Source organism: Rhinolophus sinicus, linkage group LG02 (genome assembly GCF_036562045.2).
Source record: "Rhinolophus sinicus isolate RSC01 linkage group LG02, ASM3656204v1, whole genome shotgun sequence".
Lineage (NCBI taxonomy): Eukaryota > Metazoa > Chordata > Mammalia > Chiroptera > Rhinolophidae > Rhinolophus > Rhinolophus sinicus.
This window is the reverse complement of record NC_133752.1, coordinates 195,296,968-195,553,198: the sequence shown is the minus strand read 5'-3', so window position 1 is coordinate 195,553,198 and position 256,231 is coordinate 195,296,968. Positions and strand designations below refer to the sequence as shown.

The 256,231-nt window shown below is 49.3% G+C and overlaps 3 protein-coding genes and 1 pseudogene across 12 annotated transcripts in view; all 4 read left to right on the top strand.

Moving 5' to 3' along the window:
• The first annotated feature begins 15,628 nt into the window (after positions 1-15,628).
• On the top strand, positions 15,629-127,145 carry PACSIN2 (protein kinase C and casein kinase substrate in neurons 2). Of its 10 annotated transcripts, none has more exons than XM_019715031.2 (11): positions 15,629-15,767; positions 92,325-92,462; positions 109,598-109,754; positions 111,567-111,802; positions 113,274-113,429; positions 114,701-114,876; positions 116,807-116,927; positions 119,912-120,033; positions 122,051-122,173; positions 122,558-122,754; positions 125,536-127,145. In XM_019715031.2, exons 2-11 carry the CDS (start codon positions 92,403-92,405, stop codon positions 125,646-125,648), a joined length of 1,461 nt encoding a protein of 486 aa, XP_019570590.2. In that variant the 5' UTR covers positions 15,629-15,767; positions 92,325-92,402; the 3' UTR covers positions 125,649-127,145. The 10 variants fall into 10 exon arrangements, with proteins under 10 accessions (XP_019570590.2, XP_019570593.2, XP_074182591.1 ...); XM_074326494.1 differs by lacking the exon at positions 15,629-15,767 and adding an exon at positions 30,392-30,413; XM_074326492.1 differs by lacking the exon at positions 15,629-15,767 and adding an exon at positions 57,470-57,897.
• A 13,344-nt stretch (positions 127,146-140,489) lies between these two features.
• On the top strand, positions 140,490-188,174 carry ARFGAP3 (ARF GTPase activating protein 3). Its single transcript, XM_074326489.1, has 16 exons — positions 140,490-140,664; positions 145,536-145,654; positions 151,405-151,477; positions 155,012-155,143; positions 156,174-156,257; positions 158,814-158,901; positions 162,649-162,705; positions 164,020-164,066; positions 164,632-164,774; positions 168,779-168,907; positions 169,351-169,473; positions 174,435-174,566; positions 179,638-179,761; positions 181,053-181,143; positions 185,650-185,771; positions 187,106-188,174. The coding sequence occupies exons 1-16, from the start codon at positions 140,596-140,598 to the stop codon at positions 187,121-187,123; spliced, it is 1,551 nt and encodes a 516-aa protein (XP_074182590.1). The 5' UTR covers positions 140,490-140,595; the 3' UTR covers positions 187,124-188,174.
• On the top strand, positions 152,788-154,800 carry LOC109436450 (U6 snRNA-associated Sm-like protein LSm3; annotated as a pseudogene).
• Positions 188,175-236,138: 47,964 nt separating the features above from the next.
• Positions 236,139-256,231, top strand: part of A4GALT (alpha 1,4-galactosyltransferase (P1PK blood group)) — a 22,858-nt gene continuing 2,765 nt past the window's right edge. Inside the window, exons 1-2 of the mRNA XM_019715428.2 lie at positions 236,139-236,223; positions 255,375-255,516. The gene's annotated coding sequence lies outside the window, so the exon portion shown is untranslated. The remainder of the gene's footprint in view (positions 236,224-255,374; positions 255,517-256,231) is intronic.

The window sequence follows — 256,231 nt, the reverse complement described above, 5'->3', positions numbered from 1 at the left end:
ATCCCAGAGGAACCGCCTTACCGGTCTTATGCCTCCAGCCTTGGAATGTTCAAACGGGGCAAAATAACCTTTGGATGGGGCCGAAAGCAACGCAGTGCCCCAAAGAACTGTTCGCAAAGGTGACAAGAAAGCAGGTGTTTTGAGTACCGGGCTGATGACTCCTGGACTGAAAATGAAAAATGTTTAGAATTAGTGTCACTATGTTAGTTTATTGCATCTATAGAAATGCCTTCCTTCGAAGGATGTCATTGTTCCCCTTCCCTTTTTTTTTTTTTTTAAGATTTTATTGGGGAAGGGGAACAGGACTTTATTGGGGAACAGTGTGTACTTCAGGACTTTTTTCCAAGTCGTTGTCCTTTCAATCTTAGTTGTGGAGGGCGCAGCTCAGCTCCAGGTCCAGTTGCCATTGCTAGTTGCAGGGGGTGCAGCCCACCATCCCTTGCGGGAGTCAAACCAGCAACCTTGTGGTTGAGAGGACGCGCTCCAACCAACTGAGCCATCTGGGAGGCAGCTCAGCTCAAGGTGCCGTGTTCAATCTTAGTTGCAGGGGGCGGAGCCCACCATCCCTTGTGGGACTCGAGGAGTTGAACCGGCAGCCTTGTGGTTGAGAGCCCACTGGCCCATGTTCACCTTCCCTTTCTTATACATGTAATACCTCTTTACCTTGGCCCCCTAATCGGATCACTATTTGGGTTTCTGCCCGAATCAGTGTTTCCCAAATAGCTATTCTGTTTTGATCTCCAATAAAGGTGTGTTGCCTCTCACTTTGGCCTTTTAGGTTATCAACAGTAATGGTGGTGACGTGATGTCCGCAGCTGGTACAAGTCCACATGCACTGGTGCTTTTGGGTCTCTAGTGTCTGGTTCAGAGCCATTCTCTCCCTCACTATTTCATTCCAGTCGGAACCGGCCTTGATTTTTGTCTCCTGAATGGTTCTCTGTCACCCCTCCCCCTCATTCCACCATCCCCCACATCGCACTGCACGAGCCCTTCCCTCCTCCCTGCTCCTCGAGCTGCCTTTCTGAAAAGCACATGTGACTGTGACAAGGTCAGGTGCTGCTGCTAGAAGGCCTCCTGGGGAGCGAAAGGGAGGGTCTGTCTCTTGCTGGGGTCTCTCCTGCGTGGCTGAGGACTGGGCAGGCCTGGCCATCTCAGCTCTTCCTGGGGGCCCAATTCCCATTCTGGCTGGAACAGTGCCCTGGACTGGCCTGAGCTCCCAGTGTGCCTGCCACCCACCTCTCCACAGAGCAGGGTCTGTGACCGCCCCTTCACCTGTCCACAGACAGCCAGCCGTCAGGTGGTAAGGGGTGAGGAAAAGACATCTTCAAAGGTGTCTGCAGAGGCACAAGGGGCTGTTCCAGCTGGAGAGACCATGACTGGGGCCTTCTGTCCTCTGACATTGTCCCCCAGGAGGAGAAGGCAGCCCTGACAGCCAGGAGCAGGCCTGGCCCTGACAGCTGGGTGTTCTCCGGTGGACCGTGAACATGGACAAAGCATGGGCATCGTCCAGGCCACAAAAATGACCACAGCTCCCCGGTCCTGGCTACTGGGGTGCCTGCGCCTCACCAATCGCAGCCGTAGCCGCAGCCGCAGCCCGCCCAGGCTCCCCTCCCTGAAGGTTTATGAAGACACCTGATCACAGAAGAGCGCCCTTCCTGAGAGCATCCAATCCAGAGTGAAACCCACCTCCTGCGGCCCGCCCATGCCTCCCAGCACCCCATAATAAGTCCTCTCTAACACCCTCTTATGAGCGTTCAGGGCTCCTAGGCAATGAGCCACCCCCCTCCCTGTTCACCCACAGGGATGCTCCTGGCGGTCTTTGCGGGGAGAACATGAGGATGTGAGAATCTAATGATTTAACACGGAAAGTTTCACTAGTTTTGACATGGCTGAGTTTTAAGATCGACTTTTCCCCCCAAGGTCGGCAGAGGCCCTGTTAAATCTTGGATAACAGGAAACACATTTTTCTCCTCAGTCGGGGCTGCAAGGGGTGAGTGGGGAACCTGTAACAGAAGGGGGAGGCTGGCCCTGGGCGGCGCGCGTCCCAGCGCAGGGACACGCCACGTTGCTCCCCCACCCCTTACGGTGAGGTCCGGGGAGAACCCAGCTTCGGTGCTGCTGGGACAAAGGCGTAGTTATTTAACTTTTACAGATTACATTTCCCATAAAGCCTTAAGGGCCTACTAAATTAAAAAAAAAAAAAAAAATCCCAGCACCTAATTTGCGAGCCCCTGGATGCTGCCCCGGCCTTCATGGGTGGGGGGATGAGGGCCCCCCAAGGTCACACTGCTGTTGAAGGGCAGAAGTTGCATTGGGACCTAGTGCACGTGACTTCCCACGGGGCTCTTCCCAGGGCAGGGTGTGGCCTCCGCTAGGACAGGCAGGAATCACCAGGTCACTATGGCAACAGGACCTTATCCAGGGATTGAAATGGGAGATTCTGAAATCGACAGATATTGGCTGTCACTAAGCCATAGATAAGGTTTGGGAGATTGGAAGAACACAAGGGTGACCATGGGGGGTAATGGGACAAGGACAGCATCAGGCATCGGAACACCTGGCCCTCTCCCTGCCCTGCTGCTTGCTTGTTGTGTGAATGCAAACAAGTTACTTAGCCTCTCTGAGCTTTGTGTCCTCATGTGCCAGGTGATTGTAACCTGTGCTCTGCCTACCTCACATGGCCATTGTGAAGAAGGGCAGATAATGGTTGCAAAAGTGCCAAATCAGTATTAATCATTTTTGCTAAAACTTCTGTTTTAAGACCTGGTGCCTTCCCTCAAAGAGATGGTTAACTGTTTCTTATGAGGACAAGGCATATGCAGCAATGAGAGACAGCGTGGGCTCGATGCGATGGACAATACCGGGTCCAACAGTCGTGGGCCGGCCAGCTGGGTGATCTGGGGCGGCTTCTTCGAGTTGTGCCTCAAAGAATGAGTGGAAACTGCATAGAAGGCAGGGGAATTGGGGGGGGGGGCGTAATTTCAGAAAGATGGTTCAGGGCCTGATTGGAAGGAGCTTGGATACCAGGTTAAAGAATTTGGATGAATTCCATAGGCACTAGGGAGCCATCGAATGTTTTTGAGGAGTAGAGTGACAAGATTGTGTTCTTAGAGATGTGACTGGGGGGTGAGCTCAGAGGAGGATCAAGGTGGGGGGGGCTGGAGGGAAGCACAGCACTGACAGCTGAGGATGTGAACTCAGGCAGGGGCTCTGAGGCTGCAGGATGGGGGTGGGGGCTGGCTTACTCGGCACCTGGGAGAGGGAGAGCTTCAGGGCCAGGAGCAATTCTCAGTTTCCCAGCAGGGAAGCTTTGTAAAAGGGGTTTGAGCCTTGAAAGTAAAATTAAATAATTAAACTTGGCAAAGTTGCCTTAACTAAAGTACTTTCCAGGAGCTGTTCAGTGAGGTCCTATTACTACATGGTTATGAAATTATACTGCTTTGATGGAATGACCAAATCGTGAGAAAGTCCCTGGTTTGCTTCAGTTTCTGAATCGCATGCTAGTTAAAATGAAATCAGAACTGGCAGGATAAGATTTAAAATAAGCCTCTAGAAAAGTTGACTTATAGGCAAACTGTTCTTCATCCACGTGTGTCCCCCGGCAGAAACCTCTCCCCGGCAGGCAGAATTCCCTGCTTTTCTGTTAAATCATGTACTGCTGAAGGAGCATCAGAAGTGGGTGCTGGTGGGCCGGCCGGGTGGCTCAGGCGGTTAGAGCTCCATGCTCCTAACTCCGAAGGCTGCTGGTTTGATTCCCACATGGGCCAGTGGGCTCTCAACCACAAGGTTGCCAGTTCAACTCCTTGAGTCCCACAAGGGATGGTGGGCTCTGCCCCCTGCAACTAAGATTGAACACAGCACCTTGAGCTGAGCTGTCGCTGAGCTCCCTGATGGCTCAGTTGGTTGGAGTGTGTCCTCTCAACCACAAGTTTGCTGGTTCGACTCCCGCAAGGGATGGTGGGCTGTGCCCTCTGCAACTAGGAAAAAAACGGCACTAGATCTGGAGCTGAGCTGTGCCCTCCACAACTAAGACTGAAAGGACAACAACTTGAAGCTGAACGTGATTGAAAGGACAACTTGACTTGGAAAAAAGGCCTGGAAGTACACTCTGTTCCCCAATAAAGTCCTGTTCCCCTTCCCTGATTAAAAAAAAAAAAAAAAGTTAAAAAAAAGAAAAAGAAGTGGGTGCTGGTGCACAGCGGGGAATGAGACAGGCAGTCTGCTTCCCACAGTTTGGTCTAGAGGGAAGCGAAAGGAACCATCTAGAGGGGAGGGAGAAGCTCCAGCTCCTTGCCTCTCCAGCCTCATCTCCCAGCACACTGTCCCGCTGCCCTTGCTTATTTTGCTGGAGCTACAGCCTTGCCTCAGGGCCTTTGCACTGGCGGCTGACCTAGAATTTTCATCTGCTGCTTCCAGGGAAGGGGAAGAGCCATTTCAGAGAATGGGGAGGAAAGAGAGCAGCGAGTATGATGGATCCTGAGGGCCGGCTACGGACAGGCCAGGCCAAGCTCCATGGTCCTAGAGAGAATTTTCTGTTCATTCCCAAAGGAGGGTGAGAAATGCTGTGACCTGGAGGGCGGGCCCCTGAAGTGGCCCCTCTGGTGGGAGCTGAGCGGGCCGGGTGGAGATGAACTGGGACAGGCAGCAAGAGAGGCTGGCACTCAGGGTTGTGTCCGGATTGATGCTGAGAAGATCAGGGAAGCAACATGATTTGCTCGGGGTACAGTTCAAGTGTATAATGATTTTTTTTAAAAAGCAAATGTACTGAGTTGTGCAACCATCAACAATCTAATTTTAGAACATTTCCATCACCCCAACCATTACACCCCAGCCCTACTCTCAGACCATGGCTACCAGTAATCTACTTTCTGGTTCTAATTTTTTGGACATTTCATATAATCGGAATCCTACAATATGTGGGGCTTTTTTTTTTTTTTTTTTTGCATCTAGCTTCTTTCACTGAGCATGTTTTTGAGGTCTCGCATGTTGCAGCATGTATCAGCATCTCATTCCTTTTTATTCCACAATAGTATCTATCCTATGAACAGATACACCACGTTTCACTTACCCGTTACCACGTTGATGGCATCTGAGTTGTTTTCACTCATTAGCCATTGTGAGTAATGCTGCTATGAGCTTTGTGTACAAGTCTGTGTGTGGACAAAAGTTTCATTTGTCTCTTGGGTAGGTATCCAGGCGTGGAATTGCTGGGTCATGGGTAAATATATGTTTGACTTTTTAAGACACTGCCAAACTATTTTCCAAAGCAACTGCAGCATTTTACATTCCCACCAGCAGTAGGTATTTCTCCACATCGTTGCCCAAACTTGTTATCTGTCTTTTTAATTATAGGAATCCTTGTGGAGGTGAAGTGGCATCTCACTGTGGCTTTGATTGGATTTCCCTAATGACTAATGACGTTGAGCATCTTTTCACGTGCTTATTGGTCATTTCTATGTCTTCTTGGAGAAACTGTTTTAAAGGGGTGAATTTTCCACTGCTTGTAGGAGATTGTGACTTTTCTCTAATTCTATGGTGGAAGGTTTCATTGACTTTCCACGGAACCTTTGCTGATAACTCATTTGTGTACACTGGTCTCTCTTTTTTCTTAAATTTGAGCATGTAAGTCAGATCATATCTGAGGTCAAATGCCCTCCGGAGGAGCCGGCCCTGGGACTTAGAATAAGCTCCAGTCTCATCTCTTACCACGCTGTCCCCCTGCCCTTGCTTATTTTACTGGAGCCACAGTGACCTTTGAGTGTGCCGTGCTCCTCCCTGCCTGCCTCAGGGCCTTGCACTGCCGGCCCGTTACCTGGAATTCTCTTTTCCTTCATCTTTGTGGGGCTGGGTCTCTTATGACCTTCTTCTGTTTTCTTCAAAGCTTGCTCACTATCTGAAATGATCTTAGTCAGGTGTTCACTTGCTTTTTTTACACACTCCTCCACAAAGCCATTACGTCCACGAGGGCTGCCCTGGGGTCTGCCTGGCACTGGTTCTGCACGTAGCAGGCGCTAGATGACGACAGTTGAATGACTGACTGAAGGAATCTAAGGTGGCTACTTATGTGTGACCGTCCTCGCCCTTCACCTGTGTGGTTCCTGCTGCCCACCCAGGTCTTTGCCATCCATCCCCAGGCTGAGATAAGGAAGAACCTAAGGTCAGGTGGCATTCTGTCCTCATCCAGGGGCCCTGGATGGTCATTTGGTGAAGCATCACTGGACAGTGTGAGAGCCGCAGACACGGGGCACCTTGACAGATGCTGTGTGAGGAATGGTGGAAAATCTGAAAAAATTTAGTCTCAAGAAGAGAAGATTTAGGGGTGACCAAAGTATTTGAAAGCTGTTAGGTGAACAGGAATAATAGGTAATGGGGGGGTTCAGAGGACAGAACCAAGAGCGGTGAGCAGAAGAAATGGGGAGGCACTTGTTGGTTTGGTTTGAGAAAGACCTTTCTGTTAGCGTTCGCTAGGTGTAGAGTGGTTCATCTTATGAGGTAGTGAGACTCCTGTCACAGGGAAAGTGTAAATCCTAGGGGTGTGGTGGAAAGGATATAGGATATGTCATGAAGAAGAAGGATGGAACAGGTGGCTTATCAGACCTTTTCACCTATGAGCGTCTAAGAATCGAAGGAAGTTATTACAACTTTCAGCGATGACCTAGAATTTTTATCTGGTCCTTCTGGAGAAGGGGAGGAACGTGAGCAGTGGGCATGTGAGTTGAGGCAGCCTGAGGGCTGGCCATAGGGACAGGCTGGGCCAAGCTGCATGGTCCTGAGACAGAATTTTCTGTTCACTTGCTGGTTCCTTGAGTATCCCTCCCCAGAGGGCAGGGACTTGTCTCATTCGCTGCCTTGTCCCCAGCACCCAGCCTCTAGTAGGTGCTCAATAAACCTCTGACCTCAAAGCTCTGGAATCTGAGTCCCTGGGGATCACGCTGACTGGCTGTGTGATATCCAGTTGGCTCCTTCACCTCTCTGCGTGTCTCCTGAGTGTGTCTCCTGGGTGTGCATGGTGACGTGAGGGTGACAGCCATCTCTAGGTGTGTGGAGAGGAGCAGGGGCTGAGCTTGCAGACCTTGGTCCCCACCAGGGCTGGTTGCTTTCCTGCAGTTCTTAGCAGCCATGATCACACACGTGTGTATATATATATATATATATGTTTGTTGTTGGGTCCCACTGCCTCTATTCCCATTGTGCCAGCTTGCAGAGGAGGGCAGACCAGCTGGTGGGGCCAGAACATGGGCAAGTTCCAAGGGAGGGTGAGCTCGGGGCTGCCAGAGCCCTGGGCTGTTTGAAGGCTGAGTCACAGCCATAAAAACTGGGGGAGGGGATAACATGGTGACATGACACTCACTTCCCATGGGGAGGGTGCTGTGTCTCATGCCTCAAGGCAAATAAACCCAAACAGAAAGGCTTTGAGAAAGAAAGGAAACAGGACAAGTGGAAAATTTCAACGAGCAGCAGCCCGGGAATCCCTGCTGCTGGAAGCATCTGGAACACCAGCTCCCCACCCTACCCTGGCCCACCTGTCCCTTGGCCTGGAGCAGTTTTCCCACTTACAGGTGCAGTTGAACCCTCTTCCTAGCTGTCCACGCTCCCATCCCCACCTCAGTCCTGCTTGAAGACCACAGCTCGTGCTGTCTGGCAACCTGGCGTGCCCTTCCCCTCCTACTTCCGCCCGCTGAAATCCTGTCCAGTCCCAAGGTCCACCCGATTAAAACACCATGTCCTTAAGGCTTAAACCGTCTTCTGGCACAGCCCCTGCCACTCTGCCCTGCCTGTCCTTGACATTTCAGGCCTCGGTGGCAGCACCCGGCAGGTCAGTTGGTTGGTGCCCTCTCACCTCTCATTGAAGCGTCCTCCCTTCTCCCAGCGTGAATATGGTCTAATGGCCACGAACGTTTTCATCTAGCCCCACACATATTTACCCACGTTTCTCATAGGTGCTCTTTCTGTTCTCACAGTTCTGACACAAGAGGCAGCAAATACAAAACGGCTGTTCATTGAGAAAGGTACTTATTGCTCCTTGGTATTTACCCAGGCGAGGTGAGAACCTCCGTCCACACAAAAACCTGTGCACGGGTGTTCGTGGCAATTCTTCAGAATTGCCCAAACTTGGAACCCACCAAGAGGTTCTTTGATGGCTGACCGGATAAACTGGCACATCCAGGCAGAGAAATAGTATCAGAGATAAAAAGAAATGAGCTATCAAGCCACAGAAAGACGTGGAGGAACCTCTAATGCACGTGACTAAATGAAAGAAGCCAATCTGAAAAGGCTGCAGACTCTGTGACATCCTGGAAGAGGTGAAACTATGGAGACAGTGAAAGATCAGTGGTTACCCAGGGTCGGGCGTGGGGAGAAGGATGAACAGGCCGAGCTCAGAGCGTTTTCAGGGCTGCGAAACCACTCTGTGTGACACTTGTAATAGTGCACTTGTGACATTACACATTGGTCAGATGGGGCCTAATGCAAACAGGACTTCAGGTGATTGTAACGTGCAGATATCAGCTCATCGCAGGTAACTAAGGAGGCCCCTCACCAACATGGGCGTAAATAATGGGAAAGTGGGGGGAGGGAGGAACGTGGGGAGGACTCTGTACTTTCTTTTCTTTCAATAATTTTCAGTTTTCAATTATAGTTAGCATACAATATCTCTGTACTTTCTGATCAATTTTTCTGTAAACCTAAAACTGCTCTAAAAAATAAAAATTCTGCCACTCCTTTCTCTACAGCACTGACAATGTCCCTCCTTTGGAGACTGTGTCTCCCCTCTGTCATCCCTTTCTTTCTTCCCCAGGGGCAGGAGCGACAGGAAGAGCTCAAGAGGCTGAATTTCCTATCAGGCAGGTGCTGAGACGAGCAGGCTGAGGAGCTTACACGTCAAGGAATTGGTCAGCAAAGATTAATAGTTCTCAAGCTGCGGGTGGGGTGGCTGTGGGGACGCTGGGAGGCCTGGGTCAGGTCTAACACGGGATGGGGGGATGGGGACTTTCATGCTCACAAAGACCTGGGCGGACATAACATTATCCCTCACCCCCTTGAGCAAGATTTGTCACTTCTCTGAGCCTCACTTTTCTCATCTGTCAATTGGGAGGATAATTCCTATTTCATCGTTGGAAGAACTAGAGATACTGGCCAGTGAGTGACATGACCTCCGCTCTCCCTGTGCCCTCTCCACAGGGAGACTTGGAGTGGTGTGGAGTAGTGTCAAGGTCATGGCTGTGGAGCCAGACTAGAACTGTATGACCTTGGACAAGTCACTTTACCTCTCTGAGCCTTCGTTTCCCCAAGTGCAAAGTCAGGCTATTGTGAGGAAGCAGGAGTTGCTATAAATGAGTATAAACCTCCATCACAGGGCCAGTCACCATGAAAGGGAGTCATTTAGGTGGCAGCCATGATGATTACTGGGGGCTGGGAGAAGCCAGGGCTAGTTCAACCCCTTGGGCCCTGCCCATGAGCCCAGCACATGAGCTGTCCCAGTCGTTGCTCAGTGAAGGCTGTGACCGACTGCATGGATGAGCGAGTGGCGGCTGGCTCCCAGGCTGGTCCCAGGTCTGGGCACACAACAAGACTGCTGTGACCTGTAATTAACCCAGGTCAGGCTTGGCGGGCAGGCAGGCTGTGGGCTCTCCGGGTGCCCACATGATACTCCCCTCAGCCTCAATGAGTGCACGTGCTGCAATCTGAAACCGGAGCCACAGGCTGGAACCAGTTACACAGAGAATAGAGTTGTCACAACAGGAAGGGCGGGTTCAGAGCCTGCAGGAGGGACAGCAGGAGGGGGCCTCAGCCCAGCTCTCCAGCACCCCAGGCCACCCAGGAGCCGCCAGGACCCAGATGCAGAGAGGATGGCTACCAAGAGCTTGGCTGGGTGTTGGATTCAGCCCTAGCTGGCCGCCCCTGACCTTGGGCTTAAACTGTAAGGAGGGCTGTTTGCTCACGGCCTTTAGGAATCTGCCGGCCTCCACCTCAGGCCTGCAACCCTCCACTCCCGCTGCTCCCATTACCTGCCCCTCACACATGACCTTCCAAGTTTGCTTATCTTCAAGGATCTGCTCAAATCTGCATTTCTCAGCCACACTCCAGGACCCTCCAGTGCACTGCTGGGCCCCTCTCGTGCCCTGCTCACAGCCCGCCCCCACTAGCCCGACACTCAGAATGAGTCGCTCGCAGGTGGGGAAGGTGTAGTTTTCATTCACGCCTACCTTGGTACCCGACATCAAGCATCTGCTGTGTTACAGCGAGAGAGGGGGCTGGTGTAGGGAAAGCATGCTGGAGAAGAAGCCAGGAGGCTCAAGTTTGAGAGGGTCTCTGTCCCTGGTGGCTGGGAAACCTGGGGCAACAACCTGACTGCCCTGGGCCTCTGCTTCTTCCCCTTGGGAGGAGGGCAGGACTCACCTGCTCATCCTTTGGGGGCTTCTGGCTTTGATGCTTTGTGGTCCCAAATGCTCCCACAGCCTCCTTCTCCCAGTCTCCCACCCCTGCCGCACGCCCTGCCCAATACTGCACTTCAGTGCCAAACTGTCGCCCCTGTGGCTGTTATGCTGACCACGCATTCTGGTCCCCTGTTCATCATTCATGCACCTGAAGAAGAAAAGGAGTATTCCGCCATCACACGCACTTCTGAGCATCTGCCGTGGGGTGTTCACAGCTCTAGTTCAGATAATTCAAAACCATCTGTAACCCACCCTGGCAGCCTCTGGCGTGGATCTGTCATCTGCTGGCCAGACAGAGAGAGAAGAGAAAGTGGGTGGCTGTGGGCCGTCCACCAGGCAGAGGAGTTGCTTGAACTTGGCGTGGAGCTGGTCTTCCCCACCCCCTGCCCCCGGTGGGGCTGTTTGGATTGGAGAGTGGGTTCTGATGGGTCTCAGACTTGGTTGGAGTCTCCCGCAGAGGGAAGAGGGGACAGGGAGGCGAGGCGGAGCAGGAATGGAGCCTGGGAGCAGCAGAGGCTTGTGGGAGTGGGAAGGCAGGCAGCAGGGTGGAGCGACCTATGAGATGGAGAGATGGTGCCCACATTCCTCCGTGGCTGATAACGCCCGCGAGCTGGACGCTAACCTGAGCCGGAAGTCCACCTCCCCTGAAACTCGTCCTCCGGAGCAGTGTCTCTTGGCTCTGCCCTTCTTGGATCAGGGAGTGCAAGAGAGGGTGAGGGTGAGGGTGAGGAAGTGGGGCCAGCATGTGACCTGGGACCTGCCAGGCATGTCCCCTGCTCACTCTCCCCTTTACAGACCAGGAGGTGGCTCTCATGAACATGTACAGGAGGGCGTGGGCCAACACCAGCACTGGTGAGCACCTACTGTGCGCCGGGCACTGTGCCAAGTGCTTTCATCCATGACTGCATTTAATTCCTCAACGGCCCCCCATCAAGTAGGGGTGAGCCATTGTTCCCCTGTCCCAGCAAGGACACTGAGGCCAAGAAGTGAGGTGACATGCTCAAAGCTGTAACCCTAAAACTGCTCAAGAGATAAAGTCTATTATAACAAAACCAAAAACAAAGCAAAAAAAGTCCTGAGGCTTTGACTGAGTCCTAGGTTTTCCTAATTGCTGGAAATAAAAACCCTTTTTAGCAGAAGATAAAACGGGGCCTGTGTCACTCAGGCTTCTCCTCCTCGTTTCTTCTGACACCAGGAAGTGACCGGGACCCATTTAGATATTTAACCAGAGAAATATCTGTGGAAGCCTGACTTCCACCTCTGCTGCTTCTAGTACTGCCGTGATGGTGACATTGAGCTACATGTAACCCTGGGCCCTGGGTGAGGAGAGGACCCAGGACCATCCCACCCTGAAGCCCCCTCCCCCGCCACAGGCAAAGCATGGATGCCCCAGAGGCCGGCCCTTGTCTGGTCTTTCACAGACAGTGACCCAAGTCAGGCACAGACATACACGGACAAAGATCCCTCCTGGCCAGCAGGACCTTTGGTGACAGCTGGTCTGGGATCCAAGAGCAGCCTTTGGTGGCTCCCCACTGTCTTCAATCGTGGTTTCAAATCCTCTTTGGTTTTAACTGTGGGACACTTTCTGTGACATCTTACATGTCAGCAATAGCAGTGTTTTATTGGTGTACATTTATTTTATAATGTAAGTATTGGTGTACAACTTCTTTTGTAAATTCATGTTTATTAACATTTACTTGTTATAAAGTGAACCAATAAGAACAATGAATGCATATTTTGATGAATGCATATTTTGAGACTGTTGCAGTTTTTTTAAACAAAATTAGCTTCGGTATCTAATTTTATTTTATTTTTTTATACAAATTTTAATATGTCTAGAGCTGATATTCTTTTTTTAAAATAATTTTATTGGGGAATATTGGGGAACAGTGTGTTTCTCCAGAGCCCATCAGCTCCAAGTTGTTGTCCTTCAATCTGGTTGTGGAGGGCGCAGCTCAGCTCCAAGTCCAGTTGCCATTTTCAATCTTTTGTTGCAGGGGGCACAGCCCACCATCCCATACGGGGATTGAAATGGCAACCTTGTTAAGAGCTTGCACTCTAACCAACTGAGCAATGTGGCCGCTCCTCTGGAAGCTCAGTGGCAGCTCGTTGTCTTCAATCTAGATGTGGAGGGCGGAGCAGCTCACTGGCCCATGTGGGAATCGAACAGGCAACCCTGTTATTCAGAGTTTGTGCTCTAAACCAAGTGAGACATCCGGCCGCCCCTATCTAATTTTATTTTGTATCAAGGAAATCTGGATTCATAGAAATAGTTGCATATGCTAACATTGTAAAACAAAACCTTGTTTTACAACCATAGGATGACCTTTAATTTATCTGATCCAGGAGCCGACAAAGGGTAAGATGAGACTTTGCCTTCAAAATGGAATCACTGTTGGCGCCAGGACTTCATCCTCCTGGATTTCAGGGACTCAAGGAAGGAGCTCCTGAGGGAGTTTCTATCTTTACCACAGGGTGGAAAATACTTTACAATGTATCACATAAAGTCTGGGCATGGTTAGTCTTCAAAGTTTTCAACTTTAATGTATCGGTTTTGTTGTTGACACTTGTTCCACTTTGGTACCAATGGTAACTCTGTAACCCTGAACCCCCCCAAATGAGCTTTTCAGCTTAAAAAAGTTAGAAATATCCTTCAGGAATAGTGCTTTCAAAATATATGAGGCATAAGAACCCATTGAGGAACTTGTGGAAAATGGGGTGATCCCAATGCAGGGTGTCCTGAAGATGCCCATTTTGGGAGACGCCATCCAGATGACGTGACCATCTGGCTGACTTTGGGCGGGAGCAGACTCTGGGCCCACATGTCTTACCCAGTGGCATTGTGTGGGATGTGGCACGGTGTGGCACCTGTGAGCGGGGCCATGTGCTTACTGGTACAATTTTACGTGAGCAGACGTGCGCAGGCCAGAATGGAACAAACAGAACAAAGCAAGAAAGGCTGGGGTAATTGCCTCATAATCAATGACACATTTATAAGGAATTCAGATCTTTATGCAACTTGGCAGGGGCGAGTTCATTCCGAGGTATATCCAGAAATGTGTTCCTCTGGCCTCAACAGTTAACACTTTGTTGTCTCCAATATTAACGGTGCACAGAACATGTTCTTGGGTCTTTTTTTTTTAATCACAGATTTAAAAAAAGCAGTTTTACTTAAAAGCACTTAAAAATGCGTACGAGGGTCCTTGGACACACTCAACAACCACAGACTGTCTCAACTATATCCTAACAGCATCTCAGGTGTGATCTCAAGAACCCTCCAACTTGCCCCAAGCACTAGATTCTGTGATTATCCCCATTTCACAGTTGAGAGCACTGAGACCTGGAGTGGCCGAGCAACTTGCCAGCATCGCAGCTCAGCTGCCTTCCCCACCCTATTTCCCCCCACTTCTCGTGTTTGCAATGCTCCAGCCAAGCGGAACCTTCCCCTCTCCTTGGAGAGCAGAATTTCTTGCCTCTGGGCCTTTGCTCCCATAATTTCCATCTACCTTGGCTCAGTTAGCTATCACTACCTTCAATATTGCTGCCCTCTTCCTGAGAGTTTCTCCTCCTCTGGGATCACTGCTGTCCCTTGGTGGGAGGTGAATTCTCTGTCTCTTCTAGACTCTGTGTCCTTGCAGAGTCTTCCCAGGAGCATGAGCAGGACCGAGCAGGACCCTGACCCCCTTCCCCACCAACCCTGCACATTGGAATTAATTATCCAGTGAATGTCTGTAACAGACTGATTTTTTTTCCTTGAAAGAAGCATGTATATCACTGTATAAGAATATTTTACTAGCATTACAACTATATCTGGATTTTTTTTTTTTTTTTGAGAATGTTTTGTTCTCTGTGAAAGTGTGTTTTAACCTGGGTTGTTGGTTGATCCTGGCTGCTTAATGGGAACTGGCTACTAAAGGACTAACCTGGTGGCCTTGGTTCCAGAGCCAGTAATGGGCACATTTTTGTGGGAGAGAGGGAGCAAGGTGGCAGGTGACAAATCATGACCACATTAACTGCTCAGGTACCGAGCACTTGCCTGCACGCCCAGAGTTGCTCTCCATAGTTTTACCTGCTTCTCCCCATTTACTCTTCCCCACAACCCTGTGAGGAGGGCTCTATGATCATCCCTGTGTCACAGAACTGGCACAGGTGCAGAGAACTGCAGTGATTTGCCCAAGGCCCCTTAGTAGGGAAGGAGGAAGCAGGACTTCAGGCCCAATATGACTGAAGGAGGAGGCTGGATACAATATTGTGAAATGTTTGTGGGGATCAGAATTGGTTTACAGCCGGCAAAGGGGAGCTCTCTTTAAAAAAATACTCTGATAAGTTGTTGGGACGGAAGGAGACCCAAAGAGTTCAGCAACACTGTCAAATTGCTGGGTGCAAGAAAATGAGAGGGATTTTGGTTTTGTCCTGAGAAGGGAAGAGAAAAGAAGGGACCCTTCTCTGGGTCACTTGTCAAGGTAATGACCTCTTGGGCCAGGAGGCCAAAAGGGCTCAGGAGGTGTCTCGTGTTTCTGGGCAGTGCCAGGCTCGAAGCCACCGTGTGGCATCCAGTCTGCAGGAAACCCTGCTAGTCTTGTAGTTCTTGGTGTGAAGCGGGGTTTGTGTGAGATGTGGGCGAATGGAGAAGTGACGATGCTGAGGACCAGTGAGCGTGTGGGGAAGAGCAGGAGGCTGGAGGCAGAGGTGAAAGATTCTGTTCAGAAACCTTGGGAAGGACTCTGGTTCTTACAGGGCGTGGAGTAGCAGTGTGCGCTGAGCTCCCAGATCTTAGGGGGCTGGAAAACCCCAACTGAGGACTGACAAACTTTCAGAGACTTCCCTGAACTCTCAGTCAGGTGCGGTGATGCCTTGCCGCGTCACCCACTCCTGGGTTCCCGCGAAGTCACAAAAATCTGGCTCCAGGAGCGAGCCCCGTAGACCCCGACCTGGGAGCCACTCGGGAATAGCGACCCCAACCGCCTTCTCGGCCAATTAAGTAGTCACTCCCCCTTGGATTGACAGGGAAATCCGCCAATGACGCCCAAGGGAGGTCCCTTTTGTGCGCTAGGGGGCGTGCCACCGCCACTTTCCCACGGCCCAATCGGGTGCCGAAGGAGTTGTGGGGCGGGGCTCGGCGCCCCACAGCCAATGGGACGAGCACAGCGGGTGCGGCGGGGGCGGTGCGCTAGGCGCTGGCGGCAGAAGCGGCCACGGCGGGGCAGGGCTGGGCCGGGTAGCGCTGCCGAAGCGAGTGCAGGAGCGGGGCGGGAGCCGGAGCCGGAGCCGGAGACGCCGTCGCGGCCGGAGCGGAGTGCGCGGCGGGTCGGGAGGCGAGCGGCGGCCGAGGTGAGGGACGCGCAGCGGCGGTTGGGGCGGTGCGGGTGGCCGCGGGCGCGCTGGTCAGCGGCCGGGCCCGCGCCCTGTCAGGCCGCCGCTCCCGGAGCGGAGCGCAGCCTCTGGGGCCGCGCTGCTGGCGCGCGAACTTCCTGTCGCCGTGGGAGGGGGTGTGTTGAGGGCCCCAGCGCGCGCCGAGGGGTCCATCGGGGAAGACGTCGGGGGCGTTCGGAGGGCGGTGGGTGGGCTCGGGCAGGGGTGGGAGCCGCCGGGCGCCGTGGGGAGCGCGCTGGGGAGAAGTGCGGGCGCCGCCCGCGGGGTCAAAGGGCTGCAGCAGAGGGGGAGCGGGCGACTTTAGGACCGACTTCGGAGCGGCAGCCACGGGAGAAGGAGGCTGCGGGGGACGCGCCGGTACGCGAGGGCGGCCGGGGGAGACGCGCGGGACGAGAGGTGTGGCCGCGAAGCGCCAGTTAGAGGGCAGGGCTTGGTCCACGGGTGGCCTGCAGGGAGGGGCGGAGGGCGCAGGCAGCGCACCAACGCGGATGCGCTTATCTGGGGCTCTTTGATGACCGTCCTCCATTTCCTTCCTTTGCACCGTCTCTGCCCCTGTCCTGGCCCTACAGGGGGGCGGGGGCACAGCCTTTCCTTGCGAGCAGGTCCTAGGCCCGCGGGCAGGCGGGACAGGCTGCAGCTGCTTGCCCGTGTGCCCCTCGGAGTTTTGCCAGACTGTCACTGGTTCACAGAAACGTGAGCGCCCTGTCTCCTCCTCGGGTTTCCGAGCCTGCCGGGCCATCCGGACAGGTTCAGGGTTGGAGAGGTAGAGATTTCTGCCACCGATTTTCTTTTCAGACGGAGTTGGTCGGGGGAACAAGCTGTGCTGTCGCCTTGGGACCCACACAGCTGCAGCCTTTGAGTATTTCTTCTCTGCTTGGGTGATAGAGGGAAGGCGTGTGTGCCGTTCCTGGGCCGTCTCTCCTTGTCCCCAACTGTCCTGTGTTTTTGTGGTGGAGGAGGGGAGGCAGCTCAGTGTCCAAGGGCTACCCATGGCACTGTTTACCAAACACTCCCTGGCTGTCCTGGTGAAAATCAAGAGACTAGCTCAAAGAATTTAGACGTGAGCTGCAGACAGTGAACTCACGCCCTCCTTCCCTCCTTTGCAGTTACCCCAATATGCTGAAGTTGCGTTTTAACCCTCCTAGGATTGCCCGGTTGGAGGCCAGGGCAAGGAAACCGACCAGGTGGGCGCTGTTGAATGCCAGCCGGCTCTCATTCTTGCCCCAAACGTTCTTATTTCACTTGATTCATAAGCCTGCCTGCAGCCTCCTCAGAGAGGCATTGAATGGGAGCCAGTGCAACTTAGGTTTCTCGTGATTCACACGGGAAACTCTCATCTGTGTGCATTTAAACTTAATTCTGGAGTTTGGCAATCTCCTTGGTGAGGTTATGCTAGTTGAGATATGAGGCCACTACATCAAAAACTTTTCTGTGGTGTGTTTTTCTTTTAACAATTCTCTTGAAGCTTTAAAGAAACTGGCCATTAGGCTGATGATATTTATTACTTGGGAAAGTAACATAACACAGGAGTAGATGAGTGATTAGATCTGCACTCTTTATTCACTTTTTGGAGAAGAATAAAAACATTTGAATGGAAACGGCATTCTTAGCTCATGCTGTTTGAGAACTGGAACTTTATTACTTTGTCTTACATGTATAAGGGATCATAATATTGAAACCTAAAAGTATGCGTATGTAAGAAGCAATATCAGGAGTTTGAACACAGTCTGCTTCTGGGAAATAAGGTTGGCTTTCCCCAGTCCTGGATGCCCAGGCCGGCTCGCTGATGACCAGGCCATTTTTTGGGGGGTGGGAGTTGAGGGGCGTTTGTCCTTAATCTTTTTGTTTCTTCTCTGTTCACTTCAAAGTTCGTGCACACTGAGTTAAGAACAAGATGTGCAGGCTTCCTGCTTCTGATGGGGTCATCTGTTGGTGCAGGATGTTATGGAATAGCAAAAAGATTGCATAGATTCCTTAATAATAGCCACGGCACCTTGCCTTGTGTTTAGAGATCCTGCTAGCATTTACCAAATGTTCTCTGGCCACTCTTGCCTGAACCGCCCAGCTGACTTGGGCCTGTCTTATCTGCCATCAGATTGTAATGGTGGCCTTGTGGAGGCCACCCTGTCGATTATGGGGTAATGACCACCTTCACATGAGTGATAGTGCTGGCTCAGTTTCTTTCCAATTAGGTTGTTTGGAACTGCGGCTGCATACCTGAAGGCAGCAATGTCTTAGTTACGACATCAGTTTGCATTCCACAGGTGGCTTAACTGCCTTTTCTTCTGGCCCTGGCAGTGATTCTTCACATACCTGGAAGCATAGTCAGTGCCTGAAACCTGACTCCCGATTGGTCCCAGTGGTGGTCCCGGGGATGGCTGTGTGGGAGTCCCTCCGGTACTGGGTATCAGTGCGGTACTGGGTATCAGTGCGAAGGAATTCCTTAGTATTCAGAGGATTATGCTCTGTCTGCCGACTGGACAGAAGAATTCCGAAAGTATTCTGTGCAGGGCAACATTCTTGGCATCTGTGAGTTCCAAAGGTAGCTAACTAGCTGAGGGGCAACTGCCATCGAAGAGCACAAGTTTTGGTACTTTGATTAAAAACCCACATAAAACAACAAAAATCCCCCTTCTTTAATTATGTGTTGCCTTGCATTTATTCTCATGATTGCACATCAATCTGTTTGCTTAATAAAACAGAGCCCCACATAGTCTTTTTTTGCTTCCTAGAATAAAATATTTATTTAAAAAATTTGAAATATATTTGACATGTAACATTGTGTAAATTTGATCTTTTAAGACTTTCAATATTAAAAAACCATTTGAGTGTTTCTTGGCTCCAGGTATGAACTAGCCAGAATGAGACCATAGAAATGAATAAAATGCAGCCTCAACTCTCAAAGACCTCAGCAGGAAGCCTTAAGAAGGAAGAGGAAGGATAGAAACTTTGCTATAATATTAGAAACCACGTGTGCGGCGGCTTGTGTAACACACTGTGGCTGTATGAGCTTTACGTGACTTTCTCGTCCCTAGAAATGTGGGGCGGTAGAGTGAGGGGACATGGATGGCCTTCCCCTGACTGACCCTGAGGCCTAGGACAATCATTATCTTAGGTGTCAGTTTTCATGTTTGTACAATGAGGGGCTCAGCGGTGCTTAACCTTCTGAGAATCTGGTAAGTAGAACTCCAGCCCAGAAAGCACAGGTGTGGACGGCTTCAGAGGCGCAGACCCACATCAGCAACTCCTGGATCCGCTCACCTCTGATGTTCTGTGAGCCTATTTCCCCGGCCATCTTTGAGCTACTAATAATGAGCTGTATTTACAGAGGACACATTCCAAAGCATCTCATCTCTCATTTTTTTTGTGTCCTTAAGACTTTTCTGAATGGTGTGGGTAGTGAGAGCTGTTCTTTTTTGTGAGGAAGAAAGGGGTACCGGGCCTGGCTACCACCTTGGTAGGGTCACACAGCCCAAGGACTGCCCTGGGAGCAGAGCCGGGGCTTCTGGTTGCCAGCTTGGGTTTTTCCCACTAGGTTTTGTTTCCTAGGTGGTTGTCATTAGGAGTTATGTTTGGCAGTGCAAATATCCCAGAATGTGTCACTTGCAGAGGAAACTATTTGTTCATCTGCTGAAAGGACTGTTTTTTGTCTGAATTTGGATCACTAAACACCTTTCTGCCAGACCTTCAAAAGGTTACTGATTTCGTTTTTATTTTTTTTCTTGCCGTTTTTTCCATAGGGACACATTTGTAGGACTTGGAGGTTTTGAGCAGACTTGTTTAATATTTATCGATAGGAGAGTACATTGAAATGATTACTTCTCAGTTGCTTAGCACTTGAGAAACTTGTGAAATAAACGTTAAGTGAAAATTCCAAATATTTGACTTGCCTCATCCAAATATGTCCTCACAGACAAGACGTTTCCTGCAGCCTGGAGGCCCCTCCCTGGGCCCAGAGCTGTTGGGTGGGTGTGAGAGCTGGGTGTGGAGTGTGCCAGTGACCATGGCTGGCCAACAGTGGCTTCCTGTGGCTTTCTGCCAGATTCTGAATATTTTAAGGACTGATTTTTTCCCAGTGTAGTGACAGCGCAGTCTCAGCTACATAAAGAGCTCATGTATGCAAATGCACACTAAGCTGAAAGCCTCACAGATGTTGGTTTATTGTTGATGAAAAGAATCATCCATCATAAAGGTGTTTCAGATCCCCAGATACAGAAATCATAGGAGGGTTCGCAGTAGGTATCACTCAAGTGCGTGCGTGCCCGTCTGTGTCCTCCTGTCATGTCACGTCTGACACCTGGAAGGAGATGGGCTGACATCATTCCCTGTCCAGGCCTGGAAAAGGGTATTTGTGCATTTCCTGACGCGTTTCTTTAGGATACCCGAGGAGGAGCAGACACGCACAGCATCACTGACACTGCGTATAAAGCCCGATGTCATGTGTCAGCTCCCCTAAGCGAGCTCCCTGGAGAGAAGAATTGGTGGAGGTATAAGGCAGTCAGTGAATTCGACATCAAGTGGTAGAAAATCAGCAAAAGTAGTAGCCTGGTCAGGAAATGAGGCGATCGGAGGGCGAGGCCCAGGGCGAAGTGTAAGCTCGGGCTGCTGCCACCGCGCAGGGAAGCACACGGTGATGCTTTGTAGCAGGGAAGCACAGGACCGGCTGTAAAGCCTCCTCCGTTAGCTCTGTGAGTGTTGATGAGCACTTACTCGGGCCGGGAAGGTTGCATCTGGAGGTCAGCCCTTCTCGTCCGCTGACCTCCAGTCTGTGCTTTAAATATTGGTCGAGGGCAGAGTTGTCAGCAGGGAGCTGAGGAATGCCTTTCTTTAGTGAGGCTGCTTTGTGAAGTATCTGCTGTTTATTTTAATTTCACTCTCAGGCTGAGAGGGTTTGGAGGGAGTGTCTGTGGGTAGGGGGAAGTGGATGAGGTGGGTTGACGGGGGCCATCCTGGCCACTGCGTGTGCAGTGCCCTGGCTGCTGGCTCCACACGCAGCTCTGTGATTTTGAGATGAAGGTGACTTGCCAACTCTAGAGGCAGCTCAGTCAGGAGGCGGGCCTAGACGCAAGCACATTTCCTGGTGACGGTAGCAAATCGGAGTGTGGACAAAGTAGAAGCGCCTGAGGGGGGCGGGTCTGGCTGCCCTCAGGACTCAGCAGAGAGTTGACCTTGAGGGAGGTGATTTTGCAATGGTTTGGCCAGACCCGCAGGCACTCTCCAGGTGGCCATGGCTGGCAGGAGAGGCCAGGCGGAGGCGCAGAGCTGTAAAGAACCGTGGGGTGCAGTGGCGAGGTGTGAGAGGAGCCACCGAGGGTGGAGGGGTGGAAGGCGGGTGGGCAGCTTCAGTGGTGTCACCTGCCTGGCACGCCGAGCTCGGGTGTGGGCCCCCCGGAGGCTGGAGTTCAATGGGAGGTGTTTCTGGGCAGCAGACAGCAGGCTGAAGCTCTGCAGAAGCGGTATCAGTGGGCAGTCAGGGATGCCGACGGGGGAGGGCGATTCAGGCGGCTCACTTTAACGCAGCTCACTAGTCTCCAGAGGCGTGAGCATTGCCGTCCATGTTCCTAGGAGGCAGTGGCCGAACACCAACAGACAGGGCTTCCGCAGGCGGCTTGCCATCAGTCTTGACTCAGTTTCTTTGCCTGCAGTTAGGTTTTTGGTTGCTCATGCAGCGGCTGCCTGGGTGCTGCTTCTCTTTCCACGTGGTTTATGTGCACAGATCATGCATTCAGTAGGTCACTTTCACTGCCATTCCTGCAGAAAAGCTGATGCTGCCGTGAGGGTAGGAAAGAGGTACCCGGGTCAGTCAGCAGCCCTGGGCTCGGGCTCTGCTCCACCATTAGGGACCTGCGGGGCCGGCCTTGGCCACATGCGCCCCCATCTCCAAAACCGGATGCTGACAGCACCTTTCTCATACGACTGAGGGAGGGCAGTGTGACGTGATGGACCTGAGACCCCACCACCCACCTGTCCCTCGCCCCTGGTCCGGCTCAGTAATTGGGGATTGCTCCAAGTGCAATGTCTCCGTCAGTGAATTTGCTAATGAAGCGAAATATACTGCCTTTAAAGTGCCCAGTGGATGTTATGTTATCCAATTCTACTGAAAATCCTTCTAAAATGTGTTATTATTTTCTCCAGCCGAGTATAGTTTGACCTCTCTTGGTGACGTGGGGTCACAGGATACTGTCAGGGGTGTTGACATGGGTGAGGCCGCTGGCCCAGTGTAGAATGCCCCCGTCCTGGCACCTACAGCCCGAGTCCTCTGCTCACCCCCTGTACGCTCCTGTCCTCTTTGCTGGGGTGCAAGCCCCAGGGTGCTCATGTCCTCTCTGAGTTTTGAGGGAGCCCTGCCACACAGAGGCCTTGCTCCCTCTGGTTGGTGAGTCTGCGACTGAGCTTTATGTCCCAGGTTATAGAAAGCCTCCCCTGTGCTGATAAGGTGTGACTTAGTGACTCTCAGCTTTGGAAGGGCACCTTGTGATGGTGACGATAACTCATAAGTAGGTGACGGAAAATACAGAGATTTGCAAGAGCAAATTCTAAGGCTGTATGGACACTGACCACATGCGGACACTATTGTTAACATAATATCCAGCAGAGTGTGAAGGTTGGAGAATTACGGAACATTTCTTGTTTTCCGAACTGTACCATGGCCCTTCTACTTTTGGAATGGATGTTGAAGTCGTAACTTGACTTTATAATGAAAATAAACACATAGGAAAGCAGCGTGGTGGCAGGCATTTGCAGTTTACCAAGAACTTCCTGTAGCCCTCATTTTGTTTCCAGAGCAGCCTTGTCGGTTTGCTCCCCTCGCCACTGTTCAGAGGAGAAGAAGAAGGGCATGGAAGGGTAGGTGGTTTTGCGTGAGGTTAGTGGGCCGGGACCCCACGCAGGCCTCAGTCCACGTCTGGACTACGGGGGCCTAGCGGGGGCCTCTGCGGTCTTCCACGCACAGAATCAACTGTGGTGGTGTTTTGAAGTTTCCTATTCCATTGAATGACATTGTATTATTATAAAGTGATGCCCGAGCCGTAGTTTGTGAACATTTTCATGTCTTAAACTACGTTTGTGTTCCATTGTACCGAATTACACTGTCGCCAACTGAGCATGCCAGGGCTGTGAGTTGTGGTCTTCAGAGGAGCCACAGAGCAGGCCTGCTCCCCGCCTGGACCTCCAAGCCCGCGATTAGTGGGTTTCGTAGCTGACTGGTTGCTGGAGGACAGAACGGGCCTGTCTGGGTGCCCTGCGTCGTGGACGTGACGCTGTTTTCATTAAGGAAGCAGTTGTGACCTCTGCCCCAGCAAAGGGTCATCAGATAAGGAGTCTGGGCAGGTGCCAGGGACGGGGTCGGGTGGGGGGGGCGGTTTCTGGGACAGGTCTCCGGGTTCGGGGGTTTCTGAGAGAGCATGCAAGAAGCTTTACATTCCTGTTCGTTTAATTCTCACACAAGACAGCGTTCACCCCCCTTTCATAGGAGTAAACCGGGGTTCTGAGAGGCGGCATGACCTTCACTGGGCTGCCGTCAGAGCCGGCCCTCAGCCTGACGCTCATTTCACTTATCTTGCTCCTCGAATAAGTGAATTCTGAGTCACTTGCCTGCAAATACAAAAATAATCTCTAAAAGTTAATCTTCTCTGCCTCTCAGAAACCAGGCAAGTTATGTGGTCTTTTCTTTTTTTTAAGTGGGGAAGGGGAACAGGACTTTATTGGGGAACAGTGTGTACTTCCAGGACTTTTTTTCCAAGTCAAGTTGTTGTCCTTTCAGTCTTAGTTGTGGAGGGCGCAGCTCGACTCCAGGTCCAGTTCCCATTGCTAGTTGCAGGGGGCACAGCCCACCATCCCTTGCGGGAGTCGAACCGGCAGCCTTCGGAGTTAGGAGCATGGAGCTCTAACCGCCTGAGCCACAGAGCCGGCCCCTGTGGTCTTTTGTTTTGTTTAAGGAAGGCTGTATGCCTGCAACTGACTTGGGTAAGAAATCTGAAAGTTTGTAATAATTTATACAGCAGGGAGATGGAGGAGGAAAGGGAGAGGCTTCTGAACAGCTGCTGCACGTGAGGCAGGGCGGTCGCAGCCCGTCCCCGTTTACCTGCCCCCCTGTGCTGCCCCCACAGCTGCCCGGGCATTCAGGGCTCCTGGCTGAGGGAGACTGTTGCCTCACCCTCCACCAGCTGCATTTGAAAGATGTCGTATGCTAATAAAAAGCAGTTTGTTGAGGGAGAAGAAATTATATTCTGTAGAGCATTGGTTTTGCACACATTTTGTAAAATTGTGAGAGGGTCACATTTTCTTGACACTGTCTATCAAATGAAGATTGTGCAAGTAAATTAGAGGTGATGTTTGTTTTTATGCTTGTGATAATTGTCACTTTTGTGTCAAAAGGCTTTTTTTTGCTTTCTTTTAGGTCTTTTACATATTGAAGGTACAACATACAAAATAGAGTTTTCTGAGTAGAGAACTCTTTTTGTCGTTTACCTCCCATTCACACGGGGATTTAGTATGTATTCAGAAGCAATAGCTGCCACCTTTGTTCCAAGCTTCAGAAGGAGTAAGAGGTGCGTTAGCTCTGTCCTCGTCTGAGGTGATGAGTCTGACACGAGGCACTGCAGGCCGTGAGAGCCAAGGTCACGCAGGTTGTAGCCAGGGGACAGGCTTTGAAGCCCCCCTGACCACACGTGCCCGGCTCCATTTCACTGAGTGACGTTATTCCCACTGTGTTATTCAGATTTACTTAAATATTCTGTCATATTTCATATTTTTACCATTGTCTCTAAAAAGATGTAATGGTTGCATAATCCTGTAATGAGGTTAAAACAGTCCCCTAATGCTGGACATTTTAGGTTATTTCCACTTTTTTTGCTATTGTAGATGTATTTGCAGTTTATAATTTCATTTTTCAGCTGTGTCACTAGTTCCTGGGGATGAAGTCCCAGAAATAGAAGATGAAAGGAGTGCACGTCTTAGAGGGTTTTGAAAACCTGCTCTGTCCTTGCGGGTTTATTTTTCTGATATTTATGGGTGAAAATGTTGAGGGATTCTGTCTCTAAGATGCCTTGGCCTTTGGAGCTTCCAAGTATCTGTGAGATAAGAAACTTTTGTGAGAGTTTCTTAAATGAGTCACTTTTCCTTCCAGAGTTTCTGGATATCATTTTACTTGAATTAGATGCTTTACTTTTATAAGCAAGAAACAGCCTTTGCAGAAGTCCTTCCTACTTTCCTTATTCCTCACCTGAGCTTGAATTCTCCACTCCCAGGGTGGTCAGGGTTTGTGGCTGCGTGCCTTCCTCGCTCATGCCTTCCTCGCTCAATCACGTGTACTCTGAACACAGTATCTCTTAGAACGCGTTCTTGTTTTCTGTACTTGCAATCTGAATAGTGGGAAAGACTATGCAAAGTTGTTTCCCGGGTCATTCATATGTCAGGACGACTGGGGGCTCTTGGGATGCCCCTGCTTTTGCCTGAGTCCCCTGTAGGTAGAGGCTGCTCTCATGGAAGGTCCTACCTTTCCCCAAAAATAAGACCAGGTCTTATATTAAGGTTTGCTCCAAAAGACGCATTAGGGCTTATGTTCAGGGGATGTCATCCTGAAAAATCACGCTAGGGCTTATTTTCCAGTGAGGTCTTATTTTCGGGGAAACACGGTACTCTGTTCATTGCTAGACAGACATCTCAGAGAACATACTGGGAGGTTTATAGTGGCGCTCACTCGCCTTGGTTTTGTTTGTTTGTCTTACTGTTCTGAAGTCACGGTGCCCTTCCCTGTGTTCTTTCATGGCTTGGTTTCCGTTTTCACCTTCCACCGCCCCTGAGGCATTCACCCTCAGACCGAGTGGAGTCCTTTTCCTGGTGGCTGATTTTCCAGGGTCTGCAAAGGAAAACGTGCTTAGCGGGGTCAAGGGGGAGCCCCCAGGCAGAGAGCAGTGGCTGACCTCAGCTCTCTCTCACCCTTGGGTTCCTGCCCTTGAATTCCAGCCATTTCTTCTTTATGGCCCCCCTTCGCCCCCCACTGGGGCTGCTTCCCCTGTAGTTCTCTGGCCTCACCATAGACAAAAACTCTTTTCTTGGTTCCTCTTATCCTAGCTAAGAAAGGCTGACGTTCACGACAAAGCAGAAGGCATTACTACATAGTAAGGTGGAAATAATCACAACACAGAAGTATAACAAGAGTGTTGTTTCCCAGGTGCAATGGGGTTTGGTGCCAGCACTGCAGGGCCAGGCTAACTGCGGGCGCTGCCCAGCTTCCTGCTCCTCTTCACTCGGGTTTACTCTGCCAGTAAATCCAAGTTTTACAGTAATGCTTTGCTCTGTGCTTGGCATTCTGTGTTTTTATCACAAGCATGGAAACTGTACTTTGCCCTGGTTTCCTCAGATGCCGAAACATGTCTAGGTTGGCTGTTGCCTAGGCAACTGGCTGAGCTGTTGGTTGTGTGTGTGGTGAAGGCTCTGGCAGGGGCTGGACAGAGGCCCCAAGTCATCCTGCGGCTTCTCAGCCAAGCTGGATGGTAACTACCAAGCCGCAGAGGCACAGGCTCTCGGCTTCCACTTGGACAGAACGGCTGGGACTGGATCTCCGGAGAGCGACGCTGTGTCGCCTTGGATGGAACCCACTGACGTAGCTTGTGAATTCCAGACTGCTCTCATTGTGTTATCTTTAGAGCTGCTTTTATTTCCTTGTAGGTTTCTTTCTTTCCTTTCTGCTCTTGCAGGTGTGGGTCTGGAGTTGCCCTGTGCTGCCGGCGTGTGCAGGACTCAGGACGGACGAGCGTTGCAGGCTGATCGTCTGGGCTTGAATCCCTGCACTGCAGTTTATTGGGGGCCAGTTTCCGTGTCTTTCTGCACCCCACTTTCCTCACCTCTAAAATGGGGATACGGGTTGTGGTGAGGACTGGTTGAGGGATGATGTGCGCCACCTGTGGGACAGGGTGACCCCTCAGAGCCCACTGAGGACAGCCGTCGGTGTGGCTCCGAGCCTCCCGCCGTCCTGCCACGTGCCGCTTCGCTGCCTGCTTCACAGCTGAGGAAACAGGCTCCCAGGGGCTTAGTGACTCCTCAGACCCCATCTGCCTTCCATGCATTGGTGGTCCCCATGGGGACCCTGGTTCTCCAGGGTGCTCGGGGGTGATTGTAAAGGGACTCTGCTCAGTCAGGGCTCTGTCCACCAGGCATAGTCTGTGGACGGCATTTTCCCTGGCCCTGTACACACACACACACACACCATTTATATGTTACGTGTGTAAATGACGCAGTACTCATGATGAAGAAAATACCATGCATTTTAAAACGTGTGTGTATAGTTAGCCTTTTGTCATCTTGATTTCCTCAGTCATTGAATGTTGAAAGTACTATCGTCTGGGGAACTGGGGACCTTGTTGATCTTAAAAAGGGTCTTTTATGTGGGGAGAGATCAGTAGATGTTTATTGCTGACCGTTTCCTGCCCCATGTATGTCTTTCTGTCTGTCCAGCATCACAGATCAGGGCATGTTGAGGAGATGGAGTCCACAGTGTGGCTGGGCTGCGTTGTGAACTGGGAGCAGGGTTGGGAGCTCAGAATCCATGGCAGCTTCAAACAGGCGGAGTGTCGTGGGCACCGAGAAGGTCCTCACGTCCCTGGGGCCTCGAGGCATTCTGCTGGGTCCTCGGTTCTCTGGAAGCATCGATTCTGGCTCACCCTCACCTGTCTCTCCTACGGGCCCTTCATGGTACAGTGACAAGTCCTGCTCCCCCCCTAACCTGGGGCTCTAGTTGGAAAGGACATTCCCGAATCCAAACAGCAGACTTAAAGGCTGGGCCTGCCCATGGCTCAGCCGGTGAGAACCTTTCATCTTCTAGGAGAGCTCTTCTCTTTGTTCGATTTTGCTCTACTCACTGCCCTTCTCACCTGACCTTGGTCACTGGTGTCCTGAGACACGTGGGTGGAACCCAGCAATGTTTTTTGACCTGTGTTTGGGTCTCAGATCTCCTTCAGAATTTCATGGAAATAGATTCTCCCCCGCCAAAATGGATGCAAACGATTTTGCATGCAACTCTGGTGGGTTCATACATCCCCATTCACTTTGTCAACAAATATTTGAATGGTGTGTGTCAGGCACAGTTCTAGGCAGTGAGTTATAGGAGGGAAGCAATAGACCAAGATCTCACGTTCTCAACAGCGTGTGGTTCACGACCCCAGGAAGCCAGCGTCAGTGGGCGGAGCTTGCAGGCCTTGTCCACCTGCGCGGGCGAGGCTCCCTGCCCTCCTCTCCGTTCCCTTCCAGCTTTCTCCTTCTTGAACAGGCTTTGACTTCACCGTCATTGTCATAATGATTTTTAAGTATTTAATATTTACTGAGGCCTCTTGTATCCAGGAGCCATCCTGTTCCATGCACAATGACACTTATGACAGCTTTGTTTTGCGGGTGGCAGGCTGGGCGTGAGAGGTGCGGTGACAGGCCTCGTAGCTGGGCAGTGGGTGTGTGCCGTGGGTCAGTGTGCCGCTTAGTGTTGTGGAATTGAGCAAGCCAGGCCTCAGGACATCATCAGAAACGCCAACAACAAATTAAATGTGGTGACCATGTGGTCCTGGCCCATCTCCATCCTCTGACTGGTTCTCCAGCCGTCGGAAATTGAAGCTTCACATGCCAGTCACATCGAATTGCCTTGTCAAGGAGGGAAACATGAATGGAACGTGCTTTCAGGGTGGTAGACATTATGGACACTCGAAGTTACCAAATACATGTATTTACTGTCAGCAGAATTGCATAATCCCATCCTCAGTCCCAAACAGTTGCCTCGCGAATGACATTTGAAATGTACATCATTTAGGACTTGGCTGATGAGCTTTATATGCACAGCCCCCCCCCCCCACCAGACAGTTGTTTTCTTGCTTTAAGTTTTCAGGTACTGCCCAATGGACAGAGTAACATTCTGAAAAGATGCTTTAAAAAAATCTTTGTATCCTCTGTAGAGGGTGGAATGAACCAGCATTTGTGATCTTGACTCAGCCCCTAACATAACAGAATCATTATTCTGACTGGAAGTTTGCAAGCTGGCACCCTGCTGGCATCGACAGCTGCTAGTTCCTTAAATATTTACATTTAATAAGTTTATAGCTCTGCTGCTTTCTCTGCTTCCTTCTACGGCTTGCCACGACTTCATATGAAACACAAAACTGCGCCTTTGGGGTTATTTGGAAATATGACTAAATGACAGGGTTCGGCTTTTCCACGCCAACTCCATGTGGAGGAACGGGTGCTGTGTGCTGGGCTCAGTGTCCATGAAATGTGCGCTGCCTGGTCTTGGCAGCGGAACGTTCTCCTTAATTATGTGACCAAGGGACCGTGGTTGGAAGCCAAGGCCTGAGAGAGTCAGGGAGGCTTTCCGAATGGAGTTTCCAGTCTGAAGGGCGAGGCAGTGTTGGGGGTGTCCAGCTTTGAACCCAGTAAGGTGGAGATTGGGTGGCTGACCCACCAGAGAGCGCCTGTAGGACTTCTGAGTGCGGTGGGGAGGGGAGAGGCAGCTGTGTGGCTTCTTTTCTTGGCTGCAGGGCTGTGGCACTGCGGGTGGCTGTGCCCCATGGGACTCCTGCCCTGGGCCCTCTGCCAACATGACCCTTCCTCCGGGTGAGGAGTCTGAGAGGCCAAGGTTGTGCCTACTTGAAACCTGTGCCCCCCATGGACCCTGCATGGGGACAGAGACCCCAGAATTCCCGTCCCAGTAACCCCCAGTCAACTCCCAAGACCTGCCTGAGCCTCTTCCCTGGCTGCTTCCCACTCCGGTGGACTGTCACCGTGTGCACACGCTTCTGACTGAGATGTGGCCTCACAGTGGCTGTGTGTGGGGCGTGTGTGTGGATGGAGCTGGGGTGTCCCTGTGAGTGCACGTGCAGGGCACTGCTCAGGATTCCTTGTATATTTGGTGTCTCGAAATAACAGCCCGCGCTTACTTATTGAGTGTGCTTGTCGTCCGTTGTGTCCGTCCCCCCCCCCCCCTCCCCGCTGCTCCTGGCACCCTGCAGAGTTTGGAGGTGTCCCTCTGGGTCTGACAGCTGGGGCTTGGGGAGGTGGGTTCCAGAGCAGACCTGGCCCCTGCTCAGCTGTTCTCACCACTAAAGCAGCCACGCGGGGAGGGGGAGGGAGGACCACGTGACGAGCACGGTGTCTTTTTACCCAGTCTCCTGGTAGGGCTTGGCTGCTGAGGTTTTTGGGATTTTGTTAGCATCTGGCACAATATCACAAGGACTCCAGTCTGTATCGTGGTCTTTTTCAGAGCTCATGTTTTATTTTCGCTTTAGCCTGGAAGATTCCCAGCGAACAGTTTTAACGTTGATATACGAAACTTTTCCTGCAGCAAAGCACAGATACTCTGGCTCCGAGGTAAACAGCTCTTCAGGTCCCTTCTTTAGCGGCAGGCAGTGCTCCAGGTACATTGTCCTTGTGACTTGTCCTTCAGGAGGGGAGGGACGTGGTGTCTCGGCGTCCCACAGTACACATGACAGTCCGGCGCTGCTGGAGCTGGGTGCTGCCTCTGCAGGAGTAACTGCAGGTTGGAAATGGAGACAGCAGGGGAAGTGTCCCCAGCCCAGAGCGTCATCGAAGCTGCTCTGAAATGGTGTCCTCACCAATGTGAGAAAAGTAAGGACAGCGTAATTTTTATGTTAAGGTTAGAAACCGCCTTTTCTTGGGAAGGGCTCGCTTTTAGTATAAAATTGTGACCTCTGTATCTTTTAGTTTTAAAATGTCCTTTCTTGTAGTGTTGGCGATAAGAGTTGGTAGTTTTTAAAGAGTAGTCTTACTTGACAGAATAAAAACCTTGCGGCCTTATATAGTTTTCCTCCAAACTTTCAAACAGTTTTGCTGAGTATAATTAACAGTCAATAAGTTGCACATATTTAAAATGTACAATTTGATAAGTTTTATTGTCGTACGAATATGCCCGTTAAACCATCACCACAGTCAAGATAATGAACATACACATTCCTCACACCCAGAGTTCCCGGGGCTACTTTCTATCCTTTCTGCCTGCCCGTCCTCCCTCCCAGGCAACTGCTGGTCTGCTTTCTGTCACTGGAGGTTAGTTTGAGTTTTCTAGAATTTTACATAAATGGAATCATCCAGTGTATACTCTTCTTAGTCTGGCTTTTTCACTCAGCAGTATTATTTCAAGATTCCTCCATGCTGCACTATATATCAGTATTTCATTCTTTTTACTCCAGTGTGTGGATATGCCACACACACACACACACACACACACACACACACACACACATGCAGTTTGTTTATCCTTCACCTACTGATGGACATTTAGGCTGTTTGTCATTTGGGGCTGTTGCAAAGAAAGCTGTTGTAACATTTGTGTACCAGTCTTTGCAGAGACATGTGCTTTCCATTTCTCTTGAGTAAACACTGGAGTGGAGTGACGGGATGACATACAGGGCAGAGTTTGTTTTCAGTGCTGAACGTCCTGCCTTCCCACCAACAAGCAGCCTGGGAGAATTCTAGTTCCTCTGCAGCCTCACCAACACTTGGTATGGTCAGTGTTTTGAACTTTTGCTGTTCTGGTAGGTCTGTAGTAGTGGTTTCATCTGTATTTCCCTCATGACTAATGATATGGAACATCCTTTCACGTGCTTATTTGCTGTCTGTATATCTTCCTTGGTGAACTAGCTATTCAGATCATTTTCCTGTTTAAAAACTCGGGTTATTTTATTACAGATGCTCCTTGACTTATGATGGGTTTATGTCCCAATAAACCCGTCATAAGTTGAAAACATCTTAAGTCGAAATGCATTTCATGCACCTGACCTACTGAACATTGTAGCTTAACCCACCTGGCCTGCCTTAAACGGCTCAGACACTTCATTAGCCTGCGGCTGGGCAAACCCTCCAACACAGTGAAGACGCTGTAGAGTATCAGTTGTTTACCCTCATGGTCGCACAGGAGAGTGGGGGCTGTGGCCACTGCCCAGCATCAGGAGAGAGGGTATCACTAGCCAGGGAAAAAGATCAAAATTCAAAAGTCGAGGTTTGGTTTCTACTGTATGTGAGTCGCCTTCACACTATGGTAAAGGTGAAAAGCTGTTAAGTCGAACCATCGTAAGGTGAGGACCATCTGTACTTAGTGTTGAGATTTCTTTACATATTCTGGATGTAAGGCCTTTATCAAATACATGATTTGCAAATATTTTCTCTCAGTCTGTAGCTTGTCTTTTCATTCTCTTCACACTGCTCTCTGAAGAGCAGAAGTTTAAAAAATTTGATGGTCTGTTTGTTCTTCTATGGTTTGTGCTTTTTTGGTTGGTTGCCATAGCTAAAATCTTTGCTTAATCCAAAGTCACAAATGTTTTCTCACAGAAGTTTTATAGTTTTAGGCTCTATATCTAGGTCTACGATCCATTTTATTTTTTGTGTATGGTGTAAGGTTTGGATTGAAGTATATATTTTTTGTCTGTGGATACCCAATGGTTTCAGCATTATTTGTTGAAAAGTCCCCCAAATTTTGGGGGAAATTTTTTAGTTAGTGAAATCCAAAGGTCTGGGAATGATGGTTCTAAGCGCACAGAGCTCCTGCGTCATGACTGTTTTCTGTTCTCATCAGCTTTTATACAGCCTGGCGCTTTCCTTACTTCACGTGTGTCTTAAGCCTCTTGGGAGCAGAGGTGCTGCCACTGAGCAGCGTGTGAGGAAGGGGCTGGCAGATGCCGGCTGAGATTCCATGTGGTCGGTCCCTCTACTCTGGGCCTTTCAGGACTTTCTGGTGGGTGGGTTCTGGGCAGTGTCTCATTTCTAGAGGTTCCTGTGGAAGCCTGCCAGGTACAGAGGTGAGGGGACAGTAAGCCTTCTGTGCCTGGCTGGGTGGGGTGCGGGCCTGGCTGGGGATGTACCGCAGCGGAGGAAGGTGGGAGGCGCCCTTGCCATCTGGGTGGGCGGGCAGCCGTGTGCCCTGCCCTCTGACAGAGGAAACATGGCTCTACTCTGGGCTCCGGGTCCCCCTCTGGCCAGCTTTGTCCCCGTGTGCGGGGTATGGGTGCTCACTCTTTTTGCCCTTCAGTCACAGAGGGGTTGGAGCAGCTCTGCCTTTGTACCACCGCACAGCCGCTTCACAGAGGCGGTAATGTGTTTGCCTGTGTTGGACGTGTGGGCAGTTGACCTTGACCCATATGCGGCTGGTACGGCGGGTACTAGCACTGCTCATACCGTCACCGGCACCTAACAGCAAGGGAGCGTTTCCTTTGCTCTAAGCCCTTCAGATGTTACCCATTCAGTCCTCACAACAACCCTGTGGGGTGGCTGCCGCCCATTTTACAGATGAGGAAATGGAGGCTCTGAGAAGGCAGATGTAAGGTCTTTGGGCCATGCTTTCCATTTCTGAATGTTGGAGGAGAGACTTGGTTTAACATTTTTCATTAACTCTTATGAACCAAAATAGGAGCAGGTGAGGTGGCTGCCGCCTTTTCCTTAGTAGTAGAGGGGGGGTTGGTGACCTCCAATGTGACCAGATTGAAATTGTCTACTGGCTCCCTTTGGCCATCGCAATAAAATCCAAACTTGTGGTCTGGCCCCCTCTTACCTGTTTAACCTCACCTGTTACTACACTTGCATTTTCCCTCCCCAAATGTGCTTTCCCAGGCTGTAAATGCCCTTCTCCCATCTTTGCTAAACTTCTACTCGTCCTTCAAAACCCAACTCTAGTTTCGCCCCGGTGCCCCACTCCCCCCACAGCATCCTTCCCCTGGGCCTGCAGAGTGCAAGGTCCACACCTGCCCGCGCGGTCATGTAAGGTGTGACTGGCTGACAACCTGCTCTTCCTCTCCCACTGGGCTGGGAGGAGGGAGGTGGAGGGCAGGGCCTGCCTTTATATTGGAATGTACAGTTCTTAGCTCTCTGCTGGCATCCGATAGACAGGCAGACATTTGTGGGATGAACCCATGTGGCAGGGATGATGGGGGAACCCACAGGGAAGACGGGGGGCCCTCAGGGAAGATGGGGGTCCTCAGGGATGACGGGGGGCCCTCAGTTCTCAGGTTGTCCGTTTGTGTTCGCCCATGACTCCAGGCACCAGGGCTTCATGAGGAAAGGAATGGTGGTGTATTTAAAAAGCATCAGTCAGTGGTTCCTTTACATCCTGCGTGAGACGCACATTGACCTTTTTGTCCTCTGAGAATGAGGTTTTTGTTGTGTTAAAAAACCTACTATTTCTTTGAGTGTCTTTTAGATCACAGATTTAAGTTTCTACAGTTCCCCCCCCCCCAAAGTGTGTGATGCCGTTGTAATTTTTATGGTAAGCTAATAAATAATTTGAGTTTTTGGAAATGTTTGAAATGTTGGGGCCAGCATAGATTAGAATGAATCAAGTGTAGTTTGGTGTCTCTTATGGAAAGAGAAGGAAGTGTGGGGAGATGTTAACAGCGCTGTTTAGTACAGAGAGCTATTTAGGAACATTTTGCTGCGTTTCACGGTGGGCCATGTGCTGTAACAAGGTTTTACTCCTGAGCTGCTGTAGCTCAAGGAACATTTAGACTTTTGCCCGATGGACCCTGAGGCCGGACTCTTCTGGGCTGTTGGGACATGGACCTTTGCATTAGATTTTCAGTTCATTGCACAGTTTTTCCCTTTAAATTACTAGGAGTCAGGATTATTCGATCTCACCTGCCTACCTTTACAGAGAAGCAGGGAGGGGAACTACGCAGAAGGTTGAGTTGCGTCTTTATGAAAATGAGTTGGAGTTTTATGTGCTTGTGGTCCTGCCTTGGCACACGCCTCACTTCTTACCGTGATGCCAGTGGGGGGGTGTAGTGGCTGTTCCCGAACTCCAGAGTGGGTGGCCAGTGAGGTCCCTGAGGGGAAGAGCCGGCTCTGTTTAGGGGTGTCCTGGGGCGGCGTGACATGGAGTTGTCTGTGGAGAGCTACTCAGCCCATCGGGTAACAGTCGTGACCAATGTCCCAGCACCTACTGTGTGGCAGGCTCTTAACATACATGACATCCAGCTCAGCGTAGTGTGGCAAGCTAACACTGTCCCCACCTATTTATGTGTAAAGGAAACAGGCTCAGACAAGTAAAGATACTTGTTCAGGGTCACACAGCCAGTACGTGCAGAGCTGGGACTTGAAACGGGCTGTCTCTGGCTTGGTCTTTCAGCTGTACCGTGGGGCTGGTGGGTCCACCCCACCCTTGAGCTCCTTGGCGCAGCGCCATCTCTCAGTGTCCAGTGTCTGTGCCAGGCTGAGCGCTTGGCCTCCGCTCACACACAGCTCTGCCCTGGGGTGTCAGTGGCGATGGCTGTCCTGTGTTCCTCACATGCTGTGAGGTGTACAGCTCCGGCCTGGTCTGTGGGGGTAGAGGGGTAGACACACCCCAGGCGCGGGGAATGTCTCATTGACTGAGTCCCGAGGCAGTGGGGGACTCCACCGCTGTCAGCTGGTGTGAGGGCAGAGTGCTGTGGGTGCAGCCGGGGTCGGTAGTCAGGGAAGGCTTCGTGGAAGAAGAGCAGATGGTGTATCTCCGTGTGCGTATCCTTTACATCCAGTAAAATTCACTCAAGAAGTGTGGTTCTCAGGGAGTGGGCGTCAACAAAGGTTTTGAAGCAGAAGAATAAGGTGAGATCAGAACTGGGTTTCTGGAAGGTTTTCTGGAACGGATAGAAAAGGATAGAGCTTCGTTGGTAGAGAGGCAAGTGTTTGATGCAATAGCAGCTGCCCCTTCTTAGGGCTCTTGCATATGCGGTTCCCACTGCCTGCACTTTGCTGCGAGGCCGAGAGGCTGCTTCTCTCGCTCAGGTCACAGCACCAGCGCTGCCTCCCCGCGGGCCTCCCCTGGGGCGCAGTGTGATGGTGCTTCTGCCCCCCCCCCCCACCCGCCCCGTCTGTGCTGTAGTCTGGAGTCATAGTCTGAAGGCGCCGTGCCCCACACGGAGCTTGGTGTGTGTTCCCTCCGTCCCTCAGTTAGACTGTCACCGTCTCGGGAGCAGAGGCCCGCCCGTCTCCTGCCCTCTCGGAACAGTGCCGGGCTCTGCAAGGCCCCGATGAACCTGTGAAAGAACAGTTGGGGTTTCAGATCCGAGATGCCAGGGGCATCCGAGCTGGGCTGTGGGTAGCACAGCTGGAAAGGGGAGAGGGGAGCCAGGGTCATTCTTTTTTCTTTCATTTGACCAGAAGAATGCTGCCTTGGTTTACACTTGTGATGTTTCAGCTGGGTGGCTGCTGCTCTTTCCTGAGTAGCTGGGATGTTTGCCGGACGTGCCGACCACTCTGCGGCTGCATGCGGCTTACAGCGCAGCGTCCTTTTGCTTAGTTTGGATTGCTTTTGCTTTTCTGCTGGGCCAGTTCTCGTTTGCTGGCTGTCATTGCCCTCTTTTAAGTCTCCCAGTGTAGCTCCCGGTCTTCCTCTTCATGTTTCTCCCTTGTCTAATGCTTGCTTTTTCTGTATTAATTCTGGAAAAAGACAAATCAACTTCGGTTGCTTGACCAAGCCTGCAGAGCAAGGGAATTGTTGATTTTGAAATGGAAGCGTGAGCTTTCTGACCCTGGACATTTGCGGGGGGCCAGACCCCGAGGCCCAGTCAAGATGACCTTGCTGTGTCCTCTGTGTGGGTGGTGTGGGCCTTGAAGACAGGCAGCCAGTGGCGCTATATGGACCCATGATAGACGTCAGTCAGGGGAGGGTATGGTGGGGGTGGAGACGGGGGGAATTGGCTGTGGAATGAGGCGAGAATGTGGGTTTGCTCAGTGACTTCTCGGTGGAGGCACTTGTCACATTTCCAGGTCTTTTCCACATTTGACCCCTTCCTCCAGAATAGGATGCAGAGACAGGCACAGGTTAAAACCAGCTGAAGCTGGATGATAAACTCTGTGTGTGTGTGTGTGTGTGGCGGGGGGGGTGGGGTGGGCAGTGGGAGCAAACAGAAGGGCTGTTCATTGTGCTGTTCTCTTTCCCAGGTGGGCCCTTCTGAGGGGTTGGCTGAGGGCTGGTGGATAGTGTGGCTGGTTGGGGGTGCTGGGTAGTAAAGGGTGACCCTGCTGAGCCCTAGAACTGGGTCTGGACGTAGAAGGGAGGTGAAGCCGGGGAGGCGGGGACCATCTCGGGGCCTCCAAGTGCTTCCTTCTGTGGCCCAGAGCGGGGCGTGTGGAGCGATCAGGAGTGACTGGGGGTGAGCACCCCGTCCTTAGATGTGCGCAGCTGAGAGGAGGCCTCTCTTTGGTCACAGCACCCCACACACTTCTTGGTCTCAGTTTTTTTATAGGAAACAGCCACTCTCTGACCTTTGGTCACCAAACAGAACAAATCAACCAACATATATTCGCCTCTAGGGTTTAATTTAGAATAAGGAAAACAAAGTATCAGCCCTGCTTTGTTTTCCAGCCACCTGCCCTCCTTGCTTTTGTTGGACCCGCAGTTGCCTCTTTGGAAGTAATCAGTCACCACCGCTTGGCTTTCCAGTGTCTTCGTTATTAAGTCGGTGGCATTGTTGTGCCAAGGGGATGGGGAGGCACCCAGCTCTGCCCCTGGTTCAGTTAGTCTTATAACCGCCACACAGGCCAAAGCTGTGCCACCTTCTGGCACAGGTGAAGGTAGAAACATTTAGTTTCCATTCCCTCTAGTTTGCTTTGCTCCTTATTCCCAGATGCTCTGCAGCGAGAGTGAAAGGAATCGTTTTTCCACCTGGAGCCATCTTTGCGTCAGGTGTAACTAAGCAGCTGTCCTGAGTCAGGCACAGGTGGTCACAGTCACCATGCTTGTGTCCCTGGCAGGTGGGTTTTCCCTTCATCCCCAGATTCAGTTTGGAGAGATGGGCCGGGGAGGTGGGAGCAGAGTTTTATTAGGTTAACGTATCAACTTCAGAGAACCTTGAGGGAAGCCTGGGGCTTTTTCTTTTAAGTTGGAAATGGAGAATTCTGAATTAGGTACTTTTCTTAATTTGTCCTGATCTTTAAGCAAATTTTATAGCTGCTCTATTTTCACTGACGGCAGGGAAGAAATCTGAGTGCCCGGCTAAGGTCTGTGCCCCACGGCCTGTGCGTAGCTCATGCAGCTGAGTTTTACACCAGTTTATTTCCCATGAGGCAACACTGTCCCCAGTACTAGACATGACAGCTGACCAGTGGTCACTCACCATTTGTCTCATGGGACAGTGACTGGCCAGCAGTCAGTTATCTAAAGAAGTTGGGTAAAGCAAGAATCATAAAAAATAATACATAGTTTAGGCATTTGATTTTTAACTTAAAAAACAACAGCAGTGTGTCTCATGGACCAATCTTTTGTTGACCTTTTATTTTACTTTGAATCTGTTGATCAGAATTGTCACTTGTTGCGTCACGTAAGCCACACCTACCATTTTTGTTCCATATTTGGGTTTTACTTGAAGCGTATTGAGAATTTAGAGGCGTGAAGCGACCTGAATTGCTAAATCCTAGATTTTTACAGAATTTTACCCAATCCTTTACACTTGTCTGACCCACACCTATGCCTACCCCTGTAATTGATTTAGGACTTTTACAAAGTTTTAAAAATTTTAGCAACTTGTAGTTTTCATAGAAACGACTGTGTACTTATGTGTGTTTCGTAGACTTATGAGTATATAGTTTGTGTGTGAGCGTATATACACATATATACATATATGTACATTTATACTTAAATGTATATATTTGTAAATACATTTGTATACTTATATGTGTAATTGGCATAAATAGATTTGGGGACAACTGTCGTTGAGCCCACTGGGCAACGCGTAGCTGTTCGCCACATGTGGTTGCTGTGCCAAGGACGTCCTTTAGTAAATTCGGCAGTGATTCTGCTGTCAGGAAGCTTCCAGCCTAGTGGGGGCAATGTCTGCGTGCCACTAACCATGACACAAGTTAAAAAGTGGCGGATGCCTTCAGAGAGCGCATGCGCTCCCAGCAGGAAAGGATCGGAACATTCATGGAAGAGCAGGAATTTGACGTGGGCCTTCGGTTTCTTTCTGTGCTTAGTTGCATGTTTTTGTGTCAGAGGTGTAACCAGAGGTAACTGTCCTTGGGCCTCAGGCGGTGCCCAGCACATCTGACCCGTTTCTGAGGTTTCCCAGTGTCGGTCTTTTGTAGAGGCACAGTCCTGACCAAGCTTCCGTATACCTGTTGTGTGCCCGGCTGCGGGGAGTGTCAAGAGGAAACAGCGTCCCCGTCACGGGTGTGTGGTCCCAAACCAGCCTGGACCTAAGAGCACGTCCTTGGAAGACGCTGGGGTGGCCTCACAAACTCAGAGGGACCCCAAATGAGCCGGGAGGGAGGACCGTTTCGAAGGGCGGGGGCATTCCCCAAAGCCCGGTTGTTGGGAACGCTGTTCCCCGGAGGAGGAATGTGTGCTGGGCAGAAGCCCCTGCAGAAAAGCTTTGCAGCATGAAAGGGGTGCTACGTTAACCCAGGGCCAGGTCGCATCCAGGAGGGAAATACAATTTTGTGTGTCTCCAGTGAGCCCACCTAAACTTCTAGAGGCTAAAAAGCACAGCACTTTATTTATAGGAACTCAAGAAATACTGTGATTCATAGGAATTCAAGAAATGTTGCCTGACTGCCTCCCGAAACCACCACGGAGGAGGCCTTCCCGAGTTCCGCCCTGTGTGGGTGGGTGAGCTCAGGTAGGAGGGAGTCACCTGGGAGCAAAGAGGCCCGGTTGCAGTCAGTCCGCTGGAGAAAAAGGACTCTGCCACCCCCTTGATCTGCAGTATTCTTTATTAGATTTCTCCAAGTTCTCAAAGTTCCCACTTATGGCATTTGTTACTATATGCTCAGGCCAAGTGAAACAAAAAGATGTATGCACAGCTAAGTGGGAATGAACGTCCGGCCCCTCACTCTGAGCTGGTGCAGCCGAGCCTTCCACAACTTTCTGCAGGCTCGCAGACCTCGGTGCTGCTCCTAATAAAAGGAATAAGATAGTGCAGGCCTCACTCAGCAGCTTGCTCTTTCACTTCCCTTTGCCTTCCACACTCCTGATCTGCAGCCCTGCCCTGCGAACAAAGACCTGCCAGCAGCGCCCTGTAGGCGAGGTGCTCACTGTCGAATGGACTGTCCTCCAGGTAGCTCGCCAGCTGCGCAGGTTTGGTAGTTACCCCAAATCGAAGTGCATCAGCCTTTTTGTAGGACGTACTTCGACCCGTGGCATATGAGGCCCAGTCAAGATGACCCCTTTTCTGGGCATTTCTCCCAGCCGCAGGTGTTGTTTTTTGCTGGGTGAAACAGTATCCTTCTTATTTTAATTTGTATTTTCCTGAGGACTAGTGAGGTTGAGCATCAGTTCACATGTTTATTGGCCGCTTGTATTTCTTCTTGAATTCTACACGCATATCCTTTGTCCATTTCTTTTACTAGGTTGTTTTTCTTTTCAGTTTTAGGCTATATATCCTTTGTTGTATGTATTGGAAACATGTCCCCCAGCTTTTGTTTCTACAGTTTGTTTTTATTTTATTTAGGCGTCTTTCCCCATTAAATTTAAACATTTTTGGTAGTCAAATGTGTGTATCTCTGTTTTATAGAGTTTAGTTTCTGTTCCATCGTGGTCTAGAGGAAACTATGGAACAATTTCCTCTGTATGTGTGTGTATGGAGATATATATTGACATATATATTTGCAACATTGCTAAATATATTTCTAAATAAATAATAATTTGAATACAGTAGTGTATTAAAAGATTAATTCTCCATGACCAAGTGAGGGTTATTCCAGAAGTGCAAGGATAGCGCAACGGGAGGAAGTGTGGCGGCCGGAGGAAGTCCTGGCGTGGCGTGTCCCGGTCCTGACACGTGTCCCGTTCCTGGCGTGTCCCGGTCCTGGCGTGTCCTGGTCCTGGCGTGGTGTGTCCCGGTTCTGGCGTGTCCCGGTCCTGGCATGGCGTGTCCTGACACATGTCCCGGTCCTGGCGTGGCATGTCCTGACACGTGTCCCGGTCCTGGCGTGGCGTGTCCCGGTCCTGGTGTGGCGTGTCCCGGTCCTGGCATGGCGTGTCCTGACACATGTCCCGGTCCTGGCGTGGCGTGTCCTGACACATGTCCCAGTCCTGGCGTGGCGTGTCCTGACACATGTCCCAGTCCTGGCGTGGCGTGTCCCGGTCCTCCCAGCTCCTCGCTCTCTGCCTTTGGCCCAATTATTCAGTCTCCCTGAGCTTTACTCTCCATCTGTAAAATGAGCAGGACAAGAATAGTGCCACCGCATAGGGTTGACGTAAGGACTAAATGGGATAATGCATGCAAAGCACTTAGAGCCGGGCTTGCTTGGCGCACGGTAAGTGCTCAGTTAATGTCATGCTTCACAATTCACTACATAAAACTAAAGGGAAAACCTTTGTTGACATATAGTAACAGATGTTTGAAAGGCATATAATAAAATTCTGCCGCTAATCCTAATAAAACTCTAAGTCAAATGGTTATAGAAGGAATCCACATAAATACAGAAATATTTACCAGAACCCTGCAACAAGCACATTACGTGGTCATTTCATTATGCCCCGGGCATGACGGGGAGGCCTGTGTGGAACACTGTTCCCCCACGTCTGTGAACCCCCAGCTGATCCTGTGGACAGGCTCGTGTGGAGAGAGAGGGGCCAGAGAAGCGGCTGTGGCAGCATCTGTCCAGCCTGAGCCGGCGCCTGGGTTTCTCTTTGCTGCCCGGAGCATGTCACCACCTGTCCCTGAGGCCTGCATTTCCCATTGGCCTTTGACCACGTGGGGTGGCTCCTGGTTCACCCTGCAGGAACCAGGAATGAATTCCTGGGGTTGGGTGGGGAGGAGGATTGTTAAAGTCACACGCCAGAGGAGCAGTTGCAGGGCAGTAGGAAGAACACTGGGAGTGACCTGTGACATTGAGAGTGACAGGCGGGTCACCAGCAGGTGCCCGTGGCTCTGTGCTCTGAGGACTTGCCCAGTCATCACTTCTAACCCCCCTTCTCTCCCGCATGAAAAACACACGCACCAATGTCCTCAAAATGAGCTCGGGCGGGAAGCTGAACTGAACGCTCCGAATCCAGGAGGCTGCAGGCCAGGTTGACCTTCCCGACTGGCCCAGAAAGCTCTGTGTTTGAGAGGTGTGGGGGGGCACTCGGCGCTGGCCTGCGTTAGGCCTGGAATGTGGTGCACACGTGTTTCTTCCTTGTGTCTTATGGCACTTTTCTTCTCTACCTCGAGTTTAGAAATATTATTAGGTAACTGAAAATTCATGTAAACAATGTGATGGATATGTAAATTTTGAAGCATAATTCTAAAAACCTGGCAGCCAGCCTCCCCCCGGGCAGCTCCTAGTGGGCTGTCCTGCAGGCCTAAGGTGTTCCAGGGCGTCTTACAGTCCCTCAGTTCCTGCTTTTCTTTTTTTTAAAAAGCATCCTTACACACGTATATACGTATCTATAACTAATATATTCAGTTTTGTTTCTGAACTTTAATGAAAACGGGATCGAGTAATCTGTGGTTGTGTTTTCCTTCATTTTTACTGCTGAATAATATTCCGCCGTGAGCACTGCGTTCGCCAGGCTCTCCTAGGATGTGTGCACAGAAGGCAGTGAAGTTGAAGGCGCTCACGTGCTGATGGAGCTTAGCCAGCCCACGTCTGGGGTCCGGGCCAGCAGGCCGGAGCCCCGGGAGAGCCGATCGTGCAGGTCCAGTCCTGTCCCAGGCTGGCGGCCCAGGGACCCAGGCGGACTGGTGGTGACAGTGGAGAATTCCCGTTACTGGGGAAGAGTTGGGTTTTTTTGTTCTCAGACCTTCACCTGAGTGGAGCCTCCCCGCCCCCCTTTATGGAGGGCAGTTACTTAACCAGTTAAAATGTTAATCTTGTCCGAAAACAGCCTTGCAGAAACACCCGGAATAATGTTGGACCCAATATCTGGGCACTTTGGGGCTCAGTCAAGTTGGCGCGTAAAATTAACCGTCATGCGCCGAGACCACAGCTTATCCTCCTCCTGTCGCAGATCCTGGCTCGCTTCCGTTTGTTGACCGTTGGGGGTGCCGTGGCGCTGAACCCTCCTTCGGCGGGTCTGCTGTGCACTCGTTTCTCTCAGGTTTACACCGAGCAGCAGACTTGCTCCTGGGGTCGCGTGCGCGCGGCCCGCAGAAATGCCACGCCCAAGTGACGCTGCCATGTACTCTCCCCACGGTCACGGATGCAAGTTCCAGTGCCCACGTCCTCTCCACCCTAGGTTGTCACTTCTTTACTGGATCCATCCAGTATATGTCAGGCGTTATCTCCTTCTGGCCTCAGTGTGCCTTCCTGTCACGGAGGAGGGCGAGCGTCCTTTCACAGGGCTGTCAGCAGTTCATGCTGCTCTTTGGTGACAATCCTGGTCAGGCCTTTGCTCAGTTTTCTCGTGGGTGGTCTGTGTTTTTCTTATTGATTTGTGTCGGTTCTTTACACATTCTGTATACTAATCAATTTAGTGGTGATATGAGGCACAGATAATGTCTCTACGTTTGTGCATCTCTTTTCACTTTCCTTATGTTGGCTTTTGTTAAACATTTTTCATTTCAATGTAGTTGACTATATTAATCTTAGATATTTTTAATGACTTTTAAGGGAAATCTTTTCCTGCCTACATATTTTTCTATATTTTCTTTTAAAATGCTTTTCATATTAAACCTTAGTCTACCTGGAGTTGATTGTTGCGTTTGGTGTGAACTAGGAATCCAGTTGTTCGTCTTCCAAGTAGATGACTGATGAGTCCCTTCCGTGCCTTGGGACACTTACCTCTGGCATATAGGAAGTTTAGAAATATGGGTGGGTCTGTTTCTTTCTTTCTCAATTAAATTTTATTTTTTTATTGCAGTAAAATATTCATAACATAAAAATTACTATGTTAGCCAGTTAAAGTCACACAGTTCTGTGGCGTTAAATACATTAACGTGTTGTGCCACCACCAGTGTCTGTCTCTAGAACACTCATCTTCCCATCCTGAGTCTCTGCACCCACTAAACAGCAGCTCCCCGTTCCGTGTTCCCTCCAGCCCTGTGGGTCTGTTTCTGTCTGCACCCGGTCAGCGTACCACCCTCTCTTCCTCCATTCTGCCTTTTAATAAAAGTATTTTAGTTTTATCTTCCTTATGAGTAAGTCACGAGAATGGGACTCTGTCTTAATGGCTCTCTGTCTCCCTAAAAGCACTTACGGAGCACATGGTGGGGGCTTCGTAAGGCTAAGCGCTGAGCACTGACGTTGACTTCTGTCAGGTTCTGACCTAGGAGACATGATACGAGAGTCAGAATGGCCACCACTCCACCTGTCTAACAGGCACGGCACATATGGTGCCGTGTGGCTCAGGTGGCTTGCTGGTCAAGTGGACTTGCTGATTCTCCCCCACACACCTAGGCCCTGGCACAGCCTCCTGGGGGGTCAGCTGGGTCTGCAGAGCAGATGTGCTCGTTCCAGATGGCTGCCTTGCGTTGGTTTGGTGTGGAGAAAGAAGGACAAGAAGTAGGAGGTGCTGGTCTTTTTATAGTTGAAGAAACTGAGGCTCAGAGGAAATCAGCCTGGGATTGCACAGCAGGTGGGCTGTGAGTCGAGGCGACACGGCTCTTCCTGAGTCTTGGCACTCACCCCTGAGCCCTGTGTCCCCCGAGGTGGGGCTGCCATTTCTCTCCTGGGGCTTTTCCCCCTTTTTTCCTTTCAGCATATGCTGTGCCCCTAGGTGCTAAGTCCTGGCACAGGTGCTTTCCAAGGAAACAAGGGCAGTGAAGCATCCATGATGGGGAAGGGACTGGGGGGGCGGCAGGCACAGGCCTGACATTGGATGGAGGACAACAGCCTGCTTCCATGGCAGCTCGGAGAGGGCAGCAGCCCACCCCCTGGGTGTCCGGGGAGGGGCCATGCCTGGCACGGGGGTGGGGCATAGACAGGTACGCAGCCTGACACTTGCTCGTGAACTTTGTGACTGTCAGAGGTGTGAAGTCCAAGGTTTATTTGGAGAGCTGCTAGTTTAATAAAACATACAAATGCGTGGAAAAAGCATAGGTAGCCGTTTTCTCAATGTCAAGTTAAAGCGGGAAGCCTCAGTGACGCTGCTGGGCAAGGGCGCTTGGACGGGTTCCTGGTCCCTGATTCGGGTGCTGGGGAGCTGTGACCCGCATCGTGCAAGACTCTGCAGTTACCGGCGGAGTAGGAAGGGTGACGCTGCGCGCGAGGGATGGCCTCGCGAGAAACGTGGCCGCTCCTTCCTCTTCCAACTGCTGTTCTGGAGAAATAGCACAGCCTGTTTTAGAATGTCTTCTGTCTTTTTTAAAGGATTATTTAAAAAACTCTATTATTGCTGGTTCTCGCTGTCGTTCGGTAATTTCGTTGCAGGCGGGCGTCTGGGCAGGAACGTTTCACAGAAAGCCTTCCTTCCGCGGCTCGCGTTCCAGTGTGTGCGCGTTCGCGCCCGTGTGCAGGCAGCGTCCGGCCGCCCGTGGGAGCGCTCACGACGCACTGGCCTCAGGACAGGTCTTCTTAAACCTGGTTCAGAATGAATTAAATCCCCACATGCCGTTCATAATTTGAAAATCCAGGTGTGTGCTTTTATTTCTAGAATTGTGTCCTGTGTAAACTGTGTGTGTGTGTGTGTCGGGGGTACTGTTGTAAAGAAGCGCCTACAGAGCCATCTACAAGCATGGGTGACTTCGTCACTGTGAGGCAGTTCCCAGAGTGGGGTCCAGGCGGGAGAGACCCAAGGGAGAGCTGCGCCTGCTTCTTCCAGCCCCTCCTTGTACAGAGCTACAACTTCAGGTTTCCTAGTGCACGGTTCCGATTGCAGTTCATCTTTTCTCCAGGTACATAAAAACCTAGTCTTTAAAAATTGAATTATCACATGGTCTTGTGTCATACCGCCTCCTTTTATTGTGTCCAGCCTAGCGGGAACCTGCCGCCTGACGAGGTGCCGTAAGGGAGGGCTGGAGGGGAGAGGACCGGACAGGGTGGGGGCAGCAAGGGAGGGAGGGCCCCAGGGAGACCGGCGGCCTCCGACCAGACTGGGGGGTGGAGTGCACAGAGCAGGCAGGGGCAGGGGCAGCCTCGGGCTTTGGAAGCCGCTTCTCGCTGTCAGCACAGCTCACACCGCAGTCACACAGACGCTCAGTGTCCAGCTCAGTGTCCAGCGGGGCACCGCCGTCCGTCACCTCATGTGGCCTTGAGCTTCCGGAGGCCCCTGCCTTCATTTCAAGGTGCTTGCTTCCTTGAGATTTCTTAAAACAAATCTTTTTATTTCTTTCGGCTTCGTCTTTCCAGGCTGAGTTTTAAAACGCAGACCACGTTGTCGCTGACTCCTTGTGAAGGACATAATGGACATGCAGGAGCCAGTTGCAACTTTTAGGTTATTTCTGTGGTGAACTTTGTATTTTGAAAACATTTTCGATATACAGGAAAGTTGCAAAGATAATAGAGTTCCCATATACCATTCACCCACTGTTCCCCTAATGTTAACACCGTACGTAACCGCAGCGCATTTGTCAAAGTTAAGCAATTAACATTAGTACCTCATTATTCACTAAACTACAGACTTTACTCAGATTTCACCAGTTTTTCCACCGAGCTTCTCTGTTCCAGGCTCCAGTCCAGGATATCACATTGCGTTTGGTTGTCCTGTCTCCTTGGTCTCCTCGGTCTGTGACAGTTTCTGTCTTTCCTTATTTTTCATGACCTTGACAGTTTTGAAGAGTGCTTAGTTGGATAATTTGTGGAGTGGCCCTCGATTTGGGTTTGCCTGGTGTTTTTTCACGTTGTTTGACTGGTCTTATGAGTTTGGGAGTAGAATACTGCAGAGGGGAAGTGGCCCCCTCATCATGTCGTAGCAGGGAGGACAGTGACATCAGCATGACTTGTCCCTGCTGAGTTGACCTTGCAGCCTTCCTGTTTTTATTCCTTGGTTTTATAATATTTCAGTGGCTCTGCTTCCCCACGAGGCCGCAGGTCTCTTCAGTCCAGGGCCCCTGCCCTGCCTGCCTCTTGCCAGCGTGAGGACTCATGCCGTGGGTGCCAGGCTCACGGTGGCCCCACCAGGTCAGGTGATGACACATTTGGGTCACATGGTTCTGGGAGCATTGAACCATTTTCACAGTCTCAGGTGAAATGAGCTTGGCCATTTGTTAACGGGAAATCTGGGGTCATTATTCTAATTTCTCTTTTTTTTTTATGTGTGACATTTTCCATAAAAAAAGAAGGGGAAAATATTTCTAATCTACGGCCACAATGAAGCCCAGATGGTTTTGGTAATGCCGGTGTCATCGTGTTGGTTGTGCAGTTGTGCAGGCTGGTGCTCAGCTCAGGTGTGTTTGGTTCTTCCCCAGCGCTGCCGTGGGGAAAAGACTCGCATCTAAACGAATGTTAAATGGCGTTGCTCATAACTGTGTAATGATAATCCTTAAAATCTTTGAGGAAGAAAGCTCATTGGTGTGCCATCAGAAAAGAATTCCAATTAAAATGAGGTTGCAAATTAGTTGCAATACATTTATGGAACAAGAGGAAAATCTTTACCACTTACTGTTATGCTAATTTGTTGGAAAGACCATCTAAATCTAACGAATGAATGTGACATGGCCTATTTCTTTTTTTTTTAATTGAAGTTTATTGGGGTGACAATTGTTAGTAAAGTTACATAGGTTTCAGGAGGACAATTCTGTAACACATCATCTATATCTCACATTGTGTGTTCATCACCCAGAGTCAGTTCTCTGTCCATCACCATATATTTGATCCCTTTTACATGGCCTATTTCTTATATGTATTTTGACGTTACAGACTGGGAGTCTGGTCTTTCAACAAATGTGGCAGAGGAATCCTGATGCCATGTAAAGATCCTAGTCCAGCCTCCGGAACCCAAGACAGTTTCTCACAGGCAGGGATTAGAGTGGATTGTGACCGAGTGTCTTGGGGGAACAAGCGTAGAGGGACCCAGGGCTGGGGACACTGCTCTGTCTTTGTGTTTCCCCCATTAACCTGCAGACACATGACACAGCCTTGTGGGTTGTAAAGGTGTGGCTGTCATGAAACACAGTGAGTACACTGAGTGATATCGCCCTTTAAGAACTCGTCAGCAGTAGCTCTATCGGTTTATGTATTTGCCGCCGCCCTTCTTACCTGTCACAGACCTTTGAGCAGCTTGGCGTGTGCATGTTAGTGCATGGGTTTGGTGGTCACAGCCCTGTGGGTTTTCATGGGCTGTCAGGGGCACTGGGATCTCTGTCCCGTCTTTGGGATGGGGCTGTCAGGCTGCTGACTCCCCTGCGTCTGGCTGATCTCTGGGGGGCTGGGTGTGAGAGCTGAGCCGTCTCCTGCCTGCCTGTGCGTGGACGTGGCTGGGGCGGGGCCCCTGCATTTGGTTCAGCTCATCCAGCAAACTAAGACTTGTTCGCTCCCCAGAATGTCTCCCTCAGACCTGCCTCTGCGTGGAATGAACTCCAGTGACGTCCAGCTTTTAAAGGACCTGCCCCCTGAGGATGAGGCTGCGGGTCTGAGGCTGGGCCGGCGCCTGCTGCCTTGGGATGCAGCCGAGAGGCTTGACTCTTCTACGACTTGTTTCTGAACAGAAATGGTTCATCAATCTCCGACTTCAGGGCATGAGTCGTGTGGAGCACCCAGGGATCCCACCCCTTTCTTGTTCCCACTTGAAATAGTGCATAATTGGTGAAGCCAGCTGCGGAGGCGACACGCCTCCCTCTGCAATGAGCTAGCGGAAAGGCAGGCGTTGGTTGATAGCAACTTGTTCTAGGGTTTTTCCACAGTGAGGGATTTTACAAAAGCAAGTGGGGTGTGCCTGTGACCTCCCTGTATCCGCTGGTTTACAGAGGGCGTGTGAGGGTCGTAGTTCCAACCCCACTTTGTACAAGATGGGGGCTCTCGGCAGCGCTTCCACACTTTGTCTTGGTGTGGTCTGCCCAGGTTTCAAAACTCATACAGAAACTCAGTTCATTCTTTCATTATAAAATTAATCTGTGTACTTTTAAAAAACAAACATTCAAAAGAAAAGCACTGCTGACACCTTGCTGTGCACTTTTCCAGATTGTCGTATCGACACCCACACAAACGTGACGTTTAAAAACAAATGGAATCATTCTGTTTAAACTGGTTTGTAACCTGCCCAGCTTTAGCTTGGTTTCACACATGGGAGATACGTCCCTCATCTATACTACTTAAGCCAGGTCACCTGTCACAGATGCAAAGCGACACTGCCAGGCAGAGCTGCGTGTGCTGTCCCCCTGTGAGTCCCGCCAGGCTGCTCGCAGCACGTTCCTGGCAGCACCCTGACCTTCCCAGCGGGAGCCCAACAGTTGTTTGGCCCAGGAACTCTGGTGCTCAGCCCAGGGGGCCTCTCGCAAAGCCCCTCACTCTGGCCTCCTCCGCTAGGCCTTCTGAACCAGCCCCGCCCTTCATGCTTTGTCCTTTTGGTCATTGTGCCTTCTGATAGTCTCTTCCATTTGGATTGTTGTGGCAGAGATTCATTGATTTTCTGACATTTATCCATTGCCTGCTCTCTCGGTTTCCTGGGGCTTAATGTCATGCCGCTGCTGCCTAAGTATGTGTCCTCCTATGTTTCAGCGACACCCTTACTGAGGCCCCTTGGACTTTTCTGTGGCTTGAGCTGTGATCAGTTGGGAGCTTCCAGTTCTGTCATCAGATGGCCACAGTGGCTACCATTGAATAACGCACCGCATGGACGTGACCTTGCTTTATCCTCACAGCTCCTGTGGTCATTACTGAGGCTGTGTTCACGGCACAGGGAGAGGAACGGGATGCTTAGAAATTTGTCAAGGTCGTGCGTCTGCTCCTGCTGTCCCTCTCTCTTGCTCGGCCCCACTCAGCTCCGCTTTTCCCACACAGATGTCTACAGACGGTCCTACAGGGGGCCAGGCTCTGACGGTTACCTGGGTGGTTACCTGGGTGGTTACCTGGGTGGCTACCTGGGCCGTCCTGACACAGCAGGAGCTCGTCTCATGCTCAGGTGCACCTGGGAACTGTGCATTAAAATGTTGTTTAAGTATAATAGATATTCATTTTAAATGGTGAAAGTAGAAGAAAAACATAAAATTTGTAAATTGACATCTACATTTAAGTCTGTAGTTGGTATTCTATTTATAATCATCTCCATATTTCAGACCCAGAATGGAGGCTTTTAGAGGTTAGAGACCATGCCTTCTACACTGACTTTACGTAACGCCCAGCAGTGTCTACAGGATTTGGATTCATTCATTATTAAACACCTAATGTGTGCTCAGTACCTGCCACAGTGAAGTACAGTATTGGAAATCTGAATAAGCGTCCAGAGGTTTCTCGTTTCTGGACACAGGAGTTCTTGATTCTTCTCCGTCTCCCCATCTGTGCTTTTCCCGGGCGCTGGTCCAAGATGGAGGAGCAAGGAGAAGGTAATGGTGGCGTCTGGAATGCTTGGGATCTCAGTGTCATTTATTTCCATATTTATACCTCTCCTGGTTTCACAAAGGATTTGAGTTGGTTGTTTGGGACTACGAAAAAAACAAAAGAAAAGGTGGCAGAGGAGAATTGTTCCTTTGCCGTCCCCAAAGCAAGAACAATGAAATGGATGTTTACTTCTGACGAGGACCTCATCTCTCCTAGAGCCCGCCCGTGGCCTTGTGGCCTGTGTGTGGGGCCAGGACGGGCTCTGCCGTCGGAGGGAACCACGTGCAGCAGCACCGGCATTGCCACCGCTGTGTGGCCATGGGCAGGCCATGTCCCCCTGAAAAATGCTGGTAACACTCCCACCTTGCAGGGTTATTACTGCGTGTAAAGGTCCTGGCAAGTATGTCTAAAATGTCATAAAATAGTATCTAATTCTATCTGTTTGCAGGACTTCTACACACAAGTTCATGATGACACTTTTACTGCCACAGCCAAAATAGCAACAATAGTTACTCTTTTACAAAGCCAAATATATTTAGTTTGAGGCTTTTCACTTATTCTGAGGTTGTATGACTTGTTTTTTTCATGTTTAAATGTCTTTATTATTATTAAAATGCCTTTGAAATGAAATAATGGGAGGTGGGAGGTTTTTCTTTTTTTTTTTTTAATGTCCTTAGTGAGCAGGATAAAGTTGGTGGCCTTGTGTTGGGTGCTTTTCCTGCTCTTAATAAAAGACATTCGTCTGTACAAGTTGGGAGCTTCCGTCTGGTATGGTTCCCTGCTGGCCCTTGGGGGAGGAGGAAGCCACAGCTAGAGAGGGGAGGCCACAGCCACAAGTGACGAGTGACACAAGCCCACTTCACCTCACTCAGCACTGTGCCCGGCTTTCCTGGCGCGTTCCCCACTCCTCTTCCCAGCCACCTCCCCTGCTCCCCGTTAGTTATCCCTGCTTAGGTCTGTTACATGGCACTTGTCACACTGTGTGGCCCTCTGGCTGCTTGTCTGTCTCTCCTACTAGACTCTAAGCTGTTTAAGGACAAGTGTGGTGAATTATTTAGCCTGTAACTTCCGGATTCTAGCATAGAGAGGGTACATACAAATCAATGAGGGGAAACCACACCAACAAACCTCCCATCAGACATTAACATAGCATATCTCCAACTTTATTCCTGAAAATGCCCACCAGCTCACCACAAACCTTGCTCCACTCCTTTTGGGATGCAGACCTTCCTTCCAGGGTCGTTTTCCACCTTCAGCATGTTGTCTGAAGAAGGCTCAGGCTGTGCTCAGGACTCGGGGACTGTGTGACATGGTCGCCACCAGGATATGTGTTAGAAATTTCAGGTGTTGCTTCTCATGATAGCTTTTTGTAAAATGCATTAAGGAAAAAAAAGTTAACATTTGTTTTTTTCTATCACATTGGTCCTTTGAAGTTTTTCTCAGTTGGGCTTTCTGCTTTAGTCAGGCTTTTTTTTTTTTTTTTTTTTAAAGCTTTGGGCCATTGCCAGAGAAGCAAAGAAGCTTATGTAAAGAGTTTTAACTTTTTTTTTTTTTTTTTTTACTTTGCCAAAGATAGAACTGGTACTTAGCTCAGCTTATCCTGGCACCTTCTTCTCTGATAGAGAATGTTAGACATTGGGCTCGGTTTATTCATTTTTATGTATATATGTGGGAAGAGTAGAGGTAGGATGGCTCTATTTATGTCTTTCTTGGTTCGTGAAAAATACGAAAGGCTAGCAAGTAGGATTTGAACATAGCTACTACCCTTTCCCTCACCCGAAAAAAAAAAGATTGACTTTACCATATCAGAATGTTTTTACAGTTCCTACTTAGGAATATGGGAGGTTTCCAGAATTTAAGATTTACTTATCATTTGAAGACAAAGAAAAGCTAATACCTGTAATTATTGTACTAGATTTTACATGTTTATTGACTGCTGAACAGCTGTTGAAACCTGCACTGAAAACTGCCATTTCTAAGTCTCTGACTGGCGTTATCACACTTTTTTACTTGGTGGAGAGAACTGAGTTCATCTTGTTAGAAAGTGGACCTTCTAGTTCTTCAGAACCATTTATATGTTAGAGGATCGATTCTTCTAAGAATTGAGGCCCAGTAAAATGCACTTCGTGCTACCATTGCGCAGAAGTGATGGTCCAGTCTTTGATTAGAGGCTCCGCGCAGGGCGTTCTCGGGAGCCACTGGATGCTGGGGGTGGGAGACGTCCTGTACTTCACGTTCTTTGTCTCTCTTTCCCTCTCCTCACCCATCTCCTTTCCTTCCCCCCTTTTCTCTTTATTGAGATGGTAATTGACATACAGCGGATGAAAAGGGGCTCAGGCCGCAGTGCCACATCCCAATCAGAAAACGCCTCCATCACCCCAGGAGGGGACGTCCCCTGTGCCCCTGTGTAGTCAGTCCCCCACCTCACCCCCAGCCCCCATCCCAGGCACACATGGCTCTGTCACTGTAGGTTAGGTTGCCTGGTGTGGAATTGCAGAGAGGGTCGCGCAGTGTGTGCTCTTTGTCACCATGATGTATCTGTGATCTGCCCAGTGGCATCTGTCAGCTCCTTCCTTGTAAGTGCTGAGCAGTTTCCACTGCGTGTTTCTGATGTCCTGTGTGGAGAAGTGTGAGAGGAACCAGGCTCTGCAAGGTCTGTTTGTAGTGCCCCCGACCCCAGCATTGGAGGCGGGCTGAGAGAGCAGATGAACGCAGCTTGGGGGGGTCACCTTGACATCAAAGCCTGAATCCTGCTGGTCCTTGAGTAGTTTGGCTTCTCCGAACAACCCATTCTGGGTACCCCATGTCATTTTCGCCTTCGCCCCTGGTGATGGGGAGGTGGGCATTCCCGATGGCATAAGGCCTTGCCACCTGAGGGGTTCTGCTTGGGTTTTTGCATGACCTCCGCCCTCCCTGCCAACGGTAGGCTATCTGCTCTGCATTTCGGGCTTGTTAGTTAATAACAGGGACATTGAAGCGTGGAGCCCCCCTGGTGTGGGGCCGCCAGGTCCTCCCACCTCTCACCTCAGCACCTGCCCCTGAGTGTCTGGCTTTTCCCTGCCCTGGCCGGCTCAGCTGTTCGCTTTCTCCAGGCAGGAAGGACTGAAGCCCAGAGCTGCAGTTGGCACTGTTTTAACAACCCGATTACTGAGTGCCCATGACCTCTTTAAGAACAACCTTGCAAGCGGCAGTGTTCGCTCAGGGCTGAGGGAAGGGATGGGAGGAGAGAGGAGTGAGAGCTAAAGAGTATGGGGTTTCTTTCCGCGATGGTGAAAATGTCCGAAAATTGACAGGGGTGATGGTTACACAAATCTGTGAATACACCAAAAACCATTGACTTATCCGTATTAAAGGGCTGAATTGTATGTGAATTATATCTCATTAAAGCTGTTTTTTAAAAAGTGGTATTAGAGCCTTTTCATGAAGATGGCGCCAGAAGTGAAGGAGGAAGCCCCTGCCCTTCCCAAAGCCAAAGCCAGAGCGAAGGATCTGAAAGCAAAGAAAGCAGAGCTGAAAGGCGTCCACGGCCACACGCAGAGAAGACTGCACGTCACCCACCTTCCGAAGGCCCAAGGCACTGTGGCTCTGAAGGCAGCCCGGGTATCCCGGGAAGGCGTCCCAGGAGAAACAAGCTTGACCACCACGCTGTCACCAAGGTCCCCCAGCTGGTCAGTCAGCCACGGGGGCTGACCGAGTCAGCCACGGAGAAGACAGAGGACACCCACACACTGTTCGCTGTGGGTGTCAAGGCCAACAAGCACCAGACCAGACCAGACGGGCTGGGAAGAGGCTCCATGACATTGACGTGGCCAAGGTCAGCCCCTGAGCAGGCCTGAGGGAGGAGCAGGCATATGTTCCCCTGGCTCCTGACTGTGACGCTTTGTATGTTGCCAACAAAACTGGGATCATCTGAGCTGAGCCCAGCTGGCGAATTCTGAATATAAACACTTTCAGTGTAAACAAACAAACAAACAAACACCAGTGGTATTAGAGCCAGGACAGACCAATAGAGGAACAGGAAAGAAATCAGATTGTAGAAATGTTATCCTTTCCCCACTTGACACGACCCGTTGCCAGATACTCTGACTCTCCCTGACAGGTCTAGTTGCATGGGCACCATGAGAGTGTGGGACAAAGAGGACGGGCTTTGAAGGCATCAGGGGACCTGAGTTAGAATCCTATGCTGCCATGGTGCTGGGTGACCTCGGGCAGGTGGCTTAACTTCTCTGTGGTGGTTTCCCTTTTATAAAACGGGGCCAGTAGTACTCATCTTACGGAGTTTTGAAAAGGAGATCCGTAAAGGCAGCCATTTCACCAGGTGACCATCGTATAACGAAGGCGTCAGACAGGAGAGGCAGCCTGGTCACATGCCGTCCCGATGTCTGGGTTATGCCGGGTTAGTGGCTGTGCACGCGGACATGCGCAGGACTGAGTCACCGCCGCACTGGCGTCTTTAGCCAGCTTGCTGGACTCTGGTCTGAATTTTGTTCTGCTGTAATTCACATGGTTTCAGGAGGTCAGTGGAAAGCTCTTGAAGAACCCACTCGTGTCCCCTCCCTCGGGAAGCCTTCCCTGCCCCTGCTTCCCACCGGGGGCCATCGCTCCCTTGGCAGCGTTCCCTCAGCCCTGGCGTCTAGCCTTTACCGCTCAGGCCGTTTTTACTTATTGACACCTCTGCCCTTCCCATGCCCTGTGAGCAATGCCGGGCAGGGGCCCCGAGGCCCTAAGCGCTGTGCCTGGCACTAATGTTCGGTGAATGGATGCCCAACGGTTCCAAGTCAGGACAGAAACCAGATTGGAACTGGAAATACCAGCTTAGGCACCGCATGCGGCAGGTTAGCAGATGGCATTCCCTGGAGCAGTGTTTCCGTGCCAGCGTCCCAGCACCGCCGCACTTGTCCTCTGCCAACGGTGAGGCCTGGCTGACGGTACGCGGAGGGAGAGGAGCCCCCGCCGCTCTGGAAAGCTGCTCTCATTGCTGCGTAGCCCCGCTGCTCTCTGCGTTCTTAGTGCCAATAAGTATTTCAGTAGGACCCACTTGTGACCCTTCAGGGAAGCCACGCTGGAGAGACGTGTGGTGCAGTGGTTAACAGCGGGCCTCTGGGGCTGGCTGCCGGGTTCAAATCCTGGTTGCTCCACGTGGAGCTGTGCGATGCTGGGCAGTATCATAACCTCTGAACCTCAGCTACCTCACCTGGAAAACGGAGGAGGTGACAGTACTTAGCCTCACGGGGTTATTTCCATGATTAATCGTAAATAAAGTAAGCACATATAAATGTTTATTGAGCAACCTGTGTTTGTTGGATTAAAAAATAGTAAAGAGATCGTGGATGGACCTAGAAGGTATTATGGTAAGTGAAATAAGTGTAAGTCAGACAGAAAGACAAATGCCTGATCTCACTGACATGTGGAATCTAAAGAACAAACACCGAACAAAGACTCATAGATACAGAGAACAAACTGATGGTTGCCAGACAGGAGGGGAGTTGGGGGACTGGGTGAAAAGGTGAAGGGATGGAGAAATACAAATTGGTGGTTACAAAATAGTCACGGGATGTAAAGTACAGCTTATGGAATATGGTCAGTAACGTTGCAACAACTGCGTACAGTGCCACGTGGGCACTAGACTAATCAGGGGCGTCACTGCATAAATGATATGACTGTCTAATCACTAGCTGCACACCTGAAACTGATATAAAATAGTATTGAATGTAGAAAAAGAATTTCTTTCTAAAAAAATAAATAAAGGCAACGAGGGTCCTAGACAAACAAAATGAATACATCTACCTGGCTGTGACTGCCCCCTCCGTGACCAAGAGCCCTAAGTGGGGCTCGGGGCGCAAAGACAAGTGTTCTGTCACGCTGGCTGATGAAACGAGAGGGGGACCATCAGAACTCAGGTGTTGATTCTTTCTTAGTGGAAGAAAGTACCTCCAGAAAAGGGCTTTTGTGATGTTTTTGGGCTGCTTAAATTTAAAGTACTTTGAAAGATGAGTGCCGGACCGTCAGTCTTAGAAAGCCTGCCTGCGTGTTGTGGGCCTTGAGTGGTCTCTAGAAACGTCATTTGACCTGCAGCTCAGCCTCTTCCAGCCTCAGTGTCTGTCACCGGACACAGTGACCGTTAGGGCCGAGTGTGGCGGGTCTGGTACTCCTTCTTACGTCCGCCACTCTGTACGGGAGTGATTGCTTTAACCAAGCGGGCTGCAGAATACAGGGAAATCTGTTTTGGGTTGACTTCTCTGGTGTTTTCTTGGTAGGGGAGAGAAAGGAAGATGGTATAATAGTTTTCCAAGTAGTGTGAATTATTATCATATTCTTGTATGTCAAGTAATCAAGCCTTATGTTGATATGGCCTTTGCTTTATTGGTGTTTTTCCATTAAGGAATTTCTAAACACTAGATTTTAGAAAAATATTTTTTGACTTATTCCGTTTTGTGTAATAAGGTCAGACTAGATGGCTGTTTTTAACAACGATTTGAATGAATATGGGTAGCAAGACATTGGTGAACAATGTATTATATATACACTTAGCACAGCTTCCCCTCCCCCCCGGCAGTATATACTTTTGTCAATGACATGTTTGCCTCAGCCACTGACTTCCCCGTAGGCCCATGTTGCAAGCCCTGTTCTGGCCACCACCACCCCAGCTTGCCGTAGGACTTGGGGGGGGCGGGTCATGTATCTTCTGGGAGGGCACTTTGGGGAAATTGAGCCCTTGAAATATTTGTTTCTTGTCAGTTTTTGCAGATCAGTTTCCTGTAGCGTTTACATTTTTTTGCTGTTGTTGCATACGTTTCTGTACCACGTACTGAGTTATAATACACACCCGTAAAAGAGCACCTATAATAAGTGCCAGTGCATGTTTGCAAACGCAGCGCAGCCCTGCACCGCCTGGCAGGGCCCCGGGACCCTTCCTGCCCCGTCCCGGCTTCGGGCCGCATAGATGAATTACGCCTCCTCTGGACGTTATCGAAGGGAAGTACGCAGCGTGTATTGTGAGGAGATAATAGGATCGCTTCCTCCTCGCCTAAAATCACATTATTCTTTTCTTCCTTCACTTTCAATTTTTTTGTATAACCCCGGGAGGTAAGGTGTTTGGTGTTTGGTTTTCACTCTGGGCGTATTTGAGTGGTGCGGTTCTGAGGCGGTGGCGGTGCTGCAGAGCCCGGGTGCCCTGCCTGCCTGTCTCGGCAGCGAGCCTGCTCCCCTGCACCTCCCACTAACAGACTGCTTGGCCGTGGTGTGTGGAGGCAGAGAAGCAGTTTCACACGTAGATGTAGGGACTGCGTTAGATCATCTCATGCAAGTAAGTCCCTGTCACGTTAACTCCTGTCACGCCTGGCTCCTTAGATACAGAGCATGTCTTTTTTCTCCCACAAACAAGAAGAGATTCTAAGACGCTGACATATGGTGGAAGTTAGTGTATATACTATAGGATGATTTTGGGGGTGATAGACTTTTATTCTCAGACCTTGTCTCTCTGATTTTCCACGGAGTACTGAGATTTCCGTTTGGCCACTTTCTGAAAAGAAAGCTCTGTGATGGCCCCAGAAGGCCCTGCCTGGGCAGCGTTCTGAGAACCTGGTGCCTGGAGGATGAACGCAGCAGTGAAGGAGACTGGCCTTATCTCGGCTGCAAGGAGTCGGCAGCCAACAGGAAATGATGAAATCTGCAGGGAGAATTCTGCTGGGAGCCGGAGGTCAGACATACCAGCCGGGCTGGGGCTGGGAGGAGGCAGGTACGGAAGCGGACCTGCAAAGTTAGCGAAGCCGGCGTTTGACAGAAAAACGTGAGTGTTCGATTTAGGCTGTACATTTCCTTTAAGGCAGACCTTTTTGAAAGTAGAATTTTCATTGATTTTGTTTTTTTCCTGAGTGATTGCTTTAACGTCAGTCTCACCTTTTCAGCACACCTAGTTTTAGAGCTTCATGAAGGAAATGTTTAGGCAGTTCATTATTAACCAGTGTGGAGTGTTTTATCCAAACGCTTTGAGAAAATGCCAGAGTAAGTGTTCGATTTTCTTGGTGTATAGATTTTGGCCTAAATGAATCAAGGATTGTGCTTTATGATTTTTACTCTGGTTTCAGAACATATGTGTGTGCTTCACTTCAAAATAGATGGAATAAATTAGAAACTTCGGCATGTTGTAGACTAGCTTACATATTTCTAGCTGTCTGTTTTTCTTACTGGCTAGTAGCTAAATGAGTTACTCGAGTTAACTGTTACTAGAGGGCTGGTTTTTTTCCCTACTTTCAGGCATTATGGTTATAACATGCTGCCTGCCACTTCCTATCTTAGCAGCCAAATCTAATCTACAAACACATAAATGGGACTCGTGAGAGAAAACGAACAGATTATCTTTTCCAGTTGACTGTCGCTGCTGTTCCCCGACCGGCTCCTCCAGACCTCAAGCCGAATTAGCTGGGCCTGCTCCAAGCCCCGTCCCTCTTCCTCAGCCAGATCTTATTTCTCTTCTCAGCGGGACCCTGTGCCCTCGTCCCCATCCAACTGCTGTCACTAGACACTTTGTTTTCATTTGTATTAGATAGCAAAATGTAAAAGTTTTATTGTTTCAATAACTGAGCAGCCTTATCTGCGTATTTGTTTCTTACCTTGGAAGTCATATTCTGGAATTGAAAAATTGTGGCCCCTTTCCCCTCCGTTTTATTGCTGCAGTACCGTCACTCGAACTAGAAGGTTTTTTCCTTTTTGTTTTAATCCTGATACTTGAGTGACCCATCACTAAGCGAACATATTTATTGTATTACCTATTGCTGTGAATATTAGAAGGGCAGTGTCATCTTTCTGTTCTCCGGACGTCTGAGCCACAGAGAGAAGCATATTTTCTTGTTAGGTTGTTACCTAAGTGTGATTTGTGTATTTCTAACACTTTAGGGTTATGTATTTTCTGTTGTCCAGAAATCCCCCAAATATATAATATTTCTCTCAGACCTTAGTCAGGTCCATCAGTTTTGCCCTTGCTCTTGTAATTCTAAGTATCTCCTTAAATCCTTATTTCCTCATAATGCACCATCTTACTGAATTCTAGATGAACTTTAAATGCTGCATTTATGAACACAATAAAGAGGTATTATAACTTCAAACGAAAGCATGTCTTCCAGGGTTGAGATTTATGCCAGTGGTAAGAATAAGTCTCCCTTCCCCCACTTTCTTTTTATGCCCTCTTACTTTTTAACTGTTTTTCCCAGCTACATAATTATAATTCTATTATTCATTTGGTGGCATAATTAAAAAGGTGGGGACATGATATTTAGAGTTGTGATGGTTCTTGGGGTCCATATAGTCACACCCCTTCGTTGTTTTTTTTAAACAAAAGAATTAAGACCAAGAGGTGAAATGCCGCGTTGACTTGTCCAAGGTCACACCGCTTCCTGGTAGCCGAGAGAGTCTAGAATCCAGGTCTCCTGACTGCTGGGTCACTGGCCTTTCCTTTATCTGCTTTCTCCACATAGTATTTCAAGATTAATTGGATTTAAGAATGGCTTTTTTTCTTCTGATGAGTCCATTTTCATTTGTTTCATGTTCAAATACTGAGCTTTGAGTTAATAATTTTCTTAAGTGGTATAAGTGTACATTGAATTACCTGAAAGCACTAACATTTCCCCCTCAGAGAGATTTTTCTTAAAATTAAGAATTTCTCTATTTTACAGGGTTTTTCTCGCTTCTCCCCTAAACTTGGTCTTACTCAGTTGTTACTGTTCTCAGTGAACCTCATTGTATGATTATCTGCCAGATGAGAAATCCAAACTTAATAAAATCACAACTAATGAAATGGACAGAAGTACTCAATTCTTTGAAAGAGGATTCTTCAGGATGTGAAAGGAACTCCAAGTATAGACTTTGGAAAAGATAGGCTATGAAGCAATACATTATGATGCAGATAACGGGGGATGATTTAAATTTATAAAAAAGGAATTTACCCGCAACTTTCCAGAATCAATTAAAATAGTCTCTCCTAGAAATGGGATTTGAAGCTTTCTGGCATTCAGGTATGGGAATTAGCTGCCTGCTGAGAAGAGTGGGCGAGTGTTCTTAGACCTGGTGTGACCCCCACTATCTGTCCTTGAAATGTCACCTTCAAATGCCGTGGTGGAGGTTCATGGAGCAGCACTTGCTCGTAGTTTCTGACTTATTTAGAGTATATATATGCCTTGAATTTCTGAAACAAATGTACTGTAGGAAAACAGGCTTTTTCATCAACATTTGAATTGTACTTGAACTTGGGGTCAGTAACTTTATACGTGTTTGAATTTCTAAAACCTGAGAATGAAGTAGGAGAAGGTGAGCAGTGTTTCTACGTGACGGGTCAGAGCTGTGCCTTCTCTCCTGGTGTGTGGTGGCCACCGCTGTCACCAGCCTTGGAGAAGCTGCTGCTTTCAGCTGGAGAGCCACAGGACCACACCTGGGCTAACGAGTGTGAGGACCCTTGTCAGGGAGTGGGGAGGGGAAGGCTCACTGCTCCCAGCATCTAGTTACCTTGTCCCCCAGTTCTGTCCTTACTGTTATATTTTCAGTACATGTTAACTATGGACTGTTTTTACTGAATTCCTTTCTTAATGTGTAATTGGCCTTTTTATGTATATGGTGGGGGGGCTAAAAAAATCAATACGTTTCCTCCCATCTTATGAGTTCTTCTAGCTGGGCTAATAACCAGATTAACAGAGACAGATTAACAGCAGAAAATCAGACGTTTTAATACGTGCCAATGAGGAATTCACATAAACATGAGAATTCCAAAGACAATGAAGCAACACTGGGCATATATGACATTTTTTGGACAAGGGAGAAATGAGGGGGGACAGGGTATAGATTTCAGAAGTGAGAATGGATGGTTTACAGGTAGTTGAGGAAGAGGGGAACATACATGGCGGGAACACACCTGGCAGGTAAATCTTGCAGGGCCGCCCAGAAACGTGGGACACGGGGGCATCTAGCTAACGGGCCCCGCCTGAAGCCCTGCTACTTATCACACTTAATTCAAATCACACAGGTGACATCCTAAGACCTTCCTGAAGCAGGTTTCTCTGTCTGAATCTCTTGGGCAGGAAAGGGGGGAGGGCCAAAGTTTCTTTCTGAGTCTGTTTCTTAATAAACAGCTTAAAATCAGTATCCCAAAAAGGCAACTTGAGGGTGGCAAAACTTTTGTTCCCTTTCATATATTATTAATATATATAATTGTACCAGTTAGTAGTATTTGATATTCCCACTTGCCCCTGGCTTCTGCCCGCATTATGATAACTGCTGGTATGCCTGTGAAATTTAGAGATGTGAGCGGGATCTGGTGCTGGCTTTGCCGCAGCCTGAGGGGTGGGGTGAGAGGGCAGCCCCCGGGGCTGGTGGCCCAGAGGGCTCCAAGGGTTGGTGACCTGTGGGCCTCCTCACTTCCATCTCTGCTCAGGGCTTTTCTCCAGACCAGCCTCTAGTGGTGGCCTTAGAACCTCCTTTGGCTTTGAAGAAACGCCTCCCAGTATCCCAGGTAGGTCCTAGGCCCTAGAGCCAGGTGAAGAGGGGTGTGTGCACGAGGATGGAGAGATGGTAACAGTGGAAAACCTGGGCCATTAATTTGACTGAGTGAGTGAATGATGAATGAATGAGCTGTAGTGGCCCGTTTCCTGTGCAGGTCGCTCTAGAAGGCACTGCAGCCTGTGTCTCCGGGAGGGTCTAAGTCCGTTTGCGTCACATGGTTCTGCCTTGATACCAAGTGACAGACTAGGTGTCTATATTTAACGTTTCCTCCAGCCCTGAGAATGTGGCCTAAATTTTTTTCTCATTACACTCAGTCGTATGTGAATCATAAGACATGAATTTTGATGTGGCTTCACAAAGCGTATTGCTCTATTTTTGGGTAACTTAGAGTCTAACAGGAAGTATTCTCAATTTGAAATTGTGTCAATGGCCATTGCAATAGTACGGGGCTTAAATTGTCTTCCTGTTAATATGAAGCCTGCGTTTCATATTCAGTCTTGTTTCCCATCAGGGTTTGTTCTGCAGCAGCGACCTTGAGGGAGATCAGGGGAGAATGATTTTGCTGGAAAATGCTTACTTGACAAGATGTTGATGTAATTGACAGGCTAAACGTTGACCTTCTCAGTTTAGAATTCTCTCTTTGATTCTCAAGTTCCTAATGTGTATTGGTGCTGCAAGTTTAGCAAAATTATAATAAAGCACAGGATAATTTGGGGACAGTGAAGTGATCTCTTTATGGTTCTTTCCCAGTATGAACTGACACATAAAGAAAAAAGAGCGCAGGGCGCAGTGAACTGAAGACCAAATGATAATGACTTTGGTAATTGACCACCTCCGAGGTGTTCAGCTCAGGTGCACTGGTCAGACCTGACCTGACGTTTACTGTGCAGAGAGAAGGTTACACAGCGAGACCGTGAGGCCATGCAGACAGCACGGGTCCACTCTGGGGGGAGAAAGCTCTGCGTAGTTAATGTTGAACTCGGAAGCATTGCACTCATTCTTAGGTGCATCGAGTGCACTGCGACGGCTGAAGAGTTTGAATTTGGGATGGCAGAAATCATAACGATGAGAAATCCCGGAGCGAGGCTTCTGTAAACTGTCATCGTCCCAGCACCTGACTGCTCTCACTGATGGGCGCGCAGGCACGTGAGTGAGCCCCGTACTCCTTTCCAAGCCTCCATTAGGTCGCTGCCTGCAGGGGACAGCCCTCCTGGATGCTGGCTGGCTCGATCCAGTGTTTATTTGTGCATACATGCATTCATTCTTTCAATTCAATTTCTAAACTGAGTGAGTGCCACGTGGCATAGATGTACAATGATACCTCAGGCACAAAGAGCGGTGATGTTTCTCCTTCTCGGAGAGATTTTTCTTAGCGTTCTCTCTTGTCCACTCCGTCTGCGTCAGGCGCTGCCCTGGGCCCTGGGGTCCATGGTGGTTGGGATGGAGTTCTTGCCCCTGCGGAGCTCACAGTCCAGAAGGGCAGAGAGACTTCTACGCGCCGTGGCCGTGAGTCTCGTTCCAGAGCTATCTGGACCTTATTCTGCTGTGAAGAATGGGGGAAGCTGCGGAAAACGTCACGGTTTGAGGGTGCGTTTTCGTGATGGGTGTGTGTTAGACAAGAGAGGTGGAGGGATCAGCACGTACAAAGGCAAGGAGGTCAGAGCGAATGTGCGGTGCCTCTCGCTTATCAGGCCCAAACCAGTTACTGCCCATCCTACACCAGCTCTTCTGAATTCTCTGTTTCTCTTCGTGGATTACTACCTACCTTGCTCTCAAAGTTAGGAGTTTTTAGTCTCTGTGTCCTCTCCCCACTCCTCCATTGCTTGGTGTGATCGGTCACTGTGTCTGTTCTTCCTCAAGTATTATTCCATTTCTCTTTCTCCAGTCTCTGACTTCTAGAGCTGCACTGTCCAATACGGTAGCCACTAACCACATGTGGCTACTTACATGAAAATAAACTAAAAGTAAATAAAATTTTAAAAAGCAATTCCTCAGTAGCACTAGCTGCATTTCAAGTGTTTAGTAGCTGCTGGCTGGTGTATGGGGTGGCCCAGGTTTACAGGCTCCATGGTCTGTTCTCCACTCTCCGTCCCAGGGCGCTTTCCTTCTCGGGCTTTTAATCAGATCCCTCATCCCCTCTGGATAAGCCCAAATTCCTCGTGTGGTGTTCAAGGTCCCCAGCCTGGTGGCACCTATTTTGCGTCCTCGGATTCAGCTACTCCCCCACCCCTCCCCCCCTTTTTTCACCACCTTGATTCTTCATACCGTTTTGCCTTAGTAAATGCTGTTCTTGCTTTCTCCAGAGCTGCATCCCCTCTGAGCGGTCCCCTGCTCGCCTCAGATCTCACTGCAGGCGCCTCCCTGGCTTTCTTCGGGTTCGTCTCCCCTTCTCCTTATACGTATAGCCAGTGTGCTTGTAATCCCACGGTCATCCTTGCTCTGAGCACAGAGGGCGCTTATTAGGCGGTGTCCTCATCGTTTGCCTCAGTCTGTGGCAGGCATAGTGGTTAAGCTTTGGGGACAGATGGACTTAATTTCAAAACTAACCATTTACCTGCCAGGTGGCTTTGGGCAAGATGTTTAACCTCTCTGAGCCTCAGTTTCCTCATCTGTCAAAGGAGGAGTACAATGGCATTTTCCTCGTGTTAAATGAAACCAAATGCATGCAGCCCCCAGCGCTGTAGATAGCTCTTACATCGTAGCTGAGAGCTGCCATTCTCAAAGATGGCATTCCAGAATCCATCAACCTTGCTAAAACCATATCATCTACAAATAATGTTTTCTTTCCTCTTTTCTAATTCTTATACCTTTTACTGTTTTTCTTATTACATTGGCTAGTACTTCCAGCACAATTTAAATAGAAATGGTTACGAATAGATGCAGGATTTTCTTGTTTCCTGTACCTTCCTTTTGCTATAATTTTTTCTGGTGAGGTTTTCTGTTTCTTTGCCTTCTTTTGTTTTGAGTTCTGTCCCCACCCCCTCCAATGCATTTTTTTTCTCTCTTAGTTTAGAAATTAAATTCTGTCTAGTCCTTTAGTGGCTAACCTAGATATTTTAACACACTTAACAAAATCTAAAGTAATGTTTTTACTTTTCTTTTGACTAATGGAAGTATTAAAACATTTTAACTCCACACCCTCTTCCAACTTGTCTAGTATTTCTTTTCTGAATTTTTTAATTCACAAATTAGATACCGTGTTTCATACAATCAGTGCTATTTAGATTTGTCCATATATTTACCAGTGTATTCACTTACGATTCTTTCTTGTGCTTTGAGCTTTCTGTCTGAGATCATTTATTTTTGCCTGAAGTATAGTCTTTAGAATTTCCTTTTCTGTGAGGGTTTTTTTGTGTGGTGCATATTTTATCTGTCTGAAAATGTCTAGTTCTTCATTCTTAAAAACTAGTTTTGCTGGGTATAGCATTCTCAGTTGGCAGTTATTGTTGCTCAGCATGTAGAATACAGTGCTATGCCAGTGTCTGCTGGCTTTCACTGTCACTCTTAGTCCAATTGGCATTCTTTGTGATCTTTCCTCTCTGGCTGTTTTTATAGTCTGTGCTGTAACTTTGAGTTTTCAGTTTTTAATTTGTGGTGCTGTGACTGGCTCTCTCTTACTCTTTAAACTCTTGTTTGAATTCACTAGACTTCTTTGATCTGTGATTTAGTGTCTTTTAGCATTCTGAAAAATTATCTTTAGATATTGCTTCTTTCCCATTCTTAATGTTATCTCCTTCTGGATCTTCATTAGATGTAAGTCAGACATTATTTCCTCCAAATCTGTTAATTTTTCTTTTATAGTTTCTGTCTTTGTCTCTCTGTTACTTCAACCGATTTATCTACTTATATTCTAGGGTTTCTTTAAATTTGCCTTTATTTCTTGCCAGCTTAGTGATGCAGTTATTTTATTTAGCTTTTAAAATTTTGCAGCAGGAGATTCATTAAGATACCTGGTTAGCCTTGCTGCTGAAAACAGAAGTCTGTTCTATCACACTGTGTGTTTGTGCCAGAGTCTCCCACGTTCCATGACTCATTGATTCTAGACACGTTTATTGCACGCCTGTTACACATCAGTGCTAAGAGGACAGGGTGAACAAGACAAAATCCTTGTTCTTCAGGAGCTTGTGTTCCTGTGAGTGGAAAGAGACAGTTCATAGAATTTGGCATGTGGGGCTGAGTCTAATCAAGAAAATGCAGCGGTGTTAGGGGCTGAAGTGTCAGGAATGGGGCTGGATTCGGGAGGCTTTCTCAAGCAGGTGATCTGGAAGCAGAGGTATGACGATGTGAGGCAGCAAAGCCTGCAGATGAAGGCTGCTGCTGGCAGAAGGGCAGCCAGTGCAAAGCTGGGCCTGAGCCTGCGGTGTCTGGAGACCCACAGGAAGCTCGCCGTAGCTGGAGGCATCAGGAGTGGGGATCAGAAGGAGCTGAGACTGCAGCTGGAAGCTGGGGCCAGATGGCACGGGGTCTTGTAAGTCAGGGAAGGGAGTGTAGATAAGTGTGACAGGTAGCTGTTGGCAGCTGTTGAGTTTGGTGGCTTGAGTTTGGGTAGCTGAGGCAGAAGTGGTGCGAAGGGACCACATTCCAGTTCTGTTTCAAGGTGCAGCTGATGGGATGTGGGTGTGAGGGAAGGAGCGAGTCAGGGATGGCACGGGGCAGTGTCCTGAGCAGCAGTGCAGGTGAGGGAGCTGTTTACTAAAGGAGAAAGCCTGGGGTGGCAGCCCCTCTGGGGGGTGGGTGACAAAGGGTGGGTTTTGGGCAGCGTGTCCGTCTGAGAGGCTCTCAAACACTCAGGATGCTGAGCCAGTGGCTGGGCAGTGCGGGAGTCGGAGTTCTGGGGACAGGTCTGTGCTAGAGGAGTAAAGCTGGGAGGCGTCAGCACGTGGCTGGTGTTCAGAGTCATGGGAAGAAGGGGTCACCTAGAAAACTGGTGTGCGTATCATGGAGCCCTGGGCCCTGCTGGAGTGCACACGGCCATGAAGGCAATGCCTGCTTTGCAGGACGGACTTGAGGGTATGTTGGCGCTGGGACCAAGTGGAAGGAAGTGAAGGGCAGACCTGTTACCTGTGACTAGAAGACAAGGGACCTGGATTCCTTTATCTGAAAAGCTTGAATTTCATGCTTATGGAACTTACAGAAGGTGCCCACGTGGTACCTTAGTTTTGTTTGGATTTTCAAAAGTAACCCAACTAAATATTCTTAGGGTAGAAAAATTAAGAAATACAGATATTGCAAAAAGAAAAACCCAAAGTCACATATTCCACTATCCAGAGGAGGGGACTAAATGTTGATATTCAAGTATTTGCTCAGATGTCTCCTCCTGAGGAAACCCTTCTCTGACCACCATCCTGTCCCCCTCAGAGCCTGCCTCCCACCTGGCTTCATGTTTTTCCCCAGCCCTCACCCCCCCAGCCGCTCCGTTCCTTACTGGTCTAGGACTGGTAAGGAACTGGCCTGGCGTTAAGTCCTCTGGACCCTGGATTGTCAGCAGGGCCTCTCCCACTCTCGTTCACCCCGTGCCCCAAGCCTCGCCCATGCCTGGCACGTCTTAAGCCTTCTTTACATTTTGTTGAATGAAGAGATTCACACGGTTTGGTACATGCCTTCCAGACTTGTTTCTGCGCAATCACCCGCTCATAAACATAGATTCTTGACTAAGCTAGTGTTCGGTGTTTTAGGCCTAAGAATGCTGCACTGAAGCGATCTGTGCACCCCAGGGCTTTGGGCTGCACAGATCTGTGCACCCCGGGGCTTTGGGCTGTTCTGTCGTCTGTCCAGCTTCTCAGAGCCATGTGAACCTTGACAGAGCTTGCCCAGCTCACTGTCCCTGGGCTGCAGGCAGCCAGCCCCTCCCTTCCTCTTCCAGACAGCTGTTCCCCTCCCCCCTGTCAGCCTAACCAGGTGTGACCTTGACTTACCTTTCCTGCTGCTGTACTGTGTGCTCCTGCACTGCAGGACCCAGTCTTCTGATGGATTTATTTTACTCCCTCCCCCAACTCTTAGCAGGGTTTCTGGCCCTCGGAAAGTAAATGTTTTTAGAATATTGGGGTAAATATACATAAAATTGTTTTGAGTTAATATTTTACTGAGTTTTACAGAATAAATTACATATTTTAGTGAAAATATTTTAAAATTTTGGACAGAGGCTATTTCTTGAGCCAGCCAAATTGACAAATGTTTTATTAAGAATAGTGTCTGTCTGTCTGTCTGTCTCTCTCTCTCGTCCTCTCGCTCTCTCTCTCACTGTGTGTGTGTGTGTGTGTGTGTGTGTGTATGTATGTATGTGTGTGTGTGTGTTGGGTATTATCATTGAAATCAAGATAGTAACCAAGTCATTTTCTTTGGCCTTCTCAGATAATACTTCTATATGGTAGCTGGGCATTTTATCATAAATGGAAATGTCATTCATTTTTCTCCTTTGGAATCTGGTAACTGGAAATGTTTATTAGGCAGGTAGCATCATTAAAAAGATATGTAGGAGGCTTAACATTGCAGGTGTTTACTTTGTGTTCCTGGAGTTTTCAGTGGCACAGCTGAGGAATAGGTGTGAAAGTTCTGTTTGCCGAGGTGGCAGGCGCCCTGTGTGGGGAGGTCATGACCAACAAGACTGGACTTGGGCTGGGGACAAGCAGGCAGAGACGAATGTTTGCTGAGTGCCCAGTGTTTTCAGACATTCGCATATAATGTGTCATTTAAATTTCTCGTAACTTTCCCATGAAGTAGGGCAACTGTGTTTATCCCCATTTTATAGATAAGAAGAATGAGGCTTAGAAGTTAAAACTTCACAGCTCGTTCAAACCCTGTTCTCTCCCCACTCTCCCTGTTTAAGGGAAACGTTTGCTATTAATATAATGCTTGGTTTTAGCCCATTGGTTTCAGATTGTTGCTTGATAAGTGGGTTCCCTGTTCATTTTTTTCAAATTTTGGACAGTCCTTCATGTTACATGAACTTTTTAATGAATAAAATCACTGTCAAATTAGGACAGGACTCAGTCGTCAGTTTGTCCTACCAGGTCCAAAATGGCCCTGTGTCCTTCTCTAGAACAGAAGACTTGGGCTTCAGCCTGTACATTCAAATGAAGTGGAATTGTTTCTTGAGAAAGTGGCACCATAGTTGAGTGCATAGATTCCTCAGAATACTGAAAAACCAAGTCCCTTTGTGGTTTGCGTGACTTTTTAACTTCAAAAGCACACATTCACAGCGCTGCTTGAGAAGTCTTTGAGCAGTTTGTCTCCTGAGAGCTGTGATGCGTGTGAGGTGTGGTTGGTGGTTTCCTTGCCTGCTGGTGGTGGGCGGCGTAGCCGGAAGTGCTCCTTTTTATCGCTGGTAGGTAGACAGCAGCACTCTCATGAGTGACTCAGGCTGGCAACCAGACTGTGTGCCCACAGGCACCCTGCCCTTTGTGAATCATCTCTCTCCTCTCCTGAAAAGCCACAGCCGCTGCCCAGGGCTTGCCTCCAGGACCTGCGGACCCTGTGCTGTGCTGGTTTATTGCTCCTCCACTGGGGGTGCCTTTCCCTGCTTCTCCGCTGATGAATTCTCACGGAAGTGTCAGCCCTGCGCACCCTTTCTGGACCTCCTGCCTGTTGTCCTAGCGCTTTGCGTAGAATTCTGTCCGAGTACTTGGCATTCCCTGTGTTGGAGGTAGTCATGTGTCTCTCCCCCCCCCCCCCCGCCCCGCCAAAGGTCGCTGCCTCAGTGATCGATCGTGTCAGGCTTACTTGACCGAGGCTGGCCTGGAATCACCATCACCCTGGAAGCTCCCGACTGCTGAAGGCCCCATACTACAGGCCGTGCCAGGTCCCGACAGGTGCCATCTGAGTCCCAGAGCCCCTAACGCAGATTGGGTTCCATGTTACAGACAAGCAGTGTCAATCTCAGGCCTTGTAGGTTTATGGCCTGAGGTGACTGGGCCGTGGAGCGGTCACACCCATGTGTCTTGTGAAGAATCGTAGATGCAGATTCCAGAGACCTCCTAGATTTATCCGGGAGCCATGCTCTTTGGCATTGTTCTCTCTGCTGCCTCCAGTTTTCAGGGGGTGCTTTTCGCCCCTTCAGCCGGGGCCGCAACCCCTCTGGAGGGTTCAGCAGGGCAGTGGCTTCGGTCAGACGTTGAGGGAGGGGACAGCCTCGGAAAGTGCCCCGCTCTGCTCAGGAAGAGGCAGCGGGGAACTGCCCACAGAGGCCCTTTGTAAAGTGACAGGAAGTCCTGCTTCGAGAAGGGGCTGCCGCAAAGTAGAGGGCTTGAAAGACGCTGAAGTGGTTGACCTGAGGCCACGCTGACTCATGAGTGTTGTTAATAACGCTTTGTGGAATCTGGGAACCTGCCTTTGCACTTCAGAGGCAGCGCCTGAGAACGCGCCTCAGTGCTCAGGTCTCTCCTCTCCCTCTCACCCCATCACGGCTGCCCCGTTGAATACCCCCATTTTATTTGGCCTGAACAAAGGGCAACCTTCTGACCCATTCTATATTTTTTCCTTCTGCTCTTGCCAGAAAAGTCTTTCTGTCTCATCGGGGTCTACGTGACTTCTTTGTTAGGCTTTAGGGTATGTCTCTTGAGTCAGGAAAACTTGTAGGTCAAGGAAGAAGTATCCCACTGGGCGAGGCTTCTGACTGAGAGAAGGACTCTTGCAAGTGTGTGACACAGCTTAGCCCACGGTGGTGGCGGGGTTCCTTAAAGAACAGCCTGGGGAGCGGAGCGGAAACTAAGGTGCTGAGTTGACGGCCCCATTCCCTGCAACGTCACCACGCGTGGCTCTTGGACCTGTAGCCACCTGTCACAGGTCCTGTGAGGTGCTGTGGGTAGCATGTAAAGACACCCTGAAGTGAACGGGGGCGCTCTGGTGGTGATGAGCTGATGCGTCGTCATGGGCTCCCCAGCCCTGACCACCAGCTGGACATGAGAGGGGCACTGACAGAGAGAGCGAGAGCTAACGAGCGCGGGAGACAGACGCTTGTGTGCGGGGATTCTGCCGCGTCTGCCTCGGCAGCGTCAGTGTTGTGCTGTCGCTGGGACTCCTTGCTGGGTTGACATGGCGGCACGTCAGTGAACTCTTGTCCTTAGAGCCGGAAGTGTGTCTTTGTTGAATGTGACTGCCTGGCAGTCAGTGTAGGATGCCTACCTTTGTGGGCAGGAGAGGCCACATCTGTTGAATGTGTTTAGTTGGGACTAACAGGTACTTGCTTGAGACTTTGCTGACCGCAGGTCATAATCCTTTTTCATATTTAAAATGCTAGAACATCAGAACTGCAAAGACCTTTTTCATCCGCCCACTGCCTCCCCCGCATTGTGGAGAAGGGGAAATTGAGTGTCAGGAGGGTGAGAGTGGGGACGGACCCGAGAATGGCTCCCGCCCCCTCCCAGTCATGTGATGAAACGTGGGGCGACGTACTCAGAGGTGGCCTCGTGCAGTGAGCGTGAGGGGCCTGCAGTGAGGTGCCTTGTTGCCGTCCCCAGTCAGAAGCCAGGACGGACCTGAGATGTGCGCTCAGCTCTGCGCGGGGAGCTCGTTCGGCGCGTCCTTCCCCAAGGCTGTGTCCTTCCTCAAGGCTGGGTCACCTCCTCTCTCCGGTCCCCCTGGGACCGAGCCGGACTTTGGGCTCTCGTAAGTTTGGAGGCCCCACTCTGGATTCTGTTAGCTGTATTGCATTGTGCTCACACTCAGTTTAAACATTTTTTTTATAGTAAAACTAAGTGAAAGGATTTTTGCCTTTGAAACTATTTGGCCACAGGAAATTATTCTTCCTCGTCTTGCTCACCTATGTGTGTTCAGAGGCGAAAGCATGTGTGAAAGCACAGGGGCGAGAGGGGCGTGTACGTGTGCAGAGCTCACTGCAGGCTAATTGTGGCCAGAGTGGTAGAGTGTGACCGGGAACGTGTTGTGAGAGGTGACGCTGGGGGCGCAGTGGGTAGAACAGGGAGGCCCTGCTGGCCACCGGGAGAAACCGTGGCGGGATTGCAAGTCGAAGCACAACCTGATCTGAAAGACACACTGAGCCCTGTGGTGCCTCATGGAGAACGAAAGGAAGGGGGACCAGACTGGTGTCTGGGGACCAGTTAGGCCAGTAGTGATCTGGGCAAGACAGTGGTGGCCTTAACAGAGACAGCCGCTGTCGTGAGGGTGGGCGAAGTAGGGGGCTCAGGAGAATGTGAAGAGCTGGTGTCAGATTGTGGAAACTGATTCACTGTGGCGCTTGGGTGTGGGAAGAAGGGGAGTTTCCGGCTTGAGCAGCTGGGTGAACAGTGGGAGCCTTTTCTGATGTAGAAAACCCGAGGGTGGGAGTGGGCTGAGGGCAGGTAGGAAATGGTTTGCAGGGACCAGGGGTGGCTGTGCAGGCGTCCAGGAGGCAGTCAGCTGTGTGCGCCTGGAGCTCCTAGGAGAGGGCTGGGCCTGAGATGCCGCTCGGGGGTGTGAGACTGAAGGGGGTGTGATGTGTGGGAACAGAAGGACTTGCTTAGGTAGAGTGCGCAGCGGGAGAGTAGGGCCTGGGACAGGACCCCGAGGAGCCCCAACACCCAAGGCCTGGGCAGAGGAGGAGGAGGAAAAGCAGGAGAGGCAGTGTTGTGACGCCGGGGGGGCTGTAGGGGGGCAGCGGGAAGGCCTCAGGCCGCCATGCGGTTTCACACTGAGTGAGTGAGGGCTGCAGAGGGTCAAAGACCCAGAGGAAGGGAATGGTGGGTGCAGTGAGGTCCTGTTGTGTGAGAGGAAGTGGGATAAGGGGTCACAGCCTTAGACAGGAGCGTGTGTGGAGAGGCCAGCCTGTGGGTGCAGGTGCTTTCGAGTGACGGCAAGAAGTGGAGGGGCTTCTGACTGCCCACTTCTCCGTGTTCTGTGAGGTGGGACCTGTCACCTGCTGAGAGAGAGAGGAAGCGAGGCGGCCACGGAGAAGGTGTGCAGGACGTCCCTGCGGGGAGCCCGATGGCGGTGAGGATGGGGTGAGTTTCCTCCAGCACCCAGCTGGCCTTTGTGGGGGACGCCGTGTGCCTGGAGAGGCCGTGTTTTCACCAGGCAGGTGTGAAGGGAGAGTTAGACTCAAGGCGGGGGTGCCCTGAGGGGAAGAGGGATGGAGACAGGGGTGCCAACCAGCCCAGGACAAAGGAAAGAGGGTCTGTGGTGGGGTTTAAGGCAGCAGGGCCGAGAGATGAGGAGGGTTTGTCTGATGAAGGACAAGTCAGTCTTACTGCTCTTTGAAATTCTGGTGAACGTTCTTCATGAATGTGACTGTTAGTCCAAAGGAAGACATGGGTTTTTATAGCTATGGAAGGAGGTTCTATGTGTACACCTCCGAGTCAATTGGACATAAACAGTGGGGAGGTCTGAGAAATTGTCCGGCGTCTGAATGGGAAACCTTTAGTGTTTCCACCAGTCTTCCAGCGCGTTGGCATGACCGCGTTGGCATGACCGCGTTGGCATGACCGCGTTGGCATGACCGCGTTGGCATGACCGCGTAGGGGCCTGATCCCGCTGCTTCCTCTGCCTGACACCAGCAGGTGGCCTGCCAGCCTCTCCTTGAACTTCAGGGATCCCACTTGCTAGAACTCCCTCCTCATGTTGGAGAGCTCAGATTGCAGTGAGTTTTCTTTGTGTCAAGTCAGGACCCAGCCCCTTGAAACACGATGCAGCTTTGTTATGTGAAGGAAGAGTGCTAGTTCCCTTTCCTTAATTCAAACATACGCGTCTGAAGATTACACTGAAGTCATTTTACAGAAATGAGCCTAAGGATCACTGAACTCCGTCACCACAGTCTCCTCCATCCCTCGTCACCGCCCCCCACTTGGTCATTTGTTCATTCAGACATTCAGTCACTTAGCAAATATTTGAGCGTCTGCCTGGTACTAAGCTGTGGGCCGCAAAGGTGAAAACACACAGTCCCTGCTTTTCAAGTTCCTGTGTAATGAATGTCTGCGCGCTGCTTTGCTCTGCTTTTTTTCTGGCTTATACCCAATTTTGAATATAAAACAAGTCACCTACTTGTCCTTTATAGTGGCTGTGTGGTGACCCCTCCGTCAATTCACCGTTATTTCTCCATTTTTGAGCATTTGACTTGTCTCCAGTCTCTGCTGTTATAAATATGACTCAGATGAACATTTCGTTCAAGCTCTTTTTCTTTGGGGAATTATTTGCTTGAGGCGTATTCCCCAGAGTGGGACAGCAGGGTCAGAGGTTGGTAACTGTTATCTGCCTTGTTCTGTGTTTCCAGATTTTTCCATGAAGCCTACTGACAATGTAAGAGTACATTCCTACTTTCCAGTAGCCCCACCCAAACTGGCATTGTCATTTTAATTTTTCTTATTTTTACAAGTTATTTCCTTTTTAAAAGGAGTTATGCTTCCCCCCGCCCCCGCCCCCACAGTAGTTTGTTGTTAGACTTGGCTGGCTTATGCTGCAGTAACAAGCGAACCCCAAATCTCAGGCTAAAACATAAAAGTGTTTTTCTTGCTCACTGGGTATGTTGCTCGTGGGGTGCGGTCATTCTGGGGCCAGGCTGATGGAGGAGACTTTGCTGTCCTGTAGCCACAGGGTGATGCTCCCAGTGGGTGACAGGCGGAAAGGAGAGGCCGGGGACCTTCTCACAGTTACGTGGACTGGCTTAGCCGGTGGAACTTTGGGGAGCACTCCTGCCTGTGCCCCCATCTTCTCTCCTGTCAGCTCATCTACGACAACTCCTTTGTGCAGTGGAATTGGATCCTCAGGCTTCCTGTCGGTCCTTAATATAGTTTAGGTAATAAGATTTTTGTCATTTGTGCCGAATCCATTTTTCTTTCTTTGCTTTCCGTGTGATATTTTATCATGCAAAGGTTTAAATAATTAACATAAGATTTGGGTGCATCCATCTTTTTCTCTGCTATCTTTTGTTTCGTTAATACCACAATTTATCTTCCTCTCAAAGCCAGAGAACAAGCTATTTTCTTTGAGTTGCTTAAAATAGATTTTTATTTGACTCCGTATGACACTGCAAACTCATCCAAGTATATAATTTAATGTCACGTGGTTTTAATCTAAGTTAACTTTGGCCCTTGGTGATACCTGTTCCGTAACATTAAAACCCCAAGCTCAGCAGTGAACACCCCTTCATGATACAAACACTCAGCAAACAGGAACTTCCTGGACCCGATAATGGGCATGAATGAGAACTCCCAGGGCTGGGCGGTGACGGACTGAAAGGGCAGGGATGCCGCTGTCACTGCTTCTATTCACATTTCACTGGAGGTTCTAGGCAGCACAGTAAGGCAAGAAAAAGAAAGAAAAGGCATACAGATCGGAAAGGAAGAAGTAAAGCTATCTCTGTTCGCAGATGATGTTATCTTGTGTATGAAAAATCCTAAGGAATCTGCTAAAAAAACTACTAGAACTAATACACAGGTTCGGCAAGGTTGCAGGACACAAGATCAGTATGTAAACATGAGGGTCATTCTGCCCATAGCTGGAAGTTGTCTTTGCCCAGGCTGCAGCCTCGCGTGGGTATTCCCTGGGGCAGCCGCGTCCGTGTGCCCTTCAGGGGCCAGTGCAACCCCACGAGGGCGGGCGGCTGGACCTGTACAGTTCTTATCAGGTTTCCAGGGGCCACAGGAAATGAACAAATCACAGGGGCGAGTATCATTCAAGGGTGTCAGTCGGCTTCACACAGGTGGGTGTCAGGAGCTGGACTCAGCTCAGAAGCGCTTCTGTTGGGACGTGATGCTGGCGAACGACAGCAGCCTCGTCTCAGTGGGGTGTCACGACCAAACCAAATGTGTCTCCCAGTTGGAGCAAGAGGAGCCGTGGATGATAGAGGTAGAGTTCTTAGTCCAGAGCCTTCCAGCATTATTCATAGTGGCCAAGACATGGAAATAACCTGAGTGTCCTTCGATGGATGGTTGGATAAAGAAGATGTGAAAAGGTCTGGGGAGGCCGGAACATCCCAGACCAACAGTGCGGGCAACTTACATTAATCAAAAACAAAACACTGATTAAGGAGAGAAATGTAGAAAAGCATTTAATGTGGGTATGCTTCCTGTCGGTTCAAAAAAAGTACATTATAAATGTGACTCTTACGAGAAAGGTTTGGAATGCGTTTCAGAAATTGAGGATTAATAATGGAAACTGTAAGAAAGATGACGGGTGAGCGATGTACGTGGGAAGTCACTTTTCAATACGAAGCTTGAAGAAAAAATAAATGGTATTTCTGTTAGTTAGCAATGAATAATCCCAAAATAAAATTAAAACAATTCCATTTATAATAGCATGAAAAAGAATAAAATATTTAGGAATAAACTTAACAAAAGAAGTACTAGGCTTGTACGCGGAAAACTATAAAACATGGTTGAAAGAAAATAAAGGTGTCTCGATGAATGGAAAGATATTCCACAGCCATGGATTGGAAGACTGAACATCGCTAAGACGGCGGTCCTCCCCAAACTGATGGACAGAATTGTTGTAACTGCTATCAACATCCTGCTGCCTTCTTTCTGTAGAAATCAATAAGCTGATTCTAAAACTCTTATGGAAATGCAAGGCACTCAGAATAGTCAAAAGAATTTTGAAAACGCAGAACAAAATTGGAGCACTCACACCTCCCAATTTCAAAAACGTCTACAGGTCTGCAAGCATTCAGGACCGTGTGCTATTGGCATAGATCCGTGGGCTCCAGGCAGGGGAGCAGGACTCACCCCTCACATTACGGTCGATTGATTTTGGACAAGAGTGCCAGGCTGATTCAATGGCAGAAAGAATAGTCTTTTAGACAATTGGTGCTGGGACCACTGCACAGCTACCTACCTGTAAAAGAATGGATTGGACCTCTGCTTCACACCACATGTACGTAAAACTTAGCTCTCAGTGAGCCAGAGACCTAAATATAAGAGCTAGCTCTATAAAGCTCTTAGAGGAAAACAGGCATAAATCTTCACCACCTTGGATTAGGCAATGGTTTCTTAGCTATGACACTAAAACAAAAGAACAACAACCAAAAATAGGTAACTTGGACTTTATAAAAATTAAAACTTTTGTACTTCAAAGATGCTGTCGAGATAGTGAAAGACAGCTGACAGAATGGGCTGCTGGAGGCGGCACAGGGGGCGGGGCTGCCAGCTGGAAGGGAGGGAAGCAGGAAGGCCAGGGGCGGCCAGGTGCCCCGGCTCCAGGCCATGCTACTGAGTCTCTGTCCCCAGCGGGGCTCACCTGGTGGCTCCAGCGCTTCCTACCTAACTTGCCTGCCGTGGTGACTGGGCTTCTCTCCTCCCCTCCCACATCTGTAAGAGAAGGAGTGGACATTCGAGTGTGGAAAGCTCCCGAAGCTCTGCAGGCCCTCGCTCTGTGTGACAACTTTGCTGTGGTCACCAGTAGCCCGTATTACTCAGTCTAAACACACGGTGAGGCCCTGCTGTGCGCAGCTGCCCAGACGACCGTGCTATGGGCTGGCCCTTGAGCTGCTCACAGTCCACCAGCTTGGTCTGCAATGTGTTTCTTTCCTTTCATTGCATAGAATACAAAAACCTATTTTTGGAGTAAAATGCCGTCCTAATTACCGAGTAGTTAAGAAGGAATTTGACTTTTTACACCAACAGTCTTTCTTTCCATTTTGTTTTGATTTTTATTCTTTAATGGCTGACTGTGTCCTGATAGTAAGCGTAACATTTGTTAGGCTGGTCAAAGCGTCATCCTACTTGGGCCTCACCGCCACCCCTTCCCTGCAGCAGGGGGTGGGCCAGGGGAAAACTCCACCCTCAGAAATCCCGTCCCTGCCTGGGGCTCCGTGGGCCGTCCCCATTCAGCAGCCCGGTGGGAGGCCTGGTGGACAGCCTGGTGGACGCAAACCCACTGGGATGCAAGTTCCAGCAGTCGGGCTCCCCCTGCCCCCGGTGGTCCCCCACGCGTGGCCCGCGGTCAGCGTTCAAGGTGAGTTAGTGAGAAGTGAATGTCTAGAGGGACTCACCGCAGGCCGCGATCCGGTGTGACCCACGACGCCCAGAACGTCTTAGCGGCAAGGAAACCTGGCTGGGGGCAAGCGCGGCCGGTCTCCAGAATCCAGGTCCCCTGTGCGTTCCAGTCCCACCCCAGGCTTGGAAGCAGAAGTGGTCGTATTTCTCATAAAAATCCTGCCCTGTGGGCGGTGTCCCATCCCCACCCTGGGCTTGGCCCCCCGGAGGGACCGCCAGCAGGGGAGTAGCTGGAGTTTGGCCACTTGTTTCTGGCTCAGCTGGGCCTGCTCTGTCATTTTTCCTTCAAATCTTGGAGTTCTTCCTATACATTTTCTCGCACTGTTATTTGTATTCTCACATGAATATCAGATGGGAAATGTGTCGTTTTTGTCCTTTTTTAAAGTGACTTTTTCTATTTTTAAACCTGTGGAGCATCAACTCAATATTTAGCTTCGGGAGCCCTTCAGCTGGAGCCCCGCGTTCCCAGGGTGCTTGCCAAGCAGAGGTCTAAAAAAGTATCACTGTACAAATCGGTCCCGGGCACGGACCTGCCCGCTGACATGTTTCCATTACGTAAGGAAAGTGTGTTTGGAGACGTGGCTACATGCCATTTGCTCTAGCTCCTCCTCTAAACGTGTGGGTGAACTACCAGCGGCTGGGCTGGGCTGACCAGGTGACTCGGGGGTCATCCTTCCTTTTGTTGTGGACTCTCTGTAACCTGAGACCATTATTGCCCAGAACAGGAAAGGCCATCTGCAGATGACCAAGGGGGGCCCGGCCATGACTTGTTTTCTTTGAGCTATTAGGGCATAAAAGACATGGGGGGCAAAACGTATTCATTTTAAGGGTTACTACATCTGTCCAAATCTAGTATGTTTTTAATGCTAATTTCTCCCATAGAAAATCTGTCACTTTCTCCAACCTTCAGGATCCAGCTCAGAGAGTCCCTTTCTCCCTGTCCTTTGCCTTGTGCTCCTGTCTCATTTCCTGAGCACCGCTTTGGGGCTACCCATAGATTCAATTCCAGGTGAGCATGGCACATGGCGGGTGTCATCTGTGCTAAAGGACACGGGGTAATCGCCAGGGGGCCTGTTCGGGGCTGTGTCTGTGCCCCCTCTGCTCGGTGTGTTCCCCGACACATAGGACTCATGGAGCGAGCCCTTCGGAGAGAAAGGACTTCCCTGACTGCTTGTGAAGGCTGCTGTGTGAGAGAGTGGCCAGCTCAGGTCTGAGTTCATCTCCCGTGAGATCTTTGGAAAGGAGAGGCCAGGCCTGCCAACACCGCCTGGCATGTTCCAGCCGTGCAGGCTTCATCGAGCGCTTTCTCCATCTGGGGCTCTTTCATCTTCAGGCCAATTTTAAGAATGAAATAAACTGACACACCTTTCTGGGGGATCTCCAGAACCATCTTCCTTTTCTTTTTTTTTAAAGATTTTATTGGGGAAGGAGAACAGGACTTTACTGGGGAACAGTGTGTACTTCCAGGACTTTTTTCCAAGTCAAGTTGTTGTCCTTTCAATCTTAGTTGTGGAGGGTGCCGTTCGGCTTCAAGTTGTTGTCCTTTCAGTCTTAGCTGTGGAGGGCGCAGCTCAGCTCCAGGTCCAGTTGCCGTTGCTAGTTGCAGCGGGCGCAGCCCACCATCCCTTGCGGGAGTCGAACCGGCAACCTTGTGGTTGAGAGTCGGCGTGCCAACCAACTGAGCCATCCGGGAGCTCAGTGGCAGCTCATTGACTTCATTCTAGTTGCTGAGGGCGCAGCTCGCTGGCCCATGTGGGAATCGAACTGGTAGCCCCAGAGCTCGTGCTCTAACCAACTAAGCCACCCGTCTGCCCCACCATCTACCTTTTTATTCTTAGGCCTTAGGAATTCACTGCTGAGTATTCACTAATTATATACAATTATGAATTAGAAACAAATTCAATTAGTTTCTAATTTAGAAATGAAACCCCTACTGCAGGTAGAAAGTGAGTGGTTTCAGAAACCTTTCCCAAACTTACCTGAAGTGACTGCCTGGCTGGTTTCTAACGCGTGTTACATTCTCCCTTGAAATGGCATTGGTTCTTAGGGTTGTCAGCGCGAATCCAGATTAGCAAGATGATTTGGTCTTACTCTGCGCAGGTGTGTGTGGGGGCGTGGTCTACAGCACACCTTCCCGCACGTGGGTGGTTGGAAGGTGCTCCTGGTCGGTCACCTGTGTTATCCTTCCCCGAGCATTTCCTCGGGTTGACCTTTGTCTGCAGACAATGCTTTCCCGTGCTCGGCCTCACTGTGTGTTGTGTTTGGGTGATTCTTCTGGGCTCTTGGTAACAAACCAAACTGAAATCTCAGTGACTATGGGACTTGAATAATTTATGTTGCAAAAGATTAATAATTTATGTTCCAAAACTAGCCCTCACAAAGTAAATTTTAAGAGGTCGCCTAAGTACAATTACTTTCTTGAAACTCTTCAACTGGCAGCAGAGCTTTTTAGCAAACAATGTTTCGGATGCTCTGACTCCAGACGGAATTGTAGGTGAGTATGTAGAGTGTCCAGAACAGGTCCCTGGGCCGTTTGCACAGGAGAAGAATTATTTTCTTGGGAAAAGGAGAGAAGAGATACGGTGAGTAGGGCAGGGGAAGGGGAAGGGGAACAGGGAGGACGCACGTCCCGGACTAAGGAGGGCACCCGGCACTCGGAGGTCACCTGAGAAATCCAGCCCTGGCTCCAATTCTTCCTTCAGCAACTGTCACTGAGCAGCTGCAGGTCCTGTGATCGGCGCGAGGGTCCCTCCGGCCCTCACAGCCTCTTTGGGGAAATAGGGACGCTGCCAAGTGATGGCCCGATAGAGGAGCTCTCAGGGGACAGTGGTGGGCAGCGGGCCTGGCATGGTGGGGGGTTCTGCAGAGGAGGTGACACGTCCCTGGGCCTTGCGGGATGGTAGGAGTTGGCGAGGAAGGGCTCTCAGGCCGCAGTGCACCACACATATGGTGTTCAGGGCCTGGCAGGAGGCCGAGGCCAGCTGGGCAGGGAGGACCGGCCAGAGTGAGGCCCCAGGCCTGAGACCTATGGCTTTATTCCACGTATGGGCCCAGAAGGGTCTTCTCCGTGCAGCTGCCACATGAAAAGGTGTGTAAGTATAGAGGACATGCAGGGGCCAGCGGAGGCAGGTGGGACGTACACCCACGTGCAGAAAGGGAAAAGGTGGCCACACACACAGAAAATGCCTTAAAAGTTTGTACATTAGTGATAGAAGTTGTGCTGTGGTTCTTGACCACATTTACCAGCATTTAGCAGCTCAGTGGGCCTCACTGATGCTTTTTGAATTCAGTTTGGCTCTTATGAAGCGTCTCAAAACAGTTGTCGCATGAATGTTCATACTCCCATCAAACTCGAAAACATATAAGGTCTTATTCATATCAAGTTGCTGGTAAAATTAGAGAAATTTTCAGAGCTTCCTTTGCTTCTTTTTACTTTCTTTGTCTCACGTTTCTCCGATGGGGAAAAAGCCTGGAAGACTGTCAAAGAACTGGCTGTTCTCATAAGTATTTGAGGAGAACAGTGTGAGTCATTGTAGCTTTTTGCTGGTATTTTAGTATCCGGTTTATTTTTAAACAATTTTGTGCAACGGGAGTTTCTTCCGTGGTTTCTGTTACCATGGCTCCATAATATTTCCTCAAATCTGCTTATTCATACTTTCATACACCCCAGCATCAAATTTACAATTCCTTAGAAAATCAAAGTACCTTATTCATGATATCCAAGAATGTTTCTCCAGCTGCAATAGCATTTTTCTCCAAAATTCATTTTCTCCAAAATGGAAAAATTAGTTGTTTTTCCCACGATAGACGTTGGGAAGAGAGCGAGTTTGGTTCTGTGAAGGACACAGGCAGTGAGTAGGGGGTGGGGGCTATTAGGGTCTCCCCTCAGCAGCCGAGCAGGGAACCAGTGTCATCTGTACGGAGCCATTTCCCCTGTAGATCCCATGGTCTAAGGGTCCAGGCTGGGCAGGCTTTGGAAGTGCTGGCATTAGACGATTTGGGCCAGACACCCACAGACTCTGGGTTCTTGGTTCTCCAGTGTGACCATGTGTTTGTTCGCTCGCTCTTATTTACTTATTCATTTATTTTTGAACTTGATGGAGTCTTCCACTTGGGAAAGTCTCTTGTTTCAAGAATCTACAGCCAAAAGAAAAACAGTGCTAGTCTTGGCGGTCACTGGTGAAGTTTGCCTTGTATTCTCTTCCTGGCATTCCAGATTTTTTGAGGAGATACTTTTCTGCATTTCATTACTTTGGGAAATGTGTATTTCTTAAAGGATTGCTCAGGATTTAAAGAAAGTCCCAAAGCCAAAGGGAATCGTAGATATAGTTTGTTTCCAATCTCTTCAAGTCTTTGACCTCTTCCATTTCTCAGGGATAAGCAGGATTTTGTCTGACACATAAATGTAGTGTCAGACTAGGTTCTGGGCTTGTGCTTGAGGCCACTTACTACAGGGACTTGTCTTGGCCAATTGTTTTCAAATTCAACTGTAAATATAAGTGCTAACGCAGTGATAGAGCAGTGGTTAATACTGGAGAAGTGGAAGTGTGGTGTAACTGACCGGACCTTTTGTCTCCTAACAGTTGCTTCCTCTGATTCAGAGAGGACCCATTGTTGATCAACAAAAGAAAGTAAAACGTGGTTCTGGGCTCTCGGGAGGCTGCCCAGGAGGCTCCAGGTGGGAAGGTCCTCCGACCGAGTGACTGTACAAGCTGACTGTGGTAGGAGAATTGACTTTCTAAGAATCACTGAGGAATTAGTTTTGCCTTCAGCTCAAGAAACATTTGTGGTTTAATCCTCTGAGTAGTCTTTTTTCTTTCCTGTATAATCTAAGAGATGTCAGTGTACATGGCTTCGTGAGTGACATTGCTAACAATGAACGGTACATTATTGTAAAGATCTTATTTAGTATCATTTTATAAAGTCATTGCTTTACTATTTCATTTGTAAAGATCCCAGCATGTGTCTCTGTCAATTTCAACAAAAGTTAGGGAATACCTATTGTGTGTGAGATACGCAGGTGGAGTTTACCTTCTAGAAGGAGAAGCAAACTGTACATGGGTAAAATAAATTCAGGTAATGAATTACGTTTTGAAGAAATATTCAAAGAGAATAGAAAGTAGCAGAGGTGGTGGAGGTGGAGCTGGCTGAGAGGGTGGGCAGGGAGGTTCCTCCAAGGGCCTGTGGGCAGAGGGCCAGGCGGTGTCGGGAGCTGGCCCTGCACTTGTCTCAGGGAACAGCATTCCAGGGAGAGGGAACAGCATGTGCAAAGGCTCAGAGGCAGGAACAAGCTTAGTGTGTTTGAGAAACCGTGGGCGGAGCATCGTGGCTGGAGCAGAACGGGCCAGCCGGGGAGGGAGATTGGAAGGGAGCAGGCAGGTACCGGATCACGATGGGACTTGCACCAAAGGCGAGGAGTTAGGGTTTAGCTCTGAGTGCAGTGGGTTTGGAACAGGGAAGGGACACCATTTAAATATTTAAAATGTTGCCCTACAGAGACTAGAAGTTGGATGTGAGGGTGGATTTTCTGTTTTACTTAACTTTGGGATTTGGGGGGCGAGGATTAAACTTTTGTTTTCATTTAGCTTTGAAATTTTAGAGTTATTCATTCCACCCGCATCCCTTGTGATTTGGGATTCTGTGGTTTTTTGGGCTCTTTGGAAGAGAGGTATTGTGTATGTAAGTACACTGGTTATTAATAACTACGATAACAAAAAGATCTCTGCACAGTCCTGGCAATTAAAAAAATGTAACTATTAGTAGAGTGTAAAACAGTTCCCAGCCGAGCCAGCAGCTGAAGATTATAAGTTATGAGAAACTTGTCAAGTTTAAACCACATGGGGGTTTCTGTATAGAAACGTGGTGCCAGTTCCCCCTTTCTTCCTCGCTGTTCCTGTTTTGGGGTGGGCACCCAGGCGTGCTGTGTCGTCCTCTGAATCCTGGGGGGTCCCATGGACACCCACCGGCCTCTCTGGCCCCATTCTCCCCCCCCCTCAAGGATCCTTCTGTCTGGGATGCCTGCTCCTTCCTTCCGTGCCTGCCCCGTTCCCATTGGTTCCTCAGGAGTCAGCTTGGTGTCCCCGGGCTGGGAAGCTGCCCACGCCGGACGTCCCACTCCCCGCTTCCTCAGTACCCTGGTGGACAAACGAACCCTGAGAGAGCCTTGAGGGACCGATGGTGGTGGTCAGAGATACCTCTTCTTCTGCCCACACTTTGGAGGCAGGATTAAGCCATCTGCAGGTGCACTGCTCCCACCTGGTACTTCACAACGCACTGAACCCCCGTGTTGTCTCCATGCCTGACCTCCCAGCAACCACGGACCGGGGTCTTCGCTGAGAAGCCCTGGGGCCCAGGGTCAGAGTACCTGTCGCAGTTCACGAGGCCGTGATTTCTCCCCGTCATGCCTCTTGCTGCTCACTGTGGAACATGCACGTGTGAACTGCTGTCGACACTCCTTTACACCTTGGGATTTCTATCACAGGTGACATCCTGTGTCACCAACACTGTACGTCTCTTCTGTGATGTGGACGTGCTCGGGAAGCACGGGCTTTCCCTTGACTGGGGCTTGTTTCACATGAGCCTCTGAGAACAAGTTCAAGCCTGGACTTTGGGGTCCTGGTGAGGAGGTCCTCACAGGGCGGCTGGAAGGCTCAGATCCGACGGGGGAGGAAAGCGCTTAGCAGCTGTGAAGGTCACTGCCAATGCACGCTTATAATTACTCGGCTTTCGTCCATCCACTCAAGTTCTCCCCTAATCTCTTGCCAGTAGGAGCCTCTTTTAAAACATTTTAAGCTCAGAGAAATCTAAGTCTGTTTAATCCCATACTCTTCTTTTCAAGTAAAGGTAGCAGCATGCTGAAAACATGCCCCAGGGCCCACAGTTTCATGGCAAATTTGGCACCAGTCTTCTAAATGTTGGCTCTGAGAGCCCTTTGTAACAGTTAAAAGACTTCTGACTCATCAAAAATTAACGTTTGTTCAGTGTAGCTTTACTGGTTTTTGTTTGGGGTGTGTGGATGTCTGTGTGCATTTTTCTTTAAAAATTGGCATTCCTGGCATTCCCAGTGATTCCCTAAACCAGACTCACTGCCCCCGTCCTTGCCTTGGGGGGATTCATCGTGTTTAGACATTCACACCATCCCCCTGAGTGAGAAGGACGTGGGTCCACCAGGGTGTCGTGTGCGGGTAGCCCGTGTCCACGCAGGGTCGCATGGACTGAGTCTGAACTTGGAAAACTTACACGTTAGAGGAGTTTCACATGTAAACTTTTATAACTGTTTATTCACTTGAAGTTGCTTAAAAACAAGCAAGCGAGCAAACAAAAGCAACAACCTGATTTCTGAGCCTGCCATTTCTAAGCGGTGGTGAGGCTGCCTGCTCTCCACCGCTGCCAAAGTCTCCTTTTTCACGGGACCTCATTCTTTTCTTTTCCCTTTTCTGTCCATTTCTTGTTTTGTAATATTGCAGGTGCTATTTCACCCCCTGAAATAAACAGGACCCCTAGAGGCAGCCGCATTTTTCTGCCTAGGGGTGTTTAGGGGTCCTTTTTGCTCCCGTGCCTCTCAGGGCTATTCCAATCCTTTCTCATCAGTGTGGAATCTGTCACTTAATGTGGATTGAGGGTGTCAGATCAAAATTGTGCTTCTTAAGCTGCATCTGCAAGGTTCACGACCTGTCTTTAGAATGCATGAACCCTCAAGCCTCTGACTAAGTAACGGGACAGAAGTGGGAAGCTGTGCGTGCTGTGACGGACCCCCAACCGTGGCTGCAGCTGGGAAAGACCCCCACCCCGAAGTCTGACCGACAGGGCCTGGCTGTAATGGATGTTATACGGCCATTAGGAGCGACAGGCAGATGGCCGAACAGTGGGGGAAAGGTGTGCTGTGCGATGGCAAAAGCAGACCACAGGGTGGCTTCTGTGCCGTGATTGCAGTGAAGACAGACTGGCAATGACAGGAGGAGAAAGGGCCGAGTAATGGCAATGAGGTTGGTGGCACAGAGCCCTCCCTGGTCTGACAGCTGTGTGCGACCCGATGGAATAGACAGTTGGACCTGAAACTGTCCGGGCCTTCGCTGTGTGGGGCGGGCGGGACGGGTGAAGCTGAGGAAGCTGGATGTCACCCCTGACTAGGACGCGCCTGCTTCAAACCCATGCTGTGCCAAGTGTCGCCACGTTTGATGCTGTGGACTTGCGTCCCCGGGTGGGTCTGTGTAGAGAAGTGTGGTTTGCTTTAACCTTCCCCAGCGTGATTTCCTTCTGTGGGAGGAAGAGGGGTGCGCTGTAGTGCTGACTGAAAGTAAGACGTGTTTTTCTCCCAATCTTTTTTCTTTCTTTCTTTCTTTTTTCCCTTACTAGAGTCCTGGTTTATTGTAGAAAGATACACGCGTAACTCAAAATAGCCAGACCGACGAGCTGCGCAGGGCAGGGGATGGGGAAGGGCTTCCATGCCCTCGTTAGGCACCCGCCCTCTCCCAAACACCAAGCTGCTGCTCACCAACTTGGAAGCTCCCCTTTTTTTCTTTTCTTCCAGACTATGTGTGTGATGTGCAAGAGTCAGAGCCAAATTCGTTTTCAGTGAAATGGCCCTGTGTCCTGACAGTCCCTGAACCCCCTTCTCTCACCCGCTTTTCAGTTTGCAGCCGGGTTCTGTGCCGTGAAGTGTTTGGGAATCCTCTGGTGGTTTCGGGAGTGGTCTCCACGGCAACCCCACGCTCTGTCTGCCGAGATGCTGACTATTTTTTAAATCTCTGGAGGCACCTTTGAGTATGTTCAGCCTCCACTGCCCACCCACCGCGGTGGGTGCTTCTGGGGGACCCTCCGCACCCGCCGGCCTGTGTGCCTCCCTGGGAGGGGCAGCCTTTACATCAAGCATCCCGCAGGGCATCTGCTCTTTTATGTTGTTGAAGTAAATGCTTTACACGATGTTCCCAGAGATAAGTCCCTTTATTTGCTGATCTCTATCGCTTCCTTTTAGGAATGTTCACTTTTCCAGATGAAATCACTGGAAACCAAGTCGGCCGTGCCAGTTACTTGAGCTATTAAAAAGTGTTCCTGCTTTGCTAAGGGCTCAAAGCAGTGTGTTACCTCAGGCCTTGCTCCCTGAGCACCCCATGCGGGAGGCCGCTTGAGGGCCAGAGACAAGCAGGAGACTGACAGGAGCCCGAGGGAGGCTGGAGGCACAGGCCCCGGGGCTGAGTGGCAGGGGGGCTTCCTGTGCGACTGGTGGTAGAAGCTGGGGACTGCGCCACGCGTCCCCCACTATGGTTGCTAAGCCCATTTGGGGTTTAGTCTAACGTGTGCAATAGTGCTGATGAGAATTCTAACCACTAGAGTTAAGACATCTTCACAGAAATGCTCCAGTTACTTTCCACCTGTGCATCTTTAGTCTGTATAAATCAAAATTACCCAGACTTTCCTCATCCTGAATTCATCCCGCAAGTCCTTAGTGTGGCTGCTCCATGTCAGACACTGGATGTGGGGACAGTGGCAGCGAACACAACAGAGAAAATTCTCTGCCCTCCCGAGCTTACACACTAGTGGCGGAGGCAGCCGGCCAGCGAACATCATCAAGTCGATGATGTAGCTTGTGGGAGGCGGTAAGTGCTTGGGAGAGAAAGGAAAAGCGGGGGTGGGGGGTGTCTGGGAAAGTGGAGAGGGCTGGGGGGCGGGAGATGGGGGGCAGGAGAAGACCTGCCCGGGGGGCCCTGGCTGATGCCCCCTGCTGCGGGCTCCTTCGAGGAAGACCATTCCACAGAGCCAGAGAGAAAGTGTGGCTGTGCCTGGCAGCGCCAGACCGCAGAGGGTCAGTGTGGGGGGGTGGGGGGTGGCGGCGGCAGCAGGAACGAGGGTGGAGGGGGAGGTGACCCGTGGGAGGTGACTCCCTGGCGCTTCTCTGCTTCAGACAGGTGACAGGCCGACTGGAGTTGTAGAGGCCACTGTGTTGACGATAGACTGAAGCGACCAGGAAGCCGGGGCAGCTGCTAGGACAGGACTGCCGTCATGTGGGGACGGGACGGTGGGGCAGGTAGAGCTGCCGGGGTTGGTGGTCAGTCCTGAGGTGCATGGCACACGTGGCCTCCCTGAAGCTGTGGCCACGCGGTGCAGAGGGACCCTCCCCGCACACAGCCCAGGCCATTCATGAAACAAAGCACGGCCTTTTTATTAACTAATTTCTGTAGTCTAAAAATAGTACATGCCAGTTGTCAAAATTTTCCAATAGTGGAGAAGGTTACAAGGTGAAATACAAAGGTCCCCTCCCCCAGAGCAAGCCCAAGACCCCCCCTGGACTTTGTGTGCCTTGGCTGGCTTCTGTGGGTTCCCAATTGTTTCCCAATAGCAGTGGGAGCAGACTGTGTCTCCCGTGCTACAAGCCGCTGTTTACACCCGATATGTGGGAGCAGCTTTTCCTGTCTGTACACACGGTGCTCCCCACGCCGCTCTCTGGCTGCCCGTGGCAGAGGTGGGCCGGTAGTTTTTAATTCTCGCTGGACAGGGAGGTGGTTTCAGTGTTTGTGTTTCGTTGCTGCCGTGAAGACCTACATTTAGCTCTTGGCTGAGTTTATCTGCAGGATAAAGTTTTAGAAGAAATAGTTGGGTCAAAGGTGAGGTGTTTTCTTTTGTTAAATCTGTCACACACAGAGAGGCATGTAACAACGCGTAGGACCGGCATGACAGTATATATGCACGTGCTTGCTTTTCAATAACACGTCTTCTAAGGACGTGAGGCTTGAAGGTTTCCACCAGTAGCGCAGATGCGAGAATCTGAGCAGCCAGCCACACAGCTTACAGGGAGGCCAGGTCCTTCCTCCTGGGAACCCTCAGTGCCACCTCTGGGACCTCCCTCTGCTGGACCGGCCCCTCCCCCGTCCTTCACACACCCACCTGCCACCCACCTGGGGTCCACGCACCCCTCCCTCCCATTCTCCCATCACTGTGTGTCTGTCTGCCCTATTAGGATGTCAGTCCCAGGCAGGCAGGGACCGTGTCTGTCTTGTTCACTGCTCCATTCCTGGGACTTAGAAGAGTGCCTGGCACATAGTAGGTACTCAGACGTGTTTGTAGAGCGAATGGGTAAATGTGTCCGTACTTAAGGAATGATCCTCCCCTCACTCCGGGCCAAACAGTGATTTGCAGAAATTACAGTCACTTCCCAGTTAATGAAGAAACTTCCCACCCTGGATAGTGAAGAAGAAACAAACCTCAGGTCCCTTGCGCTCAACTCTGAGGCCTCAGGCCAGCGTTGGGGGGGGCGGGGGGGGGCAAGGGGAGGAGGGCATGGCGAGGACACCTTCCTTCTGTGGTTACAGAGGACGAGAGGGCTTTCTCCGGGGACTAACTCTCAGGGGACCCGAGCAGCCCAGTGCCTTCGCTCAGAATGCCTTGCTTTATAGTAAGAGCCTTTCGGCCCAATGACCTGCTCTGTTTCTTCTTATTTGGAACAAATTAAGGGCATTAAGGGGAGCTAGATGTACTTATGTAATTTGCACCTTTTGTTTACCTGGTACCTGTTATCAGAGGGGAGGAAGGAGGTTATGCCTGCTCCCAGCCAGGGCCAAGGGCGCCGTCACACCCTCCACTAACCTCTGAGACTCAGCGCACCGTTTTGGGAGTGGCTCTGATGCACCGGTGTTTACATTCCTCAGCGGCAGAGGTCACAGGGATCCAGAGACCTGGAGCCTGGGCCCCTCCCTCAGTCGTTCCTGGATTCCTGGATTCCTGACGAGTGCCTCTTAGCATGTGTACTTGACAAACATGGATCCCGGGCCTCCTGTGTGCCAGGACATGCGTGGAGGACCACGCATGCCGTTTTCAGGAGGGTGGGAGGAAGAGGTGATGCGTACGATTGCCTTCTTCAAGCCTCAAGCGTGCTGCTTACGTAGCTTCCCCGGGCAGAAGCACGCTATCCCTGCCCCTCGAGGACTGGAGTTTTAAGGTCTCCGAGGGGAGCCCGCGCGTGCAGAAGTGTCCGACGGGAAGGTTCACTTACGTGCGGCATTTGTGCAGCGTTAATGGGACTCCCTCAGCATTATGCGCGAGTATTGGGGTTCAGATTCATTAGGAGGGAACAACCAGTCGACCACTTGGTGGCAGACACTCAGTAACTTACCAAAGAAGGGCCAGGCTCAGTCCCTGCCCTTGAAAAGCGCAGCCCTGACATACGTGCCTGTCACCTTGTCTTTTCCCAAAGTTCCTTCACATCTGTTGTCACCGGAGCCTTGTCAGACCTTGGAGGTGAGGAGCACTGGTGACCTCCAAGCCTCACAGAGGAGGGGGGCTCTTGGAGGGGACAGATGGCGGAGTCCACAGCAGCGGGGTCGACTCGTCTCCCACTCACTGCCACGCTGTCTCCCCAGGACCTTCTCTCCCCCCCCCCACCGTGGAGAAGCCCAGCTCAGTGGCTCAGTGTTAAGTATGCCTTTGTGTTTTGGCATTGACAGCTCCATCTCAGGAGCACCTGGTACCACTTGGCAGGGGAGACCAGCTTGTCCCACAGTGTATCCACCGGCCCGGGGGCGGCTGGGGTTGGCTCAGGCCCTGGCAAAGGGAAGGAAGCAGAAGCAGGGAATTCGCCCAGGGGTCTCCTGAAGGAACAGACCTGCAGGTTCTCGTGCTGCCCTCAGAAGCCTGTTCCCTGACGTTAGCTCACTGGGTGCTAAAACCAGATTCATTTGTACAGCTAGGGATGTTTGTGTGAAAAAAAAATCCTGAGTAATATTCCCTGACAGGCCCAGGGCCTTTGGGGGGTGTTTGGACATCAGCATTAATAAGATAGCCCTGAGAATCAGGCCCCTTCTGTGAGAGAGCACCCCACTCGTCACGCAGGGCACCAGATCTGGAAATGACTCGGGGCTGGACATGCCATGTCCTGCTGGAGTTGGGCAGCATGGAGTCGGACAGTCTGGGTTGAGTCCTGGCCTAGCCCTGACGAGCCATGGGGCGCATTGCACTTGCTTGCCTCCCTGTGAATTGGGGACAATAATATGAGGTGTGATGAAAAAATATGGTGAATGTTTAAATAAAATAATTTATTACAGTAAAAGACACATTGTCATTAATCCCCCTCAAAATACTCCCCGTTGCTTCAAACACACTTAGCCCATTGTTTTTGCCACTTTCTGAAGCAGTTCCGGAAGTTCCTCTTTCGTGAGTGTCTTTGCTTCATCCTCCATCATGACAGCGCTCCAAGTCACACATGGCTTCTGTCAAATAAAAACATTACAGTGTGTCCTCATCCACCTTATTCACCGGATCTGGCACCAGGCGACTTCTGGCTCTTCCCCAAAGTCAAAATGCTTCAGGACATCGAGGCAGCCATGACAGCGCAACTAACGACACTCACAAAAGAGGACTTGAGAACTGCTACAGAAAGTGGCAAAACAATGGGATAGTGTGTTCGAAGCGAGGGGGAGTGTTCTGAGGAAGAGTTAATGGCAATATGTCTTCTGTAATAATTTTTTAATTTAAATATGTATTCACCGTATTTTTTAATCACACCTCGTACGTCTTTTACAGGGTTTTTGAAGAACAAAAGTAAGATATTTAAAGCTCACCAGACCACCTGTTGGTGACAAGAGGTGCCTGGTACATGGGAGCTGCTTCGATGGTGGTTTAGCCCCACGCTGGGCTTCCGGTGGAGCAGCACACCCACATATGGTGTTAGCAGGCTTCCTTATTAGACACAAACATGGCTGACTTCAGCCAAGACAACCTTCTCTGGGGAGTGTCATTCAATCATTAGATAGTGGCTGAACACCTGTGTGGTGCCAGCAGGCAGCTCTTCTGGTTCCTTCCTTGGTGGCCTTGGTTTCCCTGTGGGACTGAGCGTGGCTCCTGGGGTGTGGCCTGGTCGGTACCTGGCTCCCACTCAGCTGGTTCGCACACAAGTGAGTGTCCACACACACTGCACCTGAGTGCCAGGCTTTGGCTGGACACCAGAGGCCTTTCAGGAAGCACATTGTCTCTTACTCCGCCCCCCTCTTACCTCAGAGTTACCTGTCTGCTCTAGGACCCCTAGTCACACGTGTCCACCTCACCCCACCCCCACTGTGAGGAGGGCATGAGTGACGTCTGAAACAAGCTGTGAGGGAAGAGCACGCATTGCGTTGTGTTGGGTGATGGAGCATGCATAACCCTTCTTCCTGTCCTTTCTCTGCCAAACTGCCTTTGAGTTCTCCATGGAACACGCAGGTTATTTTTGTTTTTCCAGGATACAAATACATCTAACAAAATAAAAAAAGAAAGTTAAGTGTGTCTTGAAGAACAAGAGGCCTTCCCCTGCTAGATACCAAAAATTCCTATGGGATTGTGGTAATTGAGACAATGGGGTATTGTCACAGGGACACACAGGATGGAATAGAGAGCCTAGAGCAGGAGCCACACGTCTGTGGACAAGGGGGGCACGCGACAGGCTAGGACAGCGCGAGCCCAGAGAAGCGGCGACTCGGCCTGATTTCGCGTGTTCACCTCACACGTGTGCTGTCCCTTCCCCTAAGGTTTGGAGGAAGAGGATTTAGTAAGGGAATCGATCTGCTGAGCTAAGAACACAAACTGCTTATCAGAAAGCTCTTTGAGCGCTTCAGCAAGGTGTTGAGGTGTACTTGTTCTATGTGAAATACGCACACGCGTGCATGACACGTACACACACACGTCAGTGCCCAGAGCTTAGCGTTTATAGGCCTTCTCCCACCCAAAGGAACCATTTTACACTGTTCTGTCCGAAGGCAGTGATGGAAATGGAAGTTGTAAACTGGAGATGGCCTGCTCTTTCACTTTGGCAACTTAAAAACCACAATGACGTGTTTTTGTTTTGTAGGTTTGTCTCCGGATTTTGAGCATCTGAAGCTGACCTCTGAGTTGAAGCGGCCCCTGCTGCTCCCTCACCCTCGGCAACATGTCTGTCACTTACGATGATTCCGTTGGAGTTGAAGTGTCCAGCGATAGCTTCTGGGAGGTAATGCCCGTGCTTTCTTCTCCACGACGCAGAGACCAGGCCAATGCCTGACAGGACCTGTTCTGGGGCAGGAATGGGGAACATGAGAGGAACATACCCCCAAACCAGCCGGGCATCTGTGGTCAGATGTGGATGGCAGCAGATCTGTGTGGCTGACCTATCAGTGAAGGTGGTGAACTTACCTTGCTAGAAAAGTCTGGTACCACAGAGGTTATAGGTGTTTTAAAGGCCTTCGTAGCATGTCCATTCTCTGATCGTCCTTTTCACGTTTAGCTGAGATGTGACTTTGAGGACATGCACCACTCACTGAGCTTAGCCTGAGAAGCAGCTTTGCTTTGTGGTATTGTATAGAAAAAAGGAGCCGGCGGTGATGTGACATCCTGCTGGACAGAGCAGGCAAGTGGCCAGAGGGCTGGACAAACTGTCCTGGAGCTTGTGGGAGCATCTTCCTGCCTGTCTATGCCCAGGAGGAACTCCCTTCCTGGTTAGATGATTGTGTGGGGTTTGCTAGTCACTCTTCCTGAGCCCCACTTGCTTTCTCTTCCTGCTGATTAAAGGAACGTCCACTTTTGATCATATTTTGTTCTTGTGGCAAAACTCCTGTAACTTTCCCAGCAGCTGTGGGCTTAGTGGAACGAGCATTGGCTTTGCATTTGGACAGATCTGGGTTCTGATCCCTTACTGGCTGTGTGACCTTGGGCAAGTTGCTTGACCGATCTGAGCTTAAGGTTCTTCATCCGTAAAGAGGGGGCGATTTTGGCCTTTGAGGGAGGCTGCCAGGGTGAAATGAGAATGTAGACGCTGGCACCCACGTGGGTGCTTTCCTGACACAGAGGCTCGAGTGGTACAGGAGATGGAAGGAGGATGCCACGGGCTCTGCTGGGGACGAGCATGAAGTCGTTTTATAAACTTAGATTGAGTCGGTGTGCAATTTTGTCTGACATCAAATACGAGCTGAGACTATAATCTAGTAGATAAGTGAATACAGGTGCCTAATTTTAGGGAAGATGGACAGGAGCTCAGAATTCTATCATCACTCTTCTTTCCTGTGTATTGGGGGAAAGGTCATTACTGACTTTTAGCTGAATATGTCATTGTATTAAAAGTATGTGTTTATTCAGTACCTGCTGTGTGCTGGGCCCTGTGAGGCGCCAGCACGGACTGTGACAGTCAGAGGCCTCCCCCACCAGGGGCGGCTTCTGTAGGAGCAGGACTGAAAGGCTCGGAGGGTACAGGGACCTGCCGTCCCTGTCTCTCGGCTGTAGCAGCCTTCCCAGTGGGTACCCCGGCCAGAGCTCAAATGTCAGTGGCCAGAGACGCACAGTGTCCCAGGAACATTTCATAGAAGGCAGCAAGAGTGCCAGGCGGGAACGGCGTCACGGGTGTGTGCCAGCGCTGGGCACCTGCAGATGCCTGGCATTTCAGCTGCGTTCTCATGGCGTCAGGGCCAGAAAGGCGGGCGCTGAAACTAGGTGGGGCTGTGTTTACAGGATACAGTTTGGAGGGGCATCTGGGACAGTGCTGGAATTCAGGGTATGCCCCGCGCCCATCCACAGGCTGGGTTCACGGCAGTCAGGCGGTGGCCTTGCCAGCATTGCAGAGCCACCCGGGAGCCCTGCGGCTGTGCCTCTAGAAACGCAGGCGGTGGCCTTGCCAGCATTGCAGAGCCACCCGGGAGCCCTACGGCTGTGCGTCTAGAAATGCAGGTCCTCGTTATTCTCAGCCCTGAACCAAACTATAGATGGTCCTTCAGAGTCAGGGGGAAACTTGGCTGTTTCATAATGGTGGTGGCATTGCCACCTGGTTTCCATCTGTGCCTGCCTTGAGCTAGGTGGCAGTGCAGAGAGGATGGCACACACAGAAGGCCTTACAAGTGATAGACCTGGGCGGGTATCGGACACGTGCTTTGGAACCAAAGGACCCAAGCTTGTCACTACGTGTATGTGGCTTTCGGCAAGTTACTAATTTGTCTTTGCCTCAATTTCTCAGTCTGTAAACTGGGGATGATGATGGTACGCACATCCGGATATGTGTGAGAGTTCAGGGAATGAGGACACGTAAGTGATGTGGGCGCCGGGACAGGCTCTGGCTGGGAGCCCGCTCCCTCTGCTGTGGAGATGGGGGTCCCCACAGGACATATAGCCTATTCCTGCAGGCTGCGTTTGGCGGAATCATTGTAACTACCCCACGGATGGCAGAAACTGCTCTGGAAAAATGAAGTAATTATGGAGCTATCACAGGGGCCTTCAGCTGCTTGGTAAAAAAGTATAGGTGAAAGTTGCCAATTTATGTTGTCAGCATATATTAAAGCAGGTAGCTCTGACAGGTCATTGATTTAAGCTCTTAGGCTCCCCGCTAAATCCTCAGCAGACAAGAGCATCTGCTTTTGCCTGAAGAACGCGAAGGCAAAAGGTCCATTTTCTAGGCAGGCCCTGCTCGTCTTGTGTTGCTGTTCCTGAAATCGCTCTTCAGCTTGTAGGAAGCAGCAGTGCCATCTTGTCCCTGCTCTGTGACATTAATTGAATGGAGGGGTGATGCTCAGGCCCAGTGGTCCCTGCTCGGCGTGACTTAGGTGCTCGCTGCCGGCTGCACCCCCCCACCTGCACCCCCCCGACCTGCACCCCCCACCTGCACCCCCGACTTGCACCCCCACCTGCACCCCCCGACCTGCACCCCCGACCTGCACACCCACACCAACCTGCACACCACCCTGACCTGCACACCACCCCGACCTGCACCCCCACCTGCACCTGACCTGCACCCCCAGCGACCTGCACCCCCCCGACCTGCACCCCCCCCAAGCTGCCTGCAATTCCCTCCTTCCCACAGAAGGCGACTTCTCAGTGGTGTGACACTCAAAGGGGCACGTAAATCTAAAGAAAACCACGTGGTCTCAAGGTGGAAAAGTCTTTTGTGCTTAATTGTACAACTTTCCACCCAAAGGTACTAACTGGAGTGGGCCATCCCAGAGCCATCTGTGTGCTGGCTGTGTGCCAGCACTGGAGGGACACAGCCCTGCTGTCTAGGAGCCTTTGACTCTGACATTTGGAGGCCAGCTCCTCGAGGGAGGAGACAGACTCTAGGCAGATCATTGTCAGGTGCTGTAGGATTTGCTGGGATGCAGAGGGGAGCTTGGCCGGGGGAGGGGGCAGAAAAGGAGGCGTGGGAAATGGGCAGGGTTGGCACTTAGGAAACATTCAGACGTCTGCCAGACGAACGAGTGAACAGTCCTGGTCTGTGGGAGGAGAGAGACCCACAGGGACAGAATATCAAATAGGAGTATTAGTGGATGTTTGGAGGGGATACTTCCTGTGTTACCTGACACTGTAGTAAGAGATTTAGAAAAAGAGAGGAGGGGGTCTGATTCTCACAGTGCAGGTCCTTAGAGCATAGCTGAGGGGGGGAAGGCCAGTGGCCTCGGGGGTATGAGGGCAGTGGAGCCAAGGCGGCAGCAGAGAAGGCATGGGGGTAGGTGGGCTGGGCTGGGAGCAGGGAGCAGGGAGAGGAGATGGCATTCCAGGCTGCGGCAAAAGCTGGAGGCCGTGCAGAGAGGCCTGAGGACCTGGACCTCTTTGGAGCCAAGGGCCTGTTTTGGAGGTGAGAGGTCTTGCAGGATTGGGCGGGATGGTGACTCCCAAGTGGTGGCTCCTTCAGCAAGTGGGAGCCAGCACATCCTGCCCGCAGGCTCCCCAATGGGGCGTGGGAGGCTCAGTTGTTTCTGATGCCTCTTCTGCTCCCTCTGGGAGCCTGCGGCCCTCCCGCTGCGTCCTCTGCTTCCAGGCCCTGCTTCTCGGTCTTCCCTTGGTCTTGGGGCTGGTATACAGTGAGAGCCTAGTTGCAGGCAGTGGGGCTTTTCACATGTCGTCAGTGCTTCCTAGGGCAGCCTGACCTCCTTGCCCTTTGTGGGCTCTGGCACGTGGTGATGGGTTTGTCCCCAGTGAGCCAGAGGGCTACTTGCCCGGGTCTCTGAACTCTTGGGGTCCAGACTGGGAGGGCAAACCGCTAATTTCAGGAACTGGGCCTTGAATCTGCCTCAGACCCGAGCAGGAATTGTGCCCAGCTGTCAGCAATGTTTGCAGTTAGAGCTCAGATCCCGCTGGTTGCAGTCGGTGGGGCTGACCTGTGCTGTGCCCTCTGCAGGCAAAAGCCTTAGCAGAGAAGAGCGTTTAGGGGATGAGGAGGACATTAGTACCTCGCTGTAAAATGTCCCTGGAATGTTAGCCCCCAAGAGCTGGACATGACTCAGTCTGTACCATCTCCTTCCCAGAAGGCTCTCCCCCTGCTTGCGGGTCCCTCAGACTGAGCCGTGTGGAGAAGGCACATCTCCGCGTGCTTCGCTCTTTTGTCGGGAGAGCTGTCCGTGTGGAATGGTGTCCACTTTCCCATCCTCCTGCACCAGTTGTGTAGCTAACCTATTTAAAAGATGCTATGGCTCCATGTCCATGGGTTCCACGGAGCCTGACTTGGCGTCTGCCATGGTCCAGGCCCTGGCTGAGTCCTGGGGCACCGAGATGAGTGCACAGTTGGGACCCCAGAGCCGTGGCCAGCAGTCACAGGCTTGGGCAAATGCTGTGAGCAGAAGCATGAGGTGTGTGAAAATAAACACCAGCTCGCTGCTCAGCAGCCGTCATCCATCGCACTGTTCTCCGGCCACCCCCACACGCGCTGGCGTGTCCATGGGTGTCAGCCTGTGGGGCAGTGTGCCCAAAGCCCATGTCTACGGCTCCTGCGGGTCAGCGTTATTGCCAACCCACTGCTCCCACGTAGCTCCTAGCAGGCTGGTGGCATGCTTCAATTTCACGAAGGGTTCTAAATAGGACCATTAACTCCTTTCAAGCAAACTAGTGTCTGCTGAGCCATGATCTGGGATCCTGCTCTCACTGGCCTCCCCATGTCATGTTGTCTGTTCTCTATCCCGCAGCTGGGGCAGCCCATCCAGAAAAGCAAACCTGTATGACTCCCGCCCTGGTGGGAAGCTTCAGTTTTCTGCATCACCTTCACAGTAAAACCACACTCTTTAGCGTGACCAGGACACGGGCACGTGTCGGGAGCTGCCTGACTGCCTGGCCCTTCCTGAGGAGCTCTGCCCTGCGCTGCAGCCAGGCTCAGCCCCCCTGCCCCCCAGGCTCCCGTCCACAAAGAGCTGCCTCCCTGCCTGTGAGCATGGGGGCCGAGGGTGGTGTTCTTTCCTCCCTGTTTCTTTCCCAGGGAGCTCCTCCTCCAGGCAGCCTTCCCTGACCCCTCCTGGCAGGCCTGGTGTGCCCATCCAGCGTGGTGCTCTGGGCTGTGAACTCTCTGAGGGCAAGGACAGGATTCTCAGCTGGGTGCCTGGGAGTTAGCACGGTGCCTGCACACTGAAAGATTGTTGATTGAATGTATGAGTGAATCAGAGAAAGGATGAGGTTTAATGCCAGGTAATAAGACATGCTCTGCTCAGAAGAAGCTTCGGATATTTGGAATTAAAATATGCACACAAGTAACCATAATACTGAGCAGAAATCACTCAGCAAACATTTATATACAGCACGCCTACTCTGTACCAGGCCTACTCTGGGCCTTGGGGATACGGCGTGAAAAAAACAGGCAAAGTGACTTTCAGATGGTCCAGATCAAATGCTGTGAGGGTGCAGACGACGGCTGTCCCTCCACAGTGGGCTGCGTCCCAGAGCTGTCACAGGCCACCCTAGGCGAGCAGAGACTGTTGTGCCCCATGCTGGGGTGTGTCCATAAGCCGTGTGCTTACAGTCGGGGCACTTTTCTGCAGGAACAGGAGCCCACAACACAAAGGTTAGAAATAAGCAGCGATGACGGCTAGCATTTATTACACACTCACTCTGTGTCAGGCTTACATGAGTGCTCTCAGTTCTCACAACTGCCTTCTGAGATTGTGGTCTCCACTTACAGGTGGGGAAACTGAGGCCCGCTTAGGTTCATAGACAGTAGGTGGTGGAACAGGATTCGGACCCAGGCACCTGCTCTCTGGAACTGCTCCCCTGCCTCTGCTCTCAGCTTCCTGGGAGCTCCTCGGAGAAGAGAAGCACTCCTGTCCAGTGCCTGCCACACACTTCACGCCTCTGCCGCTGCGGGCAGAAGCCGGTCCTGTCTGGCCTCAGACCCTGGCGCCGCTGTTGGCCTGTATGTGACTGAGGACCCGAGAAGCGAGATGACCTGCTCGGTTAGCTAGGCGGTGGCACGGCCTTGCCACGTCCTGCTTCCCAGGATGGTTGTGGGGTCACCCGGTGGCCTCGTGTCACCTCTTCAGCTGCTCTGTTTCTAAGCTACACACAAGCATGGCACACGAGGAGACAGGCGAAGGTGGATGCATCAGCCGGCCGTGCGTCCTGTCGGGGCAGCTTATTCCTCCCCAAGAGCCATTGTTCCAGGTGCCGGAAGAAGAGCTGTTTTTCCCTGCAGAGAACTGAACACTCAAGGTTTTTCTGCTGTCACGCTGATCCTCTAAGGAAAATTTTAACTTTCTCATTTGATTTCAGTCATGTCAAAGTAACTTGTTTATTCTGTGTAAGAGAAAACGTTTTTTCTTTGGCTCAGTAACAAATAGAACTTTAGAACTGAAGGGGTCTTGAGTGCTCAGTCCAACTGCGGCGGCTCAGTTCCGTTAAGACATTTGCGTCTAAATGTTTGAGGGGGGACCGTGGAGGCTGGCATTGAGGGATGCTGGCCGGAGATGGGGGAGGGGCTCATTATGGTTGTGTGTGTGTGTGTGTGTGTGTGTGTGTGTGTGTGTGTGTGTGGGGGTGGTAAGAGTCATGAAGGGGAAACCAGGGATTCTGATGCAGGGGACGGAGGGAAGGGTGGGACAGAGGGCGGTGACCTGGTCACGAGGCAGCCGTATATTCCTGCCATTTCCTGGGCACTTGGCTGAAGGACTAGTGTGTGCGTGCACTCGTGCCTGAGAGACTGTGAACTCCAGGATGGGTGAGGTCTTAGAGGCCAAGGGTCACAGGTGGGGCATGTGCTGTGCCCACGAACAAGTCACGCGACATCTGAGCAGCACGTGCCAAGGCCGCAGAGTGCGGTGACCTGGCTGACCAGCCTCAAGGAGTTCAGTTCTAAAATAACTGTTTAAACACATCTTTCCCCTCCACGTTATTACCTGTTCTGCCTCTGGAATTAGATCTGAGAATGGGAATTTCTGGGGTTTCGTTTCATCCGTTTTTGTTTGTCCCTTTGAACACGTAAGTTAAAGATTGATAATGCAGTTGATCTTTACGGTTGTTGAAGTTTGGGATTTGGGCTTTAAAACGATCAAACAGCGAAGGGTGACTTGCAGGATAATGAGCCTCATGTTCACCCTCCTACCTGAGGAGCACAGACTCCGGGAATGCAGGGTGGGGAGGGCGGGTCAGTGTTAGAGGCAAAAGCTGGAAAAGCAGGAGCTGAGACGAGAGTGCGGAGGCTCCATGGCAGTGAAAGGCTAGTGCCGGTCAGAGTCCAGCCACAGCCCGCAGCGCAGGCGCAGGGGAGCTGGAAACTGAGGCTTAAAAAGCAGCAGCCACAGCGGGCTGGCAAGTGATTTCGCTGTCCGCTCTCTTGGGGTCCCACCTGGTGAATAGCGTTACCCCACTTGGAGGTGGGGGGCCCGGTGAGGTTAGGGCCGTCCAGGCGATGGTTCAGGCAGCGCCAGGGCGAAGGGCCCCAGACCCTCTGGCAGTGCAGGGCGGGTGGGGCCCAGAGGGTGGGTGAGCTGGAAGGCAGCTTGGCAAACGAGGAGAAGTGGAAAGGAGGACTGGCAGAGCACAGTGTGAAAGCAGGCACAGATTGAGGGTTCCCCAGGACGCCCCTTACCCTCGGGGTTTTCCGGCACACGTCACTGAGTTCACAACCTCAAGAGCGATTGCGACCCCCTGTTTGGAAAGGAAGGTTCAGAGTGGGGGTTGGGATAGGTTGTAAGACAGGTACCTGAGATCGGAGACACTGCGCTTCACCATAGGGACGCTCTGCCAGTGTGTGGCGTCTCCCCTGCCCTCCACAGGGAACGTGGATGGGGACCTGGTGACACAGCCAGGCCCAGTCCTGGAGCCCTCGCAGCCTGCCCGGGACACGGGTAGACTAAGGGGTAAACTAACTCAAAGCCTGGATGTGACTGAAAGCCTTGTTAGCCTAAGTGAAGGAACCGCCAGGCTCTCCTGATGGTCTGTGCTTAAATGACTCTTGCCAGGTTGGCAGAAGTGGTGGTGCCCGTTTGGCATCCGCGAGTCACTATCTGATGGTGCACTGGGAGTGGATTCTTTGTAACTTTTGTGGGGAGAGCTCCAGCGACTCATGGGATTAAGAACTTGATAAATAAGGGCAGCCGGATGGCTCAGTTGGTTAGATCAACAACAAGGTTGCCGGTTCAATTCCCACAAGGGATCGTGGGCTGTGCCCCCTGCAACTAAAGACTGAAAACGGCGAGTGGACTTGGAGCTGAGCTGTGCCCTCCACAACTAGATTGGAGCACAACAACTTCACTTGGAGCTGATGGGCCCTGAAAAACACACTGTCCCCCAACATTCCCCAATTAAAAAAAAAAAGAACTTGATAAATAAAGGATCGTGAGTTCCATCAGCTCCCACGCCTCCAGCTGAGTGCTCAGCAATTTCTCAGTCCCCTGCTGACCACGTGGGCCAGGAATCCCTGCTCCTGGCACCATTCGGCCGTTGAGAAGATGGGACCTGTGTGTGCCTGGCATGAAGGATGAAGAAGGGCACAGTCCTCGCCCTCAAAACCATGACGTTACCACATTGTGCCGTGTGACAGCAGACGTCCAGGCAGCAGTGCCAAGGAAGGCTGCGCTGTGGGGGAGGCTTCCCGGAGGGGGTGACGTCGTGCAGAGCCCCCCCACATGGGCCTCCACATCCGGCTCCCGCCTTCAGAAAGCAGCCTCGCCACACAGTTCTCTTCAGGTCTTACCTCAAACGTCACTTCCTCCTGGCAGCCCGTTCACCACCATCTGTGATTGTGTCACTTATCTGACCACAAGGCCCGTGGAAGTGGGGACCATGACAGTTTGTTCACCAGTTTCTCCGTACTCCTTCGCGTGGTCCTTGGCACGCAGTAGGTGTCTTACATATTTGTGGGTGGCAAGAGGGTGTTGCCTGACCCTCAAAAATTGAGTGTTACATGTCCTTTAGGGGGTAGCGAGTCAGCTGGCAGCATGGACAGACTCTGTTCCATTAGAAATCCTGGAACTGTGAAGGGCCCTTTAAGGTCATGTAATCCTATCCCCCCTCTTCATTTTCTCTCCGAATGGACAAGATGAAGAAATGGCCAGGTCTTTTGAGTGATGGCTGTGCCGGGCTAAGAGCGCACCTGACTGGGGAGACCCAGCCTGCACGGCAGCCCCACCGTCTCCCGGTGTGTTTGGTCCTCAGAGTGTCAGCCCTGTTTCTACCTTACAGCTGAAGGAATAGAAACACAGGGAGCGAGACTGGTATAAGGTCAGTCATTTCGGGGCAGGCCCACACCTTTGCAGCTCCCCTCGTGAAAGCAGGCGAAGTGGGGAGGCCTCGTCAGGGAGGGCTGGGGCTGATGGGCCCAAGCAAGATGGCAAGGGCTCATGTGGCCACTCTCGGTGCCGTCACAGGACGGGCATCAGGAAGCCCGAGAGGGCCACCCTTCATCCTGTCTTGCCAGCTGATTGAGAATGTTCTAGAGCCTCTCGAGTGCATCATCAGCTTTGGATGAAACGTGTGACTGGCTCCATGGACTTGCAGGCATTAGGGAGCCCCACCAGGGGCTTCTCCCTCTGACCCGTCTGCTTGACACAGCTGACTCACCCTTGAACTAGCCTCCAGGGTATAGAGGGGGCAGTTGCGGTACTTGGGCCTTCAGGGTCGCAGGTTAAAGGGCATGAGCACACCAGTGGTAAAATCAAGGTCATCTTGGGCGAGCAGGCTTAGTAGTGTTCAAGTTTGGGGTTCCTGACGCGAGCCTCGCTGGCACACAGCGGGATCAGGGGCGGGACCTGTCCTTCCCTTACAGTCTTGAACTCTGTCTGTGGCCTTCCCTGCACCTGCGGGGCTGGTTGGAAGCACACACACCACCTGATCCCAACCCATTAAGTCTTGGCTCTACACCCTCTCTGTTCTCGGCCCGAGGAAGGTTCTGGAAGGTGGTCTCAGCCTCCTTCTGGCTGAATGATCATGGGTGACTTCACCTCTTCAAACCTCAGTTTCCTTTTCTGTACAATGGGAACACAAATAATACCCACTGCCTAGGACTGTGACAGGACTCGACGATGGGCACATACAGAGCAGTCAGCACACGGCCTGGCAAAGTGCAGACATGCTCCGTTATGATGCTCTGCTGATGAAGACTGAGGCGCCCGCTGCCAGGAGACCTCCGGTCCGTCTGGGGCAGGGAGGCTAATGCGCGGTGGTTACCCGTGTGGGACAAGCTGCGACTGCAGGGCGTGGGGGCAGTGTGGGGCAGGGCCGTGGGGCAGGGCCCTGTGGCCCCCACAGGGCCCAGCCAGCAGGAACCGCTGTGGGGAATTGGTCCCGCTTGTCTGCAAGTGCGGGCAGTGCAGGCGCCTGCCCTTGGTGGCGCGGCAGGGACAGCAGGTGTCACAGACACCTCCGTGGGGAAGACGAGCTGAGCCTGAGGGAGCCGACATTGGGGCAGGTAGGCTGGGACTCTGTCAACACCCACATCCTCCGTTTCTCTCCCTGCCTTGGACACCTAGTCCCCTCCCCCTTTCCAAGGTACGGCTTGCGTTAGCGTGCTCTGGTAAGCTGGGTAGCCTTGCTTTATCTCATACCAGGGACCCATGCTCCCTGTCGCTCCGTGTCTTTTTCTCCACGTGGCTCTGTTTGAGGTCTGTTCAGGTTGCAGTGTCTCGACCGAGTCCTACACTTCCTTTCCTATGCTGCACTGGTAGGCCCGCCAAATTCACCCACCCATCCCCCAGGGAGAAGACTCCGAGTGCCCTGGGACCCACGCGGACGTTTATGCGGAGATCAGACTCAGGGGCAAGCTTGCGGGGTCCTCCTGCGGCAGGTGTATGTGTAATGACTTAGTTACCAGCCGGTTGGCAGCCTGCCCCAGTCGCTGGCCACCAGCGTCTACAGTAAGGGGTCCTGGAGCCCCATCTCCACCCCTCTATCCAGGGTTTGCCCGTCTGTAGGGGTGAAGAGCTCCCGTGCTGCTCTCGCGGGCGGCCTCCGCGTCTCAGGTGGGTGAGCGCTGCCTGCCTGAGCCGCTCTCACTTCTGCTTCGCTCTGAAGCTGTTCATCCCCTCTGCCCGGCTTCAGCGGGACTTTCTTTTTCATGTTAATGCATCTGACATCCTCGGGTATTCCAGGGGTTACTCCCTTGTCAACTCAGATTTAGCAGATTAGGAGACAATGTTTGCAATCTGTTAACTTTGTCCGTGGTGTTGGTTTCTAAACAGAAATCCGGAGTTTTTTGATGTGACAAAATTATTTTTTTATACATCATACATGTGCGTATGTATCCTAATGTTATAGCTTTTACCGTTGAAATTTTGTTTAAAGAATTCTTCCCTGCCCTAAGTCACAGAAATATTCACCTACATTTTCTTCTAGTCACTTTGTGGTTTTATCTTTCACATTTTTATCAAGTGATTGGCAGACCCAGTGGAAGGCAGTGTAGAAAGAGCGGTGGGACGCCGAGTCGCAAGGTGTTTGGGGGCGATATCGTCCTTTGCGCACGCAGGTCCTGGCCTGCACAGGCCTGGGAAGTGAGGCTGTGGGGGCGTGGCCAGAGGGCCTGGCTGGGGGCAGGGCGGCCGGGGCACAGGCCTGAGAACCCTCGGTGTGACGGCTGCCATGCCTTCTCTCTGTGGTGCATCCAGTCTGCAGTGCCACAGCCAGAGCCTCACGGGTTCCTGGGGGAGTCCAGAGCCCACTGGGACTGCTTGAGATGTTGAGACGTGGGCAGGAAGAGGTCCTGTTCCCTGGCTGGGTGCCTCGGAGCTGAGGCGGCAAGGATGGGAGAGCGTGAGCTTTGGGGGGGGTCCTGCCCAGTTCCAGGCTCACGTGGGCCACTGGGTTCATCTTGGGACTTTCGGTGTAATCAGGTAATTTGTCTGTGAGATGGGTCTGATGGTCACCAGCCAAAGAGGGTAAAAAGAACACAATGGAAGGCGTATGTAAGGAGACCAATATGTGGCACCCTGTGGGTCCCCCTGACCTGATGGCCCAGCCGTCACATGGGGTGGGGGGGCTGGGAGGTTTGTGGAGCTGCAGGTCTGCATTCACTTTCCCTCTCCCACCTGGGGTCCGTCCCAGGGGTCTCACACTGTCTGCTCCCAAGTCCTCTAGCTGTGCTGTTGCCTGGGGCCACTGTGTTCCCAGCAACAGCTGGCCAAGATAAGTGGGGTGTAAAGGCCGAGCTGCAGACATGCCCCATGTCCTTGTAGAAGGTGCTCCAGCCTGTTTACGCGGAGGGTGAGTGAGGAGCTGGTGTGACCTGTTTGAACTGTCCTTCCAGCACCCCTGTAATTACAGAGCCCCGCTTCTGCACAGGCACCGCTGCAAGTCCAGCCCCAGATTTGGCTCAGCTGACAGAACCAAGGCTCTTGTGATGCGGGATTCTCCCGTGCCCGGGGCAGAGGAAAGCCAGGGACTGATTACAGCCAGACTTAGAGAAAGGGAGGCGTGTGCAGCCGGGGGCGGGGGGCGGGCAACCAGGGGCTTGGGCCTGAGTGAAGGCTGTTGTGGGTGCAAAGGAGCTCGAGGGATTTGAATTCCCAGGGGCACATCAGGATACGTCTGGCTCCTGGTGTGCCCTAGGCAGAGCGTGGCCTTCAGGGGGAGAGAGGTGAGAGCACGGCTTCTAGAGGACTCTGGAAAGGAGGTTATTCTGCTTTTTCCTGAACCCGACAGGTCCAGCCTGCACCGGGGAGCTGGGATCCCTGTACCTCTGTCCCGCCTCCATCTGCCGCCTGGAGGACAGTGGGTCCTTTTCCCTGTTTTCTGGCTCTCCGTGCAACTGCTGAGGCCCCAGTCCCAGGCCATGCTCATACCACCCCTCCAGGAGCTTCACCCTCCTGACGCCCACCAGTTCCTGGGCACAGCACCCTTCAGGATGAAGGCCTGACCCTTGAGGTTTCTCACTGTCTGACCCCACCTCCCGTCCACCACTGCACCCACCCCCTGGCTACTCCAGTCATTCTGCTTCTGTGTTCCATGCTCCACTCCTAGCAGCATCTCAGATCTCACAGTGCCCCCAGGGCCCCATGTGGTCACACCTTCATTTCTGCCAACACTGTTCTGTCTGCTGGACTCTTTCCCCTCACCCCCCCTTAATGTGGCCCGCTTCCTACTTGTCCTTGAAAACTGAGCTTGGGTGTTGCCTGCAGTATAGCTCCCCTCAGGCAGCCCCTGAAGGGAGGGGGGGGCATCGTGGCCCTGCCCCAGGTATATGTGTGTTGAGCTTCTGTCTTTAGCACCTTGGTGTCTGAGGGGCTGAGCCTGAATTCAGAGGAAGTTAGGACATAGATGGCTTCAGACCTGGTTTTAAAATTGGGCATTTTGTGAATGAATCAAGTGATAATGGAGTTTGGGAGGAAGCTTATTTTTAACTCCTACATTAAATTACCTGCCACTTGGCCATCTCAGAACAAGCTAGTGTTTTGAAAAGCAAGAGAGAAGCTTTTTAATTATAAAACTGATAAAGCAGAAATAGCCATATACGCATATGTTCTACCTTTCATATATGATTAATTTGTTACATATCTGAAAATTAAGTTTCTTACATTTTAAAAACCTGTCATCATACCTCAATTAAAAAAATGTATAAAAAATAGAACACACTCTACTAAAGAAGACAGATGGCAAATGGGAACAAGAAAAGATAGATGCTTAGTATCATTAGACATTAAGAAAATGCAGATTAATTGGGATGGCCAGTTAGCTGTTAGCTCAGTTGGTCAGAGTGCGGTGCTCTTAACAACAAGGTCGCTGGTTCGATCCCCACATGGGCCACTGTGAGCTGCGCCCTCCACAACTAGATTGAAGCAACTACTTGACTTGGAGCTGATGGGTCCTGGAAAAACGCACTTAAAATAAATAAAAGTTAAAAAAAGGAAATGCAGAATAAAATCACAATGAGCTATTGCTACACACTGAACAGAATGGGTTAAAAAAAATTTTAAATCCTGTCAATACAAAGTGCTATAGTGAGAATGCAGAATCATTGGACCCTCATACATTGCTGATAGAGGTACCAAAAGCCACAGAGATACTTTGGAAGACAGTCAGGCAAGTTCTTCCAAGGTTGGATGCCCACCTCCCGTACAGCAATTCCGCTCCTCGGTGTTCACCCATGAAAATGAAGGCATGTGTCCATACTAACCCTGTAGGTGAATGTTTATAGCGTCTCTATTTATAATTGGCCCAAACGGAAAACAGCCCAAATGTCCTTCAACAGGATGAAAGGATAACAGATGGTCTATTCCTGTGATAGAATACGACTTAGCAACAGAAAGGAATGAGCTACTGATTTGGCAGCAACACAGACCAGTCTCAGGCGTATGGTCCGTGACAGAGCCGGTCAGCAACGCCAGGCTGTATACTGTGTGGTTCCATTTATCCTGGACGTCTTGGAAAAGGGGCAGAAATCAGATTAGTGGCTGCCAGGGGCTGTGTCGGGGGGAGACTGACTGCGAGAAGGGTACATGGGCCCTTGGTGGCGAGCTGAAAGTACTCCAGACCTCGGCGTGGTGACGGCTGTATGTGGTATGTGTTCGTCTGAACCCACGGAAGTGTATACCTGTCAAGGGTGAATTTGATTGTATGTAGATTTCTCTCAACTTAGAAAAGCAGCTGGCAGTGGCCCTGCGTTTAGGAGCTCCAGCGCCTTGCCCAGGGGAGCCAGAAGGCCCCATCGCTGTGCCAGTGGGGTGGTTTATGGAGGTGGAAACAGTGGTACCCGCGTGTCCCTGTGCTTGGACTAAAGTGAGGGGCTGTCACAGCCCATAGGGAGCCTTGTCCCTGAGCTGAGGACAGTAGGCAGAGGTTGCTGGAGCTTCTCTGCCCGTTGTCATGGCTCTCACTCCTCCCCTGGCCCAGCAGTGGGCACAGGCCGACACTTAAACCTGAGACACGTGCTTCTAGAAACAGCCTTCCTGTACTCAGATTTCAAGAGTTGTCATTTAAACATGTGCTGATGGGTGGTACCAACATGTACCTTGATGAGAAACACCTTTCTCTTTTCCCTAACCCTTTTACAAGGGGAAACTCAGAGGGGTGGGCAGGTTTATGGAGAGCCGCATATTGTGGTGGTGGTCGCACTGTGAACGTTGCTGGTAACCGTGAGGTGCAAACCAGCGCTGCGTGGTGGTTGCGTGGGGACTGCCAGCTCCGCGTGGGCCTGTGATGATCTCAGCGCTTCTTGCCCCCAGCTCAGCGGTAGAGTCGTGTTTTGGTGGTTACTTTTTCCATCCTGCTATCAATTTCCAAATGACAGCAAGGCCTTATTTTAAGGGAAGTGAGCAGGGGACGTCACTTCCAGTTGTTGTGAAATGCATGCTTTTGCCTTCCGACAGAGGGGCTGCTTGCGGAGGGCGAAAGCTCAGCTTCACTGCCTACCTGCTTCTGGTGCTGAGGAGCGGCCAGGCCCCGCCTGCGCTGGGGGACCTGTGCAGGGGATGGTGACATGTTCCTGCCCTCCAGCCGGCCTGCTGCAGGTCTCACAGGCCTCTGGACGAGGCTGCACAGGCTACCTGACTTCCAGGGCTCTTGCCGTCCCATGGGGCTGGGCTCAGCGGCCTGGCTAGAGCTCTGGGCTCTGGGACAGCTCGTCCTGAAGGCGCCGCAGCCCATCCCCCACTGCCCATCGCCATGCAGGGCCCATGTCCTGTGCCTTTGCGGGGTCTTCCCGCCATTCCCCAGGCCCTCTTCCTCACCGGGTTACCTCGGCTCAGGAGAGGAGACACAGGTGGATTAAGTGTTCCTAAGTCAGAGTCGAACAGGCTGTGCCGCTGGTCTCTGCAGCCTGCATACACCTTTCTGTTTGGTGGGGGACTGGCCCTTCCTGTTCTCCCGGAGCTTCCAGATTCACTCGAGACAGAGATGGAATATGAGAGTTATCAGCCAGGCGAGCAAATTTTCAGAAATGGTAAAGCTGACAAAAGGTTGACTAGGATTTTTGAAGTCAGGGAGGAAGGGTTCAAAATACAGTAGGTCGTTTTTCTGTCACGTTTCCTCCGGGAAATACGTATTTCTGATACCCAGTATGAGCTACATGGTGTCCTTTCAAATCGGCGGCTCAAAGAATGAAACATGTTGAACACTTGACTTTCACTCCAAATTGGCTGCTAATATTTTCTCATCTATTCTTTTGTTATTTATAATTTAGATGAGCTAGTCTCTCCTTTCGTATGTGCGAAAAAGTACTTAAAACTCAGCTTAGTTCTTGGCAAAGCAGATAAGAGCCTGCGACGGGCAAACTAGCTTCTCTGAGCCTTGGTTTCCTCGTCTTTAAAATGGGGGCAGGGATTCCTCTTCCTCATTGTTATGGTGGTGGCGGCATTTGGAGGGTAAAACACCTACTGTGGTGTCTGGCACATAGTAAGTGCTCAGTAGTGGGAAGTAGTGTTTATTGCTGTAATTGGGAAGCAAGAATAACCCAGCATGTGATGACATTGAAGCAGAAGGAGCCTGAAAACCTGTTTATACCCGTGAGGATCAAAGGCCTTTAGCCAAGAGTAAGATCATTTTAATCTGAGTTACTGGAAAATTATTATTTTAAATGTCTCTCGTTAGACATTACCTGCTCTGGGAAGCTGTCCCCGGCCCCTCAGTCTGTGAGATGCCCTTCTGGGCGCCCGCAGCCCCTCGCTTCCCTCCATCACAGCCCTTCCTGAGCTGGTGTGTCTCCCTCCCTGGCTAACATGTCAGAGTGTGGACACTGGCCGTGTGGATGTTGAGAAGCTCCGAGTTGCTGTTTCATGGGTTCCTGCTAATAATAAAAACGGGGAGCTGGTCACCTCACGATGCAGGGTGCTTTTCAAATGGGAGAGGGGCTGAGCATCAGGAGCCTGGCTGGCACGTGGCTGCTCGCACAGCAGCGAGGGTCAGGCCACTCCACTCCGGGGGGGGGGGGGGGTGTGGCCAGTGGGCCGCTGCCCTGCGCCCCACGCCTCACAGCGTGCTTCCTTCTCCTAGGTCGGGAACTACAAGCGGACCGTGAAGCGGATTGACGATGGCCACCGCCTGTGCAGCGACCTCATGAACTGCCTGCACGAGCGGGCGCGCATCGAGAAGGCATATGCCCAGCAGCTCACCGAGTGGGCCCGGCGCTGGAGGCAGCTTGTGGAGAAGGGTAGGGAGGCCCCAGGCGCTCTGGACAGATCGGTGACCTCCCTGTGTCAGTTTGGCAGGAGAGTGTCGCGCAGTGGGCTGTGATTCTTTTGGGGGAGCAGCAGGGTGCTGTCACCCGGAAGCCCAGGCTGCTGGGACGTCCTGCCGTCTCCTTTAGGCACAGGACGGGGCAGCGAACAGCCCTGTCACCACAGGACACGCTCTGCTTGCCGATTTCACGCAGAACGGCTCCCTAAGGGCCCAAACCGGAGTCAGCGCCGATCAGATCCGAGGCCTGACGCTCGGCACCGTGCGTCTGACACAGCTGTTGATCTGAACTTGGCCACGTAGCAAGTCAGATGGGACGAGGCTGACACTGGCCGGCCTTCTGACTTTGAATTTTAATGGAAATGACAGGTTTTGCCCCCTTCCCTCCCTACCCCACTCAGAAGGTTCTGGAGCTTGGTGACAATGCCGCTGTGGATATGCGTTGTGTGCACAACACACGTCCCAGCAGTAGAGGGGGAGCTCAGTTGATTAGGGGACTTCCTGGGACAGAAGCGAGGCAGTAGGAGTTTCTCAGGGGCAGGTTCTTCTACCATGAACCAGTGTCCTCGGAAGAGCCAACCAGGGGGGCTGCTAGGCCGTCGGGTGAGGGATCCTGGAGGACCACGGTCCCCTGGCGCTGAAACGGGTTGTCACAGTGGGGCTTAGCACGGTGATCAGTGCACGGCAGGTGCCAGGGAGGCAGGCGCAGCTCCCTCAGTAAATGGTAGCTGTTGCCATTTTGTTTCCACCTGTCAGGATTCAGCCGTCAGTGCAGTCCCTTCTGTTCACAAAGCACTTGCCCCCTCACCTTGCACATCCCGCCACGGAGGTGCAGACCTGGGCAGGACAGGGAGCTGCTGGTTTCACAGACACGAGGGGCGAGGGCTTCAGAGGGCCTCACCTCCTGTGGTTGTCCTCCGCCCGCCAGGGCCTGTGTCCTGACCCAGCGCAAACACTAACCATCTCCTGTGCGCTGTGAAGACAGCACCTGGGGCTTCCACCTTCACCCCCAGCCTCTGTCCCTCCCTCACCTCATGTGCCATCCCACACCCTCTACCAAATGACAGGCCAGATTGTGAGTTTCCTTCCTGAGAACAGTGAGTCAGGTGACTCAGGCACCCCCACACCACTGTCTAGAGATTTCCATCTGGGCCCGAGCCGGTTCCTGCCTCCAACTCTCTTTCCTCCCCCAAGACAGGGCTTCCATTCTGCTGAAGGGACAGTCCTCCATTCGACAGGCAGTTCTCGAGTTCCCGCTCTGAGCGGGCTCTTCCTGGGACTGAATAACAGAGGTCCCAGCCCTCATCCCTCCAGAGAACGTGTGGTCCAGTAAACGGGGAGCCACGGTGCCGGGGAGTCCCCCAGAGGGAAGCGATAGGGCACTTAGCAGCCTGGGAGAGAGGTCAGCGCATTTCAGAAGGTCTTTCCTTCTGCAGCCAGCCTTACACCCATAAAACTTCCAAGATTCAGAAATTTGAGTTTTTAAAGAGCCTGGTGACTTTTAAAAACAGGAAATTTGTGTAATCCCACAATTTCCCTTACAAAAGAGTGGCAGCTTCAGTTCCTTATTCTTTTCAGCATCCCTGGAACTGAAAAAGGAACAGCCACTGAGAGAAAAATATCTGAAACAACCAAAAGGAAACCTCCCAGCCAGACAGCCTGGCTGCTGGCCTCAAATCCCCCTGACAGCTGAGAGGGGCTGACAGGAAACCTCCCGCGCAGGGCCCCCCCCCCCCCCCCCCCCCGCCCCCGCGGTGCCCGGTGACCACCGCTTCCCTCCCGGCAGGGCCTCAGTACGGGACGGTGGAGAAAGCCTGGATCGCCTTCATGTCGGAGGCCGAGAGGGTGAGCGAGCTGCACCTGGAGGTGAAGGCCTCGCTCATGAACGAGGACTTCGAGAAGATCAAGAACTGGCAGAAGGAGGCCTTCCACAAGCAGATGATGGGAGGCTTTAAGGAGACCAAAGAAGCCGAGGACGGCTTTCGGAAGGCGCAGAAGCCCTGGGCCAAGAAGCTGAAAGAGGTGAGCGGTGCGCCCCCTACAGGTTGCTCCGCGCCAGCCCGCGCCCCGCGCCGCGCGCTCCTCGCGGGTGACTGTCCGGAAAGTCCTCCCCACCAGCAGCGTCTCCCCCACTCCAGGAATTCCTGCCGGCTGTTCGCATCAGAAACAGAAAAAGGGCCACCCCTCGGCCAGAAGCCTTAGTGGCTAACATTTACCCAAGTTCAAGACTGCAATTTAGTGCTTATCAACCCATTGTAGTCAGGAAACAGGATCAGAGCCACATACGGGCGAGAGAGCCCAAAACCCGAGCTCTGACCCACTCATCGTGCCTCCCCCAATCCTGCCAGTCGTCTGCTAGAGAGATGTAAAAGCTCCTTTGGGCTAGTGGGAAGATTCGTTACACCTTTTCTTCCTCTTGTTTGGGGTTTTCTCTCATATTTGCAAATGATAGATACTGAGATTCGTTTATTTGAAAGTAGCAACCAAAGCCATTGAGTCCTGCCCAGCCTTGGCTCGCTGGAGGCTGTCAGACATGCACGCTGTTCCCCCCTCCCCCCGACCTCAGCACTTGCGGAGCCCACACCCCACTTCTCAAGTAGAGGTGCCACTTCCTTCCATCCCCTGCCCTCCGGCTTTTCTCAGGAGCTGTGCTGCCTTCCTCCTTCTCAGAATCGCCCGCCAGACCCGGACACGCCTGTGTCTTCAGGTTATAACAGGCTTTCCCGCTTTGCTCCTGTCTTGTCCCCTTTCTCCTCCTTGTGTCTGGCCGCATTTGTAGTGACACTGTCCCCATGAGGCCATGGCTACCATCTCATCTCTCCTCTCCAGAATAAAATCTGTGACTTTGCCTCACATAAGGAAGCTTCCATGAAACAAGCACACACACCTCCCTGTCTAGATGTATGTGTTTAGGTACAGTTATGTATACAAAATAGCCGTTAAAACACAGAATGTGTGGCCTATAACCCTCCCTCCCGATGTTACCCCCTCTCGGGTTGGCTTTCTCCTTTGAAGCATTCTTCATGTTTTCTGTTCCCACTGTCTAGTATGCTGCTCCCCCAGATAGCCACACCTTCACGTTTGTGCGCCCTGTCATCCAGGGTGGCTTCCTCCAACTGTTGTAAATGCAGTGGTACCAGACCAGCCCCACCATGGCGTCCCTCGCTTCTCTTCCTTCCTTTATTCGCCTCCTTGGCACTTACCGCCCTCTAATTTACTCTGTACTTTCTTCCTTGTAGATGTGTACCCAGCTAGACCGTAAGCCCCTGTGAAGGCCCAGGTTCTTTGTGCCTAGACCAGTGCCTGGCACACAGCAGGCGTTCCGTCAGCGTCTGTTAAATGAACCCCTTTGTTATAACCAGTTGTAATTGTACTGGACATACAGCTTTGTACTGCTCTCTCCTCTCTTGAAAGCACTTCCGGCAGTCGGAGTAGCCTCTAGCGAGGATTTTGAACTTTCAGAAACACGATGTTCGGCTCATTCTCCCTGTAGGTAGAAGCAGCAAAGAAAGCCTACCACGCAGCCTGCAAAGAAGAGAAGTTGGCGATATCGCGAGAAAGCAATAGCAAAGTGGACCCATCCCTCAACCCTGAACAGCTTAAGAAATTGCAAGACAAAGTAGAAAAATGCAAGCAAGATGTCCTTAAGGTAAATCACGCACGTGTCGTTAGGTGTTGAGTGCATCTGCCTCTCCGGCTCACGTGTCTGGCACCCGGGAGCCTTTGGCGCCGCTTAGCTGCATGGGCGGGTAGAGGGCACATCAGTAAAACACACTCCTGCCCTCAAGAAGGTTGCGCCATGAGCCTCTCACCTCACTAGAGCCCACTGTGCCCACCTCAGGATGGGCTGAGCTGAGCTGAGCGCTGGGTGAACGGGCCGATGGCTCTAGTGCTCAGGGAACGAGGAGCTGGAGCGGCTGGGGTTGCTGCAGGCCAAGAGCGGGAGGGGACAGCTTGTGTGGGACTCGGAGGTGTCAGTGTCAGCGGTGGGAGCCAATGTGTGAGCTGGTATGGAGGGTTCCGAGGACCAAATCGCCAGTGGCCTTGAAAGTCAGGTGAAGAAAGGAGCTTGAGACACTGCTGGCAGGGGGCCCCTGAAAGAAGGGAGGGCACAGGTGTGGAGGACCAGAACGGTTAGAAGGATTGCTGTGGCTGTGGTGGAGCCAGGCCCCATGCAGGGGTGGAGGTGGGAGAGGGCGCTGGAAAGCCCGGGGCACTGGGACTGCGGGGACCTTGAGGGCCTGGAGCCGGGAGGGTTTGGGGCAGCCTCAGCAGTGAGAGCCCCAAGGAGGTGTGGGCAGAGGCTGTGGGGGCTCGGGAGAGTGGGGACAGAGCCTTTCAGTCAAGGAGAGGCAGTGAACAGGCATGTAGAATCAGGGGTGCTCTTCTGTTTCTTCTACTGCAAAGGGGGGGGGTTATCCACCGCAGTGGATTAGTGAGGAGATCACACGGGGTGATTGTCAAGGGCTCTGCAGATACAGGCGGGGTTCTGTCTGGAAGGTCTGAGTCATGAGATTTAAACACCAGACAGCATCGTGTCATTTAATAGTTGCCAGGAAGTGAAGGCCGATGTGGACGAGGGTCTGGGCCTGTGCCCTGGGCCCCCTGCTTTACTGTGTTCTCAGGGTGGGGGGCAGAGGCTGCCACTGTCAAGGGGTGCAAAGGAAATAGGTCTGGGTGCTCCTCAGAGGCTGGGTCACAGCTCCTCACTGTGCTTATTTATAAAGTCACCCAAAGTGGCTGGCTTACTAGTGTCACCTGATAAGTAAGTCTAGATGCTGATGAATTCAGAAGTGGCGGAAAAGGACAGAGCGGGGAGGACCCAGGTAGTGTAGAGCCTGGCTCGCTTTCTCTTGGCCAGAGGGTGTTGGGCCGAATGGCAGTGACCCTTCAGCGTGCAGCGTCTGGCTTGTCTTGTAGACCAAGGAGAAGTATGAGAAGTCCTTGAAGGAGCTGGACCAGGGCACCCCCCAGTACATGGAGAACATGGAGCAGGTGTTTGAGCAGTGCCAGCAGTTCGAGGAGAAACGCCTGCGCTTCTTCCGAGAAGTGCTGCTCGAGGTTCAGAAGCACCTAGACCTGTCCAATGTGGCCAAGTAAGTGTCCCTTTAGCTAAAAGCACATTGCCAGGAAGTCAGGGGAACGTCGCTTTCGAGTAAAGCGCAGTTGCTGCTGTGCAGACTTGGGATGGCAGTTTGTCAGAAGGTCTGCTCACAGTAAAATTCTCCTGCCCGGGGGGCCCGTCTGCTGAGCCCGTCTGCCACTGCCCAGATCAGCTGGTCACTGCCCTGAGCTGGACGGCCTCTTGCCACGCGATAAGGGGGCCGTGCTCTGCCAGCTCTAGGTACAGTACTGGGCAGGAAGGGGGCGCCGTGGCTCGGACCAGCCACAGTTGGTGTATTTGAAATCAATCAGGGCTGACTTTGAGGCCCCTTATGAGGCCTTTCCATCCAGAGCAGCTGGCGGCCAGCTCTGTCCTTGACTTCTCAGAGGTTCTGAGCCGGGCAGCACAGACCTCGGAGACTCAGCACTGAATCATGACTTGGGAGCCCGGATATTTCTCCCACACTTTCCTGTCTTTGGTCCCGAGACACCTTTGTCAGGGCAGAGTTCTGGGCTAACCCTAGACGTAGACTTCTGTCATCTATAGAGCAGCGTTGTTTAGAATCAACTCGCCAGTCAAGGCTTGTTCAAGGAAACTACATTCCGTCTGTCTCCTGTATAAAAAATCTGAAAGCAACAATTATTGCAGAGCTACGCTGCCACCATTTAGTCTTCATGACAGTCTGTGAAGTAGGTGGCATCATTCCCTGTCTGAGGAGGAAGCAGCGGCTGAGGGAGGATGAGTGACTTGCCTGAGGCTACACCTGGGCTGGGCCAGGGCTGTTGAGCTCCTGTGTGGAGCAGAGGCCACGTCAGTGCTCGTCCCAGTTGCCATCCCTGCCCTCACTCCATCCGCCAAGTCACCCTGGCAAGCAGGTGGTACAGTACTGTCTGGGGGCCACGAGAACAAAATACCACACACTGGGTGCTCACATGAATAGAAATGTCTCCTCTCGCAGTTCTGAGGCCGGGTCTGAAGTCAAGGTGTGGGCGGGGCCGCACTCCTTCCGGCAGCTCCGGGAGGGTCATCCTGCCTCTTCCAGCCCCTGCTGTTTGCTGTCACTCCTTGGCCATCTGGCTGTAGACGCATCACTTTAGTCACGTGGTCGTCTTCTCTCTCTGTGTCTTCACATCATCTTCCCTCTGTGTGTGTGTGTCCAAATCGCCTCGCCTCTTTTTTATAGAAAGATGTCCGTAGATTAGGGCCCACCCTAATGGTCTCATTAACTTGATGACCACTATGTGGCAGGTAACACCCTATGTCCAAATTAGGTCACATTCCGCAGTTCTGGGGTTCAGGACTTACATGTCTTTTGGAGAACACAGTTCAACCCGTAACAGGTGGCCTTATGACCACTCAATGGAGGAGGAAACTGAGGCCCAGAGAGGGTAAATGACTTGCCAGCCATGCAGATTAGCAGTGAACATAGCAGGCCCCGCAGTGGTCGGACATGGTCAGCTTCCCAGGAAGGCGAGCTGGAGTGAGCTGTCGGGCAGGAGGCCTGCCCGGCCCAGGGGGCAGGTGGGCCCTGCTGCAGCCTCGCCCGCTGCTTTCGCCCGGCTGAGGGGCAACTTCCCAGCTTGGCGGAAACGATGAGGAGGAAGGTGCCTGACACTCGATTCTAGACCTGATTAAATGGGACCGCCTGGATTGGAGCGCGTGTCGCCCAGGTGCTGGCACCTTTGCATTATCTGACACAGAGCAGAGCCAAGTTGTCACCACCTGGTGACTTAAAGCGGATTTGTCAGAAGCCACCGCTGTGGGCTCCCACACCTTGGTGGTGGTTTGTCCCTGTCTGTGGCCCAATGACCCCCTAGCTGAGCCAGGGTGGGGCGTCCTGATCTGCAGTGAAGTCAGCTGCTGCTACGATGGACAGTGGCCATCCCTGCCTTCCAAAAGTCATGCTTCTCTCTCTGATTTAGCTACAAAACCATTTACCGCGACCTGGAGCAGAACATCCGAGCTGCAGACGCGGTGGAGGACCTGAGGTGGTTCAGAGCCAACCACGGGCCGGGCATGTCCATGAACTGGCCGCAGTTTGAGGTAAGAGGAGGCTGTGCCGTGACCCTGGCAGCCTGGCAGGGCCGGGCCCACAGGGCCGAGTCATACGCTGCCTTCTCGGTCCACTTCTGTGTTGGCCTTTGCCCGTCTATGAGGCAGCCATTACCGGCCATGCTAGAAGGAAGCTGATGCTTGGTGCCGGGGCTTCGGGCGTCCCTGAGGCCTCCCGAATCTCTAGGGAAGGTGCGGTTATGTTCCTTCTCCATAAGGTTTTGGTGGGCACTTGTTGGGCATGGGCATTCCCTCATGGTGAGTCCCAGGAGCTGCAGGACACGCCAGACCCGGTTCCCTGCCCCGCCCCCTGGGGGATGGCAGGAGGGAGCAGGCATAGTGCCCACTAGGCCGGGCGGGCCAAGGGCGCTGCCTCGTGGTTTCCTGTCTAGGACCAAAGGGGGTGTTACCTCAGTGTGTAGCGGGGACTTGTCCTTATTTCCGACAGTACATTCACCCAGTTTTGGTTCAGGATTAACTTTGCCCATTTTCATGGGTCCGAGCCTTCCAGTATCGTTACATGCAAAATGCCTGGGGAGCTCAGACTCTTCCAGCGCTAGGATTGGGTCACCAGGCCCCCTTCCCTCACCTCCCACACAGGTGGTAGCAGAGCAGGCAGTGGCCACAAGTCCTGCCACCTTGTTCTCTCCCCTCCTGTGCTGGGAGGGTTCGCGGGGCTGCGGCAGCTGCCTCTCCTGGCAGGGTGCTGGAGGTGACTCTCTCTGCCTTGGCCTCGCGTCGAGTGGCTTCCCCTGCTCAGTAGCAGCCAGAGCGCAGGCTGCAGTCAGGTTCCGCCTCACTACTTACCAGCTGTGGGATGCTGAGTGAGTCATTTGCCCCTTTTGTGACTCAGTCTTCCCCTGTGTAAGATGGGATGACAGCAGCAGCTGTCTCCTCAGGTGGCTGGGGGCTCAGTGACCTCCATGCTAGGTGCTGGCCCTGGGCCCACCACACAGAAGCCCACTTGGCCCCATCTTAGCCTGTAGTTGTCAGTCGTGACATGTGTGCCTCTGTTTTCTGGAGTTTCCTAAGAAAACTGCTCCAGATGACAGTGTGGGTCCATGTAGCTGAGCAACGCCTGGCCCCCACCCCCACACCATTTCTAGGACATCTGCTCCCCACAGGAGGCCAAGAGCAGGCCGTGCCCCTTCCACAGAGGCACTGGGATAAAGCACAGGCCCGGGGGCCTCCTTCCCGAGTGGAAGTGGACGTAGAGGAGAAAACACACAGCATCCCCTTCCCCACGCCCCAGCCCCCCGTGATGGCACACTGGGAAGAAGCCAATTGATGACACGTCTTGTGCACACAGCTGGGATCTCACCCCACAGGGAGTGTTTATACTGCTCTGGGAGTGGCTGGGGAATCACCTGTGAAATTCCCCCACCTCCACCCCCATCCCTTCGCGTTGTCTGTCAGTGGTCAACACCCAGAGAACAGAATGGTCTGGAAAGAAGATTTGACAGACTGTCTCACTGGTGTGGGTGTCTGGGCCAGAGCCTGCAGGTAGCCCTTCTCTCTGTGGGTCCCGTGGGCTGGGAACCAGTGCCCTCCTGGGGCACACACAGTTCTTACGGGATCATGCTTGCCTTTCGCTAATGAAATTATTTGTTTTTATTTTCCATGCCACAAGGATGAAGTAAGTCTCAACTTTATGGCTAACATGTTGAATTCTAAACTTCCTACAGTGTGTGTGCAGCCCATGTGGGTCTGTGTGGTGTCCATAGCCTGGTTCTGGCAATGTGTCCTGGTAAAGAACCATGGTGGTGGTTCAGCCTGCTGCTTTTATTGTTGTTTTTCTAGATATTTGGTTTTCTTTTTTCCTTTGATTCAAGTATCACTTTTTTTTTTTTAATGGGGGAATATTGGGGAACAGTGTGTTTCTCCAGGGTCTATCAGCTTCAAGTCGCTGTCCTTCAATCTAGTTGTAGAGGGCGCAGCTCAGCTCCAAGTCCAGTCGCCATTTTCAATCTCAGCTGCAGGGGGCGCAGCCCACCATCCCATGCGGGGATTGAACCGGCAACCTTGTTGAGAGCTCGCGCTCTAACCCACTGAGCATCCGGCTGCCCTCAGCCTGCTGTTTTTGTCGTCCAAGTTGACAGCTGACTCTTCCTTTCAAGGTCAGCTAGGGGAGACCATATTGGCCCTTGTCAGCCATCTAGTCAGGACAGATTTCTATTCAAAAGGTCACTGTGGGGACGCTGAAGTTCTTAGTCATCTTATTTGAATTAAGAAGGTAATTAAACAAATAGATGACCTGGTCTGGAGTCAGGAGCCCAGGTCTGCCACCAACTCTGTGTGGACAAGTCACTTTTTCTCTCTGGGTCTTGGTTTCTTCCACTGAGAAATTGACAGGTTAGATTTGATGTTTCTAAGATGGCGTCTAACCTTGAGGTTCTGTAACTTAATACACGTGAGCAAAGCTAGGGTCTCAGTCACACCAAGTCTTATTAACTTAGAGCTGTTTGATAATGGGCGTAGTCTTCATTAAACATGCCCACACACATGCTTTTCTGGAAAATCATGCTATAAAGCACCCCCCCTCCCCAATGTTTTCCAGGGCAGTCGGTAAACAGCTGCTCACATAGCAAACCTTTGGGGAGAAAACACTTCGCTTTGTGTTGTTAGCTCCCCCTGCACATGTTCAGATCACAAAGGAAATGTTCTAGGGCAGCAGAGAGCGCCAGGGGTGGGCGCCGCCCTTTGGAGACTTGAGTGGTCGGTTACCTTATCTGCCCTTTGCTGAGGCGGTAGCCACCCAGCCCGATTTTGTTTGTACCCCAGGGTTCCATGCCCCTGTTGCTGGCTTGCTCAGGCCCCTGCAGCCAGCTCTCTTGCCTCCCTGGGAACCAGACAGTTTAGGGCATAGACGGGAAGGGTCTTCAGCTCGGGGCCAAGCCCCCGGCCAGTGGTCTAGACAGACGTGGCCTCAGGCACATGAACTTCCTGCCTTCTCTCCCTCGGTGGCTGTTGTGCAGGAGTGGTCCGCAGACATGAATCGAACTCTCAGCCGGAGAGAGAAGAAGAAGGCCACTGACGGTGTCACCCTGACTGGCATCAACCAGACGGGCGACCAGACTCTGCAGAGCAAGCCCAGCAGGTGGGTCCAGGGCAGCCTGCCTCCCTGGGAAAGATCCCCTGGGCCCTCTCCACATGCTGGGACGCCCCTAGTTTGGACACCTGGGCCTGTCCAGATGCTCCCTGGGCACCTGAGCTCTGCTGGGCCAGGCCCGAGGGCCTGTCTGGGGAGGACCATCTGTCCATCAAGTGCTGAAGCTGCGGAAAGATCCAGAAAGGAAGCCTTTGCCACAGACACACTTCGGGCCCCAAGTGAGGGGAGGAGCTGCTGTCAGGTGCTGGTCATTATGTGTCCCCAGTGGCACACGCCGGCAGGTGGAGGTGACTGTCAGTGGCTTCCTTCAGGCGGGGTCAGGTATCCTGGCCAGGTTTGGACTTACTTCCCGGTGCTTTATGCAGGTGCCCTGGGGGGCGGGGGCGGGGCATTGTCAAGTGTCCTCTTTTTCAAATCACCTCTCTGTTGAGAGCCTTGGTTATTTCTAAGCTCATCGTTTGCAGAAACTGAGTTTGGACAGAAGTGGTGCACTGAGGTGATTAGGACCTGCTGGCAGGTGTGTGCTGCCCAGGGCCTGCCCCCGGCCTCAGGTGTCCCTGCTGCCCTCTGCAGAGCTGCGGCTTCAGCCTGCTCCTCCCGAGGCCCCCATGGCGTACCACGTGACGATTATCTCGTGGTCACGGCCTCCGGGGAAGCTCAGCACAGGTTCTAGGGGCCTCTCTGTGGCCCCGGGCACTGAAGCCCCTGCCAGGGCCCTCTGGGCAGACATGGCCGGTCATCTTTCGGTCGCTCTGTGCCCACCTGGGCAGGTGTGCTTGTTGACTAGAGCAGTAAGCACCTGCGTGAGTGGGGACGGGAGTCGGAGGATGAGAGACCACCCTGGGGAGGGGAGCGCCTGGGCAGGGGTCTAGGCTGCCAGGGCTGCTGCACAAATTCACCTGCCCAGCACCAGGCCCCTCAGGAAGTCAGCTAGAGAAAGGTACCGAGGAGGGAGGAGGGCCTGCTGGTCTCAGACGGTGGCCCAGGTGTAGGCAGCGAGCGGGTTTGGCTCCAGTACCCCTCACCAGGCCTAAAGCCAATGAGGCCACTTGGGGTCACTCTGGTGTCATTTGAGGCTTTTCCTCCCCTCCCCTCCCCAGCTCTGACTGTCCATCCATCTTTCCGGGTGCCCTGTCCATGCAGCCCTTGGCTTGGAGGCAGAGGTGGTGCTGGCCGCAGAAGCCCTGCCCTGTGACTTAGTGTTTGGGTCCATCAGCTCAGAGCTGCATGGGGCGTGCGGGGCTCTCGGGGGCCTGTCTTATTCCTTTACCACCTGTTCTGCACTTCATCCCATCTCCCCTGGCTGTCAGTCCTCAGGCCGGGCTTGGGTCTAACTTCTCTCTGGTCCTCCCTGGCCTGGTACACGGTAGGCAGTTGGCACAGTTGCGCAGATGGGTTTTCTCCCTCTGGAACACAAAAGGGGTTCTTTATCCCTAGAAGGGGCTGTTCAGCAGGCTCGGCTCCTCGGCACTCACAGCTGATTTTGGAAACTCCAGGTCCAGAAGAACTGGGGAGGAGGCCGCTGGAACCCCTGGTAGTCAGAAGGAGGGTGTGCTGTGCTGTGGGGTGTGGAAAGCTCCGGGCGCCTCCCTCCTGCTCTCCTCAGCAGGCCTCCGAGCCTCGCAGGCTGTCACCCTCCCTAGGCCGGCTGAGCCTCAGAGGCTGGCGGGCAGGCCTGCCAGCTCCCAGCAGTGGGGATGAAGGCCAGGTGGGGAGGGCTGTGGGGAGACTCCTGTGTGCTCCACCCCGGGCTCCTGTTCGGGGCTGACTGCGTCCGGGCGCCAGGAGGGCAGATGGAAGCCTTGTTCTCTCTCAGACACCTGAGGCGTGTGTAACAGCCACAGCATTGCCCAGGGTTTTGCTGATACAGCCTTTCTGCTCTAATGACACACACCTCCCACCCGATTGTCCCGTTCGCCCCTGGCCCTGTGACCCTGCAGCTGGGAGCATCAGGGCCGCAGGGGCCTGAGCTGGGGTCCCCTGAAAGCTCTCTCTCTCCCCGTAGCGACCTTAGTGTCCCGAGCAACCCCGCACGGTCAGCGCAGTCCCTGTCCAGCTACAACCCCTTCGAGGATGAGGATGACACGGGCAGCACCGTCAGTGAGAAGGAGGACGTTAAGGCCAAAAAGTTGGTGAACAAACGTTTCCCTCTGGTTTCCTCCTCGCTCGCTCTGTCTTCCTCCTCCTCTCTGTGCAGGGTCTCGGCCCCTCGGCACTCACAGCCATGCATGAGGCCCGCAGGCGGCGGCCCAGCTGCCAGCCGTGGACAGTCTCTGGCTTCTGGATTTCTCGGGGAGGGGGCGCCAGTTAACAACCTGTGGTTGCTTTTTCTCTGTCCTCCATTAACCCTTGTCAAGGCCCAGCACAGGAAGACGGGCCTGCGGGGCGGCGCGGCCCTGCCTCTGGGGGGCGCCCGTGCGGCCCCGCAGGGAGCCTGACGGCGGCGCTGTGCTCCTGCGGAGGAGCCCCCAGCCCAGCCCGGCTCAGGCCCCGGCTCCACCCTCTCTTGCAGCGTGAGCAGCTACGAGAAGACGCAGGGCTACCCCGCTGACTGGTCAGACGACGAGTCCAACAACCCCTTCTCCTCCACGGACGCCAATGGGGACTCGAATCCGTTTGACGAGGATGCCACCTCAGGGACGGAAGTGCGGGTGCGGGCCCTTTACGACTACGAGGGGCAGGAGCACGACGAGCTGAGCTTCAAGGCCGGTAGGTGGGCTCCCCCTGCATCCAGGCGAGGGCTCCCACCTGCGGGCGCTTGTTGTACGTCAAGCCTGGGAAAGTTCCTTCCGGTCTCATTTCCGGTTCCCACCACCCCCGTCTCAAAAGTAACAGGTGCTCGGTGCCCGAGCTTAGCAACAGTGAGGTGCGCGGTGCCTTTGCCCAAGACGTCGCCCCAGCTGGCCGAGGCCTGGGAACAGCAGGGCCCGGGAGCAGGAGATGCTGGTGGGCAGGACGGCCCAGCTCCCCCAGACGTGCTCTGCAAGCAGCTGGCCCTGAGGTCCCCAAGGGAAGAGTCTTCTCCAGAGGCGCCCGTGGCAGAGCCACCTTGCCCGGGCCCCAGCGTAGCCCTCAGCGAGCCCTGGGCCAGCTGAGTCTCGTCTGGGGGCAGCACCTTTCACACTTGCCTCCTGCAGCCCTGCTGTGCTCACGTTTCCCACCCACTCACCTCCATGGCCAGTAACTGAGACCTGGGTTTATGGAACAGCCTGGATCCCGACTGTGTGTCCGCATGCAGACATGTTCTATGCTGTGTCTTTTTTTTAAATGCTGGCTGCCCTTCACCAAGATGGGTTGCAACACTGATTGAAAACTTAGGGCCCGTCTTAGAGGCCTGAGCGGCCTAGCACCCTAATGGGCCCAAAGGGAGCCAAGCTCCTTCTTTTGCTTTGTCCCTTCCTTGAAGCCACCCCCTAGCCGGCATCCACCCCTCAAAGGGAGGCTGGGCCAGAATTCAACCAGCAAAGGCTGGCACGTGTCCCTCTGCTCAGGTTACACTCTGGGACAGACCCCCACATCCGACTCCCCCACTCCACCCCAGCTGGTGAGGAGGTGGGGGGGCTGCATCCTTCAGGGAGCTGGAGAGGGGCTGCCAGCCGCCCTCCCTCCACACTCAGCAGGCCAGCCTGCTGTCCCCAGACACTTGGCCACAGGGTTGGTCATCGGCGCCTCAGCCGGTTGTGGAAAGGTGCCTTTAAACACCTTGTCCAGTTTTCTGATGTCTTCAGTTGGGATTTCCCCCCACTTTGTTCATTGATTGATTTTCTAATTCTTTCTCAATCTTACCTATTGGATCTGTCAGCAATTTTATAGATTTCAAATGTTTCCTTCTGCTACAAGTGAACCGTCAGAAGCAAACTGACTGAAAGGAACGTTTCTAGTCACCAGTTCACATTTAGGCAACTTGGAAGCTCTCCTATCGGTTTTGTCTGGTTTCTGCATTATTTTTCTTTTTCACGATGTGACGTTAGTTCCCAGCTGGTGCTGCTTTCTTCTGTCTTTAGCTCTGGCTGCTCTCCACGTCCCCGGGTCTGAGGTGCACTTTTCACCAAATGGAGGCACCACCTTGCTGGTGTCTGGCTGTGCACCCGGGAGCCGAGTGGCCTGTGAGGGCGGGATGAGAGAACCAGCGGTCACAGCGTAGGCCCTGCCAGGGGGGATGGGACAAGACTGAAGTATGCCCCTCGTGTCGCCCACGCTGCAGCCCCTGCATTCACTACTGGTGTTGCTAAGTGAGATGCACAGAAGTGGCCTGGGCCCACCTGGGCCAGCCCCGGGATGAGTAATCATCTCACATGCGAGTTTACTGAGGGCTCACTCGTCCTGCATCCCTTTTGTCCCCATAGCACCCTGTCCCCAGCTGAGGGCACCAGGGCCTGGGGGCGGAGCAGGCTGCCAGGCCTCAGCCCGTGAGCCCGGTTTGGAGCCGAACCCCACAGCCCGGCAGCCCCAGGTGTCCTAATGAGTATGGCCGCTACATAACAGGGAGGTTTGGCTAGACAAGGCATGACTGCCTGGGAGAAAAACTGCAACTAAGCCTGCAAAATGGACCAAATGCCAGTGAGAAAAAACAAAGCTGCCAACTGAACGATAGACCAAGCCTGCCCGGTCCTGGAGAAGGCAGCCTGAGCTGGCGGCGCCCACGCCCCGCGCCAGACCCCCTGCGGCTCCTCACCGTCCCCTGCTCTGGGCTGCTCTGTCCGCTCTGAACGGGCATAGGCCAGACCTGGACCTTCCGCCACCACAGCCTGATCACACCTGTGGTCCTTGTCCTGGGTCTGTCTCCTTCAGGGACCAGCGCTCCATCTGTCTGTCATCTCTGTGTCTCCTTCACCCCCCAGGGCCTGCCCCGAGGTAGGGGTTCCCTCATGTTTGAACAAAGAAAAGATAAATCAAACTGCCTACACGGAACCCTGGGGAGATTCTAGAACCAGAGTGTCGGGAGGAATTGGTGCTTTAAGTTAGAGGACACGCCCTGAGCAGGGTGCTGCGGATAGAATGATGGGTGCCCACCCCCCCCACAGCCTACAGTCTGGACCCAGATTAAAGGAAGGCCCAAGACCATGGCAACAAGTGAAGAGCGGGCGGCCAGGGCCCAGGGGAGGGCGGTGGCGTAACCCTGTGAAAGGGCTCCTGTGACCCGGCCGGGACCGTCAGGAAGGCAGAGGGCTAAAGGCGGCTTTTAACTCTGAAGTCGCTGGGAGCCTGGTGGCATCAGACCTGCTCGCTTCCAGGTCGCTGTGTGAGAGATACCTCCTTAGAGCTCTCAGAGGCCCCTGAGAATGCAGCTTCACCTCCATTTAGTAGAGAAATAACCAGGCCCTCGCTCCACCTTCCCCCCTAGGAGACTGCTCATCCCTTCCATCCACGTTAGAGACCCTCCCCGACTCCGTGGGCCGAGTGAGGGGGCTAAGACATGGGGGAGACTCTGTCCCAGGGGTCAGTGTGTCACCTGCCAGCTCACCAAGACCTGCCCTTTTTGTCCTGCAGGGGATGAGCTGACCAAGATAGAGGATGAGGATGAGCAGGGCTGGTGCAAGGGACGCTTGGACAACGGACAGGTTGGCCTGTACCCAGCAAACTACGTCGAGGCGATCCAGTGACAGCCCGGTGGGCTGGCTGGCGGAGGGGTGGAGGCTGTGGTCCCAGGAAGTCTGTTAGCCATCGGCATGGGCAGCAACCCTGTGCCCCAGCTGGCCGTGTGGGCATCTGCTCCTTTCCCTGCAAAAGATGATGGTTCCGTTGCTCTTGGCTTCATGGTGTCTCTGGAAGACAGACGAGCCGGTCATTTCACCTGGGACTTGGCAGCCTCTCCACAGCGCAGATGGGAGGCCCGAGCACAGGCCGACGGCACACCAGGCATCGCCGGCCCTCCCCGCCCCCGCTCAGTGTGTGTCTCGGCTTATCATGGGTCTGTATACCCTTGACCTTGTCTTTCTCCTCCGCCTCAGTGGTGGGTTCCACAGATTCCTTTCGCTGATGCGTCTCCTCCCCCGCAACTTAAATGAACAAATTTACATGCCATTTTCTGAGGTTTTTAATTTAAAGGCTGTGTACAGTTACCTGTTTATATACTTAAATTATGGCACAGATTGACGTACGCCAGGCTTGAGGAAATGATACGTCTGTGTCTGTGCTGTACCGCTAACCGACTGTGCCACTGCCCCGCTCATTTCCACAGAGCTTGCAGCGGAAGATGGGGACACGCTCTGGTCAGGCTCCCACTGGGATCGCTCTGCACGTGGGTGTCGGGTGTAACCGTACCTAGTGCTCCCCAGGCACCACATTTAAAGAAGTTCCGCTCTGTTCATGCTGAAAACTTAACTCTCACAGAAAAGCAAAACAGTAAACGAGGAAAAGAGGAAAAACAAGTTTAGCTCTTGCAAATTAACACTTCTCTCTGTTATTTGGAAGGTTAAAAGTAGAAGATGAACTTCTCAGATGGTTCCTGTTAGACATAAAGTCACGTCTCGGTGTATATCTGTATATATTATTTGATATCCAGAGAATCTAAAGAGCTTGTCTACTGTTTTAATGAGATTTAAAGGCTCTTGACAGTGGGTTTAATTTGTAAACTGCACAGGCCTGGCTGGTTGGCTGGGCCTCCCTGAAGTGGAGACTGCCGGAGGGGAGTCTGTCCTCACTGCCAGCCGTCGTCCCCTCCACAGCAGGACACTGCAAACCCCCAGGTCTTGCCAGCAGAGTCCAGTCATCTGTGTTCCTCGTGAGCAGGCAGGCGGGGTGTCACCCCATAGCACAGGGGTCTCCTCTGCGTCCTTAGTCATCAGGGAGCAGATGCGCTGCGGCAGGAAGCTACACTGTACTCGTGAGGCAGGAGAACTGTTATTCTGGTGATTCAGACACTGGTGACACGGCCACCGCTGTCACCAGCTGTGCATTTACTCGGTGTCTCCAGTGAGCTCGGTGTCTTGCTCGGGAAGTCAGTGTGTGTCTGTGTTTATCTTGAAGACTAACCAGCAGAAATCCTCATTCCTTTGCTACAGATTACCAAAAATTGTCAAGTCTTTTCAGTTCAGAAGTTTCTTTAAATGTATAGTATTTTAGAAAATAAAATCAATAAACAGTTGACCTCGCGAGTATGACAGTGTGTGCCTCACGCTCACAGCAGCTGGGGGACGAGGCTTCATCTGCACTTTCGCTTTGGAGCCCGATGAGACCCTGGGCACAGACTGCCGCCCAGGGGCCATGCCCCAGTCCCACTGCCCCTGCCAGGCCAGAGGGGGATTCTGAGGTACCTGAGCCCCTGGGAGGGGGGGAGGCTGTCCCGAAGGCTGCCACTTCTTCCCTCCTGAGGCCCAAACAGCAGAGGCATCCCGAGCCCCTGCTGTGCGCTTGGCCCTGGGCTCTGCTCTTACATTGTCTGCAGGAATGTGCCCATCTCCAAACACCCCAGGGGTGGGAGAGTGTCCCCATTTCCATTTGACTGAGCAGGAAACAGGCTCCAAGAGCCAGGCTTACCTGAGGAGTCCCAGTGGGTCCCTGGTACTGAGTAAAACCCCTGTGGAGCCTCCACCCTCACGGGGGTGAACAGAGGAGAAAAGAGGCCCGGTGAAGCGAGAAACGAGAGGTGAGGGCCGACGCACAAAACCTGGTAAATCTGCCCCAAAAAGCACCCACTCGAGCACTGGGCCCTCCCAGGGGAGCCAGGAGGGGTGAGGGGGACAGCTGCCATTGCAGTGTCACTTCTGGCTCACAGAGGGCCCAGGATGAATCTTCATCATCCAGCCACCTGGTCTGACGGGTGATGAGTTGGAGGCCATTGGAGTTGCCAGCAGCCTCGGAGGTAGGACTGGGCAGAAGGGAGGGCTCAGAGCAGGCTCCCGGGGCACTTGGTGAGCTCATGTATTGTCACAGCAGACCAAGGGGAGGCTGGAGTCATCCCACTTTGCAGAAGAGGACACAGGAGGTCTGGAGACGCCAGTGAATTGCCCAAGGTCCCATGACAACTGGATTCCAGCTCACAGCTGCAGGGTTCTTACAGGCACACCTATCTTTGGTTCCCCACTGACCGGGAGGAGCAAGAGGGGCAGCGGGCGCCCTCAGTCTGACAAAACCTCTGCTCAGCAAGGCCCTTCTCGGCCTCCTATCGCCCCCAGATCTGCAAGTAATCCTGACGGGCCTCACTGCCCACCCGCCCACTCCTGCCGTGGCTCCCACAGGTGAGCTGGGCGCCTGAACTCACCTTTCTGTGCCTCAGTTTCCCCAGGAAACTGGCACCTGCTGGAAATTCCCAGTTAGAGGGTGCCAGTAAGGGCTGAAAGGCCACAGCCACTGGAGGTGACTAACTGTGCTTATGAGGGACACCCCATTCTCTGGGTCCCCAGCCAGGACCCTCTGCTATCCTTGATTGCCCCTTCCACACCTTCCAGTTGGCCAGGGAGGGATGGAGTCATTCTGACACCAGGTGGGAATGGTGGGGGTGGGGCGGGTGAGGATGGTCCCCTGAGAGTCTGATCATACAAGCCTCAGAAAATCAGGAAAAATGGTCCCAAGGCCTTCAGGGCCGAGGTCCTGGGGGTCCGTGAGCTGTTTACCCCACCTCTGGCAGGAAGCACTGCAGATGGGCTGGAGAGGACCTCCATCCCATGGGGTCTGAAGCCTGAAGCAGGTGCCTGAGTCTGAGCCTCAGTTTCCCTCAAGTGGGGGATGACCTTGGCCTGTTCAGGAGTAGGACACCTTGCCAGGCAGGCACCCTGCCCTGTAGGTGCTACCTCACCTTCTCACACCGCCGCTGTCTGGGGTGGTGACTGCCCCCCACCCGCCCTAAGTGAGGCAGGCCTGAGCCCCTCCCGGCCCCTCCCCACACACTTGCAGGAGGACATCAGTTTTCCCAGAGGGGCAGGCAGGGACCTCCAGGCTGGATCTCTATGGTGGGAGCGAGCAGAGGGGCCCAGGCCAGGATGCAGGCAGCTCCACAGCCGCCCAGTGCACACACCTGGGCCCCCACACTGGACACACCTGGGCCACGGATAGAGGTGGCTCCACTGCCCCAGGAGGGCAGACCCAGGCAGTGCTGAATCTGGCCGGACCTGTTTGAGATTTGAGGCTCATTTCCTGCCAGGCAAGGCCAGGGCCACCACAGGGTCAGAGGCCCAGGCTGACCCTGGCACCATCAGGACGGTCAGTTTCTCAGCCTGCTGCTTCCAACCAGCCTCGGGCTTAATGTCTCCCAGCTGCACACCGGGCCCCGTGCAGAGCCCCTTTCCCGCAAAGGGTCCCATGAATCCGCTCACAGTGTATGAGCGCCACTGTACAGATGAGGAGACAAACCAGAGAGGTGGCTTGACCTGCGTCAGGCCTTACAGTAAGTCGGAGGCAGAGCTGGGATTTGAACCCTGGTGCCGACTCGAAACAGCAGGTGCTATTGTCTAAACTGCTGGTTCTCGGATACTCGGAGGGCTTGTTACAAGCCAGTGTGCTGGGCCGCAACCCAGGGTTTCTGAGTCACTAGGCTGGGGTGGGGCCCAGAGCTTGCACAGCTAACAAGGCCCGAGGAGAGGCTGCTCCAGGCCACACTTAGAACCACTCCTCCCAATCGCTGCCGAAGCAATTCTACCAGTAATTCCATGTGCTCCTTGATTTGTTTAGGGGACGGGGAGACTCCTAACCCAGCTGTGGGGCACAGGAACTGGGCCCTGGGGACCCCAAGAGTGGTCAGCCAGAGTCTGGCCAAGGAGGTGGGGACAATATACAATATAGACAAAGAGAACCCAGGGAGCAAGGGACATGAGTCCAATGTGACTTCCCATCCTGGGCTATTCCTGTGATTCCCATGCGAGGGGCAGGGAGGGTTAGGTGGCAGCTGGGGAGACGTCTCCTACCGGGGTCAGATGGGCACCTTGTGTCACTGCTGAGCTGCATGTCCTCAGGCAAGGCCCTTCATCTCTCTGACCCTCAGTTTCTGCATCTGGAAAATGGGGAGGTGATTCCTGTCTTCCCATGCTCGTGGTCACGTGAGGTCAGGGGTAGGAAAGTGCTTGATAAGACACACCAGTACAGGGACCTCGTTGAGGAAGCGTTCTGCAGCCCGAACACCTTGCCAACTCAAGCCGGTAACCCAGGTTTGCGCACCCCAGATGGACACTCCAACTCTTCCCAGCCAGTTGCTGGGCATGCATGCTTCCTTCAAGCCTACACTCAGCCATATATGAAGCTGTAAGTAAGGAGGCTGGATTTTCCACGTTAAAATCTGACCACAAATTTTTTTTCTTCTCCTCTGAAACTTTATGACAATCTTATAAAAGCATAAAAATGAAGTCGATAATTCAAAGCATGGACTGTGAGGTCATGTTTCCTGCACTCACACTTGGCTCCACCTGTGTGACCTTAATAGTTGTTGACCTTGAGCATACATGTATTTACTTTCTCTAAGCCTTGGTTTGCTCATCTATAAAATGGGAATAATTGTAAACATTTGTATTTCACTTGGTGCCAGACCCTGTTCTGAACTCGTCAACATTAACTCATTGAATCTTCACAGCAGCCCCACGAACTAGGTAAATATTATTAATCTTATTTTTATAGGTGAGGAACCTGAGGCACAGAAAGGTTAGGTAACTTGCCCAAGGTACCACAGCTACCACACAGCTGCGTGCTAGCTCCCGACTCGGCAGTGCAGTGCAGGGCCTGCCCACTAGGCGGTGCTGTTGCACCACGAGGGCGCTGGAACTCAGTGCGGACGTGGCTGCCCCCAGTGGCACTCATTCGAGGACTGGAGTTCCACATTACCGAGCTGCCTGCCCTGGAAGGCCCCTGGGGCACCTCATCACAGCACTCTTCCTAACCCCTCGGCACTCCCCCACTGACTAACAACTTCTTCCGTGCCGGACTGGGCCTCTATTTTCTCTCTAGCCTGGTGCTTGTGGAGCTAAACTAAAAGAAAAAAATAAAATCAATGTTGGACCAATCAATGAAACTCAGATTACAGATGCTCCGTGACGTATGATGGGGTTTATGTCTTCCATCCCAATAAGCCCATTGGCAAGTTGAAACGATCCTAGGTGGAAAATGCGTTTAATTCACCTACCCAACCTCCCAGCTTAGCCTAGCCGGTTTCCACCGAATACCTATGGCTTCCGCACTATTGTAAAGTCAGACAATTGAAAAATCGTAAATTGGACCATCGTAGTTCGGGGACTGTCCGTATATTGTTTTAGACCTCTTCAAATCCTTTGTGAAAAGTCCTGGGAAAAGAAGGAAGGAAGGGAGGGAGGGAGGGAGGAATAACATATTCCGTACAACATACTCCTTTTGAGGAAAGGATAACTAACACCAGCTTTTAGGGGGCTGAAACTCCAATAGGCAAAGGATACAGTGTCCAGCCAAGAGGTATAAAGACAAACAGCCCTGAGCCCAAAGGCAACTGCAGCTCATTGGCCACTTCCAGGTCAAGAGAGCCAGGCTGCTCCTGCCCCTTCACAGTATTTTCGAATAACAATGTTAATGGTTTTCCTTAATTGCAAAAGGAACAAAAATTCAGATGAAAATTTGGAAAAAGAGTATTCAGAAAAACATTAAAGTCATCCCCTACCCTGACATCCAGAGGTAACCCTGCTGCCTTTCCGGCGAACTGTACTTTTTCTAGTCTTTTTTTCTATACATACACGTGTGCCCGTGTTTTGTTGTCACTGTCATTGATATGTATGTGTTTTACAAAATGGGGACCATACTGTAAATGTAGTTTGGTGCCCTGCTTCTTCTCTTAACATTTGGTCACCAGGATTTTCTCATGTCCCTAAATGTGCTTCAAGTAATAATATAATATTTAATGGTTGCATGATATTCCCGGTCTCATGAGTCCCGTATTGCGGAGCATTTCTTTTTTCATTGTTAAAGGCATAATTTACATGCAATTTACATAAAATGTACACCTTTTAGTGTGCAGTTCTGCAAATTTTGACAGATGCATACAGTTGTGTGACATCCTAGTCAAGACACAGAAATATCCCATCACCCCCAGATTTCTCCCTGTCCTCTGTAGTCAAGCCCACCTTACATCCCCAATGTTTTGCCAAATGGCAAAACACTTCTATAGTTTTGCCTTTTCCAGAATGTCATGTAAATGGAAGCATACAATATGTAGCCTTCTGAGATTGTCTTTCACTTCACAGAATTCATTTGAGATTCATCCATTTGGTTTCATGTAGCAGCAGTTTGTTCTTTCTTATTGTGGGTAGTTTCCATTGAATGACTTTACCAAGGTTTATTCATCCAGTTGAAGGATATTTGGGTTGTTCCCAGTTTTTGATGATTATAAATAAATCCGTTATAAACATTTAAGTTCTAGAGGTTGTTGTGTAAATGTCAGTTTTCATTTCATGTTCCAATTATTTTTACGATATTGTAATATTGCAAATATTACAGTAACAAGGGTATTCCAAGGCATTTATCCCATTAAAGGAGGTAATAGCGTCAGCTTAAATTTCTTTTTTTTTAATTGAATCAAAATTACTTATATATTTTACCTTTTAAAATGGGGCATCTGTGAACGTCCAAGAGTGCACAGCCTGAACATACAGGGCTGGTGGAAATCAGACAGGCTGCTCATGAGTCCAGGGTTCATTGTCACATGTATCTGACGTCTACAGAATCAGCATGGCTGAGATAGCTGTTCACTTGTTTTCAGCACAGCTGACGTCTACTGGTGTTCCCCAGGGCCAAGGGCCAAGGTCTGTGTTGTTCTCACTGACTCATCGTGTGACCGTCTAGGCATGTTGAGTTTCTCCTTGCAGTGGCATTTGGCTTTCAGCAAGCTCCTATGCAACTGTGAATGAACGAAATAAACTACAGCAGGTCCTCAAATAACCTCGTTTTGTTCAACGTCGTTTGGTGATAACGTTGATGAGGGGCTGTAGGAACTTAACTCTTGTTTATATCAAGTAGCCTGTGGTAAAATGGGTTTGGTTATACGTGGTTTCATTTGAAGACGCAGAGCTTTCATCAATGTTAAGTGAGGATTTACTGCAAATGCCGTTTCACTTGGCCACAGCCATACCAGGGAGTCTTCATAAAAGATAAACAGCAAGGACTGGACACAGAAAGGCCCTGTGGACGTGCCTGCTGGCGGGGCGCTGCTGGCCAACCCTCCCGTGTGCTGTTAGTCGCAGATCTCAAATCTCTTCCTTGTTCTCGGTTTTGTCCCTTTAGTTCCTCCTTTTCCTTCTCATTCTCTGTAATTCTTTTTTTTTTTCCTGATACTTTTGAAAGACCCTCCTTTTCCTCTTTCATGGCTAGAAATGAGGAGTCAGGATACTTTTCAAGATAAAGCCTCATATCGTCCCACCTTGGAGGATAAACCCTTAGAGATAAATCTCTTTAGTAAAGTTTGATCCCTGTTAGAATACAAATACTCTGTAAGACGGTCAGTACTCATTAGGGGAGAAGATCCTCCTCTAAAAACCTCTCTCTCTCTCTCTCTCTCTCTCTCTCTCTCTCTCTCTCTCTCTCCTCTGAATCTCAGTTACAGTCCTTACCATAATATACAGTGTATAGTTGAAGGCTGATTCTCCCACAAGGATTTTCCAGGGGCCGGCCTGGTGGCTCAGGCAGTTAGAGCTCCATGCTCCTAACTCCAAAGGTGGCCAGTTCGATTCCCACATGGGCCAGTGGGCTCTCAACCACAAGGTTGCCAGTTCAACTCCTCGAGTCCCGCAAGGGATGGTGGGCTCCGCCCCCTGCAAGTAAGATTGAAGACTGCACGCTGAGCTGAGCTGCCGCTGAGCTCCCAGATGGCTCAGTTGGTTGGAGTGCGGGCTGTCAACCACAAGGTTGTTGGTTTCGACTTCCACAAGGGATGGTGGGCAGCGCCCCCTGCAACTAGCAACGGCAACTGGACCTGGAGCTGAGCTGCGCCCTCCACAACTAAGACTGAAAGGACAACAACTTGAAGCTGAACGGCACCCTCCACAACTAAGATTGAAGGGACAACGACTTGGAAAAAAGGCCTGGAAGTACACACTGTTCACCAATAAAGTCCTGTTCCCCTTCCCCCCCAAAAAAAAAAAAAGGATTTTCCAGGATGTCATATAAATGTGGACTTGCATGACTGGCTTCTTTCACTCAGCACAATCCTGAGATTCATGCGTGGTATGGCCTCTATTGGGTTCCTTTTTATTGCTGAGAAGTGTTCCACTGTATAAATATACCAAAATGTGTTTATACTTTCAATGTATCAACATATAGTTATGCTTTTTGTGTCCTGTATAAGAAATTTTTGCCTAACTCAAAGTCACAGAGACTTTCTCCTGTGTTTTATCCTAGAAGTTGCATAGTTTTCACACGTAGGTCTATGATTCTTTCAAGTTAATTTTTTATATGGTTGTGAGATATGAGTTAAGATTTAGTTTTATTTATTTTTTGCATATGAATGTCCAACTCTTCCAGCATCGTTGTTGAAAAACCATCCTCTCTCCATTTAATTACTTTGGCACTGTGTCAGAAATCAATTGAATATATGTATATATACATATATATGCATACTTTTAGACTCCGTATTCTAGTCCATTGATTTATGTCTATCCTTTCACAACACTACACCGTCTTAATTTCTGCAGTGTTTTAGTGAACTGTGAAGCCAGGCAGTGAGCCCTCCTACCATGTCCTTCTTTTTCAAAATTGTTCTTGTTACTCTAGTTTCTATTACAATTTTTAGAATGGGCTTCTCAATTTCTAAAAAAAAAAAAAAAAAAAGTATGCTGAGAATTTGATTTGAATTGTGTCGAATCTATAGATCAATTTTGGAAGAACTGACATCTTAACAATAGTGAGTCTTCTAATCCATGAACATGGTATTTTCCTGCATTTATTTGGGTCTTTGATTTCTCTCAGCAGTGTTATGTAGTTTAGTGTACAAAACTTGCACGTATTTTCTTAGATTTATCCTTATGTGTTTTATATTATTTGATGCTACTGTAAATGGGTTTTTTAAATTTCAATTTCCAAAAAAAATTTCAATTTCCAGTTGTTCATTGCCAGCATATAGACATATAATTGATTTTTATATATTGACCTTATACCTTGCAATCTTACTAAACTTTCTTATTCTAGTTTTGTTGTTGTAGATTCCTTGAGATTTCCTGTGTAGACATTCACATCCTCTGTATATAAATATGATTTTATTTCTTTTCTAATCTGAGTGCCTTTTATTTCCTTTTTCTTATCTATTGCACTGGCTCAGTTGAATAGGAGTGGTAAAATTAAATATCCTTGCTTGGGGGAAAGCATTAAATCTTTCATGATTATGCATGCAATTCTAGGTTTTGCATAGATGACCTTTATAAAGTTGAGGACGTTCTCTCTTAATCCTAGTTTGCTGAAAATCTTTTTGTTTGTTCTCTTTATTTTTTAAATTATGAATGAACGTTGAATTTTGTCAAATGCTTCTTCCTCGTCTACTGATGTGGCCATATTATTTTTCCTTTTTGGTTTGTTGATATAGTGAAAATCACTTGTTTTCAAATGTTAAATCAACCTCACATTCATAGGCTGAATGCAATTATTAAACTTTTTATATATTGCTGGATTCAGTTTGAGAAAGATCTTTGCATCTATGTTCATGAAGAGTATTAATTGTAGTTCTCTTTGCTTGCAATGTCTGTTTGGTTTTGGTATAAAACCAAAACCAGGTTATACTGGCCTCACAAAATGAATTGAGAAGTATTTCCTTCTCCATTTCAGGAAGGGTTTGTGTAGAACTGGTGTAATGTTTCCCTTAAATGTTTGGTAGAATTCACCTATGAAGTGCCTAGAGCTTTCTTTGTTGGAAGGTTTTAAACTACAATTTCTATTTCCTTAACAGAAGTATTTTTTAATAGAACTATTCAAATTATCTACCTCTTCCTGCATGAGCTGTGGTAATTTGTGTCTTTCAAGAAATCTCTCCATCTCCTACAAGTTGTCAAAAATATTAATAAAATGTTATATTTATCATTTTAATGTCGGTTCTCTAGTGATGTCTCTATTTAACTTCTTGTATTAGTAATTTGCATCTAAGAGCTATGGGACAATGGCATCATTTCCTCTTTTCTTGCTCAATCTGTCTAGAGATTTGTCAATTTTATTGACTTCCAAAATGTTATCCAAAGTGGCTGTATCTTCATGAGCAATGTATGAGAGCTCCAGCTGCGCCACATTCTGTCACTTTTGAAATATATGTTCAGTGGGTATAGAGTTCTGAGCTGACATTCGTTTTTATTTCAGAACTTTAAAAATGGCACTCCATAGTCTCAGGCAGTTTGGGATAAATCTGTTGTAATTGTTATCTGTATTCAATATTACGTGTATCTGGACGCAATGCTTCTTTTTCCTCTGGTTGCCTTCAAGATTTTTTTCTTTATTTTTGGTTTGCAACAGTTTTACTATGGATGTTTCTTTGAGGTTTCTCTGAGTTTCCTGGGTCTATAGTTTTATAACTTTCATTTGTTTTGACAAATACTCACCATTATTATGTCTTCAAATAATTTTTCTGCCCATTCTCTCTGTTTTCTCCTTGTGGGACTGTAAATGTTTGCTATTTTCCCGCAGCTTTTAGATGTTCTGTTCTTCTCCCCACCCACCCCTTCTCTTTGTATTTCAATCTGGATAATTTCTGTAGATCTTTTCCATGTGTCTCAGCTGTGTCAAGTCTCCTTATAAGGCCATTGAAGGAATTCTTCATGTCTGATATTGTGAGGTTTTGTTGTTATTTGTTTCTAGTATTTCCATTTGACTTACGTGTACTTTCCATCTCTCTGCTGGAATTTCCTATTCTTTCATATATGTTGCCCACATTTCCACTAGATTATGTAATATAATAATCAGTGATTTTCAAGTCCTTCTCTGATAGTTCTAACATCTGGAGCTTCTCTGAGTCTGGCCCTATAATCTGTTGATTATTTTATTCCTCGACAATAGTTGTTTTCCTTGCTCTTCTGTGTGCCTCATAATTTTGTTTGTTTGAATACTGGACATTGAGTACGGAACAGTGGTCCTCAACCAGGGGCGATTTTGTCCCTATAACAAAGAATTATCTAGTCCAAAATGTCAATAGCGCTGAGGTTGAGAAACCCTAATGCACAAAAATAGCGTCAGAAGTAAATAGTATTTACACTTAAAAAAGGGCCCACTTCTGTCAGGTTATTAGTGTGAGGATTGCATCAATTTAGGTAGGAGTTAAGCTTGGCTTTGTTGTTGCTCTGTTTACCCTCAGTACACCACAGGATGTAACCTTGTGCTTACAGTACGGGCTGGGGTCCTAGAGTTGTTTACTGTAGCTCTTGTCCTGCCCTCTGTGGTAGACTGCTGCTGCTGGGTACTTAGGGCTGGGCTCAAGACGTGTGGGTGAAGGTTCTCTGGTGACGTGGTCCAGCCTGTCTTAGGCCTGTGGGCCTGGGGCTCACGGGTGGGGCTTTCTCAACATTCCTGCCTTCCTTCTGATGACAGTAAACCTGTGTGGTGTCCGTGGTTGGTGTTGGTTGGAAGTTTCCTCCCCCTCTTCCAGTGCAGCCAACCTCAGTTTGGTATGGGTATAGGATTCTGAACCCAAAGAGTTTCCTGAACTTCCCCCAGGGGTTGAGGAATTTTGCTTTTATCCTTCCTCCTGCAGCAGTGAAATTTTGCCTCTTTACCCTCTTTGAGAGAGAGAGGATTTCTTATTCCCTTTTGGACTTGGTATTACTGGGTTTTGCTTCTATTTCTCCCATGGCAGAAATGGATCTTTGCCTGTCACCTGAGGGAGAGTTTGCTGCTTTTGCTTTTTAGAAGTATGTGGGGGTTTGTGCCTGTCCCTCAGCAGCTGGGTGCCTGCCCCACAAGGGGTTTCTCTCCAGTCTCTTTCTCTGTCTCCATCTTTCTTATGAAGAAAGATTTCTGGTACAAGTTTATGGAAAAGAGCTTGTGAATGAATATAAACTCCCTTTATATCGGAGGCCCCCTAACTACTCCAAATGCTAGCTCACATTTCGCCTTTAAGAATTTGTTTTTAAATTTTTTATTGGGGAATATTGGGAAACAGTGTGTTTCTCCAGGGCCCATAAGCTCCAAGTCATTGTCTTTCAATCGAGTGTGGAGGGCGCAGCTCAGCTCCAAGTCCAGTTGCCGTTTTCAATCTTAGTTGCAGGGGGCGCAGCCCACTATCCCATGTGGGAATTGAACTGGCAACCTTGTTGTTGAGAGCTCACGCTCTAACCAACTGAGCCATCTGGCTGTTCCTCCAGAAGCTCAGTGGTAGCTGGTTATCTTCAATCTAGCCGTGGAGGGCACAGTTCACTGGCCCATGTGGGAATTGAACCGGCAACCCTACCGCTCAGAGCTTGTGCTCTAACCAACTGAGCCACCCAGGCACCCTGGCCTTTAAGAATTCATTACACTTTTAGGTGACCTCCTCTTACTCACTTGCATGGCAGCCACCTTTCTCCTGTGCTCTGCCAAAGCTAAGGAGGTCATGTGTGCATCTCTTTTTGGAGAGGCTTGTCTCTCTTGGAAGTCAGTTTACTTGGTTGTTTTGTAACCTCGGCAATCTGATGGGCTCCAGAGAAGGTATGACTTTGTAGATTATGCAAGGCCTTTTCTCATTATGATATTGGGAGTGACACTCTTTATACATTTATACATTCTAAGCCCATTCCACAAATCTTTGTTGGATACATACTACATGCCAGGCATTGCTCTAGGTGCTGGGGTTAGGGAGGTAGACCAAATAGATCTGATCGCATGAAATTTATATTCAATTGAAGGGCGGCAAATATATTTACATATTATAGTATCAGGTGGTAATAAGTTCAGTGAAGAACACATAAGCAGATGAGAGAAGACAGTGATGGTATTTTCCCCTTCCCTTTACCTGCTTCTTAGTGGGGACACTATACTTCCTTGTACATTTGGTCTTCTCCTAAGGGATCTCCGTGTTGAAGAGTTGAGTAAACACACCCTGCCCTAACTTGATACATAACTTAGTAAGATTTCAGCTCCAAACAGTAAAGGGGACCATCATCCCCATCAGAAAGGAATGACTGTTCATGAATATGCCAGGTTTTTATTTAAGGCCAAACTAGTACCAACAGACAGAATATACAGGGGTATATACTTGGACTCAGTAGAAGGAAGAACTTTCAAATAGTTATGGCTGTCTGCAAAAATAAAGTACTGTTCTGGAAGGTAATAACTTTCTCTTCCTTGGAAAAGTTCCACCCTAGTCCTGGCAAACTTTCAACTTCCCCAAGGGTATCTAACCAGATAGGTTAAAAGTAGACCATCACCAAAGGCTTTTCCAGGGCTTCTCTCTGGGCAGCTGCTCTCCTGTGCTGCTCAGCATGGATTCTTCATCTCTAACCCCATTGTACAGACGAGCAAACCAAGCTTCGGAGAACAGAAGTGACTTGAGCAAGATCACAGAGCTAAGCAGTAGCTGGCAGGACTGGGCTTCGTGCCAAAGTATTGCATTTGACTCCAAAACCTGTTAGCTTTCCCTGCACCACCCAACCTCAGGCAACATTTTCTGGTGGCTCCACAGTCACTTTTGTAAAAGAAACACCTTTCTCCAAGTTTAAATCCTTCTAGCGAGTAATGTTAGCCAACGGGTAGAGGACAGTCTGAGGTGCTGGAAACGTTGAGCTTCTTCTCTCGTGTGTATTCAATTCTGACTGAGCACCTTCTGCCTCCTGACAACTGCTCTCTCTCACTGACCTTCCACCCAAACTGATACTTAGAGAAAACCAATTTTCAGCGTAGAAAGCTCCCCACCCAGGGGAACTGGCATTTTAGGATTCTTAACCACGGAGCAGGAGGGACTTGTGGGTGGAGCTGGGCCCTTTGTTGGCTCTGGTCTTGACTTCCTGTTGAACTCTGTGGCAATTTCCCGGGGAGGGATGCGAATACAGGGAGAAGCCATGTTGACGCTGGGTTCCTTTCTCCACGTGGGCAGCCGGAGGGCAGTCCGGGCTGCAAAGTGTGCTTGCACTTCTTGGTGGTTCCGTTTCTTTTTCTTTTCGCGAATAAGCCCGTTTTCTTTTGGTGGATCAGCTGGAGAATTATTAGGCCAGTCGACAGGGACTAGTGAAAACCCTGCGTCTAGACTCCAGTCCTCTGTCGGAAAGGGCGGGGAGGCCCTTCCCCAAGTTTCCTCCTTTGTCACTTCAAGTGGTTGGTTCTGCCGCACTTACGGGATGGAAGTGAGAAGACCTTGGCCAAGGAAGCAGTCCGTTACGAAGGTCATGCGCACGGGACTAAACCCCCAACCCAAGGTCAGGTTCGCTACCCACTGCCCTGCACGAACCGCAGACGAGGACCCGGAAAACGCGCACGAGCCTTCTGTGCACGCGCCTGCAGCGCCGGAGGCGGGGCTTGAGTGGGCGGAGCCAGCGGCGCAGTTGAGCGAGGCACCCTAGAGAAGAACGGCGCGTGCGCTCCCGTTGTGGGCGGGGCTATGGGCGGGACCTGCCCGTCACGCGCAGCCCCGCCCCCTGGGCCGTCGTCTAGCTCCGGGAGGCGGCAACCGCTCCTTGTCAGCCCTTCTCGGTTGGCGGGGCCAGCTGCGCCCTCGGTTGTCTGGTGACCATGGGGGACCCCAGCAAGCAGGACATCCTGACCATCTTCAAGCGCCTCCGCTCGGTGCCCACCAACAAGGTAAAGGTCGCCGGGCGTGCTCACGCTTGGTTGGCATCCCTGCCGGACCCCGCGGGCCGCCCCTGCGGCGCCAGTGGCCGCGGCAGTGGGAGGAGGAGCCGGTTTGGGCTGTGACACGTCGCACTTGCGGCCGCTGGGCCTCTCCTGGGTCCGGACCGCTCGCCGCCCCCCAGTCTCAACAAGGAAGGGGGGAGGGGTCGCACCCTTAGGGACTCGGGCGGGGCGGGCAGCCGGGGTCCTGGGGGCGGGAGGCCAAAGCACCTGGGGGGTCCTGGGGGCCGGGGGCAGACACTTGCGGGTTCCGGACGCCGGGTCGAGGGCGGGGGCGGCTTTGGGGGGTGGCCGAGTGGACACTGTCGAGTTCCCGAGAGAGCTGAGGATACCGGGGTCCCTACGAGTGGGGGCGACACCGCAGGCCACCTGTGACCCAGCTGGGAAGCACGCACAGGGTGAGAACTCCAGCTGGTAGCGCTCGGCGTTTGGAAAAGCTCAGCTCGCCCCCCCCCACTCGTGAACTCATCTCTAAAGTTCCCCCGGGGGCGCCTGTGGAGCCTGCCTGGTTCCCTCTGTCCTTTGATGGCAGCGTCAGTGTCTCCGATAAAGCTGCCAAGTGGTCTGTGCAGTGGCTTCCAGCTCTTTTCTCTTGCTAAGAAAGCCCACACAGACCCTTTCTCTTTCTTCCCCTTGGGTCTCTTTGGAAATTAGGGGTTTCCTTTTTTGCCATATCCAGAGGCTCTCCCCTCCCTCCCCCATGACTTTTACAACTTTTCAAAACTGGCTGGACATGTGATGACACATCGGGCTAAAGTGACACCTTCCGATGAGGATCACAGGTCGGAGTGGAACCTGGAGAGTGCAAAGGGCTGTCGCGTCAGTGTGGACTCTCCCCTCCCTTCCTGTGACAGGAGTTCTGTCTGGTCCCCGCCATCACCTCCAAAGTGAACAGCTGTTAACGAGCATGGTCACAGGAGCCATGAGGTGATGGCAGAGAAAGTTCCTGAGTTTTACAGAATTTAGGTGTCTTTAAGTCTTGATGGGAGATGGGGAGCCCATCATTTTACAGCCTACAAAGAGGGAGAAAGGGAGCCGTTTGTTGGAAGCGATGTCTGATGGAGGTAGGAAAGTCAGGAGGAGAAAGGCTCCAGGAATTCGCCAGTGCTGATTTCTGTGCTAGTTTCTTGATTTTCAGGTTTAGATTGACCCTTTTATAAAGAGTGGTTCCTGTAACTAGAATTCTTCAAAGGGAAGGTGCCCTTTTCAAATAAGAAGTCAGTGCCTTTCTACCAAGAGACACTTTGAGGGACATGTGTGGCTTGCTTATAAATTGTTATCAGGACCCTGCTACTTTCTGTGTCCCCTTGGGCAGGTTACTTGACCACTTGGTACCTTGTTTTCCTCGTCTGAAAATGGGACATGAGCAGGATCTGACTCAGAGGGTTATTGTGAAGATTAAATATTTGAGAAAATCTAGGAAAAGCAATTAGAGCAGTACCACCGTATACTACCCTCCAATACACATCAGCTCTTTTCTGTTATTGTTATTTTTATTATGAAGAACACACCTGTGGAACACTTTATATGCTGTAATGGGATTAATAAAAGCATTGAGCAAAAATATTTTCTGGTAATGTTCCACACTACATTTTTTTGTGTGTGTTACATTTCTTGATGAAGACTTTTTATTCGATCATGAGTAAGAAACCATTACCTAAACAAAGATGAAAACTAGTTTTAGTGATGTGGAAGAGTTGTAGGACATGAACCATTGTCAAAATGGGGTTCTGAAAAGGAGCTGTAAGGTACACGAGACAGGCAAGGTAGGTAAAAAAAACAACTCGGTTTACTTTCAGAATGTGGTGTCCAATTGCTTCCTCTCGTGTATGATGACCATTTACTGTAGACCAAAGGTTTTAACTCATAAGGGTCAGCTTTCTAGTTTGTGAACTCCCGCCTTGAAGCTATACTGTTCCTTAGTTTTATGTTGATTCCTTAAGTTATTCATTCAACAAATATCCATTGAGCACCTGTGGTGTGCTGGGCACCGTGCCAAGCATTGAGAGTACACTGATGCACCCTGAATAAAGAGACAGGCTCCTGCCTTCTCGGAGTACACAGTCCAGTGGGTGAAGGATGAAGGCTGTTGGCCGTGTGAGAGGCAGTGTGATGATGGGGTGAAGAGGGGGCCGGGGCGCAGACGGCCTTGGGTCCGGTCCCCGCGATACCCCTTCTTAACTGTGATACTTAATTTTAGAATTCCTTAGTTTTCTCTAAAATGGGGATCAAAACTGCGCTACTTGATTTGCATGAAAACTCAGGGCCCTCGTTTGAAAAGTATTAAGAATTTCAAGATGAGACAAGAGAACGTTAAGCAGTCATGGGCCCTTCTGAGTATGGGGCCCAGATCACACACACCCAGGAAGCGGGCCCGATGGGGACCATAACCATACCTTCTTACAGTGTTGTTCTGAAGATTCGATTGGCCAACAGCAGTGCCTGACAGGGAGTAAACAGTCAATATTAGCTCCTTTCTATAGCAATTATTATTCTCATCATTAGGCAAAGCAAATTGTTAGTCAAAACTATTTTTTATCACCGTAATAACTGATACTCTGCTTAGAAAAGCATGTCTCAACTTGGGTTTGGGGTTTCGTATGAAAACACAGAGGAGTCCGTCTCTCAGCGCAGTGTCCTGCGAGCAGGAGACTCAAGGCGGCGTGAGAGCCAGGCTTGGATTTCTAACTGCCTCCCGGCCTCAGATCCCACACGTCCCAGTCTCCGCGCCTCCAAACTGCCCCACTACCTGTTTGTGCCTTTAATGCCACTTTGTGCCAGGCTGGGCGCTTGGCTCAGGTGAACAAGATCGACAGGGCCCCGCCCTCAGGGAGCTACACTCTAGCAGTTCCTCATCTCAGTGGGTCAGGAGGACGCTGTGCCTCCATGTTCAATTCCCCACTGCTCTCTTGTGCAGCCAGCCTTGCGGCCGCTTCAGGGGTGGTTCTCCGGCTTGCTGCCCTGGGCCGTGCACACCCAATCTCTGCTGTCACCTCTGTCCACAGGGCCATTTCCTGTACAGGCTATTGCCACTTGCTGACCTTTTAGACTCTCTTCTTGAGGTCCCGAGTGCCTGTCTAGAAAAATGGATACATCCTGTCCTTGCTTACTAAGATTCAACCTTGTAACTAATTGTCCTACCCTCTAGACTGCTAGTCTGTGGGCTCTGTGCAGCCGACTCTTCCTGACCCACCTTCTTACACGTGCTTTGTGTGCTCCAGGTACATAATTTGATTGTACAAACGTACACAACTCTTAGTTGAGTAAGTGAGGCATCACAATGGCCTCTCGCAGAGGGATGGCACCTTTGGCAGAGTCCCAAGTAAGTGGATGCCTTACTCTGATGGCTGTGATCACAGGGTGTCTGAATTTCTGTGTCCTTCCTCCCACTGCACAATGAGCTCTTCAAAGGCCAGCGTGTGCCTTGGCAGGGGGTAGGGGCTCAGCACGTGTTTGTGGAATCAGCAACCCATCTACTTCTTAATACCTGAGCGCCGGCCAGTAACACTGAAATGAATGGCTGGCACCTTTCATGTCATTGTCACTCCATGCCCACGATTCCTGCATGCTCATTGTGGGCCTATGATGGTGAGGGGCTTTGGGAAACCCGCTCCTGTTTTCGCTCTCATGTTGCCTTCAAAAGTCCAGAAGCCAGGTCTTTCTTGATGATTATAATTGGGACAGTGTTCACATACGTTGCTGTGCCTATGAAGCGTGTATAAAATATGGGAGCTTTTTTTCTGGAAAAGAAAATTAAAAGCAATTCTCCTATTAGTGGAATTTTTACTGTTCTGTTTTTCTGACTTTAATTAATTACGCGTGAATTTCCATGACAAGCACTGTGTATTTTAGACTGCTTTTATAATCCTGTTATCAGATGAAGAATATTTGACCTCAGTCAGTGTTGAGGAAAGGAGGCTCGGGGTCTCTCTGTGCTGAGGTTGCAGTCGTCTGCAAGCTGGAGTTTCCATTCTCAGGCTCACCTGTGTGGTGGCTGGCCTGCCCCGCCCGGCACTGGCCTCACAGCCTCTCCACGAGGCTGCCCAAGTGTCCTCAAGACATGGCAGCTGGCTTCCCCCAGAGCTAGTGAGCCAGGGGAGAGAGAGCAACAGAGAGAAAGGAAGCCACAGCGTCTTTTGTAACCTAATCGGAAGTGATACATGGCATTCCTGCCACATCATGGTCACACGGATCACCCTGAAAAAGTGCGGGTGGAACTCCACAAGGGTGTGAATACCAGGAGAGGAGGATTATTGGGGGCACCTTGGAGTCTGGCCAGCACCCTCTCCTCCTCCTCTGGGTGAGGAGAGAAGTATCCATCTGTGCCCTGCCATCTGGTCTAGAGCCACTGTCCAGGGGACAGTAAGGCCTTGAGCGTTCTGAGCAGGGGCAGCCATGACTAGTGTTCCTTTGCGTGACTGGTAGGAACCGCGCTGATGCTTCAAGGAAAGGTGATGTGAGAGATGATACACATACCCGAGTCCTCGTCACTACGCATAGTGCGTTATCATAGACAGTGTTAGATACAGTGGTACAGTGTAATACTGCAGTGTTATAATAGATACGTAATGCATAATACTAACGTACCACGTAACTAGTGGGTTGTATTAATGTAACTATATTAACATATAATTATATATACAGTAATAAAGTGAATTGAAATTTGAGGTTTTTAAAATCTGGGTGAGATAGTTTCTAACAACCAGTTTAAATTGTGAAGGTTATGCAGCTTTCAAGCTAAATCCTGTACCGTATCCTACGGGATGGCTCATTTGGCTAATAGAAAGTAACAAATAACAGGATTTAACATTTTCTTTCAGGTGTGTTTTGACTGCGGTGCCAAGAACCCCAGCTGGGCCAGCATCACCTACGGGGTGTTCCTTTGCATCGACTGCTCAGGCTCACACCGGTCACTGGGTGTCCACTTGAGCTTTATTCGGTAAGTAAGTCTGTCCTCGCTGGTCAGTGGGAGGGGTGACACTGTCCCATGGGACTCTTTCCCCTTTTTCTCTTATGTTTCCTTCGACATCAAGTAGATGAGAGGTTGATTATGAGTTAAAGAGATTTAAGTTCTTACATAATTAAGTAAACTGGGGAAATGTGTTCTTTTCTGGCCAGTTACTGGTATATAGAGCTCTGTGTCAGACCTGAGGCCGTGGTGGTGACAACAGTCAGTATGGAGGCTTGAAGACAGTATTTCCTTTCCCTTTATTATCTTGTAATAACGACAGAGGCGCCCTGCTGGGCCACTCGTGGTAGGAGGGGAGTCAGGTGCTGTGGGTCTGTCCCCGCCACCCACACACAGGTGGACAGCCAGGTCCTCAGAGCAGGGTTTCCCTTCTGGCAGAACCCTCCGGCCCTGGCCCGCACCACACGAACACCACAAAGCCCAAGTGACAGTTTTTGTATGAATTTTAGTGACGTCTTGGGCTGCATTGTGTCCTTCTGGCGAGTTCCTCTCCTCCACTCTGACACTGGCAGTGCCCAGGCGGGGCCTTTGTGTGCATCAGAGAAAGACGCCCCTCTGGACACACACAGCCCCAAGTCCAGGGGGAGGTAAAAGCGATTGAAATAACAACAAAAAGATCCCAGCCAGACTTGGGCTTGGAAGTCAAGCATGGCTTGTACATCAGCAGCCATGGGCCGAGGCTGGGGCGCCACCGAACGGCCGCGGTGGATCCCATCCCCTGTTTCCTGCTACTTCTTCTCCCAGGGAAGGAACCAGCTAGGCAGGAAGGCGACTTAGAAAGTGGCGAGCAATTTTATTTTATATTATGACTTAAGGAATTTGATTTTATATTACTGTAAAGAGCATTTTGTTCCTGGAAGATAAAGTCTTGTAATTCATGATGAGATATTTTGTATGATAGCACAAAAACTAAGTAGTAACGATCGCAACATAATTTCTTTTTAAATGTATTAACTTAAAGAGAACTTTCCTAAGTTCTTTTTTCAGAAATCAATTTGTAAAGGCCTGATGTGCTAAATATTTATAGCCATGTAACTCCATAGGTAGTTATCTAGGAAAGGGAATTCTCATGTGTGTTCTTATTGGTTTTAGAGCATCAGTTTCTTCTTTTTTCTTAGATGTTGGTCCCAGAATATTTTGAATACACTACCCTGTCTTTGTCTCTTTTTTAAATATTGAGGGGTTTACTTGCCAGGGCAAGTTTATTTTTAATGTAGCTCCCCCTTCCCGCCCTCTCCATCCCCCCCACTAATGGTTGCCAGTTAACACGATGACTTACTCTGCCCAGAGCCCATGAGCTCACAAGCCCACAAAGGCTGGACTTGAGGCAACACATTATTGCTTGTCTTCCTTTCTCTTTGATGTGTTCTTTCCCTCTGCCTCTCTGCCAAGCCCTGCCCTTAATAATCTCACCCTCCCTTTTCCTCACCACCAAAGCACACGGCCAGCATAAACCATTCCAGGAAGTGAGGTGGTTTTCTGACATGTTCCCCAGTTGAGGGAACGCCTGACCTACAGCCTGGTGAGGCTGGACAGCAGGGTCTGTTTGGGCCGTTGCAGGTTTAATCACCAGCCTTTTAAGCGTCAGATAAATATAACTGTATGAATCACAGTGCTTATCAATGATTCAAATCAACTGTTAAAAAAAGCACTGTTTAAAGAGCTGCAGCCTAGGATTTGGACAAGAGAAAGTCAAGGATAAGGGTATTCAGTATCTTTTGTTTTACAAGGTGGGGAGCTTCTCTTTGAACATTTTTTATTGATGAAAAAAATATTACAAACACTAGCTCACTGGGAAAAACATCCAAGCAGTCCCAAAGTATATAAAGTAACAAGTGAAAGCCCTCATCTGGAATCCCTTTTCCCCTCTTCTTCCTCTGCCCCTGCGAGCCACACACACACGTACATGTACACACAGACACATACACACACCTGCACACACATGTACACACACACTCACACACATGTACACACGCCTGCACACACACACCGGCACATACATGTGCACGCACACATGTACAAACATGCACACATACAGGTACACACACCTGTGCGTGCACACATGTAAACACATGTACACATGTGCACATATATGCGCGCACACTGGTACACACACACAGGTACACATTCACACACATATGCACATAAGTGCACACACATGGTCCCGTTTCCCAGACATGATCATGTTAGCAGTTTGGCATGGTGGAATATGTATTTAAATGGGGTGTTTTTTGTTTGGGGGACGGGTTTGAGTAGAATTTTAAGTCAACAATTTTGCAAAGGAAAAAATTTACAAACTGTGACTTTTGCCAAGCAAAAAGGGCAAGGCAGGTTAGGCATCTAGGGAAATTGCAGACTGCCTTAGGGCTGACTGCAGAGTGGACCTAACTGGATGGGGCCCTGCCCCCCCACATTCCCCATCCCCCCCTACCCCCCGCCCACCTGCCAGGACTCAGACTTCTTCACTCCAGCACCTGTGAGATCCTGTCTCACGCACTGCCTTCCCTCTGGCTCTGTTCGTTCTCAAGTTCACTGCTAAGTATGTGAATGGGATCTAGTCCCTGCATTGATCTTGTTGGGCTGGGAGCAGGGACAGGCTTATCCACAACATGAATAAGAAGAAAGACTGTGGCGTGTGGCACAGAGATGGAAACAAAATGCTGCGTGCAAGTCTGGTCGGAAAAGCAGGCATAGTTTAAAGGAAGAGGTAGCACTTGCAGTGAACTTCGAGGGCTTGGTGAGCTTTTGGTAACGGACACGGGCAGGGAAAAGGAGGCCAGCGCTCAGATGTGAAGAAAAGGTGTAGAGGTGCGTGTACAGCAGTGAAGTGCTTAGTGCTACTTTTTATGCATCGGAAAATGAGGAGAAATCGGGTTCAAAGGGGACGATTTGTGGGACGTTGTGGAGGGTCTTGACTGCCAGGCTGGGAGCTTCTACTCCCCTCCCGAGGCCCCTGCAGGGTGTTCCTGGGCCTTGAAGGCTGACATGGTCCTGGGCACAGCAGGCGCCCCCCAAGACGGACGAGGGGGCGCTGGGTAGGCGGTAGGAGCCGAGACTGCGGCCCGGCTGCTGCGGGTCTGAATCCCAGAGTCATCCCTTCCAAGCTCTGGGTGTGTCCCTTACCTCGCGGTGTCTGTTTCCTGCCCTTGCAAGTGGGGACGAGGAGCCCAGTACAGGGTGTTGGCAGGAGTGAGCGAATGGAGCCCCTGCCGCCTGGCACGGGCGAGCCGCCAGCGCGTGCTGACCGTGGAGCCACCCGGGCGCCTGCTCAGTGCGCCTTTGGATGAGCTTAGCGTGGACGGGTGACGTCTCACACGACCTTAGGTTAGGCAGTCAAGCCAGTTACACACCAGTGGCTTCCTGGAAGCTGCTCCTGGACGTGTCTCTGAGTAAGTCACGACGAATTGTGCTGTGGTTTATGCCATTACCGGTTCCTGATTTCAGGATGACCCTGTCGTGTTTATGTGGTGAGTCCTGATTTCATAAGTTTCTGAAATCCAGATGCTCTGCTTACAAAGAAATACTGACTTTGGCAGCCACGAGGGAAGCAAATTCGTGCCATTTTTCAGGAGGCTGTGTCTTGACTCGAATAAGGATTACAGAGATTGTGGGAAACCTGTTTTCTCGTTTACCTGGTTGGTTAACAGGAGCTGTTGTGTTCAAGTGACACCAATTCTTTAATTTTTCTTACTTTCGCGGCTTTGCTTTTTCCTTAGCACTCAGAGACTCTTACCTTTCCCCATCTCTTAATCTAAATTAAAGATAAGAAATAACCGACATTGAGTCACCTCCTCATGTGGGATTGGGCACTGATGAGTAATTCAGGTTTCTTGTTAAGGTTGGCTGTTGTCAAAGTCCACTGACATCAAAACCTTCTGTTTGGAAATTCCAGGTGTATCAGATAGAACCCCTGTCAGCTCATTTCTAGAACAATTAGGCTTTTTTAAACCTTCATTTCTAAGAAATATACAGAGAAATGTTTGGCTTTATTTTTTTAAAGATAGTTTAGGACCAAAAGTTGTAAGGCAGATTAGCACGTCTGAGTACTTGTAGCATCAATTTTAGGACATACTTTAGGTCAGGTACCTAGTATGTGCCTGTGCTTGAGTATGAGAAAAATATGGGACGTGTATGTCCTCTGGAGCTGGCTGCTTATGACACAGTGTGACAGGGTTACCATGATGATGATGATGGTGAGAATTTTAGCAGATGGTGTTTACCACAAACCAAGCACTTTTCAGACACCAGCTTATTTAATTTCTACAAAAGTGAAATAGATAATACTGTAATTATCCCCACTTTACAGATGAGGAGAGTAAGGCACAGAGAGGATAAGTAACTTCCCTAAGGTCATGAAGCTAGTAAGGGCAGAGCTGACATTTTCACTCTCTCAGTCTGTGTCCAGAGACTGTGCTGTTCACCCTATGGCTGGCGGGGTGGGGGGGGGGAGAGGTGGGGACAGCCCCTGACTCCATGTGCCGTCTGCGGGGCAGTCACGAAAATGTGGTGACTAAGCAAAGTCTTTCAGAGAAAGGATTTCAGAACAAGATACACAGTTTAATCACCTTGCTTGGTAATCAAATAAATCTGAAAGGTTTTCTTTTGTCTTTGGTAAATGTGTTTCTTATAAAATATGGTTTAATTTTTATATATCACCATGAAGTGGATTTGTCATATGTATATATAATAATAATATTAGTATTATTATTAATCTTAAGGTAGCTAGGGGCTTCCAAATAACATCCCAACATGCATGAAGGTTAAATGATACAAAAAGGCATAGAAATTAGTAAATGGAAGGGCAGCAAGAAAGGAAATTTTGGGTGGACCTGAAGCCTCTTTTCTTTCTACCCTGCTCGTTTGTAAAGGTGTCCTACCTGCACCCATTTTCAAGTCCACATTCCTTGACGGTTAGTGGGGAGCAAGCTCCTGTGGGGTAGCCTTGCTGTTTGCTCATATCTATGGATTCAACATAAGACCTAGCATCGTTGCTCTGTCATACCTTGCTTTACGCTGATCAATCACCTGGTGACTTTTTGTTGTGGGGAAATACACTTACTGCCTTTACCTTGCTCGGTGGGATCTTAGGTTACAGGTAAGTAGAGCATAGGTGTGGTTGGGTAGGAGGCACTGGCACCTTTCACTTCAAGAGCAGGAAATCCCGAGTTTTCTTCCGTCCCGCGTGGTGTTGGTTGGGCAGGTCCCTTCCACCTGGTGGTAAAACGATGAGCATCGTCCGGCTCCTACTGGGGTCAAACTGGACAAATGGACAGCCGACCTGAAAAAGCCCAAACAGCGTATCTGCGTGAGTAGAGACGCATGACCACATTTTAGGTCGTAACCCGCTGACGATGTCAGGCCGAGAGTCAGAGTTGTTCCCGCAGCCCCAGGAAGCTTGTCATGTCCCTGTCCCTTGGAAGAGATGGCTGGCTGCAGAAGTGCGCTGGCCTGCGTGGCCGGTCTGTGGTCAGGCGTGGGGCGGAGCAGGCAGTCGGGGCCGGCAAAGCCTCGGCTTCTAGGCAGGACGAGGGGCCAGGAGCTGCTCGTACCAAGCATCACACACCCTGGAGTCCCAGCGTCCTGGAAGCATGTGTCACTGTGAACCTAAAGGGAGAATTCTTCAGGATCCTAAAGATCAAGGAGATCTTGTTCTCAAAAGTTGAGTGGATTGATTCTGGGGAAGAAAAGGATTAACATTTAAGAATGTTCTTTCCCTTTAGATCTACGGAGTTGGATTCTAACTGGTCTTGGTTTCAGCTGCGATGCATGCAAGTTGGAGGAAATGCTAACGCAGTAAGTTCGTCTCATACTTGTTTTCCTTCTGTGTAAATATGTGTGCCACTGGTGAAGACGCTCAGGATCGGCAGTGTTCGGGAGTCCCTGTTGGATAACAGCAAAACATGAGGGGCTTTGCCAGCTGGGCCATCTGGTTGACTTGTTTATCCCAAAATCTATTGAACACCTAATACACAGGAAGCTTTGGGCTAAGTGCTGGGATATGCGACACACAAGACAAATGAGGCCCCCTGTCTCATAGGCAGGGACAGTCATTAAATAAGTAGATAAAAGAAAGTAACAGGTGGTAATAGTGCTATAAAGACAATTAAACCAGGCAGCGATGATGTGGAAGAACCGGAAGGCGTCTTTATGACAATAGAGTTTTTAATATGTGAGGGTGGCTTTTGTGCTAGAAGGGAATAAACGCTGATAGCTCTTTACACCTGAATTTTGCTTAATCTATTGAGTCTACAAATAAAAAAATCTGGTCTCCAAATCTTCAAATATAGTACATAAATATCATTAACGTATAAACTTAGTAATTTCTGTGCAAAAATAACCAATTAAGTGGTCACTTAACTTATAATTTTAAGAGCAGATTTTCTTAACCCTGCTTACAAACTTAACTAAGGATCCTCAAACATTTTAAACTTCATTTGTAAATTCAATATATCCAATTTCTCAAACACTGAACTGGCAAAAATCACCCAAAGCACTGATACCCTATATATAATGCCAAATGGTAGAGGCTGAATAAATAGAATTCCCTTGGACATGCCATTAAACATTCAAAGTATAAGAAATCAAATTTGTATGCATTTCAAATAAAAATTATATCTAGCATCAACTAGATATTTAAAATTAAAATTAGAAATCTAAAATAGTAGTTTTCAAAATACAGATTCCCTTGGATCAGTGTTTCTCAACCTTTATTCATTATTGTTCCCAAAGCAGAAAAATTAACTTTAAATTTGATTATTTTACATTTAAATTGGATTTAACTTTTCCCTAGTGAGAGAAATTAAATACTAAGGATGTAAGGGTGAGCTTTGGAGGACCACAAACCACAAAGTGAAAAAATAGCTAAGATTTTTTTTTAACTTTCCAAGAAACAATTTTTACCCCATTAAGAAAGCATACCTTAACTTATTAGAAACCTGTGCCCATTATCGTGATGTCCACAAGCTTGTTCCAAAACTTAACGCTACGGGTGTGACTTGATCTGCTGCCCTTATTTCTAAGCCTTCCCAAGGTTGCAAGTCCGTTCACCCCTCTAGAGAGCAGCTTTCTCATCTCCAGTCAGCGGAGGTGGCAGAGGTGGGGGGATGGGGTGGGGAGGGTCAGGTCAGTGGTCATTCGCTCAAGCGCGGGAGTAGGAGCCAACCTGCTTGGGTTTGCGTGCCTGCTCTGCCCCTGCTTACTGTGTGACACTGGGCAAGTTGTAGAACCTCTCTGTGCTTCAGTTTCCCCATCTGTAAAGTGACTGATAGTGTTGCTATGAGGATGTAATGGGACGGTGCCCAAAGAATCTAGAGCAGAATCTGGTACGTGTGAGTGCTCAAAACTATCGTTAATCAAATTGGGTTAATACAAGGATTCTTGTACGGTTTTTACAATACCTGCTTTAATTAAGATATGAATTCTGTGCTTCATGTCTCTACATGGACCCTCAGAAGGTGGTTTAAAACAGTTTCCCCTAATTGTGTAAACATTTGTCACCTGGCCTGTGCTGTTTCTCTTAATGAAGAAATAGTGACCAGGAAGGTGAGAGTTAGCGTAGCTCCTAACCAATTTGCCAGAAATTTCAATTCAATGGAATCCTAATTGAAATGGATTTCTCATGGATTAAAAGTAGTCCTGGCAGGGTTTGGACAAACTACAAATATTTTAAGTAATAAACTATCAACAACAAACTACCAGCATCATAGGAGAACCCCTGGTCTCATCAGGCTCGGCCTGGGTGAGCAAATTTCTGTGGAAATGAGAAATGACAGAGCTTTGAGGTAGATGACATGCTTTTGATTGACATTTAAATATGGTACTGGGAGATGTGTAAGAAACTGTGACCACTATAGAAATTGATGAAGAAATGTATAAAGAGGTATATAAATCAACAATACAGAATATTCCAGGGCTCTTTGTCCGGGCAGATGGTGCTGTACTGGTTGCCCCTCCTTTGAGAGTTGGCTGAAACAAAGAATTTATCTTGCATGGAAAATAGGAGGCTTTGTATGATTGCCTCTTTAAATGTAGAAGATATTCAAAAGAGAAACCAGAGTAAAATTTGATATTAAGAAATGATCGGGCCGGCCTGGTGGCTCAGGCGGTTAGAGCTCCGTGCTCCTAACTCCGAAGGCTGCTGGTTCGATTCCCACATGGGCCAGTGGGCTCTCAACCACAAGGTTGCCAGTTCAATTCCTCGACTCCCACAAGGGATGGTGGGCAGCGCCCCCTGCAACTAAGATTGAACACGGCACCTTGAGCTGAGCTGCCGCTGAGCTCCCTGATGGCTCAATTGGTTGGAGCGCGTCCTCTCAACCACAAGGTTGCCGGTTGGACTCCCGCAAGGGATGGTGGGCTGTGCCCCCTGCAACTAGCAACGGCAACTGGACCTGGAGCTGAGCTGCGCCCTCCACAACTAAGACTGAAAGAACAACAACTTGAAGCTGAACAGAACCCTCCACAACTAAGATTGAAAGGACAACAACTTGACTTGGAGAAAAAGTCCTGAAATTGCACACTGTTCCCCAATAAAGTTCAGTTCCCCTTCCCCAATAAAATCTTTAAAAAAAAAAAAAAGAAATGATCAAGGGTTCTTCCACTCCTGAAACAAGTTGATTTGCAGGTAACTCGCAAATTCGTAGCTCAAATGACATTTTTATTTTCCTCCAACCCTTCCAATAAATCTGGTCACCAGGATGCAGCACTCTTTCTTTCAGGAGTTGATTTGCTCCATTGTTTTTTCTGACAATTTCTGATTTAAAAAAAATTTTTTTTATTAGTTTCAGGTGTACAAAACAATGTAATAGACATTTACACCCCTCACAATGATATTCTTTTTTTTTTTAAGGAGGGTACAGCTCACAGTGGCCCATGCAGGGATCGAACCGGCAACCTTGGTGCTACCAGCATCACACTCTAATCAACTGAGCTAACAGGCCACCCAGATTTTTTTAAATTTAAATTAAATTTGATGTTTTTTAAAAGATTATTTTAATGCAGAAAAAAAGAAAAGTAGTCCTGAGTGGAAAGCATCCCCCCAAATAACATTCAGAGTGACACAAATAGTTTAATAGAGAAGTGAGGGGCCAGTTATTTTATTTTGTGATTCAAGTCTCACGCCCAGTTTTACCAAAATATTCATGTTACCATCTGTGGAGGGTATTCCCTTTTACAAGGAAAATTTTATTTAAAAAATTTTCATGGTTTACATTAATTTGGTTTTCACTAGTAGTTTCAAAAAATCCTTCATATCATGAAGTCCCATTTTTGGTTACCATGCTAGATTTAATGCGGTATTGCTGGTAATCTGGGTACTCTCCTCTGTAGTCATCCTTCTTCCATCAACATGGGTGTGACACCAGCGACACCAACGCCAAGTACAACAGCCGTGCGGCCCAGCTCTACAAGGAGAAAATCAAGTGGCTGGCCTCCCAGGCGACGCGGAAACATGGCACTGACGTAAGCACGGCGGGTTGGATGGGTCGTCTCCTTCAGACGAACATTCGTTTCAGCAGGAAAAGTGGTTTTTATCCCAGACAGTAAAACCTTCTAGCTGGATTCTCTTACAAGGGAACCACCAGCTGGTTCTCACCCTTGGTGGCTCTGTGCTTTGGTTGGGGGGTGTGTGTGTGTGTGTGTGTGTGCTCTGAACACTGGTGGAGCGAATGCTGAAACCCCAGTCCCAAGGGAAATCCAGGGTCAGGTGTCTCACTTCTGGCCACGTTTTCATCCACTGATCAAAGCATAGCCTTCCCTTACGTGTGTTTCTGTTTAAAGACACCTTATTTAACACATATTGTTGATGCTACATTGAACTCAGCCAACAGCACTACAACTCATGTCTGAGTGAGACTGTATTTTCTCTGTGAGGCACATGGCAGCCTCACGTGCTTACGGACGCCAGGTCCCACTCAGCACTATGCTTCGGGGCCATTTTTAAACAATGAAATCACTAACAAAAGGCACAAAAACATGAAAACATGTCACTAAATAGACCACGAGAAGGACACTTGTTGACAGTGTGAGCTGAAACCAGGCAGAGTGTCGCCCTCTTCAGCCTCAGCTGGGAACAGGCACCTGGGGCAGAGGCTGTGCTGCTCTGCGCATGTCCATGAGGGACCGCAGGAGCGCCCCGAGAATGATTTCGGGGTTACAAGTACATTTAGCGAGGACGTGAATTCGCGGATATGGAATCCACAACAAGGGAGACGGACTGTACTTTGGAACCTGCCCTATTTATAGCAGAAGCCTTTGATCTTTCCTTTTCCGAAATGGCTTGCGACATCCTCAAGGTTTGGAAGCAGAAATTGCGGAATGGATACATGACTAAAATGTGCTCAGGGCCCCCATGTAGGCCTGTTACTGATTTTTACTAATGGGAAAGTCCCCGTCGTTAGCAAACAGGTCTCTAGAAAGGGAGTGACAGGTAGGAACTAAAACCCTTTTAAGACAGGGAAATGCTAAGGGCCACTTCATGTCTTTGTTCCAGCTGTGGCTTGACAGCTGTGGGGCTCCATGTCTGTCCCCTACACCAAAGGAGGAAGATTTCTTTGCCACTCATGCTTCTGCTGAGGTACGTATTATGCTTTACGGAATTTCACAGTGTACTTCATCTGACAGTTATAAAGGGAAGATATTTAGAATGTTTCAGGCTAAACTGCTATAACAAACAACCCTGAAATACGGTCACTTAAGCAAGATAGAAACGAGTTTCCCATCAGAAGTAGGCTGCCCAGGGCTGGCCAAGGGATTTCTTGTGTTGTTTGCAAATGAGACTTTCATCTCAGGGTCCAAAGTGGCTGCTCCAGGGCATGACCTTTCCCAGCAACGGGGACAGACGTCCCAGAAAACAAGTGCATAAAAAATCTAGAGGGCATACCCATTACCTCTAGTCAGACCCTATTGGCTGGAATTTAGTGGCATGGCCCATACCCAGCTGCCAGGGACGCTGAGAAATTACTATAATCTGGCACAGTCCAGCTCAGAGCTTTGGAGCTGACAAAGAATGAAGGCAGTACTTTATAAACCCCAATTTTAAAAGGGGTTTGAATCTCGTTGCCCCTGGTTAGCTGTGTACACAGAACATATCTCAAGGCTGTTATGAGAATGAAATGAATTGATACAGATAAAAGGAATTAGTACCTAGCACAGAATACGCTTTCCGTAAATGCTATAAGTATCATTATCTTTTCTGTGGTCCGATGGCAGCAGTAACAACAGTCCACAGTCCTTTTGTGGGTTTTCTCCAAGTCGTTTAGATCAGGGAACATAGGCTCCAAAGCCTAAAATACTTGCTATGTACTGGTCCTCTCAGGACATGTGTTGACCTCTGGCTGCGAGCCCCTGTTCTGTTAGCTGCCCTGCCTCCTCCCAGTCCCACTGGGGAGGGGACCCCCTTTGCCTAACTGCTGCTCAATCCAGTCTTTAAATAATTTTCAAGTAAAAATTGTGTGAAGTTGTATAAATTCCTAAACCTTGAGTTTTTTTACTATTATAATTTGCACATACGTGTTACTGACGCAGTCCATTGTTACCAGAAGTAGTTATCAAGAAAGTAGTTGCCAGAAGTAGTTAACAGAAGAAAAACAGATAAGGTGCTCTATTGTGATCTGTTACTATTGTTTACTATAGAACTAGATATAGAATAGCCATGGTGAGTAGCTGAGAAACGTTAGGAATAGAAATGATGGGCTTAAAAGAGGAGAGATGAACAGTTTGGTGTGGATTAGAGTTGGAGATGTTAGTATGAATTCATGTTTATCTTAGTGTCTGTCTCTGTATACACACGTGTCTCTATATACACACATGCATACACAATGGAGAACTAATTCTCCGTATGTGTGTCTGCATGGGTTAGTACACACATATATGTATTGCTTAGCTTTACTGAGAGGGCCAGGGGACAGTGACAACCCAGGACAACAAACATACCCGACACCCAGATCTTGCTTTCTAAATACCATTCTCCCATAAAAGGAACCAGGGCTGCCTTCGGAGAAACCGCAGACTCTGGGACTGAGGCTGCGGGGGCGGATGAGCCTGGAGCGTCCTGTGGTGCTAGGAAGTGAGGAAGCGCTGGGGAGGGAGGGGCCTGCAGGAGGCCATGTCCAAAGGACTCGGGAACCAACCTGAAAGAGGTCCCAGTAGTCAAAGCGGAAGCAGTTTGAACAATGAAATAAATAATGACAGTATTGGATTGTAATCCAGAGAACAAAGTAAATCTCCAGGAATCCATACGGATATAAATAGATGATTAAATAAATAAATGGGGAGAGGGGACTGTCTTCCTTATACGAAGTTCCAGGTCATGTATATAGATACTTCCCCTTGAGAAAGTGGGGCTTTACTCCCATCCCTGGAATGCAGGCCAGACTTAGTGACTCGTTTTCTTCCACCAGAGGATGGGAGGGGAAATGGTAACTTTACAGGGAAAAGACTGGCAGGTGTTTCCTGAGTCAAGTGCTCTGGTATCAACAGCATTCAGTCATGTTGACATGAGGTGGTGAGAAGGGCATCTCACCTCTGTGGTTTTCTTCGCCCAAATTGAGTCTAATCATGAGAAAACATCAGGCAAACCCAAATGGGGGGGGGGGGAGCATTCTACAAAATACCTGATCAGTAACCTTCAAAACTTTCAAGGGAAGACTGAGAAAATGTCCCACACCAGAGGGCACTAACGAGACATGACAAATGCATTGTGGGATTCTGGCTTTGATCCTGAAACAGAAAAGAGACAATAGTGGAAAAATTGTTGAAATCCAAATAGAGTCTGGAGTTTAGCTAGTAAAGTACCAGTGGTAACTCAGTTTTGACAGCCCTACCATGGGTATTTTAACCTTAGAGGAAGCTGGGGGAAGAACATATGGAAACTCCATACTCTTTGCAACATTTGTATAAATCTGAAATTATTGCATAATAATAATTTTATTTTAAAAAAAGGAAAAATAAAGAATTTGAGGATTGAAATAGAGACTTAAGAATAGACATGTTGAATATTATCCTTCCTTCCCAATAATCCACGTACTAAGAAGGTGACTATTTAAATTATTAGGTTTTTTCCCCTGCTTTGATTTGTTTTTTTTATGACTTCTTGCCTGGCCTGCTAATGACTTTTGTCACCTTGCTTCAGGTGAGTAGCACAGAGTGGGTGTCAATACAACCAGAAGCATCATCTTTAACACCAAGGAACGTGGAAACCACCCCAGCAAATAATGAAGGTAGTCTTTCGAAGTTCACATAAAGCTACCCTGTGGTTCAATGACTTGCTATGAAACTATTAGAAAATAAGACCCTGTATTTAATAGGGAAAGATATCCATGATAGATGATAAAGTGGGAAAAACAGATGATTGAACATGGAATATGAGCTCATTTTTGTAAAAAAAAAAAAAACAGAAACGAAAATATACACCCACAGAAAACATTCTGGAAGGTACACACCACAATGGTTAATTGAAGAATGAAATTACTGATGATTTTTTCTTTCACTTTGATACAGTTGGGTTTTTTTGATACAGTTTTGAAGTGACTGAACTTTTATGATGAATATCTGTTTTATCAGAAAATACAATTGCAGTTTAAAAAACTATTCTATAAATAGTTGATGCCCAATGGTTCACATTTGGTGACTTTATTATAGGATTATATTTGTTGTAAATAAATATATCAATATCAATTGCTTACATTTAAAAAATCACTTATGTGATATGAATAACATGGGTCAAGACATCAACTTTTTCTGTTTTAAAATTGAGCATGTGTTATTAGCCCAGTAAATGTACGTGTCAATTAACAACAGAAACGTAGCATTGACAACTAAGCAGTGAACTCCTGGAGGGCTGGCTCGTATAAGCTGAGCCTGGGACTCTCCAAGGAACTTAGTGTAACAGGAAGGACCAGTCACCAACCTTGAGACTGGGCGGTAGGACAGAAACTTCCCGGCAAGGGTTTTGGTGGAGGGTTGGAGAATAAATGGTATTTCTCAAGCGTGCTAGAAGTGGTCACTCAGCTCTCTGTGAAAAGAGTGAGGGAGTATGCTGTAAAGAAAAGATTTGGTCACTTCCCTTGTATTGAATTACGGGTGCGAGTGTCCGAGATTCCATCAAAGAGCAGGTTTCAGGGTGCCTGTTTTTCATTTTACTGGTCTAAGAGTAGATCAATCAGTGAATCAAGATAGGAACCTCTGCATTCTGGGGAACAATGAACGGAGTTGGGAGAAATGTCTGGCGTTTTGGAAAAAATAATAAAATAAGGCAGAATTCCTTCTTTACTCTTTACACCAAACTAAATTCAGGTGGATCAAAGATTTAAGTCTAAAACATTAAAATATGAGGGCACTAGAAGACACATGGGTACAGGTTTTTATCATCCTGGGATGGGGAAGCCCTGCTATGCATGGTCAAGCCTCAGGAAAGAAGAGCTCAGTAGGTCTGACTAGTAGAAATGTGCCATTTCTGGTCTGAAGAAGTGCCTTGAAGACAAATGATAAACATTTGCAGTTCATATGTAGACAAAAAGCTTAGTTCCTTAATATGCAAAGAACTCTGACATGGCTGGTTTGTATGATTTGCACCTGTGATTTGTTTTCACATTTCATCTTTTATGCACATGACCCTAAATGCCTGCAAAGAAGACATTGACACATCTCCAAGAGGCGTTTAACTTTTAGATTTCTCAGACGTCCACTGCACTGCCACTTTGCTGCTTTCCTGTGCTTGCTTTCTGTTTGGCTTGGAGTGGGACTGTCACCCCGGTTGTCATGTGGCCACCCCATTATTGGAGTCTCAGCTCCAAGTCCTCTCCTCAGAGAGGCGGTGTCCAGCCACAGAGCCCCTGCAGCCCGGCCAGTGTATGTACACTGTCTTCCTCGTAGCACAGCACACCTCAGCTCTGGGAGCTGTTGTGTCCCTTAGCTTGCATGTCCATTGTGTGTACCTTCCACTGGGCTGTGAGCTCCTCAGGGAGAGGTTCTGTAGTAAGATAAGGAATCTTCCTGAGCCATTGATCCATCTGTCGTTATCCATAAGGAGAGAGGAGGAAATATAATTCCAACACTCTGCTGACTGACAGAGAATCGCTGGGGTGTGTACCTTCCGAAAGTGCAGGTGATCGTTTGAATATTATTACTGTTACAACTTATTAGCATAAAGGCCTTCTGAGCCTGGAGGTTACAGGCCACAGGAGATCCACGTAACCTCTCCAGTCCAGATGTTTCAGTTCATTTTACTAACAGAAAACTAAGGTACCTAAATGCAGAACAAGATTTTATTCTTGTAAGTATTTTATTTTATTTTTAATACATTTTATTGGGGAATATTGGGGAACAGTGTGTTTCTCCAGGGCCCCTCAGCTCCAAGTCATTGTCCTTCAATCTAGTTGTGGAGGGCGCAGCTCACTGGACCATGTGGGAATCGAACCAGCAACCCTGTTGTTCAGAGCTCACGCTCTAACCAACTGAGCCATCCGGCGCCCCTATTCTTATAAATATTTTTTAATCTACATTCTTAGCTGAAGAGTTTCTCCTAAACGTTTTTATCATTTAGAATTCCATCTCCTTTTGCACCTGCGACAGCCCTTTCCTCTCTCTTCTCAGTCCAGAATTTTTCTTAAGCAGCTGTTAGTTAGGGAGACTTGTCTCAGGCTTAACCCAGAATTTCATTTGTCAGCCCTCGGTAACAAGGTGCAGTCTTGAGTAAGCTTCAGGATTATACAAGGAAAAGGAGAGAACAAAAGAAATTTAACAACTGGAATGGGAAGCCTGAAATACTCTGCTGTTTCTTCATGGCCCAAAGCAGTTCCTGGCCCATAGTAGGTGATCAATAAATGCATAGTCAGTTCTTTTTCTACAAAATATCATCCTTCTCACTCATCCTGCTGTGCCTATTTAAATGCCTCCCCTAGCGCTTAACTTTTAAATATTTATTAAAAAAACAAAACAGTTGTGTTTCCGCTGTTGAGCTAGCCATTTTTAAATACACAGCTTTATTGACATATAATTCATACACTATAAAATTCACTGTTTTAATACAATTCACTGGTGGTTAGTACTTCACAAGATTGTGCCACCATCACCACGCTCTAATTCCAGAACATTTTCAGCATCCCCAAAAGAAACCCCGTACCCATCAATAATCACTCCCCATTCTCCCCTGCCCCCAGCCCTTGGCAACCACTAGTCTGCTTCCCGTCTCTATGGATTTATCTATTCTGGACATTTCATACATAAGGAATCATACAATATATGGCCTTTTGTGACTGGCTTCTTTTGCTTAGCACAATCTTTTAAAGGTTCATCCATGTTGCAGCCTGTGTCGGTATTTCTTGGTTTTTTTTAATGGCCAGATAACATTTCATTACACAGATATAGTACATTTTATCTATTTTTAAAATAACAAATAAAATTCAATTAAAATAACAACATATTTTTAAAATTAAAGGAGCCATTAATTAGGATCGGGTTTATTCGTTTGTTTGTTTTTAAGAATTTTGAAAATTCTTAAAAACTGAGCCATCTGGCTGCCCCGAGGATCCTTTTTCAGGTAAACTAGAAAACAGGGCAGATTTCCTGACAACTGAAAATTTAGGTTTCTATCATTGATATAATTGGTATTAGAATTTCTAAATGTTAACATATGTTGGGTAGATAGTCCATATATGTAGCAGATAACTCAGAACAGTTGACTTTAAAACGCCAGATCACGAGGTAGAATTCCGAATGATATTAATTAGGGAGACCACTAACAGTTTTATTCTATAAAGCAACTGTATAAGAAATACACTTCTATTTTAATGGACTTTGAAATCAAATTCTTATAATGATAAAATAGAAAATGAGCTTAAAAGAAAGACGATCATTGACAAAATTGGATAAGATGTGTACTACTGAGCAAGTTGGACGTCTTATACATTCAAAGGATGTTTGATGAGTCTGATTTCTGCATTAATATCAATATTTTTAACTTTCAGGACCAGCACAGGGACCAAGCGTGGAAGGTCTTAACGTACCGACAAAGGCTGCTTTAGGTAATGTGCATCAGACGCTTTATTCTGCTTTAGAGAGTGAGGTCGTAAGGGAAAAATGGATTCTGCCTCTGCTCAGACTTTATAGAGCAGCATGACGTCATGACTGTTAATCTGTAACCTGTTAATGAGACTTGATCACGCGAACACGCCGCTCTGATTGGGCCCGCTTGATGGTGAGGACGTGCGGCAGCCGTGCACCTGGCCGAGACAGCGGGGAGGCTTTTGAGGTGTGGGTTTACGTTGCGCTGTTTGTGTTCCCAGTATAAGCAGAGGTCAGAGCAGCCACACAATTCCTGTTTACTCAAGAACTCTTAGCATTTTCTTCTCTTTCTGATTTTATAATAGGTGAACTTAAATTTTTCATTATTAGGGAAGTAAAACCTGAAATTTGTGCCAATTGTATTGCATTGATTGGGAAGCAACTTCTTTGGTGAAAAATAACTAAACTAGTCGAAGTAGTCTAGATATTTCCATTGCATATTAATAGACTTGTAGGAGTTTGGGAGCAGATTACAAACCTAAAAGAATAGTGGAAAGAAAAATTTCCATGGATCTCTTTTTTATACTTGAAACGGAATGATGTTATCCTCTCATTAGAGCTAAAGATTTTAATCTTTTGTTTGTGGTTTTATGCTCTTTTCTTATTACAGCACATTCTCATCTTTGTAATAAAAAATTAAGATTTTATTCTTGCTGGGTCTCTTAAACATAATTCTACAAACGGAATTTATAATCTCTGATTAAAATTTACCCAGAAAACAATTTTTTAGAAACTTCCTCTAAAAGCGTCATATATTTTTGTGCAATTTAGAAAATGTGGCTACTAAAACAATAGGATGCTTTAATATTTGTTTTTGGTTAATATGATAAAACCAGTTTGTAAATCAAAGTGGAAAAGACATCACTGACTGTTTTCGTTGTATACATAATGCCTCACTAACTTTACGTTTTGAAATAATTTGAAAGTTTTTGAAGAGTGGAGGTTAATGGGAGAGTGTGTTCTAATATACTAAGAAGTGCTCCTGAAGAAAGCGACGAATGGGGACAGCTCAGGCCCTTTATCTCTGTTCCGTGTGCTGTCCAAAAATATGTTTTCTCTGAGTTTGGACGTTACGTGGAAATGCTGCGTACTCCATTTGATGAAGCTCCTTTCATCCAAAATAGACTCATCTACTGTCACCTAATGACAAACTAATGTGGAAAATGTCTCTTAATAATATACAGTATGTTAGAATTTTTAAAAAAAAATACACTAAAAATAGAAAAAGTATGTATTTCTATTGGTCTGACTTTAAACTTTGTGTTTTTTGACAGAAGTTTCCTCTATCATAAAAAAGAAGCCAAATCAAGCTAAAAAAGGAGTGAGTATGATGTATAAAATACCTGGCAATTCATCTCTAAAGTAGCTTACACACTCAAGAGAACCACCTTTGTCGTTTTATTTTTATTATTTTGAGCCATATTATAATAAATGTGGCTTTGATAAAGAGTCTGTTGTGTTCAAGGAGGTGAATGTTACTCTTAGTGAGATTTTCTAGAATGAGCGTTTAGCTTTTCTTCTGTCAATGACAAAATACTTAAAAAGATCAGCAAAGACGCCCTGGCAGTTTCTAGCATGTTTGTGTTTCTCTGAGCAGTGCTGTCTCGTGAGACCTGGAGGGCTGTCACGTGTGCAGCTTTCAGGTACCATGATTCCTTTTAGAGCCCCTGCTGTGGAGGCAGGCGCCAGGGTTTGAATCCTGACGGCCTCATCACTTCCTGCTGTGTGATCTTGGGTCCAGTCACGTAAGGTGCATGAGCTCCAGCTCCTCCCTGTAAATGACAGAATAATAAGGTCCACTCCCTAGAGCTCCTGCCATTACGCGAACTGTTCTTGCAAAAGTCTTCAGACAGGTTGGGTAGAATATAATCTTACGTATCTTCTAGCTTGGGGCCAAAAAAGGAAGCTTGGGAGCCCAGAAACTGACGAATACGTGCTTTAATGAAATTGAAAAACAAGCCCAAGCTGTGGATAAAATGAAGGAACAGGAAGACCTTCAGGCCAAGGCAGCACCCAAGGAAGAATCGATGTAAGTTTAATTTAGGTAAAGTCATACATTCTTAGTGAATAAAACTGTTATTTAAACAACGCCCAGATTTACTTTCCAAATGCCATTTATTTTCGTGTGTGAAGAGGAAGAAACGAATGCAAGATTTCGTTTTATGAAAACTTACGTTGTGTGCGGTGGAAGGTTGAGGGCCTAGTGGTCAGGGAGAGCAGCACCAATTTCCAGTTGAAATTGTGAGGGTGGGATTGGGGTGGTGTCAATGGGAAGGGAAAGACAGATGTGTCAGGAGGCATTTACACATGGAAGATGCTCAGCATCATTAGTCACCAGGGAAATGCACCGTCAGACACCACTGCACGCACCAGGATGGCCGTCATCAAGAGGCCAGGCAAGAATAAGTGTTGGCGAGAATGTAGAGAAATCGGACCCCTCATCCGCTGCTGCTGGCGATGTAACAAGTTAAACAGGGAGCCACCATACGACCCAGCAATTCCACACCTGAGAGAAATTCAAACATATGTCCACACGTTCACACAAAAGCTGTACATGCGTGTTCATGGCAGCATTAATCCCTATAGCCAAGAGGTGGAAACAGCCCAGGTCCATTGATGAAAAGGACCCATGCAATGGATGTTATTCAGCCATGAAAAGGAATAAAGTGCTAACAGGGGCTATAAAAGGGATGAACCCTGAAAAGTTTGCTAAGTAAGAAGCCAGTCACAGGGACCACATGCTGGGTGACTCCTGGTATATGAAATGGCCAGTCCAGGCAAATCCATAGAGACAGGAAGCCGACCAGTGGTTGCCGGGGGCAGGGAGAATGGGGAGTGACTCCTAATGGGTCCAGGGTTTCTTTTTGGGGTGATGAGAATGCTCTGGAATTAGATGGTGGTGGTAGTACAACTTGGTGAATATACGAAGCACCACTGAATTATATACTTTAAAAGCGTTCATTTTATGGTATATGACCGGTACCTCAATAATGAGAAAAGTATTTATAATGTGAAGCCCCATTAGACTGGGTAACAAAATTCTGAATATATGATGGAGGGCTGTGGGTATCGTGGTCTCCAGAGGTTTTGAGCCTGAATTTTGAAGGGGTCTCAGAGGCAGACTTGGCAAGGAGGAGAGGCAGAAGGAAGACTTTAAGAGAACGAAGAGGGATTAAGGTGTTTGTACTGCGGGGGGCCTGTCTGGTAAGGTGGGGTGCCCTGGAGCCAGGCCGCTGGTTTCACACGTTCTCTGAGAGGACTGCCGTGATGAGGCTGGCGTGTTTGGGAAATCGGGTTTGGTAGTGACGTCCAGGGTGAAGAGAACGGGGAAGAAACTGGAAGCCAGGAGGCCAGTCAGGAGACTGGTTTTAAGTCTATCTAAGGCTCTTGAAAGCTTTCATTTGTGTTGACAACAGAAGAGAACTGTGGGCATCTGGCAAGTGTACGTGAGCGGGTATAAACGATCACAGCAGATGAGTGAACACGGAAGGAAAGGCAACGTGCATTGATTTTTATGTGTGTTTATTTTATTTACATGGTGTTTTCTCTTATGTTCATGTGTGTTTTATCAGTTTGAGCTTGAGTTACTGCAGACTGTGTACTGAAGAAAATAACCGCACCTATTTTATGAGGTTGTCTTGAGGATGAGCTTAGTTAATGCTCATTAAAGTACATTAACCAGTGTGGTGCATACTAAGTGCTCAACCACGGTGATTTCTTACTATTCATACTAACAGTTGGCCAAGCGGCATTTAAATGGTAAGCCCAGATCATTTGAAGTTGGTAGTTATTTCTCATTGTCATTGAATTCATAGACCATAGGGGGCAGCACTAAACCGTATTTAGGTTAAGTATGGTTTGAAATGATTTATGTAAAATTTATTTGGTGTCTCATTTTAATTTCTCTGATGAAGCTAGGTGTTTGACTCTGGGAAAGAGGAAGGGTTAAATCTGAGTGTTTGGACGGCTTCTCTCGGTATTTGGGAGTGGGCTGTGTCTAGATCGCTCACGCATGAGCTTTTCCCAGAGAGTGCGTAAAATCCTAAGCCTCGTGAGAACAAAAGACGTGGAACACAGAAAGCAAGAGCCCCTCCCCACAGCTCCGGTGGGTGGAGACTGGTTATTAAAACCAGCAGCAGGACCAGCCTGTAGTATGTCTTTCATTAGGACGGTTTAATGCCCCGTTAAAGCAAAGCTGCTGGTCATGGGATTTGTGACTTTGACTTGGGAACCCAATTTAACAACTTTCTTGGCCTGTTCAGAGCAGCCGCCCCGCAGTGCCTTGGCTCAGTTTCCGCAGACCAGGCCATGCCAGCTACGAGAGAGCTCCTGTTGCGTTCGTCCTTCAGACGTGAGAGTGCGGTTCTTCTCCAAGTTGATTTTTTTTAATGGCTGTAAATAAAGTTATTTCAATTTAGCAAATGCCAGAAACAGTGCTGTATCTTGTATCGCCAGCCTGTGAAACTGCTCTGTCGGTGAAGCAGCCTGATTCTCACCTCCTGACAGTCTCTCGGTCACGCCCAGAGGTGTCTGTGCACAGTGGGTAGGCAGAGTGGAAGAGACAGGCTGCCGCCCAGAGCCCCCCCTTTCGTGGTCTGAGTGTCTTCACGCCCTCCCTTGAGCTGGTACTGGGAAGGGCTCCAGCAGTTCTGAGAAGCACGGAGTCCTGACGCTTAATTCCATTAGCGCTTCCAGAGCCTGTTACAGTAAGCCTGGAAGTTCAAGAGCGTGCTTTCAACGAGTGGCAGACCCAATCCCATGTCAGATGTCCTAAGAAGGAAAACGTTCCCACTCATTATCTTTCTAGTGGAGTTTTTTCATTTCCACCCGCTCGGCTTCTCCAGGAGAATCTGTTGCTACAGTTCTGTCTGTTCATGATTTTAAACAAATCTATTGTTTTCCTCCAAAAGGTATACTTGAAAGAGTATTTTTTTTTCTTAGTAATAAAATGGGTATATTGCCATAACCTGTTCTGTAGGAAGAATAGTAAAGAAAACAAACTGTCAGATTAAAACAAAACAAAGAAATTCTGGTGGACTCATTAAGGAAGGAAACAGTAAAAGCAAGATTACTTTTTCTGAGTAAGACATTCTGTTATCATCCCCTGTTCCTATACAGAAATGCATTTATATTGTTGTGGCATTTATACAGTACTTTGCTTATGGGGAGTTCTTGACCTTTGACACAATTTTATAAAATGGATGATAGCTTAGAAATCCCGATAAGGTAGATATATCACTTTAAAGGGCCCTGAAGTTTTGTCGCTTTCGTACATTTGATAAAACACGCTCATTACTGCTAATATGGGCATAGTTTTCTTTATGAAAAATTAAGTGTTTTTGCATTTCAGAAACCTGACAGTAAGGGACAGTGTTTTATACATCTTTTTATAAAGATGTATTATTGGTGCATTATTCGTAACAGGTATTTGATAAATAGATGCTTAGTATCTGACCGGTAGTGCAGAAAAATCTACAGAGGAATGATTATTCCATTTTAAATGCTTTCAGAAGCCTGATTACATAAAGAGAATCTATGGGGAATGTTCTTGTAAACCGAAGAATCCTTTTGCAAATAAGTAACCCCTTCTTAATTTATCTATTTGTGAAGTCATATTTATGTATTTTTTGTCGCAAACCAAAGCAAACCAATGAGACTAACTTCGTATTTTTCATATGTAACTTTGAAATATAACAAAATATTAGTCCCGGTAAGGAATTCTGCTTTTTACTAACCTCTAGAGAAATGATTTTGGTATATATTGTGTTATTCTATAGTAAGTAGTATAAATTATTGTTACAGGATAATAGGTCATATAAACTAGGACAGTAATGTAGGTTCAGCAGCAACCAGATTTTCTTGAGCATCTACTCAAAGAAGACAGAAAAAAATGCTGACTTGCCTTCGTAATTGTTAATTATGGAAAGAAGCACAAAGCTAAAAGTATAAGTGACATGCTTAATTTTGCTTAGTATTTTAACTTAAGAACACAGAATTAAAACTAAATTAAGGAGCATCTGGTTTTTCTGGCAGTGTTTCATCATTACGATTAGCCTATAAGGATCTTGAAATTCAAATGAAGAAAGATGAAAAGATGAACATGAGTGACAAAAAAAAGGTGGAGTCAGAGAGGCTTGGCATGGGATTTGGAAACTGCAGAAGGTAGGTGAGAGTGCTCTCTGGGATTTCAGAATTTAAACCAGTTTGCTAATCCTGAATGGATTTTTCTCTGTATTTTCAACTTTAGCAGTATTTTCTCATTATTCCTTCCTTTCTTCAATTCTTTTGCTTTCCTCTAGTGTTCAGTTTAGCATGAAAACTTTCAAACTTGATTCTTAGAAAAAAAGAAATAGGTCTGACTTGTCATTAAGTGGATGCCATAAGCATAACTGATAGATATGGCCGTATTTTGTGTAATTAGTTACAGTCCTTACTAAGGTTCAGTATTTTCCAATGCTTATACCCCCCCAAAAAAAGTTTTATTGTTCATGTTTTTAACCTCACTAATCAATTTATTTTTGTTGAGTATAGATTAAAACATTCATTCTTTGGTGAACACAAATGTCTTCACAAACTAATATAACCTTTTTTCCATTTTATTCAAGTGGTATTTCACATTCAGTGACTTCAGACATGCAAACCATTGAACAGGAAACTCCAGTCCTAGCAAAACCAAGAAAAAAGTACAGCGATGACCACGATGATTCCTATTTTACTTCCAGCTCAAGGTAATCTGCTAAAATCATCCTTGGTGTTATTTTGAAAAGCAGTGATTAATATGAACTTACTAATTTATTTGCATTAGGAGCAAATACAGATCAGTTTACTTCATTGTTTTTAAAAGCTATGGCTGGAGTCAAGGGTATCCTTTGAAAAACATTGGGGAAACATTCATAAGTGGACAATGTTTGCTAATATTAAAATGTTTGACAATGAAATCAGCAACCAAGAGTTGAAATTAGAGGTAAGAAGTCTTGTTCATCTAAAATGGGAAATTGGAGAAATTTGTTTAGTCTTATTCCCACAGTTGGGACATTTCTCAGCTGAGCCTTCCAGAACACCAGCTCGGGAGTCTCCAGTAAGCAAGGCAAAGTATTGAGTAAACTCTCGTTGTGTGTGTGCAGTTATTAATAAGAACACTGTCACATGCTGAGGGCTCCCAGGACAAAGCCTCTCCCTGTCCCTGAGTGCTCACCCTCTGATCGGATGAGCTGCCTGACTCCTGTGTGAAGCTGACCATGGAGAGTGCCGTGGTTCAGGTCCCAGCGGCCTGCAGGGGCAGGGACGGCAGGTTTGCACTTGAATCCACTCTCTTTGTGAGGTTCCTCCAACAACCTGACCAGCATGAGAGAGTCCTGCTAGAAAGGCCCCAAGTGAACTTAGGAAATTACTAGAGGTGGGCACCAGCTGAGAAGCTGAGGGGGCAAGAGGGTAGGCCAAGGAGCCAGGTGTCCTGGGTCTGAATCCTGGCTCTGCCACTTAATGACGGCGTGACCTTGGCCAAGTTACTTAACCTGTCTGTAAGTTAGGGATAGTCGCAGTGTCTGCCTCTCAGGGTTGTGTGAGAGTTAAATGAGTTAACACAAATAGAGCACTTGAAATAGTGCTTGGCTATTAATGTTATGCTTAGCTGCTGTTATTATATGGAAATTCAATTCAGGAGACGTGTGACTCAGTCTCAATGTTTAATCACTATTGTTAGATACTTAAATCAACCACATTGAGGGCCACCTTCGGGGTTAGGAGTTTGGGGAGATTGAATGTGTGCCTGTCGGTAACTGGCGTGCTCATGCAGAGGCCCCCTCACTCCTGTCTCGAAGGGTGTGACGGATGTCTGGCAATCACACAGGCTCAAAGCGGTTTCACATACATAACAGATACATGTTTCATGATTCTCCTACCAGAGTTCCCAGAGAGTACTGTCCTTAAAAACTCGCTTAGCGTAGCTTCAAATTATTTCAAGTCCAGATATTGTACCAAAAAAAAAGTTCATTGTGTAGTGGTGTCCCGTCGTTACTTTCAGAGATGGTTTTATATTTGCCTGACGAGTAACCGGTGTAACACACCAGGTTTCAGTTTACTTAGAGGTAACACCCAATCTGCCTCTCCATGCAGTTTAAGTACACTTTCTACACGTTGAAATCAGATGTCTAACTGCACGTGGAGGCTGCGGGCGGGCAGGTCGGACCGTTTTAAGTGCGCACATTAAATGAGGGCGAGAGTCTCCGTCAGAGGGTGGTGCAGGTGACCCGCAGGCTCCGCATTCACCTGTCAGGTTCCCCACACCTTCTGATTCGTTCACTGCACACTAGCGACTCCTACAGATGAGAGCGTAGGAAAGGAAAGGAAAGGAATCTCCAGTTAACGTTCTCGCTGCCGTGTTTGTCTATCGTCAAACGACATTTCCATGTCGCCGGCTGCTGCGTTAACTGGACTTACTTAAAAATATGAATACTGTAATTATTTTCTGTGGATTTTTGACACATTTTGGAGAACAAACTTGAAATCAATTAATGGATTGAAAAGGTTAAATCAGTACTGCTGGGACACAGGCCTGAGAAACTTCTGGAGAGCCTCCCGGCTCCAGGTCACTGACAGGCTCCTGCCTTGTTGGGAGCTCCAGGGGTCCGGCGGGCTCTTCTTCTCCGTGTGGTGGCAAGAGTTAGCCCTGGAGGCCTTCCTCGCTCTGGAGCAATTATTTATGGTTTGAAACCTGGGAGCAGACGGTGTGTTTATGCAGACCACAGCTGCTGGCCTCCTGCCAGAGACCCTGGGGCATTGTTTATCGTAAGGAACATAAACGCCTTCTCTCCTGTGCCCTGTACCCACTGTTGGCAGAACAAGGGCGCTCTGAGGGCTTTGGCAACAAGTGGCAGCCACATGAACTTTCGGAAAGAAAGCGTCTGGGTTCCATGAAGAGCTCTCATTGCTTCCAACTTATTCATTAGCCCATTAGAACTTGAATATTATGAATTATGAAAGAGTGCTGTTTCTATTAAAAATAAGATCAACCGTATCGTTGGTTTTTGTTTTTTATCGAGTGCCATTATTTCCAGGAGATAAACAATGTAATTATATACTGAGTACAGAATAATGAAAGTAGAACAGCTCGCTCAGCCTTGTCGAGCAGTGCGGGCTTCAGTGAAAGAACAGTGTCTGCAGCCGTCAATGACTTATGTGATATTAGGGTGCTCTATCCAGGGGTCTTCAGTAATGTGCTCAGGGTGGAGGAAGACAGTGGGAGGGCGGAAAGAAAAGTAAGAAGCACTGAGAACTGGGATCTAGCAATCGAAACAGTAGAAAGTCAGTAAAGGTTTGGAGATCAGATTTGGAGGCTGTCGTGTTTCTGAGGAAAGGCAAGTGCACCGTGGCCATCAGTCGGCTCGTCACCCATCCTTCCAGTGGGCAGCTGTTTCGCGGGGAGTTGCTACGTGCCCCCTGCATTGAGTGAGAGCACAGACAGCTGCTGGTGGGGAATGGTAGGAAGATGCCCCCCACCCCAGCGCAGAACGATACATGACAGGCTCTTGCTAGGCAGTGGGACCCCAGCAGAATGGCTTTCTCTCTTCTGATTTTTGAGTAGTCCAGTCTTTGTTTTTAAAACTGATGCTCCTATATTCCAGGAGAAGCACTTTGGTTTCTGTGAATGAAAACTAGCTCCTTAGAGTGATACTGAATCTGCAAAATCCTAAGTCCTAGTACCTCAGAGTTGTAAAGAGCACACCCTGTGCAGTGCTCCCGGCACCCCCAACACCCTTCGGGGACCGTGTAGCCCCCCACGCAGTCCACCTGCTCCTCAGTCCCCAGGCAGCTCCGTGAGAAGTGCCGCCTATACTGACACCCCTCCCCCTCCGCCCACCGGGGTTTCTGAGCTCAGACCAGCAGCCCTGTGAGGGCAGGACCTGAATATTCCTCTCGCCCGTATCCTCCCGTAATGAGGCTGGCCCTTCAGAGGTGCTTATTTCTTAAATTTTCATTGAATTGGTCTTCGTTCTTTCCCTTGGGCGCTTACGAATAAGCTGCTCAGATAGTTGAGTATAATTCTCCAGGCCAACACACGTCCCACAACTTCTTTCTTGATGTGACGTCAAGTCACGTGGTTGTCTCGGTGTCTCTCTGAAGAGGGCTGGCTGTCTCCTCCTGCCGGGCCATGGCTCAGGGCTCCTCCACTGGCCCCAGGGAGAGCTTGCAGCTAGAGTCCAGACATGCGCACGGTTGTTTCCCTTCCTGGAGCAAGGAGGCTACTGTAGCGACATTTGTTCTTAATGACCCTCTCACCAGAGAAGGCAGAAGCCACACTTGAAAGTTCCTCTTTCTCTCTATTATCCACGTAGAGTCACACCATCTGCTTCAAACAGCAGGTTTAGCCTTCCTCCCTTTTTTGTTTTTTATTTCCTGCCAGGAAAGAGTCCATCTGTTTTTGGCATTCCCCCCACCCCTGCCCCAGATATTAGCTCTTCTGCGTCCCTGTCCTGTTTGTCCTGCTGCGCTCTCACATTCACCTTTGCTCACAGGCCCCTCGGACCACCCAGGCTTTCTGTCTTTAAACGAGTCCTTATGACGGTGGAGCTTGGTGCTCACCTGGTTCCTTGTGCTTCTTGCTCTCTGCAGAAGGCCTGGGTGACATTTTGAAAACCTCTCCGTTGTCTCCCACCATCCTTCCTTTCCTGAGACCTAAGCCTTGGAATCTGCCTCTGTCTTCTGAACTTCTCGAACCCCACCTTTACAAGGAGGGCGTATCTGGCCAGCCATTTTCTATCGGAAGCTGTCCTGATTTCTGAGATAGCACAGTCACTTCGTATGAGGGCAGTGGCACATCCATCCCACCTGTCAATCTCTGTCCTGTTCCAGCAAACCCTGATGCTCCTGGGCAAAGGCCTTTCTTTCACTACATGGGACCGAAAGCTGCCATTGAGGTTTGCTGTCTGAGCAGTGCCCTGCTCAGTGATGCTCAGCTGATTAATGACAGTGTGAACCAACCCGGAAGGCCAGCATCTCCTCTGAGACGCTTACGGGTCAAGTTCACGTCAAGCTCCAGGCTGAAGGAGCATCCGCAGAACAGCCCAATTCAACAGTCCGCAACTTTGTGTCCGATTCTGGAGGAGGTTAATTAGCATCATTTACATTAAGTGGAAGTTGCCGTTAGGGCTGCAGCCTGACATTGTGGCTAAGGTGACCGGGACCGCCAACAAGGAGCGCCCCACGTACAGTCGGTTCTCCAGGCCCAGCTGCGTGGTGTGTGACTCCCTAACTTGGCAGAACTAGACCCAAAGAAAATGAAATACGTAACCTATAGTGGTTAACATTTAAAGATGTCGTACTGTGCGGATAGGCTAGGTTGTGCTGCAGTGACAAACATCTCCCCAGATCTTAACATAACCATAGTTTATTTCTTGTTCACTGAAGTCAGGTGAGTGTACAGGCGATTGTCTAGATTTCCTGTCCTTCGGGTAGCACCTTGATCATCCAGATGGATAGAGGTTTCACCTGCCTGAGGCTGTAGCACCTGGAAAACACGGCCTCTTCCATTTGGCATGGGGAGAGGGGACTGGGCGTGCTGAGCCAGGGCGCTGTACAGGCCTGAAAATGGCTCACCTCGTGTCTGCTCAGGTCACAGGGCAGCCCCCAACTTCAAGGGGGCCAGGAAGGGCAGTCCTCCCAAGTCACTGTTCTGCTCTTTTGCATGCAGGTACTTTGACGAGCCGATTGGCCTAAGGAGCAGTTCTTTTTCTAACTGGGATGACAGTTCAGATTTCTACTGGAAAAAGGAGACCGTCAAAGACACTGACACCGCTCTGAAAACCACAGGCTATTCAGACAGGTATGGACAGCAAAACAGTGGGTTGGTAAATAGTGAACCCATGGATGTCTAGGGAAACTCTCCAACACCAGTAACATGCTTTTGTTCTACTGTTTCAAGAATATTCTTTGTATCCTGGTCTGTCTCTGACCTGAGGATTTTGCCTTTCCCCGAATGTGGTATAAAGGGGACGGTGCAATAACTGGCCTTTTAAGACTGGCCCCTTTGACTTGTCTTAGTGTCAAAGGGGTATTGTTGAGTTTGTTATGCCGTCAAAGAACCGTCTCCTGCTTGGGGATCACGAATGAAGGGCTGTACAATTTATTGTCCAAACCAGGGAACTGTTGAGAGTACAAGGGACACTACTAATACGTTGGGACAGCAGGTGTGACCAGGAATTGTCCCAGGTAACTGGAATGTATGGACATCCGACTCATTTGGTAGCCTACATAATATGTCTTCAGTATTTGCTAATTGATCTGTGGATCTGAAGAGTGAAATAACAGGCCTATTCTAAATGGAAAATTCTTTCAAATGTGTGGTTTGGATGTTCATTTTTTATTAGAATTACAGGCTTTTTCAAAGTGGCCTAAAATCCTTTTATAAAATTACTGCTGTTGGCTTTTTAAAAAGTAAAATGGCATATGTATACATTATAAATAAGAAACTTATTTGCCTCACCTCAAATTAATTTAACCTCATTTTGCTAGGGGTTTTGTTTGTTTTTTTTGTGCTGAGATCTACTCTCTTAGCACATTTCAAGAATATACTACAGTATTATTAACTATAGTCACCATCCTGTACATCCCATCCCCAGAACTTACTCATAAATGGAAATGTGTACCCCTCGACCAACAGCTGCCGCTTTTCTCTACTTCCCAGCCCCTGGGACCCACCATTCTACTCTGTTTCTATGAGTTTGACTTTTTTTTTTTTTTTAATTTTAGATTCCACTTAGAAATGAGATCATACAGTATTTGTCTTTCTCTGGCTTATTGCACTTAACGTAATATCTTCTAGGTTCATCCATGTTGTCACAAATGGCAGGATTTCCTTCTTTTTTTATAATGGAATAATATTGCATTGTGTGTGTGTGTGTGTGTGTGTGTGTGTGTGTGTGTGTGGGTGTATCACATTTTCTTTACCCATTCACCTATTGACAGCCACAAAGGTTGCTTCCATGTCTTGGCTATTGTGAATAATGCTACAATAAACATCGGAGAGTGTAGATATCTCATTAGGATATTGATTTTGTTTCCTTTAGATATACACTGAGAAGTGGGATTACTGGACCATATGCTAGTTCTATTTTTAATTTCTTGAAGAACCTTCATACTGTTTTCCATAATGACTGTACTAATTTACAATCTCACTAACAGTACACAATGATGGTTCCCTTTTCTCCAATCCTCACTAACACATCTTTTGTCTTTTTGATAGTGGCCATTCTAACAGATGTGAGGTGATATCTCATTGTGGTTTTGATTTGTGTTTCCCAAATAATTAGTGACATTGAGCACCTTTTCATATAACAGCTATAAACTTGCCTCTTAGAACTGCTTTGGCTGTATCCCATAAGTTCTGGTATATTATGTTTCCATTTTCATTTGTTTCTACATATTGGTTTTATTTCTTCTTCACTTTGGTTGTTCAGGAATGTGTTAATTTCTACTATTTGTAAATTTTCCAGTTTTCCTCCTGTTACTGTTTCCTACTTTCATACCATTGTGGTTAGAAATAATACTTAATATGATTTCAATCTTCTTGAATTTGTTAAGACCTAACATGTGATTTTAATTTGTTTTGTGACCTAACTTATGATTTATCATGGAGAATGTTCTATGTGCACTTGAGAATGTGTGTTCACCTGCTATTTGATGGAATGTCCTAAATATGTCTGTTGGTCCATTTGGCCTAAGGTATACTCGTAGTTCAAGTCCAATTTTCCTTATTGATTTTCTGTCTGGGTGATCAGTCCATTGTTGAAAATGGGATATTGAAGTCTCCTGTTACTGTAGTACTGTCTGTTTCTCCCTTCAGCTCTATTAATATTCACTTAATATATTTAGGTGCTCCCATGTTAGATGCATATATATTTACAGTGTTATGTCCTCTTGATAGCTTGACCCCTTTATCATTAGATGAGGACCTTTGTATCTTGTTGTAGTTTTTGGCTTAAAGTCTTTTTTGTCTCATGTAAGTATGGCTATCACAGCTCTCATTTGGTTTCCACTTGCATGGAATATCTTTTTCCGCATCTTCACTTTCAGCTTTTGCATATGTAAAACTGAAGTGAATTTCTTATAGGTAGTATATGGTTGTGTCTTGTGTGTTTTTTTTGTTTTTTTTTAATCCATTCAGCCACTCTGTCTTTTGATTGGAGAATTTAATTCATTTACATTTAAAGTAATTATTGATAGGTAAGGATTTATGATTGCCATCTCATTGTTTTCTGTTTGTTTTGTAGTTCCCTTGTTCCTCCTCTCTTGCTGTCTTCCTTTGTGATTTGATTCCTTTCTCTTTGTCTTTGGTGTACCTGCTGTTGTTTTTGTTTTGTGATTACCATAAGGCTTACATAAAACATCTTATAGTTGTAGCAGCCTATTTTAAGCTGATACCGTAACAAGTTAACTTAGATTGCATACAAAAACCGTACCCTTTGGGGCGGCCGGATGGCTCGGTTAGTTAGAGAGCTAGTCCTGAACAACAGGGTTGCCGGTTGAATTCCCACATGGGCCAGTGAGCTGCGCCCTCCACTATTAGATTGAAGACCACGAGCTGCTGCTGAGCTGCTGGAGGGGGCGCTGGATGGCTCAGTTGGTTAGAGTGCGAGCTCTCAACAACAAGGTTGCCGGCTTAAAATTCCCATGCCCCCTGCAACTAAAGATTGAAAATGGCAACTAGACTTGGAGCTGAGCTGCGCCCTCCACAACTAGATTGAAATCTAATGACTTGGAGTTGATGGGCCCTGGAGAAACACACTGTTCCCCAATAAAATAAAATAAAAGTGAAAGAAAGAAAAATAAAGAAAACATTTCCTAGCTTTATAAAAACAAAACAAAACAAAAAACCCTACCCTTTTACTCTCTCCACCTATATTTTATGTTTTTAATGTCACAGTTTACATATTTTTATGTTGTGTATCAACTAACAATTTATCCACTAACAAATTATTGTTGCTATAGTTACTTTTACTGCTTTTGTCTTTTAACCTGTATACTAGACTTAAGTAATTTACACACCACAATTGCAGTATTAGAATATTCTGAATTTGACTATACACTTAACCTTTACCAGTAAGTTTTATGCTTTCATATCTTTTCATGATACTAATTAGCATCCTTTCATTTCAGCTTGAAGAACTCCTTTTAGCAGTTCTTGCAAGATAAGCCCAGTGGTTGGTAGTTCTTCTTTTGTCCTTTTAGCACTTTGAATATATCATCTCACTATCTCCTGGCCTACAAGGTTCCTGCTGAGAAATCTGCTGATAGCCTAACAGAGTTCCATTGTCTGTGATAAGTTCCTTTTCACTTGCTGCTTTCAAAATTCTCTTTGTCTTTGATTTTTGACAGTTTTATTCTAACGTGTCTTGGTGAAGACCTCATTGGATTGAGTCTGTTTGGGGACCTGTGAGCTTCATGTACCTAGATGTCCATATCTCTCTCCAGATTTGGGAACTTTTTAGCCATTATTTCTTTAAATAAACTTTCTGTCCTTTTCCCCTCTCTGCTCCTTCTCGGTCTCCTGTAATGTCTAAATTGTTTCCTTGATGGTTTCCTATGATTCGTGTAGGCTTTTTCGCTCTTTCTCATTCTTTTTTTCTCCTTTGACTGAATAATTGAAAATGAATCATCTTTGAGTTCACAGGTTCTTTCTTCTGCTTGGTTAAGTCTGCTGTTGATGCTCTCTACTACATTTTTCATTCTGTTCATTGTATTCTTCAGTCCCAGAGTTTCTGTGGTGTTTTTTTTATGAGTTCTATCTCTGTTGAACTTTTCATTTTATTTGTGTGTGTTGTTCCAGGTTTCGTCGCGTTGTCTGCCTGCGTCCTTGCAGGTTGCTGATCTTCCTGAAACAAGTATTTTAAATTCTTTGTCAGGCAATTCTTTGGAGTCCATTACTAGAAAATTACTGTGTTCCCTTTGTGGTGTCAGTTTTCCTTGATTTTTCATGTTCCTTGGCATTTTGTGTTGCTGTATTTGCGTTTGAAGGAGGAGTCACCTCCTCAGAATTCATGCCTGACTGGCTTTGGGTGAGAAATACCTTCAACAGTCAGCCCTGCTAGGGATTCTGAGACTTTTTCAGCCTCTTTCTATGGCTGCGCCCACTCCACACTTCTTATTCCCTTTTGGGATGAGTGCTAAGATGCTCTCAATCCCCCAAACTGGGCCAGGTGCTGAGAGCCTCCTGATTCTTTCCCCCGGATGGCGCCCTGAAATGCTCAAGGTTGCGTGCTTGAGGCTGGCTTTCCGCACATGCTCACTAGCTGTCCGCAAAGGCTTGCATTCGCCATCTGCTTGTGTAGGGGGCTGGCTGTGGATGGGGGGAGGTACGTGGGTGAAGTGCACAGAGCATTGGGCCGCACCTGTGGGCCATGTGGGGGCTCCACAGACAAAGTGTACGTGGGGGCTGGTGAGTAGGCTTCCTCACAGTCTGCAGGGCGCTTAGGAGCCGCGAGCCCCTGAGGAGACCCTCGCCCTGGCTGCTGGGCTTCCAGCCTCTCCCAGCCTCTAAGCCATGCAGAGCCCCCTCAGTATCCTGGGTGGGGTGAGAAAGAAGTGAGCATCTTGGCAATGTCCCACCCAGCTGGAGAAACCAGTCAGCCACTCACCACCTTCTCACCTTCCCTCCTGGCAGTGGTGCCGCCTTGGGGGAGAGGCAAAGTGCAGCTGTTTCTCTTACCTTCTTCATTGCATCCAGTCTTGGGTTTTTTGCTCCCGTGATGTGCTGGGACCTCTCTTCTGGACTCCTGACATCTCCAAAGACGTTCTCAACTGTGGGTGATTGTGAGAATCAGTGCAGGGTGATGGTAGAAAGTTCCTATTCCGACATCTTGCTGATATCACTCCTATTTGGCTGTTTCTAATTTTAGACCTACTACTCGCCGCAAGCCAGACTATGAGCCAGTTGAAAATACAGACGAGGCCCAGAAGAAGTTTGGCAACGTCAAAGCCATTTCATCAGATATGTACTTTGGAAGACAAGCTCAAGCTGATGTAAGTGTCTGTAGAGCGTCTGTGTGGGCCCCATAGAGCGGGAAGCAAGCAGGGGCCTGGGAGATGTGGGAGCAGGTAATGGACTCTGAGTGAGGTGGACTCAGGCGCGAGAGGCCCCTGGCCCCAGAGTTGGAGCAGGACTCGAACCCAGGTCTTTCTGACTAATCACCCCACTTTGCTGCCCCAACTAGAGGAATGATTGGAGTAGGAAATGTCTCATTTCTCTTATTCCTGTCTCAGTGTTTTCAATAGTCGTACGTTCAATAGCTTTTGAACAAATTTCAGGCAATTTTTGATACAGCTGTAATTTGCTTAATAATTTTTAACCATAATTAAAAGAAGCACATAGATATGTTTGGGGAGGGTGGATATATTTATTTTCAGGTTGTTGCATCTTTTCTCAGAAATATTAACAAGCCTGTCTCAGTGGAGTCTTTCTAAGTAGTAAGACTCAGATGGAAATGGGGGCGAACGGTTAAGGTGTCCCCCTGATTCTGAAGCGCTAGTGTGCTTACACAAAGCTCTTGGAGTTACGTGTATCAATCACTAAGCTTCTTGGACTATCCGGAGAATTACTTCCTAACGTGTACTGATTTTATTTTGTAGCATTAGAACTTTCCAGTTTTACTTTTTTTTTTTTTTAATTTTATTTTATTAAATTTATTGGAGTGACAATTGTTAGTAAAATTACATAGATTTCAGGTGTACAATTCTGTATTACATCATCTATAAATCCCATTGTGTGTTCATCACCCAGAGTTAGTTCTCCTTCCATCACCATATATTCAATCCCCCTTACCCTCATCTCCCACCCCCCACCCCCCACCCCCCTTACCCTCTGCAGTTTTACTTTTGAGAGTATTTAGAGCTGCCTCTAGGCTTTTCCCCAACCCCTAAACTCTGCCTTGTTTTAAAGTTGATGACATTCAAGTTCAGTCATAAAATCACATACTGGGGGTGGTACTGGAAGAGAGCTTCTTGGAGCCGCCTTTCCTGGCCGCTGGCGAGAGTACCCTCGCACGAGAGAGGTCATTCTCTCACTCTCACTCTGGTCTCCCCCTCGCACTGGCAAGCGTTGGCCAGGCCGCTGTTGATCTGTCCGCTCTGACTTGCAGAATGTGAGCGAGCGTCATGCCGTCCAGTCCCAGCTGTGGTAATGGCATTCAGCAGCTGTTGGAGAGACAGTGCCTAGGGGACACACACATTCAAAGGACAGCTCCTCCTGGACTCCTTTTGCAAAATTGCTCAGGGTATTTGGAGCCTAATGTTTCCTTTTCCTGCTCTTGTCTAGTATGAAACCCGGGCTCGACTGGAGAGGCTTTCGGCAAGTTCTTCCATAAGTTCAGCCGATCTGTTCGATGAGCAGAGGAAGCCGATGGCAGGTAATTGGGGGGCGGGGGGAAGTGCGGGGGTTGGGGGGCAGCGACAAGAGTTGGTCTCCATTGTATCTGTGGCACGAATACATTTTCTCTGGATAGGACTTTCTACTTTTCCAAGATTCTTAGCAACCGTTACTCGCTGCTCTTCTGTCCTCTGTAAGACAGTCCGGTCGAGCAGTCATTCCAGGCTTCCCACATGCCCACGTGAGGAGAGCAAGTCAGGAGAGTTAAGCAACATCCCCCCAGTTACCCAACAAGTCGTCTTTCTACAACATTGTCACAGACCGGTATTCCCGCACGGTATGGACGTGGGGCCCGATTCCATGTGCTGTCACTGCCTTGGAGGTGGACAGCCCTGGCTGCCGTGTAGGCTGACCGCGTCCTAACTGTGAGACCCTGTGTATTTTATGTCGCTTTTGGCCTCAGTCTCGTCTGTAAAGTGGGTGGATAATCCCTACCTCACAGGGTTGTACTGAGGCTTAGCTGAGGTGCTGCTACACTTAAGGGACCAGCTCGGGGTCGGGTGCCTGCAGGCCCTCCCGGGCCCCTCCCAGGCCCCGCCTGGGCCCCGCGCTGTGCAGAGCAGATAGTACAGGTGACCCACCAGCCCTGTTCTTCCAGGGAAGACAGAATGTGGCTTTGGAAACAGGCGGTGGAGAGGAATTTCCTGTCTCCCCCATCCCTCTTCTGGGTGCAGACGCCAGTGGGGGGCTGTCTGCGAGCCCTGGAGAGTGAGGCTGAGAGAGCGGGCCCAGCCTGGATGCCCACAGCCAAGCTGCCCTCCACTCCACCAGTCCCTGAGCCACAGAAAAGCCATGTTCCTGTCCTACTCGGGCCTCAGCCAGGCCACCGGGGTGGGGGAAGTGCCATGTGTCCCTCTTGTGTCACAGCTACCATTAAAGAAGCAGTGTCCTTTGAGGTTAGGACCCACTCATCTTTAGAAGAGCCCAAAGGGAGGGGCTCTCCAGAGCCCCACACCACCTGCACCCCTCATTTCCAGCCCTGGAGAAGCTGGGTGTGGGCATGGGCTCAGCAGGGGCAGCCACTTGGTCTTGCAGCTTCAGAGAACAGCTGTTTTCTGAGTCCAGAGAGAAACAGCCTCAACACAGAAGTCTTAGGCGAAACCTGAGTGCCCGGGGCCTTCTGTGTCTGGGTTTGGGCGGTGTTAGAAGGCCCACCGTGGCCCTCGGCCTTGGGCACTGCCAGGCAGCTGTGGGGCACTGAGGAGTAGCCTGGTGAGCTGAGGGGGTGCTCACCTACAGGCCGCCATCAGGGCATGGTGCTTTCCAGGTGGGGACCAACCTTGACCTCAAGCAGGAAGGGGCTTGTTGCTTTATATCAGACCATTTCCTGACTGGGCGTTCCCTGTGCTGAGTGTGGTCGGCAGTGGTTGTGGCTTGTGGATTTTTGTTCTCATCTCCAGCTTACAGTGTCGTGGCCTCTTGTCAGGGTGACTTCCTTTTATGACCGCCCCTGGCAGAAGGGTGCTTGGCCCTTTGGGGGGCTCCTAGCAGTCCCACCTCTACCCCCTGCGGGTTGGTGCTGGGTCACCTCACAGGAGCCCTGGCACAGGGTGCAGGTCGGTCCAGAGAACCTAAGTGTTGTAAATGAGCCCCGGCAGCGTGTGTTTTTATCATTCATACGGCTGGAAGCTTCACTCTGAAGTGTTATTGTTTGCTGTAAAACCTGTTGGAGATCAAAAGATAGCGGGCTTTTCGATTGTTGAAGAAAATTGTGGCCAGCCTGTGTTTCTCTTCCTGTCCCCTTTCAGAGTGTGACGGGCCAGCCGCCACAAGTCAATCGGTTCCCGAATGGGGGAGTGGGAATGAATAAAAGACACTCTCACATATGATGATGGCGATCGCGGACTCCAGTGATGCTGAAGTCACTGAGTTTATTTTACTGCACCCATATATGCAGTTTGAGTACGTGCAACTTAGCAACGAAAGTATGCATTAACATAGCAAATGTAAATTCTTTAACTTTCACACAGAGGACACAAAACTCACTGAAACTCTCACATGTAATTATCTTATCAATTGCCCTGATAGGCATCAGCCTTCTGTGTCCGGGAACTGGCCGTTCCCACCACATTCCTCAGCAGCTTACAAGCTCAAGCTCCCCCCAGGTGCAGGCAGAGACAATTGCCTCAGGGGGAGGGAAACAGGTTAAGCATAAACGGAGCCATTCTGTAAAGCTTAGAGTCACCTGTAACCATGGCTCCCCACACAGAGAAACAAAGATCCATTCATTTTTGCCCATGTGTGGGTTCCAGACAAACTCTGGTCCGTGGAAACCTGTAGTCATGGTGAGGGAGCATCCTGGGGTGCTGGGTGCCCAGAGGCCCCTCATCCCCAGCTGGCCAGTTCGGGTTGGTGTCCTCAGCTCCAGGCCCACTGTGGGTGCTACGGGAACAGATAGTGAGCAAATGGGGACCCTCACCTAGTTCAGGGTCAAGGAGCCTCTTTCTGAGGAGGTGGCTTGCGCTGTCATTTCCCGGAGCACACTGTGTATAACCTGAGCCCACTTGGGCTGTCTTTGACCACGACCACCTTCCCTTGTAACCTGCTGCACTGGGCAGCCCTCAGGGGAGACTCAGTGCCTAGATATCAGAGGAGGAAGGAGACTTTGCCAGACTCCGGCCCCTTTCATCTTGTTGCTCATGATCTCCATTCTCTACTTCACTTCATGCCCAATATGGCTGCGCTGGCTCTAGCCATCACATCTGCATTCCAGCTAGCAGGAAGGAGGAAGAGGGACGGAAAAGGGCATGCCCGGCCCTGTGAGGCACGTTTGCCTACATCGTACTGGTAAACTATGTCACTTGGACACACTTTGCTGTAAGGGTTTGGTTTTGGGAGTTCTGAGCAGAGAAGGGGAGGCGAGGAATGACAGGGGCACTAGCAGCCTGTGGATTGAATGTAGTCAGGGAGGGGTCATTGTCCCAAAGCTGCTCCGCCCAGGCCCAGGCCCGGTCTAAGGAGCGGCCAGACATCAGAGGGGCCTGGTCCTGCCTCAGCTGTGCTGACTTCTTTAAACACTTCTCGAGTTGAAAACTCATAAGTGGAGGCACTCCTACTGAGGTCACCCCCGCTGGCTTCTGGTCCCCACCTGCACAGCCACTCTGGACCTCGCTGCATAATGGAGCAGCTGTGATTCTGGCCCTTCATGCTCAGGATCTCTAACTGGCTGCTTGTTTGCAGTAAAGACCTAGTTTACAGGCTGGCAGCACTGCTGGTAAGTGGCTGTGTTGGGATTTGAACCCAGATCCCGTCACAGGGCTGGGCTTCTGCTCTGTTGCTGGCAAAGGCCTACAAAATTTTAAAAGTCAGCTGGAGGCGGAGAGCGGAAGACCCCACATCCACAGCCCTGCCCACGTGGTGGGTCCTGGAAACAGTGCCATGGGGAAACACAGCGTCTCTTCTGGGTGCCATCTGTGTGGAAGGACAAACGTGTCGTCTGTTTTGTTCTTGGAAAGGGGCAGGAGGGTCTAGCTAGATCATGTGTGGAGCTGAGGGAATAGCTGGGCTGGGCTCCCCTGAGGACCTGCAGGGTTTGGGTTCACTCACAATCCCTGAGCCCCTCCAGCAGTTGTGTGACGGAAGTTCACCTTGAAACTCTGGTTGTCAGATTTATGTGTGATAACGTTGATGTACTTCACCTGCGTTGGTGGCAATATGCTAGTGTTTATGTTGGGGCAGCCACAACTTAAGCGACAGGACCCTGGCTGACACTGGCCTCGGCCTCTGTACCTGGGAGGACTGGCAGTGAGCTTGGTTCGGGCTGTGGCTCGGAAAGCAGCCAGACTCACCCGCTTGGCTCCCCTCCCTGGATGAACCTTTTTCTTGTACAGGCTTCCTCTGTACCCCCTTGAGCAGCAAGTAGGAGGGGGACAGCCGTAGTCAGAGCTGCAGTCACAGTGCCTTACCCACCAGTAACCCCAGAGTAAGTAAATGGCTCCTCTCACTTAAGTGCACGTGAATCCCAGGGAAGGCTCTGATTGGCCCAGCCCAGTCACATGCCCATCCCTCTGGATGGGGTCTACGAGAGGCCGCCCCAGCGGAAGGGAGGAGGGCTTTACCAAAAGATGGGGGAAGGGATGCTGAGCACACAAAACACAGATGTCTGCCGTTTATTGAGAACTTACCTGTCAAGTCTTGTGTTAAGCAACTGGAGGAAATAGGGGCCCAGAGAGGGTAAGGAACCTCTCCAGAGGCACTCAGCTTGGAAGGTGGCAGTGCCAGTATTGAACCCAGGATGGTCTTCAGACCCAGTACTACATGTTCTCTGATATGGGGTCTTGCAGCTGGTTGTAAATGCAGGACAGCGGGGCTGGTGCTGAACCCCAAGTCCTGCCCCCCACAGGGTCCTTTTCCCTTGACCACATCTGCTACTTGTGCAAAGCAGGAGGGTCCGGGATCCACGTTCCCTGAAGTCGTCGAGTGCCCTGAGCACTGGCTGTGCTGCTGCAGTGGCAGAGTGACAAGCCAGCCTCTGTTCTATTTGCAGGAAACTACAACCTCACGAACGTGCTGCCCACTGCCCCCGACATGGCCCAGTTTAAGCAGGGGGTGAGGTCCGTCGCTGGCAAGCTCTCTGTCTTTGCTAACGGAGTCATGTCTTCGATTCAGGTTAGTGAAGCTGGGATGATGTTATCTGAGTGTGATGGTGGGTTCATAGTTTTGAAAATGAGATTTGGACCACTCTTCAGTTGCTCGGAAATTAGATTTTATATTATTGATTTATATGTTTGCTACAGTGTAACCCAGGACATCATAAAAACCAGAAGTTATAGTTTTATATTTGTTTAAATTTTCTAATTTATGAGTCTAGGGGAATTTATGACGTTACAGGGATTATCATGATCATTATCCACTTTTTTCCTATATCAGAACAGAGAAATATTAAGAAGAAAATAAAAATGACCCATAATCTCATCTCACAGGGGAAATACAATTTTGGTGTATTTTATTTTAGTTCTAGATTTGTATGTGTTCTTTTTATCTTTAAAAAGATGCTCTATGCATGTGAGATTATACTGTATATGTGGTTTTATATCCTGTTTTTTTCTCCATAATGTTTTGTTATGAGCATTTCTGTGTAATTAAAAATTCTCCAGAAACCACATCCTATTGAGTGAAAATACATGTAATTTATTTACTAATTCTCCAAGTTGGGCATTTAGATTGTATTCTAATCTTCTAAATAAGGCAAGGCCAGACCCTGGTGTGTAACAATTTAAGGTCGTCTCTGAGGATACGAAATGCTTCTCTCGTGAACCTTTGTGTTTATGTCAGGTCATGTTAGAAGGATGCTATTGGGATGTAAAATGTGGCCATAGGAACTCTGCTGCCTTTAGGGTTCCGGGGTCCCCAACTGGGGAGCGTCCCCTCAGCCCCAAGGCCCCTGCTGTGTCACCGCTGTTGATGACATGACAGCACGCCTTACTGTCCCTGAGGCCAGCTGAGCCCACATCAGCCCTTCCAAGTGGGTGACATCCCTAGTTTATAGCTGATCACCCCCATTTTCTAGTTTACCCCCTTTTCATATCCCCATTTTGTAGGTGAGGAAATAGAGGCACAGGGAGGTCAAGTTGCTTCTGCGAGCTCACTCAGCTGACGCAGGATTTCAGGGTTCAGACCCCACTGTGTCCTCCGTCCCCATCACATTCGCCTCCTGGAGGGCTGACCCCTTGGTGACCTTGCTGCTGGCCTCACAGCCCTCCCAAGCCTGGGCCGGCGGGCAGGACGTCAATCCTGTCAGCTTCCAGAGGCCGCGCAGCCCTTGGCCTGGGGAGGCCTCAGTCCCCCGTGTCCCCTGGGTACGGGGTGGTGGCAGATGCCAGACAGGTGGTGTTTTGGGTCAGCCGTGGTGTCATTCTGAGAAGTTCCACGCTGTGGGTCTGCATGCGAATGAGGAAGTGATACTGAGTGCTCGTAACTTTCACTGGGTTCTCTCTCTTTAGGATCGCTACGGTTCTTAATACTGACGTCAGGAGATGTGCTTCCTGGAGAAAGTCCTCTTTAATAAACCGGTGGCCACATGGCAGCCTGCAGTGAAGACCAGCCAGTCTTGCACATCGTTCTGCTACCTTTTCACGTGGCATATACACATTACTGACTTTTAACGTTTCTTTGATGTAGAAGCTTTACTGTCATTTCCGTTTTGTGTTCCTTCCTGCACATGTGCTCCCTACGGCATATCCATGCATTTCCTTGCTTTCTTTTCTTGGAATCTCTAGTTCTGACAGCTGGGGGCAGAGACATGGGCCCCTCCCACCTCTCCGAAGACCAAGGACCAAGAGCCTTTTTGTGGACAGGGTCTCAGCTCCTGTGACCCATGGGCCAAGGGTCACCAGAATCAGCTGATGCTTGCTGGGCCTGGAGAAACAAAATTCACTGCACACATTTCATTAAAAAGGGAGCAAAGAATAAAAACAAAAGACCAAAAATGGTGTCTAATTTGGCAGATTGCTTCATTTATATTTCCACATGTTTAGGTAGTTTCAAAATAATGTTTAAAGTCGCCTGTCCCCTTGTAAATTGTTTATTTTGTATGAACTATAAATTTAAAAATTATTTTCAGCGAGTGCTTTTAACAAACCTCAGCTTCTGCATTGTCAAGGGAATTAATCTTTTGACAAGGTGTTGCTCTTTGAATTTATGAGAAATGTAAAATGAGACTCCCTAAGTGCATTTATAAATCGATATAGTGTACAGAATTAAAAATGAATAAGGTAAGAAGATGCACCCACAGAAAATATTTCAGTATATGGGGAAATAGTAGTTGTAATTGGGTAGTTTTGTTAATATTTTTTATCTTAATCTTGGTTTTCAAAAAATTATAGAATGTGTATAAATGAATAAAGAAAAATAATTTGGCTGTGTTTTAGACAGCACTAGAATATATTGTTAGGACAGTAAAATATATTTGAAATTTAATGAATGAGAAAGATGGTTTCGACAGAATATTTTGTGAATCTTTCTTAAAAGCTCAAATTTATAGACTTCTAAATAAACAGTTGCAGTAGATAACGTTGTCGACTTTTTCTACCAAAGCTTATGAAGTGAATCACCAGGAGGGCTCATGGTGTAAGGCTGAAGTGCGTGTGAGTGATGGTGTAGTTACTGGTGGATGGGCCTTGTATGTATGTTTGGGGCCTGATGTGCCATTGCCATTAACTGAGATGTCGCGCACCCTGGCGGGGGTGGGGGGCAGGACCTGTCCTTGCTGTGAGTGAGGTGTGCAGAGTGCCGTGGTTCGAGCCCAGAGGGTTGCGTACAGCATAGTACAGGCTGGGGGTTAAACAACAGAATGTTGTTTCGTCACAGTTCTGGAGGCCGGAAGTCCAAGATCAAGGTCCCGTCAGGCTGCTTTCTGGACAGGCCTCTCGCCCGGCTGGTGGAAGGCCGCTTTCTCGTCTGTGTGTCATGTGATCTTTCTGAGGAGTGAGCCACAGACCACTGGTGTCTCTTCTCGTAAGGACACCAGTCCTATGGGACCTAGGCCCCACCCTCATGGCCTCATTTTCCTTTAATTACTTTCTAAAGGCCCCCTCTCCAAATACAGTCACATTGGGAGTCGGGGCTTCCACATAGGAATTTCAGGGGGACACAGTTCAGCCTGTCACAGTGTCCACAAGAAATTCCACGCTGGGTTAGCCCTGCTCAGGGCTGGGGCAGCCGGGGCACAGTCCCTCCCTGGGATTTTCCTCCACGAGGGTTCTGTCCCCCTTTTTCTGACGGGGCGAGTTAGACTCTGCAGACGGTCACCCCCTCTGCCTCTGAACATGCTCTGCTTTTCCCCATCAGTGAACTTCACAGCGAAGGGCCTCAGCGGCTCCCCAGCCCAGGCCTTGCCAGGACACCCTTTCCGAGTTTCCATACGTGTGCGTGTGTTCGTGTGTGACTTTCGTTTGTATTCCTGGCCCATTTATCCTTGGGCCTTGGTGTTTTGTTTTATAGTCAGTTGGTGCGAGTGTTTCATAGAGTAAAGATGTCAGTTAATAATTGTTCTAAGGAAACATGTCTGGAGTCTATTGATTAAAACAGAGAATGGTGATGTGACTGTCCAAGGGCCTCATGAAAACCCACCGAGACTTGGCTGAAGGGTTAATACCGTGTTTCCCCGAAAATAAGACCCAGCCAGCCAATCAGCTCCAATGCATCTTTTGGAGCAAAAATTAATATAAAACCCGGTCTTATTTTAAGACTGTATCTTATATAATAATATAATATATAATATAATATAATAAATATAATACTGGGTCTTATATTAATTTTTTCCAAAAGACCTGGTCTTACATTAATTTTTGCCAAAAGACACATTAGAGCTGATTGTCCGGCTAGGTCTTATTTTCGGGGAAACACGGTAGTAGAGCTTTGGAAAAGGTGTTCATTGTGCTTTTGTTCTTGAGAGAGAAGCCAGTAAGGGCCAGATGATATTTCTGGGACTTGGGGAAGCAAAGGAGGGGGAGAGGGGGAGGAAGGGGTTTGTTTTACCAGCCTTTACGAGAATAAATTGACCTTGAAAATGCAGCGATTTTTGATCACCTTGGAGAGCTGTTGGGAATGTAGGTAAATAGATGTAACTAGGTGCTGCCTCAGAGGGCATGGCAGGTGAGACTGACTCCAACAGAGACCAGGGCTCCCAGGAGGGGTGAGGTGCCGCCTGTGGGCCTGGGCGACGCCGGGGCGACACCCAGAGCAGGTCCAGCTCCCCCCCCTTTCTGAAGGGCCTCAGACACCAGGAGCTGGGCTGCTGCTGGACTCCCCACGCCCACTTCTCACGTGGGCCTCAAACTGGGCTGACCAACACCTGCTCTGCCCACCGCGTCCTTGCCCTTCTGGATGCTCTGCCTGAAAACCTGGCCGTCAAATGTGATAAAAGTCAACGGGCGTCTTAAGAAGATTAACCATAGAACTGGGAGGACTATGGGGTGGAGCTGGGCCCCTTGTTAACTCTCTAGCCCTGACTTCCTGTTAAACTTTGTGGTAACTGCTGGGGGAGGGATTCACATAAAATATAGAGGCCCTCTTAGGGCGTCACACTGTCTTATTCTTTTTGCACGTGGGTGGCTGGTTGGAACACCAGCCAGGAAGTGCGCGTTTACAGACTCCTTGGTGGCTTTGTTTCTTTTTCTTTTCCCAAATAAACCGCTCTTTTGGTGGACTACGTGGAGAATTATTTGTCCAGTCGACAAATGTGACCCTCCCACAATCCTGCGGCACCACCTTGGAGTGGCCCAGCGTCATGCTGGAGCCTGGGATCTGCTCACTGGCCCGTTCTTCTAGGTAAGAGCACGTTACTTCCCCCCGGAACCCCCAGGCCTCCATCGCAGAGCACTGTACCCCTCACTCCTGTAGTGGGCACGTTTTCCAGCCACCTCCTTCACCACCACTCATTTTATTTGTTCACACCCTGCTCCCAACATCCACGGAGAGCCCAATGGGCCCAGGGCCATAAAAAGCAGGTTGCTAAGGTGGGTGGACCAGTGGCAACCTCCCAGGATGCATTGTGTGTGGTGGCCGTGGGGCAAGATGAGGATTGGGGTCTGGGCCTGTGACGGACCGTGGCCTCCCAGAGTCAGACACTGAGGACCCAACCCTGCCCCCAGCGGTGCTCTCCTGTGCCAGGGATGTGGGGTCGCAGACCTTCCTCCCGGTCCCCCAAAACTGCTCGGCTCTCTTGGTCACACGACTCAGACACCATTGTTTGCACTGTGTCCTGTGATCGGTTTACAGAGGCCCACGTGCTTTCTTCCCTCCCCTTCCCAGTCTATTTTCCTCTATTTATAGTTCTTATCATTCTGCTTGCCCAGGCCATTTGTCTCACCTGAAACAAGAGCTCAGTGGCAGCAACACCAGCCATACACGGATGGACAGACAGGGAGACAGGGACAGCCAGCCAGCCAGACACCAGGGATCTCTGCGGCCCACAGACTTGCAAACAGGCTCCCTCTGTCTGATCTGCCTCGCTCTGTGCTGGTCCTTCTTTGGGGCTGACCATACCCCCTGAGGCTGTGGGGTTGTGGGGGGCTCTGCCAAGCCCCAGCTGGGTAGCCCAGCTATGCCCTGAGGGCCCTGCACCCAGGGATGGCCTTTTTCTTGACTCGGTCCCCACTGTGCTTCCTGCCCAGACCTGCCCTCTGCCTCCTGAGCCCCAGCCAGTTCGTCTCTCACCCTCTGCCCTTCCGGGTTAACTGCGCCCTCGTCCATAGGTGTGGGTGCCGGCCTCCCTCTGGGCTGTGCTTGGGGAAGGCCACGTGTTTGCTCAGGCGCCCAGGGCTTGACCTGAGGTTAGGCCCTCACTGCTGGCCACGCAAGTCCAGCTCTGGATGTCAAGTGGCCCCTGAACCCCACACATGCAGGCAGCTGCCTCCCTCACCTCCCACCTCACCCCCAGCTTGTCCTCCAGGGACCACCGTGGCCTTGGTGAGATGCAGCCCCACCATCCACGTGCAAATGACCAGTGGGTCTGTAGAGCTTATTTCCTGAATGTCCCCAGCTCCTGGCCTCCACCCGACCTGGGCCCCCGCTATCTGGCCAGGAGGACTCTGCAGCCCTGAAGGCCCCTCCAAGCTGGGCCCCCAGCCGCCCACTCACCAGCACAGGGCAGCCTTGTGACAACACACAGCTCCTGTCCCCCTGTCGAGGCCCCCCCACCGGCTCCTTTCTCCTCTTCAGAGTGCAGATCTCAGCGTGGCTCACAGACCCCGGGGGGCTCCACCCCGTCTGCCCCTTGCAGGCCCTGGGCAACCAAGCTCTGTCCCTCCCTGGCCGTTCGGCAGTGGTCACCTCTGCCAGGAAGGATCCCTCAGAGCAAGGAGATGAAGAGCTGGTTCTGGAGGTGAACAGGCTACGAGGGGCGACGGCAGCCTCATTGCTTCATCCTTCAAATGGACAGGAGAGCAGCGCCCACCTCCCTGTAGGTGTTGGGGGGAGCCTCAGGAAACACATCCGCTTGTCTAGTGGGGTCCCCCCCACGAAGGTCTGCGGCCTCGGGCCCTTCAGCGAGTTGGGGCCAGGCCCCTGCAGGCAGTTAAGGCTTCGCTGCGGCTTCCCAGAGAAAGCAGCTGAGGCAGAGTGGGCGCCCGCGATAAATAGTGGGGTGAAGGGTACAGCCTGGGCCTCCCAGCGCCACGCGGGCTCACTACAGCAGCCTCACGCATTCATTCAGACACCCCCTGTGCCCAGCAGCCCAGCAGGCTCCCTGTGCCCATCCTGTCCCCTCTGTCCTGCTCTGTCCATGTTCCTCAGGCTTCGGAGGGGAGGGCCTGGGAGGCCCACGTGTGGCCCCAACACCTCCTTTTTGGTTTCAATGTGGGAAGCGCAGGAAAGAGAAATTCATCTTCCTCCTACCCTTCTGGGCTCTCGGCCGAGGCCCTTTCGACTGACTAAAGGCACATTAATGAGAAAAACAAACAAGTGTGTTAACATGTGCATTGTGCAAACCCATGCGAGTACCTGGTGAGTAACTGCACGGACTCGTTAGGACTTGGGCTTCTAGAGCGTCTTAACAAAAGCATAATAAATCTTTAGAGAAGTGACAAGACAAAGGAAAGGGATTTAGACTTTTAAGGGCAGTAAACTGTGTGGGAAGGGACTATATGGGCGACACGAATGAAGTACGGCTGCTTTGTGCAGGTCCATCTTGGCCTGACTTTCCATCTTCTTAAGGCCCCAATTTTCAGATTTCTGCTTTTAGTCAGATAAGGAAACCTCCAGGAAGGCATCTTTCTGCAGCTGTTGATTCTTATTTGCCCCCAGCTCAAGATAATCCTTATACCAAAGTAGCACTTTCAGGTCCCCTGTGTAAGTCAGAGGGAAGCTGGAGCTGGCCCGACCCCTGCTGACTGGGCAGCACTCCTTTCTGCAAAAAGAGGGCCACACCCCAATCCCTGGGATTTGTGAGTATGTTATGATACATGACAAAGGAACTTTGGGGACCGTTTTGCTTTCCATAAAACCCTGATCTTCCCCTTAGCTTCTAGATTGCTGCCCTCTGTACAGGGCATTATAACATCCTTCTCTGGCCATCTGAGCAACCCAAGAGAGAAAAACCCAACAGGACTGATATCAGCAGGTCTCCCAGTGAAACAGGTCAACGGATCCACCCTACAGTGACTCCCACAACTGATGAGCCCCACGCAAAGTGAGACAGTGTCTACTTTTTGGTGCCTCTCTTTTAAATATGAGCAGATAGCTAAGGATCACCAGACATTTGAGGAAAGTATAAAGCATGAAACATGAACACCAAGGAAACAATCATTAACAGGGCAATTTGGAGGGAAGAGATTATGCCAGAGATGAAAAAAATTGATTATCATCCAAATCCTTAGTGAGACAGGAAAAGATACTGCATCTGTTAAACAAGGACTGGATTCCATAAAATGAAAAAAGTGGAGAACAAAAACCAGCTCTTGGAAATTGAAAATAACAGCAGCACAAAATAAAGTCCTGCTGAAGAAATGAATAGAAAAAGATGACCAAATCTCCCAGAAAGTAAAGAGTCAGAGATAAAAAGGTGAAGGGCTTTCGAGAACAAATCCAGAGGCTCTAACCTCTGAATAGGTGGGGTTTCAGGCAGGGAGAAGAGGAAAAACAGAGGGAAGGCAATCATCAAAGAAATAATTCAAGAAAATTTCTGAGAAATGAAAGACAAGTGTTGGGAATGTGACGTACAACCGCTGCCCAGGTGTAAAGCGGTTACACAGAATCTTACTTGACCTTCGCAATCATTCTGAAGAGGCAATGTCAATACTTCCACCTAATCGGTGAGGAAACTGGGGTTCAGAGATATTAAGGGGCTTGCTCACAGTCACCCCAATGATGCTGGGACGTGCCAGCTCCCTCTTTGACCTGCCTCGAGGCCTCCCTGCCCCTCCCTGAGCAGTGTGTCTGGAGCTGGAACTCCACTCACAAACCCAAACAAACCCACATTTTGGGTGATAGTGTTTGGGGTGGGACACAGCCAAGCCTGAAACAAGATAGTGACGCTTCCAAGGCTCCCGCCGTGTCCAATTTCTCCCTCCCACCTCCCCTCAGGACCCAGGAGGAATCTGAATATCCTCCCCAACTTGTTTCACAAACTGAAACTGAAGCCTAGAGAGGAAAGGGCTTATCCAGAGTCAAGACTCGAACCCAGGTCTCCTGGCTCTTCTGGGTAAGCTTCTGTTTTCCGCGGCCTCTCCTAGACGAGCAGCTAAGATTATGGCGGCGGGGGCATGTGATTTGGGAGAGGAACTTGTGTTCATGTCATAAGTGACCATCAGAGGCCCCCGGGGGGGCTTGAGCCGAGGGACCAGAGAGTGTGGGAGTGTGAGTAGCCTTGGGAGGGAAGTTGAGTGAGGAGGTGAGCGAGGGCGGGAGCAGAAAGTAAGATGAAGTTAGAGACCAACATGGGAGGAGAGACACGCTAGGGACACCGATGCCAAAGGCGGAAACTGACGGGAATTGCTGGGTGGGGTGTGACATGTTCCTCACCCCCACCTTCTCACAAAAAGCCCCCATGTGACTCACACAGGCTCTCAGAGTCGATCTCTTTGGAGGGCAGATGACAAAATGTCCATGTTATTCAGCAATCTCACAGAGCTGGCTGGGCACTAGGAGCTGTGTCGTTTCATCTTCACAGCGGCTCTGCGTGGTAAGCACGTTACCTGTTTCTATAAATAGGGGAAACTGGGCATGGGGTGGGGTGGGGTGTGCAAGGACAGGCCCCTGGAAAATGGTGGAGCAGGGACCAGCAGCGTGATTCTGGGCCTCAGCCCACCTCCCCGCCCTGTGTCTCTTGTAGGAAGTGAGTCATGCAGCCGGGCAGCCAGGGGAGGCCCAGGCTGTACACGCAGGCCCTGCGAAGGCTGGGTCCGTCCAGCGGCTCCTCGGGATTTCCTAACTCCTGGGCAGCGCCCAATTGGACCTTGGATTAAATCAAGCCTCTTGACACTGAGCCAAAAGCACACCCTCCCTGTGACTGTCAACCAGATGGATAGAGACCCCACATGACCCTCCATCCCCAGGAAAATGGGGGGAACTACCCCCAGACTGGCAGTGCCCTCTCAAGAAGGGGGACAGATGGACTGTAAGTGGACTATTTGGATACCTTTTTATGAGAAAAAAAATACAAAACTGTTAATATAAAATTAGGTATGAAAGAGAATACTAAGAGTAAAGAAGTCACAGGGCGGCCGGATGGCTCAGTTGGTTAGAGCGTGAGCTCTCAACAACAAGGTTGCTGGTTCAATCCCCGCATGGGATGGTGGGCTGCGCCCCCTGCAACTAAAGACTGAAAACGGCGACTGGACTTGGAGCTGAGCTGCGCCCTCCACAACTCCATTGAAGAACAACGACTTGGAGCTGATGGGCCCTGGAGAAACACACTATTCCCCAGTATTCCCCAATAAAAATTTTAAAAAATATATAAAAAAGTACAGAAGTCACAATAAATTGCACAACTTAAAAAATCTAGTAAACAGCATAAGCATAATAACATAATATTTTTATCAGAGGCGCCTGATGCACCTCTGTTGTACCTTTTTCCTTTGTTTTTTGATCACCTCTTTGTAAAATGGCAATTTTGTAATATCATTTTTCATTGAGAGATTAGAATGCTAATTCCACCTTTCCTCCAGCATGATTGACTGACATTATTTTTCATTATAGATAGTTTTGACCAGGCAGTGGTGAGAATCAAATTCTCTGCGAACACTTTTACCTGCCTCTGTTTGGAAGAGTACCAACATGGGGAAGAAGGTTCCACCAGCTAGTTCTGGCTCTGTACATTTCAACCTTTGTTGAACATTGCACGATGGTGTGACCAAAAAATATGGTGAATGTTTAAATTTTTAAAAATGTGTTACAATAAAAGACAGATTGCCATTAATCCCCCTCAAAATACTCCCCCTCGCTTCGAACACACTTATCCCATGGTTCTGGCCACTTTCTGAAGCAGGTCTGGAAGTCCTCTTTTGTGAGTATCTGTAGTTGCGCTGTCATGGCTGCCTCGATATCCTGAATCATTTTGACTTTGGGGAAGAGCCAGAAGTCACATGGGGACAGATCCTGTGAATACGGTGGCTGAGGACACACTGTAATGTTTTTATTTGACAGAAATTGCTGTACCAGAAGTGATGTGTGACATGGAGCATTGTCATGATGGAGGATGATTTACACTTTAAAACACACCTTCTCTCAACCGTAACTCACACCCGACTGACTGCACTGAACAAGTTGAAATTTGTCACACATTGTTACTAAGGTTCCACATGCCACTTCCTGTATTGAAGATCCGTTGGATGGCACTTGGCAGCAGCATTCACCGTATGTTTTGCTCACACCTTGTTCATTGTACCTTGCTGAAATTGTACGCTTCTCCCCCATTACCCATAGACCTGCCTGGCCTGGAGAACCTGTTGTATCACCATAGGATACCATTTGGGTGGCTGTGTTTGGGGGTTTCCAGTGGCCAGCACAAAGCACATACCCTGTTTCCCCAAAAATAAGACCTAGCCAGACAATCAGCTCTAATGCGTCTTTTTGCAGCAAAAATTAATATAAGACTTGGTCTTGTATAAGACTTGGTATTTTATATTATATTATATTATCATATTATATATTATATATTATATTATACCCGGTCTTATATTAATTTTTGCTTCAAAACACGCATTAGAGCTGATTGTCCGGATAGGTCTTATTTTCAGGGAAACACAGTAAATGTATTTATGTGCTCATCCCAAACCAAATGCACCTCTGACTCAACCTCCCTTTAGCTGGATTTCCAAAATGCCCATGCCCTCGCCAAAGCCAGCCTCACCCACACACCCAGGGAGTCATGTGGAAGGGGTGGGGTCAGGGTGGAAGGAGATGGTCCTAACTGCTTACAACAGGAAGGAACGTCTTACTACCTCAGATTTGGCAAAATCGTATGGCCACATCCTCAGGGCACCTCCAAGGGCCTGTTGCAAGGTTCGAGCTTCCTGGGCTTCGTGTAAATACCCCCTGTGGCTCAATGCTGTGTGAAGTCACTTGCTCAAGAAGATCAAGAAACTTGCCCATAGAATCCTGGGTTGAGTTGAAGCCAGAAAAACGCTGTGTCTTAGGTCAAACTTTAGCAGAGAGAAGGTCAACAGCAGACATGCTTGGGACGGTGACTCAGGCCCACCGCGTGGAGCCCAGCAAGGCACTCCCCCCGCATGACCCCCCAGGCCGATTGCATAGGAACCTCTGGTGGCCTCAGGTGGGACTCAGAGGCAGAAGAATGTACCCGGAGAAGAGATCTCAGACTCACCATTACAGCTGAGCCACCAAAATGTCCCTGCGTGACAGGATTCAGAGACGCACCAGTGACAGATCACTGGGAAGGACTGGGGGTCTAAAGGGACTCAAAGTCACCAAGTCCCGTCCTTGGGGCCCAACGCCCAACATCCCTCGCAATGGACTGGCCAGTGTTGGGAGAGTTACGCGGGTTCACGGATTTCTCTCAGACTAGAGAATCTTTGGCAGCAAGCCCCACAGCGGGACTGGGGGGCAGGGGGCAGCTTGGAGAACCAGTACCGACAGGAGGTGGCCAGGGGCAGCCATTTAGAGAGAAGCATTCCTAGGAAACTGCGAACTGGAGGCCACCCAACTCCCCTACTATCTTGTTGATGAGGATAATTTTGGAGGGGAAGTGAGAGGCTGCTGACTGTTGCATGAGAACAATGCCACATTTCGGGGTTACAATCAAGGTGGCCCCTGGGTGGCACTGAGGTAGGCAGGCTCAGGCCTGGAGGCTGGTCCCCACCCATCACACATCTCAAAGACAACCTGAGTCTCTTCCCATGGGGCAGGCTTGGCCACAACAGACAGGAGACAAATTCAGGGACAAAAGAGCTTCCCACGGCTGTGAGGAGGACATGTGACTTGTTCCATTCCTTGTGTATTACCCAAGAGGCCTCACCTCTAGTCTCGCCTTTCAGAAGCCAAGGGAGGGCCCAAGCCACCAGGACGTGGGGTCAAAGACTCAAGAGGGACTGACCCCACCTGCATTTGACCCGAGAGAAACAAATGCTCTGGCCCCTCGAGGCTCCCTGGGGATTGGGCTGTCAGGGTCCCCTTCCTAACACATGCCATCCCCAACCAGGCCCAGCAGAATGCATAGTCCTAGCTATTGGGGGGCAGGAGAAGGCTGGGCCACAGATCAGAGAAGGTTCCTGTGCCCACAGGAGCCTCTGCGGGTGGAGTGCCCCAAATTCCTCCAGGGTCAGGTGCCTAGAAAACCAGATACTTGTTTGCAGAGCCATAAGCGGTCACTGTGGAGGCTCTGGGTCTTGCTCCTGCCGTTTGTGCAGCTGAATTGCTGCACATGGACACAGACACAGAAGGAGGAGTCTCTGGAGGTGGGGTGGGGTGGGGAGCGCTTGGGACAGGGGCCTGGTATGCGTGTGGGGGGGCGGGGTGTTAGAAAGAGGAAGAGGAAATTGGAGAAGTGCTGCATAGGTGTATCTCACCTCCTGAATCTCCTGTAAAACTGGAATTATTCACCAAAGCTTTTGTTTTATTTTATCGGGGTGGGAAGATTGTGAGAAACGCGGAGGGTGGGGTGTTCCTGGGAGAAGGAGGAGGGTTCAGGGCAGCAGAATGGCAGGTGCTCTCCAGAGGGAGGGGGCACATTGCCTGAGTATCTACTCTGTGTCAGGGACTTTGCCTAGGTCATCTCTGAACCCCCGTAAAAACATGCTCACCCTCAACTCAACTGGCTGGTGAAGAAACCAAGGCTTGGAGAGGCCATGGGTTGAGGCAGCTAATAAACGGTGGAGCCGGGATCTGAACCCAGGGTTTTGGATGCCAACGCCTGGGCCCACCCCACTGCTCCATCAGTACAGCTTGCTGATCACGGTGCTGTGTGTCTTCTTATGAGATCATAGGCCCAGAGGCAGCGACCCCACTGCATGTTTTTTCCCCATCGCCAGAGCACAGGGTCTGGGCAGATCCCTAGTTGTCTACCTGGGGGGCCTCCGAGGAGTTTGCACTGATAGAGAAAAGAGCCACAAACCCATTTTTAATAAATGTCACCAACGTGTGATATAAGGCTGGTAATGGCGACTCACAGAAATCTCTCCGTGTCCGCCGGGCTTGCACATGACCCCAAGGACTGTCCTAGGCAGCTCACCCCGGCTGATGTATTTTCATGTCATTTGCCTGTTAGCAAATGATAGGTTTCAAATTTGTGTCAAATTTGCATTTTCTTTGTTACTATGGTATTGCATTATATCCAAAACACAGGAGCTAGAATACACGGCTCAAAGCATCATATGGAGGTGTGACAAGACGTAACCCCACAGAATGACACTGTAAATATAAGAACAGGAGCAGGAGAGGGGTGCAAATGCACAGAGAGGACCTGCAGGTCTGGGCCAAAACAAATTTGCGGGGGTAATGCTTCCACAAAGTAGCCGGAAAAGGAAGGAACCGCTTGGAAGCGTGACCACGGGGTTTGATGTTGCTTTTCTTGGATCCATCTGGCCCTGACTCCCAGAGCAGTGACGGAGCAAGTCTGCCAGTCACTATAGGAGCGGCGGGAGCTCGTTTTCAAAGATGGCACCATGGCTTCTCCAGGCAAACCCATGCGGCTATTTCTGGAACAGAATTCTTTCCAGCACAAAAATCTATTCATTTTGACACTAAAGGCAGAGAGAATGCTTAAACCATGGAGCAGTCCATTCCTTCTGGCAAGAAAAGAGCGACCAGGTCACACTGTCACTGGGAAGGTAGGGAAACCTGCCTGTTAAGGGCTGAATTGTGTCCCCCCACCCGTACCCCCCCACACAATCATGAGATGAAGTCCTAACCCCCAGGACCTCAGAATGTGATTATATTTGGAGATGGGGTCTTTAAAGAGGTAAGTAATTTAAAATGTAGTGGTTAGGGTGGGCCTGGTGTGATTGCAATGCAACTGGCACGCTCCTAAGAGACCAGGACACAGACACGCACAGGGCAGGCCATGTGAGGGCACAGGAAGCAGATGCCACCTACGTACAAGCCAAGGAGAGCGGCCTCAGACGGAAGAGCCCTGCAGACGCCTTGATCTTGGACTTGCAGCCTCCAGAGCTGTGAGACACAGTGTCTGCCGTTTCAGCCGCCTGCCTGTATCTTGTTACGGCAGCCCCAGGACACGAGGACGCTGCCCAACGTGACTGTGTGATGCTACGTTCAGAAAGTACAACATGCAGTTGTTCAAAAGACAAGGTTGGAGGTCACAGAATATCGGTTGCATATCAGGTGGAACCACATAACGGGGAACCCATAAGGGGCTCGTAGCCATTTTGACAAAACCACTGGTGTCTCAGCTCTCGGCCTCTCTCCACACAATATGTATTTGTCGGTGTAAGAAATGTCCAAACCTGTAGAGAATTTTTGTGAGAGTTTATTTGAGCCCAAACTGACGACAGTAGCTGGGAAGCAAGATCTCAAATGCTTGGAGAACAGTTTGTATCTTCTTTTATGTGTTTGGAATTAAGGAGGGACCCTAAGGAAGATGGGTGCGGGGAGGAAGCAAGGCAGGGATTGGATTCCAGTACTTAACAAGATTCTGTGCTCTCTTGAGGGCGGTTGCACTTCTTTCAAAGGTGTGTTATTTGACGTAGTTGCACAAAACAATGCACAGGCCTAACCCTAACCGCTTATAAAAAAGGTTTGATATGCCTGGGGTGGGGCTCCCCATGATGACCTGCCCAGTGAGGAATTTATGATCGGATCGCCCTGTGAGGCGACTTTCTTAGAACCCCTTTTTCGTCTAATTATATATGAGGCAGAAATGCTTGATGACTCTTCGTTCTGCTTGTCACTGAGAACCCAAGCTCAGGAGAGGAGATAGTGTGTGCCTGTGTGTGTGAGTATGTGAGCGTGTGTGTGTGTGTGTGTGTATTAACCACCCCGTTGTTTTGACATAGAGAAAAAGCCACATTGATGCCAGTTTTGAGGAAACACCAAATACACATGCAGTGTCCTCACGATAGCAGACGTTGTGCAGGAATATCTTTCCACACTTTTGCTCCCAAGAACCTGTTGGGGGTCAGCAGCTCTTTCCTCACCTTACTTTGGCGATGAAAGAAACAGGGAAAGTTAGGAATAAAACCAGCTGCAGCCAGTACTGACGAATCTTTTGAACAGGCTGAATGGGCCCACAACCATAAGACTGAATTTCCGCCTCCTGGTGTAAGCCCCACGTGGGAACTTTGGATATTTGGGATGTGGGTTTTGTTTTTTTCTTGCCTGACACTGTTAATTCCAGTAAAAGCCATTTCTCAGGTTTCAAATGATTGGCCAACACGACATTTCTTAACAGGATTTTGTTTAGCATGGATTTGTTTTATGGCCAAATATCACAACTTTCATGTAAAGACAAGCTGTGAGGGCTTCTAGAAGATGGAGTGTGATGCACACAGCTCAGTCATTGCCAGTTTGGCTCTTTCCCCAAACACTTCACTATAATAAAAACAAAATAATAATAATTTTAGCTAACATTTAGCAAAGGCTTCCTTTGCGCCAGGCAGTGTTTTAAGCACCTTCTGTTTTCACAGTCACTTAATCCTTACTGTGAGTGTTTAAGGGGGGTACTTTTATCAGGATTTCCAGATGAGGATGCTAAGGCCACAAGTCAAGTGACTTGCTCACAGTCACACAGCTGATAATTGGGGACCCTGGCATCCTGGATCTGCAGAATGAGTGCTACGTCATTATTTCATTTACCAGGACGGGGGTTAATCAATGACGCATTATGAGCTGTATCTAAATGCCACAGCAGAACTTGAAGAAACCCTCTCCAAAACCATTCGTCACCAGAGAGGCTCAGGATTGTTTTCCAGAGACATCCTCAGGTCCAGAGGGTGATGTGCCATCAATAGAGTACCTGGGCCACACTGCAGGCAGTCTCCTGGGGAAACGTCCCCAGCTACTGAGCCCAGAAGGGCTGGACACCCAGAAGGGCCCTGTATGGCTCCGGTCTGGCCTGTGGAGGGGTGGCCTCCAGGAGGAGTGAGCAGGACGCTCCCAGACAGGAACAGACACTGCTGGCCACAGTGCAATTCCTTCTTCCTCCCGAAACCTCAGTTTGTCCCTTTAGGCCTTTTTTCCAATTGATAGAATCAGGCTCACCCACATTATCCAGAATAATCTCCTTTAGAAGGCAATTGATCACTGATTCTAATCACGTCTACAAATGGAGACAAGCAATCTACCAGATGTCTCCATTTTGTTTAGTTCTTTTTCTGGAGCTTTGTTCTGTTCTTTTATTTGGGACATAGTGTTTTGTCTCCCCATTGTTGCTGCCTCCCTGTGTTTGTTTCTATGGATTAGGTGGGGCTGCTCTGTCTCCCGGAGTTAGTAGAGTGGCCTTATGTAGTAGGTAGGTGTCCTGTGGGGCCCAGTGGTGCAGTCTCCCTGGTCACCTGAGCTGGCTGCTGCAGGTGTGGCCCATGTTTGGGTTGTGTGTGCCCTTCTGTTGAGCCTTTGGGTGTGTGGTCCTTGGAAGTGGCCAGGTGGTGCTCCAGCTCGATCAGAAGCTGGCCACTGAGCGTGTCAGCCCGGGGCTTCCTGGGAGGGGCCTCACCACAGGCCAAGTTCAGCTACAGCCTGTGCCCTGCCCAGGGCCACCTGGCACGAGCCACAAAGCAATCCACAGATGGCCACCGCTCACACCGCGCTTAAAGGTACCTCAAGAGGCCAAGCTGCGAACTGAGGCTGGCTGTCACCAGTTCCAGACCCGGGGCTGCTCAGCCAGAGGTACGGGGCACACCAAAGCCAGATGCTGCTTGTTTGGGTTTTGTGAACCTTTGAGAGATTTTAGCAAAGGCCACAGCATGAGCCAAGACAAGCTCTTTATACAGAAAAGCCACTGGAAGTGGCTTGGGTGGGCCCAAAAGTTGGGTGGGGCAGGGTCTCAGGGAATCAGGGCCAATGAACAGGGTTAGCCAGGTGGATGGAGACTCAAATATGGCAGCTGCCTATGTCTGCACTCCAGAAGGGTGGAGGGTTCAATAAAGAAACAATGGCTTCTGCCAGCTCCGCTCCAGGAGAAAGCTGTCCCTCCAGCCTTTGCCCTGAAGCCAGACAATTCAGTTCCTTCGTATGTCCCTGGCACCTTTCCAGCTGCTGCCCCAGTGCTGGAGCTCAGCGCGAGTGAGGGTCAGCGAGTAAGTGCATGCGTGGGCCCTTTAAGAGGAGCACCTGGGACTGCAGCCGCCCTCCTCTCTCAGCCACACTCAGCATTTACCTGCTCTGCCATCTTGACCAGATCCTTACTGTTACTTTTTAAAGTAAGTTTTTGAATTAAAATATTCCATAACTACAGAATGTACACAATAGGATGAATTTTCCAATGACACCCCCCATAACAGCACCAAAAAGTCCCCTTGGGCCCCCTCCCCACCATTCCCTCCCATCGTGAGATTGTCTCAGACCCCAGTCAGCATTGCCAGCTTTTGGACTTTTTTGTGTCTGGCTTTTCTCACCCACTATTATTACGTTGGTGAACTTTAGCCGTGCAGCTCTTGTGTGATGGTGGTTTGCTCGTGCTCAATGGTGTATGCTGTCCCCTCGTGTGAATATGCCCCAATTTATGTCTCCATTCTGCTGTTTCTGGTTTGGGGTTATTAGGAATGAAGCTGCTGTGAACATTCAGGTACAAGATTTTGGGGAACATCTGTGCGTTTTTCTGTTGTATGTCGCTGGGGGTGGAAGGCCTGGGTTGTAGGGCTTGTGTCTTTGGTAGGTGTTGCCAAAAGCTTTTCCAGAGAGGCTGTACCTGCTAACACCCACACCCTCAATGTGTGGGTGTCCCGATCGCTCCACGTCCTCACCAGCTCTTACTGGTGTCTGTCTTCTCACTCGAACCCTGCTGATGGGGACATAGGGCTATGATACGGCATGACACTCTTAATTCTCGTCTCCTTGATGATTAATACATTTGGGCCTCTTCTCGTTTGTTTATTGGCCATTTCCAGATGCTCTTTTGTGAAGTCCTTTGTCCACTTTTTGATTCTCTTTATCGTATTGATATGTAACGCTCCTCTATAGAGTCTAGGTACAGATGATTGTCATGAATTTATATTGCAAATATCTTTTCCCATTCTGTGGATGACCTTTATTTTCTCTCTTAGTAAAGAGAAACTCTTAATTTTAACACAGCCTAAATATCAATTATTTTCTTTATTGTTGGTGGGTTCTGCATCCTCTATGAGACGCTCTGCATAACCCAAAGGAATGAAGATAGTCCCTTAGGTTTCTTTCTAGATGCTTTATTGTTTTACCTTTCTCAATCCTCTGGGAACTGTGTTTTATATATGGTGTGAGGAGTGGCATCGGACTTCGCTTACATGCATGTGGACATTCCATTGACCCCACACCATTTGCTAAAAACATGTTATTGTCACTGTTGTGAGTTTATGATTGCTCACATTTCTTTGTTCCTTTTTCAACAATTATGAATCTTCTTAAAAATGTGCTTAAAACTGAGGGGCCACAAGTGTGCTAGGTTGACCCGCAAGGGCTGGGCAGCTGCTACCACTGAAACCGCTCCGTGTGCTGAGCCCCGGCTGCGTGACTGGCACTTACCAGGTCATCATTCAGCTTCCTAGTAAAAGCTCCCCTGCCTGTCGCCAGTCACCCCCATTCTGCAGAGGAGAACTGAGGCCCAGGAGCCTGGGGACCTGCCCAAAGCCCACAGCTGGTACTCGGCGAGCTGGGACTAAACCCACACAGGGCCAGCTCCCGGCTGCTTTAAATGAGGAGGGTGGTGACGGTGACGAGCCTGTGTGTTTGAGGTGACTATACAGTTTCCAGAGCACTCTGCAAATAGGAGGGGACTTGTGATTCCAGACCACTGTCCCTGGCTGGCCCTAGCTAAAGGACCGAAGCTCAGAGCCCAAAGGAAGGGACGTACCCCGAGGTGGCTGAAACTGAGACATTCCTGAGGCTTCCTGGAGGAGGCAGCAGCAGGGCTTGGGGGATGAGAGTCTCCCTGGAAGTCGCCCAGGACCTCTCTGGCTTCCTCGCACTTAGAAAAATCCCATGTCGCCAGGAAAACCCAGTCATGGGTCATAGGGACATAATTGGTATTTAATCTGCCGTCTTGTCCGTTTGGAGGGGGGTGGAGCAGCAGTGGCACGTGCCAGATGCCCAGATGATTTGGTTAAGGCTACGGCTGTGCAGGAAGACACCCTGATGGGTGTCCTGGGACAGCTGGGGGAGAGAGGCCACGGGCTGCAGAACCACAAGCCCTCGGGGGTGACGGGGTCACCCTCTCCTCCTCCACGGTGCCTTCCTTGTCCAGGGCCCCAGGAAACCAGCGCTTCACCCACAGAGCCTGGGAGGGAAGGATGAGCGTTCTTCCTAGTTTGCAGATGAGGAAACTGAGGTTCTGAAGAACCCACAGTCTCCTGGAAGAGGAACAGCTGAGTGATACTAAAGCCCCAGCATGTATAGGGCAGAGAGGGCTATGGGGGTGGGGGCGGGGAGTCTGCTGTGGCCTCCAGCCTCCTCCTCCCCTTGCTCCTCCAGCCTAGAGGGAGTGAGGGCCCTGGCGTTTCTGCCCCTCCTCTGTGGCCCTGCCCCCAGGAGGGCGCCAGGGACAGGTTCAGGTCAGGAAGCGGCCTCTCAATGCTGCCTGAGAGTACAGAGATGCTTGTCACCCCCTCCGACATGAACGGGTGATTCAAGGAACCATGGAAAGTCTTCTCTTGTTTCCCAAAGGGTCGACACCACCCTAGGCAGCGCTGACCTTTGTCTTCCTTTTCTGTGGAACCATTTTAAGTTCATTAGTGGACTATTTCTATCTCCTGATTGTTTTGTTTTATTTCAAATACCAGGTCAAAGCAGCTTGGACTGGGAGAGTAGGAGACAGTCAGACATGACCAGGGAAGGTCTCCACTCCACGGGTAGAAACTCATGTGAAATGCTGGCCATGGGGGGCTTCGTTTGGTCCTGCCATGTCCTGACCTGACTGCATGAACCAGGGTTACAAAGAAAGGCCTGGCCCTTGGCGCTGTCACAGAGCCCTGGAGTCCTGGCACACAGCCCCAAAGCCCTGCCCAGCTCCTGCTGCTGGCCCCTTGCTGGCTGCAAAATGGAAACAGTCGTCCCAGGCCCACCTTGCAAGGCTGTGGCGAGGGCCAAGTGACCTGGTCACCGTTCTCCCTCCCCTTGTGTGTTTCTAGTTTTGCCTCCTGGAGACTTATCTGATTGATGCCCAGAAAGCCTTGGAGCCAAGCCAGACCCCTTGGGTGCTCAGTGGCCAAGAGCCATAAATAAATGGCAGGAGTCAGAGCTCTGGCTGATGGGAGGGAACTCATGGGATTATAGCTTATAGTGATGAGCGACCTACTCTTCGGGCACCAAGCTGAGGCCATCAGTCCTCGGTCATCAGCTGGCCGTGAGCCTTCATTCTCGGGGCAGGGCACTCACGGTGCCCACAAGAAGCCTGGCTGGCTCTGCGCCCAGCCTTTGAACAGGGGCACTAAGGCACCTGGAGAGACCACCCAGTGAGATGGGACATGCTGGGAACACACTTGTCATTCCAAACAAAGGATGTCACAGAGTGAAATGCTCTGTCTCTCTGACTCCATCTAGTTCAAGTGTGCTGCTGTGTTCCGTGGCCCTCAGGCTAATAGCTTCTGCTTAGTCTTGCATGTAGACACACTAATCATGATTAGAATTCTGCTTTGGGCTTGAGGAGACAAGGGAAGTTTATCAAAGTTTTGGAGGAACCTTCTGACCAGATTCACAGCAACCAGCACACTCTTCCCCCCCTGCTGGCGCCCACATGTCTGCGGTCCTCAATCACCTCTTCCCCTCCCATCCCCCTTCCCTCCACATAAAGGAAGCCTGGACTCTGTACTTTCTTAAGATGGATTTGGAGATTAGATCTCCCATCTTCTCGGTTGGCGTGGTTTGATGCATTCTCAATAAAACTTTCCTTACTCCAAACTCTGATGTTTTGAGATTTGACCTTTCCCAGTGTCGGGCACACGGATTTTGGACTGGTAACAAGAGCAGGCGCTGCCGAGAGAGGAAGATACGTGGATGGTCCAGGGCCAGGAAAGCGGTGCCCAGGCCGCTCAGATCTCGGGGCAGGAAGAAGTCATTTGACACCCCCTGGTGGGCTCAGTGTTCCCAGGCCGCCTTCCTTCCTCCTCAAGCAAAGAATCCAAACCTCCCCCCAGGGTTGTCCTCACACAGCCCTTCAGGCAGGTGGGGCAGGAGCCTAATTCCATCTTCAAGAGGGGAGGGTTAAGGCACAGACGGGGCAGGGGCTTGGCCAGTTCCACACAGGATCAGTGGCAGGACATGGACACAGGTCCTGAGGCCACGGACAGAGAAGCCCAGCCAGTCCTGAGAACAGGGCAGTGAGGCAGGGGCACCCCTAGCTGGCGTGGAGGGCGGTGAGGGCCAGCCCCCTGGCCTGCAAAGCTTGGGAGGGTGGACAAGCAGCTCTTAGGAGAGGATAGGGCTGGGTGGCGGGGCAGCACAGTGGCCCCTGCAAGTCTCTGACCCCACACGGGGCCAGGCGGTGAGGCCACAGGACATGGCTATGGGGGGGGCAGCGTGGTAGAAGTGAGGGCCACCGGAGCCCAGAGGGTGTATCTGAGGTTTGTGAAAACATTCCTATGTTTAGATTATTTGTATTGATTCTGCTCAATATATATTGTGATTCCTGTATTTGTAGACTCAGGACTTGTACCATTTCTGGAAAATTCTCAGCTGTTATCTCTTCATTTGCCACCTGCCCTGCAAGCCTCCCTTCAGGGACAGGTCAGACTCTGCTGTACCTCCTTGTTCCACCCTCTGTCTCCTGGTCTCTTCCACATTTTCCATCTCCGTGTCTCCCTGGGCTGTGTTATGAATCATTTCTTTATATCTGTCTTCCAGCTAATTCCTCATCGTGTCCAATCTGCTGTTTAAACCCCTCTCCACTGAGAATTTAAGTTTTAAAATTATACTTTTAATATCTACAAGTTCTGTTTGGTTTATTTTAAATCAGCCTGGCCACTTTTGATGGTGTCTTGTTCCCTACTCACTATTTTTATTCCCTCCTTTATGTTTCTAAACATTTGAAACTCGGTTATTGTTTTATATGCTGTATCTTGTTGATGCAAGAATGTCCAAACCTGTAGAGAATTTTTATAAGAGTCTGAGCCAAACTGATGACATATGCCAGGGAGCAAGATCTCAAATGCTTCTGGAGAAGGACAGTTTGCAGCTTCTTTTATGCGTTTGGAATTAAGGAGGGACCCTAAGGAAGATGACTGGGGTGGAGGGGGTGGGGGATGGGGAGGAAGCAAGGCAGGGATTGGATTCCAGTACTTAATGAGATTCTGTGCTCTCTTGAGGGCGGTTACACTTCTTTCAAAGGTGTGTTAATTAACTTAGTCGCACAAAGCAATGCACAGGCCTGGCTTAAGGCAAAGATAAACCTCTTATAAAAAAGGTTTGATGTGCCTGGGGTAGGACTCCCCATGATGACGTGCCAGTGAGGAATTTATGATCGGATCACCCTGTGAGGTGACTTTCTTAGAACCTCTTTTTCGGCCACAATCTAATATTGGCTACCTAGAGTCCTTGGGGGACAGCGTGGGGAGGGGGGGGGAGGTACGTAATCCCTTTCTTTTGTTCTCTTCTCTCAGCTCAGGCTCTGCCAGGTTGTCCTCCGTCCTTTCCCTTCACGATTGCGCTGGGTGTCCTCAGTTTCCCCTCCACACTCATGCTCTCTCCCCACTACACCCCTCCTTGCTCTGTGCCTGGTTCTGGCCTTGGCAAGCCCCCAGCTTGAGAATTCCAACTGATACCATGCCAAGGTCTGGCTGCCTGCCACTTGCAAAAGTTAAAAATCGAGAGACAAGTTTGGTGGAAAGAAAAGCAGGTTTATTCAGAATGCAGGCATTCTGGGAAGATGGCGGACCCCTGTCCAAAGGCCGTCTCCCCGTTCCTAGAATGGGCAGAAGGTTTTATAGGTGCACAAGAAGAACAAAGGAAAGGGGGAGTCGGTCAGGCAGGTCCAAGGGCTGGAGCTCTTCCTGGGGTCTGTTCTGCTTTAAGATAATGTTATCTCTGGACTCTAGACTCCACCGGGGCCTGGGGCTTCGTGTGTCACCAGTAAAAACTGTAACTGGAGTTGCAAATTGGATTCCGGTGTCCGGTGTCTGGGCGCCTGAGGATTAAGAAATTGCCCTTTCCAGGTGAGGATTCTGCTCATTAAATGGATTAACGAGGTGTGGGTAGTCTTGAGAAAGGGAAAGAGAGTTCTTCAGTTGATGAGTGGTGGGAAAAGCAAAGAGAACACAGCTGAATATCAGGACAGCTCTAACTGCAAACTAGTTAAGTTTAATTACTTTATTGATTTACCAAATGTCACCGTTACACGCTACATCTGAGGCTTTGCTCAGGCTGCTTCCCCTCCAGGAACACGCTTTCCAGCCAACTTTTCCTCTTCTTACCCCACCAGGAAGCCTCCCCCCAAATGCCTTGCTGGTTCAGACACCTCCTCTGGGCTCCTGGGGCCCCTGGACACACCACACTGCCCTGACTGTCCCCCTCATTACTTGTGAGCCCCTGGTGTGGCCTCACAGCACACAGCCGGCTCAGATGCCACTCAATGGGGGTGTGTTGGATGAATGAGTGTGTCTGCTCATGTGAATAGCCTGTGCTGGTATTGACTGCACGCGTGGTCCTGTGGTCACAGCCCTGCCCTCGGCAGCTTCTGAGTGTCTGGTCAGAAGGAAGCCCAGGGCCAGTAGCCAGTGTGGCGCCCGTGGTGTGTGGCCTGGCTCAGCCAGTTCACACATTGTTCCCACTTGGAGCTCATGTGCTTCCATTGTGTGGCAACCACCTGGGCGCATAGCTCCCAGATATGCTGTGGGGACAGACTCTCAGAGAGCAGTTTGCAGGCTCTCGGCCTCACGTGGAGGGGTGCTGGCTCGGGTAGTAGATGGCCATCAGCTGTGATCAGTTGGCCTTTAGCCACTGATACAACTGCCGTGGCTACGTTAGCAAGTGCGGATTGCAGTTGGGGTTGGTTGGTTGGCAGAGAAGCGGACGGTGGACTGCATATCGTGTGGATCCTGCTCCCTGTGTCTCCAACCCAGCCGCCAGCGAGACTATAGTGGTATGACTCCTCTATCCATGGCTCCATTGGTGTTCCTTTTTGGCCTCACCATGTCCTGCCTTCTTGTGCGGGGAGCAGGGAGCTGAGTTCCTGCATGACATGTGTCCATCCAGGAGGCTGAGGCTCAAGCTGCAGCTTTTAACTCCCTTCTCTCTGGGTTCAGGGAACCAAAGGGCCTGCCCAGGGCTCTTCAGCCTCAGACCCAAGCAGCAAAAGGCCTCTACCTGCTCGGAGCTGAGACTGACGTGAGGTACCTGGGGACAGAGTGTGTATAAGTTGGGATGGGGGCAGGGGGCAGTCGCTGGGGCTCCCTCCCGAGACCTTCTCTCCCTCCCCAGACCTTCTCTCCCTCCCCCTGATCCTTTCCCCTGTCTTTTTCTCCTGCCCCCATCTCTGGTCCTCTGTGAATCTTTCTTGCTATTCCATCCTCTTTCCCTTTCCGCACTTCTCTCCCCCTCTCACACTCTCACGTCCTCCGCCCCACCCCCACCCCCTGGCTTCGCCCTCTCTCTCTCCAGATGATGTCAGGGCTGCATCATTCTCCAGGGAGGCTCCTGGGCCTGAGGGACACACAGAGGAAAGTGCGGTACTCTTGGTCTGGCTGAGACCAACCAGCTGGTTATCTCCCCCAAAGCAAATTTCCTAGGAAACTGGGAGCAAATAAAGGCCAAACAACGGAAAGAACAGAGCCCCTCCTTTCCCCCCCTAGGGAAAGGCCAAGCTGGTCTCCTGACGGCTGTCCCCAGGGCTGAGCCTGAGCCTGGTTCCAAATGCCTACTCCAACCCCCACAACCAGAGGCCTCCTGCCTCAGGCTCTGGGGAGTGTTTCAGACAGGGGACCCCAGCAGGTGAGGTGAGAGGAGGCAGGCCCGGCAGGCTGCGCTGAAGCCCCTGGAGGTAGTCACATGACTGAAGATAAAGGTCAGCGGAGAAGCCCCCCGCCCAGCCCAGGTGTCCCCCAGCCCCAGACCCTTAGTTTTTCAATTTCCCACCACACCAGAGGGCCATCACTGGGCCTGCAAGGTCGTCCCAGCAGGAGGACAGTCTGATCAGCCACTGACAGTGTCTCTAAATCATGGGTGCGCTGGTCAGGGGGTGCAAACAGGAAGCCAGTGCCAAGCTCCTCACGGCAGGGTCCTAGGAAGAACCTCTACCTGAGCCCAGTGGATTGGTCCGGGGACGGCTCCCAGGGAGACCAGTCAGAGCCTAGATCCAGGACTTTGCACACTGGAGCTGAGGAAGAAAATTTCAAGTTCCCCAGTGGTGGAAAATGTCCCAGGGGGAACTTGAAAGCCTTTGGCAGTGCCATTTCTGACCACGTGGGAGAAGCTGATCTCCAGGGAGAGATCATGACCCCCTGTGAGAAAAAAGATAAGAGCTCTTTTCTCTTGACTGAGGGGCATTTAAGCCCCACTTTTGGGGTGTTTCTGTCTTCCCCAAGATTTGGTTTTGGAGGGATTCAGAACGTGCCTCCCCACAATATGCTGCTTGGATATGTTGATTACTTTGAGCTGAAGGCACTTGAGAAGCAGCAGGTGCAAGAAAGATGCTCTGCCCTCCTATTTCTACAGACGTTAACTGTAATAGAGTTTAATGTATAACAGGTACAGTAAGAGATTAACAACAATAAAGCAGAACAACTATAACCATATACTGTAATAAAAGTTACGTAGGGACGGCCGGTCAGCTCAGTTGGTTAGAGCGCGGTGCTCTTAACAAGGTTGCTGATTCGATCCCCACGTGGGCCACTGTGAGCTGCGCCCTCCACAACTAGATTGAAACAAATACTTGGCTTAGAACTGATGGGTCCTGGAAAAACACACTTGAATAAATAAAATGTTTAAGAAAAGAAAAGAATAAAAAGATGAGCACTTCCTCTTAAAAAAAAAAGTTAGGTGAATGTGGTGTCTCACTGTCCGATCACCAAAATGGTTACTACGTGACCAGTGGGCAGGTGGCGTGTACAGGATGGAGACGCTGGACAAAGGGATGATTCACACTGGGCAGGACTGAGTGGGACGGCGTGAGATTCATCACGTTACTCGGAACGGTGCCCAATTTAAAACATGAATTGTTTATTTCTGGAATTTTCCATTTAATGTTTTTGGACCATGGTTGGCCACGGGTGACTGAAACCATGGAAAAGGGGGCATTACTGTCATTCAGGACTCAAGGGCCTCCCAATCCTAAAACAAACAAACATAAAACTCTGCTTATCACCCTCAGGTTCACGGCCATCCCTTGCCTCCCTTTTGCATTCCACCTTCTCAGGAGAGTGGTTTCCACGTGCTGTATCGCCTTCCTTGCTCTGGCCCCTCCTCCCTGAGTCCCCTTGCAGGGACACGCCCAGTCCTCATCCTCCTGGACCCCTCCAGGGTCTTCTCCTGCCCTGGCCAGTCCTGGAATGTCATTAGGCCCGGGGGCTCCTTACCTCTTTTCTCCCTATCACCACTCCCAGGGCAATCATGTCCACCAAATCCCTGTTGCCAGCCCAACTGGCTCTGCCAACCTCCAGGTTCACAGGTGCCTCCCACACAGCTGTACCTGGATGCCCCTCAGAAGAGTCACTCCCCGGATGCAACACATCCAAACCAAACACACAGTCTTTCCTTGAACAGTTGCTTCTGCTGGGCACGCCCTTGCCACCCTGACCCTTTACAGACAAATGCCTTTCATGCTCCCGGATTCAGCTCTAGAGCAGAGCTGGTCACTCCCTCCTTTGTAGTTGATCACATTTCAGCACCGCTGACATCCACCAACTCAGGCAACGCCTGTGTCCAAGCCCGAGTAGTGGGGTGGGGGGAGAGGCTGCCAGGGCCTGCAGGCCTACGTGGTCACAATGCCAGTTTCCTCATATTTAGAATGGGGACAGTAACCTCCAACTCACCTGCTGCCTGAGACTGACCTGAAGGTCAGCGGAAAGCTAAGCCCTAGTCATTTCAAGTGGGAGCATGGTTAGATGTCTCTTTCTTAGAGACCAGAAAGGGGGTTGAAACCAAACCACTTGCTCATGGAAAGGCACTTTGAGCTGACTCTTTTGGAGAAGACTTCATTCATTCATTCATTCATTCATTCATTCATTCATCAAACACTGTCCAAGAATCTAGTATCTGCCAGGCCTGCCCTCCAGAAGCTCTTGGTCCATGGGGCCAAGAGAGGACAAAGCCAACCATGAACAGTCCTCTGTATTAACGAAAACCTTTCAGTGTCACAGTCCATGCTTTCAAACCTTTTAAGGAGCTTGTTAAGGTCCTCACAAGCTTCGCTGGATTTTCTTGGGAGTTCTTTTCCTTCTAATGCAGTTTCCTTTTCTCTTGCCTCTGCCTCAGCTACGCGTTCATTCCTGTTCCAGTTCCAACAATTCCTCATTAGCCAGTCCCTCAGGAACCACCTTTAGGAGTGTCTCCATCTCGGGCCCATTCACGTCCGGGTGGTTTGCCGTCTCAACCGTGTCAGGAATCTTTCAGCTCCATTATAATCTGGTCCTGAAACACTGTCATCATCCTCAGTGAGTGCATAACTGTATTGCGACTGTAGTGCGGAATATTGAGAAAAAGAAATAACAGGCCCCCAAGACAACAAACCAAGACTTAATTGCGGTCTCAGCCCATCGCAGAAATGTGACCTTAAACCAGTGTGGAATTTCCTGATCAACACTAGGGCGGGAATCTGCCTGATAAGACCGCTGCTCCCTTCCCCCAAAGACAGGTGCTCCTGCCTGAAACCATCCTTTCTTTTGCGAGTAACTTTCGTGTCCAGCTTCTGGGAGCACCTTCCGGTGGGACGCCGCTGTCGTTCAGTAAAGCCAGTTAGAGCTTTACATTTACTCGGTTGAATTTTTGTTCTTAAACAAGAACCACCTCCACTTTCTTCCAAAATGACACCAAAAAAATATTTTCAAAGTCATAAATCCTCAAGGACAGAAATAATAGGAAAGGAGATGTTGACAGCAGTTTGGAAGCTGGAAGGCAGATGGATGAGACTAACTCATCTATGAGACCCAGAAAAGACGAACTCTGAGCCCAGATGTGGCAGAGCCCAGCCAAGTGTCCCTGTGTCCTCAAGGGTCTTCCCTCTGTGTCTGTCTGATTCTTTTCTTTTAAGGTCACCAGTCATATTGGATTAGGGCCCATCCACGTCACTTCATTTCCCTTAATTACCTCTTTAAGGGCCTGATCTCCAAATATAGTCACATACTGGGTGCAGGGGGTTAGCACTTTAACACATAAATTTGGGGGACACAATTTAGTCCCTAACCGACAGTGAAATAAACTCCCCAAAGTTTCTATCACCCAGAAAATTTTATACCCTCTTAAGCAATACCATGTTTCCCTGAAAATAAAACCTAGCAGGACAATCAGCTCCAATGCATCTTTTGGAGCAAAACTTAATACAAGACCTGGTCTTATTTTACTATAAGACTGGGTCTTATATAATATAATATAACATAATATAATACCGGGTCTTATATTAATTTTTGCTCCAAAAGATGCATTAGAGTTGATTGTCCGGCTAGGTCTTATTTTCGGGGAAACACGGTACTTGGGGGGAAAAGACATCAAAGTCCAAACTGCAGAAAATCTAGAAAAGACAGAAGTAAAGGTAGGTGAGAAGTTTTGGGATAAGGGAGTCAAACAGGGCTGCATACGTTTGAAAGGCCAGGTCTCGTTCATGTTAACAAACAAGAAGCAATGAATGAAAATAAATCAAGGCACAGAGAGATGATGGAACACGCCCAAGATCACACAGCTGGCACATAGCAGAGGCGGGATTTCAACCCAGCCCGCTTAACAGACACAAACGTTTTAATTGCAGCACTATTTATAATAGCCATCCCTTCCTTGCAACAAAAAAGACAAAAAAGGATTAAAAAGGTGATCAGCTATAGGGCACCATTTAAATAACCATAAAATAGCCACTCCAGGGGACCCGGTGCAGCTACATAGAGTCGTAGGACAGCAGCGGCAGCGTGGCTCACCGGCTGCACAGGAGAGCTGAGATCACGACCTGGTTTTTCTCGTCTGCATCTAGAAAGGAATCTGCTATGTCCCAACGTGTGGACCACCGAGAAAATAGCTCTCCAAATCCTTTTCTGTAGAGTTTAAATCTCCCAGTGAACCCCGTTGAGAGAGACTTGGCTGCTTGTTCTGCCACGTAAAAGCCTCCCAGGTGTATTATTCTGGGAAAAAGCAGGTGCAGACTGCACCCAAAATGCTACCATGCGTGAGTGTGTGTGTGTACGCGTGAATATGTGTGTGTGCATGCGTGAGTGTGAATATGTGACTGTGACTGTGTGCGAGTGTGTGTGTGAGAGTGTGTGTTGTGTGTGTGAGTGTGTGTGTTTGCATTTTAAGGATAGCATGTGCAAAGAATATCTCTAGAAGAATACAGAGAATCTGCTTAAAGCAGCTGCCTCTGGAGGAGCAAATTTGGTGGCTGGGGATCGGAGTGGGGGGAGGCTCACATCTCTCCCCCAGACTTTTTGCATTTTGTACCATATTCAAGTATTACCCACCGCGATAAATCACTACACGGGGGGGGGGGGGCAAAAAATGGATACAAGTGGACACTTCGGTCAACGTTGCTCAAGCAGTAGTTCACCGTCATCAGAAGTGTCTGGACGCTGATGGTAACCACTCTGAGCACCTCTTGTAATTGCAGAAGTCAAACGTGACTTGTGTTCATCTTTTGTTATCAGTATATATTGAGTATGATAATTTTAATAGCTTTCCTTTCTTAAAATGTGTATACATTTTTTTGGCACTCTGTGTGTGTGTGTGTGTGTGTGTGTGTGTGTGTGTGTGTGTTTGTTTAATAGTATTTTTTAAATTAACAAATTTTAATTTTTAGAGCAGTTGTAAGTTTACAGAAAATTGAGCAGATAATAGATACTCTTTATCAAATTGAAGAAGCCCCCTCTATGCTAATGTGCTGAGTGGCTGTTGGAGTCTGTTAAATGCTTTCTTGGCATCTCTTGATATGATCAGGTGATTTTTCTTCTGTACCCTGTTGATGCAATGGATTACAGGAACTAATTTTTTGCATGTCAAACCAGGCTTACATACCTGGAACAAATCCCATTTGGTCATGGTGTATAATTCATTCTTTTGCATTTGATTCTGTGTTCATGAGAGATATTGGTCTATAGTTTTCCTTTCTTATAATGTCTTTATCTGGTTTAGGTGTTAGAATAATGCTGGCCTCATACTGTGTTTCCCCGAAAATAAGACCTAACCAGAAAATAAGCCCTAGCCTGATTTTTCAGGATGCTCATAATATAAAATTTCCCCGAAAATAAGACAAGCATCCTGAAAAATCATGCTACGGCTTATTTTTCAGTTAGGTCATTTTCAGGGAAACACAGTAGAATGTTGAGAAATATTTCCTCTGCGTCGTTTTCCAGAAGAGACTGCAGAGAATTGGTGTCACTACTTCCTCAAATGTTTGGTAGAATACACCAATGAAACCATCTGGGCCTGGTGCTTACTATTTTGGAAGTTGATGGAAGAGAAGCTTTTGTAATTTTATAATTAAATCTCCATGGTTTTTGGTGGTGGTGGTGGTGGTGGGCTGTGAACAAAAGGCATACTTAGAACCCTACTCAGAGGAGTTTCTTAGACATTTTTTTTCTTCCCTTATGTAAGACTGGAAGGTGAGAGGGGGCAGAGTTGGCTAATTTCCCTTTCCCAATGTCAGTTTGCAACCTGGGGAGCTGGTGAAATCTGCAAGTGCCCCCATACATGGAGGGTTAAGGAGAGACTGAAGAAAGGGGCAGACTACTCCAGATAGGTAGGTGGCAGGTTTAATGAGCAAGGGAACTTACTCACGAGGCTTGTCCTGGCCGGTGTATGACAAGTAGATCTCCACACCCGCCTACCAGAATCCTACAAGTTTATATAGAGGCCTTCACTGGGTTCAGACATGTACACCATCCAGATGGTCTCAACAACACCTCACTGTCTCAAGGCTGCCTCCTTGGGAGGCTTCTAGCTCAGGGAAGGCAAGCAGAGCACACATTCCAAGGTCAGGGGAGGGGGTGAGACGACTCTGATGGCCTAGGGGCCCAGGTCCGGCTCTGGGGTCAACCAGCTATCACGTCCTCTCAATCACCTCCTCCAGCACTTTACCTTCTTGACCAGCTCTTATCATTGTATTTGCCCCCCCTCTTGTGCAGTGTGCCCTGAGTGGTCAGCAAGCGGTTTCACTAGCATGAAGGCAGCTCGTTTGGCAGCTGTCTGGCTGCATGGGAGGCGGAGACCATAGCAACAGTACAGACACATGTCAGAGAAAACACTGATTAAGATAATGAGTCTCTGGGCAGCCAGTTGGCTCAGTTGGTTAGAGCGCAGCGCTCATAAAACCAATGTCGCCAGTTCGATTCCCACATGGGCCAGTGAGCTGCGCCCTCCAGAACCAGATTGGAAAAAACAACGACATGACTTGGAGCTGATGGGTCCTGGAAGAACACACTGTTCCCCAATATTCCCCAATAAACAATTAAAAAGTAAAAAAGATAATGATTCCCACAATAAGTAATAATTTCTTCCACCAAAAGCCCCATGATCCCAACCACAGGTTTATGAAGTCCCCCAGCTGGGGGTCAGATCATGTAGGACATTCACCTGTGTCCTCAGGTGATTTACTAAAGAAGATACGTTAGCAGACTCACCAGGTGTGAACACACACCATTCTGCTTAGATAATGGCAGTGATGATGACCAAGGTCAACCTGTTTTGGAGGACAGCTTTCTTCATTAGAGACATTTCAGTGCCCGGTGAGGACGGGTTGTTGGCTGTCGTTCAAGCCTAGCTGGGAGAATTTAGTCAGGGCTTCTATGTGTGCTGTGACGTCTTCCAGGCCAATGGAGGGAGCAGAAAAGACGATGACTGTGCCAGTGAAAAACAGCGTGCCCATCTGGCTTGGAGACGGAGTTTGATAATTGTTACTGTTGGGCAGATTCTCCCCAGTGCCCAGGGAAAACCCAGGGTGCAGCGGCTCAGCCACCAAGGTGGAACCCGACCATTGGGTCCTATTCGGGACTACTCAATAAGTACCTGGGTGGCGCGACAAGTCAGTGCCAAACCAGTCACCATCCTGTGAGATATAATAGAATGACTGCAGAGTTCCAGTGATATCCATCCCATATTTCAGGTACAATTGGGTTGCTTCTGTTTAGAGTGATTTCTCCATTCCTAACATAGGGGTCCCAGGTGTTCAAATGTGAGTCACATGAACCCATCCCAAGTGTGCACATAGCCACCCATGGCCCTAACGGTGGTATTTCTAGGACCCTTCCAGTCAGCAATTGGACAGGCTGCCTTCGTAGTTTGATTGACAGAAACAGAACACCTATACCCAGTGTTACTGATAAGTGCGAGTCACAGGCCAGGATTTTGGATACGTATCGGGAGTATCAGATGAATGACGTGTACTGGTCCTCGCTTTTTCTTGCTTAATGTACTGCCTTAGGGCCTTCCGGTCCCCTGCCTGGAGTGGTGGCAGCTACCATGGGAATCCTGACCAGCTAGACAGGGCAGCTGCCCACATACCCAACCATTAGATTGATTTCTGTTCTTTTTTTTAGATTAAAGTTTACTGGGGTGACAATTGTTAGTAAAGTTACATAGATTTCAGGTGTACAGTTCTGTATTACATTATCTGTATGTCACATTGCGTGCTCACCACCCAGAGTCAGTTCTCCTTCCATCACCATATATTAAACCCCGTTTACCCTCTTCTAGAGCCCCCCTTTTCCCTTACCCTCTGCTAACCCCTAAACTATTGTCTATGTCTAGGAGTTTTTGTTCCTTCATTTGTTTGTCTTGTTCTTTTGTTGTTCTCAGTTTGATATACTATATATCAGTGAAATCATATGGTTCTCTACTTTTTCTATCTGACTTATTTCACTTAGCATGTCCTCTTTGGAGAAATGTCTCTTCAGGTCCTCTGCCCATTTTTCAATTGGGTTGTTTGTTTTTTTGTCGTTGAGTTGCATGAGTTCCTTATATATTTTAAATATTAGCCCCTTATTGGAGTCACTGTTTGCAAAAATCTTCTCCCATTCAGTTGGTTGCCTCTTTATTTTGTCGATGGTTTCTTTTGTTGTGCAGAAGCTTTTAAGTTTGATATAGTCCCATTCATTTATTTTAGCTTTTACTTCCCTTGCCTTTGGAGTCAAATTCATGAAATGCTCTTTGAACCCAAGGTCCATAAGTTTAGTACCTATGTTTTCTTCTATGCAGTTTATTGTTTAGGTCTTATGCTTAGGTCTTTGATCCATTTTGAATTAATTTTGGTACATGGTGACAGATAACAGTCCAGTTTCATTATTTTGCACGTGGGTTTCCAATTCTCCCAGCACCATTTATTGAAGAGGCTGTCTTTTCTCCATTGTATATTTTTTGCTTCTTTGTCAAAAATTATCTCTCCATATTTATGTGGGTTTATTTCTGGGTTCTTAATTCTATTCCATTGGTCCACGTGTCTGTTTTTCTGCCAATACCATGCTGTTTTGATTATAGTTGCCCTGTAGTACAAGCGAAAGTCAGAGAGTGTGATACCTCCAGCGTTGTTCTTTTTTCTTAAGATTGCTTTGCTTATTCGGGGTCTTTTGTGGATCCATACAAATCTGATGATTATTTGTTTTATTTCTTTAAAAAATGCCATTAGGATCTTGATGGGGATTGCATTAAATCTGTATATTGCTTTGGGTAATATGGCCATTTTAACTATGTTGATTCTTCCAATCCATGAGCACAGAATGTCTTTCCGTTTCTTTGTGTCTTCAATTTCTTTTAAAAGTATCTTACAGTTTTCAGCATATAGGTCTTTCACATCCTTGGTTAAGTTTATTCCTAGGCATTTTATTCTTTTTGTTGCAATTGCAACAATTTCTGAGATTTCATTGTTAATATATAGGAAAGCAATGGACTTTTGTACGTTGATTTTGTAGCTGGCAACTTTACTGTATTCATTTATTGTTTCTAATAGCTTTTTGGTGGAGTCTTTAGGGTTTTCTATATATAGCATCATGTCATCTGTAAAGAGTGATAATTTAACTTCTTCATCCCCAATTTGGATGCCTTTTATTTCTTTCTCTTGCCTGATTGCTCTGGCAAGGACTTCCAACACTATGTTGAAAAGCAGAGGTGATAGGGGACAGCCCTGTCGTGTTCCTGAACATAGAGCAAAGGGCTTCAGTTTTTCACCATTAATTATGAGATTAGCTGAGGGTTTGTCATATATGGCCTTTATTATGTTAAGGTATTTTCCTTCTATACCTATTTTATTAAGTGTTTTAATCATAAATGGATGTTGTATCTTGTCAAATGCTTTTTCTGCATCAATTGATATAATCATATGATTTTTGTCCTTTATTTTGTTTATGTGATGTATCACATTGATGGATTTGTATGTTGAACCATCCTTGTGCCCATGGGATAAACCCCACTTGGTCGCGATGAATGATCTTTTAATTCATTGTTGCATTCGATTTGCTAGAATTTTGTTTAGGATTTTTGCATCTATATTCATCAGAGATATTAGTGTGTAGTTTTCTTTTTTTGTGTTGTCCTTACCAGGTTTTGGTATCAGGGTAATGTTGGCCTCATAAAATGAGTTAGGGAGTACTGTCTCTTCTTCAATTTTTGGAAGAGTTTGAGCAGGATTGGTATTAGATCCTCTTTGAAGGTTTGGTAGAATTCACTAGTGAAGCCATCTGGTCCCGGACTTTTGCTTTTGGGAAGGTTTTGGATGACTGATTCAATTTCGTTACTGGTGATCGGTCTGTTTAGATTTTCCAGTTCTTCATGGTTCAGCCTAGGAAGGCTATATGTTTCTAAGAACTTGTCCATTTCTTCTAGGTTATTGAATTTGGTGGCATATAGTCCTTCATAGTATTCTTGGATGATCCTTTGTATTTCTGTGGTGTCCGTGATAACTTTCCCTTTTTCATTTCTGATTTTGTTAATTAGTATCTTTTTTCTTTTTATCTTAGTGAGTCTAGCCAAGGGTTTGTCAATTTTGTTAATCTTTTCAAAGAAGCAGCTCTTTGTCACATTAATTTTTTTCTATTGTCTTTTTGTTCTCTATTTCATTTAGTTCTGCTCTGATTTTTATTACTTCCTTTCTTCTACTGACCTTGGGTTTCATTTGTTCTTCTTTTTCTAGTTCGTTAAGGGTGTAACATGAGGTTATTTATCTGGGATTTTTCTTGTTTCTTGAGATAGGCCTGTAGTGATATAAATTTCCCTATTAAAACTACTCTCGCTGCATCCCCAAAATTTTGGTAGGATGTATTTTCATTGTCATTTGTTTCTATGTATCTTTTGATCTCTCCTCTAATTTCTTCTTTGACCCAGTCCTTCTTTAAAAGTATGTTGTTTAATCTCCATGTATTTGTGTTTCTTCCTACTTTCTTTTTGCAGTTGATATCCAATTTCAAAGCCTTGTGATCAGAGAATATGCATGGTACGATTTCAATCTTCTTAGATTTGCTGAGGCTGATTTTATGTCCCAATATATGATCTATCCTTGAGAATGTTCCATGTACACTAGAAAAAAAATGTATAGTCTGATGTTCTAGGATGAAGTGCTCTATAAACGTCAATTACATCTATTTTGTATAATGTGTCATTTATGGCTGCTATTTCTTCATTTATTTTCTGTTTGGATGATTTATCCATAGCTGTCGATGATGTATTTTGGTCCCCTCTATAATTGTGTTTTGGTCAATTTCTCCCTTTAGTTTTGTTAGTAGTTGCTTGGTATATTTCGGTGCTCCCTGATTGGGGGCATAAATATTGATGACTGTTATGTCTTCTTGTTGTATAGTCCCCTTTACCATTATGAAATGTCCATCTTTGTCTCTTGTTACCTTTTTTATCCTGAAGTCTGTTTCATCTGATATCATTATGGCTACACCTGATTTTCTCTGGATACCATTTGCTTGGAGTGTCAATTTCTACCCTTTCACTTTGAGTCTATGCTTGTCCTTGTAGCTGAGATGTGTCTCTTGGAGATAGCATATGGTTGGGTTTAGTTTTTTGATCCAATCTGCTACTCTGCGCCTTTTTATTGGTGAGTTCAGTCCATTTACATTTAGAGTGATTATTGATATGTGAGGAAATACTGTCATTCTATCTTTAGTTTTCTGGTAGGACTGTGTCTCCATTGTTTCTTTGCCTTTTTGTTGTTGTCTATTATTTCTGTGTGGTGGTGTTCTATGATTTTTCCCTGTTTCTTCTTTTATTACGTTATATATTTCAGTTCTGGATTCTTTTTTGAGTGGTTACCATTAAGTTTATGTAAAAGAAAGTTTCACATTCCATTTTCTTCAGCATGCTTATTTTCTCCATTCCCATATTCTGGTTCAGGCCTTTACTCTCCCCCCTTTTATGTTTTGGTTGCCACAAATTGTCCCTATTTATGCTGGTCAAATAGCCTCCTTCAGTATTTCTTATAGTGTAGGTCGTGTGTTAGAAAATTCCCTCAGCTTCTGTATGTCTGGAAAGGTCTTTATTCCTCCTTCATATCTAAAGGATATCTTTGCTGGATATATTATTCTTGGCTCATAATTTCTCTCTTTTAATAGTTTGAATATTTGATTCCACTCCCTCCTGGCTTGTAGAGTTTCTGCCGAAATATCTGATGATAATCTAATGGGCTTTCCTTTGTAAGTTACCGTCTTCTTTTCCCTGGCTGCCTTGAGGATTCTTTCTTTGTCGCTGATTTTTGACAGCTTCAATACAATGTGCCTTGGAGAAGGCCTGTTGGGGTTGGGGTAATTAGGTGTTCTGTTTGCTTCTTGGACTCGAAGATCCAGTTCTTTCCACAAGTTTGGGACGTTCTATTCGACTATTTGTTTGAATATACTCTCTGTTCCCTTCTCTCTTTTTTCTCCTTCTGGTATGCCCATTATTCTTATATTGCCCTTTCTGATGGAGTCAGAAAGTTCTTGCAGAGTTCTTTCATTTCTTTTAAGTCTCAAGTCCTTTTATCTTCCATGCATGTCATTTCCAGATTTCTATCTTCGATGTCACTGATTCTTTCCTCCATCTGGTCAACTCTACTACCTAAGCTGGCTGTTGCCACACAGCAGCCTACCCGTCTGTCTCCTGTACCTGACCCTAAAGAAAGGAGAGTCTGTGAGACAGATCCTTTCAGGGACTTTGCTTCACCTTTGTGCTTGCACCTTATGTCTCCCTGTTTGGCCCCAAAAAGATGGCTGGTCAGCCAATGACGAGTAAGATTCCCCATGCGGGGGGACAACTCAAGCCAGGCACTGTCGAGGGGGGATCAACAGGGGAACCCACAGGGTTCATAGAGGTGGGCACAGCCCCCCCACCTTCCCCAGGCTAAGAAAAGCTTCTGCCTCTGTGGCTGCATTCCTTCCCAAAACCTGCAAGGGAAGAGATTCAATGATGTGCTCTCCATCTATTCATATGCATATAGGTTTTGTCCCCTGGGGAAGTACAAACATCCTGAGACTTACGGTTCAACTTCCTGCAGGCAAGAGTGATTGGCTTGAATCAGTTTCTTATTATGATGTGTGGGATTCACAAATCTTGAGACTGACAAGCTTTATCTCCTTTACTTCCCCACCTAACTAATAAAAGCTAATGGTAGGCCTGATTAGGCACCCAGCCCAGTCCTTGAGGCTGAACATCCCTTGGCCCAGCTTAAACTCTATTCATGGCTTCTGTCTTTTCTTAACCCTGCGCCGCCCTCCTCGCTCCCCACAACCCTCGTTGTACGGGACGCGATGGCTGGCTGGCTATTTCATTCGTCATTTATTTTATTGAGTTCTTTTTTTTTTAAATTTATTGGGGTGACAATTGTTAGTGAAATTATATAGATTTCAGGTGTACAATTCTGTAATACATCATCTATAAATCCCATTGTGTGTTCACCACCCAGAGTCAGTTCTCCTTCCATCACCTATTGAGTTCTTAATCTCCAGAAATTCTATTTGGTTCCTTTTTAAAATTTCAATCTCTTTGATAAAATGTTCATTTTGTTCTTTGATTGTGTTTCCGAGTTCATTAAACTGCCTGTCTGTGTTTTCTTGCATCTCGTTGCATTTTTTAAGAACTGCAATCTTGAATTTTCTGTCATTTAAGTCACATATTTCCATGTCTTTAAGTTCATTTTCTGGAGACTTTTCATTTTCTTTCTGAGCTATCTTGTTACCTTGGTTATTCATGGCAATTAATGATTTATTATTTCTCTTCCTAGACAGCTAGAGGAGTGAGTTTTACAACACGTTGATAGAAAGAGGTCTTCTTTTGTTTTCCAGTAGGTGTTGGTAAAATGTTTTATTCTCTCTCACACTGTAGTGTTATGTTTTCTCTGCACTGTTCCGGCTTCTCACACAATGGGGGGATTCCCTGGAATGCGGGCTTCTCCTCTGTTAACTGTTCACCTGGGTCATAGGGCACCACGTCCCTGTGGGGATGCGGAGAGCTTCTGAAGTTCCAAAACTCTTCCTGCACCAGATTCAGAGCCCATGTGTTTCAGCAGTTCTGTTTACTCCTGCAGGGATCCACCCAGATAGGTGGGGACGGGGGCAGGGTGGGTTGTGAGGGGTGGCCAGAGCAATGACAGCGATCACTACCATAGCCGGTCCTGCTTCCACAGCTCCCTCCCGTTTGCCAGAACTAGTTGGGCTGCAAGTCCATGTCTGTGGACCACAGTTCTCAGAACTGCAAATATTCTGTTCTTTTGATCTAACACTGCTACTGTTCCGCTTCTAGCACCAGGCAGGTGGGGGTGGGGCGAGCTCTGGGAGGGTAAAGAGGGGTTGGCAAGTCTCAGTGCCTAAGGCTTCCCTTCTCTGCTTGGCAGTGAGGGCTTAAACCATCATTTTCAGCCTTCTTCCCTCAGTCTTTTCTCCGAGGTCTCTGCCGTGAGCGTTGGGTTCAGCCGTGTTATATGCTGCTCCTCAGCCCTGTGGGCCATAAGTGGAGCCCTAGCAGGCCGAGTTCTTCCCTCTCCCGCAGCTGCGGTAGTTCCGGGAAGCAGCGAGCTCGGAGCACTGAGCTAGGTCTGCGTCCTGCGCCCGCACGGCTCCGTCTCCGTACTTCTCCCTTCCCTCCTCCCCGCTCACGCAATTTGCCCACCTTTAGGTGAATTCAGTAGTGGGCCTCTTAATCTTGCCTGTCTGCTGTGCAGGGAGTCCTTTGTGGAGTTATAGTTGTTCAATTTGTTGTAAATTCCAGGAGAGATTTCAAGAGGCTCACCTCACGCCGCCATTGTTATGATGTCATCCTAGATTGATTTATTTGTTGGGCATGAGTGGGCCTGCTGTAGAAAAGCAAATATATGAAGTTACACAGCCATTACAAAATGAAAACAAACAAAAAACTTGGCTCGTTTAGTAGAGAAGATTCAGTTTTCTTAAGTAATCAGAGACCTGATAAAGATAACATGAAGCACAGAAAATTATTATTTTTTTTAATTGGGGAATGATGGGGAACAGTGTGTTTTTCCAGGGCTCATCAGCTCCAAGTCAAGTCATTGTTTTTTTCAATCTAGTTGTGGAGGGTGCAGCTCACTGGGCCATGTGGGAATTGAACCAGCGACCTTGGTGTATGAGCACTGTGCTTTAACCCCTGAGTCAACCGGCCTCCCCCAGGAAGTTATTTTGATAAAACACAGAATCTTTGTTTTCTAGACAGATAATTTAAAAGGTAAAGAAAAAGCTTTCACAATCTTCTCAAGAACAGACCAATAGTCCTAGAAAACTTGGATCATTTAGCAGGTGGAAGAACATTCAGCTCCAGTTTCACATAAGTACATTATTGATATTAAAGCTTATCTTTTCTTAAAACCAATTGTAGAGAGCTCTTTTACAAAAATAATTTTGGCACTACCCTCCAGAGGTAGAAAAACATCACATATACATAACATATATCCACAAACATACATAAGCATACAGACGGACGCAAGAGAAACCCCATAGCTTTCATTCCAAAACTTTGAACATGAAACTGGTACCCACTCACGTGGCTAAAGCTATTTACTAATATTTGTGGAGAAGACTTGTAAGATTTGCATTTCCCCCTGACAGATAGTTTTATGGAGGCTGTGGGGTAGATTTTGGACAGGGAACTTCTATAGTAGTCTGTATTTTTAAGTCTTTCTCCCTCCTTTTTTTTTCTTCAGTCTCTGTGGGTAGTGTTTGACTTATCTCCTGGGTGTTTACATTTCCAAGACATAAGATTTACAACTTCAAGGGGACAGAGAAAGAATGCAAGTTTTCTCCTGGGAGTTTTGGGATATATTTTCTTTATTATCAGAAGTTGAGGGTAATTGCAATTTAAATTTTTCCTTTGAATTAGGGGTGGATGGCATGGGCACTGGATCACATCCTCCCTTTGCTCTCCTCACTAGGGGGTCTACCTCTTAGCGTCCTAATCAGGCTTTGTCACAAGCACTCAGACCTTAATCGGCAGCGGCTTGGGCCCTCCTAGTTTTGCAAAAGGGTGCGTTAAGGTGTCTAATGTATTATCTTGCTCCTTGACCTTGCCTGCCAGCCCGAAGCTGGCAGAGTGGTAGACAACCTCATGTCCTTCTCTTACCTCAGCTCTTCTTCCAACTTTCTAATTGGAGTTTCAGCTTCTGGTTGCTCATTGGTGCCCAGCCCCGGCCCGCATGGTAGAGGCCAGCCCACTGTGGCAGCCATTTTTCCCTCTGCTGCCCTATGCTATGGGCAGTCCCTCAAACGAGTGCCTTAAACCAGCTGGTGTTTTGGGGGTGTCCCCAGACTCATGTAGCAGTCCACAAGCATCTAACATACGAGCCAGCCCTTCCCATATGGAGCTTGATGGCCGACTTCGGATTTCCCCTGCAGATGCCTTTTTCCCGAGGCCCATTTCTTGGGCTCACCAGTGTTGGTTAGAACTCCTAGGGGCTTCCCAGATGAAATCTGAAAACAGCCCCCATACACGGAAGGCAAGAAGAGACTGAACAAGTGGCAGACCACTCCACATGGGTAAGGTGGCAGGTTTAATGAGCAAGCGAACTTATTTATGAGGCTTGTCTTGGGCGGCCACGTGATGAGTCCATCTTTAACCACCCAACAGCATCTTAAAAGTTTATGTAGAAGCCTTACCTGGTTTTTGCCACGTACACTATTCAGGTGGTCTCAACCACACCCCACTGGGTCAAGGCTGTGTTCTTGGGCAGCTGGTAGCTCAGGGAAGGCAAGCAGAATGCACGTTCCCAAAATGGGAGACGGGGAGGAATCTTCAGTTGTCCAGGCCTGGCTGAGGGGTCAGCTAGTAGTCACGTCCTCTCAATGACCTCCTCCAACACCCAGGTGGGTTAAAGCTCTGGTCAAGTCATTGCCCTTAGGGTTCAGGACAGCCCTCTTCCCCACTCCAAAACATGTCACTTTGGCATATTGGTTATTTTGAGTTACAGGCACTTCTAAAACAGCAGATACAAGAAAGGGCTCTCTGACCTTGTTTTTTCTTTCTGCAAGTGAGAGCTAAAACTCCCATGTGAAATGTGCCTTCTCTGTACCAGGAAGAGGAAAATTCTTATCTCCAGAAACCGGGAGGTAGGGCCCAGAGACTTCTGCACCTTGCTAAAGTAACTCTTTCTTATCTTCCTCTAGTCCCTCCACGTATTTTATTTTCCACAATTGCTACTATTTCTTCAACCTAATACACACTCAGGCCTATCCCTTCTTCAGGTCTTCATTTTGTTGTGAGGGCTCCCATAGACATGTACATAAAGTTCATATGCTTTTCTGCTGTTTATCTGTTTTATGTCAGTCCCAGCTGGAAACCCTAAGAGGGTAGAGTAAAACGTTTCCTTCCTCCACATTACAGAGAACAGACAGAAGAATGGAATGCTCTTAATAATGTATTTCAACATGGTTGGTTTTCCCCTTTCCCTGCTCAAAGCACGGCATGAAAGTGTGTGGATCCCCTTAAGTTTTTAACTCTCAAGCTAGTCTACACGGAGCCTCCAGCATTTGTCAACTGCAGTTTAAGGGTCTGCACCAGTGCTAGTTCCTTCTTACTAATGCAGGCTTCTGCTCCTGGGCGGTTGTGATTCTCTATCTGTCTCCACTTTTGGGGCCACTGGTTTGTCCTGTGACCTCAGTTCTCTGTTGCATCTGAGAAGAATTGTTGACTTTCAGCTTATTAAGCTTTTTTCCCGTTGTGGGTGATTACTCACAAGACGGGAGCAATGACTTCCAAGTTTTTCACGTGCTGGACTGGAAGGTGGGAGTTCTCAATTTTTTTTTTTAAGAGAAAAAAAACGCACCCTGTTGCTGAATACCTGGTGACTCTCCTGACACACTTTTCAACCTGATGCCCCTCAGGGCTCTATGCAGGTGTCCATTACTCTGAGGCAATGACCTCCAACGATGTATCTGCAGCCCAGATGCTGTCCTTGGTGCCCTAGCTCCAATGTCCATCTGATTTTGATCTTCCACCTGGACGTCCCACAGGTACCTCAAACCAATGTCCAACTTGAATTCGCCATCTTTCCCCACAAAACCAATCCACAGCCCAGGCTTTCTATCTCACGTGATTGGCATCCACGTGCTCAAGCCGAACATCTAAGCTTCCTTTTAGATACTTCCTCTCCCCACCCTGCAGCACCCATCAGTCACCAGGTTTTGTGGAGATCACGGCCGGCCAGTTTGCCCCCAGCCACCCTGCCGTTGTCTTAGAGCTGCGCTCAGCATCTCTTCCCTGGGTTGTCTCTGGTCGCCTCATCAGACCTTCTCAGCCACCTTCTACTCCTTCCCACTGCTGCCAGCAGATCTTCCCCCCAAACATCCATCTGTGTCCCTCCCCTGCATGCAAACCACCATTGGCCCCCAGGTGTGTTCAGGATAAACTCTAAACTGTCTCTTCTGGGTTGCAATTGTATCTCCTGGGTCTCCTGCTCGGTCCTCCAGCTAGAACCCCTTCCCAATTCCCAGAATCTTCTCCACTGAAACTGCTTGCTTGCTTTCTAGAATAGATCACATGCTCTCGCTCACCCATGTGTGAGATGCAGGAAGGCAGGTAGAATATTCCAAGTGAAGGAGACACTGCTCACCTGTCCACCTCCCACCCTTCCTGCCAGGTTCAGTTCAGATGTCATCTCCTCTAGGAGGCTGTCCCTGTCCCCCAGATCAGTGATGTGCTGGCAAACGTTTAACCACGTGTTCTCCAGGAAGGAACCCATGATTTGTAGCGTTTGCCAATTTCCATGGTGTAAATACTCCCACCATGGCCAGTCTCACCCAACCAATGTGATGTCACTGAACACAAGTCGGAAAGGGATGCTCGCCGTCAGCTCTCTTCAGCAGATCTGAGTTCCCTCCAGCGCGCAGCTGGTGGATGACCTTCCTCTGGGCTCGCGTCACAACTTGTATGCCCCTCCATGAAAGTACTGATCACAAGGAGATGTTAAAAAACAAACCTACCTCGGATGGACCAAGGGAAGGATAGATCAGAAGCTCAGCTCTCATCCTCACCCAATGCCTTCCTGGCTGTGTGAGCTGAGATAAGTCACCCAGCTTCTCTGAGCCGCAGATTTTTTATCTATAAAATGGTCAAAATAATGTTTTTCCTAAACTTGGTTAGGAATGAAATGGATTTAAACACTATAAAATCCTGTTAGAAGTTAGGAGGTCAGTCAAAGGAGTGGGAGGACATTCTGAGGACCAGCAGGAAGAGCGTGGAGAAGCAGGACGGAAAGGATGTGGCCTCTTGGCTGGAGTGAACCTGTGAATCCTTGACTGAAAGGCAGGAGTGAGGGCCACGGTAGGTGAGGACAGGAGGGGTCCGGGAAGGTAGGCTTCGGAGGGGCCGGATCTCATCCTCAGCCCTGGGTGCCTTGGGGAGTTCAGAAAGAAAAATCGGGCCAGATATCCTAGAAACAAGAGACCAGTCAAGAGCTGCTGGGGCGGGGCACAGTTAGCCAGGTAAAAGCCCTTTCAGGGGCTGGGGCTAGATTCAGGGAGAGAGGAGGGGTTGGAGGCAAGAGTGTTTATTTTCTTCCCCAGAGATAGGGTGACAACCTTGGGCATCTTAGCTATGAAGCGCAGGAGGCAGGAGGCTGACTAAGCATTGTGGGAAATTCTATGATCCAGCCGAGAATAGGAGAAGGGCTCCATCCCAGGCAAAAGGACTTGATGAAAGAAACCAGTCTATTACATTTGTCCCGGAGAAAGACTTAACTTCTACCCCTCCTTCCAGGGCCCTCTGCTCATCTGCATGGCAAGACTCCAAACCTCTGTGTAATCTAGGACCTTGCTACTCAAAGAGTGGACCTGGGGTTCCCAGCAGCAGCAGCAGCAGTGCCTAGGAGCCTCTTAGAAATGCAGAATCACAGACCCCAGCCCAGACCTGGAGCATCAGAATCTGCATTTTAGCCAGTCTCCCGGGGAGTGCTGTGCAGAGCGAAGCTTGAGAAGTGCTGGCTCACACTCCTCACAACAGGCCCTTGTCCTTGTGGTCCTTGTATGTCTAGGATTGCGAGTGCTCACAAAGGACTGTCATGACTGACAGCTGGCTGCACACGCTGGAAAGGAAAAGACACAGAGGAGGTGAAATTGGTAAGACTTGGTGGTTGATTGGGTCAGGGGTGGGGGGAGATGAGGGCCCAAGAGGGTTGATGCCACTATTTCAAGAGGTTGAAATGGGAACCAGTGACCCCCATGTCGAATGGTAGCTCTGGGAAGCTGCAGCTCCTGGAGGGCTAGACGAGGGCTCAGCTTTGGAGGAAGGCCATGTGGGGTGGAGGCCAGACCACATGTGTATGAGACCACCTGGGCCACATGCAGGGCAAGGGAGAGAGTCCTGGAAAAGGGCCCAGGGACACCCGTATGGGAGGGTGGGTTGAGAACAAAGAGTCCTCCACAGGATGACCAGTCAGAGGGGCAGGAGGCCAAGGGCACAGAGAGTTCATGGTCAACTGTCAAATGCCACCAAAGTTAGTCAGCCTGAACCCCTCCCTCCACCCCGCATTGCATTTGCTGATTGAGCTGTTACTGTTAAGGGATCTCAGGGTCAGCCCAGTGGCCCAGGTAGTTGGAGCACCGCGCTCCTAACACCGAGGTCGCTGGTTCGATTCCCACATGGGTCAGTGAGCTGCGCCCTCTACAGCTAAGATTGTGAACAATGGCTCTCCCTGCAGCTGGGCTGCCAGGCGTGGGCTGCTGTGTGCTGCCAACTGGCTGCCGTTGAGCTGCTATGAGCAGCCCACCAAAGACTGGCGAATATCTGCCTCACCCAGGGGGAGCGCAAGGCTCATAACACCAGCATGGGCCAGGGAGCTGTGTCCTACACAACTAGACTGAGAAACAATGGCTTGAACCGGAGTGGGGGGGAGGCAGAAGAAGGGGGGCAAAAAGAGATCTCAGTTCCCAGAGGTACAACCACAGTTCTGTGGACTCCTTAAAGATCTTCTACCTCGTAAACGAAACTTAGAAATCCAGTTTTTCTTGAGTATTCCAACCTTGATTAAGTCAATTCTCTGTCAACAATTTAAACTGCAATTACAGATTCCTTATGGTTGGATCCGAGAACAGCACCAGTCATAACATTTGTACTTAAAACTCTTCTAAAATGTCACGGCCAGAGGCCATTCATTTCTGCATCCCTTCCAGCCTTGCTTTTGTTTCTTCTCAGGGATTTTGCTGTACTTGTTTTGGTTTCTCCCTCGGGCTTTGGTGGTGGAATTTGGATACCCTCTCATGTTTGTAATAATCTCCCAAAACAAGCTAAGGTCACTCAATCTGGATATTTGACCCTAATCCTTGGCTGGGCCACAGGACTTGGCTGCCTCTGCCAGGGGGATACTTGGCTAGTTAATCAGTTTGGACATTCTCTGTTGAACCTTCCTTCTCTTGGACGCCTGAGGGTGACCCCGTGCTGTGTACCTGAAGGGGCCTCGTTCACCCAGCAGTGTCTGTGGCCTCTGGTGGCTGTGAGTCTGTCCTTTTCCTTGGTGTGGTTCCTGCCCCCACAGGCCCCAGCCTACAGCTGCGAATTTATGCTTTTCTGATTACACAAATAAAGCAAACACGCCTCTCTAATTTGTTAACATCAATAAAAGAAACAAAACACACAGCCCAACTTATTAAGCTGGATACAAATGCAAACACATCATATGACAATCATCTTTCTTATATTACAACTCTCTTTAAGTGCTTTATGTTAACTTTTTTCATTGCAGCCGTAACCTTTCACAGAGTGAATTTATTCAAATTAACTATAATTATTTCAATTAATAATTTTTGATGCTCATATTATACAGCCTGGCTAGCATCAGTGAAAACTTTTTTTTTTTTAATTTTTATTGGGGAATATTGGGGAACAGTGTGTTTTTCAAGGACCCATCATCTCCAAGTCAAGTCATTTTCACTAAAGTTGTGGAGCACACAGCTCACTGGCCCATGGGGGAATCGAACAGGTGACCTTGGTGTTATGAGCACTGCGCTCTAACCAACTGAGCCAACCAGCCGCCTGGGGAAAACTGTTGATTGTTCCATTGTGTCTTCTTTGCTAAGATTCCTGAGGGTGGCCTTATTTTATGGCCACAACAGGGCATTAGGGCATTAGGGACCATTCTAATTTTCTTTATATGCTCCAAGGAATCCTGGTCTCCTTTAGTGGAGAAGGTTTTAGAGACCAAATCTGGGCACTGGGATGCCCATGAGACGGGGGTAGGGGGGGCTGGGGAGGTGGGGGGAGGGCTGAAGTTACTGTGGCTTTGGGGCCACTCTTGTCAGAAACAAAGCTGGAAATACTCCTTTATTTTTAAGGTCAGAAGGTTACAGTAAATTCTTCAGTCTGGTTTTGTTACAAAAGCACACAACATTGTTGTTAATTCTACATTGACAGGATTTGGCCACAGGCGGCAACTGTGAGAAGAGCCCCCATCTTCAGTAGGGGACAGAAAGCAGATGAGGATGGACAAGGGCGACTAGGAAGGGAAGGGTGAGAAACAGCAAATGGAGGCGCCTTTTTGGGACTCCTCGCTGAAGGGAAGAGAGAATTGGAGGAGATCACGGTGTGTGTGTGTGTGTGTGTACGCGCGTGCGCATGTGTGTTGCGTTTCCTTGTTCTCTTTACTACTAAGATGGGAGAGGCTCCAGCTTGCTTATGGGTGGAGCAGAAAGTGCCAGAAGTTGAAAAGTGTATCAATTAGGGTTTTTCTGTGTACAAGGAAAAAAGAATCTAGCCCATCTGGCTAAACCAAAGTGTATCATGGGGAAGCCCAAGGGCCGATCAGGCAGCCCAGTGGGCACAGAGGCTCCGGGAGGCCCACTGCCCCAGCGTGTCTCTTACGGCTCTATTCTGAGACAGACCCTTCCCTCCTGTGGTGGTGACACCGTGGAGCTCTAGTCTACACACTCCCCACTCCTGGTCCAGAAGAAAGAGTGAACACCCAGAGCCCATGCAGGAGAAAGAGGACACATCTCCTTCCCAGTGTCTACAAAAGACCCAGGGTGGCCAGGTGCTGTGTCCCCAGCAACACTTTATGGATGGGTAAACTGAGGCCAGAGCGTGCCCTCTTCCTCCATGCCCTCCCCAACAGCCAGGCCAAATCAGACTAGAAGGAATTTGTTCTTAGAGTCCACTGCAGGCTTGGGGTGAGGAAAACTCAAATTCTAATCTCTGCTCATCTTAACATGCTCTGCGACCTTGGGCAGGTCCCCATCTTGGTTTCAGTTTCCTCATCTGTAAAATCGGGGCGATGACAGCACAACCTCAGAGGCTTGTTGTGAGATTCCTAAGCTGCTAGGAGGCCATTTCTTGCCTGGAGAACCAGGAGGAGCTTGTGTGGTTAAGCCCAAGAGATGGTTCCCAGAAAGAAACCACTTCCTTCTCAATCTCTTTTAGTCCCTCTGCTGAGGTCCAGGAGCAACTCTTCACTAGGTGCTGGCCTGCCTTGAGTACCTCTCTGCACCACCTGTGGCTCTCACTTTATAACAAGGTAAGGGCAGGGGGGAGCTCAGCCCTCACACAGGCAGTGGGCTCCCCAGAGCTTTAGAACATTGTTTTATTCTAATTTTTACTGTTGCCTCCAGTTCTAGGGTAACGGAAGAAGTGTTCTATCTAGGGCAGTAATATAAAGTTTCCTTTTAAAATGCATTTATTGGAATGAAAAAGCCAATAGAAAGAAAAAGTATTGAGAATATTACCGGCAGTGAAAGGACACAGGTTTGTTCATTCCACATCCGTTTGTTGAGTGCCCAGTTACTCTGTTCCAGGTGCTGTTCCTGGAGGGAGACACAGCAGTGAATAAGTCAGCAGGAACCCCTGCCCTGTGGAGTTCGCATTCTAGGGCAGGGGATTGGCAATAAAATAAGTGCATATGTGAAACATAAAGCACGTCCCATGGTGATAAGTGTATGGGGGGAAATCAAGGAGGGAAGGCAGGATGGGCATGTCCAGTTTGAAATAGGGAGATTGGGGAAGCTGACATTGAAGCTTGAACCTGAAGGAGGTAAGGGAGAGAGCTGCGTAAATATCTGGGCAAGGCTGTTCCAGGCAAAGGAGTGGTGAGAGGAAAGGCCCTGGCGGGGGTGAGCGCCAGCAAGGAGACCAGTGTGGCTGGGCAGGGTCCCCCACACAGAAGAAAGGGATGGAGTCAGAGGGAGGCAGGGGAGAGATGTGACCTGGGTGGTTCTACTACCTGTCATTCCTCTGGTGCTGTTTGGGGGTGGGGGGGAGGCAGGAATAGCAGTGAGAGGAGGACTCAGCCTGGGGAGAGTCTGGTGGCTTGGACCAGGCGTGGAGTTAGAAGTGTGCTTTCCAGAGCCGCGGGACAGCATGACAGCATCAGGGTAAAGAGTGAGGACAGGAGCAGATCAAGAGCTGAGCATGGGGCCAGCGCAACTATAGAGGCTGGGGAGGAGAGGGGGTCTGCATAGGAGAATGGGGGGTGGCCAGGGAGGAGGAGAATGGACCAGTGTGGTGTCTGGGAAGGTGTTTCGGAGAAGAGGGAGCCGGCAGCTGGAGGGACCGGGAAGACCAGGATGCAGACTCGGCACAGACCTAGTAACATGGGCGTCACTGGGGACCGAAATAACAGATTGAGCAGGTTAGCGGGGAGGAAGGGGCCAGAGCTGGACTGGAGAGGGTTTAAGGGAGAATGGGAGCAGAGACACTGAAGACTGGGTGGAGAGACAACTCTGGCAGGACTTTTGCATAAAGGGAAGAAGAAACGTGAGGCAGCAGTAGCTGGAGGGGGCACAAGGGTCCTAAGAGGGGTTTTGTTTACTTGTTTTAGTTTTAAGATGAGGTAAGTAACCGCTTGTGGATTGAGGACAGTGATGGGGAGAAGACAGAAGGGTAGAATTGCTGGATCAGTATTGGCTTGAAGCGGGATCTTGACAAGTGGAGGGGGTGTGGGGTCAGCCTGGTCCTGGTGGGAATTGTCTTTTGAGTCATTCAAAGGATAATTACGGGGCATGTACTAAGTGCCAGACAGTTCCTAGGGCTGGCATGGAGGGTCTCCATTTTCTAAGTGACCTGGGCACCAGTCATCAGCTGAGGAGAGAGGTTATAAATACATTCTGGGCAGTGGCAACAGGCAAGCCTAGGTTCATTAACTTACACTGACTGCCCCTTCTCAGTTGTGTGACTTTCAAGTTACTTAACCGCTTGGAGCCTCAGTTTTCTCATCTGTTAAATGGGGAAAATGGGATTATAAACCCACAGAGCAGGCGGCAAGGAGGCACAGAGTGCGGAGGCTCCGTACCTGCTGGCCTGAGGGCTGCTGATGGTCCAGCCGCTGAGCCGGGAGCTAGAGGACAGGCGGGCCGGGGAAGCCGAGACTAAGCAGGGGTGGGGAGCGCGCGGGGCGGGGCGGTGCTGACCACGCCCCGGGCTGGAGGGGCGGCGCTCCCGCCGGCTGGGTCAGGGACAACGTTATCCGGCGCCCGCCGCCACCGGAGCAGGAGGTACCCCGGCCGCGTGGAGGGTGCGTGGACGAGGGTCCGGGACGCGGGCTTGGGGGCGCCCCGGCGCGGGCAGGGAGGGGCGTTTTGAGAAGGAAAAGGCGGGGAGAGCTCGGCCACTGCCCCGCCACCTGTTCCAGAGGGGACATTTGAGTGCGCACTGACTGGGCGCGGCGGTCCCCGGCCGTCGCCTCCGCTCCCCTGCTCCCCAAAGTTGAGTGGGGCGGCTGGAGCGGGAGCCCCGGGCCGCTAGGGTGGCCTTGCCCCGCCTGAGAGCCCTCGGAACAGCCCCGCCCGGGCCGGGTACCGCGGTGGGAGAGGGCAGTGGGCGCAAGAAGCCGGGGTCCGAGGGCGGCCCCGCCCGTCCCGCGCTGCGACCTTGGGCGAGTAGCGCCGCGCTGTCTGGGGGCGCGGAATCGTCCCGGGAGGCCTGGCCGCGGGGCCGCGCTCGCCCCTGGCCCTGCAGGGAGAACGGTGGGGAGCGGCCGGCTGGAGGGCGGGCTGCCGGGGCAGGAGATGCTGAGGCTTTGGACGCTCCGAGGCGGGGAAGGGCTGTCCAGGTGCAGGGAACTGCCCGGGTAAGAGCTGAGAAGTCGGAAAGTCGGGCCTCAGGCTCGCTCGTCTCAGGATACGCGTCTGCAGACGACCCCTCCTTCCGGCGTGCTTCTCTCCCTCCCCTTCTCCAGATGGGAAAGATTGAGTGAAGTGGGAGCTGGGATGTGCTGCGGGGAGGTCCAGTCTCAGCGTCCGCTTCTCTTCACTGCTAGGCGACTCCCCTTGCCCCAGTTTCCTCACCTGACACCTGAGGGTAGAAGTTCCCACCGTCTTGCCAAACTCAGCTCAGCCTCTGGCCCTGAGAGGGTTAAAAGCCATCTCCCCTGCAACCACCCCTCTCTCAGGAGGACACCCTTTCTATCTCCCCCAAATACTGAGTGATTGTTGCCTGCAGGCCCTTAGGAGTCCTCGAAAGCCATTTATCCCGTCATTCATCAGATACCCTGGAGCACCTGGTGTGACCCCCTCTGGCCCTCCTGCTCTCTCCTCCAGCTGCCCAAGGATGTCCCTTTGTCACCTCTTCCCAAAGAAGGGGGTCCACACTGCCCTGGTGACATAGCGGGACCCAGCCTGGCCGGGACTACACCCCTACGCGCCCACCCCTGCGCGCCGTGTTCCCACAGCCCTAATCCCCTGGGGGGAATCTCCAGGTCAGGCCCAAATACAAAGGAAAAGAAAGGAAGGGTCTAGATGGAATCTCCTCTGTTGTTCATTTTCCTCTTATGCCTCCGGTGCCTGTCCCTGCTTGTCTGCTAGGACAGCTCAGTGTTATAGGACAGACTCGGAAATGGAAATTCTTAAAAATGTGTTTTGTTTCCTTGTACCAGTGGGAGCCTTCTAGCTGCCTAGGTTAGTGGGGTTGTTCCTGGGGTGCGTGTGTGTGTGTGTGTGTGTGTGTGTCAGGGTTGGCAGAATCGTTCGGCTGACTCAGAACGTCAGGCGATTGTGACCCACCACATCAGCCCCAGCCGACAATTTCCAAACCCACCCGGCCATGGGGTCCTGGATGCAGGTCTCCAAGTACCCACGGCAGCAGGGGTGCCAGCCTGCAAGGTCTGAGTTGGGACGAGGGCAGAGTGAGACCCAGACATTTGCAGCAAGACTGGAAGAAGGGGCGGATGAGAAAGAGAAGTTTGAAGTGTGGGGACATCACTTCCCCTCCTAGTCTCCTTACCCCCCCCACTTTCCCCTTCTATCCCCCCCAACCTCCGCTGCCCCTCCTGGTTCTCTCTCCCGAGGGTGGGGTGGATAGCTACACCTGGGACCTGCCCACCCAAGCTCTGCTGCTGGCTGTGCTCTCTGGAATGTCCTTCCTCCTCATAGGGTGCTTCCCAGGTGCGGCCACAACTCCCAGATCTCGATCCCTCTTCTCTCCTTGCCTGCAGCCCGGTGCCCAGGCGGTCACATCATAGGTGCTCACTAAATGTTGCTTGAAAGAGGTGTATGTGTGGGGGGGGATTCCATGTTTACATCACTTGGAGATACCTATTGTTAAAATTTGCTCCTTTTGCCAGAATTTTAAAACACATTTTTAGTTATTTGAGTATCTTGCCTATATAAATGTTCCAAATTCTTCACCTCTCTCAAACATCGTTTTTTATATTTGTCAACACTTACATGTTGTTACGTCATTGTTAGTTAATGGGTCTCATTTGATGTTTTGGTTTTTTTTTATATTTGGCTCTTTTAGATAATGCTGCATTGAATACTCCATTTGTGTATGTGGCTGGGTGTTTGTCCGTACTGAGTGCGTATGAACCTCATAAGGGCTGTCCCTAGAGCCAGCGGGCTCCCAGAGGGACGTCCATGCTTCCTCAGGCTGTGAGTGTGTGTTTCTTGTTATTTCCTAGAAATGGAATTACTGGGTCAAAGAGTATGAATGACCAGATCTCTGTGTGTTTCTTATCTCTCGTTTGATCTCACTAGTGAATTACGTATCCCATCTCTGTGGCCAAGAGCTTCCCTCAGTTTTAACGTAGCTTTTATTTTTGCTGCTGCTGGTGTGTTTGAGGAGCGTGTTTTTAATATTTTTTTTTTACTTTGTGTGTGTGCTTTTTGATAAGGGAGACTTTTATGAGCGGATGGGAAAAAGCCAGAAGACAGAGTGGCTGAGGCCCCCGGAGAGGGAAGGGCAGGTGGATGAACTGAGGTCCCAGAGGATGCGGGAGGTGGCAGGTGCCCAGCACTGGTCCAGAGAGACCTTCCGAGCTGGTGAGGACAGGAGGTGAGAGGGAGGGGCTGGGAGGACACCTTAGGAACTGGCTTTGGTCTTTGTAGAGAAGAAGGCGGAAAAGCATCCGTGGAAGGAAAGGGTTCTGGACCCAAGGTCCCCACTCCCTGTGCTGCTTGCTGGCCTCGTCCCCTTAAGTCCTCCCTGGTGTTATCACCCCCTTTGGACTTTTTAAAACCATCTGGAGCCAAGTTACTGCGCTGCAGCTACAACCTTAGGGGAATTCCGTTTCCTTGGATCCAGGAGGCTCATTTCTAGGAACCAGTCCTATAGAAATAATGAAGGACGTGCTCAGAAAAGATGTGAATGCTAATAAGATCCTCAAAATGAGGGACGGACCTGCCCCATGACGAGGTGCCATGCAGCCCTGAAGACGAGGGTGTGGCGCTCTCTGTATTGGTCTCATCGCTGGGGCACAGCTCAGATTTCTCTGGCAGCTTTGTTCAGGTAAAACTTACACGCTGCACGCAGGCAGTTCGATGAGTTTTAGGAGACGTGCAGCCCCCTCCACCACCTAGTGTTAGTGCACAGGGCCCAGCATATTTTTAAGTGAAAATACAACACGGTGTTTGTAGAGCAGCACGTGTAATAGGACCTCCTTTTGTGTCTCCTGTATGCGGCGCTGTGTAAACACGGCTCCATGTGAATGGAAAAGGACCAGAAAGACTACCAACATGCTGACAGGTACCCTCTGTGCCAGGGCCACGGGAAGACTGAGCACTCACCTGTCCCTCCCTCCAGCCTTCAGGGGCTCCACACTGTCTTCCTGATAAAGAGCAAAGCGGGAGGTGTCCCTGCAGGGTGACCACCCCACGCACCCACGCAGCCTCTCTGCGAAGACTGGGAGCGGGCAGCCTGACTACTCTGGCCCTACCAGCCCTACCGTCGGCTAAATGTACGTGCGTCATGGAAACACATACACAACACTCCAAGATGTGAAGACAACGAAAATCACCCATAACCCTCACAGCCAGGAATAAAACCGAAATGGCATCTTAGTGGGTTCTTGGCAAGTGGCAACTCTTCTTCCCTATTATGGTTGCTGCTGGGCGAGGGAGGGGCAGAGGGACGTTGTGGGAAGAGGGGATTGCGTATTGCAGAAGCTTAGAGTTCCCAGAACCGGTCGGTGGCTTTGAGCAATAGGGAAGAGTTGGTTTTCCTTTCAAGTTTTTACCATTGTTTTCAAAGACACTGAGCGTATCAGGATGGTTTTTCTTTACCCCCATCACTCAGTCATCACACATTTATAGTGTGCCCGCTGTGTGCCAGGCCCTCCCCAATTCAATGTCATTTACAATCTCAGGCAGGGTGGGCCGCATTTGACTCAGTGTCCACTTCCCTCTGCTCTCAATTCAGCCCAAGGCCAAATTCACCCTGGTCACTCCCAGCAGGACTCACCCCAGGGGCTGCCTGTGGCCTAAGTGAGGCAGGGTTTGGGGTGAGTGCTGTTCACAGACCCACTCATTTGGAAGGTAGCCACAAACTCCTACTGTGTGCCAGCAGGTGCAGCACTGGGGACCCGGCCCACAGCCGCTGGTGGGAGCTGTGCTGAAGTCCAGGCAACTAACTGGAGGTGGTTGCTCTGCTCACCTAGGTCAGGAGAGACTCACAGAGAAGGAGGGTCTGAGAGCTGGGGACAGACATACCTGGATGCAAATCCTGCCTCCCACATTGGCTAGCCATGCCGTGTTGGGAAGGTCCCTTTCCTCGCTGCACCTTTGTTTTCTCATTTGTAAAATGGGGCCACAGTGGTAGACAGGAAGCCGAAATGAGGTAAAGAGCTAACTGCTTGGCAGAGTACCCGACGCATGGTTTGTCCTTGGCAGATGGCAAGCTCTCCTCTGGTGGTTAGGAAGTCCTGACCAGGGGAGGGAGGGATTATTTGGGGAAGAGGCAAAGAGCACATTGCAGAAACCTGGAATTCCCAGAGCCCGATGGCTTGAGCAGGACAACAGAGGTCAGCGGCATGGCTGGTCTGCAAGTTGTGGACCTGAGAGGGGCAGGGCTGAGGGGAGGTGCCCATGAGCCCTCAGCATTGTGGGGTGTGGGGGCCTCCTGGAGGGGGCTGAGGCAGGAAGCCAGGGAGGAGGCTGTGATGGTGGTTCCCGAGACAGACAGACAGATGGAGAGACATGAGGAGACCTGAGCTGCATGCGCTGTGATTGGGCTGATGGGAGACGGAGAGATGTGGGGGAAATCTGTTCAAAGAGGGGTTCTCCCCCTATTCCCTGTCCTACTCCCGCCTCTCCTGTGGATTAGTGCAGTGGCCTCATAACTGCTTCTAGTCACACGTCCCCTGTAGTTTACTCTGCAAAAGCAGCCAGATCTTAAAGATGTCTTTAAGGCATAAGTCACACTGTAGCCCTTTCCTCCTCAGAATCTCCCAATGAGAGCTGAGGGGAGGTGCCCTCCCCATAGAGACAGAGCCTTCTGATGGCCCTTACGGCCCCACGGCCAGGTCTCCCCACTGTCTCTGACCTCTCCTGATACCTCCTCCCCTGCCTTGCCTTGCTGTTCCATCAACGCCTCAGGTACTTGGCCCCAGGGCCTTTGCACTCACTGATTTCCACACCTGGATCCCTATGGTGTGTCCCCTCTGTCTCGGCACAAATGTCAGCTTTTCAGAGAGGCCATCCCTAACGGTTCTGTGTAAAGTAGCACCCCGTCCCCAAGTCCTTGCAGCCCAATTTCCCTGCCACATTTTTCTCTATAGCATGTTTTACCTCCTGATGTGTTTCTTGTTAATTTTCTCCCACTGGAATGTCAGTTCCATGAAGCCAAGACTGTCTGCTTTGTTCACTGCTGTGTGTATTTCCAAACCTTGGAGCATGGCCTGGCACATAGTAGGTGCTCAAGCATTTGTTGAATGAATGATCCAACATGCTGGGAGTGAGGCCAAGGTCTTGACCAGTTTCTCCCCAAGATGACTTTTTGTATCAGGTTGGGCAAGAACTCTCACCCATGAACTGTCATTCCTCTGGCCTCATATCTGTGCTCTTGGCCTGGCACCAAGGGGCAAGTGGCCCTGAGGTGCCCTGTCTAGAGAAGTCAGTGATGACACTGCTGATGGAATGGGCAGAACCAAGGCCAGAGAGACCAGATTAGGAAGGTCTTTCTAGAAGTATCCTTAGACATTGTCCTTCCCAAGCTCTTTATTTTACAGATGAAGAAATTGAGACTCAGAATTAGTGGTGGCCTGGGGGTTCATACTCCAAGGTCACAGAACAAGTGTATAGAAGATAGAAACCAGGCCCCTTGCTCAGGCAATATCCAGTTGGCAGAGACTGTTAAGAATAAAACACCCAGTATTAGCAGTGCTGTGTGTGTGTGTTTGGAGGTGGGAGGTGGAGTGGCACTCTCTCTTGCTGCCAATGAGTTTTAATCTTTAATGCAATTTTAAAGAGAGAGAGAGAGAGAGAGAGAGAGAAAGTGAGGCAACATGGGAACTTTCTTCCAAGTAGAGTGAACTTGGGACTCGTAATTCAGGCCAGAATTTCTAGATGCCTGTTCCATAGGTACTTCATTTGCCGGACATGATTTCCTCTGACAAAGCATTTCCCCTACTAGTGACCAGTACAGAAAGCTCGTCCACAGTCAGCCACCCTGGCACCTCAGGAGGTCCTGGTGTTTGCGTGCTCGTGCCCAAGTATGTGGGGCTTCAGGCTCATGGTGACTTACTGCTCCCTGAACTCATCCGAAAGCTCAGGGAGAGTGACATCACCCTGCCCCGAGAAGCCCACCCCTGGCAGCTTGATCTTTAGTCCAGCCTCTAGTGCAGAGCTGGAGTGACCGTGGCAGGGGGCATGGCCTCAGCAAAGGGAGGAGGGTCTGAGACTTGGGGGCAGACATACACAGGTGAAAATCCTGCCTCCCACATTTACTAGCCATGCAGCGTTGGGAAGGTTAGGAAGGTTACCTTTCCTCTCTTAGGACCAGTGAATACTCAGGTACTTTACTACGAAGAGTCAAAGGCACGTAACCTTATTTTGTACCCTTAGAGGGTCAGGCAGAACAAACCAGTTACACTTTCTAACAGTTGTAATCTGCATCGCTCATGGTTTCCAGTTTGCAAATGGCCCCACCCCCACCCCCACCCCGGGTCAGTCACCACCTTTGGTCCTGGGTTTTGGGGCAGTTTAGGGATCATTTACCCATTCCTTCAAAAAATATGTACATGTTAGGGTCTGTGCTGGCCATGTGGGACTGGGCCACAAGTAGAAGCAGCCTTGGACTCTGCCAGCTGACATTGTTTTCCAAGTTATCTGTGTGTCATTGTGTATTTAATCAGTCCCTTCAGAAAAGACCTTGGGGGTTGTTTCTAATGGCTGCAATTGCAAACAAACTTGTGACCTGCACAAATGTCACTTATCTGTAGGATAAGGTCACAGAGTGGGATTACGTGGAGAGAGCATAATGTCGGTGTAACTTAGATAGATGTGGCTCACTTGCCCTCACCACTGGAGCGGTGCCACTCGGCAAGCCTTCTAGAAGGGTGCCTGGCCAGAAGAATGTTTCTAAGCCCTGGCTTTTTGCCCATCTGACAGGAGAGAGATGCCATCTGAGTGTTTCCATTTGCATTCCTCTTACTCTCAGAAAGGTCCTCAATCTTGCTGGTGTGTTTAAGGGTCAGTTTTTTGCACGTGTGGGAAGTGTCCTTGGCCTATTTTCTTTCGGTTTGTTGGTCTTTTTCTCCTTGTCTTCTGGGAGCTCTAAATAGGTTAGGAAAATTAGACCTTTGGGATCAAGAAGCACTGAAATTTCCCCAAGTTGTCACTTCAGTTTTGACTTTCTTGCTGGTAGTTTTTTGGGGGAGGGCATGGAGAGGTTTGTTCTTGCAAAGCAGTCACATGTATTCATGTTTTCTTTTATGGCTTCTGGATTTCATACGTAGTTCAGAAAACTTTCCCACTTCTAAGGTTACAAAGAAATTTACTCATGTTTTGTTCTAAACTTTTATGGGTTTTATTATTTTTCATTGGGAGTTTATCCTGGGGTGCATTCTGAGGTTGGATGCAGTTTATTCTTTTTCCCTGGCAACTACTCCAGTGTCTCAGCATCTGTATTAAGAGATGCATTTGCTTTACTGATTGGAAATAACTGCCTTTACTGAGTGTGTAAGTACCACATTACTTCTGTGATGCCTTTTGTTTCATTGCCCCGTTTGTCTGTTTATATGACCACGTTGTGTTAATTATTGAAACTTTATAGGGTGGTTTAATATCTAAACGGGCAGGCCTTCCTCATTTGTTCCTCCTCAGAGTTTTCCTGTACGTTCTTTTTTTTCTTTTTTTAATTTTCTTTTTGGAGGGGGAAGAGTTTGTTTTTCCAGGGCCCATCAGCAGCAAGTCAAATTGTTGTCCTTCAATCTAGTTGTGGAGGGTGCAGCTCACTGGCCCATGTGGGAATCGAACCGGCAACCCTGTTCTAACCAACTGAGCCATCTGGCCGCCCCTCCTGGAGATTCTTGCTAATTTTTCTATATGAACTTTGGAATCAATTTGTCGAATTCAGAATCATGTACAATTTATAAATCGGATTAGAGAAAACTGACATGATTATGAAATTAAGTCTTCTATCCAAAAACATAGTGTGTCTTTCCACTTGTCCAACTTTATTTTGTGTTCTTCAGGGACTTTCAATTTCTGCGCACATAGGTTTTGCACATCTCTTGTTAAGTTTAAGCTTCAGTAGTGTGGTGGTGGTGGTTGTAAGTGGGCTCTTCTTTCTCATTGTATCTTCTGCTTGTTTATATTTATGGGTGTGTGCGTGTGTGTCCTACCCCTTTTCAGCATTCTTTTATTGTTTGTAGTTTTTCGATAGTTTCTCTTGACTTGTCCAGGTATACTGTAACATCTTACGGAAATAACAATAGTTTTAACAGTTTCTATTCAGTTTTTATGCCTCTAATTTCTTTCTCTTGTCAAATTGCTTTGATGAATACCTCCAGTACTAGTGATGGTGGTGGGTACCTTTAGCTTTTCCCTGTCTCCAGAGGAGTGCCCCATGTGTGAAGCTGAGTACGCATGCTCCCTGAATAGGAAGCTGGCTCCTGGCTTTGGTGATGATATATGTAATTTTGTTAAGGAGTATCTACTGATTCGTAAGTTATCCAGAGTGTTGCAAATTTTGTCAGGTTTTTTTTTGTTTTGTTTTTTTAAGTTTTCTCTCTTAAATTTTGCTATTGGACACTTCAAAAAGCATTGGGATTTTCTGTTATTTACGAGTTTGCTAGAATTTTCCTCTAAAAATACCTTGCTGTGGTGCTTTTGCTTCTTAATGCTCTTTTATAATGCTATTCTTATGTGAAAATTGGCCTATCTAGGAGATATATCTCTTCCAGGAAGAGTCTTGATTTATTATATTTGTCTAGAAATTACTTTTATAAGGTTTTAAATTTTATTTGCAAAGTACTATCTTATGATTTAAAAATGTTTTCCCTCTGCTTCTTTGCTTACTTTCCCATTTGGCATTTTTCAGTTTGCATTGGATGTTTTCTCCCCAGGCCCCTGCTCCCTTTTTCTTTTAAATTAGGTTAATGGTAGTTTATATATTTTATTGAATTTTTTTTTTCCCCAAAGAGCCAGATTTTTGCCATATTTCTTAGTTCTACTACTTATCTGTTTCCTAATTTATTTCTGCTTTAATCTTTATTAATTCTTTCCTTATTCTTTCTGTTTATTTTATGGGTTTTTTTCTAATGTTTTTGCTCTGGTGCTTTATGTATTTTTATCTATTCTGTTGTCATTATTACATGTATGGAAGCCATAAATATTTTTCTGATTATTGCTGCAGCTGTATCCTATAGCTTCAGATTCATGATATTTTGACTATGGTTATTTTCTAGAAATCCTACAAATTCAGTTTGTATTTCCCTTTTGACTCAAGAATTGTCCATGAGAATTTCCTTTTCTAATTTTCAGATTTTTACATTAATTTCTAGTCATTCTGCCTTGCGATCATACATGTCTATATTTTTTATATTTTTGGACATTGTTGAGGTTTTCAATTTTCATGAATGTGCTGTCACTCTTGAAAGTCCATTATCTGTTACTAGCATAGAGAGTTTGCTATATTGTGGTACCTTACTGATTATTTTATTTCGGTCTTCTGAATTTGTATTTATGTTTCATCTACTTAATGTTCTTGGGCTCAGAGAGCTGAATTAAAATCTCTTCTTAGTGGTTCCAATCTATTTATCCTAATATTCCTGTAATTTCTTCTTCCTGAAAATCATTGCAGTGTTATTTGGTGCCCTATGAATTATCCCATTTAACGTTATAAATGGCCCTTCTTTGGCTCATTTAGTGATGTTTGGCTTGCATTTCATTGTCTGATATTAAGATTATGGCCCCAGCCTTGTTTTTGTTTGTATTCGTCTTTATACTTTTGCTCATTCTTTTATTTTAACCATTCTAAGTCACTGTGTTTGATGTCTGTCTCTTGAGTGCAGGATAGACCTGGGTTTTGCTTGTGACCTAAACTGAAAATCTGTGTTTTTTATTAAGATCAGTGAAATAAATCAATTTATATTTATTGATATGGTAGATGTCTTTGGTTTTCTTTTTTTTTTAATTTATTTTTAAAATTTATTGGGGTGACAATTGTTAGTAAAATTACATAGATTTCAGGTGTACAATTCTGTATTACATCATCTATAAATCCCATTGTGTGTTCACCACCCAGAGTCAGTTCTCCTTCCATCACCATATATTTGGTCTTTGGTTTTCTTTGTGTTATATTGTGCATATGTACATAAATATGTCTTTGTGCATGTGGGAGAGCTGTATTCTTTATTCTTTTACTTTTGGTGGTCTGTTTCTTCATTTTTTTAAAAAAAAAACCTGTAGTGCTTCTGACATTTAGGAAAGCTGGTGTTTCTGTTCTAGTGGTTACATTTATATTTATATCTCCACCTGATAGTCCTAGTTCCTTCTTTCTTCCAGTAGTATCTAATGTTTCTCTTCTGTGAACAATACGTTAACTTGTTTCCTCTTCTTTACTCCTCCCCTTTTTCTTGTCACTGTCCCGTTTTAGCTGATACTGTACCGAGTGATTTTAAGGCTTTTTAAAAAATTATTAATCTAATGCCTCTGGAGGCCTTTAGTCATGTGGTGTTCATGACAGTGGCCATTGCCTACCCCTGCAATGACATGAAAACCTGAAGGAAGAAAATTCTGGAGACAATAGTGAAGCATTCTTTTTAGAAATGCTGCACCACCCACAGTGGATAGTACAGATCACACTGTATGGAAAACGCAGGCCTCAGTGACACTGAACTGAAGTCATTCAGAAGAATCAGGTTTTAAAGGTGACAAAGTTTCAGAAACACATTACCCAATTTATTTCACTTATTTTTCTTCTTCTGTATGCACAGGAGAGATAGGTGATTTAGAAATCCGACTAAACAGTTCTTTCAAAATAAAAATTATAGGGGCGGACGGGTGGCTCAGTTGGTTAGAGCGCAGCTCTGCACAACAGGGCTTCCTGTTCGATTTCCACATGGGCCAGCGAGCTGCGCCCTCCGCAACTAGAAGGAAGTCACTGAGCTACCGCTCAGTTCCCGGGTGGTCAGATGGTTCAGTTGGTTGGAGCTCAGCTCTCGGGTGGTCAGATGGCTCAGTTGGTTGGAGCTCAGGCTCTCAACCACAAGGTTGCCGGTTCAACTCCTGCAAGGGATGGTGGGCTGCGCCCCCTGCAACTAACAACTAACAATGGTGACTGGACCTGGAACTGAGCTGCGCCCTCCACAACTAAGACTGAAAGGACAACTTGAAGCTGAATGGCACCCTCCACAACTAAGATTGAAAGGACAACAACTTGACTTCAATGGAGCTGATGAGTCCTGGGAAAAACATACCACTGTTCCCTAATTAAAAAAGAGGTCATGGAAATACACACTTTTCCCCAATAAAGTCCTGTTCCCCTCCCCCAACAAAATCTTTAAAAATAACTAAATAAATAATAATAATTATATAATAAGAAAGCAATGTGACATTGTTTAATCGGCAGCATTTTTTTTTTAGTGGTACCTAAAAATTCATCTTACTAGATTCAACAAAATAGGGTATTATTATCCTTCTTATTGGTCACCTTTGTAGTATAAATATGCTTAAACTTTTACTATTTGATGTTTTAGCTTTTACCCTCAGCAATTGAAGATGAGGCAGCCACCAAGCGTGTTCCACTTGACACCTTCTTTCCCCCTTCCCTACCAACCTTTTTTTATCTGTATCATTTTCTACATTGACTGACTGTATGACATCCCATTCTATTCTGTCATCCTTATTCCTACCTTTAAAAATTCTTTTTTTAATTTTATTAAATTTATTGGGGGTAACCTTGGTTAGTAAAACTATATAGGTTTCAAGTGTACAATCCTATCCTACATCGTCTGTACATTGCACTGCGTGTTCACCACCCAGAGTCAGTTCTGCCATCACCTTTAGCCTCTTCTATCACCCCTATCATCGCTTACCCTCTGGGAACCACTAAACTGTTGTCTGTGTCTGTGAGTTTTTGTTTGTCTATTTGTCTTGTTCCTTTGTTGCTTTTAGTTTTATATGTCACATATGAGTGAAGTCATATGGTTCTCAACTTCTTTCGCTTAGCATGATAATCTCAAGCCCCATCCATATTATCGCAAATGGCACTATTTCGTCTTTTCTTATGGCCGAGCCTTTTTATTTTTTATTTTAATTTTTTTTGTTTTCTTTTTTTATTTTTTAATCTGCAGTTAAATGTATCCAGTCCTCTTACTGAACTTACTCAACCGTTTGATTGGTTGAAGCTTATTCCTCAGTTTTCCTCATAGGAACGACATTGCCTAAGTCCTTGTACTTCAAAACAATTGGTGTATGACCTTTATATTTAAAGAACAGCTCAGCTATATATTAACCTTTTTTTTTTTTTTTTTTTTTTTTAGCTTTTATTTATCTGTGTTTCTCCAGGACCCATTAGCTCCAAGTCAAGTAGTTGTTTCAGTCTAGTTGTGGAGGGCACAGCTCACAGCGGCCCATGTGATCGAATCAGCAACCTTGTTAAGAGCACCGCACTCTAACCAACTGAGCTAACCAGCCGCCCCTATGTATTAACATTTGACTCACACTGTCTTTCCTTGGCGATCCTGTACACGTGTGCTCCACTGTCTTCCGTCCTTGAATGTTGCTGCTGAGAAATCTGATGCCAGCCCGATTCTCTTCCTTCATAGACGGCTTGATCTTTTTGTGTAGTTGCCCAAAGATGTATTTTTTTTTTTTTAATAATTGCAATTTCTTCTTCTTCTCCTTTTTTTTTTTTAGATTTTTTTTGGGGGATGGGGAAGGGGAACAGGACTTTATTGGGGAACAGTGTGTACTTCCAGGATTTTTTTCCAAGTCAAGTTGTTGTCCTTTCAGTCTTAGTTGCGGAGGGCGCAGCTCAGCTCCAGGTCCAGTTGCCATTTTCTAGTTGCAGGGGGCGCAGCCCACCATCCCTTGCGGGAGTCGAGGAATTGAACTGGCAACCTTGTGGTTGAGAGCCGGTGCTCCAACCAACTGAGCCATCTGGGAGCTCAGTGGCAGCTCAGCTCAAGGGGCCATGTTCAATCTTAGTTGCAGGGGGCGGAGCCCACCATCCCTTGCGGGACTCGAGGAATTGAACTGGCAACCTTGTGGTTGAGAGCCCACTGACCCATGTCGGAATCGAACCGGCAGCCTTCGTAGTGAGGAGCACGGAACTCCAACCACCTGAGCCACCAGGCCAACCCCCAAAGATGTATTTTTGTGTTGCTAATCTCCAGTAGTTTTACTAAACTATGCCTTGGGATTTACCATTCTGGTTCATTGTTCTCTCTTTAATTCATGAAATCAAGTCTGCCCCATTTCAGGAAATTTTTCCTGAATTATAATTTTAAATATTTATCCTATTCAGTTGTTTTAGTTTTCGTCTTTCGAAACTCCAGTTATACGCTTGTTGGATCTCCTTTACATATCTTTTCTATCTGTTTTTCTTCTTCTAGAATGTTTTGATCTCCTTGACCATTTCTGTTTGATTTCGTTTACTTTTCTCAATTTAATCTCTATTATCTCTTACTATACTTTGTATAAAGTCTGTTCTCCCTTATGTCTCTTGTAGTGTGGTCTTCGCCTCTGAAATGTTTTTGTCTTTCTTTTTTTCAGTTCTTTTTTTCAGTTCTCACACGTCATCCTCATGTCTTCCATCACTTTTTCTACCCATTTCTTCTCTAGTTCTTGCAGAGAACTGCTCTTTCTACTCTTTGTCTTCCTTCAAGCTGGAATTTTTCTAGTGTTTTTCATTCATGCTATAATTTGGATTAGAATTTTTATTTGTTTTATGGTGAAATTTCTATATACGTAGGGGAACATTAGTGCTTTTTTTTTTTTTTCATGTAGCATCTTTGTATGGGTGCTGTGTTTACTCCTTTCACAAAGTTTTTTTGTCTGCATTTGAATTGGTTGAATTTTCCTGGACTAGCCATTAACAGGAGGTTTTAGAGGAAAATGGGAGAGAGGCCAGGATCGTTTTCTAGTTTTCTCTGCTGAAAGGCTCCTTCCCCTGTTTTTATGGCAATGGATTGTTCCTTTAAAATATGGTCCTCTGCTGGGTCCAGTCCTCTTTTGCCTCTCAGAACCTAACCTGGTACAAGAGGCAACCTGCCTCCAGCCATGAGCCCCCCTGGTTGTTCAGATCTTCCACTACCGGCCTCCCTCTGTACCCTGTTGTTCCCCCACTTCACTGCCACACCTGCTGGCCTCAGGTGCTTTGGGCCACACTTACCTGTGACTTGGAGTTTATGGGTTTTTCTCACTCCTGGTTTCCCTGAAGCTATAGTTTTTGGTTTGTTTTTTCTTTCCTCTGTTGCTCTGTGTGACATCAGTAGACATGGGAAGATTCCAAACCAAGAATCTGCCTTATTCCTTATTGCTGCCTTATTCCTATTGGAAAAATAAGTCAACCCTCCTTAATTTTTCTGTTTGTAATATTCCCCCAAAAGGCAAGTCACTGCCTGCTCAATTTCTGGCTTTGGAACACCTTACAGGCCTTGGAGGAGGAATATTTTGTAACCTCTCCTCTGAAAACATCCACATTTGTTTGTTTTTTTACAAGGGTCATCACCTTCTATAACTGTCAGTCTTACTTCTTGAGTAGAAATCATATATTCATTTGTGCCCTGAAAGATTGGTGGAGGGAGGACAGCAGACCCTTCAAGCAGGATTCAGAAGCTCTAGGTATTGATTTTTCACATCAAGGAGGGTCTGGATTCCGAGACCAAAGAGTCCCCCCCTCAGTTTTATAGACAAAGAAGCTACAGTGCAGGTTCAGGCCCAAGGCCACAGAGTCAATTAGTGGCAGGTTTAGAAGCTTCCAGGAGGGACCTGGGTTTGAATTCTATATTCTGTGCCATTTCCTAGCCTGGCAATCTTCCCCAGCTACTTCAAGCTTCTTCGAGCCTAAAGTATCTGCTCAGATGTTAACTTTTCAAGGAAGTTGATCAGTATGTGCCCTGTGTCCCCATGGTTAGAATATGTGGTTAGTCCTGCTCTCCTCCCGCTGTGCAAAAGGAATCTGAGGCCCAGAAAAGGAAAGTGACTTGCCTGAGCCCACACAGCAAGTCAGGAACAGGAGAGGGTAGACCTGAAAGCACACACCAGCCCCAGTGCTACTAGCTATGGCCCCTTGGACAAGTCACTTTTCTGAAAGTTAAACAAGGGAGCAGGGGCTAGGATTGGCTGGAATCATACCTGCCCCCCTCGTTGGTGGTCAGGCTGAACTAAGATGACACACTGACCCTACCTGTAGCCAGGCCAGGGCCTTCTGACTCTATCAGATGGTTTCTTACTAAGTGGAAGAATGCCAGGGCTCTGTCCCCCACTGTGTCCACAGCCCCAAATATCCCAAGACATAATGAATCCAGGTATCCCCTTCCTGTCAGGGGCACTGGTGCCAGTTGGGGATGAGGTAGTCATTTCCCTGCCAGGGAGAGCACCTTCCTTGGGGTGGGGGAAGAAGCAGTCATACCTGTTGCCCAGAGGGAATTGTCCTTGGCTGGAAGGAGGCCCCCACCAAGGTCACACCCCCCACCCTGGGAACAGCCTGTGTCCCGTGTGGGTATAAGCCCCCACACTCCTTTGGAACAGACATCTCTGAAGGCTGTGTCAGCTCCAGGGCTCCTGTGGGACCAGCTGAGGCCTCTGACGGGACTGCCTCACAGTCCCTCTCCCTCTGTTGGGTTGTACATCCCTCACCCTCACAGGGACGTGGGCACTCCCCAGTCCCTGCACGTGGCTTTCCAATTTACAGCCTGCTTCCTGGGACAGGCCTGTGACCGGAGTCCTGAAAGGAAGTCTGGGTAATATAACCCAGAGTGATGGTAGAGGGTGGTCGCTCATGCCGATGGCCAGGGAAGGCCTCTCTGCAGAGGGGACCCTTGAAGCCAAGACCCCAAGACATCCATCTATGTACAGCAGGTGAGGCAGCAAACCTCAGACTCCAGGGTCAGACCCTAGGTTCTCCATTCGACTGCTTGTGTGACCCTGGGAATGTCACTGTCCTGCCCTAAGCCTCAGTGTCCTCACCGGTGACTTGAGAACAGAGCTTCCTTTATGAGGTAGCTCTGAGGCTCCAGAATAGAGACATAGAAGGGGAGAGGTGCAGTGGAGTGAATAGTGACCTCCACATGTGTCATGTCCTCACCCCCAGATCCTGTGAAGGTGACCTTTGGATAAAGGCTCTTTGCAGACGTTAAGTTAAAGATCTTGAGATAAGGAAATGATCCTGGATGACCCAGGTGGGCCATCCAGCCAATGACAGGTGTCCTTATAAGAGACAGGAGGGGAAGAGAAGGACACGTGAAGAAGATGGAGGCAGGGGTTAGAGGGATGTGGCCACAAGCCCAGGAGCCTAGAGCCCCTGGAAGTTGGCAGACACAAGGAACAGATTCTCCCCTAGAGCCTGAGGGGAGTGCGGCCCTGCCGACAGCTTGATTTTAGGCTTTTGCTCTACAGAACTGTGAGCAGTTAAGTGTCTCTCTTAAGCCCCAAAGTTTCAGCCACAAGAAACTAATACAGGTTGCTGATCAGAGTCTGGTCCCTTCCTGTCAGCGCAATTTCTGGGTTGAGATTTCTGAGATATCTGCCCCCTGAGATGTCAGCTCTTCTAGGAAGATCTTTAGGGTGTGGGACAACCCTGCAGAGGGGCAGGGGGCTCCCTGAGCTGCCCCCGGCTAGAGCTGCTCCCAGGTTCCTGTGCCAGCCCCACTCTCTGTTGCTGTGGGACCTTGGCTGAGTGCCTTTCCCTTTCTGGGCCACTGTGTCCCCATTGGAACATTGGAATCTCCAAGGGCCCAGCTCTGGTGTTCTGGGAGCCACTCGGTCAGTACCCAGCCTGGCAGTGGGGTTCAGAGTGCACCAAGCTGACCATCACTGTAACTCCATTCTGTTTGGGTCATGGTCAGCCAGTGCTGGACACGGGAGCCCAGAGAGGGTCAGAGGTGGAGCACCCCCACTGCCGGGGCAGAGGTCGGTGCGGGCCATGAAGAGGAGCCTTTTCCAGGCACTTGAACCTGAGCCCCTGACGCCAGTGCTCCCCATGTGGGCCCTGCAGGCTGATGCTGAGGGCCAGGCCAGCAGGGGTCTGGTCAGGCCTGAGGCCCCTCATCTCCACCAGCTGTGCACTTCTCATTCTCATGTCCTGCCTGAGAGGGAACCTGGGGGGTCCTGATGCTGGGAGCCACAGGAGGGCTTAGAGCAGGGACTGACCACGTTAATGTGCTAACTGGAAAGAGCTCCCCGGTGCAGGGCTGGATGTGGGGGCCGGGAGGTAGGAGGAGGCACTGCAAGGCTGTGCCAGGCTTGTCTGAAGGACCAGGATTGGGCCCCAGTGCGAGGCCCATCCAGGGGGCCAGGAGCATGTTTTGGGCCTGAGGTCACACGGGTATTGGCTGGAGCCCACTTGGCCCCATGCAGAGTTTCTATTCCTGAGTCTTGGGCTCCAACACCAAATATGGTACTGCTTGCGTTTGGCACCCTCAACTGGTGGCAGGCGTGGCTCGAGTGGCACATCCTACCTCCCCACCAGGCCCAGACCCCTCCGCACACCGTGGTGGAGCCAGATCGGCTCAGCACCACTGGTCCCCAGCAGCCGGGCCTCCCTCCTTCCAACTGTCTGTCCTCTCCTCAGCGTGGTTCTCATTGGGTTAAAAATACTCGGGACCAGAATAGCCTCTCTCCCTGCAGGGGAAAAGCAGGGTGGGGCAGCGGACACTGGTCCTTGGTTTGCACCATTCGCTGGGGGCTCTCAGGCAGCTCTCCCAACCTCTGACCCCCCGTTTCCTCACTCATGCTCACTGGTTCATTCAGTCACTCGTTGGTTTGCTCACTCACTCACTCCCTGATCGTTCATTGATTCGATCACTCATTGATTTGCTCCTTTATTCACTCACTTGCTCCTCACGTAATCACTCACCGATGTAGTCACTCACTCGGTATTTACTACGGATTAAGAGCCAGGCACTATTCTAGATGCTGAACAAAACATACAAAGCGCAGAAATATACCTGTCCCCGAGGGGTTATGTTCCAAATAAATAGCCAGTACAAACAAGGACAAAAATGTACAGTATGTTAGGATAAGTACAGGAAGCAACAGACTATGAAGTGATGGGGCAGTTGACATTTTTGGGGGTCTGTGGAGGGCCCCACGGGAAGATGACTTTTGAATGAAGGCGGGAGCGAGGTGAGGGACTGAGCTATGTGAACATCTGTGGGGACAGTGTTCCAAGCAGAGGGAGCAGCAGGTGCAAAGGCCCTGAAATGGCTGCACGGGGGGGCAGGTTTGAGAAAGAACGAGGAGGCCAGGTGTGGCAGAGCAGACGATGGGGAGAGAAGTGGGGCACGAGGTCGGGATGGGGGCCACGCAGGACCTGGTGGACCTCCCACATTACTCAGGGCCTGAGCAGAGGAGTGACCACGTGGCCTGACTTGTATTTTCAAAGTGTCCCTCTGGCTGCCAAGTGAATGAGTCAGGGAGTGAGTGAGTTTCCTGTGTGCCCACTGTGTGCCAGGCGCTGAGCACGGCACTGGGGAGAGAAAGTGTATAGGACCTCACGTGCCTACGGAGGTCTGTCTGGCCAACTCCCTTCTGTAAGTGTCACCTCCCCTGGGAAGCCACCTTCTCCTAACTCAGCTGTCCTCTAGTATCTGGTCCTCGTCTCCTTTCAGATGGTCTCCCCACAAGCTGAGCGCCCCTCCAGGGCAGGGCTGCACCTAAATCTTCCCTCTGCTGAACGTGTTCCCGGGGGGGCCAAGAGAGTGAACTAATCAATGAACAAATGAGCCCCAGGGCTCCGAGAGCCCAAGACCCACCTCACTCTGTCTTTTACCATCTTTTGCAGATGGATTTGCAGTCGCGGGAAGCGTGTGAAAGGACCGTGTTCATGTTGGCAGAGAAGGTTGGCTGCTGAGCCAGGGCGTGTCTGCAGGAGGCCTGCCAGGCTGCCCGGATCCCCGCCTCACCACCATGGGCCACCCAGGCTGGTCAGTTCCAGTCCTTGATTTCGCCACGGTTCCCTGCCCTTGGCACTGGGGGAAGGCTGGGCCCAATTGCTCAAGTGCCAGGTTTCTGGCACCACTCTCCGGCCGTGAGACCCATCGGTCCTGGGGAGGGGTTTTCCCCAGTTCCCTTTGGCCCCCAGGCTATACCCAGTCCCTTTACCCCTTTCTGCCCAAGTTTCCTGGCCTCCAAAGTAGAAATGATGCAACTACCCCACTGGGGTTACTGAGGGCCAGAGGGGGTGTGAAGCTGGCACTTTGCGCTGAGTAGATGTGGCGGGGGTTCTGTCAACAGTGAGTAGAGTCCAGGCCAATGTTCACTGAGGCCCCCAAGCACCAGGCAAGTCTGCACATCAGCTGTACCATCCCTCCCAGGCAGGACCGTGCAGTGGTGCAAGCACGGGCTCTGGAGCCGGGCATCCTGGGTTCCAACCCCTGCCCTGCTGCTTACCAGTCACGGAACTCAGCATGAGTTACCAGACTTCTCTGTTTCCTCACCTGTAAAATGGGGGTGATGATTGCCACCCCTTAGGGTGGCTGTGTGTTTAATGAGTTAGTATGTGTGAAATGCCGAGAAGGTCTCCTAGCATGGGCATGGTACACAGTCAGTATTTATTGAATGAATGAATGAATGAATGAATACAACCCTTTAGTGGGTTTCAGAGTTCCTGTCTTGCAGGTAGGAAGACTGAGGGTCAGA

Coding starts and splice junctions, on each gene's coding strand:
- ARFGAP3 (XM_074326489.1), top strand. CDS start 140,596: ATGGGGGACCCCAGCAAGCAGGACATCCTGACCATCTTCAAGCGCCTC. Junction 164,067..164,631: donor CAAATCAAGCTAAAAAAGGA/GTGAGTATGATG, acceptor CGTATCTTCTAG/CTTGGGGCCAAAAAAGGAAG. Junction 179,762..181,052: donor GAAGACAAGCTCAAGCTGAT/GTAAGTGTCTGT, acceptor GCTCTTGTCTAG/TATGAAACCCGGGCTCGACT.
- PACSIN2 (XM_019715031.2), top strand. CDS start 92,403: ATGTCTGTCACTTACGATGATTCCGTTGGAGTTGAAGTGTCCAGCGAT. Junction 116,928..119,911: donor TGAACTGGCCGCAGTTTGAG/GTAAGAGGAGGC, acceptor GCTGTTGTGCAG/GAGTGGTCCGCAGACATGAA. Junction 122,174..122,557: donor GAGGACGTTAAGGCCAAAAA/GTTGGTGAACAA, acceptor CCTCTCTTGCAG/CGTGAGCAGCTACGAGAAGA.